The sequence below is a fragment of the Vanellus vanellus genome (assembly GCF_965231255.1).
Source record: "Vanellus vanellus genome assembly, chromosome: 16".
Taxonomy (NCBI): domain Eukaryota; kingdom Metazoa; phylum Chordata; class Aves; order Charadriiformes; family Charadriidae; genus Vanellus; species Vanellus vanellus.
In genome coordinates, this window is record NC_138921.1 from 4,483,410 (window position 1) to 4,771,767 (window position 288,358).

The window sequence follows — 288,358 nt, forward strand, 5'->3', positions numbered from 1 at the left end:
AGCTAAAGGCAAAAGTGATTAAGAGTCTTCTTGAAGGTCATGCTGGCAGTTAGTGTCAGAGGCAAGAAGGAGATTTTTACTTAATTCTTTCTCTTTTTCACTGAGAAGATGCTTACATTCACTATTCATGGGCATCCCCCAAAATTGTAGGGCAATGTACACAGCTAAACACCTATGGAACAAATTATTCTGGTACCAATGTCAGGAGTGCTTAGTCTGAGTGGTCTGTTGCTGTGTCCGCTGTCTCAGAGATATGGCACTTTAGGAATTTAGAGAGAGTTGTTGTGATAAATTATTTCAATGGCAAGTGACACCTCTGACGCTCTCACTAGGGAAGTTATCCAGGAACCGTATTTGTGATGCATATGGAGGTCTTGATTGAAGAATGTGAACCAGCTCCCCATCTCTTACATTCTCATCTGGCACTGAGAAAAAGAAGGTTAAGAAAGGTATGTAAAGGGGCAGGAGTAGAAAAGGTATTTTATAGTCTTCCTTTGGAATGTTGAGGCTGGTCCTGGACGGAGTGGAGGAGGGGGAGTTTTTATGCCCTTCAGGTTGCAGGGCAAGGGAGGAGGCAAAAAGTCACAGATGATTTTAAAGGGAAGAGCAAAACTCCAGGGTTGCAGAAAATCAGTGGGTGGATGAGTTCTGCCAGGCCCTTGCGGCATGTCTTCAGCTAATCTCTCACTTCCCACATCTCCTGCATTAACAGCTGTAAGGGAATTGGGCTCCCACTCAAGCTGATAGAAAACAATACTCCAGTGCGCGTGAGGACCATGCATACAGACGTGCCCATGAGAAGGCAGGGCGATGACTTAGTGCGCAGCAGTGGTAAGCCCCCCGCATAAGCCTCCGTGTTCATAGTGTAATGTCATGCATCCCTCATAATTCACGGGGACCAGGCACCTCATAAAAAGACCTACAGGCTGAGCGCTCTAGGGCTGTGCTACACCCACCTGTCACGACTGACAGCAAGGGAAGACAAGAATCAGGGTTGAAGAGGAAGCAGTCACAGGGAAAAGAGAAGGCAGCAACGGTGAAGCCCAGCCACCAGGAGGTTGAGATGCCTGTGTCCACTGCCTCTCTCCTGTCCACAGGCCAGTAACTCCCAAAGGTTTTGGCATGCAGCACACCATAGATGGATGGTTCGTCACTGTGTAGGGAGAAACCATCACATTTTAATACCAGAACTTTAAAATGAAGAATGCTTGGGCCTACCACAGGCTAGTTACCACAGCCTTATGAGCTATTAGCATGTGCTTATCCTGTAGTTTATTACCTATCTGTGGTTCTTAGAAGTAACAAATACCATAGCAAAGAAGTGAGAATGGGCCCCAAAGTGAAGGTACTGTTGCTTGCAATGAGTCTGGCTGGCTGCTGTATCATCACAGTGGTCCTACTGGGCAAGTGACGGACAAGACATAGCATGTATCTCCAGCCTACACTGCAGACAGTTCTGCAGACATAACCGGCATGCACAGAGCCACGTGCACTGGTGCTGGCCAAAAAAGAACCGGGGAGAACAAAACAATCAGGTTTGGAGACAAAGAATTGAGGAGCGCTAAGCTGTATGAAATACCGTAACAACAGCTGCATTTTATAGCAGGGTAACAGTTCTGCCGGGGCTGGGGAAGAGCTGCCCACGCGCATTCCCTTCCCACCCTCTCTGGCAGGCTGTCCCCTGCCCAGGTATTCTGCCCACGAAAGACAAACTGGAAGCAGCTGTTCCTTAAAACATACTGCGGGAGCCAGCCAGGCACTCGCAATGAGGCATGGTGAATCTGCCTATCCCGACAGAATTCTTCCCACAACATAACAGCATGCCACAAAGATACACTTCAATTTGGTAGGAATTCTTCTGTCTGTTTGCAGGTTGCTTCCATCGGTTAAGAAAAAAACCCAACAATTTCCTTGTAAGAACTGCTGCTCCAGGAACCTGTACTCCTCACAACTTTCTGCCTGTTAGAAAAGTAGAAGAAAGACAGCGACAGCTGATGAAGAGCAGAGGGTAAAATTGGAAATGCTTAGAGGAACACACACGTGTAATTTAATGGGGGAAACATTTATCGGTTAAGGACCTAAATTTCCATCAGGGCTTCCTCAGAGGGGAGCGAGCGTTGTGTGCGCTGGTGGTTTCACAGCCAGCTTCGCTCACCCTTCGCTCAGCGTCCGTCCCACCGGCTGCTGCTCCCGTTCCACAGAGAAATGCCTTCATGGCCCAGTTCCACACCTCCCGTGGCACTGAGCCGGAGGAGGCCGCTCCCGGAGGCGGGTAAAGAGCCACCACGCCTCGCTGCGGCCCTCACACCCACGCCACGGAGTGTGGGACAGCCCCGGGGGCGCAGCCGGCGCCCAGCCCGGCCTCCGGCGCCTATTGATGGTGCCCGTGCCCGGCCCCGGCCCGCCCGGAACCTGCGCGCCGAGCTCGGGTTGTCTCCGGCGCGGCGGCCGGGCGGAAGCGGAAGCGGCGGCGGCGGCGGCGGGAGGGCGGTGAGCGGTGAGGTGGGTTTCCTCGGCCGGGCACGGGGGGCGGCGGGGGTCGAGGAGGGGTGCTGGCCGTTCCGACGGGGTGCAGGGGGGTGTGCGGGGTGTGTGTGCGGCCCCTCCCGGGCGAGGGGAGCGGCGCCGGGGGTCGGCGGGGCAGGTGAGGTGTGCTCAAATGGAGCTTCGGCGGCTGTTCCGACCCGTGTGGGCCTTCGCGAAAGGCCGCCTCGCTGGATCGACTGTGTAAAGAAGATACGGAACGTACAAAGCTGTTGTAGTTTCGTATAGCCAATTAACGTTTGCGTGTACGCTTATTTTTTATTGTGCCACTTAAATTATTTATTGAGTTAATTTTTTTTTTTTTACTTAAGCTGTGCACACCGAGACTGGTTTTAGGTTGCGACTGAGCAGATCTGTACAGCAGAAAGTTGGGCTGTGTCTGTAGTTTGGGCTGATGGGATACAGGGCGATATCCCACACAGGTGCTTGTACAGACCCCCTGGGCGCTCTGCAAGGCCTGTGCATACGGTCCACCTTACACTGCCCTTGGCCACCTCTGAGCTGTTGCTCACCACCTCTAAGTAGTCTTTCAGATAAGATGTGGCATGTACATCCAGTCTCATCCCTTCTCCCTGCAGACGCAGCCACACAGGCTGTGGAGTGGGAAGAAGTGGTGTGTTTCTTGCACAGCAGACCCCTGCCTCTCCCAGAGAAAAGCCTCCAGTGGAGCACCAGCAGAACTGTGCTGTTTGTGCTTTAGAGCCATAGCCAGCCACTATAATGATCCTCAGCAGGTTGCCACATGAGATAAATTCGGTTTTTAGCGAAGTCACATTTCTAGTAGGCTGGTTTTGAAGTATTGGGGAGAAACTTCTACTGATGTTTCAGCTGACATGGTAGAACGTGACATGCATGGATTTTAGAGGACAGAAGAACAAGTACTTAGCTTGGGAAGATACCACCAGTGTGCTGCAGTGGCAAATATCTGTATGGTTAACCTCTACAGCGGCTGAGTCTTGTAGAGATGCTATGATATTGAACTGTAGTGCATTATCAGGAGTAGCTAAAAATTGTCATTTAGTGTCTTTGTTCTGAGCATGGTATAATTTTAAGATGCTAGTATTTTAGGTGAATCGTGTTTCTTACACTCTTCAATTCAGAAATAGAGGCCAGGTCTACTGATGCGCCTGCTTTCCTGCCTACTGGTGTTCTGGCTGCAAAAGTACATGTGCTGATCTGGCTTTTTCTGCTCTTTTAGGTCCTTAAAAATGGGGAACACAAGCAGCGAGCGAGCTGGACTGGAGCGTCATGGGCATAAAGCATCCCGAGGTGACAACTCAGGAGGAGCCATCAGCACGAAAGAGGGCGATAGACCAAAAATTTTAATGGACAGTCCTGAAGATGCAGACTTGTTCCATGCAGAGGAAATGAAGGTATTGGCGGTTTGTTCTTGTCTTCTAACATTACTAGTTTGGGAGTGCTGTCCAGTTGTGGTGCTGTTGGCAACCTTCAGTAATTCTGTTACTGTGTTTACACACAAAACTGACAACGTCCCTGGCTTCCCACACTAAGGAGGTTTGATATCGTGTTGATGTTCGAGCAGATATATTCTGAGTGTAATGTTATGGTTTCCAGCAAGAATTAATTGCAGAAAAACTAAAATCTAAGTTATAGGTACAGTGCCCCAGCTTCCTTTGGATCCTTAATGATTTTGCAGTTACCAGTGACATTTTTATGTGTTGAAAGATCTGTTAACTGGGTTTTTTTGCTCAGTATTAGATGGATTGTTATAAAAGTCTTGCTATGTATTATATTTCATAAGAATATCTAGAAGAAAATTACACTTAGATTTTGAGATGTGTCCTATAGACAACTCATAATCTATCTGCTAACTACAAATTTTGTGCCTACGGTATATGTATAATCTAAATGCTTCTTAAGTGTATTTCTTCTTAATTATTTTTCTCCCTCTTCTTATATCTGCGTATTTTGAAAATTTTTGTTAGCTCAAGTAATTTCTTTTTAACCTAAGAGAGAGCATGGAGAGAGGGGGATTATTTTGCCTTCCACTCTTTCTGCAAATTTGGACAGCTTTAACATCTTTGCAGAATTTGTGCAAATGAACTTTTGGACAGCATCTAGAAACACACAGTTTCTAATCTCTTATCTGATGAAAACTACTCGTAAACTTGTATCTTAGAGAATCGTGTCTGGATGCAAGAATGCCTTCAGTAAAACATGGGTTGTCTACGTCTGCCAGGGAAGAATTCCTTTTGATTCAGACTTTGTGTTTGTAGGCTCCCTTGGAGAAAGAAGAATTCTTAGCTTGGCAACAAGATCTGGAAGTGAATGATAAAACTCCCACTCAAGCTCGACCAACAGTCTTTCGCTGGACTGGAGGAGGGAAAGAAGTTTATTTATCTGGGTCCTTCAACAACTGGAGTAAAATTCCTCTGACAAGGAGGTAATAAAGTGCTGCTGCTGTGTTGGTGATATTCCACGTGGACTGGCAATGCTTAGTGCAGTGAGAAAGGCGGTCAGTTGATAGATTGGTGTTGTGCTTGGATGTACTGCTTTCCTCCTTCTCTTGTCAAGCCCTTGATGAGAATCTGACATTTTGATTCTTGGATGGCACAGGAGGTAAGTTGAGCTATGTGTCGATTTCAAAGGAGTGATTTGTTCACGAGGCACCATGCATGAATGACCCGAAACAATCCTTGTGCAGAGTCTACTACCTGGGGTAGAGTTGCAGTGTGTAAGGTAAAGTTGGTTTTAAGCGTAGTGTCTGTGATGGTACATGTACTTTCGTTCCGTATCATTGGCTGTTGCCCAGCTCAAAGCGTCCAAATTCTGCTTAGGAAACTCTGAGCCTGGGATCCATGCTGGTAAATTAATGAACAAGAGAATAAATCTATGTTAAGGTACCAAGTTCTTTTTCCTGCCAGAGAGCTCTGGACTTCTGCTTAATTCTGTACCTGAGTAAATATTTCATTTAAACCAATGTTTTCTCAAAAACTTAACAGATGGCAGAGAGTCTGAATTTAACTGTTGATCTGAGTCCTGTTTGTCAATGATGACGTATCCATGAACGATTGATCTCCTGCCAATTTCTGGTGTTTCTTATCTCAGTGACTACCTGCATTGTCATGGTTGCAAATGTGTCTTAATTTCTTAGGAAACTTGAGGGAGGAGCATAGTGGCCTGAGGAAATGGTATGGGCTGATTGTTCTGTGCATGAACAATGTGAAATAAATTATCAGGACAGGAGCTGGAAAAAAGGCTAGTGGAAATGGCCTTAATGTCATAGTCTGAGTGGAAAGTCTGGGAGACAGGAAATGGTGAAATGAATCTGGAAGATGAACAAAAATGTTTCTTTACTGGAAGAAAAAAAAAATAAGGCAGGTTTGTCTCTCGTCAGATTAGGTGTTCTGGGAAAGGAGATATTTGGATGGATGAAATCATATTACTGAATCAAATATGCTCAAGTTGAAGAGTTTATTATTCCAAACTGAAATTTCAAATCCAGCTCTGTGATGATATGCTCGCACTCCTTACCTGAGAAGAAGTAAAGAGAGATACTGGGGTTATATGGCCTGTTTGAATTGGTCACATAGCATCAACTGTTTCTCAGCTTCTCACCTCAAGGTGCTGGTAAAGACTTCTGAAGAATCAGGAAGTTCACAGCACAGGAGTATCAAAATTACCAAGCAGCAGCTATTCAGACACAAAGTAACTCAGAAATATTGAGTTGCTGCTTTCATCTTCTACTTATTGTTCGTTTATTTCATAGTCATTTCTGAAATGCAATTTACAATGGCAAATACTGAAAGGCGAAGAAATACGAGTAAGCTGATGTTGTTCCATCAACAGGAGTCTTGCAGATAAAATGAGGTCTCATATAATTAATGTGAAGATGTGAGGATGACTTTACAAAAGCTCAGTGCCAATCCACATTCCAGGAATGCGGATACTGATTTTGAATGCGTTGGGACTTACTGTCATAGAAGAAATGATTGTTAACATTAACCTTAGTTTGATTCTTTACCTTTTACCTTTAGATTGTATCAGAGATTCCTTTAAGTGTGACATTGTCTTTTTAAGTTCTTGTATTTTAAGGAGGCTTGTACTCTGTGTTACAGTGTTTGTCACAGTTTAGAGATTGATGTACTTTTCAGAATATTTCAGGGCTGATTGTTTGTCTTAAATTCCAGTCACAATAACTTTGTGGCCATCCTGGACCTGCCAGAAGGAGAGCACCAGTACAAGTTCTTTGTGGATGGGCAGTGGACACACGATCCTTCAGAGGTAATGTTTTCTCCAATTCGCTGTATTTATTCATTGAGGCATCTGAAGATGCAGAACTGGCTGGTTTCTCTACCAGTAGTTGGCCTTTTTAGCAAGAAGGTTTTTATTGGTTAACAACAGAAACTGACTGTTAAGCTGGTGAGAGAGAGATTTCTCAATCTCTCACCCCAGCTGGCCTAGGTGGTGACATCAGACTGACGGCCTCAAAGGACAGGAGATTTTGTAACAAATGGGTGATAAGGTCTCTTGGGTCTTGGTTTATAAGAGATGGTGAGCTTTTCTCATCTAGTGCCAAACTGTGTTTTAAAACACTGTAGCATTGCTGACAGCCCAAATCTCTCTGTGCTGTACTTGCTCTCTGTGCCACAATGTTGCTATTGCTGCTCTAGATCTTTTCATAGTCCAGTAATTGTGCCAAAATCTACCAGGCCTTTTCTTCCTCCTCTGCTGTAAAATGAGCTTTAACCCTAGCCTGCCCAGCGCTCCCTACCCACTTCAGAACTAATCATTCACAGCTGCTGGTTCCAGTCTTCTCACTGTCTTGGCAAACTTTGCAGAACCTTGCAGTAAATTTAGCTCTTTGAACCCTCTGGCCTGGATTCTAGTCTTAGCTTTAGTAGTAAACCAGCAATATCAACCCTAGTCTGTCCTACATGCTTGGCTCTGAAAGCCCTGTAGAAGCTTAAGCTCCTTGTGTCAGCACTGTTAACTTTAGCCCAAACCCAATCCTAGCCTTATCTTTAGTCTGAGAATTTATCAAGTGCTGTGGACCTATAGGAGGTTCAACTGACAGGCATCCCCCCAGTTCTAAATCCTGTACTTGCCCTTAACCTGACACTAACTGAGTAATGGTGAGCTCTTTCCATATCTGGTACTAGCATATTTTAAAAGCAATATATCTCATTCTTGTTAATGCTGATTGTGTAGTTTTGAGAATCTAATAGCCCTTCAAGCTTTTTATTCTGACTTTTGTATCTTGTTTCTTCCCAGCCAGTAGTAACCAGCCAGCTAGGTACTGTCAACAACATCATACAGGTGAAGAAAACTGACTTTGAAGTATTCGATGCTTTGATGGTGGACTCCCAAAAATGTTCAGACATGTCTGGTATGAGCTTACTGTTATTTTTATATCACACCTTTTAGAGCTGTTAAAAATTCCATCTTCTTTTTCATCTGGAGTTAAAGCTCTGGTACAGATTAATCTCCACTTTTGTCAGGCCCTGCAGGAATCACAAATGCACAAAGGAGAAAGCTTCTGACAGAGCAACGTAGGTCACTGTAGATCTGATAAGGAGGAAGTAATGGGTGCTTTGTTTGCTTGCCTGTGGGATGTGAAATCGCTGGTTTTGGCACACTCGGTGGATCAATCTCTACCTTACCACACCAAACCAATGTTGACAGGCCACACTGCTCCTAATACCATCTTTCTCTGCTCAGGAGGTGGGCCGAAGAGGTCAGAAGTTGCATGTTAAGAGGTAGAAATTAGATGTATCTTAGTAGTGCTGTCAGGCTCAGGAATATGTCATATCCTCTCAGTTTAGTATAATTGAGATATATCTTAGAATAATATAAAAATAATATTTTTTCCTTATGTTTCGTATTCTAGTGTAATAGAAGAGAGAAAAAGATTTAGCTTGAGTTATCTCTGAGATCAACCTTGCCACTTGTTCTTTATAGACCTTTGTAGGGATGGAGACCATGATTGAAATAGTATCTTAAATCCTCCTTCAGAAGACCTGTCCTTTGAATGTGAGGCAGAAGGTGTGCTTGGTTGCATTTTGCTATACGCTACTTTCCCCTGGAGAAAGCCTTTTTGGAGAAGGAGTGTGATTTGTGAGTCTTGGACAGTGCAAGAAGCCAGGAGGAGATCCTAGTAGATGCCTCCCTGCCATGTGCTGTAACAACCTTTTTTTACATTGCTTTAGGCTCTGAAGTGCTTTTTCTATTACCCTGTCCCTGCCCAGGAAGAATACCTGCCTTTTACGTGTGCGTACCATGTTTTTAGTGCCTCCTGTGGAGGTAACGTTGTAGAACAATGTTTGCTATTAAGTGTTTGCTGGGCAGAGATGACAGTGAAGTTCTGGAGTGCAGTGGGGCCCTCAGACCTCCGCCTCCCACATCCTCACAGCTAGTCTCAAGTCAGACAGACTTTGGTCATCTTAAATCACTTCTTGGGCAGTGACTGATCTTCTGGCCCTGCATCAGCTGCTGCAGTTCTTGTACCTACATGCCATTGATTTCTTCTGGCCGCGTGTTCCTGGATGTGAAAATCGACTTGCAGTACCAGTAAAAATGTACCTATAAAGAGCAGATATTCTTGCAGACTACTTAAGAATAAATATTTAACATTTCTCTGGCAGAGTTGTCAAGTTCACCCCCAGGACCGTACCACCAGGAGCCCTATGTTTGTAAGGCAGAGGAGCGCTTTAAATCACCACCTATTCTTCCCCCCCACCTGCTGCAGGTCATCCTGAATAAGGACACAGGCATTTCTGTGAGTACCTTGGTTTGTCTTGCTGAATCATGGCCTTGAGGGTGTGAACAGATGGGGACAAAATCTGGGTACAGACAGGGGACAGCTCAGGAAAAACTTTAGAATAGTTGCCGTGTTGGTAAATTCCTTATTACGTGTTCATCTGAAGTAAATTTGTTTTTCTACTTGTCTCTCTTCAAAATTGAAAAGAAAACTAGATTGTTATTTTACTCCCAGAAACCCTAATCTTCTCACTGCAACACTACTAAAATGTCAGAAGCATATCAGAAATAATTGAGGTGTGTTTCAGAGTCACAGTGAGGGTGCAGAGGGTTTCACTCTGGAGGGATCTTGAATTGTTCTGAAACTTTGGCTACATTTGTTGATGGACTCAGCATAAGAAGCCATGTGATGTGTTTATCACCCATCAGCCGTGATGAGTAAACTGTGAGTTCTGTTATTTTCACACTGGCTTGCTTTCTCTTTTCTCTAGTGCGATCCTGCTCTACTCCCTGAACCCAACCATGTCATGTTGAACCACCTCTATGCACTTTCTATCAAGGTGAGAGGCCAGGGCATGTTCTTCACACTTGCAGCTTTCGGATAACCGTGTTTCTCACTTGTTTTCCATCTCCTGTAGGATGGAGTGATGGTGCTTAGTGCTACGCATCGTTACAAGAAGAAATATGTGACTACTTTGCTGTACAAGCCAATATGAACATCATAGTAGTTTGTGACCAATGCTGTCTCAGAAAAAAAATTCTTCTCTTAACCAAACGTATTCCTGCTCTGTGCTGTAGCAAATGAACTTTCACTTCATATTGTTTCTGAGACTTCCAAGTTCTCCTGTATTTGCCTTATTTTTCCAGTCCCACCTTGGAAGTTCTTGGAGATTGCAGTTTTGTGGCAACTAGACAGGTGGCAAAGGTGTCAGTGCCCATTGTCAGCTCAGTTAAAAACCCAGCAATTTCATTAGGCTGAAAAACATGAGGGCAGCAACAGATTAAAAAGACCTTTAGCAGTGAGACAGACTGTAAGGAATAAACAAGCCAGCCCAAAGTCTAGAAAGTTCAGGATTCTTGTGGAATCTTATTTGAGCTCAACGCTCGGCAAAAGCAAGCCTATTACTGCTTTCATAACTCATCAAACACACAATTATTTCAGTAGCAAGTTCCAAACTTGCATGTCTGAAATAAGTGTGAATATTGATGTTCTTTTTGTAGCAGCCTTTCTAGGCTAAAATCAGCCACATAATCACCTACAAGCTCATTTTTATTTTACGGTAGACCGGGGTGCACTGTTTCTACTGTGAATAGCTCTGTAGTTTTTCTCTTCGTGAGAACTGAAATACAGCTTTTCCCCTGTGGAATTTCTGGTAAAGACAATTGTTTTTAATGGCTGGGTTTTTCTGTAAATCATAAACATGTCTTGCAGTAATCTGCTTTTTGAGACCAATTTCTCTTGCTGTTACTGATAAGGATTTCCTTAAGCTGGCTAGGTAGCTGTAAGGAAATCGATGTAGTCTGTTTAGGGATTAGTTTTTCAGTAACAGCCTGAAGGTGACTGTCAGTCACCTGTTTCGCAGTGGCCAAACTTGCCCCTCGGTGTAAGCAGTTGCAGCGTGCCGGATAGAGCGGCACTGCGCCTTCTGTGCCCAGGGCTCAGGCTGGGCCTCCGCTCCAGGTTGCAGCGTTGACCGCGGGTGTAAAATCCCTGGTGCTTCTGCAGCCAGGGCTGTGGGGATCTCTGCAACTTTTTATTCTGTTTATATTTGCTAAGTGATGACAGTAATACCAGGTTGCCTGTGCTTGGTACTCGCAGCCTGTTTTATCCCAAAACAAATGCAACATTAATGCAAAACTGCCTGCCAGCGTGCCTCGGGCCTGTCCTGGAGGAACCAGCTCAGGGGGTGACCTGCTGGGTCCTTCCCGCTCTTTGGTTTATTGGTGCCCGAGAGTGCCAGAGACTGTGCCAATGATAACCAGCCCCCGGCCCAGCGTGGGGAACAGCACATTGCACAAATCGGTAAGGAGTCTTTTCTGTGGGGAGGAAAGCTGTAGCAGCCAGTGTTCAGTGGAACCAGCCACAGTGGAAGGGTGGTTTGCCTTCCTCAGATCTGTTCACCAGCCTCATTGCAATATCCTGAGTAGCTCAGTCAATCTGGGTCTAGTGCAATGTTTCTCTGAAAACTTTCTTCGTTCTGTGCTATGGATAGTATTTGGTATTCTGAAATACGGAATTGCTTTTGTTTTCAGCCTCTTTAGAAACAAATAAAATATTTTCAACAAAAGGGGGGTGACTTGCTGTGTCATTATCGTTCTCAGCTTTGGTAACCTCAGCTTCCTTCAGTTGTTATTTTTTCTATAACCTGTGATTGCCTGATTGCAGTTTTATGGCTTGGTGGATTGTGGGAGCTTTTCACTCATAGATGCTCGGAACACTTTGTTCACTTGCAGTTAATCAGTGAAGAAGATGAGGGAGGTGGCTGTGTTTGTGATGTAAAGTTTGCAGGAAGAACAAGAGTCTGCTTACGAGCTCCAACAATCAGTTCCTGAGAAGCTGGATGCTGAGCAGCTTGGTGTTCGCCTAAAGCCTCTTTTTGTCCCAGCCAGCCACTCTTCAAGCAGACCTTTTTTTTTCCAGCCTTTCTCCTTGACAGCGTGTGGTTGCGTGTTGGACATGGTTTGCAATGTCACAGGTAGGGGATTAGGCTGTGCAAGGGGACAGCCTGCACCTACTTATTAGCCCCAGAAATGCTGCCTTGTGAGGCAGGTGGGGATGGGGCTGTGGGCAGGGCTGGTACCTGCAGAGCACTGTGTTCTGCAGGGAGGGCTGTGTGCTTTGGGGGTGTGGGGAGGGGGGCGGGTAGAGGCTGGTTGTGTCGGGGCAGTAAACAAAGATGTGTCAGTGGCAGAGAAGGGAGAGCGGGTTGGAACTGCTCCAGTTAGCTGATTTAGGAGGATTGCCTTTTGTTGAAATGTGAACTCACTGAGTCACAATGCCTGGAAGTTTAAATGCAGAAGTGTAAGCTGGTAGATAAACGTGTAGTGCAGCCATTCTTTCTCTGTTCTCTGCTTCCAGAGTGGTGTCAAATAATGTGCACTGAGCTGTTCAGTGGCCTGAGCGAGGTGTTGGGGGCAGGTGAGCCCCAGTACCCAGCTGTGCTTGTGGCTTTGCTGGGTGTAGATCCCACAGGTGCGGCCAGTGTGCTATGGGCTGGGTGCACTTGGCCTGTCACCGTGTGCCAAGGCACCAGCGCTCACTGTGGGGCTGCAGGATGCCCAGCACAGGGGCCGGGCTGTGGCAGCAAAGGCGGTGATGGCATTTGTGCCTGACTGGGCCTGTTTGTTTGGTAGGATAAGCATCAGCAGAGGTGAGGCAAGTGGTGGAGGGGATTGTTCAGCTGTGTTCAAAGCAAAGTAGATGTGATTGTGTATTGGCAGACAAACATCATGCAGAGAGGTGTCTTAAATGCTTTTTAACACCAGCAGGGAAATGATACCACAAGTTTCTTATTTGAATGACCTAGAATTAATTATTTTACTAGAAGAGAGGAGCTTAGAGGTAACTTAATATTTTTTTTTCTTTTTGGTTGCAAAACAAATTTTTCACAAGTCAGACTAAAGAAGCAGAAAGAGCGAACAGAAAGGAAGGCAAAAGTATGCAAAACTCAACAGTATTTATCATTAGTTCCTGCCTAGCTTTGTAGATTTTTTTTCCCCCAATTACATATCACCTGACTCACTCCAGGCTTTTCATCAGTGATGGAATGGTGGAATCACAGGACAGAACCAAATATTCAGAGGGTAACGCACACTTGGTGTGCAGCCGGCACTGCCCTGTGAGCTGGTGCAGCCCAAACCCCTGTTTGTTTTCCTCAGAAACCATGGCAAGGGGCCTGGGCTTTGTGCCCAGCAAGCAGCCCCACACTCCACCGTGCAAGTTCTGTGAGCCCACCACGTTTCGCAGCACATCTAGAGGGAGCGAGCACAGCTGCCCAGAGGCAGAGCATGGTGACAAGGTGCCATGTTCCCCAGCACCTGTGCCCTCAACTAACAGCTCCCAGGAGCCACAACCTTCCTCCAGGTGAGCCTCAGCCCCCCACAGCCCCTTCTCTCAGCCAGGAGCATTGCAGGAACGCTGGCTGAAGGTGGAGGGGGACTGGTCAAGTTGGTTTTGCTGTGGCATGGGTTTTGTGGGTCGTTTGTTGGTTTGGTGGTGTTTTTTTTTCTGCAGGTTGTTTTCTGCTTGACAGGTGAATGAATTAGATTAATCACACTGTGTTCCCCTATTGCAATGGGATGAATCAAATCCCTCCAAAAGCAAAAGCTGGATCAAGAGTTGGATTTATTAGCTCACTTACATTCCCCACCCACATCTCACAGTCTGTGCTGTTATGTTTATTCTTGGCTGTTGCTAGGAGAGCACATTTTTTTTAAGGTAGATGCAGAGACTTTTGTTACAGTCATTTTGGGGACTCTTGAGTAAGCCGTTACATTCTGTGTCTATGGCAGGAATAACAAGAGCTCCCTGCCCTCCCCGACCGCCTAAATTTCAGCACAGCGTGTGGTGGTCAAGCTGACAGTGGATTTGTGCAGAGTTTTTGGTAATCAAAAGGCTTGATAATTATTTTTTTTTTACTCCACCAGTTTCTGGATTATTTTAGTTTTGTTACAATTCTGATCATGCATCATAGGACTGCAACAATGAGCTTTAAATAAGTATTCTTTGTGCACAGTAAAATAGAAATAAAGGAACATTTAACAAGTTAGCATTTCATCATATACATCAGATAGTAGGCACAATAGATAAATCAAGCAGCTTGGGTTTTATGTAGAGCATTTTCATGAAGAATGTCATGTAGACCAAAATGTAAGAGGAGCTATTAGTAACCCGCCCACACACCCTCCAACAAGCCCTTTATTGGGGGTAAGGGGGCGGCTATGTGCACAAACCCAAAAACACTGAACAGTAGGAGGACAAATTAAGTTACTGTAGGCAGCAGTGTGAATATTAAAAACCTCTTCCTGTGAAAGAATACTTCAGACCCTGTAAAAACTGGTTCAGTTAAAAATAGATGTATTTACATTTAAGTCTGATCTAGCAAGTTTTCCCAGCAGGTGTAAGTTAAGCTGTACAGTAACTCTGCAGGTTGTACTCAATCTGACTTGATTTGTGAATATTTTTTTTTTAAAGTTGCAGCTATTAGGCCTTAAAGCACCAGCATATTACAGCAGTGGGATGAGTAACTATCTCCGTCCGCTTTGCTACCAGTACACTGCTGGGATAAATCCCAAACCTGTCATTAGATCACACTATTGTTGATTAGATGTTTTTTTCCAGCTGAAGATGTGTGGGTCATTTACCAGGGCGAGAGTGTTTTCCCAGATACTCACAGGCGTCTTACCTCTACCCCTAGCACTAGTTACCTATGTGAGGGCAGAATTTAGCTGTAGGTGTTTGCAGCTGACTGCTGCTATAGTAAAATATTTGGACAAATCCACCTGTTTTAGTTCATATGAACATGCTTTGTTTTTGTGAAGCCACTTACTCTACTTGTTCAGGGAATAACAACTATTAAAATGCTAAATATTGTCAAGGTTACTCTTTGGTAAGCTTTCACGCCTATAGATTACATAGCCTCTAACGCTGGGTGCAGTGGCAGGATGGCTGGGTGTTACTCTACGTAGAAGGAAGTGTTCATTTCACCATGCCAGTCAAGATAGTTATTTGTTTTATTTGGTTATTGTTCAACAACAAAGTTCAATACTTTCCAGGTGGAGCTTTGAACTGTCCCTCTGGTTCCCTCCCTTGTCGATAATAAAAAGGTAATGAAGAAAAATCCTGTACTTTTAGAGACCTAAAACCTCATTTATGCTAAGAAGCTTCAATTGCAATTTAATGTTACAATATTTCTTCATGGGAGCAGGAGGACTAAGCTGAGGCCCCTCCAGTGTCTGAAGATGGCTGTCCACAACCACCGTTAAAACAAAAAGCTAGTGTTGAAAAACGCACAGTTTACAATAAAAAAGTAGAAACCAATTCAATTCCCTTTTGTTACGAATATAAAGTTTCTTGTAAATATGTACAGTCCTTTGAGCTATTTCTATAGCAGGAAGCATTTCACAAACAAGACACAAGAGATACACTTTCAGGACTCAACAAGCCCATTTCTGAGGTCTTGAAGATCTTCCATGAGATGCAAAGATTTGAAGACTGATCTCAGTGACCTTTCCAAATATTCAGACCAGGAGACAAAAACTTTCAGCAAGTTTCCTGCCAAATCATCTGATCTAAAACAACCCAACAGACAAGAGAACAGAATACAATATTCATGAAACTCGCCAAAGGACACTGACAAGGCATTTGAATTTTTATGGGTTTCTAGAACAGGGTTAGCACAGGCTTGCAAGGGACTAGCAGGAGTTTAAGAGTGTGGCCAAGGGAAGATTGGATGCAGTTTTGCTCTTTCCAGTTGTAAAGAACATGGTTGTTCACTTAGAATCTTGCTATTGCAGATTGAATGGTCAAAACCTGCTTTGAAAATCATTTGCTCTCTGCTTCATGTTCACAGCAAAAGAGAATAGAAAGCAATAAATGGCTTGAGGTTAGATACGCAGAAGCAAAGGCGGAGGTGTGTTCAGTAACCGCTAAACCTGTTCATTGTGAGTATCCTCTTGTGCCATGACATTTGGTTCTTATTGTACGACAAGTTACAGCTCACGGGAGGAGCCAGCCCTGGGCTGCTCGTCTCCCTGGGGAACACAGGACTGTCAGGACTATGGTGTCACGTCTAAAGGGACCATGTTCAGTGCTGAGAGGAGAACACAAGCGTGACTGTAATTCTTGTCATAGAATAAGGCTTGTTAACTCTTCTTTGCCAAATTTCCAGAGTAATTAACGGTTATTTTGCAGCGTAATCTAAAGGTTTCTGTTAATTTACAAGTGAGGTACAATACACTACTCAGCAAAGCAACCTAAAAGGAGAGAGCAGCCAGTGATGGTGCAGCAGCATGCAGTGAACTGTCATGCAGAAGACCTGGATAAAGTCTTACACCCCAGTAGCTTATAGGTAATGCACTTTGTCTCAGGGCCGGGCACATGTGATCGTTTAAAGCAGGGTTCTTCCCTCCCCGTCAGAGCTGCTCTAGAGCAATTTCAGTGAGAACAAAATAACTTTCAGAAGTGGCAGGTAAACAGACTAATCAGAAGTAATTTTTCTTGTGTTCTGTAGAGAATATCCAATCACACCTTCTATTGAAAGACTCACTCACCTTGGCCCTTCTGTTTCCAGGCCATCAGGAATTCCCAGCATGTCTCAGAACTATGATCAATTATCTGGTAAGGGGTGCTAACCACATTAAAGACCTGGGGTGGGACTCTAGTCCCGTTTATTTTCCTCCGTGAACTACTAGGGACTAAAGTGAATACAAAAATTTCATGAACTGCTTGAAAGAGTAACAGTAGTACAAAGTGCAAAAACAAGAGTGCAGGAAAGTGCAGAGAAATTAACTGAGATGCGAACAATCTTCAAAAGCGTCACGTCTCCCGATGTGGAGCTAGCTTTGGCCCAGGAATGCTGTTTTGGTAACTGGGCAGCAGACATATGGAGTGCATATACTCAGTATATTTCCTTTTTTTTCCTGCAGGTCAAGATGAGTAACTTTGTCTAGCTGAGACTTACACTGATGACTGGTCCCAGACCTGGCAGGGAAATAAAATGACAGTTACAAGTTGCACTTATTTTTCTCACATATGCACAGGTGCCAGCAGCAGTACATCACCTAACTAGTGCTGCTACCGCTGAGCCAGTGCTCTATCCCTGCCTGCTTCTAGGTGGCATAATTCTGACACAGGCAAGTACTATCAGCATCACTTTAAACACAACAGGCTCCCATGTTCCTTTCTCCAGACATCATCCTCCTTCAAGTCCTCAGTAACTTGATTTCTGTTGGTAACTGCACCTTCACTTTCAGATCTGGAGGACTTTAGCCTGTCGCTAAAGTCAAGCTGCTTTTGCAGTTACAGAACTCGCACAAGGGAAGGTGTTCCCAGGGCCACTGAGTTACACCGTATATGCTCTGATTTAATAGATGTTGCGGGGGGGGGGGGGGGGAGGGATTTGATGTGCTCTTGTACTTTACAGTCCCATCAGCCCTTCCATTCTGAGAACAGAAAGGTTCTCCACACTCCTGACTTACCTTATTGACTTGAGCAAGAGGAGTTCTGGCACCACTCACAGGCATTCGTCCTCGGCTGCTCTCTTCAAACAGTCTTCCAGGGGACCTTTCTCTGCGGGTGCTCAGAAGCCGGCCTGGAGATTTCTCCCTCTCCAGTGGTCGCCCAGGTGACTTGTCCCTCCGCAGCTCTGTCCTTCCCTCGCGGTACCGATGTGGTGTGCTTGGTTCTCGAGGGTGGCTTGGACCTTCCGGTGGTCCTGGGCTTGATGCTACCCGCTTGGTTATGTGCTCGTTGTATGTGGGCGGACCTCTCTTGTTAGGGCTACTGTCATTCAAAAATAATGGACGCGAACAGCTGAGCGACAAAAACCTCACGTTACATTTTCTTTTAGCAAAAATGTAACTTTCCCCAAACACCCAGCAGTGTTTAGGTGAAAAAGCATCAGACCTCCCTGAGCCAGGATGAAAAGTGCAGAGATATTTTGAGAGCTAAGTATTCATTACATTAGCAACACTAGTGATGTCCTTAATGAATTGCTAATGTAAGTCATGTCTATGTATCCGGCCACAAAAGTACCCATTTTCATATACCTAAGCAGTATATTTTTCCATATAAAAGTACACTAAAATTTGATATATGCCTTTTCACTTACAAAATGTTTAGTAACTTCAGGATGTTCAGGCCAGGTTAGGATGAGCTACAAGCCTCAACTTCTCAGTTTCCAATGCACAGTGGCATAGTTTTTATTCACCTGACTGAAGTATCGCTGTTCTGCTGAACAGAACAAGATCGTATCACAACTTCCCAACGCTGTCTCGATAAGGCTTACTCATTATGTAAGAGGAAGGGGCTCTTGCTTTAGAGATTGTTACAGTCATTCAGTGTTTACTGTCATATCGCTAGCACCTAAGCTCACCAAGCTTTAAAGTCACAGCTATCTCACAACATAAAAGGAAAGCAGCTGAAGATCACAAAGCATCTGTGAAGGAGATTACCCACGTGTCCCTACAGAGTTAATGTTTCTTTGCCTTTTGGATTTTAAAACATCAGTGACTCGACTCCTTGTTCCATCCCAGCATTACAATGACTGGCTAACGCCAGCCTCTATCTCTAAGAATGGAACAAGGCCATCCAACATTTCAGGGGCAAAAAGCCATCTGGAGCAAAGTTTGCTTACGAGGTGCACAAGGACCATAACACATGGACTTCATCATACCTGCGAGTAGCAGAAGATCCTCTGTGGTGCTGCTCATTGTTGGTCTCCTTCACTAGATTGCCCTTACAGCAAATCACCCTTAATTTGTCTTGGTACGAGGAGGCCAAGTAGATAGCTCCAGATGAAATTGCAGGCCCTAGATACCGCGGGTTTGGTATCTCCAAGTGGGCTCGTGCAGGAGTTCTGGGTAAAATTGCAGGAAAAAGTCTTTACAGTGACAACACTGTACCTTTTTAGGGGAAGTACACATATTCTTGCAGCACTTGCTGTTCAAAGTAATGAAACGAGAACAACTTACCCTAGAGAAGCTCGTGCCTGAATCTCAATCACTTCAAGGGAATTGAAGTGGGTCACGAACAGATAGGGCTCCCTGTAGGCTGAAGGAACATCACAGAGGGAGGAAAACCAAAATAAAATTCTCCATTAAAAACTTCTAAAAAGCATCAGTGAGCACAACAGAGCCTCACAGCCCCTTGGGAAAACAAAGGGAATATATTTTCTGTAATAAGACATAGAGCCTATTACTAAATAGGGAGATGCAAGCTAAAAGAACTGTTACTTTGAAACTATCTGTATCTCAAGAATTATACTAACTGAAGTATCATGAAAAAGGCATTACAAACAGACCGTTAACAGAATCCCATCAGGTAGTGGGAAAGGCCTGAGGGAACCATACTGACATTATATATTCTTGACTATTTCAGAAACTTCCAAGCATCACTAAAAATTCCACCAGCCAGGTCAATCACTGTCAGACTAGGAACATTAAGGAAATATAACTTTGGTTTAGTTTTCCTCAACTTGTTTATACTTCAGAAGATTTGCCATTTGGATTTATAATGATCTTAAATCATGGGAAAATCGCCATAATTTCTGGGAGAATTGGGCCAGGGAAGAGGAAATGGAAGTGCTGAGTAAAAATACCTGTCCCACAAGGTTGCTTCCCGGTTTCAATAATTTCCATAATCCAAGTGAATGTCCCTCAACACCTACCAAAAGCTAAGGGCAAGCGATTCCATTTCAGGTCATCTGTTCTACTGCGTCTTCCATAGGAATCCACAAAGACACCAAACTCTGCCAATAAAAGTAATGTCATATCATGAGCACACACCTAAATTTTACTCATTTTATTTTTGAAGGGACGCAGGCGATTGACCCTGGGCTTTTCAGCAGGGACACTGGGATTACTATCTTGCAAATCCCAGTGCAACATGAATTACTCTAATTGACATTGAATTGGATAGATATAAGAGTACTTTCAGTACCAAAAGGTACTCCAATTCTAGGTCTCTCTATACCAATTAAGGTAAGGTTATTAGCGAATCTACAGTTGGGAAGACCATGAGACTCCTACCCTAACTCACCCTACATTACTGTGTGTTTTTGAAGACTTCCTGTGCATTTCCGTGACACTATCCTAGAGGGCCAACAAAAGCGGCTATATGAGAAAAAACACGCTCTTCTATTTCATCACAACAAGATTCAGCACAACAAGGTCTCATCTGTCTGTATGGAAACCAGACAAGAATGCCAAAGTTTGAAAACCCCTTAATATTTTATCAAGATAATCAAACATCTGTTTACACTTAACATTGTGTGCCCTTGGGCACAGAAGCCTACTTGTGCCAACTGAGCCACAGGCACGGAGAACTTGTGAGCCAGAAGCAAGCTGACAAAAAAGCACCTCAGCAGACTGGAGCAGTAAGTGCTAATTTAGTGCCAACACCTTGTGCATCTTACTGTTTAAACCACCAGCCACAACTCTTCCAGGGCTTTTAGATTCACAACCTTCATCAAAGCTTTGTTACTGGGTACTAGAAAGTCAACTCTGTTCAGCTTTTCTTTACAACACTACTTAGGTACCTTCTGACAGTTCACATACCAGAGAGCAGCTGTAGTGCAACAACTGCACGACCATACCACACACTTACCATGGAAACACAGCAGATACTCCTCCCTCTGCCCTGTTGGGTTCACTTGGATGATACTGACTGGAAAACTGTTGGTGGAAGCAGCATACACAGCAGAGGCCAAAGTATGGTCATTTTTATCCAGAAACTCTGCAAAGAGAATGGAGAAAAACAGCTTGATCAGCACCAATTTTTTTTTCTAAAATGCTTTAGAAAAGCCCCACCAAGTGAATCTGTGGAGCCATTCCTCAGGAAGTGTCTCCTACCCTCCAGCGTGTACTGCTTCATCTCAATTTCATAGAACTTGTTGGTTCCAATGATGATGCTGTAAGTGGTCAAATGGATGCAGCTGCAAGGCTCAGACGTTTCAATCTCCTGGAAAAGAGGAAAGTATGGACCCATATTAGTTCCCTAGAACAGTTTACAGATTTTGCTTATTCTGGAAGATTATATATTGCCACATTTATCTTTATAGAAGGGAGAGACGGCAACTTCAAACTCACTAACAGCCTCTCAAAAGCATGTGAAAAAGTACTCTTGCTAGAAGAAAAAGTTTTATTTTGTTGGAAGTGATACGTGCTTGAATATAGACCTGCGTATCAACTCAACTCCAGGCGCTAACCCTAATAAGAACCTCCTCCTTTTGGAAGGATACACTGTTCTGGAAGATACTCTTCTGCTCTGTAGTTCTCAGTTTTCTGGAGAAGCAGGGAGTGGCTCCATCCTTACACTACGTCACAGACATGCCAATGACTGCAGGTCTGAACAGCGTCTCCGCAGATGACATAAGACCAGGACTGAGCAGTTCAGGTTGAATGACAGACTTGTCACTAGGAAGTCTATCAGTCAAAACTGCCCCAGCTCTTGAGCAGCTGTGCTAGAACAATCACTTCCTCGCCTGGGAGTCACCAGGAATCAAGGGCAGCTGCTAGAAAGGCAGACAGAAGATCCAAAGATAACTGCAGCAGGATTGAGCCCCAGTCAAGTCCCAAACTCTTTATAAGCCACAGAGCACAACTCTTGTCAGTAGCACATCCATCACTGTGGTTCCACCAACAGGAAGAATCAGCTCCCTAAAGCATCTCTGCTGTTAACACTTAAGCAATTAGCTTGATGTCTCCTTAAGCAAAAGGAAAACAAACACACAATCTTCCTTCCTTCTTTGTACAATGTTAACACAGACATGTTGTCCACCAAGACAATGCAAATGCATTGTGATTGACCAGCTAGGATAGCTCTGCCAGTTAGCCTGACACAACCCACAGATCCCCAGATTGTCTGAGGAGAAGATTTCTTGCATAATTTCTAGTTTATCAGCAAATTTAGTTGGCAGAACAGAAGAGCATATTCTGGGCTTGCTGCCATGTTATTAGGATCTAAATTAAATCATCTGGATTAGTGAAGATAAGGAAAACCTGCCTTCTAAACCACGCCTTTGCATGTTTTGCATGTAAGTCCTTGTCAAGGCACTTGGCTCTTTGGAGGTGAATGGCAGCACTGGCAGAGGACAGTGACTCTACATCTTCAGTGTTTCCTGCCGGCTGCTGCTCCATTGTGAGCAAGAGTTGATGTCAGCTACAATGCTTGTAGATGTTCCAGGTTTGCTGGCATCCACATTGTTTGGGCCAAGATCTTCTCCATCATATGTGTCTTTACTTCAAAGGAGGCCAGCATCTGAATTACTGTGCCAACTGCTTCCTTACAGCAGTGCAAGTATAGTGCTCTGGGGATAAAAGTCTCAGTCAAGCTGTCAACTGAACCGCTGCCTTCAAAGTAACCTGCAGAAGCTCAGAGGGATATATATACTTTGACCTCAACATCCCTTAACTCGTGAATTGGAGAGGACATGAGTTTCTGAGTACCATCCCATTTTAAGGTGGGCAGTGTTTAAACTCTTTGTTCTGAGGAGAGATCCCTAATACATTGTTTTTTTTTTTCTGGATGCATAAGAGCATATAAAATTTATTCATGACAGTTCACTGGACTTGATTCAAGAGGAATAGTGGGTTAGGTGCTCAGAGCACTATCTGCTTGCAATTGGCTGTCTGAAGAACAGTCGCCCTGGTTCTGCTCTTCATAGCCATGCACAGCAGAAAGAAGCAATACTTGTACCAGTACCGCACAGCACAGGTGTTGCAGGTAGACAGGGTTACACACAGAGGAAGTGTGAGATCTATGTCTTACTGCCTTGTTTGCTGGCCAGGAGAAAGTACATGCATATCAGGGTAAGTATGGGAAACAGCTGCCCACCCAGTGATGGAATGATACCAAATACCCTTTGATTTTCACTGGTACCGTAAACCAATTCAGATACCCATTCCTTCCTTAACTGCAAAGAAGAGAGAAGTCATTTGTTATGGATTTCTGCAAAGACAACAGAGGTGAGGGAATACTGCTGGATAATTAAGAAGAAAGTATTTTGGGGGTAAATAAGCAAGGGTATGATTACTGCTGAGTCCAGTATTTCAAAAAAAAAAAAATCACAGTTCTGTCCTGCATCTCTCCAAATACGCCAACTCTTATTAAAGGAAATTGCCACCTACTCCAGTTTTAGTCCATGCACGTTGCAATTTGTTATCATTTTAGCTGACAAAAATGTCCTTATGCATGCAAAAAGGTGTAAGATGTTTGCTGCAAAGCAAAGTCTTAGTGCAATATTTGAATTACTGAGCTTACCTTTCTGATACAGAACTTGCTCAAGCTCTCATTGTATCGCAGAACAACCACTTTATTGGGCATGGCTGCACAGATACAAAGGCCATTCTCAACCTGTAAGGAAGATTACAAGCACAGTTCAGGATGGTAATAGAGAGTAAATTCTAACGCTGAGCGTGTGAAACAGATCTGAACACCTATTGCCACACAAAGAACTTTGCAGAGATACGCATGTACATTTTTAATAGGATAGTTACTGTGAATTAGTGAAATAATGAAAAGCGTCTTCTCATTCTCAAAAAAGAATAGAAATTTGAACTGCTTTTATGATTTCTTTTATACTTGAAATAAGTTAATAAAAAATTAGAAGATTTTTCACAGAAAAATGTTTCATTAAAAGCGATAAGAAGGTTAGGTCTAAATTTTAACCCCTGAAACTTATCTTAAACATGACTTTGAAATGAATGATGTTCAGTTTGTTAACAAAGTAGTCTGTAGAAGTAATTGTTAATGAAAATTTTTGCTGTGGCTAAATGTTCCATACTAAAACTGGGAATTAATGTAAATATCAAGAGTTATCAAGTGACGCAAACACCTAAGTAAATTTGCTAGTCTGGAAACTGTCCTGGTTTGAGGTAAAACAGAACCAATTTTGTTCAGTAACTTCTTAGCTGGGTCTCTTCTAACTACTGAAATTAACTGCAGACAGTGTTCACTCTCTGAGTGATAAAACCAACTGTTTATAGCTGATGCCCAGGCGTGGTATGCAGAGAGGCTCTTGCTTATACTTATTGCTACAATCCCTAAGGCCAACCAACTTTGTTGTTTGCCCTGTTGGACAGTCGGAAGCGGAAAAGCATAGTGAGGTCCCACCTGCAGGGAGGAGCAGACAGGACAGGTGACCCAAAACTGACGAACAGGGTATTCCATCCCATCTGCCTCATGCTCAGTATAAAAGCTGAGGGATCAAAGGGTCACTCTCTCTTCCTTCAATGGCTGACGTCTGAGGAGGAGTCAGTTTGTCTGCCTGTGATCCTGATCCGGAATCCAGTTCCTGTCCGTCACTGAGTCCAGCGTGGGACTGCCCCAGTGCCAGCCAGTGACGTGACTGTCATCTTGGGAGCTTGATACAGTTTTGTATACTTTTCATTATTTCTTTTTATTTTATTATTAATATTTCATTAAAGTAGTTTAGTTCCTTCTAAACTCATAAGTCTCTTTTTCCTCCTCTGCCTCTCTCTTTGAAGAGGGGTAGAGGGGAGCATCTGTCGGTCCCGTCTGGGGTCCCTCAGGTCCCCAGTAGTGGATTTTGGCCTAAACCATGACACTGTTACATGACATTCAAGAGCAAACAGTGGATGGAATTCACTAATTATAAATCTCAAAATTGAAATCAACTGTGAGGAGGCAGTTATACTATGCTATGCTGCATTTCTTATTATGTAGCAGTTTAGGCTATAACCATCATGTCATCCTGACTGAATTCACTCATATTAGTAGTAGATCCTCCATACTGTCTCCAGCTCAGCCCCTCTTCAGCCCCTAAACTCCTCTTATTTGAAGAAAAAGATATAAAACAAGAATATAGACCTTGGATTTGTTGCCAGTAAAATAAAGATGCTGAGTTCATTAATATTAATCTCAGTGCAGTCTAACAGGTGGTCTGGGAGCACGAGGGAGCTGTATCCCACCTTGCCAGCAGCAAAAAGGTGACATCCTTTGACAGCCTCAAAGACATTTGGTGAGACATCAGGCTGGGCTGGGAGGTGAGACTGGGCTAGAGATTGCTTCACTTTCTTTACATCAACAAGACACAGGGCCCTTTCTTCTCCTGGAAACAAAAATGGTTACATTTCGTCAGGGGAAAACTCTCTATTCTCTACAAAAGTCTGTTGTTACCTAAGCAGCAGCTTGTCATTACAGGCTGTTACTGTGGTAACAGTCACAAGGTACCATGTAGAATTCATTCCATATTATTCCTTTTAAAAGTGAAACAGAAAACTTACAAAAACCCAACCACACAATAGGCAGTAAATCCACTGGGAGAACCACTGTTCCCTCCATGGATTATTAGTGTCACTAAGGTCTAGCAGATCACAATAACAGTGGCCTCATTAGGACACTATTCAAAATTAGCCAGGAATTTTTCTTTCACCCTTCAGAACTTCTTAAAGTACAAGGTGCTTTAGCCTCTCTGTGCCAACAGAACCAGCAATGGATTTCCAAGAAGTGCCCTAACAAATTGGATTATAGGCCAAGCCCAATTCCTCTCAGAAGTCGCAGCAGTAACGTACCCTTCTCCTACTTTTGTGAAATTTTCTTTTTTGAAATGTTTTTTTCTCTACCACCACAAATAAAGCACAGACAGCTTAAATCCTTACAAGGGGAAAAACGCAGAAAAAATAGAACCAGAGAGAGAATTTGTTTTTCATTCTCTACAAATGTCATATAGACACTTGATAATTTGGGCTTTCAGATGAAGATAAGCGCTAATGTTCAGCATGCCTACATCAGTGTAGGAAGGATTATGTCCAGAAAACCACAGATGGAGAGATTAAAGCTGGTGTTCCTTTCATAAGGGAATCTTAAACAAACCATAAAACAAGTCCCAATTTTGTTCCATCGATTAGTGTTCAGTGCAAGACCAGTTAAGAGTAGTTTGCCCTAGGCCACAGTGATCACATCGTGATCCTCCAATGGTTAACTATGTTAAAAAGAAAGGTTATATACTGATTAGGAAGAGAGATGCTCAGTGATCAGCTCAAAACGTTTTAAATTGAACTTAAAATGGCGACTAACCCCTAAACTGAAAACGTTTCGTCTCTGATTTCTCCCTCCCTCAGCTTTGGAAACAGAAATCGCTTTCTCATGAAGGTTTTAACTGAACCTTCATCCACATATTCATTTACAAGAAAACCTCAGACAATACTGTGTTAACCACAGTAGTTGATTCCTGAAAATATACTGGTAAAAAAAAAAGAAAAAAGAAAAAAGCCTGCAATGAATCTCAAGGAAAGCCTGGCCCTTTGGCCCCACAGTACTCTGAGCAGTACAGCGCAATTACCACATATTTAATGCAGGACAAATGGTAACATATAGCCCCCTACCTGCTATCATGAGTAGCTTCTCCAGATCCTTGATGAGGTGAATTTGGAAGACAGCACCCATTCCTGGGATGTGCGTTAAGGAGTTCTTCAGTACGTTCAGGGCATAGAGCCCTTCTTCTGCACCCACCAGTACTACCTACAGCGATAACAGGAAAAAAAATTAAAATAGCACTACATGAGGAGAGCAAGGAATGCTCCAAGAGCAAACCTGGACAACACTGTTTACCAGCACAGAGGAAAAACAAACCAACAAACAAGTCTATAATTACACAGATCGCTGTTAAGATACCGTTTCCATAAACGAAATAACCGATACTCAGAAAGGCCCAACCGAACATTATCATTACCTGGTCACTGAAGGGCATTGTGCAATTTATATCCAAACGGTCTTCACCCTCCAGCTTCAGCAGGGAGTTTCCAAGCAATTTCTGTAAATTACAAAAAGATATTTTTTTTGTTGAGTTAATCTTGCTGGTTTTCTCTATTAGTATTTTAACAATGCAAGGTCATCATTTCAGACAGGCAAAACACTTGGCACAGATTTCTTTTTCTCAGGAAGCTAAAAGTTGCGAGGAAACCTCCTACAAGAGAATTAGTAAACTTTTATCTACCTGAAACAGTCAGGCAAACTGATCAGAATTAATCTAAACTCAGAATCTGTTGTTGTCCCTACCCTTTTCCTTTCCCTTTCCCCCCGTCTTCTGCAATGAAGCAGTGAAATTTTCCTAGGGGAAGGATTAAAAAAAGTCCAAATGTTGGTGGGAGCATGTATTTTTCCTCAAAGACAAAAGGAATGCTAGCATGAGAGAAGAGACGATTCCGTGCCTCTGAAGGCATTATAACATGCAATGCCATAAGAATGAAATCTCCCTTTATCAGAAAATAGTTATCAATGCAACAATGATGAAAAAGGCTATCCAAAACAAAAACAACTCCACTTAACCTCTTATTCTTATCAGGAATAAAATTTAAACTAAAAACCAGACACACCCCACCCCCCTCCAAGAAACTAAAAAACCCTGAGCCCGTAAGAATGGGAGAGGAGGGAGCTTTTTGCTTCTTTCTTTCTTTCTTTCAAGTCTTGCTCATTCCACGTGGTACATTATGAGACTGGATTTAAACCATGTCCTAACTTCTCACTCTTTTCTGTTTGCTGGAATTAAAGAGATGTAATTTTGGGATCCTCTTACTATACTCCCCAAGTCTAAAGAAGGGTATTGTGATACAAAGCATCAGTCTCACAATGAACTGGCTTCCTGGTGTTCATATTGTACACCATAAGGCAGAAGTAATAACTTACCTTCAGTTAAACCTCAGTATGTCAAATACTGAAAAATTATTTTTCAAAACTCTGCTCCCTCCCAGAATATTTTATTATTAAATGAAACTTTTATACTCACAGCATCAGCCTCAGCTTTTTCTCTGGAAACTCTCCCACCTGCCACTATTGATTCCAGTGCTGTGACCCAGCGCTGTTTGTCAGGGAAGCTGGGTGCTAACAGGTAGAGTGTTCTACCAGGCCAGCAAGTGGTGTGTGGATGAGACTCCAATTTTAGGATATATGGCACATCTGAGATGTTATATAGATAGAATAAGACTTCGATTAGTTTTTGGAATAGTGTCAGTGGACTTAAAATCAACACCTTTCAGCCTCATTGGAGAGAAGTTGTACTTATCATGATGTGTTACCATGGCAATTTATACACAGGTTTCTCCTTTACAGGTCCTGCACAAGCTAGCTACTTAAAGCTAATATTAGCTGGATGTATGCAATCCATACATACAATGCTGTCTCTACTACATAAAAATAATTTCTTGCTTTTTATTCCAAAGAGAAATACCATTGTGAAAAAAAGTACAAAACCAGCCACTTGACTAAAGTTTTCCCTGTACTGTTCAAGAAAAATCTGTAAAAATTGGTTATGGAAACCTTTGTTTTTAACAATCTGTATCCTTTAATGTTAAAGTCAAGACATACATAATCTTTTCATCAGTTCTATTCAATACATACAAATCAAAACATCAACATTTTTTCATAATAAGAGACTGTATACACCCCACAGTATTCCTAAGTTAATGACTTTCTGGTTAGAGCACAATGGTGGCATGAATTATGACACTTCACACTTGATAGACAGCATTAAGAGAAGAAATCTAAATAAACCGAGTGCTTTTAAGTATGTTACAAACTCTTAAAATTTACTTCCATTTGGCTTGATGATTATATTATTCACAGTTCAACTACCATGACAGAAGCGACCGCCCATGTTTAACTAAATCTAGATGACTGACCTATTCACCTAATTCAAATAGAGGTAACCTCAAAATTACACAGTTACAGACCGAAAGTTAAAGGGAGAAAACTTTGTTCAGCTAAACGGAATGCCAAGGGATGGCAAGCCAGATGAAATCCATTTGACCTCAGCTACGTAAGATTCTCACCTGTCTTTGCTGTATTGGTAAGTTCGGTAGCTCCTACAGCTCCGTGTACAGTTACATCACCGTCAGGAAGGCAGAGCTCAAATTCCTCCAGAGGCCTCTGTCCAGCTGCAGGGGAATGGGGAGACAGATTAAGAAAGAACAAACAAGTAGCAAGAAAATAATTGTAATAGCAAAATGGAAGTGGATACAGACGGGATGTTTCACAACTGGGTTATTATGACATACCAGCTAATAAAACCGTTAAGGAACTAGAAAAACAACAATGTTGCCTTATTACAGAAGATTTAGCTAAATTAGGTATGGCCACAGCAAGCAGTAACAATCTTTAAGCCTCTCAACTCACCAAACAATATCTGAAGATTTAAAAAAGTGTTCTTGCTAGAAATTCTAAGTTACCTTCTCTTGCTTCTGCATCATAAATGAGCACTTTCGTTCCTTCCAGCACAATATACTTCCTGTCCCAGCCCTGTTGCCCACGTTTATTATTCCTGAAGAAAAAAAGCACAAAGCCATGTTGGATCTTCTGCTTGGATTCTAAACAAAATGAGCATGCAACTCCTAGAAAGACAAATTTCAGTGCTAATAAGTAATTGTAATGGGCATGTACCAATTACCACATTGTAAGAGCCAGGATAATATAAAGAACTATTCCAAATGTTTCAGCACCTGCTATGGCACCGAGATTTATGTTTATACCTTGGCACTTTCATCCATCCTTCAAGACGTAGACTGCTGCTTGGCTCCTTCAGCTGCAGACTGGGAGAATTCATTTTATCCCGGCAGAATGCTTCAGAGAAGTGCGTGGCATATTCTGCTGGCAGTCCACAAGTAGCTGGCAGGCAAGTTGAGCATTTTGGGTGACACATCACCTGGCATTCTGACAAAAGGACAGAGAAACTTCTGTTGAATGACAAAAAAATCATGACACAGCTGCCTCAACTTCTGAGCGCAAACCCCAGCTTTTCCAAGAATCTCCCTCTACCCTAAACCATCAGATGTTTTCTAATGTAGGATGTTGCACCAACTAGTTTCAAAGTCTTCATACTTGGTCCTTTCTTCAGCTTTCACTCAAAATCTGTTCTAGACGGCTGATGCTTTTTCATTCAACCGTCCAGTTACACTTTATTTATGCACACACTCTGCTCTTACCAAGACATTTAGATGCTTGCCGTCCAAAGTGCACAGTATCCAGACACACCGCACATTTTGTTGCTCTCATATTTAGCCCCACATTAAAACGATGTGGGATATTATGATGCATTCGCTCTTTCAGGCGTCGGCTGTACTCTGGAAGTGACAAAATTTATTATCAGGATGAAAACTGTGATAGGGACGAAAATTATAGAAGGTTTTGGCATTTAAGGCCAAGGTAATAAAAAGTGCCTACATATCTCTGTGAAAGCCCTGCTGAGCATAGACACTATTTTCCTTTGCAATCTGCAAATCTTAAGCTACATTACCACCTCAGTAATTACCTTATACAGATGCACAGAATGTGCCACTTGAGAACAGACTGTGGAACTGAAATGGCTAATGTTTGGTGTTGCAAGATTATGTCAATCAAACCATCTAAACTTCAAGCCTGCACTTAGCTCCAATTCTTACAACATGCTAAACTAATCTCTCCATTTTGCTTACAGCTAACAAACCCTTCAACACCTATAATGGTGTAATCAATACACAGCAGGCTGTCTTCATACAGCCTTCATGCCAACCATCAGTGCCAGCGTATCTTCAAGCATACCTAAAGTCCCTGTTAGCAGATCTATACTGAACATAGTTTACCCTTCAAGGCATGGTCTTTTACTGATGAACATGGTTCTCCTCCCTGCCCACCATCTGCCTCCGAGGACATCTTCCCATGCCAATGTTACCCATCTTTGTGCTATAGCACCCTCTGCCTCCCCAGCAGCTATCTGTGATGGCTGGACCACTTTGTGGGTTCTGGCTTTTTCCAACTAAAGGCTGGAGGTTTTAGTTCAGAGACTCTGGGCTCAACACTCACTCTGGAACACTGGTTAACTAAGAATAAATGAGCAGAGCTCTCAAATCCTTCGATTTTTTCCTGATGATTCTCTCCCCTCCATTCTCAAGGATATGGAAGGGTATCCCCTTTTTCTAGTTAACAGGATACCAATGTCATCTCTGACCTGGTATCTTCCTTTTATGCCTAACTGAAGTTTTTCTGCTCAGCAGAACAAATCCGTAGTTTAGACAAGTAAAAAACGTTAACTGCGAAGAAACAGCCATAAATCCTTTTGATCAATGCAGGGAGTAGCACAGAAAAAACATACTCCCTTGAGTATCATCTGATATTCCTAGCATGACAAAAATCTGATTTTGAAATTTTAAAAAAAAGATAGCATTAAAATAGTAGACCAAAAAACAGTAACAGAGAAGTTCACCAAAAACCTACCCTCTGGTGTGGAAGATTCCTTCCTGCGACTGGAGGGTGGAGCTAGTAAACTGATCGGAGTAGGCTGATGCTCTGGTGAGCGGACTATGGCAGACATGATGATCTGCTGCCTGGCTGTGGCTGGAGTAGATGGATGAGGGTGGTCTGATATTTTCCGATGAGCAGCTATAGACGAGATAAAGGCCACTCATTAACATAACCAATACAAAATGCTAGCTGAGAGCAGTGCTTCTATGTAACCATTCAGTGGTTACAACCCACAGAAAAAAAGTGTAGCCTTACTGCATCTTCACAGCAGTAGATAAGAATTAAACGACAAGTTATTGCCCTAGTGGCACATAATTAAAGGCACGTTTTCAGACCAAAAACGTGTCTCTCCTTCCAGTTTCACCTTTTCTGTTAACCCCTACCTTCTTCACGAGCAGATCTGAGTTCAATGCGTGTTTTCTGTAGAGCCTCCTCCAGCTCAGCAGAACGAGCCTTCTCCTTCTCCAGTGCCACTTTCAGCTCATTGTATTGCAGGGGAACCTGTGTGGGTAAAGAAGGGTCCTCTTTCCGCCGACTAAACAGGCCCTAGCAACAGAAACACACAGACAACTCCTAACTCCTAGTAAGAGATGGCTTAAACTAGGCAAAGTGAAACTAGCTAGTGGCAGTCCGGCCAGAGGGCCTAATGGTAATTCTGATTTTTAGTTCATATTGGATGGATGGATTTTTAGTTCATATTGGCACTGGAGAGAAAATGTGGAGATATGGATTAAAGAGGGACGTACATTACCTGTTAGTACTCACACCTTGAGTTTCCGAAAGCATCTAAACAGAGGATCTCAAAATATGTGGTTAAAATTAAATTACTTAATTCAAAATGACAGAACGGCTTTTGACAAAGATGTGACACAAGTCACATCACCTGACTAATCAATCCTATGCTCTAACTACAAGACAACCACTCTAGATACACAGTATGTTCATACACACATACATACTTACCACCAAAAAAAAAAGCATGGTTAAAATTCTGTGTTCCTACAGCTTCACTGAGGTGGAGCTACTGGGTTGTAACCTAAATATTGTAAGGATAACAATACACTGGAAAATCCACAAAACACATTCTGCCTAGTAAAGTGTGCATTCAGCAACTCGGAATGCTCTTAAATGAGGACACATTTGTGTTACACAAAGAAAGATAAAACAGAATACACAGCACATAACTAATCACAAAACCATCACTAAATTCTATGCCTCTCAAACCTTATTCACCCACCTTTTTCTTTTTCGCTGGTTGGTCCATCTTTGCCTGCAGGAAATCAATGAGTTTGGTTTGCTGAGAAATAGTGCCCTCCATTTTCACTTTTTCATGAGAATAGAGAACCTGTGAACCACACACACACAAGAAATTTCATCTTAATAGAATAAACAGATAACTCAATAGCAGAATAGCGCTAAAAAATAGCATAAGGAAAGTGTCACACAGAAATAGTAGATCACATCCAAAAAACTCCACAGGAAGCAGTGTTTTAGGATGGGGAGCACTGAGTCCTGCCCACTGTTTCCTCACCCTCACCTGAATGTTTTCTAGCTGATATTCCAAGTCGCTTCTTTCAGTCTTGAGAAGATCTGCTCGATCTAGAGCCTCTTGCAGACCTTGAGTTAGGCGGAAGATGTGATTCTTTTGCAGATCCATTTGCTGCTGCAGCTTTGCCTGCTGTTAACGGGAAAACAAAGGCCAGTGTTTTGGCTTTTGTTGTTTGCTTGTTTTTAACTAAAAGCTATTAAACGTTATAATTCCTTGTAAAACAAGCATCACTGCAGAACTTAAAAGTAAACAGAATTCTTTAACAGCTAGAAAACTACAATACTCTAAAAGTTTTCCTTCCCTTCAGAACGCATTATGACTGAACAAGCACTTCTATGTAGTCTATTTATATTAACTTGTAGCAACACCATTTCTTTCAACTGCATGTTCAAGTTATTTGGTTTTTTGAGCATTTAAAATCTTGTAATCGTTAATTAGGCTGCACATACATGAAGAATTTCTCTATGCCATTTTCTCAAGCTCTCTATAGAATCACCAGAAGCCATCACAGTACTTTACAATAATAATAATAAAAAAAATCTTTCCTAGAAACCAGTATAAACTCCCTCCTCTATAGTCATATAAGACAAGGAAAATTATGTCCAACTGTTTACATCTTTGTCTCCAACTGAAAACAGAAAAGGGCACATGATAAACTGCTCACAATTCTTCCAGGTTTTATAATTTCTTGATGAGAAAGTCCCTGAGTATGAAAAACATTAACCCTCATATGTTATGAGGCAAGAGCCAGAAATCCTTCACTGTGATGCATACTGGAGTTCTCAACTCTGGGATAACTTGTCAGTACCCCAGGTACACCAAAAGGCTCTAATTGCTTGTAACCACGCTTCCCTTAAAATCCTCCTTTGCAAGGCCTTCCCCCACTACCCGGGTCTGGCTGCCTGCATTCAATGTCTCACTGATATGGTGCAGGTGTGTAACCTTGGAGCAGACTTCTGTGAACCAAACTAAATGAAAAGAGAGCTGTGAGGAGCCTCAGTTGTGGCCTCCACCCATGTACTCTCAGCACATTGGCTCCAGAGCTGTTTTTAAGCTATGGTCCTTCCACTTGGTGCGATCAGAGCTATGTTGTAAGAATGCTGTGCCTGCACACCGACCTTGTCCTGCAGACCTGACCTAGGATGTGCCTCATCACTACAGGCTTCTGTAATGATCCATGGGCCACTGGCTGAACCCGATTACCTTCACCAAACCTGCTCTGCTCTTCTTGTTCAGGTACTGTGGGACTGTGCCCACTGGCTGCAAGGTCCCTGTCTTTGCCTGACTTGCTGTCACTGCTCCCAGCTCACCATCCCTTGAGGAGCAGTTCACTTTTACTGCTCCCTGACATGGCCGCACACTTTGCAAAGGTTTAAGTGAAAACAAACCCCCCAACTTTATTAATCTCCCTAGTTATATAGAAGGATGGATGCATAACATTGCTAATCACACAACTTCCCCCCCTCAAGATGTGGAACCTCCTTCTGAATTTATAACATGAATTTCCAAGGTTACCTCTTCCAGAAGCCTCTGCTTAAGCTCCCTTTCTGTCTCAAGCTTCTGTTGTAAACTGCGTGCATTCATCTCCAACATAGCATGCTTCTTCTCCAGGTCATTGAGCTAGGCAGGTCAGATAGATGGTCAGAATAACATAGAAGACTAATAAAAACAGCGTTCCACAATCTTAAAATCCAACTTCACCAAGCACACACTAAAGAAAAATGACACAATTCTCCTTTACTTACTATAAGGGGGAAAAACCAAACAAACAACATTGTGGTATGCCATTGCTCAAATGCAGATATCAGGTTAATGAAGGACTTCATTATTCAATCCAGGCACTGTAGGCTGCTTTCTGCTTCAGTCTTTTTCAAAACGAAGTCCAAGGTCTTTGGCTTGAAGATAAAATTCTATGACCTCCAGTCTTTTTGATTTGCTCTAACACCTTGAGAAAGCTGCTCAAGACCACATTTCTACAAGTAATATCTCTAGAAAAGTATCTCATCTAATTATGAAAGCCTAGGGTTGAAAGTTACTTACCTTATCAGAAAGGCTCTCAGCTTTGAGTTTTTGTTCCTTTAGTGCTTGCTGGAGGGCTAGAATCTCTGCCTTGTGTTCTTTGACAGCTAGTTCTACCACCTGGCGAGATTCAGTAATACGCTGATCTGCTCTCACTCTGTATTAAAATGGAAAATAATGTTATCTAACTCCTTTCTGGGCTTGACCTCTTCCTAGCATGCAGTGGCATCAATAACTCTTTCAGGAGTTTGCCTCAAATTCAAGATGTTACTTTATAAAGCCAGACTGTTTGCTGCAACACTTTTATATTATATAACCTTGTTCCTGCCCCTGCTAGAACTCCAGCCTGAAAATTTCAAGACCCCACGGGAACAGTTGGGACCAAAGACTATTATTCCATATAATAAAGTAGAAGATAATAAATCAAGACATTTTATAAATTACAATGATAAATACCACTCCCCATGAATCTCTCACTTGGAAAGAAACAAAGGGAACAATATCCCTGGTGAATGACTATTAACTAATAAACCATTTTTAGAACTACCTCACAAGAATTTATATTTAGTTCCAACTCCCATATCCTATTCTAAATATAATTTTTGTACAAGCTTCTATAGAGCATTGTTATAAAAGTTAATAAAAGGAGGAGGAGGGGGGAGAGACCTGCTCTGTTTCTCAGTATCCAGCATCCTCTGTAACTCTCTAACTCGGCATTCAAACTGGGACTTCTCATCCCCTAGAACACTTCTCCATGCTTCCCACTGCCGCTCTTTCTCCAAGAGTTCATCATTCAGGGCCTCCAAGTCCATTACTTGCTCTTCCAGCATTGTACATGTTGTCTTCAAGGCCTCCATAGTCTAAAAATAAATCCTTCTATCAATTCTCACATCCCACATCAAGCGTGCACTTTAAGCTTCAGCCTTACCATTTAAATTGCAGTACATGCAAATTGGCAGCAAACATAAGCTGGTAAATCACAACCCATTTATTTCAAGGCTTCCATACATTCACTTGTGACTGCCGTTAATGTCAGTTCTATCTCATTATGAACATTTTGAAATTTCCAGGGTCACAAAATTAAAACGAATAATTCTAAGTCACAATATCTCCAGAGTGCAACATTTCTAAATAAAATTGCATAAAAATACAACAGGAAATACCTATAGTTTCCATTCACTCAACTGCTCTGGGAAGGAAGGCTTAAATGATAAATGGTTTAAGCCATTGCCCCAGAAGCATAGTCATTCCTTACAGGTTTCCAGAGTTAAAAGAATTTTTTGCCTTTCCAATAATTAGCTAGCTACCACGAAGAGACTGTGATCCAGACTTATAAAGCCTTACTTGTTTCTGACTGGTAAGCTGCATTTCTCTTTCAGTGATCTCCCGACGGAGATGGTCAACTTCACTTCGCAACTGGACAACCTCATCATTGGCCCCTGAGGCCTCATCAAGTTGTTTGGACAGGAAGAAATTCTGATTGTTCAGTTCTGCATTGTCTTCAGTGAGCTGGTTCAGCTGTTCTTCCAAATCCGTAATCACCTAGAAAGAAAAATAAATTAAATTATATGTCAGTGAGTACATTTTTTTGAAAAAGTGTTCTTCTCTCACAGAACCATTTATTGCCAAGCAAAGATACAACGTGCATTTTTTTTCTTTTTCAAATTTAAATAAAAGCAATACTGTAATGGTAGATTTTATGCACAGGAGTGTATTTCAATTAGGAATAGAATTTTGTTTATTACATAAACTAGCTTTTTTTTTTTTAATTTGGTTTGGAATATAAATATGCTGCAATGTAATTTATTATTTGAGAGAGAACTGTCACATCTAAAGCACTGGATTGGGAGTCAGGAGTTCTGGTTGTATTCTCAGATCTGCTGATGACTTAGTGTGCCTTTACCAAAGCACTTTACCTTTTCTTGACTCAATTTTCCCTTAAATGAAATGAGGCTAATACCTCTCAGAGAGGCTTTTGAGGTGTGATATTTAAGAAAACTGAACAAGAGGTACAATACAGCCAGTACAATCTGATGAATCTGCCTAGCAATTGTTTACATTACTATATGTAACACTGCATGTAACCAGGAAAAGCAGAAAAAAATTAAGAAATATATTCTATCAAAGCAACAGCATTATGGATGGCAGCATGGGATATATGAAGGCAGAAAAAAGTGCAGCACCACAACAGACTAACAGAAAATCAGTGAAAAGTAAAAACTCTACAAGGACAATAGCCTTGCCTTTAATGAAGTCGAAGCATCCATTTGTTTAATCAGAGTAGTGTTATATTATCTGCTTTAAACCACATTCCCCTTCAATTAAAGAAAAATATGAACAATGGTGGGCCATTTTCACAGTCCCATTTAGTTTTTATGAATGAAAGACCACGAACACTGGATGGATGCAAACCTGTACTTCCTCCCAACTCAAAAACAATGTCATCACAACAGAAGAGAAAGAAACCTCAGTATAGTCTTGAAAATCAGCTTAATAAAAAGAATTTCAGAAACTGGAAAGTTCTATACAATTCATATTCAAGTCTTACAAAGATGTTCTAGAGGAAATTTTGCCCAGATGTCAAAAAAAGTAAGATACTTCATTAAATGGGAAAAATTAAAATCCCAGAGCACAGTTGGCCACACATTCAAATTTAAATGTTCCGATTTCCTACACAAGCCAAGGACTTAAATATCTAAAGCAGTAGAGCACAGAGCATACATCTCTTGTCAGCTATCTGGAAAGATGACAACCATTTCTTTTTGAAGAATCCGTAACGCATACATTGGCAGCCTTTTACCATGCCTCTCCTAGATCTAAATTAACAGTATTTGATTTTTAAACTGTCAGCAGAAAAAGTCCAACTGACATTACTGCCTGCTGGGTGAAGGAGAGTTCCTGCTACCCATGTGTTTAGCGTCAAATCAAAACAATTCATACTCTAAAACACAACATTTCTAATGAAAATCTGATTGTGTGATTGTTTCTTGAGCACTCTTACACCCCTATTCAAAGTACATTTTATTCTGTATTGTATGCGTCAAGTTTTCAAAGAACACAGCCTGTATCATACAGGTGTGTTAGTGTCTATTTTGCTGTGGGGATAAGAACTTAGAAATGCATTTATACCAACAAAAAGGAACAAAAGGACATTTGTTTTTAGTGCTTTACCTACCATTCTTACAAGTAACACCCGAGATTTCTACTGACTGCCAGGTAAGATTATCTCTTTTTCTGCTACTTGTTCTTTTTTTTATGTTTAACCACACCACATATCTAGGCATTTTTAAGGCATCTTTTATACATCCATGGTTTCATTCCACATATATTTTATATATTAATGCATCTACTTTCTAAAAAAATTATTAAACTAATTTTGAAATACAAGAAAGCAGAGATAGGGGAAACACAAAATTGATCCGGTGACATGCAGGGTTAATGTCAAACTACTTAATTTTTAAAAACTGGCTATATTTCAAGTTGATTTTATCCCTTAAGGATTGGAAGTTAAGCTCCCATTCACCTTTATTACATGTTCTGAGATTTTGACTTCTTTCCCTGAATATAACTAAAATTAAACCAGACCGGTTTAAATTTCACTGTTACATTTTATCTAGTAGAAAATCTCTGGAAAACTTAAGACAAATAACAAAGCAGTTAAGAAAGAAGAGTTCCAGAAGAAGTGACGTGATCTCCTTTCTTGAATATTTTCCTAACAGTATATTCCTTGACAATTCCAAAATGGCTTGGCTTAAATTCCAAATATATTATAACCTATATAATGTCATCTATATAGATTGATAGATTTTATTTTTTTTAAAAGAGAGAAAATTTGTTCTTCTCAGTACAATTTTCCTTTTTTCACGGGGAAAGGGGAAATTTGTTGACAAATCCAGTTTTTCAGTTATCTACAGCTATGTGTAACCCAACAGGGTTACAGAGTTTACAAATACTATAAAGCCTTAATAGTAATGGGTAATATTGACACTGGAAAATGGGACATGGTGTGAGATGCCTGTCCTGGGAACCAAGAAGAAAGAAGACACAGATCAAAAAAAAAGACATTTGATAGGAAATATTGTCTTAGGCACACATACATACATACAACCTATGCCAGAATCCTGTACCTGAAAAGAGTTAATAGCTTTAGGTATTTTTCTTTTCAGTTAAGGAAATCCCCAGGCAAAAAAAAACAAAACAAAACAAAATCAAAAAAAAACACAACCACAAAAACCCACAACAAACCCAAATAAACTAACCAACCAACCCTGTGCTATTCTGGAGTTAAATATATAAGTATATTAAAGGAAAGCCTGAAAGAAAACACTACTATATCCTTTAGAAACTCATCATATAATTACAAAAAACTTCACATTTAAAGTTTATAAAACAATCAAACACTTGAAAGCTTGGAAAAGCAATTCCAGACAATCTAGGCAGCCTTATCTGTGCCACTGTATCATCACTCACAGAGCAACTGAAGTTTTCTCTTCAATCTATGCACATCTTCATCACAACTAATCCACAAAATAGAGATATAATCTAACTACACCACGTTAATCTTGGCAGATTGTTCACTACATGCCACATCTAGGCACACAATTTATCTTTATACTGATACGGAAGACTGTATCTCATTTTTAAATATTACAGAGCAACCCAAGCATAACAGCTCTTCAGCAAAAGTGACCATATTCAGTACAATTCCCTCCCCATCACATAGTTTCATAAAAGCAAAGTGTTTCTCTATTGTGAGATTGTGCAGATTCACAGCTATTATACCTGACCCTACAAACTTCTCCAGGCATGGATCACGAATTAAATACCATAGCAATAAGCAGTTCAGGGCCATGGTGATCAGGTTTGCGCATCAGACACAATGTACAAAATTTAATCCATATGCTCTACCTATCAGAACCACAGGCAAGATGATGAGGGAAAGGAGAAAAGGAAGCCCTTTGAGAATACTACTAGCTGCAGTTTAGAAACTTCTCCATAACCTTATTACTTCATGAAGACATCCCAGTTCTCAAATGCCACCAACAAACATGCAGGAAAATGCTAGGACATAGCAAGGTTCACTGTTTCAGGATGCTATCAGCAGCGTGTTATTTGGAGTTTAATGCAATTTTTCATGCAACCTTAATTCAGAACTTCCAGACTAATGCATAGTTTTACTCTACCCGTTTCCACTCCTCCCCATCCCCACTACTCTTTACTCGAAAGCTAGCTGTCACAAGTAAAGAGGAAAAAAGAAAAAGCTATCTCTCAGCCCCAAATTATTATGAGAAGGAAGCAAGAGCAGGCATCAGACTCACTTCGTCTTAACCTATTCACATTTGGATCTGAGAGACAAAGCTTTTCTAGCTTTCTGACAACCACTGGAATGGAGCAGAATACCAAGCCTCTTAAAGAACACAGCTGCAGACAGGTACCAGTCTTGTCTCTCCACCCGTTTGATTGACACATAACAATGAACTCCTCACTTTCTTCCCCTTTCCACAGTCAGACAACATCTATGACTTGAAACATGTCTTACATGGAGATCTCAATCTCCAAAAACTCATCATGGCTTAGCTCGAGGGACATTGCTCTCGTTAGTAGCTGCAGAGCAGTAGGCCACTGCACAGTCTGCATTCCTCCCCTTCCCACAGCAACCCATTATTAAAACATACAGTCTCCTGTACTCCTCCATCCTAGTTCCCAGAAGACAAGTTCCCTCTGCCAGCCACGAGCCTCATGCTGAAATGATGCCCACCCAGTAGCCAAATTTTTCTCTTTTCCCCACAAATTTAACAAAGCCATATGAAAGTTTTTGCCTGGGTATTAGCCTTGTTACAGTGCGCAAGATCCCTTTACTCTGAAACATTATATAGCATCAAAGTATACAACATTTTTAGACACAATTTTGGAAGTTCTCAAGAACACAGAATATTCTTGTATGTCAACTCATTGAACCAATGTGGAAGCAGGATCTTACACCAAAGACTTTATGCATGACTAAAATTATACATGTGCCTAACAGGCTTGCAGTTTTAATGCCTCAATATCCAATCTCATAGACAAGTGCAGAATCAAGGCTGTTAATGCTTAAGATAGGAACACAAAATGATGACAAAACAGCCTCAAGGAGGGGAGATAAACCTTGTTTTACTGGAGAAGTCTTGAATAAATGGAAATGCAATGTCCATTTAGTATTAAGAAATGCCACTCTCCTTGCTAGAGTAAAAGCAACAGCCTGTACCTGAAAAAATCCTAGAGGATTCAGATGGTGGTTCCCACTCAAATGGATCATATTTTTGATAGAATAATTCTTTAAACGTCAGAAACCAGTCCTTCCCCTCAACAGATTTGCTGGATGAGCTATCATTGTGAGAAGAGTATGATAAAATATTGCTCTTCGTGTGTGCCTCTGTGCATCTGTGTATGCGTACAGCAGGTACTGTAATTTATTGTAATTTTATTGTAATTATGTATCCTATTATTTCTAGCACAATTGAGAGACAGAGAAAGCAAAAACTATAGCATTTTTGTTTTGACTCCCAATAGTGAAAAAGAGATGTCACAAGATGAAAAAATGCAGAGCTATCAGAGCAACTGAATGTAAATTCACAAACAAGGCAGCAATTACACTCAACAATACAGCAACGGTCCCTACACATGCACCCCAAAACACAGCACATTAAAAATGAACAAATAGGAGAACCTCAAAAATGTCTACTTGGTCAGACCTCAGCAAAAGAAAGAACAAGAGTGCAGTGAGGGTACAAGGAGAGCAGACACACATTTGAAGTGTAAGCCTTCTCTACAACCAGAAGCTGTGACCCTTGTGAAGCTAAAGAAACAGAAGAAATAGCAAAGAAATCAGACTAAGTATTTCTATTTATCTTTTGAACACTACAAAAGCACTGAAGTAATTCAATCTTTCAATTCCCCCCCCACTCCCCATGTAATCTTATTTTCACAATTCTTACATTGTTTTGGGCTTCTCAATAAGATTAAGATTAAATAAAAAAAAATTCCATACCGAAGCTTGCCAGCGTAGTTCAAAGAGTTTGTTTGAGCTTAAAAAGGATATCTTTTGAAAACTTGCTAAAAGAATAAACCCACTCATTATCATGCAGCATATTACAATTACTCCCTTAAGTCTTACCTTATTTTTAAGAGTTTAAATTTTAATCAACTTCAAGTAGAATCATGTGGTCACCAAAACCCAAAGCCTGCATCGTAGTGGTCATAATCAGATAAAATTGAGGTTGAAACATCTGGTGAAGGCACCATAATAAACGTTCCCCAATCCCTCAACTGTCAACAGATGATCATCCTATATTTTCTCTCAGTGCTCCTCAACAGACAGGATGGACAGCCAGAACTACTCATAACACAGAACAAGGAAGTTTCTATCCATAGTCAGTTAAATTATACATGCATTCTCCTGGGCTGGAAAGAGAATGTATGATGAGCATGTATTATTCATTTAGGAACTATTTAATTAATTTCTTATTGATGAGGATGTCTGATCCCACTTATGCCAGTGAAGGGCCTTACAATGCACGACACTTCTAGAAATCCTTTTATGAAGAACCTTTGAAGCTCTCGACATTCTTGAAATGTTATGGGTCAGTCTTCACTGCTGGAGATTGCTCACCACACTTACAGAGACAAACTGCTACTAGATAATGAGTTACGACCTCTGAAAGGCAGCCTACCATGCAGTGGAAAGAAGCTACAGATTTTCCACAACTGTTTTTTGTCTGTATGGAGATCACATAAGCATTTTCATAGAAAGCTGTCGTTCTGTATGAATGGGAAAACAGAACAAAAAAAGACAGCTATGGATGTAAGATACATGATAGCACATATGGAGGTAGAGGATCAATCTAAGAAACAAAGATGGGAACAAAAAGTAAAGTTTCTTGTGCAAGATTTCATTTAGATAGATGTTACACACTTTGGTAAGCCCTACTTTCTCACGTCTTCATATCAGTATATTCTATGAACAGAATAGAAGAATCTCCTTCCTTAATGCTAAAGAGTAACTGCAGAAAACAGAATAACTCCCATCCTGAAAAGATATTTTTGAAAGTTTTGAAAGATGAAAAACTAGTACATTAGATAATTTTTCATGCTGTAGGACAAAGTAAGTTTGAGGAAATCATTGCAAGTAGGGAAACAATCAAGATAAAAAACCAGCAATTAAACCCTGCTTACAGGGTGGGGGTAAGGAGAAAAAGCTTAGAAAGATGGGCAATCAGTGCTGAACCAGAGGACGGTGGTCCTTTTGTAATTCATGTCACTGGAAGACAGGTGCTCTCCATCAAGCATCATAAGTCTGAACATAGCATTAATCTGCAAGAATCCCTATTGATAAACCCTCAGACATCTGTCCTGGATTGATGAATCTAAAAACATTTCAAAAGCTCTCAAGCAATAGAAGGTGCAAATTAAGATCCTAGAGTCCTCTCTGCTCTTTGAGCAGATCACTACACGACAATGTATTATTTGGAACCATACCATTTCTTGCCTCTTCAAACAGTGTTGAAGTCCTCCTTAAAACCCAGAGCAGCACGAAGGCTCTTCCACTCGGGCCTAGATCTACAATGCAGCTCAGGATTTGGACAGGTAGATCTTTTCTTCTTGTGAGCAGAAAAGATCTTCACCTACAATCATTTTTTGCAGCTGTTACACCATTCTTATTAGCTGCACTGCAATGAGATATTTTAATTTACTGTCTTCTCCAAAAAGAAGAATAGTGTCAATTTCATGATCAGACTAAATCCTCAAAATTGAGGTTTACCTGAAACCTAAAAGAAATCAAGTCCAATCCATCTAGCTTCTACTAACACCTTGAAGCCAGAAGTCCACATTAGGAACTAGTGTCATCAAGGATTAAATAAGTAAATTGTTTGTTTCCTTATCCTTAATTTCAAAATAATTCAATGATCTGTATTTAATACTCACTGTGCAGCTATTACGAAGGGCTTCAAATTTACGCTGGATTTCATCTCTATGTGCCTAAAGGAGGTAAGAAGTTAATCATCAATTTTTCATACATTAGAATTCGAATCCAACAGCTGTTGCTAAACAAACTGCAGAACAATCTACCAGCAAGCAAAGTTTGGAAGGCAGATGCCGCAGGCTATGAAAGCACTCTGTAGTGGCAAAGAACTGATTAGCAAACATCACATCCTACTTAATCAAAATACACTTATGGTCCCAATTCTGAACTACTTTAGAAAAATGTACAAACCCAAGAACTGAATTATATAGAAGGTTCCATCTGAAATGGTCACCAGAAGACATGTGAATTCCACGTTAAGTTTGTACATTCTTGACATTTAAATTTGAGTTGCTTTCACTTCCGTATCCAGATTAGTATTTCATACAAAATAAACACTGCATACAATTTATGCTTGCAAAGAAAAACTATAACGAAGTATTATGCAAGCTATCCCGAAGAGCTCTGCCAATCTACCTGAATCCTACCATAAAGTGCCATTTAATCCTGAGCCTCTCTAAAAAGCAGTGATGAAACATAATAATCAATTCTTTGGAAGAGAGCATCCAAAGTATGGAAAAGTGCAAATGCTTATTTTCAAGAATGCAGTATTGCATGCACCATTTTACCTCCTAATTTACAAGCACAGCATGACAAAGCAGTTCCTGTTTCAGCCTCATGGCCTCTCTCAAAATTCATCAAACTGATTTAACAAGCGTCTAGTGTCATATGCTATCTGAAAACTTAAAGAATGAAAGGTTAGTGCACTAGCACATCCAGCTGCTTTTCTTCATTCAGAGCATTTTCCGTAGAGCCAAGAGACTTAAACAGGAAAAAAACTGTTCAGCAGAAGTCAAATATGAGAGCTAAAAAGCTATCTTACCACAACAGGCAATGTGAAAAATAAAAGTAGTATATTAAAAAATCCATAACAGAAATACTCCCAAGCCCACCAAACTGGACTGTCTTACAACAGCTGGCCCAAAAGCACTACCATTTTGCCAAATTAACTGAAGCAATAACTGAGTGAACACAGGTCATAAACATTCATCTGTTTCAGTGGTGGTGTAGGGGAAAGATGTCCAGCGCAGCGCCATCCTATTGGCAGTGATATTAGTTGTTATGCAAAAGCTTTCAGCTGGGAGACAACTGCCTCAGTTTTGAGCAAAAGAGAAAACTGATGCCATGTTCTATTCAGTTAATCTTAAACCTCGATGTTGTTGCTGTAATTTCCCAGCATATACCCGCTTTATAACAACTCTGAGTGAATGGTTCTCCCATTCATCTACCCAAAGCATCAAGATAATACAAGCATCTATCTCAGCTGAGCCCACCATCCCTTCTGAAAAATAGCAATGGCAGAAATACTCAGAACAGTCCTTCGATCAAATGCCACTCGAGTAACAGAATGCACATTTTCAACACTTCAAAATAACTGGATTTGAAGGCCATTAAAGACTGCTGCTCAGTGGGGGTTAGCTGGCATCCAAAGTAGCAGGTCATATACTTCTGCACTCTCTCCCCCCACAGCCATAAGAATCTTTTATGAAGGAAATATTTCTTAGAATCAAGCAGTCTGAAAGCATCTTTTTGTACTCAAAAGACAAGAACCAGCAGCATATAATTTAGAATTCCATTTACGGGGGGGCAGGGGGGGTTGAACATTTTTTCCCTTTATATCACTCGCACACCTTACCAGAGACTGCAAGAGACACGTGACAATTTGTAATGAAATAAGCATTGGACTAAAATTAGGGTGCTTAACAACACTATTTTCCTTGGGTGGGTTTTTTTGCCTCGGGGTTTGGGAATTTGGGGTGGGTTTTTTTGCCTCAAATAATTATTGTGAAAGCAGAAAAAAATCATGGGGGGGGGGGGGGAAATCATCAAAACATTTATGATCATCAAGTACTTTCATACTCGTGAGATATTATTTAAATAAATAAATCACAGACTTCAACCCCTAACAATAACAATTTCATACGCAACTTTCCCCTCATCACATGCTCTTATAAAGAATCAATCAGTTTTGGCAGCAATGAAGCACTGCTAGGAAGCATTCATATGGTTAAAGATAATAAGACAGACACAATTTGACATTTTAGCCATTCCTGTCCCTATCAACACAAAGCACAATTCATATCCTGTTCTGAAAATTAAAAATTAAGTAGTATAAATTCATTTTAACCTCATTATGAAACAAGCACCTACATAATTCTAATCTGTATATATAGTTCATAGCATGAATTTTAGGGCTCACCGTGAGAGCTTGAATCTCCTCTTCTGCCTCAGCTGTAGTCTCCTCTAGTTCAGTTTTGGCTTCACGGAGCTGATTCTCCAGGGCTGTCCGTGCAGCCTGCAGCCCGGTAATTTGAGATTCCCGCTCCTGGAGTGTCAGCTGCAATTCTGTCAACTGCCTTTTGAGTTCCAGCTTTTGTTCTTCATGCTCTAGACTAACCTGAAGAAAGAAAAAGTAGCATCCAAATATGTTACTAACAAAGAAAATATAGGCAATGTAATATCATTTCAGACCTCAATTTTAGATGCCATTTCCACATCCATCCCAAAAATCACATCTTGAGAGATTGTTTAAGTCACTGAGAAGTCACGGATGCAGCTTTGTCTACTCACTAAAAACTACTGGTTTGCTTTGAAAAAGCTTGAAAGCAACCTGGCATTTTGAAACAACAACAAGGGCACAATAACAGTTCCAGCTATGACTCCGATATCACATATCAAATGTTGACAAAAAGCATAAAAGTCAAAGTAGCTTGTGACGAACTTTCTTCACTGAAACTGAGACTCTTTAAGAATCTTTACTTGAGAACCTTTAGGCATAAACATCAATACTAATCTTTACATGCATGTAAACATTGCATACATTTTTCAATTTACTTTCGTATTTCATTTTCCCTTCAGGTTCTTTGTAAAGAAACCAACCAGATCATCTGGCTCTGGGTTTACTTGAATGGCTTCTGTTGAAGGTTTTCTTGAGGCATACTCAATGATAAACATGTCATTTCCAGAAATGGATAAGAAATGAAGCAGTAGCAGAACAGATCTCAGTGCTCAAAATCAATTCCAAACCTTAGCACCTCCTCCAGGCTGCCTGCTATCCCAAGTGAATCTATCTCTTGTGGTGTAGATGCGTGACAACCCTGCCAGAAATCTTGAACTGGTCCCAACCAACTTCTGGTCAAACAAGGACATGTGTTGGTCACCCAACCCTCTTAGGTAAAGGTAAGATTTCAGCCTTAGCTGAAAATTAGTGGAGTGAGATTGCAGAAGGTAAAAGCAGATTTGAAGTGGATCCAAACTAGTTGATACAAAACTAGAAATGGAGCACAGCTCACAAAATCTTTATAAACTTGTCTCTTCATATTACTGTTAGGTTTCCTTTCCAGAAAACTTCTGAAAAATGTGTGTGAAGCCAACAGGTCTCTTGTTTTCTTACAGCAATTCTGTTGCGCCCTTTGCTTTCTATTCTGTAGACTCTAAGGCTATGGTTAAGCTGGTCACTGTACATAGCTGAGCTTTTATTCTTTACCCCATAACCACTCTAGCTGGACATTATAAGGATATTGTATAAAAAAACCCTTAAGTATGATTCTGAGAAAGCAAGATGATCTTAAAAGGTCACATTCAGTTAGGTCTAAGAATGACAAATCCTTAATACTTATTTTTATCTCCTAATGAGCTATTTTTAATTATTTTTTTTTTACTCCTAGAGAAAAGAGTATTGCTAGATCAAACTAAGTTAAAATACCATTTTTTATGCCACACAGAACTAAAACAACTTAATCCTAGTTCTCACTATAATACTCAAAGTGGGGTACATTCAATTAAGTTTGTTTGGAGAGATTAAACCCAAGTTTTCACCTCTCGCAGCCTAGTCTCTAACTCCAGCAGGCGGTTCTTGTCAGTGTGATCTTGGTGACTCATCTTTTCCAATTGTTCTTCTAATTTTCGATTCTGGGCCTCTAACTTGCCAGCTTGCGTTTCCAAGTAGAACTTCTGTTGCCTGAGCTCTGAGATCATCTCCTCTTGGGCTTTCCTGGTAGGAGAAATGCATAAGTGACAAACCCAAAATGTCCTTAACACATGTCCTTTCACCAGGGTGAAGTAAGGAAGAATATACTGCAAGCTTCCTGTTAAGGAGAATAGTCAAGGTCATAGCTTAAATTCTACATCCCAACTAAAAAAAGTCAACTATCTATTCCTGTCTGCAAAAGATCCACATACTAGTGTATTCATCAACATATGCCCAAAGCACTACAATTCCACGTTTGCTAGTTGTACAGGAGAATTAATCTTGTACATGGTAATTGACAACAATACTTAAGCTAGAGTTCATTCTTCTCATTTCACCAATTCCTTGTTGCATGTGTTTCTAGACAAGAAAAAGAAATGCTGAGAATAATTGCTTTCACACAACATATTTCCATGAGATAAGAGAAACCTTATGGTTTAGGGTTTGGGGGGTAGTGTGTTGTGGTTTTTTTTTAAGTTGTAATGGACCTAGAACTTGACCTACATTGAGGCGAAGCTTTGTTGTCTCTGATCAAAGTCTTAATCTACAAAGTGAACAAAAATAATTACTTGTGCTCATAAGAATTTTGAGAGCTGGCAACGATTAATTATTACCATAAGAATTTAAAATGGATACCCTCATAAAAAAAAAAAAAAAAGTCTTTCTACGTTATTTACAATTCCTGGAATCATTTTATCGTGCATTGGAAAATTCTGCCTCATGGTGTGCCTTCTACTTAGAAGTCTCACAAAGCTCTACATATATTAATGAATTAATATTTTAAGAAGTTCACTGTGAGATAAGCTGTTATTAATCCTATCCCAGAGAAATTATGTGGGTTGCCCAAAATCAAATAGGAAGACTTAACAAAACTAAAAATAGAACTTAAGTCTTCTGACTCACATTTCTGTGCATTGCACACAAACCCACCCTTTCACCCTTTCTCTTGTTTTAGTTTACCTCTACAGATTATTGCCAGCCAGAACTGTCAAATGGTGTTATTCCACTTCCTACTGTTCCCTGGGCTATCTTCTCAGGAACCTGATAATCATTAGTTTCCTCAGATACTGATGAAATAAAAGCTAGCAGAGTTCCCCTCTCCTCTGAAGGGTTTAATCACTAGTCCTCCTCTTCAAACATGCTCAGATTAGCAGTAGCTTTTGTGGATTCAAAATACAGTCCAACAACAGATTTATACATTTTTTACCACTGCAATTCACAAAATAAGCACAAATTCATTAGATAGTGCAGAATTAACAACATTTTAAGAGAAAATTGCTTTATTATGCATGCGGCTATCTCCCACCAATTCTGCAAAATTATGTCACTTGACAATATATCTCACAATAATCTATTCCAAGTTGTATGTTAAAACATTATATTTTTTCTTGTTTTCTATTTGCTCTCGAGCCAAGCGTCATGCTCTCAGAGGACGTATCTAGCTCAGTTAAGTTGTTACACGCAGTTCAGCACCAATGAATGGGACACTAAACCCTGCATATGCTTCCCAGGTACACACTGAGACAATACTTCTGTTTTATTTCAGACTGAAGGTAAGTTATGGCTTTTGCTGCCTCAACAAACTTCCTGGGTGATTAACTGGAGGTCATCTGGAGTAATTACAACTGAAGCATAAAAGCAATGCAATTAAATTTCTCAGTTGTTTCTGTGAATATTTTTGGCTGCTCAAGCTAAAATAACTTGCCAGATATTTGAAATACAACAAAAATTGGAGCCATTACATATCTGGAGGCACAATCACCACTGAAAAGGAAAAAAAAACCAAAGCAACTCTGCCAAAATTCATCCCTGCTTGATTCTATTCAGTATTAGAGGTGAATCTATCCAAGCGCTTCCCACAGAGACACTACCTAACACTGCATCCAGCATTGACAGACACTGAAAACCTTTCTGCAGACAGCCAAAGTTGATGATTCTCTTAACTCAAGAAGAGCATATACTACTTTAGCCCTACCTTGCAGGACATACCAAAAAATCTGTGCCTTTTCCTATACTTGAAGTAGAATGCCTTTAAGTCACTTATAAAGGAAAAAACATCATTATAAGGACAAAGAATCTCAGCTAAAAACCAAAGCAAAATAAAGTTCAGGCAGACAGAAAGACCTGAAACAGAATATTTCCTATTACACAGAGATTCAAGATAACATTAGATCTTGACTAGTAGTATACCCCAAAACCAATGAACTAATTATTACACCAGTCATTGATGAGAACTAAAGAGAGGCTGAAGCCAAAAAGGCAATAGAGATATATGCAAATGCTATCTGGGTTAGGAAGAAAAAAAAGTTAATTGAAGCAGTATTCTGAAGCTGAAGCTTGGGTATCTCCTACTTCACGTTACTTCTGCCCATTTCAGTAAAAAAATATCTCCCTCTTGCAATCGGCAATTCAAAAACATGCAGAAAACCTCTTGGCTTAAAAATCTGGTTTTCTTACTTGTCTTCTCACCCATCAGGGCAGGATGGAATGTTTGTGAAAGAAAGGTGTTTAACGTTTTCAATTTCAACATCGTGTAACTGTCACAGGAGCCAAGGAAAATATAGAACTATTAGCCATATATACGTTCAAAAAAGGAATATATGTTTCTCCAGATGTATTTTAGACATTAAAATTCTTAGTATTTATTTAACATGTTTGGTACACCTGCACAAAGCACCAGCCTTAGGAAAGGCTCCAAAGTAAACATTGTAATACAAACCAATTTTCCTAGTCGTGTTTGAAGAAACACAAAATAGGCAGTGAACCACAACTATTTGAAGAACAAGCATATTTTTGCATCACTGAAAAACAAGCAGGGAGCACAGCAGACCTGCAAAAAAGAACCACTTTTACATTAATAGAACAGATCTCACTGAGAACTGTTCAGTAGTGACCAGTATGATAGCAGTTGCTATACTTACATGTTCCTCTGGGTAAAAAGACTGCTATTTGCTGCCAGTTTATTGGCCTCAGACAATTCCACTATTCTCTGCTCCAGTGATCTAATCTTCGAATCCATTGCATTGATCATCTGAAACAGAGCAATGTGCCTTTGAGACTGTACAATAGAAGTGATTATAAAAACAACATTTAAAAAAGGACGAACTTTTTCCAGCAACAAAAAGAAGTAAAAGAAAACCTATCAAATGGCTGAAAGAGCATCACAGATGCAATTACTGGAGCTATTTACAACTGCTTTCTACTGCTTTAATATTAGGAGAAAGCAACCATTATATTATCAATGCACAAAATGATGAGTACATAGCAAGCTACGTGGCTACTTTTAAGGAAATATTCTTGAAGATATCTTGAATGAAAAAAAACGTGTCTTTTAAAATTAATATTAACTAGAGGATTTCCTTCAAAACAGCCCAACAGCACTACAAAACCTCAAACAAGACTGCTTGAAATCAGTCTCAGAAAGCTACCCTTAAAATGCTTTGATTTCCAATTCAACTATACATACCGCCTTCTGTTCAGCCAGGACTTTACACTTCTCACGTGCTTCTTCTTCATGTCTTCTGAGCATATTCTCAAGCGCTTCCTTATCTGCAAGATCTTTCTTCATCTGATTTTCCAACACCTAAATGAAGACATTTCTTTTGTCTAAATTATCTCTGTTTCACTGGGCAAAGGGCAAGCAGAAAGAAAATCATCAAGAAAGATAGAATATCTTTTTTAAAGCAATTGATCATATCTCAAGCAAAATTAAGCCCAAGATGCAATTGAATGAAATCCATGGGAGAGCAAACTCCAAAAAAGAGCACTCCCTCAGTGATATCTGCAGACTGAATTTAATGACAGAATTTTGTGAAGATATGGAGATACTGCAGTTTTTTTATTAGTATTTTAAGTCCTATAAACTGTGTTGAAGAAATATTCCAGACTACTGCAATAGAAAGTAGAAAAGCTCTATACCGCAACATGTATAGTAGAGGACGTAAGGAGGCGCACATCCTTTGGCTGCCCTAACAATAGGGCTCAGAAGTAATTTGTAAGTTCCGTGCATGAGAAGGCAATTGAGACCTTATGAATTCTTCAAGTTGGAGACAGCAAATGAAACAGCTAAGTAAAAGACTTGTTTTTGTGGCACAAATACCTGTCATTAGGAACAGGACTAAAGTAACTAATTGTTATATTGTTGAAACATGCATGTTATGAAGGTATGTCCAGAGCTATAAATCAGTTGTTAAACTAAAAGTCATTTCCTTCAAAGACAATTTTTCAAAGGCACAAAGTCTGGACACGACAGGATTTTTTTTTTTTTTTTTACTGTTCCAGTTACAAACTCCCGTGTGCTTGTTCATCCCTTTGGACCTCTTTCACCTGGCTTCCTGATTTCTCCTACTAAACCCTGTATCACATGTGACTGTAACACACTGGCTCTCCTTTAGGTCTTTGCCCAATCCCTACTCTCTTTTTCAGTTTTTGTGTTACCACTTCTCCTTTCCCAACATCTACCTCTGATCGTCCTCCTTTCTATCACTCTTCTCATTACTGATTACCACATGCTCTGGTCTGCCGGGAAACCTTCTTAATTCTCTTTTTTCCCCTTCATATTTCTCCCATAAGAATTCCTTCTCTCCTCTCAAATACTACATCCTCTTACATTTAAGCTGAAATGTAGAATTAAAGTCCTAGGTAAGCGTATTAGATAAAGATTGCCAAAAACAGATTACGCTTGTTAGAAACAAAGATTCTTACAAAATGCATGTACTGGCTGATGTACTGCAGGTTCTTTAGAAAAATCCTTAGCCAGTGCACATACTCCTATTTCCCAATTTGTTTTTCCTAATTTTAGATGGTGTCTATTTCTAACTGTTTGTTAAAGTCTTATGCTACCCTGGAAAAGACAAAAACAAAGTGGGTGGTTTCTGTGGCTTCTTGGCAGATGTTACAGCTCCAAGAAGAGGGAATTTCAGAAACGTTCTAGTATTTGCTGAATTTAAAACTTGCAGGTAGGCTGTGCGAATACGCTTAGAAAATCATCAGTAAGAACTGAAAGCTTTTTCAGGATGTGAGATCCAACAGCATCAAGTAAGAATTAATTCAACAGCAATAGCCAAATTACAATCAACAACTGCATTCCTATAGTTCTGACTTCAAATGTCACCTGTTTTAATGCAGTGCTAAAGACAGATATGGTACAAGGGCATGGACTAGAAGAAAACCTTAATCAGACTTCATTGAGCTCTCTGAACATTTCAGTAGTGGTAAGCAAGAATGCAACTCATAAAACAAAGCAATCAGAGCCTAAAGGCAACTGTTTTTCCCTGAACCCGTTCTACCCACAAAACTTTGTAGGAAGATGATAAGAAGATATTTTTACTTTGAGTTTTTCCTCATAGAATTGTTCCTTCTGTTTCAGCTGCAACTCCAGGTGTTGTGCTGCGATCTGAGCTTCACGATGCTTTTCTTCCAGCTCCTAAAAGCAGCAGAGACTCAAATTCAGACACAAGAAATAGTAGCTGCTGTGCGTATGTGTTACACAGGTATCAAACATTCATTCATTCTTTTTTAAGGCTTCACACTATAAAAATCCCAAGACCAGGGCTGTTGTGGTAAAAAAAACATTATTAAGAGCTGCACATTATCAGCTTTAAGCTCTGCATATTGCTGCTGACTCATCTACTGCCAAAGAGAAAGATTTCTACTTCCATGGTAGGAATCTCCATTTCCCAGTAAGATATTCCCAAAGATGGGCCAAGGATGTTTTGTGAAAACAAGCAGTTATAAACACTTTATAACTGCAGTGGCATTACAAGAAGTTCAGATCTATTTTTAACAAGGTCTCTCACCTGTTTTCTCACAGAAGACCTCAATAATGGGGCACTGCTGTCTATACTTTTCCTTTTACATTCATGGAGTGGGAATAGTATAAATACTTGCTATATTCCTCAGACAAATGTTGAATAACTATTTATAAATTGCTTAGAAAATAAAAAGTGCAGGATGCAATATATAAGGTAGAACATACCAGAATATTTTTAACCTCTTTACTTCAGTTAGAGCCATGCACAGTAAAGACTTAAATAATTTTGTATCTCAGAAGTTACCTAATTCTGCTGTCTGAGTATATTATTCAGGATATACCTATAATCACCTTCCAACAGGACACCTTGCAAGAGCCGAGCTCAGAACTTTATGCTCATTCATTGTCATATTTGCCATTCCAACCATTTCCTTAGAACACGAGGCAGATCCAGGTCTGTCATCCACTACCACTGGACTGACTCTTGCATAGACAAGTTCAGGTTTGGGGATGCATCCATGTCTCCTGTCTGCCTTCATTGCTTCATAGCACAGGAAAATTTCCTGATATTTCTACTTCAGCTTTTTTCATATTCTCTTTTCTGATCTTCCTCATCTTGGAAGGAAACAAAGATTTTTTTGCTCCAGTAATTGCAATAGACCTCTTTTTCCAGAAGTGAGAATCAAAGAGGAGGTTCACCAAAAGTAGGTCATCTACAGTGCCTAGTACCCGACACTTCTGCAAGGAATGGAGATTGCTGCTTTTTGCAATTGAAATATGTCTCCCAGCAACAAGAGGGACAACTCACCTCCCCCAAAAGCCCACATGTTTCAGGTCCTGGCAGAGAATCAGACAACCAGATCAGCAGCGGCTTCAAAGCTACCAGCATCAGACTGCTCATATTGTAGCAGAAGCTTCACCAGTTTCTGCAGTGGCACTTAACAGCCAGCGTGGGCTTAAAAAGGTAATCTCTTACCATTCCCATTCTTCCTTACTATTCTCTGTGTATAACTTTGTTATTAGCATCATAGCAGTGATTTAAACTTTCAAGCCATAATAAGTATCTTCCCTAACTGGTTCCTTGCTTCTTATTCAATTCTCTACAAGCAGATCCACAGGTACTTCTCAAGTACTGGGAGATGAGTGCACATGAAACCAATGCCTTTATTCAACAATTTCCACCTTATTCTATGCAATTCTGTATCATCAGCTCCCTTTCTATACCAGGAAAAGTCAGAAGTATTTGAGGATATCAACTTGAGGGAACAAACAGGGTACAAGTAGAGAAAAAAGAACACTGTTGCCCTGTGCTCCCAGATGAGAGCTGCAAGGGACTAGGAAAGACTCTGTAGGATTTCTTCGATGCCTGTTTGACTTTTTGAGGATACCTTTGTGCATCTAACATTCTATCAGAACTCCATGGAAAATATCTATAAAGAAGAGCTAAACATATCCCATGGTGTAAAACAATTCGTCAGTATTTCTGCACTCCCTTCCAGTTTTTCCTCTCCACAGAGAAGATAATCAAAACCAAGGAACAATCCCCAAATATACACAAGAGCCTCATGAAACAATTCAAAGTTTTACACTATTTCTAAACACAAAGTTGGCTCTGTGCCCAGCAAAACCAATCTCCCACTTATCATGAGCTCATGTTATCAAAACAATTTGCAAGAAACAGCACTACTAAAGAACTGATATTACCATTTCTTGAGAGCGCTCAGGCATTCTGATGCTAAAAGTCTACATATGCAGCTATTACCCAGAACAAGTATGGGTCACCTGTTGACTCCCAATACAGTCATTTCTACATTTCCATTTGGCCTTCCTCAGGTGTGCCTATGCTTAGGATTGCTACCAATAAAACGTAATCTTTTTTCTTTATCATATTGACAACACAGAAAGAGAACTCATGAGAAACATAAAATTAATTTAATTATTCCACTATAAAATTATGCTTCCTGTCCCAGGGAAGTAAAAGTATTAGAAACACCGTCTGCTTGGTTCACTGTAGACTGACGTACCAACTCGCTATAGATTTAATAGGTTTAACAAGGAGAGAAACAAGAAATTGCTAACAGAGAAGGTATGTGGGTGAAAATGGATTCCTGACAAATATTATCTTTGGAGACGAACAGTTTAGATGACTAATTTCTCTCTGCTTCAAAATGTAAGCACTCAAGTAGATCCGACCTCTAAATTCCTTTGCAATTTAGTTTAAAAGCTAGATATCAACATTTTTATTGTTGCAGTATGCTGTACTGAGAATGTTTTACTTCTGAAACCATCATTAGGTAATTAATTTAAATATTACAAGCTGACTTAGAAGTGCTCCCACTGAGACAACTAGAATTTTGAAGTAGTATTAAAACTAAAGGTACATGAGTGAGTTTGTAACTAAAGGTGCAAAGAGAATTTGAGCACTTAAGCCTTCTCCAGTATGACTGGTACGAGAAACAAATCCCTTTATTCAACAATTTCCACCTTATTCAATGCAATTCTATGTCTTCTGTTCCTTTCCGATCCCTTTCTTACAAACTCTTACCCTTTATCTTTCATTTTCACCTCTGCTCACCAGAATTTTTTCTGCCATCTGTTGAATCTGTTGAGATTTAGTTTGAATATCTTCCTTTAGACGGTTTTCTCTTCGTTCCACAGTCTCTAATCTCTTCACCTGATTCTCCAGAGAATGGCGCCGTTCCTGTAGAGCAATAATTAACTGCCATTTAGGCTAACCAACTCTGCATTATCACAAAGCAATGAGTAGTTTCTAGAAAAGGTCAGCTGAAGCAGTCAATATATGGTTGTCTTTTAATTCCTCATCATATCTCAAAATCCCTTGAGCTAACCACATGTCCTTATTGACTCCTCACTGAAAATAAAAAGCCTCTTGTTTTTCACAGAATCACAGAATAGTCAGGGTTGGAAGGGACCTCTGGAGATCATCTAGTCCAACCTCCCTGCCAGAGCAGGGTCACCTACAACAGGTTGCACAGGACAGCGTCCAGGCGGGTTTTGAATGTCTCCAGAGTGGGAGACTCTACAACCTCTCTGGGCAGCCTGTTCCAGTGCTCCACTACCCTCAAAGTGAAGAAGTTCCTCCTCATGTTAAGATGGAACTTCCTATGTTCGAGCTTGTGCCCATTACCCCTCGTCCTATCAATGGGCACCACTGAAAAAAAGACTCCTTTTCTTCAAAGAAATATATGCTTTTTAATTAAAAATGGATTAATGTCTAACATCACTTTCCTATGAATAGTTACTACAGGAATACAAGCTGTTCACAGATGAGGGCTCCTAAACTGAGACACATCCCAATAACTAATTTACTCTAGGTAGACATTCTCCACTCACCTCTGCCTCAAGCAATTTCTTCTTCATGCTTTCATTAGAGTCTTCCCGATTCTGCAGTTTCTCTAACTCCTTCTCAGCTCTTTCCTTTGCTTGACGGATATTCTGAAGAAGTTCAGTTGCCTCTGAGCTAGCTTTCACAGCCTAAAGGTCCAAAGGGGAAAAAAAAAAAGCTATTATAACAAAATACACACACAATAACATGGTATACGAAAAGTTCATAACCTCAAGATGGTCAACTTTCTGAATAAACTTGCTACAGAACTTTGGCCTAGCAGTCTAAAATTATGACGACCTATGAACACCTGCAAGAACATGCAAATTCTAACTTTTGTTACACAATTATTTTCTGTTTCACAAAAAAAAAAGGAAAATCCAGGAGATCTACATGTTTGTCTTGCTGTACTGCAAGTTTCTAATTATCTCTATGTACTGAAAGTAAACTCTACCCCCAAATTCAGCTCAAGTTCTTGGAAAGAGCTCGCAAAATATTCTTACCAAAACACTAGGAGAATAACCTGTTGGCCTACAGATAATGTCTTAGAATTAATGAAAGGAGAAAAGGGGAGATTAAAACATGACTTTTGAAATATTAGAAGTTCTATTTCTACATAGTTTTGGCCTCCTAATCATATTCTAGATCACTAACCCTCGAAAAAGACCAAGTTTGAAAAGTTCTCTCAGTGGATTATTGTGACAACCCCTTACTTTTCTGCTGAAAGATCCCAATAAGAGAAGTTCCCCTACTGTTCTTACAGTCGTCTTAAGACAGACTGACCACAACTGCAAACATTAGGAATTACGTACCTCCTTCAGCACACATTGCAAAGGTATTTTAATTCCGTTGTGAACCCTTATCATTCAACATTTTTACTGTGAATAACTGAACTGGAAAGTGATTTTGCAATTAAAACAGCATACTGGGAGACTAAATTAAATCCAACGTGTATTTTACTAGTGATCTAAAAACATCTGAACCCTGTCTTCAGAAGCAAGGGACCAGTACATTGCATACGGCATACCCAAACTGGCCTTTTAAATTAGAATTTCTCTACACTACTCCAGTTCTGACTCAGCTTCATTTGTAAAAATAAACACTGTTGACATGTCTCAAGAACCGAAAGCATATTGAGAACACCAATGATTTCAGATACCAGTTCCCACCCCCTTTTCTTTATCATCGCCCATGCTATGACTAATTCTATTTTTGAGGGTGAAACAAAGTGCATCCCTCCTCTGCATTAAGGTTTCACTGGAAAATCTCGTGGAAAATTCACTTTCACCACCCAGACATTACCTTTGTCAGTTTTTCCTGCAGCTCCTGGATTTTGGCCTGCTGCTCTGTATTGATCTACAGTTAAAATAAAAAGATGAGGGGAAGAGTGTTGTAAAATCAAAAAGGAAAAAAGGCACTCTATTTATGATATTTATTTTAATTCACTTCCCAAAAGTCTGTCTTTCTGCCTATAAATTCCAACACACTAAAATGCTCCTTGGCAAATCTCCCATTTTACTAACTTCTGGTTGGTTTCATATTTTGGTCATCAAGTAGTAGATCGTTCAGTATGAGAATACTCAGAATTCTTTCTATTGCTCATTTGCTATTTTTTATTCATAAAGAAAACCGTTATGTATCACTAAGCTAACCCCAAACTCAGATTACACATAATGGCCTATCTTTGCCTAGCTTCTGAACACAGTCCATTAAGAACAGGATAATCAGATACAGCTTTATATCAAAGCAGGAAGAACAGTGAATTGCACCAAGAAAAAGATTTAAAAATAAAATAAAATAGGAATGGATGCAAGGCTGTGCATGCCATTGACTAGCCAAAGATATTCTTGGTTTCTATGCATAATATGAAATACCCAGGAAGCAAACTCCAGGACACTGAAGTAGCATACCTTCTCCAATTTGGAATACAACTCTCCTGTTTCATTTTTTCCTTGATCTTTAACCTGTAACTTAAATATAAAATATATAAAAGTCTCAGGAAAGGTTGTAGTACACTGGTCTTCTATCCAGTCATGCAATTTAAACACAAGCAGCTACACAAAGTATAAATTACATTATTTGAGTGTACAATTGAAAAACATTTTGTATTGGTTATACAAACCATGCTAATCCTTAGAGGACATGCGCACAACTTGTGTACGTGTACGTGTGTAAAACACCATTAGAAATTCAAGCAAGCATCAGCAGCCCTCTCCCACGAAGCCTAAACTACCTTTTGCAATTTGTTGTGACATTCAGTAGCTTTACGTTTGAATTCTTCAGCTGCCAGTCGGGACTCTCTCAACTCCGATTCATAAAGATCACTACGCCTGCGAGCTGAAATAAGATCCTCTTCTAATTGATTCATCATCAACCTCATTTCTTCTACTTGAGCTTGATATTCCTGTAGTTGTGGTGGAAGAAAAAGGTATTACATTTTAGAGGCAACAGGGGAAATAACCGGAGCTGCAGGTCCCAGAATATTGATTGCAGGCAAGAGGAGCATTTAAGAACATGTGGAAGAAAAGTAAAGTACAAAATAAAATAATAAGAGCTAAATAAAATAACATAGCCGTGGTATTCTGGCTTAAGTCTTGCCATTTTCAAGTCAATACCTCATAAAAGTCAAAGCATTGACTTTTTGAGTGGCTTCACTGAAGAAACACATACATACATCTACATACAAATTATAAAAATTACTTACACTTCTAATTTCTGAAACAGAAATGTGCCCTTTGAGTTGATGTCTCTACTAAATGCCCAGATGCTCCCTCAAGATATATTTTCTCAGGCTGATAACATGACAATTACCACAGATCTGCACAGCTTGGGTAAAAGGAAAGAAGGAGAAGCAGAGGGGTAGCACACTGTGGCTTCTAGCTGTCAGTTATTTTCTCTTGACAGAGTTAAAACGGATCATATGCCTCTGTACGGGAGGCAACCTAAAATCAAATATTAACTTATAAAAACTGTCTAAAAATCACATTGCCCATAGAAAATATTTGTCTATATAGGCATAAATAATGGCTCCCCATGCAGGACACTAGAAGATAGGGTATTTGGATGGGCAATGTGGGAGAAAAAAAGAACATTTGAATTGACTGTCTCAATGAGACTGGGTACTCAAACTGAGACTAGCTCGTGAGATTGCTTCTTGTATCTTCACTGGAAAAAAAAGAATTTAATTATGTTTATGTAGCATTCACCAAGTCCTGTAAGCATATATTTTATAAAATTTCTCTAAACAAAACAAAAAAAAAACAACCAAAAAAAACCCAAAAAACACAGAACCAAAGTATTTTTTATGAAGTTCAGAAAACATGCACATCAAGAGCTAGGAAAAAAAGACTATGAAGGACTGACGGTGGGGGAGTCTATCTATCTTTCTTTCCATTTTAATATCTTACAATATGCCTGACTACCCCCATATTCAAAAGACTAACTGTCTCATGACAAAATCAGGTTTGTCATCACTCCTTCCAGACAGCCAGCTGTCTTTAGTTAGACAAGCGATTGCATGAACACTGACCCTGATGTCAGCCTGTGATTCTCCAGCAACATGGAGAGCTTTGCCAGTATTTGAAGCAGCTGGGCCTTACACAGATTGCTTTACTACCTGTTACGGGGAGCATGGCAGAATGGCTCTTTGGTTTGTAATCCCCAAATTGGTTCTCCAGTTTGTAAGGCAGACAGAGGACCTACTCTCCAGTTAATCTCTCTATGGATGATCTTATTTTTTTGCTTGGAAAGAATTAGAGCCTTTTTATAATAAGTGAGCATACACTAATTCAAATATTCCGTTCATACAAATATACATTTGTGAACAAAAAAGGCAGAATGGTTTGAAGGAATACACGTTCTGCTCAGAAATCATAATTTGTTAAGACTTCGTAAAATACTGAGCTTTCATATCAGCAAACGCTTGACCACAGAATTACAGGTATGGCTACAGCTGCCACTGTGAAAATGAGTGTTTGGGAAGGGAGGAGAATGGGGAGGGAGAAAAGAAGGAAGAAGAGGAGATAATTAGTAATATTTCATTTTTTTCTTGTTTCTTGATATTTGCAAGACTATCTTTGAATAAATCTCAGTCAGGTCAGAGGAATAGGCTGCATCTCTCAAGGTGACACAAAACAATACCTCTTGCATATGCATTGGTGATAGTTTAAAAACTATCAAGATGTACTTAAGCACATATGAATGGACAGGCAAAGCTCAGGGAATACACCTGAAGCAAATCACATCTGGGCAGCTGCACACAAATGAGCAGGCATTTCAAAATATATAGATTCTGGTTTGTTGCAAGTTCATCCATTCATACGGGTCTTCATCAAGTAATGACCATAACACAGATTTAGTTTTAAAAAAAAACAAACAAACAAACAACAAAAAAAAAAAACAAAAAAAACCAACAAACAAACAAAAAGCAAACAAACATCCCAAACAAAGAAATTCACAAACCCACCACGGTCTTCTATTCAAGTACCTGGGGTTAAGTTGAACCTACAGTCTTGCCCTGAAAATACCAAATGACTAATTATTGGTTTTTGAAGATTCTGATTTGCTGTTAATTTTACTGTCTCTCTCTCAAGCTTCAGGTTTTCAACAACAAAACTCTAAAGGACTCTTCCACCTCACCTCCCAGTTCTGTCTGATTTAAAAAAAATGATCCAAGTCTTTAATGGCTAAGATCCACCTGCTGATATGAGTCAGCAAAAACATCTCTGCGTATTTTGTTGTGATGTTCTTGCACATGGGTTGCAGACAGCTCAGAACGACTCCCCCAGATATGAAATTCTGCAAGATATTACAGATCCATTTGTTGACCTAGGCAGCATTTTTATGTCATTGTGAATCTTCAAAACCCAAATTAAAAGATTCTGGGACAAAATATTTGATCAAAAATTATTTGCATTAGTTTTCCTCTGTTACATGTGTCTGTACTGCCTAAGAATCTATTGATATTTATCATCACCAAAAATGTTCCACATTTCAATATTTAAAGCAACTTTGCTAACGAAAGACCAAAACAGAGCATACTGAGCTTTAGATCCCTTGTATTACATAAAAGAGCAATCCAGAAAAATGCTGTAGAGAAGTCTATGGAGGCCTGCTACATCCAGAGGATTGGGTTTGCATTTCATTACTTTTTACATAAGAGCTGCTCGTGTCTGGAGAATTATTACCAAGGTTTCTGGGCTTCCTTGTCTCAAACACTACAAAATTTATCAGTTAATGTTTGTTAAGTGCTCTGAACATGAAAACCAACAGATAAATGCATAGAATTGTTTGAAAGTCATAGCAAATTTCAATTTCTTTTTCTCAATAAAATATGCTGCTATTAATTCAGAAAACTGAATGGATTCTGTCTTGTAGACCATTTTAAATACTAAAAATGTCCACATTTGTCATCATATTTTCATTTAATTTTGACATTTCTTTTGCTTATGAACAATTGTGTGGCTTATTTAATTTTCAACATTCTTCTGGTGGAAAAAAAGTATGAACATCTATTTGCAAATAGGTTAAATCAGGAAAAGACCAGTTAGGCAACACAGATTCCATTTTGAAAGACTGTTAAGCATTTTAAATGGCCAGCTACAAAAGAAGGAAGGCAAAAAAAAAACCAAACCAAACCAATACAAAATTAAGGTTAGATCAGTTATCTCCCAGGTGAAGATTCATGAATTCGCTGTGGAATTTGTACAGCTTGACCATTTAAAATGGATAGTTCATTTCTAATGCAGCATATTAGTAAAGCATTGCAACATTCTCCTAAGTTGGTTTTATACAAAAAGTACCTTCAGAATTAGGACAAGAAAAACATTTGGAGTTTGTGCTTACTTGCATTATACACAAAAGTGTAATCTTGTTGCTTCCCATTTTGTTTAAGAAACCATGTGAAAAAACAAAGATTGGGAGCTACCACAGCCTACCAATGTAAAACGTAATCCTGGCAACAGAGCTAGAATACGCCAAGAATGCCTATTTGTAGATAGCCACCCTGCTCCCCGAAGAAGCAGGTATACCTGTTCTTTGATCTCTTGCAGTTTTCGGCTTTGCTCTCTGATATCATGAAGTAGCTGTAGTGCCTTATCATCTTCCTGAGACACCTCCATCCGTGCCTGCTCCAGGCTTCGCTTTAAGCTCTGCAGAAAGCAAAACGTTCAATACACAGTCTTTGGTTTTTCAGGTGGCTCTATAATAAAGATCTATACCAATGCCTCCTTGACTGCAGTGAGGCATCAAAAAATTCGAGGCACTGATGATGGAACCCTAAAGAAATTCATGGCTAGTGCTGCGTCTGTCTGGATAGAAGCACCCCAATTTACAAACACTGGTTACTACACTGAAATCTTAGTTCAAATCTCTACTTCCTCACATCGAGTTTAGAGACAAAAACTAAACAGAGATCACAAAAGGCATCCATTATTGACAGCATTTATCTATATTTTATCTAGCACTATTAATTCCGAACCTAGATACAATCCTTCAACTTCGTGTTACTAACAGGCCTACTCATTTTTCTTGTTGCTGTTAAGTGAGTTAAATCCTTTAATCATCCTTAAACTTCTACGAAGAACAGAAGAGCAGCTTCTGTATCTCACCACATACCTTACCTGCAAATTTTGACAGACCAGTGGTTCTCCTATCAACTGATATTATTCTTCAACAGAAAGATACAAACTTCATTTTATTTATTTACCTAGTAGCATCTGGTATAGGAAAAATCACTTCGCCTCATTTTAAGATACGATTCCCAACAAACCAGCCCATCAGAAATACTTTTCAATTCTCTAAAACAGATTATCTGGATTTTTGTTCTTGGTATAAGAGAGGAAACAGAAAATACAGAGAGTATTAACTAGAATGAAAATATCCTCACTGAAATCTTGCCAGGACAACTGGGCAGACATTCCAACTCCCATGAAAAATGCCAAAAGATCTTTGAAGACACAGTTTTAAGACCTCGTTTTTATCTCTTATCTGAAAAATAGCACCTGTCCTAGCATCATCCCTGACGTTATGCTGGGGAACTGGATCAGAACACCACAGATGGAGGCAACACCATGGTTTCCTAATCCTCTTATTTGTCCCTGAAGATTGCCGTCTAGGTACTGAGTAGGGCCCCATCCTTCTCTGGCTAAGAAACCTGCAAGAAGTCAAACTCAAGCATGTTCTAGCACAGCCAGTAAGACAAACATCACAAATAGTTTCAGCAAGACCAGGACAGTAGTTGCTCCTGTATGTTCTAAGCACATGACCATGAAACAAAGTTTGAATCAAGCAAGCCTCTGCAAACAATTCAGGGCTCCATATTCAAGAGATATCCTCTCACATATTATTTTCTCTCCATCAAGTACCCCACTGAAACCATGATGGAAGAGAAAGGCAAAGACCACCAGATTTCAGGCCTTCAGAGCTGAAACGACTGGTGTAAGGGCTCACACTGCATTCTGTGATATAGGTGGCCAGGTCCTGCTCCAGGAGGGATCGCTGGGTCTCAGAGGCTTTCAGTTCCACCTCCTTTTGGCTAAGTACAGCCTCCACCTCTGACACTCTCCGGTGCAACCGCGTCATTTCCTGCTCCATCTGCAATAAATATCAAGAGGTTATAAAGGGGGCTTCAAAAGCTTTGTTAACTGCTACTTTCAGAGCTCTTTCTGTAAGGAATTTGTCTCCAAGAGACTTCTAGCTATATTTCTCCAAATGGTGTTTAAATTCCAATACCATTGTCTCTGCTCCAGGAATGCACAGTTCTTCTTAAGGACAAGTAGTAAGTCTAAGTCACCCCATTCATTCAAGCTGCTTGTTCATATTCAGTCATTCTTCGAACCCCAGTTAGCAAAGAAGACACAATCATTTTTCACCTGACTTGCAGAGTTGGGTCACTTTAACCTTATCCCAAATCCATGCTGGACCAGAAGATGGTTTCCCCCCATCTCCTTGTCAGGAGCAAATGGTCAAATCCAGAACAGAGCAGGGAGAAAAGTAATCGAACTCTCACAAAAGTCTCAAAACAAGCAGTAAGTTTTAAAAGACTCCACCGGGTTCCCTTTATTGGAGCACAGCAACCGTTATAAGATGTTCACCATAACCAGTGACGTGACAACAGTTATGTAAGTAGAAGTTGACGACTTAGGAAGAGAACCTCAGAACAGTACTGCTGTAATTGTGCGTATGATGAAGAGGCACGGCCTGCAGGAAGAAGCAGTCGTCTATCACGCTGATAAAAGGACTGTTTAAAATCCAGAGCCGCTTCTTGTTAAGATAAAAGTATGGCCTAAATTCATCTCCCTTTGTACTGGACAGGAAGCCACCTCACTGAAGGAAAAGCACTTTGCCCACCACGATTCTGGATGATCAGCAGCATCTGACAGATCCCTGGACATACAGTGGTTGCAGATTCCTGGAGCAATGGAGATGGCCAATCGCATAAATAAATACCTTGTGACACTTGTCCTGGGCGTCTTGGAGTTCTTTGCTCTTGAGAAGAAGTTTCTTTTCCATGGAGCTGACCTTGGCTGGAGAATCCACACTTGAAAAAACAGATCTAAAAGAGTAAAGCCAAACAGCACATGAATATAGGTAAAACGTACAGAAATTTGTACTTAGGCAGCCTTGGTAAAGGCATTGGGTACTTATACCAGGATAAAAGAAAGGTGCAGCAATCACAGTCTAACACCCATCATTTCAGATCAAACATACCGTAAAACCTGGTGACAGTACATCATTATTAAGTAATCCATGTGTACTTCTAGTTACAATATTAATATTTGCCATCAGTGACTTTTATGTCAGAGTACAAAACAATAAATCACAGCAGCATTTTTGCATAACTTGTAGGGATTTATAAGCGTAACAAAAACAAAGCATGAATTCAACATAACCACTTGGAAAGATAACAAATTTTCAGAGAATTACTTTTTATTTTGTCCTGTATTTTTAAACGGGTTTTTAAATTATCAAAGTACAAAAGCCATAAAAACTTTAACATGTCATAATCTGTACCACAGGAAGAAGCATTTAATATCCTTAGTTACCTTCTGTGAATCAAAATTGAACTGAAACTTTTCTAACTCAATTCATACGTTCCCTAAGAACTCAATCAATATCAATATGATTAGTCACACTGCAGAACTTCGGAGTTCCACTTCTAAGTAATTTCTTGCGTGAGACACAACTTAACTGTACTATTCAAAACGATTTGACTCCAGAAACCTGGGGAAAATATTTACATATTCTTAAGCTTTCCCTCTAATTGGGACTCAACATTTAAGAAGTTTATAATTTCGCTTAGTCTAAATTCATTCTAGAAAAGGATAGGAAGCCACTCAATGTTTTGGAGCACATTTTTAATGCTTTGCAGACTTAAAGATGTAATTTGCAACCAAAAAATTAAGTACACATATCAAAACATAATTTAAAAAAATCACATTCTCCCTCGCATAAAATGATTCAAACTAGGTATTTAAGCAGTTAATGATGGAACCAGTGTTAACTGATAGATGAAAACGCAAAAGTACAATGAAGGTGCTAATAAAAGATCATACAGTCTGCCCACACATTGCTTTCTGCTTCTCCTGGCCACAGTTTGGTATGCAGCCAGTTATCCCCATGGAGAGAAATGAGCTTTGAGCAGCTCTCTGCATATAGCCATACACCCACACACAGCAGCACAGTCTCTTCTTAACACCAAGGAAAGTTTGATTCCATCACCACCATTTTCTGAGAAAAATCTACTCCTTAATCCAAACAGACATGCAGGATAGTCACAAGAAAAAAGACACAGATTTTTATCAAAATGCTGCAGAAACATATTCATCAAAATAGATCTTCAGTACCACCACCTTACACAGTCATTAGGAAACACTGTTTTGATGTTAGCAAACAAACATAGCAAAATCCACCAATTCTGCCTTGAATTGCCAAATATTAATATTTTTTCAGAAACCAGATGTGGAAAAACTTGGAAGAAAGAATGCTGCATGTCAACAATACAGATATGGTCAGGACTTAATAAAAAACAAGTGTTAAATGTGAATGCTTTTGTAAAGCATTCCTTTAGTCCTGGTCCAATCAATCCAACCCATCAGATTACCATACTTAAAATTCAATTTATAAAGCATGTCTATACTCCTACAGAGAAAAGGCAACCATCTGAGAAAGATGCATATTAAATCCCGTAACAGCTGGGTGTACAAACAAGGCTAAAAATGAATAGTTGAGAAAAGCAGTCTAAAAATACAAATTAAAGCTCACATTAACTAAAAAAGACACTAAGGAATCTGCTTTAAAATGTTAATCAAATATACGTAAATAGCTGCAAATGGGTACTGAGACAAGTCTGAAAATCTTTTTATAATAAAAATTTAGCTTTACAGGTCTGAACTGCACTGGCTAAAGCAATTTTTTTTTTTTTTAATTATAGTTTCAACATTAGACATCACCTTTTTACTTTTATTCTTTTCAAATCTGAGGCATTACCTAAGAAAACTCTAGTCAGTTCTCACAGACCTGGTTTCATTTGCTGCTTCAATTTCACCTCCCCAAAGGGGCTCATTTTATTCATTATTTTTGTTTATGTATTTATTTGGTATTAAAAGAATCAGAGCCTAATATCACAGGCATCATTTTGCATTTCAAAAATTTCTCCTAGCACACCAGCATGGAGCATCCATACGCACTGCAACCCAGAAAGTAACAGGATAGATTCAGGCATTCGGAAGATACAGAGCTCTGCAAAGAGACATTGTTCCGCCAGGAGTGCTGGGATGGGACAGCGCACAGGAGACTCGCACTGACCGAACTTTTGAATTTCATTAGGTGACTGTAGAGGGAGCTGCTCCTCAGGGTTGGTGCCAGTTTTGTAAGGAAAGAGAAGGCTACAAACTAGAACTACAATCTTTCTTCCTCATCCCTGTCCAAAGGGAAGAAGAAATTCCGTAAAAATATACATCCTGGTGACACGATGATTTTCCTGCCATGAAAACAGTACACGTTATCCGCACATGAAGCTAGCCTTGGACACACAGTTTTTAAGAGACATCCTTTCCCAGTAATTCTTTCCTGTTTACAAATTATATTAGGACAACTCCATGAACATCCATACAACCTTCAAAGTATCAGAAAGGGGTCAGACAGAGGAAATCACGAGAAATGGAATACTGGCTAATCTAATAAGCCTTGTCATGGTGATATAAGCTCTCTACACAGCATGACAAGCTGTGTAATGTGGGAAAATACCCACATTGCTGGGGCACTTACATTCTTCCTCAGTCAGCATCATCTCAGAAATTAAACGCATTCAAACCAACATCAAAAGCCATGATGTGAAGCTATCATTCAGGTTGGTATCATCTCAGGATATTTCATTTGGTTAACTGCTGGATCAATTCTCTTAGCACAACAGAGCAGTTTCTGCTGTTTCCTCTGAAGCATGAAAAAAAGATTAACAAAAGGTAACCAGCATACAGCAACAAGAAAATTCCAATAAAAGATTAAAAATACCCCAAAGTCAAGTCTATAGTACCAAGTGCTGATAGCACTAGCTGTGCCAATTTACTTTCAAAAGAAGCACTGCCTGCATGACTAAAAACCAAGTTAACTTGCAGCTGACTATCTAGTGATTTCACAGCTACATCAGCAACAGCCTCAACCAGCAGTTATCAGAAATGGTGCTAGTTGTGTAAAGCTCTCCAGTCTTAACGTGGCTGAGATGAAGAAGAAAAAAGTATTAGTACAGGAGAAGCTATGATTCTATCGAATTCATATCAACCTCTCCTGTGCATCATACCTCATACCTTCCTTTGTCCTTTTATGCCACTCATAAACCCGCAACTCACCTGTGCTGCTTCCTTCTCACAACAATTAACACCATCTGTCCTAATCCTGGCCCCCACACAACATGCCTATAATCTCATCCCCCGTCCCTCATGCTCTATTCTTTTTAGCATTATACTCATCTGTACCTTCCGCCCCCTCGTAAATGCTTGCTCAGGCCTAAAAAAAAACCAACCAAAACCAAACAGTGATACCATCAATCTGTGAATAGAGCTAGCTGAAGCAAAGCGTATTTTTGGCATGCTCATCCTCTGCTTCCTCTTTAATCTATCTTTGGTGAAAGAGTTTACCAGAACCCGACAAACTGTTGGAAGACAGCTGTAGTCCTTCTCTTTGGAAGAATGGCCCATTTTAACACTCGCTATTTTATAATGACAATCACGAATCCATATCAAATTTTAAAATTAAAAAAAAAAAAAAAAATCTTGATAAATACTTCTTGGGAACTTACAGAAAAGATCTGAACCACCTGCCAAAGCCTCACAGACCAAAATTCAAGAATAAGTAGGATTACATTTATTATATTCTGACAGATAATTAAAAAAAACAAACACTAATATCAGCAACTGAGATGAGGTACTAGTCCTGCTGTCAGTCTTACCTGTGAATATATCACTAGGTTCTAGTTTAGCAAGTATTTTGTATTAACCTAAGTTTTGTATCATAAGTACTCAGGCCCCTTTAGCTCCTTACTCCAGTCTAAGAAAGGACAGAGGCAGGCAAAAAATTACACTATAAAAAAATTTTTCAATTACGTATTTTGGTATATTTTATTAGGTTTTTATTTTTATTAGGTATTTTGGTATATTTGGTTTGCCCTGGATTTATAATGTAGCTATCTTGTGCCTTAGGGCTTCTGCTAGTCACCCGCAAAGGACAAGAACAATTTTCTTTCACCACTTGATGCATATTTCTGGCATCTAAGGGGTTTTGTCATTTGTTCTAAGCACTGGAGATCAGCCACAGTTATGGAGAGGAAGCAAGGTGGGGCTGGCTTTTAATGGAATTAAACTCTCAGTTGCCTGTTATCTTGTCACAGTCACACGCTCACAGCCAAACCAGCAGCCAGATTTGCAGTCAGACAGGCATTTCTCCCCCAAAATGAAGAATTCAGAGGCCATGATGGGAGAAGGAGTTAGCTGGTCCTTCTCTGCAGCCTGATCCCAGCTCTTAGAACCATACAGGAGACTTATTTAACAAACACTTTGCTAGTACAGGAACCTATGACATAAGCAATGCCCTTGATTTCTCCTGATTGCTTCCTACAACATATCATTGTCATGTCTTTCGCTCTTTTGCTAGATCTCACATGTGTTATAGCGTCACAAATTCTTCCCAAAACTCATGATACGGGACAACATACAGAACATTTTCATTCAGTGGACCCTTCTAAACCACACACTGACTATATAATTTCTGGCAACAGGTCTCAGTGACTTAGGTAAACCCTTCTAACCCTAAGTGGTTGGGAGAAAGAGGAGAATGGAAAAGAGAACTTCTTTTATCCTTCTTCTGTGCAATTTTTTTGAACTGTTCTTTCTCTGAAGTATTTGAAATTCATAGCTCATCTATGGCTTCTTACTGTCCAGTGAACAAGCGCAAGAGTATAACCCCAAACTTCATAGCTTTGACACCCTCAAATTAAAAGCACTGGAAGTTTCAAGGACCTTATTAATGGCACTCTGCAGTTGCCTGGCCTAACTGTGAGCAGCACTAGAGGCATTAGAGCTATCATGCTGCAGACCCAGGAAAACAGATCTGCATCACTTAGCAACCATAAGGGTTAGACTTTCGGAGGAAGGATTTTAAGAAGAAAAATTCTGGACCAATAAACTTGATTACCTAGGATGCTCCAGAGGAGACATCCCAAGTTTCACAACAGATAAGCCTACCCTCCCCATTTACTGTTCTCTTCCTCATCTAGAATTTGACATTCAAGCTAGTGTGGATGGAAACAGTATTTTATTTCCTAAAGTAAAACATACACCACACAATATTTTAAAAGTAAGAAGTTATCCTTATGACCCAGTGTGCAGTGATATTGAGAATAAACTAGTCACTGCATTATTTAAATACAGACATTTTCAAGTCTCCATACACTCTTTGCCATATTTAAATCACCTTCTTAGAACAAAATGTGAGTATTTACTGCTAAAAATATCAAAGTGCATTTATCGAGTTCTCATTCAAAAAAAGAAACTACTAAGCTCTACTTATATTCAAATTACTTCAGAGAAAATTAAGTACATGATGTCTTTCTGTTCCAGCTCAGGAAAAAACAGGCCACACCAAGCAGAAATTTTACTTCAGTCAAAATTTCTCCAGAGCACATTTATCTCTATATATTTTTGCTGTATTCCTTCTCACCTATTACCAACACTCAATTATAACTACAATACAGATCTTTGGTACCAGCGCCACAAAGAAAGCATATCAATCAATCTGCTATATCAATATTACTTTTCAGCCTTCAACCTCCTGCACAGTTACACCACTATTCCCAACACTTTACCTCACGCACCTCTTCAGTTCTAGTCCTGGGCCCCGATTACATACACATTTTTACCATACATCTATGGTCACTGTTGAGCCTCTTCTGAGTGTTACATGAATGGTCATGTAGCCTTGATAGATGGACTGCAGTTCCCCAGGCAGAAAAGATAACCCGTAAATTATTTCACTTCTAAATCAAGATAGATTTTAACCCCAGGTATCGACAGATATAACATTCCATTTTTCTACTTCTGTTGACAATATTAGATCATTTCACCAAAAGAATACTTTTTTGATTGTTAAGCCCTCTCCCTTCCTTCCTCTTTTGTCATAAAAGCAACTCAGCTGAGGAGGGACAGTCAAAGGTTCCCTTTTTATTACTGGCATAACCATCATATAACCTTGATTCACAGTGTGGGCAAGATCAAAGATGTCAAGAGTATCACCAGATTTGGTTACACACTTACCGCAGAGCAATTATCACAACCAATATGACAAAAAAAAAAATGAAAACAATTAGACAGATTGACAACGAAGTACCTTACAGGAACTAACTAGCAGCAATGAACGATGGTTGACACGAAAACACAGCGCCTTAGTGCATTGAGTCACTAACCCAGCTAAAGCTATTGCATTCCTGAGAGGCCCTCATGATTCTGAGGTAAGGACTTCTCAACTTAACGCACTGCACTAATACTTTTTCAATAACTCTGTCATCAGAAACTAACCACCCACCACACCAAATGGTTTATACCATACTATTTATATGCTGCTTTTTCTCAGACTCCATTCTTTCAGAAAGCGTATTTTCTTTCAATTGAAAAGCATTTTTTCTAGATCTTTACCTCCCTCCACAAACACATACCCTGCATACTTCATCTGAATCTCCAGTCTCTTAACACACAACACAGCAATGTCCAGTCTTCGTATTTAACTTGACCCAACAGCACAGCCAGCTGCCGTGAAGCTCCTTCTCTTGTTCACTGACCCATCACCGCACATTCCCAGATTAGCGGAGCTCCATTTCTGTGGATCACTGATTCAGCCTTACACATCCCCAGCACTTGGTGCCCACTCTCTGACCCAATAAAATAACACCCCCCCCCTTTTCCATCTCTGAACTCCTCAGTATTCTCCTTCATTCAGGGATCTGCAATACCAGAAATGCAATCACCTACTGTTCCCTGGTTAACAAGGAACAACTAATTCAAAGTATTTGAACAACAATTTTAACAATAACTGTTTTAGGAGCAGTCTCTCCATTCCCTTTCCTCCCCCTCATCCCAGAAATAATCACGGAACGGTAGGACATGCACAAGCCACAGCAGCAACAGATAAAGCCAAAATCTGGCAGCTTCCCTAAAGCAGAGTACAGGCCAGTTAAAACAGCTTTTCCCACGCACACACCATGCTCACTGTAACAAACCTTTGCATTTTTCCAATGGTCCTATCCACCTAAGCAATAATTCCTACTTACTCTGATCTGAGGATCCCTAATGCCTTGATGAATGAAAACCCCACAAACGGCAAATCTTCCCCCGAGAAGCCTGCTGGGCTCAACTGGCACGTAGAAGATAAAACCCGCGAATTCTTCTCCGGTTCATCAAAATTTGAGGTGTCATCATCAGACTTGAGAGTAGGAACGAAGGGGGGAGGAGCTGGTGAAAAAAGCAAGAAGAAAAGACAAAATTCAGCTACAGTTCACTCTGCAACAGTCTCACTCATTCAGTGCTTGCAATGGCACTGCAGCTCCTGCTTTTAATCTTGCTAACACAAGCAGACTGAGCTGCTGCTCTCAAATCGTATTACAGCAACAAGAGATTAACCCTTAAGCTACCAACATGGCTACCACTCTGCAGGCAGAATGTCTTCCACACTGACTAAACTGGCTTTTAGGTTGGGGATTTGGGATTGTTGGATTTTGGGGTGGTTTTTTAGGTTAGGGATTTTTTTTTTTAAACACCTACATTGAATCAAAACAAAGCACCAGGCTAAGAAAATTATTACTGTAATATAGCTGAAAGTAATTCAATTCAGATTCATCTAGAAAAAGAAAATGTCTCCAACCTACCCAATTAGTGACACTACATGAGAATGCAGCCTGATCCTTTGCTAGTCAGCTAAGGGACATATCTACCCCTTAATGCTACCAAGAATCTTCCCAGCATGGGCTTCTAATCAACAGCAAACTGGTCTTTCTCCCAGAAGATTCTAATAAACTATAGCTACTAGAAGCTAATTGGTCTTTAGGAAGGGAAGAAATATCAGTAAGATTTTATTTCTCTAAAAGAGCTTGCTAAAGATCTGGAACTCTTGTTGGGACACCACTGCAGTCTGGCTCTGATACAATCAGCACTGAAGATAGATATAAATAGCAGGAATTACAATGTATTTCTCACTATAATTTCTAAATTGGTACCACTTAACTTGTTAAGCAGTTGTTGAATTTCAGCCGATTTTCTCATGTTTGCTTCAGTTTAATTAACCAACAGAACAAAAGACCAAGTTCTTCTCAATGATGTGCAGCACCCGAGCTACCTGCTGGCTTGGCTACGTGTGTGAAAGGAATGAATGCAAAAGCCTGCTGTGCAATTCCTACCTCATTAAATCCCGTTTTCTAAGAGATTTTTTTTATTTATTTATTTCATTACTCAGGTCCTCACTCACTGCAAAACTACTAATCTCTTTTTTGCTCTATAAAGGAGATCGCTCTTCAGTCAGCTACTAGAACACAGCCCATTGTCACAAGCTGATGGAAGTGTAGTGTGCTAAAACCGTTACCATGGATCCAGTATAGATCTCCTGTAGCTGAAGGGCTGATGAGAATTGAAGAACCGGGAACAAACATTCCAACCCCTGCAGTGCAGGCTCCCTGCTCCTCACTCTCTGCATGCTCGGAGTTTAACCCTACCTGCCTGCATCGGTGACAGATGCTGATGCTTATCTGACTGACACAGGCAGAATGAGTCACGGCTGGAGCTTGCTAGCTCCCTCTAGGTTGCCAAAGCCTTTCACAGCCCGCTTTTTAACTCTTAATTCTCTACACAAATGTACGCTTAAACTACCCACCAGACCAGCATTAACAGCCCCTCAAAAAAATTAAAAAAAAAAAAAAAAAATCTGTCTGTATAAACTGCCAAATCACAACTACACACGCAGGCTTTGTGAGCAGCTCCCCGAGGAGCCGTTCTGACGCTGCTCCCCAGCAGCGAAACGAGAAGAAATTCCATGAAGCAGCTCGGATGCTGCTCACGTACAGTAGTTCCAAGTCCATTAGAATGAGATTAATGGGGAAAATGCACAAATTAAAAAGGTTCTGGAGTAAGCAGTTTTACATACTGGCTCCAGAACATTTAAATTTTCTGTCAATATCACGAATTTGTTAATTTCGGCTATTTTATTGGTTATAATATAAATTTAGATCCAATGTAATGCTGACGTTTCTGTACTGTAAACATAATTTTGGCATACAGATTGTTGATTAGGATCTGTATTTTTTTTTAAATTCACTTAATGTCAGGATAATGTCCAGCTACTCTTTCATATGCTCTTAATGATTAAAACCAGAGAAGCAACAGAAAACAATTTGTACCATCTGTAATGCAAATATAAGCCCAAAATTACAGTTAATTCATAGCAGAGGAAGATAAGTTCAGGAATTGATATTTTTTAGTTTAGGACCTCTGCTGAAAGAACTTTGCACGTCCTCTTACAGGAGGGGTTGCTGTGGGGTTTTTAACATTGTCTTTGAAGAGAGATACAGTCTATGAGGTAAAGGATTAAGAAAACAGCAAACTATTCACTTCGTCTGGGGAAGTCTAGAATCTTTCTTAAAGAGGTAGCAAAAGGCAACATAGCCACCTTTTTTTAATGGTATAACAACCCCGTTATATACTCCTCAGAGTCTGACAGGTACTTTCAGCTTAGAAAGAGATCCAATGCCTTATTTCTCACCAGAAATTAGCTAAAATCTTAAGAGTCATCTTCAAGCCCTTGCAATTAAAAAGAAGCTCTTTCCTCTTACCAACAATAAGAATTCCTAGTAAAACCACATGCATAAAAGAAAATAGAATTTAAATATGCCTAAGATCAGCATGCACATAAAAAGATGAAAAGCACTCAATAGGGGAGCAATGGATGCAAAAAGATAAAACTGAATGCGAGACAGAGCAAACCTTTGGGGCTGGTGGGAAACTAGTTTAAAGAGCACAATGTTTTACACTAGTTTACTCTTTAATAAAAGATGTGAACGAAGAAAAGAAATTGTGAACACTAGATTAAAAAGTTATGAAAAAATAATTTGCCCTCTATTTTGCATTCACTATAAATCGATGACAAACAGTCCAAAAACTCTGCAACTTTGCAGTATAACCTTGTTACAGCGTTCGTATCAGGAAATAGTAGCAACTAAAAAGAAAACCTGGAAACAACAGTCATACAACAAAAACACCTCTAGATGTTAAGTAGTTCTGAACTGTCCACAGTGACTGAAATGAGAACTTCAGAAGTTTCAGGACACTGGAGAAAAACTCACTTAGGAGTTAGAGGGAATCTCTTTAAAGAAAAAAAAAAAAGCTAGATCCACTCTGTCTGATTTTGTTAATTATTTGGTAGCTTCTTCACAGTCCTTTACTCCTAAGACCGAGTCCTTTGTCTGAAGTCCAAAATATCTACAGAATAAACGTAGTTGTCTTTGTAAAAACAAGCTAAAACAGATGAGCAATTTTGTTCTCAAATGTGGGTCACATGGTGACATCTATAGTTAAATCATTATTTCTTGCTTAAATTCAAAGGACTGCCACACAACAATAGTATTTTCAGAACAAGATGAAGACTGGTGAATGCAAATACACTGATGTGCTCATCAGTTGCTTCTTTAAAGGGAAGAATCCTTTAGTGGAGGTCAAACTAAGCCCCTGCGAACTAAATGTTAAAACCATGCCATTGCATCTGACAAGGTGAAAAATTTGCACTTTTTTCAGGCTTACCCAAAAGGGAGGCAAAACTATTGCTCAAAAAGACAGTAAACCCAATGCTTCTACTCATACAAACTGGTTGGGTATAAAGACCTCTTTTTCCCTCCGATACGTTACACACGAAAGTACATATTCTGTTTACCATTTAAAGTATCTTGTAGAGAACTGCATGTTTTAAAAAAGCCAATTGCTTGCCTAGATACCTCCCCACTTGTGGAAGGATGTAACCCTCTTCCATCTGTTCCAAAGAATGACTTTCAGAGGAAAAGGGGGTGTTGTAGGTTGCTAAGTTTAAAAAAAAAAAAAAAAAAAACAAAAAACACCAAAACCCAAAACCACCACACACACACACTGCAGTACTTTAACCAGTTTATCGTTAAGATTAGATAAAATGTCTCTTATGGAAAGAAGCTTTTTTTTTTTTTTTTAAAACTCTGCACTAGTGTGCGTATTTATGATTAGTTCAAGGAACATTGCCTTAATCGGGTCTTTTCATCCTTTGAAAATATTTGCATGCAAATTCAGAAAAGAGATACTGCATTTCCCCCGGGACAGTGAAAGACTTAACTGCAATAGGAAATTTAAAGGAAATATAGAAGGTTTATTAAGAATAAAAATGCGTCTTTTCTTGATCTACAAGGTGATCTATATATACTTTCTGAGGAAAAGCATCCACACAGCCTTTTTAAGTAGGTTAGGCATTACTCTTCCTCAGGCTTTGAGAGGCCTATTTGAGTAAACTGCTATGGAAGTAAAACAGAAAACAGCAGGTCCAAACGATGTAATTTAAGGATGTTTTATCTAAGATCACTTTAAAAAAAGTCATTATACTAGTTCTAACCAATCTATACAACATTATCTTTCTGTTCTGTCAAGACAATGATCCAACACATACATTTCTGTTAATAAAAATGATCTTCAGGCTGACATGAAAGTAATCTCTACTTAGAGAAACAAGTCAACACATTTTTCTGAAGGTGAGCATTTAAATGAAACATCACACTGTTTAACTGTCAACATACTGAATGACAACTTTGGGTTCAGAGGGATAAGGAAGAGTTTTGGACTTATGAAGAATGGGATTTGGTTTCCTGCCCGTTTAATAGCAGAAGACAGCCTAAAAAAAAAAAAAAAAAAAAAAAATCAGTCTTCAACTTTTTCTTTTCTTCTGTTTGCACAAGACAATAATTATTTTCTTCTCAAATATATAGTTTCCTCATTCAAGACCAAGTCCAAGAGACTGCAGTTAAAAAACAACTCTTAAAATGAAAGATTCTTTATGCTATACAGACATATCACTTAGATGAAAATAAAAGTCTTCTGACTGTCTCTCAGCTAGCCTTCAGCAGGCAGATTTTTGGTTCCAAAGTGAACAGCTGATGTAATTTATGGATTTCAAATAACAAAGTGATTAACAAAATCCCCACATTATATAGAATGCAACCTTGTTGCAAATAACTCAAGTATGTCATCCTCTATTATCTATCTCTGATTTTAGATACTTATCAAGTACTCAAATAGTTCTGTTAACAACTTTCCAGTTAAAATCCTGATCATTTAGCTGAAACACAGATACAAATGTGTTTATTCTAAGTAAATAAATTCCAAAGTATTTTTAGAAGATTCTGTCAAGTAAATCAATACAATCTTTCAAAACTTTTGTTTTGTTTTCTTTTGTTTGGGCAAGTGTGGTGGTGTCTGTTTTAGGGGGGGGGAGGGGGTTTGGAAGCTTTAGAAGTCATTAAAAAGCAGAAGTCAACAAATACAGAGAGCAAAATCTAGAAATATGTTTACCTGCAAGGCAAGGGTACCAATTTCTTCCCTACCTTTCTCGGTGTGAAATAGAAATAACATCATTGCTTTTACAGACAAGAGGAAAGTCTGACTGTGCTGACACTGAATTTAAGAATCATAGAATCATTTAGGTTGGAAAAGACCTTTAAGATCATTGAGTCCACCATTCCATACCCCCAAAATCTTTGGCCAGATTAACTTGAGGGAGTGAGATTCTTTAGTCTAAATCCTGTGACCTCTTCCAACACTCACTAGTTTCCCAATTTTCTCAGGCTGCCATTGCTCCAGTTAAACACCACTATCAGCAGAGGTCAAGATAAGAAAGAAACCTTTAGCTTTTAGATAGCCTGGGCCAAACGCGACAAAGGTTTTGAATAGAACGACGGCGACACTGCCCTGAATAAACCAGAAAATGGAGAACCACTGCAGAGAGCAAAGCAATAGGTGATACATTGAATCTGCTACGAAAAGCAAGAAGACTGCTGTGTTCTGTGCTAGTTACTGTGGGGTTTTATGAAGTATGAGACATAACAACCAAGTCAGGGGTCAAAACTGCATGAATCTTCACAGTAGGTAGGTCCGGATATTACAAGGAATGATGCAATCCACTGGCCAGCTGCAGACAGAAACGGGATTTTTAAAGTCCTGAATGACTATTTCAACATTATAACCACATCAGGGCTGCCTACCAGCTTGTCCATCTTTATCACTGTTGCCACACAAAATGGCAAAACATTCAACTAACTTGTGCAGTTAACCGGACAGACAATTGCCAAGGAAACATCAGAACATATGCTCATATGCCATTTTTTTTTTCAGATCTGAGATAATATGATACAAACACAACACAAAAATTTCAGAAACAGAAACTGATGGCTTAGGCAGGGTTCTGGAGAAAGTAGGCAGAGCAAGCTGAAGTCTGGCAAATATATGCTAAAATGATGAAAATGACTCAAAGCTCAATGGCTCTAAAAGGGCAGAAACAATGGAACTTAACAGAACAGCAGCTCCACAAGTTCAAAATTAATGAATCAACAGAAATGTGAGTAAACATTCTGTGGAGCTCACAGCTGAATTCCTGAGACAGTCATCAAAAGTAGCAGCACTGGCTTAGCAATTTATCATGGAAAACGGAGCACAATCATTGCTCTTACAGCATATTTGATAAAGAATATAAGGCAGACGTGTTCCTTGCCCAGATAATCTTACAGTCAAAATAATTTAAAATACTGTCCAACACAAGTCAGGCACTCATACATAGATCATTGATGATCTGTGAAATATTTGCTTTTGCCACAGAGCTGGTGCCTCAGTACTTCCAAATACTAAATTCCATAGTATTCTTCCACAGTATTGTAAACAATTTTCCGCACAGGAAACTACCTGTTTCACTGGTTTTATTCCATTCCTAGTGCAATGAACAGATTCTTGACATAAAAATTAATCATATATTAGCCATATTAACTTTGATGAAAAACTCCAATGCCCCTATGAATGCTGACATTTTATCACCTACAAGAGCTAAAAAATCCCAAACAAACTTAAATGAAGCTGTGTCACAAGCAAGAACATACTGATGCGTTTTAATCTGAGGAAAGACATGGAAAGGACCATTTTGATTTTCCAGTCTAGGGCCTGCAGTAATATGGCAATTGCAACAAAAATTCATATGGAATTGTATTAAACATCATCTTACCTTATAATTTCCACCTGCGAGATGTTAACGTATCCTATTCAAAATCAAAATTACTTGTTTTGTTTAAAACACCTGCTCCGGGACACAATTCTGTTTCATTATGAATAATTATTCAGATCAAACACAATTAAATACTCACATTGTACAAAGTGTCACGTTACCCAAAGAAATAGGAATTGTTTATGAATGCAGTATTATTCTACTTACAGTTACGGATATCATTCCAATCAATTTTAGAAAAAAATGGATGGCAGCAGAGTCTCTCATAACCTAGCCTTTCCTTCTGCCCACAAAGCAGGCTCTGGATCAGATCAAGAAATTCACTACTAACTTTCACATCCTCTGGGAACTTCAGAAATCTCTGCATTAGAAAGAAAAGGATTTCTGCTCAGTAGGGAAACAGTCCCAGAACAATAAGATTCAGTTTCGTTATTCTAAGATGTCAGGCACAAAGGATAAATATTTATAGCATACAAATAACAGTATTGTGCATTTTTTTCCAAATAGGCTTTTATATGCATTTACTGCAGTAGAGATAAGACAGGAAAAACCATACCCAATCAGACAAATGATAGACCCAGATCACCATCTTGTGCTGAATGGCCAATGGCATACACACACGGAAGAGTAAAACAAGACACTGCCCCAGAAAATTCTCCCAAACTTCCAAGGATTTTGGCTTAGGATTTTCTGAACGAGGGATGATGTCTTTCTATTTGCCCGATCTCAATAGATTTTTCTTCTATGAATTTTTCTAGTCACTTCTTGAACCCATATAAACACACTTAATAGCTGCAAACTTGTGGCAAAGAGCTCCCCAGCATGAGAATGTGCTATATGAAATATCCTTTCTTGTTTGTAACGTAGTCACTGCTGGTTACTTTCACTTGATGCTCCTAATTCCCATATTAGAATTCTGAGACAATAGGCAACCGCTTTTTTCACTTCCTCCCAGCTAGACGTGATTTTTTTTTTTTTTTTCTTTTTCTTTCGTACTAGCTCCTACCATTCTACGTGCTGCTTTTTGGACTATTACTAAGAACTAAAGCCCACCGCTGGGTAAAGTTGGGATACTTTTCCCTTCCTATACATCGGTTTGAATTTACTTATGCTAAATTTCACATGACATTTTAATCATGCAGACACTCAGTATCCTCAAATATCAAATCTTTCTCCAGTTCTTCTAGCGCTTATCTTTACTACCCAGAAGCACTTAGTAAGATTCAGAAACTTTATCAATCTATAATTCATCCTTTCTATCCCTTTTCTAGATTATTTTGGAAATGCTGCAATTACAGTTGCCTAAGATGAACAGCTAAATCTTTTTTTTATTCATGCATTGCAGATGATTATTTTTAGACACCTGTTACAAAAAATAACTTGATGTGTACAATACACAGATATACAAAAACAATATAAAGCATATATTCTAAATATTTTATGAAAAGTAAGAGACATCCACAAGCTTCTTTTTTCAACTGTAAAAACAGTATTTAGTTAAAGCCTTTTACTCAAGAACAAGGAAGGAATTCTCTCTACCTGGAAGTTCATGATGTTATTGAAAGTTTTTGCTGAAGTCCCTTCAGCAAACGGAGATCTTCCATAAATCATTTCATACGCAATTACTCCTAAGGACCACCAGTCACATTCTGGACCATAAGAAGCTTTGCCATCCCCGTTCAACCCTGTTAGCATTTCTGGTGCCATGTAGTCAGGTGTTCCCACAGGTAGCTTGGCATTTACCTAGAAGCAAAGATATACCAAATGAAAACATAGCACTTTCTGTTCATGGTGATCTTGGTAATAAAACAAATATCTTTTTTTTCTTCCTTTTTCTTTTTGTTTTTTAAATGAGACAGTTTTCAGCCCTTCAAGTGAATTTTAAGTAAGTAATTTTAAGCAAGGCTGTTAAGCAAAAAAGTGCAAGGTTAAGGAAACTGCTGATAAACAAACAAGACAGCAAGCTATTTGGTATAAAAAGAGTCAAATTATCAGAGCTAACTGTTACTAGACAGTACAAACAGCTAAAGTAGAAAAGCAGCATTCTAAAAAGCACAGGATTACCAAACACAAGTTTTAAGCAGTACACATACTCTAGCACTACTGCTTCAACTAGTGTTAACAGGGACATCATAGCTGAAATTTCAGAAACAGTCAAATTTAGACATAAATATTCCCTGCCCTCATTCCATTCTGTGTCATCCATACCTTTTTACGTTATGTTCCTGATCAGCAAAATATTAGTATTTGAATTTCTGGAGTGCTTAAAAAAGGTAATTCAGGAGCCAAAACTGCAATCATTTTTGCACTGAGTGGCATAAAAAATGAAACAAAACAGCAGGCAGACTAAACACAAAAACCTGAAGGTGCTGAAAAGATAATGTAAAGAAAAAAATTAAAAGAAATATGCAATGCAGAGAAGCACTGAAAAGGGAAGAACGGGGAAAACAAAATATTAAGAGTCACAACACTAAGAAAAAGCAACAAAAAAATAAAAATTGTAAAACAAGACAGGAATCTGACAGAGAACTGCATATTCTCGCTTAGATATATTTTAATTTCAAATTATCACTTGAAATGGTATGCAGCTACCTAAATTTACAAGCAACTTATAAAAACACTCAAGCGATTCACAGCTTTGAATATAGTGCTTTCTGGTGAGTAAAGCCCAGAACATTGGAATGTGACTCATTTCAAACAAGTGCTCCCCAGTCTTCAACACTATGCCACCTTAGTTAAAACAAACACAATTTTCAGTCCAATTATGAACAACTGTAAGTCCGTGTCCTTCTTTAAACACAGCACTGAACAGCTGTAAGAATCTCTAGAAATATGATTTTGTATTGCAGTGCAGAGAAAGTAGATTTGCCTTTACCTTACTTGTGTATTAGAATTTCAATAAGCAAATACATATCTACTGAGAGCTGCAAAAGATACTCGAGCTCATGTTTGAAAAGCCATTCATAAATAGAAAAACATCATTGTGAATAGAATTATAGAATCATAGAATAGTTTGGGTTGGAAGGGACCTTAAAGATCATCCAGTCCAAGCCCCCTGCCATGGGCTGGGACACCTCCCATCAGACCAGATTGCTCAAAGCCCCGTCCAACTTGGCCTTGAACACCTCCAGGGATGGAGCTTCCACAACTCTTCTGGGCAACCTCTTCCAGTGCCTCACCACCCTCGAAGTGAAAAATTTCTTCCTAATATCTAATTTAAATGTGCCCTCTTCCAGTTTGAAGCCATTACCCCTCATCCTATCACTACATGCCCTTGGAAAAAGTCCCTCTCCAGCTTTCCTGTAGGCTGCCTTCAGATACTAGAGAAAGCTGCTATAAGGTCTCCCCGGAGCCTTCTCTTCTCCAGGCTGAACAACCCCAACTCTCTCAGCCTGTCTTCATAGGAGAGGTGCTCCAGCACCTATGGAATAGATTCCATACTGGACAAGTAAGGCAGAAGAACAAGGCTTAATCAAGGAACAGATATAGCATTAGTTTTCCCTTTTTGACTGGACTACCCAAACAAGCCACAGACAAAGTTTAAATCCACATTATTACCGTTTTGTTTACTGTCATTTTGGCAGCTGACCCAAAGTCCACCAGTTTAATGTGTCCTGTTCGGTCAATAAGAACATTCTCTGGTTTGATATCTCTGCAAGCAAGAAGAAAGCAATCAGTATGTTTCCATACTGTTCACCACTGTCACATCTAGATAACAGGATATCCCTATTCAGCTACACCCAACCATGTGCTCAGTTGCATAAAACCTTAACAAGTACGAGTCATACTTCCAACTGTTGTTCTGCTTCCAAGCAAATATGAAACTAGTAAAGTTCCCTTTATTTCATGGAAAGTTAATAATTACGGACAGAAGATGGAAAGAGAAGGTAGTTTCACACCTTGACTATATTGTAACTGAGATAAGTGAAGTATTACGTAGCTTGCTTCCCAAATTTCCCCGCAGATTATTGTGTACATCTTTCAAGTCCAGACAGCTATCCTCCGTTAGAAAGCCACAGCCTATGCATAAGTGCAGCCACTACAGCTGCTTGGAACATAAAATACTTCATAACATTTCCAAAGACTCAGAACAGAATAAATTTATTAACCACCAACACAATTTGAAAATGCACACTGAAACAGCCTTCAAGCCTTGATATGATCTTTAGAAAACTCTGATATTTAACTATTCCAACACCCTATACTGCCCTATTCACCAATCATACACAGCAAGTTTTAACAATTACACTTATTTCCCATACTAGTTGGTGCTAAAAGCAACAATCTCTGGAAAAGTTTTTCATTTTTTATAGTGCAACATTGAGGCTTCTTTCTTACTAAGCCTCCAAAAATATATATATAACAATCCTCTTCTGATATTAGTTTGAACTTTACATCAAAGTTAATGCCTTTAGCTACAATTATAGTTGGAGTCTGATTAATTTTCTAATTTTCTCTTCCGATGCACCATGTGAAATACTGTCCTGAAAGAGGACAGAATATTAAAAAAAAAAAAAAAAACCAAGACCAAGAACGCATCATTCCAGAACACTTTTTCCGGAATGATACTGACCAAATATTACGTGTGATGCAAAGCAACGTTTACTTACCGGTGTACATAACCCATTTGGTGGACACTGTGAATGGCTAAAATCAACTCTGCAAGATAAAACTGCACCATACTCTCATCTAGTTGGTCCTCATATCGATTTAAGAGTGACAGTAAGTCCCCTCCAGGCTGATACTCCATAACCTACATAAAAATTTAAAGCAACAGATATAGTTCATATATACAAAAGATATTCCATTCAACTCCTCCATATTACACTGGACACACATCAACCAATGGCATGTAATGCAGGAAAATTTACAGAAGATGAGCTCATTTCAACCACCACATTGTTCTTCAACATAACTATGGCGATAGTGTTTAATAGAGGAGAAAAGAAATAAAGACTAGGCATTACCAAGTAGAGATTTTTCTTGTCTTGAAATGCATATTGTAACTGTGGAATCCATGGACTGGTGCTCTGAGATAATATACTGCGTTCTTCCTCAAAAAATGACACCTACAAAAAACCAAAGTGTTCAGTTATATCACGATGAAAATGAGTTAGAATACATTAGAATCCCCTAGTTTTAGAAAGATTTGAGTCTGTGCCAAAGGCTCACATCACAAAAAAAATACACAGAAAATATTAAATGCTATTTCCTTGTGATGCCCAGCTTTAAAAAAGTAATTTTACTCCTTTGTGTTTTCCATTCCCCTCACACCTTCTGTTGTCTAGCTTGCACTCAACTGAGTAGTCCCTGCAGCAAAGGCCAGTTTCCCTTTCAAACTGGTGAAGAATCTACTAGTCTGGAGTGCAATCTTGGTTGATCTCATCTGGACTGATCCTAATAAAATAAAAATAATCTCAGAAGGATCAAACAAGCAGAAAAGAAGCTAGAGCAACAATGGGGTAGCACCTTACAGCTAATTCAGTAATAAATTCATTGTAAGGTATTAAAATACAGACTTTCTTGAAATCATCCTCTAGCAACTATTCAGATGTGCAGCCAGACAACAAGAAATTAAATTTTATTACAGAGATACTGCAAGTTCATTTAGATCAACATTCCCTACTTTCACTGACATACGCTCAACAAGACTGAGCAAGTATCACATTGAGGGTAGTATCACACTTTGCTTTCTTGTCAACCTATGCCATAGGTTCATTCTCCCCCTCTGCTCTGCCCTGGTGAGGCTACATCTGGAGTACTGTGTCCACTTCTGGGCTCCCCAGTTCAAGAAAGAGAAGGAACTGCTGGTGAGAATCCAGTGGAGGCTATGAAGATGATCAAGGGAATGGAGCATCTCTCTTATGAGGACAGGCTGAGAGACCTGGGGCTGTTTAGCCTGGAGAAGAGAAGGCTGAGAGGGGAACTCATCAATGCTCATCAATATCTAAGGTTGCATGTCGAGAGGACAGGGCCAGACTCCTTTCAGTGGTACCCAGCAACAGGACAAGGGGCAACAGGCACAAACTGAAACACAGCGAATTCCATTTCAACATGAGGAAAAACTTCTATACTTTGAGGGTGGCAGAGCACTGGAACAGGCTGCTCAGAGAGGGTGTGGAGTCTCCCTCTCTGGAGATATTCAAAACCTGTCTGGATGCGTTCCTGTGCAACCTGCTCTAGGTGAACCTGCTTTGGCAAGGGAGTTGGACTAGATGATCTTTGAAGGTCCCTTTCAACCCCTACCATTCTGTGAAGAGTAATTTTAGTTTACCTTCATTTCTGATAACCACAAACAATGCTAAGGGATCTCAGGAGTAACCTAACTGCACCATATATTGGGAACAACTGATGCAGGTATTGCTGTATAAATTCACAAGCTCTTTCATGGACTATCTCTGTCCTACTTGTCATCTCATATCAGTGAAAGATTAACTTCTGTTTCTCACCAAACTATGATAGCAACCTCCATTATCCCTTTTTTAAGTTTTCAAGTAACACATTTCTCAAGCTAGTGAGAGGATCTCCATAAAAATCCAATCACCACAGTTTGCCTTCACACCCACTCTTGACATTCTACGTCGCTCTTTAAAATAAAAAAAGCCCTTAATGAATAGATTGCCTGAAAATTCAAGCCATCATCAAGCTGATCAATACTGATCCACTATTTTCTTCATCTGTTTTTTCTTGTCTTACAATTAGATTCAAGCTCTTCAAGACAAAGGCCGTTTTTTGTTTTGGATGGCACCTCACCCAATAGATTCATAGTCTATGACAATGGCTTTTAAACACAGCAAAACTACACACAAATATGTAACTTCACTGAAATGTAGGATGATCCTTCTCAAGATACACTTTTAACCTAATTTTAACAGCAGTGACAAAACGGAACCATTCAACAAATTGTAATTTATCATTCTACTCTCATAACAAAAGAATATACATACGTGCTCCTGCACCAACAAGGACTCCTTGCTCATCACCTTCATAGCATATACATCACCGGTAACTTTCTCTCTTACTACTTTTACATCTGCAAAGTGACCACAGCCAACCACACTCTTTACTTCAAAATCCTTCACACTGGGTTGCAGTTCCCTTAATTCAGCTATAGTCTCTGCATCTATAAAAATAAAATACTTATTTTTACATTAGCCAACCAGCATTTCATAACAAATACACCATCAAAAATAAGGAATAAAACAAAAAAAAAAACCCTACACATTTAGTTCCAGACTCTCAAGAAATGTTAAATCATTCCAGAATATGCTTCTTAAAAAAAAAAAACACACACAAAAAAAACACAGTATGCATAAGTACTAGAAAAAGACTGTTATAATGCATAGTTAAGACTGAAATACGGTACATACAAAAGAATCAGGAAATGTTAAGACAGTTCCCATAGCAACCTTAATTCTGTCCCATTCATAACATCATAGGCTGATAGCCTCTTTTGTTTCTAATTTCTTTCCAGCCATCCCTTACCAATACAAAGTGTATTCTCTAAATATGAGGCGAGTCAAGTGGCAGGGTTTTCTCCTCTGCCTGTGGGAGGCACTAGTCTATTGTCTAACAAATAACCATAGACTTATTTCAGGCATTCAGTTCAAGTTTTCCATTGACTAGTTTCAACCAGCATGCACTGTGATAATCAATTGCTCACTGTAGACTGTTCTAAAAATTCTTCAGACTAGCATAAAATTACTCTCTGCTAATAATATCTAGAAACTGTTGGATGGAACTATTACAGAGGGCATAATATGTTACTGTTAACCAAATAGCTTTCTAGTATATCTTAATAGAAAGAGCGATGAACCTTTTTTTTTCCCCTTTTGCCAAAAAGAATCCAAGCACATTATCAGGAAATATTTACTCCATCAGAAATTCTATTTCTGAAGCACAGAACTACTATTTACAAGATACACTGGCAAAATTCAGGTAACACATGGAATCTAAAAGACTACTTCAAGCTGAAAGAGCCAAAGATTACCAAGTTCCTTTCTAGAATTTTTTTTCCTCATACTTCTAGTCCTGCTCTCAACTTCTGACATCCTTCTATTGTGCATACTTGGAGCTTTGCTGTATGCAGTACTCAGCCACTTTTAAAGAAAGTGCCTCCTCAACTATGAATACAGTACAGACTAAGAAGCATGCACATTCGAGTCACAGCACTTCAAAAGCCACTTGCATTTGACCTTTTTGGACCTGAACAAAGCCTTATTTGAGATTGCCAAGATCCCCTTTGCAATGTTGAGTCTCTCCATAAAAAGTCATATTCTCAAAGTCCTGGGTTACAATTATTAATGAATCAAAGCAACTAAAGCATTATTTAAACATTCAGATTCTTAAGAACTGTATTTTAAAATGACACCTGTAAATTAGTCTAAACAAACTTACACTTCCTGACAAAGTTGCCAACATGTTTAATTTTCATTAAAGCAGGGTTTCTGCATTCTTCAAAAAGAACGAATAAAGAATCAAGGATGCCTTCCCGGGAGAGAGGAGACATCTGCTGTTGAGTCGCAAAGAGTGGCTTCCCCTGGAAAAAAAAAGAAGCAACAGCAGATGGAGTCTCAGACAACAATGAAAAGCCTCAAATCAATAACATATGTATAGAGCAGATTATATATTATCCATTTAAAAATGACTACTTCAGAAATTAGACAAATGATACAGAAGCGTGAGGTAAATATATTGTACTCACTAATGTCTATCTGTAAGAGCTGTTACAAGTATTTTACTTCTAGACAAAGCAATCATTTAAAGATTGTTAAAGTTCAAATCACAGTTTTCTTGAAACTATCTACATCCTACTGATGATTCTGATCTGACTGGCTTTCTTCTTGACATTGTACCATGTAGGTTTTTTTCATGGTACAAATAGTTTAAGCAATCAACATGAATATTAGCTCTAGAAGGAGAAGCTGCCGAACCTCAGATGATCAAATAGCAGCTACTTAAGTAAATCCATCTCATGAGAAACCCTCAGCTACATCACCCATGAAAAAACTGCCGATTACAGAACATAGAATGCAATATTCCATCCTTATGTGTGAAAATCCACTCAGACTAAAACATTAACATGTAAACATAAGACCAGCTACTACGCACTGAACTTTGCGCAAACTAGACTACACACTTTGAACTTCAACAAGTTATCCTCCTCTTTTACCCCTTCCTCCCAAGGCCCACACAGGCACACTTTGAGCATCCACATGAACAAACAAAACTGTATATTGATACACCGGGCAGGGACACTGACAAAACCAAGATCGGCTAATCCCAGGCCAGATGCTCTTTACCTGAAAGAGCAGATTTAGCCGAGAAATTCGGCTGGTGATGGGCTCCATCGGTCCTGCCTCTACCGGATTTCGGGCACCGCATTTAAACTTCAACATCTTTAGAGATTATCTTGTATAAAAAAAAGACCACCTGAAAAAGAAAACCGGGGCTTTCAAGAAAAACATTGGAATAATGACTTTAAATTAAAAGAAGGGCATGAGACAAAGTATAATTTGAGCAACGTTTATATTTCCATGGAGACAAAATTTATTAAGCAGTTTGAACGCATCCGGAGTGTCACAGCAGTTCGTGTATTTCCTGGGAAAGGCAGGGAGTAGGAAAGGCTGCTGACAGAAAACGAACCCGGACAGTGCTGAGCCTCCCCCCCAGCCGGCGGCGTTCGCGGAGCCGCTGCCCGCGACACAGAAGCCGCCGCTTCGCTCCGGACTGCCGCGGCCTCCCCACACCACCCCCGCGCCGCTCCCCACCTGCCGCGCTCGCTTTACCGCCATCCAGGTTTGAACCCAGCGAAGGGCGTGTCCCACCCACCATCACTTCCGATGACGCTGACACCCTTCCTCCTCCTCCTCAGCCAATCCCGAGGCCGGTTTGGCGGAAGCCCTGTCGTCACGTCCCCTAGAAGGAAGGCTGAGGGCTAGCAAACCTCCCCCCACTCCCCCTGGGAACGTGAGGGGGCGGGCGCGAGCGCGCGTGCGGGCGGTTAACGGTTTTAACCGTCAAGTTGGCGGTCTGTCCACTGTGTCTGCCGCTGAGGAGGCTCGGGGCTTCCCCCACCGCTCTGGGCTTAGCAACCGCTCACTCCCTCAGGACCGAACAGTCCCTCACGGGCTCCCGGTCCCACCGGGCCCTGAGGGAGCTAGAAGCGTGAACTAGTGCGGGGCTGCGCTCTCTGGGGTTTGTTCCCTCCACCGCTTATTTTACCTCTTTTTTTTTTTTTTTCTTTGCCAGATCGTGAAAGGCAAAAAAAAGAAAAAAAAAATTTAAAAAAATGACTCATTCTTAATAGTTCTGACTGGAACTGGTTCAGCTGTAAGACTAGACGTCATAATTGGCAGCAGCTAACTGCCAGGTAGGGCAGCCAGAGGGGAAATCGTTTTCAGAAGCTTTAAATTTTGCTCTGTAAAATGCTTATTTCACCTTTATTTCCCAATATATATTTTTTTAATAGCTGTGGCCATTTTATTCATGTATAGGGTGATTAGCTTTCAAGTGAAGCATTGGTGAAAATGTTCCAGCTTGGCATCCAAAGTGCCTACGTGCCATCCATCAAAATGCTAAGTGGAGTGCAGCATGACCTTGTTTAACAATGGATCGGTACGGTGATGTCAGAGGAGAACATCAGCACGAAGCATTGATGCTATCTGCAAACATCACAGTTATGCAAAACAGAGGATGCTATTTCAAAGGACAGTTCCTTATTACACAGTGTCTTGGCAAACTTTGAGCTAGTAACAGAAATCCAGGTGATGGGGTTCCATGAAAAAATATAATCATGTTGCTGTGTAGTAAGATGTTTTGCTATCCTGCAATCATTTTAATTATGCTAATACAGGCTTGGCATCTGGCTGATAACGTAATGCACTGATGGATTTATTATATTGTGACTTTATACAAATGATTTTACAGATTTGTAGTTCCTTACACCTCTTCCAGTCTGCCACTGGAACACTGACTTATTTTTGGTGTATTTCTTGTCTCAGACTTGCATATCTGGGTTCATTTCAAGTTATTAAACCTGAAATAGCTTTTAAAATCTAATTTATTGTCCACCACCTGCACTGCCAATTTGCTTTTTGGATTCCGCTCAGGACATTGTCATTGTCTCTGTCTCATCTGCATTGCACAGGAGAGATCAGCTCTTAAAAAGAAGTGCAATAAAGAGCTTCCTTTTCATAAACTGGTCAATTTTCATGCTAGTGCATTTCAGTAAAACACCATATCCTGCCTTGATATTTGGAACCCTCTCATGTCTAAGGGTGCTCTGTCCTAGATTTTCGACAAGTTTCATTGTCTGCCATCCAAACTAAGAGAACTTTAGGCTCCTCTGCCTTTCCCTTTCTCCAGCCTACCTTCTCCTGCACAAATGCCGTTAGCCCCCTTCTATTTCAACTGCCAAATTTACTGTTAAATATCCACACTGTTTCTAACACCACTTGGGAAATTACCATATTACATTAGTTTAGATTACATTACAACTAATTACATTAGTTTAGATTTAGCAAATGGGGGAAGCAGAAGAGCTGGGTTCTCTTTCTAACAGCTCAATTCCATATTGTGTTCAAATAACAAGGTGTGGCTGATTCCATCGTCTCTGCAGGATGGTGTGGAAGAGCTGATCCACAAACTGGATGGGGAAATGGGTCATTAAAGGTTTCATCTCACCCACATTAAGATACCCTTTCCCTTCTACAACATGAATGCTAGCCATGGGTCTCACACAATATCCCAAACCTGTCCAGCCAGGAGAGCTGCTCGGCTGGAGAGTCTGCCTCAGTTGGATAACCAGCCTCTCAGCTGCCCAGCAGCTTCAACAATGGTCTGAGTTTAGTTGCTGCGATTTTCATTTTTACAACTTAATTTTCCCAAATAGAGATTTCTTTGTTGGCATACTGTTGAGTGCTTGCAAGCAAGGAGGCTGGCTGTTAAAAGCATTGTTTGGGACAGATACAGTTTTCCTCATAATTTAGGTGAAGGCTCAATTAGTTCCCTTTAAGAAGGCACTTAAATACATATTTTGCTAGAAGCGGCCTTGTGGTAGAAGGTCACTTATTGTTTTTTCTTCTTTGTTGCTGTGTAAAAGGCTCACATAAACAAGAATGTCTACCAGCAAAATGAAACAGCAGCATAAAAATACAGCTGCACCAGAACTGTTATCAAACATTAAGAAAAGAAGCTGAAGTGGCAGATGGAGGGAACAGAGGAGAGAGAAAAGCTGTGCAGTTTCAGTGGTAAAACCTCAGTACCCATTTCTGATGTCTCAGGTAAAAAAAAAAAAACAAAACATACATACCTTTTCAGAAGAACACATATTTTGTTTTTCTTTAAATTGGTGATCTGAAGTCTTCAGAGTGAAAGTGATGATTCATTCATACTTTTGATATTTTTATCAAGAGCATTCATAGTACACTAGTTCTTCATCTTTATAACGGGCAAATTATATATTACTTCCTGATCTTGCAGCTACTCCTGTGGATAACCTCGTTTCACTTGAAGGATCATCAGCAAACCTGCAATTGTACAAAACAAGAGCTTATTCCCTACTATTAAACTAATAGGCCATTCAATAGCGTAACAGAATAAATAGCTCTCTGATTTTCCCTAAACAGGTCCCAATATGGTGCTCAACATGTTTTGACATCTCACCATGCATTGAATTGGTTACCATCTGCTTGGCATTTTTTGATTATAAGAGTTGGGGTTTCCCTTTATTTCCTTGGCCAAAATTCTCCTCCCTCATGCTGCTGTTGCTGTGTAAAAAGTGACCGTGTTCCAAAGATTGCTTGTCACTAACACCCTTTGGGTTTGCCCGGGGTCTAAGACACTAAGTGAATGTAAAAGTAAAAGATCAGGCATGCAGGTACGCCAACCTTTTGCCAAGAACCTGGCACTCAGATTCTCATCCAAACTAACATAGCCATATTTTAATGGGCAGAGAGATGCCAAATCCCCCCCTAACACCATCTGGCTGTGAACTTCTGTATTTAAGGCAGCATCACTCTTAAATGTCTTCATTTTGGAGAAGCAAAGGTGACTCGTGACTGCTCCCAGGATGCTAACTTCCTGATATTTACATATGGCTAGAAGGTAATAAAAAAGGCTTGTGCTATCACAATTCCAAGACCTAGGCATGACCAAAAAAATCCTATTTTTTGTCCTACTGTGGAAATCTCTTCAGCTCTGTTGTTTACAAATCTAATGCTAATCCATTCATGCAGTTTGCAACCAGGGCTTCCAGAGTATGTGGACCCCAGAAATAAATCGTGTTCTTGAGCAATTCTTTTGTTGAATGTTATAGCTGGCCTTTACCATAGCTAAACTATATGCGTATGAAAACAAAAAATGAATTATCCCTTATCAGCTGTATTCCTTTCACTAACCCGCCAGTATTTAAAGATCCTGTAATAAACCAAGCTCTTCCATTGTTTTTCCTAGCCCTAACCCTGATCATAGTTACCACCTTCTGCATCAAAATAAAGGGCTAAACTTGGCTGACTTGATTACAGTCATAAACCCTTGCTAATAGTAGCTCTCACCATTGCTTAATAGGACCTAAGTAATCCTGAGATCCTAGGCACATTTTTTGTCCACTTTCTTTTCCCAAACTATCACAAAATATCAAACTTGGATGTAATAGTGATGCACACTACAGGAGACAGAAATATTTGCACAATACATCTTTAGGAATAACAGTTATGGAAGAGGTAACTAAATTCCTTTTCTGAGAAAGATATGAAGGCAAAGAGAAATAATCACCAGGAAAACAATTATATTGTCTTTCCTTCTGCAGTATTTTTAATTTCCTCCTTTGAATTTTTAGAAAAAGGTCACTCTGCAATCATTCTCCTAGGATAAGCAGAAAGGAAATGAAACTTTGAAAGACCTAAGTGGCTGTTAGATGTTTCTTCATGAAGATGGACTTCAACCAGAAGTTAGGTACAGAGCTACATCTGATAATATTCTTCAAGGTTATTTTGATTGAAATAATAAAAGCTTTTTTTGTTTATATTAGCAATATGCGAATAATAGTATTATATAAGTGCTAATGTTCACTGTTTTTTTTTAATACGTTGTTTTTATTTTCTTTATATTTACAGAACTAAAATCCACTAAAATAGTTTTTTAAATACACATGGTAGCCTTCCTATTAGATACATAGCTATCATCTATCTTTTTATTTATTTCTAAAAATGCAAACAGACACGTGATGCTCTTCAGATCTAATCCCAATTCGGAGGATTCCTCATTCCAGCACACACTGTTCAGTGACTACCCATGTTTTTCTTACCAAACTCTACTAACATTACAGCCCTATGTTGAATTTCTCTGTAAGCCAAAACATAATCATGCTGAATTTCTGGTTTGACCAAAATGAAGTGGTGATCGAATTGGGTCACTAACAATCCTTTTCATATGCACACTGAGCATTTAACCACATGAAAGCACAGTGCTTTTTAAAACCTAATTGTCTACCAGGTTATTTTTTTTTAATGTTTATTCTAAAATAAATACCTAATTACTTACTGGAGAAATAATTTATTAATTTTCAGATGCAGTAAAATGCAAATTATCTTTTTCATATCTCAGCTTCAGGCTTCCTTCGTGCCATCACAGGAACACCCCTGATTCCACAAAAATTGTTTTATAGAAGCAATTTATTAAACCTCATGATCTATCAAGACACATGAATATTGATGTCTTCACATTAACATCTCCTGGAACTGCTGAAAACTAAATTTGTCATGATTTAAAACAGGAATTATATGTTGCAAAGCAACAAGTGACAGGGGCCTAATTAAAGCAAAACTGACAAAGTATCTGAGCAACTAAAATAAACATTTTGTTTTAAATGTAGCTCAAGAACTACTTGCATATTTTCACTGACATAGAAAGGAACGCAATGTTGAACTCTGTTTTAGAAGACAAAACCTAGAATGGGACAAGTGCAGTTTATCATCTGGATATGTCATGTAACAAAATACTCTGGAATTTAGATAATCATGTAAAAGATGGCCACATCAAATGATATTTTACCTAGATTCCAAAGAAGATATGAACTGAGATACCTTTATAGTGAAGATACCGAATTCTTTTGAGAGCACAATTAAAACTTATTATTAGAATATAATCCTACATTGGTCCTAGGATAAATGAATTCTAGATGTTCACAGGAGGACGTTTTCCTTGCCTTAAATCAGAAATCCACAGGAAAGACAGCCTTTAGTTTACTACAACAATAATTTGCTTGCTTGTGGGATGGTCATCTGCACTTCATTGCTACATGCTGGAGTTCTATTTAGAAACCTGGCATTCCCCACCCTCCTGTGGGCTGCAGAACATTGCGTATCCTGATTTGCGGTGGAAGATTTTCTGACTCAATCCAGTCCAGGGACTATATTCGGAAACTGGAAATCTGACTGTCATCAAGGGAAAGTGCCCCAAAAGATTCATTCTGTCTTAATATAAGTAGTAGGCTCTTAGTCGATCTCTGTCCCTGAGATCAGCCAGAGACAGAGATGTGCCAGACAGATGTCTCCCTATCCAATATTGATGAGTAGCAGAGCCATGCGTACCCATAAATCTTTTTGGCTGACTTCCAGAAAGGTGGAAGAATGTGAATTAATTTAGGAGTTAGCTAGATGGCATTGAAAGATACTCATATGTCGCTATACCATTGTGATTTTGGGGAGAACAGGTCTAGTTATTGTTTGGAGTTTTCTGGAACAAACAGGGTTAGATTGATGTTGAAACTAGACTGTATAACAAAATGGCAGGCAGCCATCTGGGGAGGGAAGCGTCATTAAATCAGTTTTCCACTGGAGTGGAAAACATCTCCTTTTTTGAAACAGGGATGTTTGTTAGTTTGTTTTGTTTTTTAAATAGGTCAGTTCAATGCCAGTTGCAAACTACAATTCAGTTGGGAAGAGCCTGCTCATATAAAATCCACACACTGAGGCAGTTCCTCCAGCCCTCTCTGCTGTAGAAGTCATTGGGAGTATAAGGTGCTTTCCTGCAGCCCAGTTTTGGCTGACAGACGTAGCTGCAACATATTACAGAGTTCCAAGATTTGTTATCTAAAACCAAAATAAAACTATTCATTCTTACCTACAGTTTAGTAAAACAAACAGTGTCAGACCGAAGCATCAAAATTAAGTATTGAAATAGATTAAACAAAAACATGTCTGTCAAAATTATGTAAGGTATTAAAAAAAAAATCAACTTTTTACTAACTCTGGTGAATCAAGATACAGATGTAGACTTGGCTTCTTCATGTAATTGAACCTGAAAGAAATTCTATCTGGTTTCTTTTGAAGATTTATTTAAAAAATTCCAGTAAACAATAATCTGTGCACTGCAGCCTGGTAGGCATGGTGGTGAGAATGAATAGGGTAGCAAAGAACAATAAATAGCAGCACTTTGTTCAGAGTATAAATAAAAGCATCAGATGAGGCAATGACAGCTTTAATGTAGAAGGACTCTTCCAGGTAAGACTAAAAGAAATTTAGATGTGAATGCCTGTCTATTTTTTAATTTGGAATCACGATTTTGGTACTTTACAGATTTAAGATGTTCTTGCTCTGAGTGGGTGCGTTCATTCCTGTCTTGAAGAACTCAGCAATGACAGCCTACATGTTACTTTATTTAATTCTTCTAGAATTAGTTCTATACTGTTTGCTTGGAGGCCAAGAAACATTTTACAGTGACTACTGTGGGATTCAGATTTTTAAACAGCTTTTCCATGTTAAGAATTGTGATGAATAAGTGATTAAGACATAACACTGACAAACAGTGAAGTAACTTAATGTTCGTGTAGGGATTGAATGACAATTTCTGGCTGCTCTGGAGGTTCCTGCATGGTCAAATCACTATTTTGGAGCGCTGTTCACCATTCCTGATGTGCTATTGGCCTGCCTCACATTGTTTTCTTACCCTTTTAATTTCTTTTGCTACCTGGAAGGAAAAGGCTACAAAACCAGTATATTCTTCCTCAAACAGACAAAAAACATGGTGGGAGGTTGTGGCAATGATGACATGTTCATGGTCTGCCCAGGAATTGCATTTAGCCATTTAGAGCCAAAGGCTGTATACTAAAATACAAGTCTTGAAAGAAGAACGGCAACTCCATGCAGAAGAGTTTCTGTGGAATAAACATTTCCTGAAAAAAAAAGAGGCTTAAGGCTACTTTTCTGGTTTTCCTGTGTTTTTAAAGTACTGCAGATGGACTTAAAGTTTTAGAACCCACTTTTTAATAAAAGGTGTGGGTTTGCCACTGTTTCAAATTTCTCTATAATGGAATAAATTACAGAAGTACTAAGGGTAGAATATTTTCTACTTTCTGCTCTTCCCATCACTCAGCTATCCAGTTTTCCTAAGAGCAATGAGTCTCTTATGCATTGATTCTCTGAAATTTTGAAATGGATCAGATGCAGCATTTATGAATTGTACCAGTGGATGAAAACAGCTAATAACAGTTACTTTCTTGAAAACAAAGGGAGAGGTGCAGACTTGCTGGAACGTGTCTCTATTAAAATTCTTAAACCTTTTAAACATGAAGCAGAAAGTAATCAGCTTTTCATATCAATTATCAGAAAAAGCCTAATAGCCAACCTCAAAATGAAAAAAAAAAAAAAAACACAAACAAAAAAATCAGCGCTAAGTAATTGTTATTTGCTACCAACCTTTCTAAAGCAGAACACCAGCTACCACTTAAAATCTTCCAGAAGACAGCAGTAAAAGCAGCAGAGAAGGCTGGGTTATGCATCTACTCAATCCACCATGAGCAGGATTAGGAAATAAAGATTTTATGTTTTAGAATACAGGATGCTAGAATAAAAGGGTATTTGCACACAGGCTGCATAGTTTGTTGCACCTCTGTCCTCTCCATATTCTCCTTGGTTTCATTCTGATTTCTTTCAGTAGCCCAACACCAAAAGATGATCTATCATCTAGTTTCCATGAATAAGAACAGCTATTTCTCTCTTGAAAATGGCTCTTTAAATCCTACTGTTTCTCTATTTTGCCAAGCTGGGATTCTTCAGCATCAAACTGAGGCAGAGGCAGAGATAGGCAATGCTGGCAGTGGTGTTCAAGAGCAGTGTAGAGTCTGCTAAAGGATGGCCGTTCTAGAGCCAGTCTTCCCACCTTATATGTAGCCTCCTGGGGCAAAAATGCCATGTAGACATTCAAAAAGATCCAATCAACAGGCTGATACAAGGTATTTCTAAAGGTGCACAAACAAGTCTCTTGTCACCACCCCGTTGTCAACTGCCCAGCTGTGGTATGAGCAGGAGGACACCCAACTCCCACAGCATCAATCGGGAGTACCAACACATCAGAAAATGGCAACTGCTAAATAACATTTTTCTTTTCATCCCTATCAAGTCTTTTGTAAGGGGCTATTTCTCCCCAAGCTGCATATAAATTTTATGTTGTCAGTAGATTGATGCTGTCTCGCTTCATCTGCACAGTGCTTCATGCCAAAACCACAAGACTGCAGGACTTCAGTCGTAAAGAAAAAAATAATCAATAAGCCTGGGCAGCTTGTGACGCTTAGTGACATATTTTCACTGCCTGTATGGCTATATTTTAATTTAGACAAAAATAGTTAACAGCGCACTTGCATGCAAAAATAAGTCATCTGCTTCTTATCTAATGTGTAATTCAATAATTCCTATAATTGATCTTCATTGACAGTTTATGCAAGCTCACTCACCCACACTGCACATATTGTGCTTCCTGACATAATTCCCAACATAGACTATGATATTTCAACAGAGGAAGCTTGTTAAATCAGGTCAAACAAAATAAGGAATCAGAATCTGCTACAAGTCCTCGCAGCTGCCTGTCTTTTCACCCTCTTGCTCCCTCCCCCCCCAAAAAAGGCTCCCAACTATTCATATTTTTGTAATGGACTAAAAATACAAAAAAACAGTTTTGTTAAATGTTGATAGGCTTCAAAAGAAAAATATATCATCATTTTTTCCCTAGATGCCGGACTATTACTGTTGATCAGACATAACTACCAGTCTTTATTGTTTCCACATGGTTTGATTTTCCCTGGAAGTGCCATATATATTCTAATGACCTGCTGAATTAAAAGAATTCTAAATCACTTCCCAATTGATGAGATGCTATTTCTGAGATAGGCCAATAAAGGACATTTTCTCTCATCTCAAAGAGTGATATGTAATTTCAGACAAACACAAACAATAGATGCATTTTCCATTTACAATAATGGTAAATAAAGAGGAACATAATGTTTCTGTTTTATAAACACAATCACTTGCCTAGCCAGCGTTCTCCAACTATTTCAAATTACTCTTACTCTCCAAAGAAATGAGATATAGGAAGAGTTTAACAGGCTAACGACTAATAGATACAATTAATGGTACCAGAAAGCATGCTAAAATACTAGACACAAAAGGCTGGGAGATCATTTCTAGAGCATATGCTAGCACAGGGGAACCCCTGATTTAATTTTCTATAAATACAAAGAAAACTCCAGCTTTTTAAACAAAGCATTATTTGAAGGTTAGAGTGAGGCACTTTTCCAAAGATGTAGATTCCTTTATTAATGATTCTCTTTCCAACTGTAAGACCTAATTCTGTAGCAGTTGAACAAATGTTTCCCATAAATAACCTCCTTCACCCACAAGCCTCTTCCCCCATCATCTTGGGGTAGGCTTTTAGACTAACTATTGATTGTGCTGCTGAATGATTTTCCAATTCCTGATGGCTATAGCACTTCAGGTTAGTTATGCTACACTTTATTGAGCTAGTAAGTCATCAGGAGAAAAGGGGAAGCAACCAAGGGTGACACGTGCAGACGCAATAAAAAGCACAGTAGCCCACTCTTACCTTTCACACCCACAGCAAGTTCCTAGGGAGGCTTCTGCACAGGATAGGGATGTTGGTGTGCTCCAAAGAGTAAGACAATATTTCATGAGCTCTGCAGAAATAGCATTTTATGTGGAAGCATCTTCTTTTTCCCACAGAGTAACTTCTGAAACACCAAACAAACAAAACCACTTGAAGGGCAAACTTATAAATACTTTAATTTATTTGTACATAGCTTACTCTTTTTGAGTTAATAAATGGAGTAAAACTGACACAGCGTGTATCTTACCTGTCACTGATGCTGAATAGCACAAAAGTGACCCAGGGAGTAGCAAGGATTACAAGCTCTGGGCCAAACTCTGTGGCACGGGCAAGCCATATAGCCTCTTTTGGGAGGATATTCAATAAGGCTTTGGAAGGTAGTTACTTCCTTCCCTTTTGGCCTTTGCTGAAATTTCTTCACTTATACATAAATTTGGGGAAGCAATATTCATCTATCTATGCAATGTCTTTGAATCAAAACAGGGAGGGAAAAATGTAAAAATTAATTAAATTCTTCACATAAGGTTACATCTGACACCAAACTAAAGGGAATGATTAAAATAGGCAAAAATGATATTCATCTAATCTAAGTTGTTCTTTTAATAGTAAGGTGTTTCTGAAAGAAACCAGATACCCAAATATGTGGGAGATAATGCAAGCTAGCCCACAGCACTGAAATCATGCACATAAGAAGACATTCAATGACTCTTCCTGCCCAACAAGGCTGATTTTGTGTGGTTCAAAAGATCTTGTCAGGCAAAGGTCTGGAAGCTTTATAAAACAACCTGATCTCCAAGAGAGAGGAGAATCACAATCCAAAGCACAACAGGTACGAAAGGGCAATCAGCCAAACCGAGCTCTGCTGGAGAGCCTGGATTGCTGTAGAGTCATAGTCTCTGCATCTAAGATGAAAGGCCGTCAAGTAAGCAAAATAAGCACACGATCTCTCTATCCTTTTACAACAGCTTGTCAAAGGATTCATCAATCCCAATGAATAATATTTAGCTTCATGTTTGTCACATCTCTCATTTGTCACGTTGCAGGTCATGCTGCTTTCATACACCCCATGGGAGAAGTTGACTGTGAACTCAGACTCAGGCTGCACTAAATGTTCATAAATGTCATTTCCGATGAGACTGAGCTTGCAGAACCTCGGCAGGCATGGAATACTATAAAGCAAAATTTAAAATGGGAAACAAGAATAGAAGATACTTAATTAAGGTAATGTTCATGTCTGAATTTCACCTCCATATAGATCATGTGTGGGTGAATATTATATTGAAGCAGTTAACTGAATGCTGAATATGTTAGTGACAAATATGGTCTATGCACGTCCTAAAGCATCTAGAAGTATGCAAAGCAATAATATGGGAAAGGCAAGACAGAAAGACAAAGGAAAGTTTTAATCTGAAAGTTTAGTTTGAGGTTATATATTGAATGAAGGTTTGGCTTTTCCACAGAACGCCCACACCCATGCAGCAGAGCAAAGATTCCGATGAATGTGATAGCCAGAGTGTCACAACTTTCTCCATGGTTGTTTTTTCTCACATAATGTAGTTAGTTAATTAGATCTCCTCTGATCAATCATCGAATTACCGCTTCAAAAGGCATTATGATACGATAAGAGTGCCTCACAGTAGTTAAATGCTTTGATTTTTCTGTCCTAACACATTTACAGCTAGTATGAACTAGGTCCTCCCAGCAGGAATAAAGAAATACTTTTTCTTTTTTAAATTACAAGCACAGTTTATCTCACAATTTAAAAACTGACCAGTAAAACTACTGTCATATGGATTCATTCTCTCACCTTCTCCTTTCTGGTATTTAAAGCTAATCCCTTTCATGTTTTCCATGTTTCTTATGTTGTGATCTCAAGCTCTTTGGAGCTGTGACCTTCTCTCTTGCTCATGTTCTGTTCAGCTCTTTTAATACCATCACCATTACACATCTGTGACTTGAGCTGTGTTACAGCGTCTCCTTCCTTGATCCTTGGGAGTCTGTCTCAAAAACCAAAGTAGTGTAGTCACTACAGGAAGGTACTACCAGGAACTCTTGTTTTCCTCTTGTGACTTGGCTCTTAAAGAAATTGTGGCCTAAGGGTTAAGACTATAAGTCACAACTTCAACATGAGATTGGTGTATGACCTGGCATTGGGGACCGTTGGCTAGTTACTGCCTTGGCTTCTCTTCATCCCTCTGTGAAAGTGGAACAGTAGTTACACGACACTGTTACCCCAAGATTTGCCTCATTATAGTTTCTATGGAGAGCTCTGGACTCCTTGGAAAGAAGACAGCATGGGAAGACAATATGTAGTTTTTGGAAAAGTCTGGGTTTGCTGCCTCTCCACAAGCAGATGACATTGCTTGTGTGATATTCAGGGATCTTTGCATAGCGCTGTACAGAGATGTTCTTATGCTAGCAGTAAAGCAAACAAAAAAAGCTTTCAAAGTCATGCTTCTGTTAGTGATACAAGTCCCCAAACAGGGAGAAAAGATGCATTATTTTTTTGAGCAGTATAAACGATGGAAAATAATTTACTTTTTAACCCTAAAGAAGGACATTTGCCAGATGAAAGAGAGCTGAACTGTAGTATAGGAAGCACTGCAGTTGCCTTCCAAGCAAAATAGTGCAGGTAATTAAACAACAGAAACCAATACCCATAATTCAGCAGTATGTCTTAGCTTTATTTGGCAATTCTTTTTCTCTTGAAAACTCTTATACATAAATATGAGCTTAAAGTGGAAATTACTCATAACAAGTTTTATTTCATTGTGAATTGTTCTCATACAGCAGTAGGCAACCACATTTGTAAAAAAAAAAAAAAACAAATCTCTTACTGCCAGCCAAAGCTGACCCACACTCTTACAAAGTCTGCTATTTTGAATTTGAATGTGCTACCTGTTACGTGGGCAGCAGGCCCCAGAGAGATGATACACCAGTCTGGCAACTCTCCATTCTGTGAAGTGGAAAGGTGATGACAAACCAAAGGGTATTTAGAAACCAGCACCTAGAAAGAGAAGACACCGGATTTTCATTTTTCTGGAGAGGTTAAGACCTGGCTATGTTTATAGCAATGTTGATTACAACCCCCAAATTAAACCCCACTACTCAGACAAGGAAATAAATTATCATCTGGAAGCTCTTTTCCTAGTACTCAGTGTTCCCCATGGCCAGGCCAGCCGAGGAAAGAGAGATTTCCAGGTGCCCTCCAGAGCCAAGAGGAGGAGAGGTTCCTGCTCTAGACCACCCTGCAGAGCCACTTTTCCTCAGGCCTGGGGAGGTTGTGTCTCTATGCGGTTCCTGTCCTGCAGTATTCACAGACACTACTTCACTTTCTGAAAGTTATTTCAAGAGGAATGGGCATTTTGAATAGAAGCCACTTGGACTTCTCAGACATAATTATTAAGAAGTTTTGTTACTTCTTTCATTGCTTTTTTAGTGTTGGTTTCTTTCTGAACACCTCTTTCAACCTAGAGGACTCTGTTTCTCATGAGCTAGTATTTAGTAAATACCACGAAGCAATTTAGAATTTAGTCAATATTAAGAAGCAATACCTGTCTTTTCCAGCCTGAACTGATATGGGCAAGGTGAAAACCAAGAATGTTTCCCAGTACGATCCTGTTACCAGAATGCACACTGATAGACATCTCCCCCTGCCTGTCCCCTGCGTCTGGATGTCAAAAAGATCAGGCATTTAACTTCAGGCTTAAGATGAGCATGTATAAGGTAAAAACATTCTCTTTAGTAACTGAACTGTTTAAAAGAAACAGAAGTAAAGAAACCACTGTTTGAAAGCATGAAAAAGGAGAAGGACGCTGGGGAACAGCACTGACTAACTCATGCTAATGCAGGACCCGTCAACCATGTAGAATAAGCTTCAGTTAATCAGGAGCAACTTAATTACTTCTGCTCAATGTTTTTCCACCTACATGTTTATCGTAGTTCATGCTCTTGAAAAGTGCTGAAGAAACAGCTCTGGGGATGAAAGGCTGCTCCTCTCATAGGTAATGGGTGTTTTGAAAGCTTCTGTGCTGCACATATCCAGGATGTCTCCATCTGGGCAGGATTGTCTGGCTCCTAATGATGTGACAGTTCAGGCTCTGTGATTTTTTTCAGTGCTTGGGATTAGTAAATAAGGGGATCCCTTCACATCAGCTGAAAGGGTAGGTTTTGTTTGGAAAAAATACCCCAAACCAAAAACCCCTCAAGGCTGCCCATTCCTTTACCTTAAGGCAAGAAACTAGCAGTAGATGGGAATGAAACTCTGTTACACATACAGCCTCTCTGAAATGTTTAAATGATTGAACAGGAGCAAAACGTTCTTGTAGCAGATTATCAATCTCTTGCAGTGTCCAGTCCCCCATAAATCTTGGTCTCAAAAGACAAAAGGGCATATCCTTCCTGCTGCAGACACATGCAGCATTGACCACAGCACAGCCAAGGCAAAGTTTTTTGAGCCCTGCAAATGGAACACAGAAATGTTCCTCAAATCCAGCAAGGTTAGCACAGGGGTCACCTAAAGAAGGGCAGGAACAAGCTCATCTTCCATTGTGCATACCCACATTCTCTAATGGCAGAGAAAACTGACCAGATCTTGCATGGATGCACAGGTGCTGGTATTTGCACCAAACAGTTATTAGGCCCTAAGGATTAGTAATTACACAAATAAATATATAGCTAATTAAAAGACACTTATCCTGTACTTTTTACTTTCAAACTTCTTGTTCCCAAGAAGTGAATCAGGCCTCTCCGGATAATTTATAGAATACCAGTTTCCATAACAACATAATTGCTCAATGAAGCAAAAACACCTGGCAGAGTTGCCATTATCGTGAAATAATTGACCACAACAGTGAGTGAAGGAGGCTGCATTAAAACCAAGATTGCTTCATGTCAACACATTCAATTACAATCCAATAATGCTAGATCAAAGACCATCATTTCTAACATGAGTCATTAAAATCACAGCATACCCATAAGAAGTAGAGCAAGATGAGAGTGAACAAATATTTTTTCCCCACAACAAAGCAGAAAGTCACATTTAATCATTTAATGGTTGCAGAACTCCATGGCCAACACCATGACAGGTAATTTTAGGACATAATGGTTCCCTATAAAGAAATACAAGCAAGAACATCTCACTCAGTTTGTGTCTTCATATGAGCAAAAGCACAGGCTACTTTTTCTTTTTAATAGGAGTGTTTGTTCCACAAAGACTTGTCAAACATTGTCATGTTGTAAGATTCACAAGAGAGTAACTCACACCCACTGCTGAAAACACCTACTTCATTAAAAAAAAACAGGCCTAGCCTAGATGTAGATCTGTATCTACCCATGGAAGCATTACATCTTTACTGCTTCTGTGGACTGCAGAAGCAGCAAGCCCAGGGCCAGGTTTGCGTGGAAGTGTTCAGACCTAACACCTCTCAAGTGGGCGTGCAGTGCCCACCCTGCATGGCCCCATTCCAGGTCTGCTCTGGACCCTGGTGTGCTCACCGTGTCCCCAGGACATTTTTTGTTTCTTTGCAGCTTCTCCAGCTGAGAAAGCCTGAAGCAATGAGAAGCAGCGCTGCAGCCGTTTTGAATAGAATATGTCTGTAACACAGTGCTGAAAGCACATGGTGGCAATCCCCGCAGTTGGCGCAAGAGTATGTGAGGACAGGAGCCCTCCTGGGATAAGCATTGGAAGATTGTCCCAGTAGAGGGAGCCAGCTTGGACCCTGTCTGTGTCTGTAGTCTAAGTGGAGCATGGTTAGTCAAGAAGGAGCCCTAGGTGCAAAGCAGCATCTATGTCATATGGTTGGTTAGGGCCAGGTGTAAAAAAAAGTCACATTGCCAGTCTGGTACCCCAAACAAACCAAGCTGGCCTGAAATATTGGCTACGCAACTCCACTAGCTCCAGAGTAGTTCTGCTTATTCCCAGCACTGTCAACTTTGTTCTGGAGAATCCGTTACGGCATGCTTCCAAACTTCACACCTCAAAGTGACTAAAAGCTGTAGTACAAAGTATTTACATCTCTAACTTATAGATTTCTCAGCACGGTACTCATATGTGCCATAAGATAAGTCAAAACTATTACCCTATTCTTTTCCCTTTGCGTGCCTTGTTCCTTACACGCAGGCAGTAGGGTGAGCATAGTATGGTGTTGGCTCTGTCCTTAGGCAGTCCTGAGTCAGCCAGGACATGCTTTATACCCTTAGCAGTGAAGGAATTTTTCCCCTGACTTCAACGTTATGAGTCACCTTGGTGGATGAGTGCCTTTTGTGCTCTAACTGACGTAATATTGATAACCCTGGGAGACAACAAACTTGCCGGGAACTCTGTGGGGATCTTAAGCCTTGGGAAGAATCAGGGTGGTCTTTTATTTTACTACATGTTGCTTGGCTAACACTCATAACAGCTTTTTTTTCCCTTCTGTTTAACCAGAAATTTGTGTTTTCTTCTCCCTTACCAACCTCTGCAAATACACTTTCCCATCTTGTATTTCCTCTACCCAGCACCAGGGAAAACCTGGGCACACACATACCCAATAGCTTTGGACATTACAGAAGCAAAGAGAAAAAAAGGTCACATGAGTCTTATCTCTGGCTTTGCAGTTCTGGCCTGCTTCAAAAGCAAGGCACGTAATTTCTTTAATTATTCATTTGGGTGACTGCGAACTCTGAGCAAACTCTCTTAGGCTGCCTGCACCTCTTGCTGCCCATCTTGCAGCAGCAGGAGGCTGTGGTGCACTGAAATACCTCAGCCCAGAGGTACACAAACAACCAGAATAACTAAAACATTTGTCAGAAATAAAGCACAGTAAAGCAAAGAGAAGAATAAAGTAATTAATCATTCAAAAAGATGAGAGAGAGAGAGAGCGCATGGCAAAAGAAACCTGATAGCTTGTGCCACCTCCCCTGGAAGACTGTCAGCCCACTGACAGGAAGATTAAGGATGCTGATGGGAATTCCTCTCTCACCACAGTCCGCTTTAAAAGCACAGGACAATAATCTACTTTTACAGTTCTGGCAGTGGCTTTCCCACAATGCATCTTTTTCTCCCCTTATTCTAAATAAAAAAGGATGATCCCTTGCAGTGCTTGTTTTCTGAGTGCTGCCCTCACAGCTGAGGTGAAAGTATTGATTGAAGCACTTGAACATTTATTGGATTTGTGGCTTTTCTGATGTGTGAAAAATGTTTTGTCCTGCTTAACTCATACAGTCCTACATAGTCCAATATTTCTTGGTGTAACCACCAAAGATCCAGACCCTCCAACCACACTTCCTTTGTGAAGAGACGAACTGATAAAATCGCTGAAGGCAGAATACAAATTTCAAAGCATTGGTTTTAAGGATGTACTTGACATTGGGCTTGAAGAGCCTGCACAGCTTAGAGTTCACCTCTCCTTGACCCTCTGGGGAGGACAATACACGTTGCTATATCCATAGCTTAAGCTGGATTGCCTGTTTCAGTACCTTGCTCCTTCAGGAACCTGTTTAGCAGAGTGAATTGCATTGGCAGATTGCCATGAATGGCTCCTTGAGTGAAGTTCTCCAGCCATCCCCATGGCTTATTTACTGAATTGGGTAATGGTGGGTTGAGGAAAAGCAAGAAGGGGAAATTACTTAGCAACAAAGTCAGTGATGTCCTTTTTCCTTATACAGGATAGAACTTTTTGCTACTTGCTTTTCTCATACAGCCCTGTAAGTTTTTCACCTGAACAGGAAAAGAATAATTGCTCCTCTTACAGGCAATCTTACACCACTCTCTAATATAAATGCCTTATTTTCACCCTAGTTTCCTAATACCGCAGAGAAGGCCCTCATATGTCCTGGATAAGGTGACATTTTTGTGTTATATGATGACATCATTTTCATCAGTCACTTGCACTCAGTTCTCTGTGTGCTTGAATCAGTCTGGCTTTTTTGCATTTTCAGAAAGAATCATCCCTGTGGTGATTTCCATGCTGAAAAATAATTTGCACTGCACACACAGGAACCTTCTGTACTGAGAGAGCATCAGCTCCTGAAATGCTTGATCTAAATTTCCACAAGAACTACCCACTATTTGCAGTTCTTAGAACCTGAGTAGTGAAGTCTCACATCAGGCTTGAGCAGTGCAATTAAAAAACCCAACCAAACAAACTTGGTTTTGACTCATTTCCCTTAACTCATTCTTCATTTTTCTAGGCTGAGGTCCTCCAAAGGACATAACCAAGCCTAACTAGAAGAGCAGAAATGGGAGTGGGTGTCCATCTATGGACAGCAACTATCCCAGTTCTCAACTGAAATACATTTTAGGATCCTAATGGATAATGCCACCATATAACTCTAAAGAAACTGTACTGTTGTATTCTAACAGTTTTTCATGGATATTTTATTGGGATAACACATACAAGATGAAATATTAGTAAAGTAACATACAAAGGAGTTTTAAAAAACAGTAACCTGATATATTTCTAAAAAGTCAAATCAATAATTAAATTCACAGGACAATGATTATTTTTTAAGTGAAAGTTAATAACAGGTGATGCTGTGAAGAAAGCTTTAATTCAAGGTTACTCTAGATAACACTGTTATGTTTTGCAGTCAATAAGCCCCAAACAAACATTAAGGTTGTATAAATGCCTGACTGAGATAGTGGTATATCTATGATACATAGCACTGATTTAGATGTGCTTTTTCTCTCCATCCACGCAATAGCTTTTTTTCCCCTCTCTATCCCAACAGCTGCAGCTATGGGTTTTGTTTCAGGCTTTGTTTGGGGGATTAAAGCCATCTCAGTATAATCTCTTTTTGTTTTATACACTGGAAGAAGCATTAGAGATAAAAATTAGTGCCATAATGGATTTCATTAATCACACCAGAAGGCTTGGTTTGCCGTAGTAGGCACTTCCAGCAGAAGATGCTCACAATCAATTTAAATATTAAACGCCTTCCTCTGTTTAAATAGTGATGATCAAATCTGTGAAAGCATGGTTCCCGCGTCGGGGCAGGGAGATTCTTTTAAAAGGGCCAATACTGTTCAAATCATCTCGCCTTCTGGTGAGTCCCGCTTTCCAGAAAAGTAAGCATCAGTTGATTGAGCATCAGTTGATTGCAAGGACAAAAGGTCTAGCAAAATCAGTGCCTGGGGGAATTGCTATGAGATAAAGGCTGTCACCTCTGGGTCACCAGTGCAAAAGTAATCACAGTCATAACAGCCAACAGTTACCATTGTGGGACAGATTCTGGCAGGCAGCATGACAAGAGGTGACAGGTCTCTGCCTGGTCTTTGGAGAGCAGGTGCTCACATGACAAAAAGCACCACTAACATTAACTGATGCTGCCAGGAAAAGGGCCAAGTATTGGCCAGTCCTGCTAGCTGGGCTGTTGGGGTGTATGCCACACAAAAGGCTAAGTCCCAGTGGCAGGTGGCCAGAGGGAAGTTTGCATTCCCACAATTCATGCTCTAACCATTACGAATAATCAGCAGCTCTCTAAAGCCCTGGGTCTAATGCAATGCAGGAGCCAACCCCACTAGAAAACTGCATCAGCCATAAACTGTCCCAGCCAAAACCATCCTTGGACTGATGTGTTGGGGCAGTTGCATACAGATGAACATGGTCTAAGTGAATCTGCTGTAGAAGGAAGGAAAGCAAGCTTCATGGAAGCAAATTCTAAAGAGAAAAGACATAAAATTCATCATTTCTTTCTGCAGAATCTGGGAGTCAAAAGCAAAGGTTTCCGTAAAAATACTTTTGTTCAATCACTATTAAAGCCTCACTTGCAATTAAAGTATAATCAGAAATTGAGGAAAGGCAGTCTTAGCAAATATGACAACTACAGTTTTACCTCACCTTTGTCTGCCTCAGCCTCCCTCCCATGGCAAGAAAGAAAGTGATGCCTGGATCGAAGGGGAAAGAAAGCCCACAAAACCAAAACTGAAACACCAACAGGTCCTGCCCCCAGCAGAGTCTCCTCCCAGAGAGAAAAGTGCTATAAGCAGAATTGACTACAACTCCCAACATTCACCGAGGCTGCTTTTAAGACAAATATTATCCGGGAACATCCTAAACAATCTGAAATTGAAAGCAAGCCCCGGTGGTTGTTGGAAGCTGTAGTCAGCTCTCCAGGGGTGAACTACTGAGTAGAAAGATTGTGAGAGCCACTCTCGTAACCAAAAGAGCCCCACTAGGGATCTGGAGGAGCAGGCAGTGAGCAGGAAGAAAGCGCTGTGCCCCTGTGGGGGTGTCAAGCTCCCTCCTTGGGGTTTTCAGGACACCCCACAGTTTCAGGGGAATTTTTGGCCTGGGCCTGCAGCAGAAACAGTGAGACCCGATGGCAGCAGGCGGTTCTAGCAGGACCCGCACCCAGTTGAGAAGCACAAACCTACACACTCAAGCACGCAGCGTCCCCCCGCCCTGCGCCCCCCTCCCTGCGCCGAGGAGAGCGCTGCGCGGGCGCTGCCGCCGGCGGGGCCCGGCGCCGGGGGGCGGGGGCCGGGGGCGGTGGCGCTCCCCGCCCAGCAGCCGCAGCCGCGGGCCGGGCGCGGGGGGCGCAGCGGAGCGGCGGCGGCGGCGCGCAGGGCCATGTCGGCGCCGTGCCTGCGCCTGCCCGCCGCCGGGTCAGCACCGGCGGAGGCGGACAGCGCCGGCGGCATGGAGCCGCCCGCCGCCGCCGCCGGGGCCGGGGCCGGGGCCGCCGCGGCCGCCGCCCTGGAGCTGGCCCTGGAGGAGGAGCTGGCGCTGCTGGCCGCCGCCGGGGAGCCGCCGGAGCCGCCGCCCGCCGCCGCCGCCCGCGACCCCGAGCTGCTTTCGCTGATCCGGCAGAAGGAGAAGGACCTGGTGCTGGCAGCGCGGCTCGGCAAGGCGCTGCTGGAGCGCAACCAGGACATGAGCCGCCAGTACGAGAGGATGCACAAGGAGCTGACCGACAAGCTGGAGGTGAGGCCCCGCCGCCCCCCTCCCACTCTTCCCCGGCCCGCGGCGCTCCGCAAGGGCCCCCGCTTCAGGGCCGCGGCTGCCGGGAGCCCCCGCGGTCTCTCCCCGCGGAAAGCGGCCCCTTCCCCAACAAATCCCGGGGGCGGCAGGCAGGCACGGGCCCTGCCAGGCAGCCCACGGAACTCCCTGTGGCCGTGATGGGGAAGAAAGGGTCTAAGAAAACCCTCCTAGGCCTGGGGGAGTCAAATCTGCTGTTCTTCCCCCTCCCGGCTGCCAGCTGGCGAATGGGCCTGGTGACAGGCTGCAGCACCTTGCTTCGGGGGTTCCTGTGGGTGCTGTTTTGCCCCAGAACCCACGTACTACCTGGGCAAGGAGACGTGCACTGTGCTCAGCTCATCTCCTCACAGATATGCCTCAGAAGTTAAATTTATACAGCAGGTACTGAGCTACAGAGCATATGTAACCCTTATGCTTAAGCTGTTGCAGCTAAGGCATTAGGCATGGCAGGAGATAAACCCTAGTGATACATCTCTGTTAGGTGGTTGCTCTGAACAATACCTACAGGTATCCAGAGAGAGCTGTTAGCCAGTAACTCAGTGGGTTGAGTATTCATTGATTTTTAAGGATGAAATAGAGCTATTACCAAAAAAAAATTACTTGTGCAGGCAGCTTCTTTTGGAAAAACTCTCTTGCACAACGATATGAGAGAGCCACTATTACCCCCACTCTTTTTCTTAGAGATACTCTTGAAATTTTAATTCTCCCAGCAAGTAATACTGCTTAGAAGGCTGAGAAAAAGCATCTCTCACCTTTCTGGAGAGAGTTTGAACACTGCTGGATTAACATTCAAATTTCAAGTCACAGCCCCTGACCAGTTCTTTCTGCACAGTCCTGTGTATTCCTGTGTTCCATCCTCACAGACTTACATCTTTAAAGTTCAAGACGACTTGTGAAATTACTCTATGGCCTTTGTTCTCCTGACAAAATCCCTCTCTGTTCTTAAACTTAGCATTTTACCCTAGCTGATCCCTTCCTCTTTGCAGGGAAATCTCTCTGCATTTACTATTCTGATAGAAACAATAATGAAGGTGACATTTGCTCAAATTGTTGTTTAGTGGCACTATTTATCAGATTAGAATTTCCCAGAGTATTAAAATTTGCCACAGCGAATGCTTTCAGGTTGATCTTTAAGCAAGAACAGACGTATGTGGCGTTGTGCTGACGTGGTTTTGCTGATGAGTTGGAGTAGAACCTTTCCTACCGTTAAAGGAAAAACGCACAAGTTTAGGTACTCACTGAGCTGCCTTATAGGGCGTTCGAGAGTCTCAAATACCACTTGCTGTTTGCAAAATGTTGTAAAGCTGAAAAGGAGAGGGGAAAAACCATGACTTTATACTACTTTAAATAACATCCCCCAAATGTTTACCTCTGCTCTTACGGGCCCATTCAGAAGGTGAATGAAGGGATGATAAACACAGCCAATTGTTTACTTCTTTTCATCCCACTACTATCATTCTAACTTTCCCGTTGAATAACAGATTCCTGCTTTTCAGGCTACCCACCTGATAGGGGTTAGTATTATCTACTTAAGGATCAGATTTTTTTTCTGCTGGGTTTGGCAGATCTAAGATGGTGCTACTTCACACACACACAAAAAAAAATCAAGCTTGAACATTAATCTTCTACAACACAAGCCTGGTAATCCTAGCCTCTGCAGATTAAGTGTTGGCCTCCTCCTGTTGCCACTGAAGTGAACAAAATTTCACAATAAGCTTTTCAATTTCAGAGGAGCAGGGAGGAAGGACCCACATCTGCTACCTCCTTCCCTACGCTGAGAACTTCCCGATGATGATCAGAAGGAAAGTCTCAGATTAAATCCTTGGTGACAATTGCACCTGGTACAGTGATGTTTAAGTAGCATTTAGGAGGACAGATTTTCTCCCAGTTAACAGTTCAGAGTTGGTTACAAGAGCTCAGTGAAGCCACTCCATTCCCAACAGCCAATATGCTGGCCTGCTCCTCTGGTGCTTTGCCTCAAGACTAAATGTGTTCTAGTTTTGTAGGTTCATTACTGAAGTGCAGCATTCCTACCATACACCTATTCTGGCAACTCTCGCTTCACAGCCTGAATTCAAATTCATTTCTAATCATGGAAATGAAGTCCTGTAATAAATTCTGATTTGTGATCCTAGTCAGTTTTATCCTCTGTACGGGATTAGAAGAGCTAATACCTCTGTTCCTCTGACACAGAGAAGCTTGCCCTGTCCAAGCATTTTACAGTATGGACCCTCTTTGTCAGCTGTGAAACTCCCCCTTGCTGTCATCTCTTTAAATGAGGACCAGCTCAGTTAACTTCAAGAGAAGCTGCTTTCGGAAGAAAATGTCTTCTAGAAAGCTGTTCTGTGTAAAAATCAGTGAGCAGCTGGTGGGTGGAGAGACACCCAGAAATCAAGAAGCTCCCCTACTGAGGACAGCAGTTTGCCCTGTCATCACTACATGCAAAAAAAAGACCATTATCCAGATCTGCAGCCGTGCAAGAGTGAGGGCAGGCAAGGGGAGACGTCTGCTGGGAGAGGAAGAGGCAGCAGGAATCGGTCAGCATGTTCCATCTGGTTTATCCCCCCATCTTTGCAACAGCCTCTCTGTGCCCCACTGCACTGTTTTGGTTTCTCCATAACAAGAGAATAAACCTGCTATTCTTCACCTCCCTCTAACTCTAACCTTTGTGATGACCATTTATTGGAGCTATATGTAGTGAGGATTTTCTTTTGCAGTAAAGGACTAAAGTGGTTTTTAAATGATTGACAAGGCTTATCTGTGGCTTCTAAATCACATTTGAGTATGTCTGGGGAACTTCGGCTGCAGTGCTGCTCCTTAGTAGGCTGAAGTTTCATCTTCCATTTAGAGAAGTCCCTGGATCTTTCTAAACGTTGCCTAGCAGTGAAGAAGACAGAGCTATAAAAGATAGCATTTTCAGTGTGCCACTAAAAGTGAAATTCTGGCTGTTTCAGCCACGCTTAGGCTACAAACAAGATTTCTTTGCAATGTTTGTCATGGGCCTGGTGCTGGGATCTCATGCCCACCTATTGCATTAAAAATAATTATATATTACTTAGCTCTCTCATTTGCAAGGGGTGCTTGCTCTTTTAGCATCTGAAACACAGGGAAATACTTTTGCGTTGGGACAGTGGTTTTAATCAGCCTTCCCTCACATTTGAGGGTTTTCCAGAAAGTCCCAAATTTGCAGAAAGATTTGGAAAAACACAAGCAGGGTGCTGCTACACTGCACTGTAAGGAGCACAGAAAAGGATTTGGAGATAAGACCAAGAAAGAGAAGACATGGGATCTTCTGCAAAGCAAGAGGTGGAAGATCAGTGATAACGCAGGCCAGAGGGCTGCTGGAGAATTGGAGAGCTTTGACGTTCAAACCTGCTCAGGAAGGTGGCAGAGACCCTGCAAGGGAGGCTGTGTGACATCAGCAGTAGGCACCCAGGGGAAAAAGCCAACTCACAGCCTGTGTTTCTAACAAGAAATAAAAAGGCACTTCACATAAATGCAGTGCAATTTTCTTTTCCTCCTAGCAGGTTTATTTTCCCCTCCTATCATAAGTGCCATGAGGATTGCTCACTGGGGGATGATACCCTGTGAAAAACGGGCGAGTGCTGCCAGTGCTGGGCCCCACAGATTTCTGTTCTTTGCTAAGACATATTCCTAAAAGGCTGGTGCATGCAGTAGAGAGTAGCAGCAGCTTATTCTAGGGAACAGAAGACAACCAACAAGGAGAAGGCTCCTGCTTTTCAGGTTTCCCTGCTAATCTTGAGACATCTGGAGAAAAGAAGGCTCTGGGGAGACCTTATTGCAGCCTTCCAGTAGTTAAAGGGGGCCTACAGCAAAGATGGGGAGGGACTCTTTATTAGGGAGTGTGGTGATAGGATGGGGGGTAAGTTCTACACTGAAAGAGGGGAGATACAGATTAGATATTAGGAAAAAATTCTTTACTCTGAGGATGGTGAGACACCGGAACAGGTTGCCCAGAGAAGCTGTGGATGCCCCATCCCTGGAGGTGTTCAAGGCCAGATTGGACAGGGCTTTGAGCAACCTGGTCTGGTGGAACGTGTCCCTGCCCATGGCAGGGAGGTTGGAACTAGGTGATCTTTAAGGTCCCTTCCAAGTCTAACCATTCTGTGATTTTATGCCCATGTCCCCGGTCTGTGACTGTTCTGCAAGTACGTGCTTGGCTTCGGTCACCAAGGGAAATTCAAGCTCAGAGTTTTAGAGCTGGGATTCTTTCAAACAGGCACACATAAATCTGTTTTTGACCTGATTTGCAGCTCTGTTTCAGTCAAGACCTGATTTAACTGAGCCTGTAAAACATGCAAAAGTTCCACCAGATCCATGCTGCTCCTCATTTTCCAGCCAGTCCTAAGCAGAGCAGAGTCTCCAGAACTGAGAGTGGTTTCTCAAAAACCTGCAACCCAGAACAGGCATGTACATAATGTCTATAGAAACTACTTCATTGCATCCATTGCCACTCCAGAACAGACTGCATCAAACAACAGAGTTACTGTGCACAATCAAACTACCAGACAACTAATTAGGTCAGGAATAGAAGGAGCAAATGGATAGATGATTCAACTGTTGTTCGTAAAACCCATATGACAAGAAAGATGCCTCATCTAGATTCCTCATCAGCAGTCAGGAAACAGTTTGTGTAGTTTTGACTATAAAGGCAATTTTTAAAAGAATTATGCCACTGCCTACTGAAATATTGCCTTGGAGTTAAGCTAGGCTGTGCCAAATCAATTGGCCTGCCTGACCTATATATTCCGCCTATTGACATGCAGTCTGCTTTACTCTTTTGGCAGTTGTTTCAGTAAAAATTCAATGTGCTGATCTGCAAAGGCCAAGGACAGGCCAATTGCTGGAAGTGGAAAGCAAGTTTAGTGCCAGTGACCTGCCCTGACTTGGGATTGCCACCTTCATGGCATTGTCACGCTCTAGTACCATTCTCTTTCCTGCACAAAAGGTTTCAGCCCTAAGCATAGAGGGGAAAAGAAGGCGGCATTCACTTTTTGCCTCCCTTCCTAACCTCTTCTCCCCCCTGTTATCTAGCACCTAGAACAAGAGAAACACGAACTAAGGAGGCGATTTGAGAACAAAGAAGGAGAATGGGAAGGAAGGGTGTCTGAACTGGAAAGTGATGTGAAGCAGCTGCAGGACGAGCTAGAGAGGCAGCAGGTTCACCTGCGCGAAGCTGACCGTGAGAAGACACGGGCCGTCCAGGAACTCTCCGAACAGAACCAAAGACTACTGGACCAGCTCAGCAGGGTGAGTCACCGCCGGTACAGTGAGGGCACGCACCTAGCCACCTTGGTCATGGGAAAGGCTTGCAGCTCTGCTATAATCTACCTTTCAGGCAAATGAGTGGGAAAGCTTCCTCTAAGGGGAAAAAGAAAATGGTTCTGCATCTGGTCAGATTACACAGGTGTCCCTATAAAGGATGCTGCCTTTAAAATGAATTTTACATCTTTAAGGAATGCTGCATTTCATTGGCAAAACTGTTATGTTTCTGGATTGAGTGGTCATTTACTGCATAGATGTCTCTATCAACTGTTTTATATATAAAGCTGATTTAGAAAATCTGTTTCTGATTTCCAAATAGGCTGAACAAATGCAGCACGCAAGAAAAAGGCTAATCGGTGACAGTGAGGTGAAAGGCTTTTTGCTGACCTCCCTTTTTTGACATACATTGGCCATAGTGTTGTAGAATTGAACATACTATGTCATTCTAAGATGGTGCATCCCTGCAGATAACTTTGCCATGGTTAGATGTGTGAGAATCTACTGAAATTCCTTGGAATAGCATGTTTCAGCAAAGAGCTTAACTTGGCCCTGAATGAAAGAGGATTTATAGAGAGGCTGCTACAAATCAGCCTAATTGACTGAATACTTCCAGCATGGGTTTCTTTCTGACAGCAAGACTTAACAGTTTCTGTCTCCTCACCCAGAAGTTAACCTGTCTTCTAGAATTAAGAACCTTGGTTGATTTTTTTTTCTCCCTACTGGACAGTTAGTACAAACTATAATTTTAATGCTTGAGAACACAGTTACTCCAGCAGATGAAAGCATTTCTACTTGCCAGTTGCTTATCCCCAAAATAGCATAGAGCAAAAATACACACCACAGACTCATGCTGAAGAGGCCCATTTAATGTCGTAAGAGCACATTTCAGACTAGACTCTGTCAGAGGTGAGTCTCTGGGGCTGACACAGGGATTGCCTAAGGGAAGGTTGAAACCTTGAGCACAACATTAGGACCAGAACACTCTGAAATGGGCCAAGTGTACAGACCTCTTCATTTGATCTGGGTATGCAGTTTTCCTGGGCCTCTGGAGGTGAGAAGAGCAGGTCTTGGGTATAACACTCTGTACTGGCACTTGAGGATATAATTCATCATTCTGCTATAGATTTTCTTGTCAAGTACTAAAACAGCCACTTAGTCTGTGGATTTGTTTAACTGGCTTAAAAAAAACAACAAACAAAGAGACCCCCAACTCCTTTAACTTAGGAACACTGCTAAACTTATTCATGGTTTTAAAGCCGTATCTCCCAAGTATAGCAGACAAGCTAGTGAAGATCTTTCACCTCGTCTCTGGACGGAGCATATTTCACATACAACACGGATGAGAGATTCCACCCAAACCCTTGCAGAGCTCCTTATGTCAGGTTTCTTCTCCAGGGCTAAAACTTGGGTCCCATCAGATCTGGTGACCCTCAGTGTTTTTCTGTCTATGCGTTATTTCCACCACTGGCTGGGAAATCTAAGATATATTACAGTCCCAGCATAAGCACAAACTGAAAGAGCAGTCTAGAAGATAGGGGAGGAAAACCAGACAGCTTGCTTTGGCCTTTAAACCACATAGGATTATCCTCATGTGACACTTGTGCTACAGGAGCCTCTCGCAGCCCAGATGCTCAGAGAGCTGCTCAGCTAATCCTTGTGCAAAGGAACAACCAAGTTAGGTCTACCAGCATGCAGTGTCCCTTAACTCCCTATTACTGCCAGAAATAATCTTCATCCACCCACTTCAGAACTGCCACATCCTGGGAAAAAGTTGAATCTTGGTGCTGCCCTCACTGCTCCAGCCCAGCCCTACTCCCAGCTTGGAAAAGAGAACTGTTGTTCTCCAACACAGATGAGGCAGACTGATAGAAACAACTTATGCTTGCTGAGGCACAATTCAGTCAAGTTTGTCACCTGCCCAAAACTTGCTAGTAACTCAAATACAGCAATGGATATAGCAAGGGTGTAAACAGTCTTCCTAGAGTCATGAGAATCTGGGCAAATTGAAACAGAATGGTCTATTGTCATTCACCCAAAGCTTTGGTTGAGGCTTTTTAAAATCTCAGCGTTATATTAGCACTCGATTACTGGATACTTGGTATTCCATGTTTGCTGCTCCATAGTGCAAGTGCAGTCTGATTTCATAGAATCATAGAATCATAGAATCAGTGAGGTTGGAAGGGACCTTTAAGATCATCAAGTCCAACCATTAACCTACCCTGATAAAAACACCACCACTCCTAAACCATGTCCCTAAGCACCTCATCTACCCTTTTCTTAAACACCTCCATGGATGGTGAATCCACCACCTCTCTGGGCAGCTTATTCCAATGTTTAATAACCCTTTCAGTGAAAAAATGCTTCCTAATATCCAATCTAAACCTGCCCTGACATAACTTGAACCCATTTCCTCTTGTCCTATCACTTGTCACCAGGGAGAAGAGGTCAGCTCCCATCTCTCTAAAACCTCCTTTCAGGTAGTTGTAGAGGGTGATAAGGTCTCCCCTCAGCCTCCTCTTCTCCAGGCTAAACAACCCCAGATCCCTCAGTCGTTCCTCATTTGTCTGTTCTCTTATTCTGAAGAGGTTACGCATGTAATTTTTGAGGCAGTGCTTGCTTAAATCATGCACCCACATAGTTCTGGCTCCTGTTACTACTTAGGCTTTCAATAAATATAAAGGACAAATACAGCTGCATGAATGTGCTTGCCTACAGCTATATTGCCATAAGCTGAGGTCTTTCTAGGGGTCATGAACTGAGCACTGGGAGAGTAAAAAACCCTATGGAGAAGTGCTGTTACAGCTTCTGTGAACTTTGAGGTGTTGCTGGTATCCTCCTTGCATTCCTGGTTCTGCATTTTGCGCCTGCATTTTGTGTCACAGTGGGTTGTTTGGGAGGAGAGGGTTATGAGAAGTCTGGGATAAGGGAATTAAAGCCTTATTCAGAGCCTCAACTCTGCCCCATCCTATACAGTATACCCTACTAGAGGCTTCACTCACAGGACAGAAAGGAAGGTTGTTCTCTGGTACAAATCATTCTAGAGTGGTAGGTACTAGCTCTTTAAATTTGGATTTTTACAGTTTTTAGCAATTAACACCTTGTGGCCCAATTTCACAATACACAAGCATTCTCTCTCCTGGGGAAGGTATTCCCTTGGCACTAGGCTCTATATGTCAAATGACAATCTGTCTCACAAACTAACAGTCCACATGATCCTGCTTGCTCCTTTCAGAATCCCTGGGCTTCAGCCCCTTTTACCTCAAAGCGGGACAGCATCCACCATCTCCTTCATCTTACTCCTCCTCCTACTCCTCCCTGCTGCTGTGATATTCTTTCACCAACTAATTAAGCCTTAGGACATTTTTTTTAACCCTGCCTTCCCCAGAGAGGAAAGGCCAAGCCAAGCACACACTTCTTTTGTCTAAGCCTGGCAGGAATGCTAACCAACCAAGCACACAGTCCCACACACCCACACAAGGATAGCAAAGGGACCTGGAAAGCTCTGTCTTGCAATTAAAGCATGGGACTGAAAAAATCCATCCTCAATTCTGGCAAAGACCGATAAGGAAAACTCAAGGATAGGGATTTTTTATCTGTTCCAGTCTCTAAAAACAGGGATAACTGTCTCACCTCAGAGTCGCCAAGAGGCTAAATAAGGTCCATAAAATTATTTGAGGTCTTCAGACAAGATGATATAGGAGAACTTTACGTATCTAATAATAAGAAGTAAGCTATAAGGAACTTTGACTCCTCTTGAAATACAGCCTTTGGTGTAGCTCTCTGCTTTTAGCAGAACAGAAATACTGCCCAGGGTTATAACAGTATTAAACCATGGGGAAATTAGGTGGGCTGGACTGGGAGCTCATGGTGAAAGACATGATTCAGATACCAAAGATAAAGTTTAAAATCTCCACAGTAACCTTATTTATTTGCTAAGTGATGATTAAAATCCCTTCTGCATATTGATTTGATTTCCCTCCCCCTGCCTCAGCAAACCATGTAGTAACTCTCAGCAATGTGTTCATGCCAAGCTAAATGCCGATTTTACTTAGAACTGCAGAGCACATTGCAAGCAGTATGCCAAGGTACATACCACTCACCATGAATGCTCAAAGATAACATATAGGAGTCAAAGTACAGTTTTGCCGAGAAAGTTGTGGCTTGGGAATTATTACGTGTTCTGTTTCCAGCTCCTTCAGTCTCTTCCATCTGTTTCAATTCCCCATTCGGAAAAAAAAAATCCTCTGCTTTATGTCCTTTTAAGTTATAAAATTTGGGGGAGTGGGTATAGGGAAAGGTCTCCTCTTACATGTACCCACAGCATCTAACACAGCAACAGTGCTGTCCCCACCTTTGGGCTTCTAGGAGCTACTAATGTGAATAATAACAACAAGCAGCCCTCGTTCTATAACGAGGCAACATATTACTACTTTGTCAGGAAGTGAATGAAAAAAGACTTTCACACTGTTTCTAAGTGGCTTCACCAGATGGCTTTCCCACACATTTCCTGCTACCGAGCTCTGGGCTCCTGTAGCTGTTTGCTGCATGTAGCTTGGGTAAGGATGTATCCTTCCCACTTTGCTTGGGCTTCTTTTATGGTACATAGAGCCCAAGGAAGTAATTTCACAATGTCAAGCTCAAGTAGTTTTTGCAATGAAGATCGGTTTTCAGTGGCAGGAAGAAGCGTGTCATCTTGCACTGCTGAAATAGCTCTTTGTGTTTAGAGAGGAGCGCTCGGCTGCTGTGGCATCCCTCAGAGGGGCCCTCAATCACCAAGTTCTTATATTCGCTCAGCATCTAGCGCCAACATACTGCTACAAAGAATGAGGTGTTTCAGTCAATCCCTCTGGTACAACAAGAAAACTATCAGCCAGCCCACAAGTCTCCAAAGGAAGTTTTATCTGCTAGCCACAAAACCTGCCTTTCAGTATTATTTCAATTGAAAGAGTTTTGTTTCTAACTTTGCGCTGTAACATGCAGCATAGCTTCAGAGAACTAGCAGGCACTGCCTGGCTTTGATTTGAGAGAAACATGTTTTTATTCAAGAATGAGCTGACCATATTATATTCGCCTTTCCAAATCACTTTTACTTTAAATACACCTTTTGTGGTCGACCACATTCTTACAAGAGAGGCAGCTCTGTTGTCAGTTATTGATTTGAAGAGCTTTTTCTGAATGGTTGTTTGTTGGGTCTATCAGCATAGGAACAGTGTTGGTTTTAAGAAAACCAGACAAATCATTGAAAAGAGTTACTGGAACAAGTGCGCTGGGCAAGATTCACTGCTTTCGCCATGCCAGAGATCTGTAGCCATTACACTATGAGCTAATTTGTCTTTAATTCCTTATTTTATCTGTACAGATGCTTAATACAAGCTTCCTTGTTTCTTGCATATTAAGTTGTCTCCAATAGCCCAGCAGGGTATATTGGGAAACTTCACACTTAGCACAGAGGCAAGTAATTCAGGCTGAATTTAAGTACTGCTTCAGGGGGGTTATTTTTAAACAGAAGAGGATCCTTAGTGGACCTACACTCAAGAAGAGCTGCTTTGACTAGCCCCACATTTCAAGGTGCAGATCAGTCACTACACTGATTTCTTCTTCATTAAAAGTCTCTAGGTTTTGCTGTGGCTTGAAGTGTTTACCGTACCTATTCAGTAAGGAACACCCTACTGAGCTACTCAATAGCACATGAAGTCCTGCGGAGCAAATCTTGATCTGCATCACCTCTGAGCAGTCTAAATTCACTGGAGGGAGGAGATTGCATGAGAAAAGGCACCATCCCTTCCTGTTGAAGGGGCTGAAGTACTTCCATTTCATGGCAGCTTAGGTAGGGCTGCTCACTCCTTGGGGTAGGCAGACAGCGCTTACAGCATTGCTTTGTGCCTGGCATAAGGCACACTTGTGTTACACATGGTAGGACAAGAGGAAAGCAGATACCACTACAAGACAGAGCCAAACACTGAAGCTGGCAGACCTCCCATTAACCACATCAAGCACCCTCCAGCTCCCTGCCCCTCTGGAGCATCAGCAGCTCCCAGAACCATGTAACCAGGTCCCCAGTCACCCCAGGAATACTGATTAGTGCACATGCAGGAAAGGCTCATTTTCACCAGCTACTTCTCCCCTAGAAGAGAGCACTTGTTAATAATTCAGCTTCATGCCACATCAAGACTGGAGTGCTAAGGCTTTCTATGCTAAAGCTGTAAATATAGGACGTGACTGCAGCTGTGTGTTCTCGCCTGCAAAGTCCTTCAATGAAATGATTCAGTGCCCTAGAAGGTAATGAAGAAACATCTTGAGGTCACTGCTGAGTGGCAATCACCCACCATCCATCTGAGGGAAGGAAGACAGGCAAGAAGAAAGGCTCAATCCTCTGCTGAGAGTCTGGACAAGCTTGCAGCACCCATTAACCCCATTTTAAGGCATCCAGAGCTTCAGAAGCCAACTGGAACGGGGCCATCTGGACACTAAAGCATAAATACAGCAAAGATGGGGGAGGCACCCCTACAGAGTTTGCCCAAAGATTTTTGCACCCACCCATTTCATGCAAGATTTTTACCCTTGTATCCTTTGGTTTAACTACTGGTAAGCACTGAGGGAATGAGCAAAAAGCTATACACAGAATAAAACAGGGGCACACACTGCTACTGAACAACAGTGCAAAGCCCTCCCTAGAGAAAGGGTTAAAAATTACTATTAAGGTAAAAAAAACATTGCTATTAAGGCAGTGGAACTACACAAATCCCTGCTCAGGGGAAAAAGGATAGCATCCATCAGTCCCAGGGGCTGGGTGGGACCCTCATCCTCCCCCAGGGCAGCAGAACAGGTACCCTGCCATCCCGGCAGACCCCTTGCCGGTTGCTAGGTGACAGCACACCACAGTCCCAGCTGGCAATGTTGCTGTGGCAACCGGGTGTGATTTCTCTGCTTGTAATGCCATGACAGTCAGTGGACACGCAGGGAGACGCACTTGTGACGTCCAAGGCAGGCAGGCAGGCGAGATGTGTCCCCAGCATCCACCACTTCATCCCCCTGCCCCCGCTCTATTTTCTCCCCTGTTCACAGCATTTTTTCCCCAAAAATCACCCTGGACATCTCCCAGCCCAAAGCAGACTGTTGTCCACACCATCCACAATGAGCTTTTGAGCCTGCTAGGGTAAAGGTAAACATTTTATTTTCTTGGTAAAAATAGCTCCTTGTGAGCAGGTCAATCAACCCACACAAAGGTCACTCCACCAGGGATTGGCACAATGCATCTTCCCCTGTGAGTCCAGTTCAGGGAACGCAGCACAACAGAAATTACTGTCTGCCAGAGCCACTTAACCTCCACACTGTGTATGGCTCATCTTACATCCTCAGAGGCTAGTGCTGCCTGGATGGAGCAGCAGAGGCTGGCTCCTCAAGACACCCCCAGAACCCAGAGCTCCTGCCCACCACACCTCGGGAGGCAGATCAGCACAGAATGAGTGTCTAGAGCACTATCTAGGACAAATATACATGTGTTAAGCACCTGGTGGTCAACCATACACTGCTCTTCCCTGCACTTCAGCTGCGCCCAGCTCACAGCCCAGTTTTCACCTCTAGCAAGTGGTTCTGGAACAGATTTCAGGAGTTTCTGCAAGGCTTCTGCCTTGAGACATCAGCAGCATCACTAAGCCATGAACATCTGGAATCAGGAATCCAAGATGAAACTGAAGGTGAACTTGTTCTGGGGTGAGGAGATAAAATCTGAATGAGTCCCTTCATCCCCGCTTGCACTGCACTAAAAATTTCAAGTGGCTATTCTGTTTGGGTCCAAGTCTTTATAGGAAATATTTTATTATGCGGTAGCTCAGAGGTAGGAACACGTGGGCAGAAGAGATTTTTTCCAAAATATTTCTGCTTATTCACACTTGCTGTAAACACTTCCTCCAGGAGATTCTAGAAAGTAGGACACAGAAGGTGTTTGCATCCAGCCACTGCATTACTAGCTAGAACCAGAGCTAAATATGATTGAAGGCTTTGCAAATATCTACATAAGAAAAACACAATTAAAAGCATTTGATCTTTAAAGAGCCATTTCGGGTTATAAAGTTTGCACACCTTATAATGAAAGTCTTTAAATTCCTTTTTTTTTTTTTTAAGCAGGGTTGCTTTTTCTAAATGCAATTTAGTAGACAATAGCTCAAGAGGAAGGTCTCTTCTACACTGAAGGGTTGGGGGTTTTTTTGCCAACTGTATTAGGTGCTCTGATTACCCAGGAAATCAGAGGCCCCTTGCAAAGCAGCCTGATCTTAATCAACATTTTGTTTAGAATGGCATTTAGCAAAACCCAGTTTATTTTGAGCACAGATATAGGATCAGCAAGACTCTCTTGCTGACTTCTGATGGATGCCACAATGAAATACAGAGTTGGCTTATGCTTGGCAGTACCACCCATGGGGATGGGAAATGCCAACAGAGATGAGAACGAGGAGCTGCCTAGAGGTACAACAGGAAGCAACTGACAGATTAGGACATAAATCAAGTGACCTGCGTGACAGATTGACTGGGGTAAAAGGTTGCTCATAAGTAGACCAAGAGAGCATTTCAATTGGAGGAGATGCAGGTTGGCCTAACAATTTCATTAGGTATTCTCCTATATAGAGGCTCAGTTATGTAGCTGCAGAGATTTACACAAGATTTCCTTCGTAGACAAGATCCCTGTCAGTGTCTGAGGGGGAAGACTGCCAAGATCAGAAGTGTTGGGAATGTTTCCATTAACTGTTCTCACCATCTCCTAACTATTCTTCCCTGGAAGGTTCTAACGTTGAAGCATGTAAAGAACATTTTTAAAAGGAAGAATTACTTGGATAGTTTCAGCTGGGTTATGATTCTACCAAGATTAGCACAGTAATGTAGATGTGTAATAAATTAGAACTATCACAGAACAATTAAAAAATTTGGGAACATATGGGTACCTAAAGCATCCAGCTCACTTGAATTTGCCCATTAAATATTATTTACTAGTTCCACTGTGTAGTTCACCTGACCTAAAAAAAAAATAACCTACTGTGTTTTGTCTTCATTGCTTCCCCTTTCCCTTTTGTCCCTCAGTCTTTCTCCCCACCTGGATATATCTCAAAAAAAAAAAAAAAAAAAAAATCAGTTGAAGCTTAAGTTATCACCAGACTCAGGCTGGTAGTTGTCTCAGCAGTTTTGCTCCTTAAGCTGATGTGAGACCATGTTCTCCCTCAGTTCCTTTGGGGTTAGCTTGGCCTCCACTTTCAGTACACCAAGAGGGGAAAATTTAGCCTTGTGATTCCCTTGTTCTCTACATCATTGGAAGTCTGTTCTTGAATCCACTTCCAGGCTTGGCACAGTTTTGTAGTAACAGGGGTGCTCTTGGAAAGCTATTCCATTGGCAACTATTTAGCAGAAGTTGTTCATATTTATTTGTTGAACAGAACACCATTGTATTTGGTTGCTTACAAGTTCAGATCAAGGAAAACTGAAGTCTTCTGCAACTCCAGTATAGACCAGCAGATTTGTTGCTCACACCAGGGCCATGAGGCAGGTAAAAAAACTTCAAGATTTGCTTGAGGGTAGGGTCTATACTTACAGAAGAGATCCATAGTCCCAGTAGCTTTTGCAGGTGAAGTGTTTCAGGACCAAGTAAACACCCACAAGTTTTAACAGAAGGGGACCTTTCAGAGAAGTACTTAAAGAATTCTGCTTTGTTTCTTTACTTGGTTAGCAAGTGTTTTGCATAGATTTTATTGCAACACCAGAAAACTGAGGCACTGAGAGACTAGACAGTAATTGCCAGTGTAAACTGACAAAGACAACCCTAGTAAAGCAAAAATCTCCTCTCCACTTAGGCAGACTGCACAAGAGTTTGAACTTTTCTCTTGATCTTACAGAATAGGGCTGAATTGTTAGTGGGGTTTTTTGTGTTTTGTTTCTTTTGTTTAATGTGTGGATTAGGAATTTAGTGAGCTATGTCTTATACTGAAAGTGTACCATCCCAGGAAAAACCTAGTAGCCAAGACATTACTCCTTTATAGAGTTTAAGCTTTATTCATAGAATCATAGGGTTGGAAGGGACCTCTGGAGATCATCTAGTCCAAGCCCCCTGCCAGAGCAGGGCCACCTTAGAGCAGGTTGCACAGGAACGCATCCAGGCAGGTTTTGAATGTCTCCAGAGATGGAGACTCCCCCACCTCCCTGGGCAGCCTGTTCCAGTGCTCTGCCACCCTCAAGGTAAAGAAGTTCCTCCTCGTGTTTAGGTGGAATTTCCTATACTCAAGTTTGTGCCCGTTACCTCTTGTCCATGTCCCTTACATAAAGGACAATGTGTGTAAGTTGCAGGATAAGAATTAGACCAGACATGAAGGAAAACACCCTAGCTGTAAGGTTAGCTGAGTAGGAGAACAGATGGCCCAGAGATTCTACAAGCTCTCCATCAAAGGAAGCTTCCAGGAAGTAGTCACCAGTATATCAGGGCTGGCCAATTTTTGTCTTGGCATGAGAAGAACTAGACAAAGTTAACTCTGAAAGAGGCAAAGAGGCTTTCTGAGGTTTTCCCATCTTTTATGCAGGCAAGACTTTCAGTAACATCAGGTCAAGTTTTCCTGCTATTTATGAATATTGAAGGAAAGAGGCAGAGAAGCCTGAAGAAATACTCACAAGAAAGAAGTGATCTCTAAGGCTTTAGAACAGACTTGCATTTTCACTCTACATGGGCATAAAGTAACTGAGGGATGAAAACAAATGTAAACAGGGGACTATTCAGAAGTAGGTTCCAACCTTTGCTTGAACAGACTCAGATACTAGGGGAGTCACGCTTTCCAGCAGATTTATGTTTAGATGAAGCCAAAAGAGAAAGCCTGAAATGACTGTGTTTGTTCAAAAGAGATTGTAGAATTTAGAAGTGTGATATTTGTCCAGATAACATCTATTGATCAGCTGTGAAGTTGCACAGGGATTTGCTAACTCGAATTATTTCTGTAGTTTTTGCCTCTAGTCCAGAGAGATTTATTTCCCTAGGCTTCACTGGATGTTGTATTTCACTTTGTGCACAAACTCTTCCTAAATGTTGTGCTTCTTACTCTTTATTTATCTCTCCACCATAGCACAAGGGACCAGATGTCTTAGTGAAGACTAACTAATAAATATTCAAAGTTTTAAGAGCTCAAGGCAAATGCGTATGAAATTGACGATTTCATTAATACTCCTACCTCCTCCTGGAGCCTTTCTGTGCCTGAAGCACTTGTGCCATGGGCACTGGCCCTTACTCTGCAGAGCTACAGACAAGGAGGAGTCTCCCAGTCCTGCGCTGCTTTATCAGCCTCTGCTGCAAGAAACCACTACCCCCAGATCTGCTGAGCTACCCTATATTCATCTCAGTCAAGGCAAGACAGCCCAAAAAGCCACTATTCAACCTGTTCAGGTTCATCTGGCTTGTTTTCATGGTATGGAGAAACAAGCTCAGCCCAGAGGGAGAGGTGGAAAAGGATAATACACACTTGGGAACAGCTTTTTGTTTTTTTCCTACCAGATGCAATTGCATACTCCTGGTGCTTTAAAGCTAAGTAAACGCAGGCACTGCAAGATCTCCCAGGCAGTACCCTGCCTTCACATGGAGCCCATGCTGAACAGACCTCAAAACAAGCAAATAGAGAATGGGGGCATTTAAGAGCAGAACTGATAGCAGGCAGAAACATGGCTCACAAGCAACTTTCTCGACTAGCTGGAATAGGCAGGCCAAATACCGTTTTACTTTGAACCCCTTGAAGTGGGGGCAGGTGCTACTGCAGAAACCTCTGCTGAGATCGTAGCCACCGATTTGTACATTCTAAAACCACTCCTCAAAACCCACCTACAGATGATTAACAGGTTGATTTACTTCACTTAAAGAGGCCTCCTCCATTCCAGGCATTATCCAACCCAGCAGCTCAGAGCTGCTGACCGAGATTAACACCGGCACCACGAGACACAGCCCATGAGCTGCAGGCTGGCTCTCAGCAGCTTCTTCCTTTCAAGGGAGTCATTTGCATCAGGCTTTGAAAACTTGGGAAATACATTCCATCTTCCCACCCTTCATAATCCTCAATCAAGAGACAGTACCAGACTAAACAGGTCAACCTGGGGGAGAGGGAGGCATGCAGCCTTTCTCCCTTCATTACAGGTCGCTGCCTCACCTCAACACAGGAAGGGAGGATTTGCCCCCTGTGGGACAGTTCCAGACCACACAGCTTCAGGGCTCCTGGTCCCAGATATGGGCCTCCTCCATCAGTCTGTGCCCCATCTCATGGCCAGGGAGCACACTGCCAAGAAAACATTTTGCTATGTGAAACATGATGCAGAAGCCTTTCCAAGCTTGAACCTGTTCAAATGAAGATATTAGCTCTCCCGCTTCTTTTAATCTCCCTAAGCAGAGCTATAAACTACCCCAGGTCAGCAAAAACTGCCTAATCTGACCAAAATGCCTGTTCAGACTCACATACCAAGTAGCCCATGATGTTAACCCTTCCCACAGCTCAGGGAATGTGACATAAGCACCCAGAGCCAGCTGGCCATGGCACAACTTGGCTCACCCTAGGGAAAGGGAAGGAGGAAACAGCTGGTTATGCTGGAAAACCATTGCCAAAGCACACATATATGCCTATATACACACACACAATACCCTCCACTCTTCCCTCCCTTCACATCACTTGGCATACAAGACATTTGCAGGAGGCACCTGCTAGTATTTCAGGCAGGTGAAGTGGATAGTTTTCATTAAGTCTGTGTCAGCAACACAGACTAAAATGGCTTGTTTATACTTACACAATCTGCTGATGCTGCAGAGTGCAGACAGACAGGCAGCCATCTCACAACACCACAAAAGCCTTGTCTGCCCCTTTGCGCAACAGTGGATCAGGCTACTGCAGGATAAGCTGGAAACATCAAGGCCAAGTTGCTGCTACTTTAATATCACAGGGAAGTCTTTTTGCTTGTGTACCAACGGTCTCCTATATTCACCACAGAATAGGCAGTACTTCAAAGGAACTCAACTAATCACTTTTTGGTGCATTCCACCAGCATCGTTAGGCAAATGTCCGTAAATACCCTTCTCGCATATCTTGTCTCACTGAGATTATCCTTGTCTCCTTGGCAACTGTCAGATGATGTATAATGCTATCAGGCATTAGCCCCAATGAGCCTTATAACCCTTGTGTAAATTCCTACTCTATGAAGAGACCTGGCCAAACATTCTTTCCCAGTAATGTTAAAATGTTGCCATAAACAATATGAAATCCAAGAACCTTCCAGTAAACCTGAGTAAGGAAGAAAACTAATGTGGAGCTTTTTAAGTGGTAGTATTTGTCTTGTCCTCCAAACAAATAAGTTTAAGACAAGTGGATATACTTGGCATTTCACAGCTTGACAAGTAAAGCTGTATTTTGAATCAGTACTTAAGAGAAGGCTTGTGCTGAAAACTTGGGCTGTAATATCTTTATCTCCTTTGTCCCATGGTGCCAGTGGGGATCACACTGGGAAATTCCAAATCCCCACAAGAGCTTAGCAAACTTATGCTACTCTTTAACCTATTAATTTCTGAAAACTAGCCTGGATTCACATCAACACTTGAAATCCACGTGCATACTGTCTGACACCAGTTGAACCGAGACTTTCTGCCTCTGAGCAAGCAGCTATGGGCTGCACCCTCATGCCCCCCCACTCCTCAAGCGGACATAATCAAAGCATCAAGTCAAGGAGGTACAGCCACAACACCACAAGCTTTCTACATTTCTCTGCTCCATAACATGTTTGGGCCTGGTGAGGACAAAGTTGTTTGTTGGTACCCTATTTGGCCTGCCTGGGCACCCAGAGCAGACTTTTGCCACGTGTGATACTAACAAGACACAGATGAGTCCTGTCCCCACATAGGAAAAGCAGAGTATGCCAGTGCAGGGAGACAAGCAGCACTGAATTACACGCAAGTGTTAAGTGTTGGAGTATCTAAGCGATAGCAAATAGCCTGCAGTGCACAAGTGACACTGTCCATTTGAGTCATTATAATGTCCCAGCTTGGGGAGATCTGCTCTATTTCAACAGAACAAAAAAAATAAATCTTTGAGCAAAGCCAAGGAAAAGAGGCTAAAAGAAGCACAAGCCTCAGCAGCAAAACCAAAACCATACACACTACAGGAGAAATAAAAGTATTTCTGTAATTAAGCAAACACATCTGGCACAGCATTGTGTCTATATATGAATTCAACAATGTGCCATGACTGGTATCTATTAGACTAATCAACTAGAGTGAGGTGAGAGAAAGGAGGGGAAAAAAGTCTCCAAGATTGTTGCAGGAGGTAGGTCACACAACGGCCAAGCAGTGATGGGGAAGCCAGTGCAGGCCCAGTAGTGACAGGCAAAAGAAAATCCAAGTCTTGGCATAAGTTGGTCAGCAATCATGCAACACAATTTCTTTGCATGCTTCTGTGGACCTGTTTGCTCCCCAGCCATTTGCCAACTCCAGCACACACCTTATCACATGTGAGACAGGAGGGGTCAGTGGCTTAAGGCAGGTGAGTTTTAGCACAGATTAGGAAGACGTCTTCCTAACCAACTCACATGTACTAACAAAAACTTTAAGTGACACCATTTTAGACACTCCTGTGCACAGCAAACACTCAGCAGATTTAGTATTGCTACCACAGGCTTGTACACATAGAGAAATTCAGCTATAGCAGCAGGAAGAATGAAATCTGCTGGGAGCTGAATACCATTACCTCCTCTATCACTGATCACATTATTCTTGCTTTTGGGAAGCAAGAGGAAGGGAAAGTTTACCATTTAGAGGTAGTGATGCTAGGGAAGATCCCAGTTTAAAATCCTACTGTGGAAGCATAAGAATTGGAGCAGTAGATCAGCCCGTGCTCAAGTGCAGGATAATCTGCATACTCTCATGCAAGGCAGTTCCCTCCTGAAGATAAAGTGATAAAAGAACATAACTGGAAAGCAATGAAAGTTGCCACAGTTAAAGTATGAGCCCACTCAAACAGGGCGTTCAAAATGAAGCACACTCCAACAACCCAGTAACTTGTCCAGGAGACTTTGAACCTGAAGAACAGCCTTTTTGTTGTGTTTTACCTGGTGTACTTTAGCTGGTCTCCTGTTACCTAATTAGGGCCAGAAAGCACATGCACAGGGTACCTGACACTCATCAGTACTGACATTTGCTCAAAAGTACCTGAGCCAAAACCAACAGCATTTTCCCCACCCTCTCCCCTTTCTCCCGAAGGGCAGCCATAGGCCTTTATACACTCTGCCCCTCCAAGACAAATCACTGAGGGTGAAATGGGGAATTTTGGTGAAGGAGGAAAGCATGCTCCCCTTTCTCCTGACTGCTTTATCAGGTATGCTACTTCTTTCCAGACAAAGCTTCAGCCATCAAACCTTAGGCCACCAGGGAAAAAACATCTTTCTCAGCATCAGACACACAGGACAGGCTGCCAATTCTCACAGCATCTGTCAGTACAACGTTTCCCAATCTAAGACCTTACAGGCCTCCACACCCCAGTGTGGATTTGCAGGCAGTCTCATGGCCCGGTTGCGCAGAAAGCTGGGCTGCAGATTACCCCCAGTCTCTATGTCTGCCTAGCACCTATCTCTGCTGCATGCCCTAGGCAAGGCTCACCACAAGCTTGCTGTGTCTGCATGGGGTCAGTTGTCAGAAACCAACAGCCTCGGTGCCAAAAAAAAAAAACACAGCTTGAGTGATTCTTATCCCTCTAAGCAGCATCTCAGACTACACGGGAAAGGGCTTTCAATTCAATGACGCCTGACCTACATTTGCAAAACCTTGGATATAGGTGCAAATCTAAGTATAGCATGCATGTGCCAAATTTGCTGCCCACAGCCAAGCACAGAGCCTTTATCTGCAATGCTTTCAGTGGACTCTAGTTCACATGCAGTTACTCTAACACAGCTGTTAGGATGTTGCTATAACAGATTTTTCTTCTTCTGACAGCACTGCACCTCTCCACCATCAGCAAAATAACTGAATACATGAAGGGTTTGTGACTGAGGTGGCTCCCCCATACAGGACCATCCATGCTTTACCTTAAGTGATATTCACAAATGCACCAAAGCCTGAAACTCATATAGAGAGGGGCTCTTTCCAGTCCCTGATAATGATTCCCCTATGTATGATTTGGCAGAGCATAGTATATTTTATACACCATCCTACAGTATGTGCTGCACCCACCTTGTTTTTAGCTAAGTTTACTCTCTTCATCTACTTGCTTTATTTTTTTATTTCCAAGCACAGCTTTTTGTAGGACTTAAAGTACTGAAATGCCAGTGAGTGTGCCAAAAGCTGTTATTTAAATAAATTAATGCAAGAACTTTTTAAAAACTGGATTTTAGGGGGACAAGGGTCCAAGGAGAGATCCACATTCTTGTTTCTGGACCCTCCCATCATCCAGAGACTCTGGCCACAGCAACACCTGTGCAGTCTCTTCAGGGGAGTGCCTCATGTGCCAGCCTGACACATGCATAAGAAGATCTGGTCACTTACAGAAGTGCTCAGCAGCTTCCCAAAAGCTGAGTTACAGGTATTGTTTGGAACATTTACCCTCGACTTTGAATGCAAGCTGTGGCTTAATTTAGCAGCTCTGGCTCATGCTGGAAGTTACTATTACATATTTGCCACTACATACTGCTGTTGAGGTAAAGACTGCTCTGAAGGCCAAGCCCCTGCCCTGAGGATCTACGACTTAAGACACTAATCCCCTTAAGTGCTTACATCTGTGGCACTGCACAAAAAGGTAAACAAGTACTTCTGTGTTCAAGCGTCTGCTGCACTGAGTCATAAGCTGCACCTTAGTGGAAACAGAGTAAAGCTGGGCTGAGAGGAGACAAGTGTTCATGTACTTACTACATAATGTAATGTACAAAGTATGATCTGCTGAAGTTGAATACAGATCTAGAGTGCTCAGATGTTATTACTAATACATTGTAATTACCTTTTGTCAGGGATCACCAAAAGCAAAGTCTGTCTTCTGCTCGAAGTCTGCTCCAAAGACCTTATGCTCTAAACAGATCTTTTCATGCTGCCGACATGGGAGAACAATTCAGGAATAGCTGGAGGCTGCTGAAGTACAGAAAGAAATACTGCTAAGTTAAATGGCATCTTCTAGGAGCTTTTTGTCTGCAGCTATCCAGCATAGTTCTGTTGTGTTTAGAATGACAGATCAAATACTAGCTGACCAAGAAATATTTTTAAGTAAAACATTACCTAACAACTCCAGAACAATCCTTCAAAAAAAGTAGATTTTGACCTTTTTATTTAAGCATTGCAAGTGTGACATGCTGCCATGCAGAGTTGTTTGCTGGATTTTGTTGTTTGGGTTTTTTTTCCCCCCAAAAACCTTTGTGATGCACTTGCACATTTTTATGGCACTCACCTCTCATTCATGACCCTACTGCACCTATCAGTGATAAAAATGTTTAGTGAATAGAAAGCTTTAATGGAATAGTTTGAAGCTGTAGCTCCCATCCTGGCCAATATTCACTATATGGTTTGGATTTCCTTATTTTTCTACAGAAAGCAGCCGCTACTGTGAGAAATAAGCCTTCTGCACAGACCATCTTCTATCTAGCTTTAATCAAGCCGAACTTAAAAAAAAAAAAAAAAAAAAAAAGACTACCTCGCTCTTCCTCCTCTAGGTTTTGAAATTTATCAAGTTGTGAAAGAAACGTACTGTTTTTAAGAAACAGCTTGATGGAAATTACCGGGAGTAAGACTTAGCAGGGATTTAAAAGCTAATAAAATATCTCCCGGGTCAATCTACCATAAAGTTTAAATATACACCATATACACCTACATTTTAGAAAAAAATTTCTCTCTTCCTATTTGCAGGCTTCCCAAGGGAGATTAATATCTTTTAAGCCAAATCCTTAAATTTTGCCCCATCTTTTTTGGCATCCACTTGTTTCACATATATGGGAACGTACACCAGTATTTTTGTGCACTCAGACATGTTTGTAAGTGCAAGTTTGAGCATCAGGTCTACATACATTGGAAAGCTTTTGGTTTGTATATTACTACTAAATCCTAGAAGAGTATGTTCTGAGCTTAACAGGGTGTATAAATGAAGATTTTCAAGACCAGGCAGAGCTGCTAGCCTGCCATCACATATTAAATATCCCCAACAGAACTCAGTTCATTTTCTTTGAAATAAAGGAGATAGAGTGCTTAAAGCCAGAGTAAGAGACTGCAAGAAGCTTAATTATTTTGTCTTGCTCCCAGGCACAGACATTTGAATTTTAACACCTCCAGCTTTAAAGTCTTAGACTAAACCAATTTAATAAAAAAAAAAAATAAAAAAAAATAAAAAAAAATCAAGACTGGAGATTGGCTGTCCTGACTTCTGGCTACCAGGGGAAGACAGCTGGGCCTCTCAGAGCAGGAGGGTATGTTACATTTCTCTTTGCCTCCACCATTACAAGTTTCTGCTTCTTTATTCAAAAGCTTTTAATGACCAGGTTAGGTCTTCATGTTTCCAGTTCTTCTATTTCCAAACTACTCAAACCTTTTGTATTTCATTAGGCTATCATCTGACCCCCACTTAAGGCTCACTAGAAATTTACTGGAAGAAATTTTTTTCATCCTTTATCTCAAGTAGAAAAGGCAGACTGAGCTCAAGAAAATCTGGATTGAAAATCCACATCAAAAGTAACTTGGCCAAAGTCCTCTATTAAGATAAAATATGCCTTTTGTCAGGGAAAAATAACTTATTTGTGGAAATTAACTTCTAATGCATTTCTAATGCTTATCTAGGAGAGCAGATGACTGAAACTTACTGATGCAAAACACAAACCATCCAGCTTTCAAACTGTACCAGTCCCCTCTGCTAGCCCAAGGCAAAGCTTTAGAAACTGCAGTCTCACACACAGGTGTGGGGGGAATGACAGAGTTTAACCTGAAGGTCCCAGACCCCCTTGCAACACACTGGACCCAAGCTGTGCTCCACTGAAATTAACATGGTGGCTCCTCTCAGGTCTGCTTTAGCATCACTGGACTTGATTATTTAACCCATAAGCCTTTCTGCTTCCGTTTACAAATAGGTAACTGAAATGCAGAGGAACAAATGCTTCATTCAAGGTCATGTGCAGCATCTACACAGAACTAGAAGAGCCTGCTAGTGTTACACTTAATTACCCTGTTACTTTTCAACAACCAGGAGCCAAGTTGCAGCCAACAAGCTCCATATTCAGCTCTCCATTCAGAGCCCTACAACAGGCACCAGCCCCAAGAGCCACTGTGCAAGGCTGTCTCATCTCCCACGTTTCTTCTGCAAGCAGAATTTGTACACAGAGAGCAAGAGCCATTGCGCACACTACTTAGCACTGTGTGTCCTCCAGGCACACTTTGTCCTCTGAGTTATCTCCAGTGCTAATTTATTGCAGCATTCAAAGCAGCGGGCCTCCGGCAGTCCCTCCCACAGGAAGCAGGCTGACTCATTTTTCCACACACTGTATTTTCCTCTCCACAAGAGCCAAATGCTTAGGTCAAGAATAAACCACAAAAAAGGGAGGCTCATGTTTAAGCACCTCCTAAAACATGTGCACAACCCACATCCACTTGTGACGCTATTTCTTTTATTCAAACAATGAACCTGGAGACATTACACCCAGCTAGAGTTGCCCCCATATGGCACACAACTGTCTTTGCTTCTACTCTAAACAGCAGTTCCTAATCCTGTAGGATGATTTAGCCTAAGCTAATGGTTTTTGGCCTTAGCCAAACAGTTATCTGAACACTTACTGAAAAACAAGATGAAGACCACAATTTTGCATTCATTCCCCTAAGCTCTTTCCCAAAGCATTCAGATGTTTGCCTTGCAAACTGGTTCTCATATATCAGCTGGCCTTATAGGCGGGAAAAAAAAATGAACATTGCCAGGAACACCCTGACTATCTACTCTTTCACACTTTGCTTAGTGATGCAGCAAAAGTTCACTATCCCTATTAAAAGGATTTTTCAAGGACATTTGGAAAGAAAAAAGTAGCAGTACCTTAATGTGTCTGAGTATTAACAGCAGGTATCTCCAGCAGCACTTCCAGGCCTCCAGCCATGAAAAACATGGGAAGCAACCAAAGCCAGCCAACACAAGCACTTCACCCCCAAAACAGGCAATCCAGCTTCAGGTTTTGTGAAGGTTTCCACCAAGGAGCTAAACATGGCCACTCTAACAACACTTCTCCACCTCAGCAAGCAGGTGCAAGCCCAGCCATACACCAAAAAAAAAAAAAAAAAAAGAGAGAGAGAAAAAAAACCAACACAAACTAGCTGCTCCCTGCTCTCTCTTATAGCCAGCTCCCCCTGGCCTCAGCCTCTCAGGTGTGAGGCATCTCAGTTGATTTGGCATTAACTCATTGCTATCCACATTAGCCCACTGCGTGACTGTGGGGCGTGTTGAGGAGAAACTACTCACATTCTCGGTTTGTTTTATTTTAAAACTGAGGTAAATAGGAGTGGGGTCAAAGGACACACTAAGCATTTCCTACTTGTCCTACAGAAGGGAAAGGGGAATGGATCTGCAGCAAAGAATTCTCACTTTCACGCACGCAACAAAGCATCATATTTCCAAAATGTCACAACTGGAAGTAGTGCAGATCTTAGCATAAGATGCCACTGTTGTCCTTTGTCAGAAAACCTTTAGGTTTAATACTACAGCCATGATGCTTTTCCCATCAGTAACGTGTCCTGAGCCTGATGCTTATAAAAGAGTAATTCAAGTGTCTCTTCTCCATTACTCAGACTCCTTGCTTTGGTAATTAAGGATCCTCATCCTTTAGATCTTTGATTCCCTTTTTTCTTGGCAGGTCCATTTTGCACTAAAAAAATGCTCATTTGTTTCCTCTTTTGTCCACCTGCTCTGTTGTCAGTATAGGACCCCCCCCCCCAGCCAATCTAGCTGGCCTGTGCTCTACAACATCAGCCCATTTCCCGCTGAAGGGAAGGCTCATTAGCCTGTACGGCTGTGACAAAGATCAGGCGGTGTGCCACAAAATCAAACCCTCCTGTCTAAGCAGATATGGATTTATTGGATCCTCTGAATAAAAAGAGAGAGGGAATAACAAGGAGGAGGCCTGCAGCTGAGTGTAAAAGTGTGGTACAAAGGCACCAAATGCCAGATACAAAGTAATTTGCCTGAATTGCACTGAAAAAGGTGACAGTGTGCCACATCCAGCTTTCAATTTCATGTAGATGTATGACTTCAGTGCTGGGCCCCAGGGAGGACCCCTCAAGGCTGGGTGCTGCATGTCCCTACCGCGGCCACCTCACAGATCTTACCAAAACGAAGCAGCAGGAGTGGGCTGACGGGTGCGATGGCAGGTTGCAGAGATGGTTCCTGAGCAGAGGGAAACCTGCATTAGGAAGTAAATCTTACCCGCAAAAGCTGAGCAGAAATACTCACTCTGGCTACCGGTCTTTAATCCACCCGCCAGTCTGCTTGTAGATGGTGGATAAATACTGGGAATATATATTACATAGCACTATCCTAGCACTTTTACAGTCTTAAAAATCCATTTTTTCTAAAAATATCCCATGGGACCAATGTTAATGGTCTCTGTTGGAAGTCTACAGGCAAAATATTTTGGAAGTGTTGCAGGTTTCCTGAATTCTCATTTTTCCACCCAGCTCCTGCAGACAGTGACAGCCCTCACACCAGGACCACGCTGCCATATGCTTTGTATAGTTAAATTTCCCCACACCTGGGCAGCAGCAGAGCAAGGGACGAGGCAAGGAAAGGAGGATCTGGCCCCACCACATCGTCTGGCTGAGATGGGGACAATGCTGGCCCCAGCCATGATGCACAACACTCCCCAGCTCCAATGTTCTGCGCTGCACTGGGGACCGGTGGGAAAAGGTCCTCTGGAGAAGGCTTAGTCAAGTCCCCCTCCTCCTCCCCCGCCAATCTTGGTGCTCACAGGACTGTTTCTCGCACTTTTTACCTCACTCATCGCTGCCAGAAAGTGTTTTGTCCTTCCTTGAATTCGTTTTTCCAGAAGCGCCGCTGGCCGCGCTGACAGGCTCAGCCGTGCCCTGCAGCGGCGCTGTTGCAGAACCGTCTGGAAGCGGCTGTGTCCGGCACGGAGCAGCCCCCGCCTCTCCTCAGGGAGAGGTCCCTGCAGCCCCCGCGGCCAGTCTGCCAGTCGCTGTTTTTACTTCAAATTACTCTGGATTTGCGTGAGCGAGCTCCCTGTCTTTATCTCAACCCAGAAGCTTTTCCACTTTATTTTCTCCCCCCCCCCCCCCCCCGCCTTGTGCAGGAGGGGGAGTGAGGGAGCAGCTGGGTGGGTGGCCGGCCAACCCACCGCAGTGCCATTGCTCCTCTCCACACGCGGCGTGGCGGCGTCCCACGGGCCATCCGTCGGGGAATCCCTCCTCTCTGCCCGCAGATCAGCACATGCAAACTGAAGCCCTCAAAAGGGGATGAACGGTGAGGGCCGTTATTACGTAAGCACCTTCCTGGATAGAATAATGCTTCGAGTAACAATTTCAATTTGACCTGAATTAAAAGCTTCAGTAAAAGGGTCTCAAAGATTCCCAAACTGGGCAACCTCCACGTGTGCAGAATATAGGGGGTTTGCTTATGGCTGGAAAGTAGCCACAGCCTCATTGCTTTCTTGGCATGGGTCCCTTAGCCCAGAAACCAGGTTTCCCCCCACCGGGATGCCGGCTGCAGTGGCACGGCAGCAATCCCGATCCTCTGGGGCTTCTCTCAGCAGCTGGATTAATGTGGGGGGTTTTAATTATTTTTCTAAAGCAAGATGTTTGTTGTTTCCTCCTTTGTTTGCTTTTTCAGTAGCCAAATACATTTTCCATCCAGAGAAGAGCTGGGAATCCAGGAACCTGAAGCCATGGGAGGCAGTGATTAGTGGTTTGAAGTGTTAATGGTACCACAGTGGGAACAGGGAGTCCCTTGAACTCAGCTATTAGCAAATTAATAAAAAGGGTAACACGCTCTCCTGAGCGTTACAAATTTAGCACTAATTAGGACTTCTCTTTCGCAGCTATTTTAGGAAAGAAAATCTTCAATATGCTTTGTTAAATTTAAATCATCTTGTTTGTAGAAGTAAATAATTTGGAAACATTGCTTTCTTCACCCAGCTACAGTCTATTAAACTTTTTGCATTCTCCTTTTCTTTCTGACTTACAGCTTGATATGCAGTTAGTTTTATTTAGCGAGTCTTCCCCCCAAAAGAGGGATTTCTTTGAATGAGACTAACCTACAGGCCATTCATTTCTCACAGTCCATCCCAAACATTTCAAAGATCTCTTCTTCACAGGAGCGTCAGTGCTCCAATTTATTTACATTTATTTAATTTATTGCTTGTTTATTCCAGATGTTAAACCTCATGGAGTTATTGTAACTAATAAGCCATACTTTTCTGCCAAAAATCTACACCGTTTTGTGTATTTTAGCACTTCAGAATTAATCATGAGATAAACTTAATCAGGTTTGCAATGAAAAAAAACCCCTAATTAGAGCAGAGGCCAAAATGTCTTCCTGCTCTTCCTTTCTTCTTGGACTACCCAAATCTCATCTAAACATTGCCTGAAGTCTAGAAAACAAATCTCACAGTTGATTGAATATATCTAATTGTGAATTGATGTCTACACTTTTGCAGATATGTTTCAAACTCTGCCTGGTGGCTGTGTTGGCTAATTTGCCTATACCCAGGAAATTAATTCTTTCTTAACTACAGAGCAAAGCTATGATGTTGCTCGATATATGTCTGCCTTTCTGGAAAGAATATTACTTCTCTAGCAAAAATAATGCATCGCTAAATGATTGATGTAATGACAAAAGGTTTTAGCTTTTCATGTTTAGGAAAACACTGATGGGGAAGAGAAAACACTACAGTTTGCATAATGAGAGTAGAGCCAGACTGGCTGAGGCAGAAGAAACTCACTTTAATTAATCAAAAGCCATAGCTTATTTGAGCAATAAAGGGAAAATGTAGATAGAAGGTTACATCTTCTGATGACACTAAGTAAAAGAGCATGTTAGAAGTGACCAGTAGTGAGCACATGGTTTAAAACACACATGTACACATGCACACATGCACAGCAGTGTGGAGAACCCAGGTAGATGCTGTATGAAAATACACCATAAAGTGTGACAAATACTGCACACTGCCAAGGTGGTTTTCCATAAAATAAGGCAAACTGATGTTAAAATCTAGCCTTTATAATCAATTAGAAAGGGAAGTTCGGCAGCAGTATTAATAACCTCTGAAACAAATACAGCATGAAAAGGGGATTTCCATGACCAGAGCTCAGCTCAAAAGACTTCGTTTCATGTTTATGAAAAATCAAATCTTTGCAAAGGTGAGACTAAAGGTATCAACCATTCCATATCTAGAAGAACTGGATGAAGGCTTTTCCTCGTTCTCCTGTGGAGGGAAACACATTAAACAGTCATTTCTGTTTACTTCTGTTAAACAGCTGGTAAGAGAGAGTATGCTGCGCTGTATGAGGCTAAAGAAAGTATTATTTTTACTTTTCTGTACTGCATGAGATAGAATGTGAATGGTGTACGCTGAGGTGACACTGTAACATGCTGTCTGCTAAAACTGAGTCCTTTCTTCACTTCATATGGGGTATAACTGCGGGAATAAAATGTGTAAGCATATAAGCTGAGCAGCAAGCTGGTAAATTCCAGATGGTAATTTAAACCTGGTGAATACAAACCTTATAGTCCTGCAAGCAGTCTAGTACCAGAAAGGACCTTTGAGGTCAATTCATTTCCCTTCTGCCGTAGGCAGCCCTCTGAAAGAAACCACATGATAAAGTGATCCAGCTTCATCACAAAATTAATTTTTGCCACCATTTCTCCTACTGTAATGGTGCAGAAGGAGGAATCCTACTGCAGCTCCTTGGAAATGTAGAAATCTTCCTACTTGCACACCCAATATACTCTTATCCAGTTTATTCATGTCATTTTTTCTGCCAAAATTGTGCATCTGCTTAAATAGCGCTTCTCCCTTCTGTGTGCTTATCTGTGATGTATTTATAGGGAGTCCTCTCTCAGCATTCATTGCATGAGATAAAATAAGCCATCCTTTTTTAGTCTCCTTTCATATAACAGACTTTCCACGATCTGCATCACCCTTGCAGCCCATCCCTTCACCTGCTCCTATCTGAGCATGGGGACCAGAACTAGCAACAGCAGCTATATATTGTCTTACTGGGGATTTTTACAATGCCATTAACACTCCCTTGTTTCTTATTGCTATGTTGTACATTCACACTGTCTGTACATAGAATTTTTCTAGCATATAAATTATGTTACACAGTTAACCATCAAATACTGGTCTGTCATCTCATCTGGTACCACTTGTGCTCCTTGGGAGTGTGGTCAGCATCTTGCAGGCAAAATCCTTCGGTACTTTTCATCTGGTGCTTTTTCATCCTTGATAGCTCCTGCGGAGTATTTCAGCATGAAGATGTTTCAGCAGTCTTTACAAAAGCAAGTGAATCATTCAAAAAAAGCACAATCCATCCATCTTCTTTAGTGTCACCAATTAATAGCTGCTCAGGATGCTTTGAAATGTATAGCTGCTTAAGGGAAGAAAAATAACCAACCCCTTCCTATAGTGCTGCACTATCATTATGTTTTGTGTACTCTGCCTTTGCAAGGAAACATTATTAAATAAATGAGGTGACGGCAATATGCAAAGGTCTCTGATGTGAGGCTTTAAAGAAGGGGAAAAGACCAGTTATGCCAATCCAGGATAAGAAGGGAACCAAAAAACAATTGGTAGACAGGATTATTTTATTGTTGGAAACCATTTCTCATTCCAGAAGCCAGTGGTCAGAGCATGGCTGATTTTGGTGGATGCGCTTCTGTCTTCTGCTGCCCCTGCAAGCAAGCAGTGTTGGGGGCAACCAGAGTTTCCTCCACTTGATGGAGCCAGAAGAGTCTTTTAACTCTTGCTTCTGATTTCAATTATTTTGCTGCAGACTGTGCAAAATAAGGGGCTATTTTGAAAAGGGGGTAGTGTTGCCTTTGTGGGCAGCTCAGCCTGGGTCTCTGTGTTCATTCCTCAGGTCACAAGCTGCCAGGGCAAAGTCATTGCACCCTTTGGTGGAGCTGCTGCCTTGGGCTCTCTGTCAGCCAGAGCACCCTGGGTCAAATCCTGACCCAAATTTGCCAGACACAAGGATGCACTCCTAAACCTGCCCACAGCTGCTGACCCCAATGCCAGTTTTCTCCTCTTGCCCCCATCCCTCCTCCCATCTCACCTCCCCATCTAGGACATTGTGGCTGCTGCTGCCATTGGACGTACAGCTCTGCCTGTGTCCCAAGCAGGACAGCAATGCCACCTCTTGAGGGGGATCGATTCCCTTCCAGCTAATCTTCCAGAGGGGGAGGTCTGTACCTAAGTGTAATGGAACCTGATGGAGGCTAATTAAATAGAAAACCATCCATTTGTGCTGTCTCATTAGGGATTTGTCATAAAAACCTTATGTTCTCTTACAAGCCTAAACAAGTGTGTTCACCATGTAAAAATCAGCCATAAAGCTGTCTGGAGAGTAGTTAACATGTCTAAGCTGTCATTTATACAGGCTGTCTGCAGTCTGCATCCTGCAGGTAGGAATGGCCTTTCCACTGTCCTCAAACCGCCTCACATAAATGGGGCATCCCTCCTTCAAAAAGGGAAAGAGGGCCAAGCCCAGCGATCCTGCACTGACAGTCATGTGGAGCGGATGCTTCTCCGTCTGGCCCTGACAGGAGCCAGAAATCAGAGGCAAAGGCTACTTGTTATTTTAGAGCTGTGCCAAAGATGTTCAGAGCTTTAGACAGTGTAAACTTAATAGCAGTGTTTCCTGGGGTTTATGGAAGTTGCCTCCCCTCTGCCTTTGCGAGTGGCCTGGTCTCCTCCTCTACCCTGATCAGGCTGCCATTTTTGAGAAAAACTAAATTCCCTGTAGGGCATGGGAGTCATCATGCTATTTTGCAATGGAAGAAAATTATGGGCTGTGTCCCTTTGGCTGCCCAGGGGAAAATCAACATGGTTTAAATGGCTATCCTCCTCAATGTCCATACAGGATGAGCTTTTCCCTTGTCCAGACTGCAGGCTTCAGAGTTTCTGCCAAAATGAGGACTTGTGCAGAAGTCATATTGGGGCAGATCTTCCCATGGGCAGGAGGAAATAACTGCTTTCCTGGTATGGGACGACCCCACTGGGTAACACTAGCTGGTGTCTGCTTGCAGGCATCAGAGGTGGAGCGGCAGCTCTCCCTGCAGGTCCACACCCTCCGGGAGGACTTTCGGGAGAAGAACTCCTCCAGCAGCCAACACATTGTGCGGCTCGAGAGTCTCCAGGCTGAGGTGAGTCACCCATGCTCTGCCTCACTGCTTCAAAAGGTGGCCAGGGCTGTTTTAACTTGTATGATGAACTCCTCTGAACTGGGTACACAAAACCTGCTGCTTGGAGCAAACAAAGAGAAGCATGGTAGCAGTGTGGCAAAGGACTTCCCCAGTGAGGATTTTTGCTGCAACTCTGCGCTTGCTGGGGTGGCATGGGCCAGCTTCCACCGCTGCCTCGGCCACAAGCACGCCTGCAAAATGAACGGATGAGAAGGATCTTCCAGGAGCTAAACCATGGCTGTCCTCTTGCAGTGCTGCTGCCCAGTACAGATTAAACACTGGGGCGTGGTGGGAAGGTCTGTAAGGGTTGGGTTTTTTTCTGTTTCTTATGCTTGCAAAGAAAACAGCAATCCTCTCCCGCCTGAGCCACGCACTTGGGAAAGCAAGGAGTCCCTCCCTGTTTTAGCCCTGGTACATTAGTGGGAATGATATTACCTTCCTTCCTTCCTTCCTCTTCCCTTCTCTGATGGGGGACACTGGAGACCATGCAGGCAGGAACCAGAGTGGTAGATGATGTCCAACTCTACTACCCTACCGCTTTTTTAATTTATAAGCTATATGGAAGAACTTTTCCTAAAATCTCTCAATTTCTTCTTTTCTCCCACTCCCACCTGCTCCCTGCTGGTCCCTCGCCTTTTCTGCCCCTCCCCTTGGTGTGGAGCAGCAGGTCCTTGAAGTAAGTATAGAGGCTCAGAAGGGGTTTGCTCGCGTGTGCGTTGCTGTCATCGTGCATGCCTGCCACTATGCATGCCTCACCTTGCCTCCTCCCCTCCTTCCTATCTCTTGCTTTCCAAATTCCTTTCCCCCTGTGCCCTTCCTATGGTCCAGGGCCCACGGCAGAGCAATGGTTTTTCTGTTACGCAGTCATTCACAGGGTGTTCATTACTGGTTTGATAACCAAATATGAACTCTAGATGCAATCTCTGTATTATACCTCTTATTTTTCTCACATCCTTTTCTCCAACCCACGCAAATCATGATGGTGGTGGGAAGAAACATCTCAGAAACCATTAGTCACCTAAGACCAGCTTTCTAATACCTACAGCAGCCTTTACCCTGCAGAAATAGCAAGTCCACACACTTTGCTAATATTCCTTCATGCAGCCAAATCTTTCCAGCAACCTGGAAAGCAGCAAAGAGACAAGGTCCCAAAGAGGCCAGGAAAGCAGTGGGAAGTTGCTGAATTTGTCTATGGTCCATGAATCAAAAGGAGACCACAGGGAATATTTACGGTTATACTGGACTGGTAAATGGCATACCCAGTCCCCAGAGGTCCTGTGCGTAGTAATCTGGAAAAAGGGTCCTTTTTCTTGGCTAAACAAGAAGTGACCTTGGCTAGTGCTGATTCATCCTGTGCACTGTTCCCATCTAACTGAATCAGAGAGGTTTTGCTTGGCACATTGTCCCCCTTCACCTGAAATCGCTGCCCTTGACAATTAAAAGAAATGAACCAATTTTAAAGGCAACCGATCACTGGAAGACTAAAAATAAGCATGGCACAGAAAGGAGTATTCACAAGTAAAAAGACAGAAAAATCCCTGGTGAGGACCTGGCAAACGTGCAGCAATTAAGAAAAGTGTATGGGCAGTGCTGTGGCACAGACCTGCAGGGAGCAGGATCCCCCGCAGGCTCACCCTGTGGTCTCCAGCACCCATAGAGGAGAAAATGCCACCATGCTCAGTTAGGGACCAGCCAGGAAAAATGACTGGTTTTACACAGCCTTGCAAATTTTGAGATACGAGGGGTGGGCAGGGCTGGTCCATTTGGACATTTCTGACTGCACCCTGGCCTCCTGCCAATGCACACCCAGCCTCTTTGGAGCTGCCCCTGCAGCCTTGGGAAGGAGGAGTCTCCTTTCAGAGCCTTCCTAAGCTTTAAATCACACACAGAGATACAGTTTCTGTCATACAGGTGCAGAATAGGCTTGTGCATACTTTTGCTTTTTGCTGTTTCATTTCTCTCTTGGGAATGTGATTTCCCTCCTCTCTGCTTCCTGGAAAGTGCGGACACTGCCTCTCTTTCCTCTGCAGATCAAAATGCTGACGGACAGAAAGCGGGAGCTGGAGCATCGCCTCAGTGCCATGATGGAGGAGAATGATCTGCTCCAGGGAACCGTGGAGGAGCTGCAGGACCGAGTCCTCATCCTGGAGAGACAAAGCCATGACAAGGACCTGCAGGTGAGAAAGCAGCAATGGGACAGAGAAGAGGGGGGAAATGGAGTAAAAGATGTGCATTGGGGTAAAATTGACCAGGAGGATAATCGGGAACTGGGAGACAAAACAACTGGAAGGATGAAATGGCTCATGTAAGCATAGCAGCAAGCAAAGTCCTGGGTGTTACCTTTAGGGACAGACAACAGGAGCCACAATGGGGCATCTTGACAGCAAAGAGCAGCTTGGGAGGGAGATCTGAGCAAGGAAGTGGTACAGGGTGCTGGGGAAATGCGAGAAATGTAAAAGGAAGCAAAGAATTCTGGTTGCAGTTCATTTTACTTTTTTTTTTTTAATAGTAGAATCGTCTTCAGAAGGGACTTCTTTAGACCCTACCATCCCAGAAGGCAGTAACTGGCCTCGTAGCTTTCGCTGCTCAGATGGTTTCCCAACAAGCCCCATGGTGTTTGTAGCCATGTGTCACCAAACGTCACTCCCTGGAAAACAAGCTGGAACCTCTGTGGCTTCAGGCATCTTAGTAGAGAGCAAGACTTTCCCATTGCTCTTCTGTGGGTTGACAGCCACTGGATCCCCAGCTCTCCAAAACAGCCCTGAATCTTTTTTTTCCCCTTTTAAAATATATATTTGTATTTATATGTGTATAGATTTTTTAAAAAACATATCTATATTACTTTTCTTTTTGGATTCACTTCCTGCTGTGTTGTTTCAGCAATTTTTTTTTTGCCTGAGTCCCAAATTCTTCACAATGTTCCTCATTTTAGTGCTGATTAACCTGCTATTTTTATCTTTCAGGACATTCTGGAGTCTAAACAGTGTCTAATGACATTTGGAGATCATTAAGCTCCAATAAATAGCAGTACCAGCCAACAGTACTTTCCTCCTGGCTGGAAACCCTCTTTCGTGACACCCATTCCTCCCTCTCAGCTCGTTCACAAACCAAGAGATTCATCCAGTCCCTATCACCTCCATTAATTTTTTTTTTCCTGCTTCCTTGACAAATTCCTTGATTTTCTTTGCAAGCTGCACCAAAGCCAGCTGGAGCTGCAGGAGGTGCGGCTGTCCTACCGGCAGCTGCAGGGGAAGGTAGAAGAGCTCAGTGAGGAGAGAAGTCTCCAGAATGTCAACGCAACCAGCACGTCCCTGCTATCTGAGATAGAGCAGAGCATGGAGGCAGAGGAGCTGGAACAAGAACGAGAACAGGTATTTGTCCTCTGGTTCCTGGGAAAGCCCATGGACCTCTGTGACCAGCCAGAGAGGGAAAGGGAGTTTAATGCATTTGATCTGGATTTGCAGCTGAACCAAGAGCCAGAAAACTGGGGTTGTGCTCTCAGCTCTGGTATCAACACCCTTTTGACCATATGAAAGTAAATCTCTGCACCCATTTCAAAACCAATGTAGCAAGCTAGACAAATATTTGTGAGGTTTGGCGATCACATGCCTCACTTCACATGGAAGGAGGATCTCCATAGCCTTGATGTCCCAGGCTAATGTCAGGCTTTCTTGTTCTAGCTGAGACTACAGCTCTGGGAAGCATATTGCCAAGTGCGATATCTCTGCTCCCATCTCAGAGGTAACGACAGTGCAGACTCAGCAGTCTCTACAGACTCCTCCATGGATGAGTCTTCAGAAACCTCATCAGCCAAAGATGTCCCAGCTGGCAGCCTACGGGCAGCTCTCAGCGAGCTGAAAAGACTGATACAAAATGTGCTGGATGGGGCAGACTCCACGGTAAGTTGGTAGCACAGGGGACCTTGGCTTGTGCATGTCCCCTTGCCCAGGTGACAGAGCTTGCTGCAGGTTCCTGCTGGGTCCTGAAGTCCCCGGTCTCGGAGAAAACCTCTGTGGCCCACAGAGATGGGCTTTCACAGTGCATAGCTGACTCCATGTGTCTCAAATGGTCAGCTAAGGGCCAAGCCAGTACATGGGGTTTCAGCTTTCAGTGGTGAAACTGCCATAAGTTTCAAGCTCATACAATTGGTCTGGGAGTCATTCCAGAAAATTAATGAAAGTCGGCTTTCTTTGAGATTTGCCGTAAGTTGGAGCTTTTACGTGGAAATATTGCAGATTGTCTTATACATCACAGTTCAGTTATTTCTCTTAAGATTTTCCCAACCTTGCTTTATTAGCAATAGTATCACAAAAACTTCTTAACCCCTATGTGGGAAGGTTCTGCCCCTGCAAATTGACACTGAGCACAAATGTCTTGGCAAGAGCTGCCAGACTCAAATCCATTGACAGGTGGAGGGTCACAGGACACAAGATGGTGTCTGTGGGATATGGCCCCAGGGCTGCTGGGGAGAAGGGGATGGCATGGGGGACTGCTCAGCATCCACAGGAGCACAGAATTACAAGAAAACACCTCACTTTTTGCAATGGCTCAAACCAGGCCTATTTCCGTCACCCACAAGTTGGCTGCATTGTCAGTATGTCTTAATTGAGCTGCCATGGTGAGGGAGACAGTGCAGACTCTGCAACTGCAGACCGACATGGGAGTACCCACCCTCCTCATTTTGGTACCTGTAGCAGCTCATAAGAAGGCTGAGCATAGAGATGAAGTTGTATTTGTTAAATAAAAAATAAAGTCCTGAAAAAGGTCTACAAACACGGAGACTGTAGCCATATGTCACCAAGTGGTCAGCAGGTCTCTGTAAATTTGGTTTATGCTAAGGTGAGAACATGTCTGTATGCTCTGTTTATCATGTGCAGAAGCACTACCCTTGGCTGAGCATGTTTCCACTGTGGCGGTATATGGGAACAAAATCAAAACTCTACCACAGTCACATTCACACTTACTTCTTCCTTGCTTATTAGTGTTCATCCTAAACCAGTATCAAATTAATGCCATTGCCTTTTTTAAAGTGAAATCTGAGCAAGAGATTTCTCTCCCGCTCTCAGAGCTCTCGACGAAGCGACGATGACACCTTAGAGGAACAGATCAGGAGAACAAGTGAGGATTCACGAGCCCTGAGGGAATTAATGGAGGGAGAACGGGGAAAACTAAGGCAGAGTTTGGAGGAGCTGCAGCGACTGCACAGCCAGGTTAGCAATTCCCACATTTTGCATGTGGTCTTGTAACACCAGTGTTCATCCTCCAAGATGTGCCTTGTCTTCCATAGAAGAGGTAAACATGATAAATAACCCAGGAGGATATGGGCCAAACCCAAAACCATTGGATGAGGGAGACTGTTAAACCCAGTGCAGAGGCTTCATGCATTTAGGATCAGTGTTTTTGACAAGTTGTCTGGGGCCCATCCCAGACATCATCTCAAGCAGCCAAAGTTCCTTTAAACCTTTCCCCCAATCTGCTTTTCAGCCAACCTGTCTTGCTTAAATTCTCAGCAGAAGTTCCCAAAGTACGAGGCTACTTGATATGGGGTACGGGAAACTCATAGGTACTTGAACTTGCACTAGATGCTCATAAGGGGTATAGGCAATTGCTGGGTGGACAACACAGTGCTGCTTTGTTGTGCATGGCTCAAGGTTCACCGCCTTCCTCAGCAGCATCACAAAACCCTCATAAATGCACACCCAGAGAATCTTTATCATGGCTAGCCTGGCACCAGGCAGCACCCCAGGGCCAACAGGGACCAGCTAAAGCTAAGACAATCTCAACAGCAACGAATGGTCCAACCCTGAAAACAACACCACACCCAAAGCACAGAATCACACTGCATCCGCACTGAAGGTAGCACCGTCTGTGTCTAAGGTCCTGTGCCAAAAGCAGCAAATGGATACAGGCAGCCAAGGAGATGCTCTGCAATCCCTATCTCTATGGGACAAGTCTGCAAACACTGGAGGGGATCTGGAGGCTGCAGCAGAGGCAGCCTTTTGTGCAGCTGCTTGTGCAGCATCAGCTGCATTGGAGCAGGGAATGGGTTTAACGCCTTTGTCTGGTCTTGCCAGCAGCGCTGTATCACTCTTTCACTGTACCCCTTTGGAGAAGGAAAAAAGAAAACACATCCCTGTTCAGAAAGTCAGCACAACCTGGGGTCTGACAGCCTTATGTAGGGCTAAGGGAGCTCCCACCATGGGGACAAAGAAAAAAGTGAGAGCATCATTAAGTACCCCTGGCAGTGATGGCTGCACGTGTACAAGGATGGAAATCAGTTTTGCTGACAAAGCAGCTGATTAGAAGCAGACTGCAGCGAGGGAGCAGCCCTGGCACCCGTCCTTCCTTGAGGACTGTTCCTCTCAGCAACACGGCCACCAGAGGAGACACCTCTGAGGGTCCAAACTTCTGCCCCCAGAGAGTCATGAGCCCGGATGCTCCTTTGGCCATGCTGCCATAGCCCTGTGCACTAGCCACAGGTCTCCCTTGTCCTTAAACACACCTAAGATGGAGGAGACAAGGGCTTGATCACTGCAACTTGGCTACGCTGACAGAAACCATTACAGGCTTATTCACAGATTTTGAGCGACCATCCGTACACCAGCCTGCTTGTCTGGATGCAGCATCTCCTTACACATGAGGCCTTGACAGGACACCAGGAGGGAGCAGCACTTTGTTGTTCTTTTCTGTGACTGATCTTCCCAAACTCCCCAGCCAGGAAGGAGCAGAGGACCCACCCCGGATCGCAAGTCTGGACCCCTATCTCTGCTTTTAGGGGTGTCTGACTACCAAAGCTCTGAATATTTAGGGAGCAAAAGGAAGACTGCAATTCTCTTACCTTCTTCTCACACCTCTGTGTTATATGGAGAAAGATTGGGCATAACTACAAATGCAGCAGATGTTGCTCACGGAGAAGCACTCCAGCCTCACACAGCAAGTACACGGCTCCCGCAGCTGTTGCCCATAACCCAGCCTTGTACTTGCTCCAGGTTAATAATTATCCTAATCTCCCATAGAAAAGACAACATTTTCTTCAGTCAGTGCTAAAGAAAATCAATGCATGTGGAAATGTGGTCCATCTGGGGCAGCAGTGCTTTGCTGCCTCCACATCCCTCTGTGCTGTCACTGGTATTGATACAATAAAAGGGGAACTCCTAGATGGCTTTTGGGACCTTGTAGCACGACAAACATTCATTGCTCCTACCTGAGAGCAAGGTGAGCTGGTGGAGACAAGAGTCACCCTTGCCTCTGTCTCCACTGGAAAGCAGTTTCACACCTTCTGCCTGGTCCATTTCCTCCCACTGTGGCATCCCTTTCTTTCCTGAAACACAGACAAAACCAGTTAAACCCCCAAACCTATCCCCAAACGCAGGTTTTTGGGCTTCTTGATCCAATGTCCTCTGGGATTTCAGAAGTGCTCAGCACCTTTCACAGACCTCCCACCACTGCCCTCCATCATATCATCTCTCTGAGGTGCGTCCCATGCTGGGCTGCGGGAGGGCACAGCTCAGGCAGAGCTCCCCGATTCCCTGGCAGCCCCAGCACACAGCGGGGTGTCTCTGCACACAGACAGGGTGCATTCGCACCCTCCTCCCCCTCCGCCCCCAACCCAGCCATGCCATGTTAACAGCAGATCCTCCCACGCCATTGATGTGATGAGCCCTTTTTGACTGTCTGCCCTCTATTTAAAGATTTCTTTGAGGATTCAAGCACTATGAGCTGCATTTAGAGAAAGGAGGTGGGTCAAATGCTGGAAGGGTTTCCAGGTGGTGGAGTAGCGTAACAGAGCATGTGTGTGCCCTAGACAAAGAAATTAAATGTGTATGAAATATTGCAAAGCTGTGCTAATGCAATCCTTGCATGATTTCACACCCTATTAACTCACTCTGCACAGGACCAAAATGATAGATCATTTCTCAGACTATTTAAGGCTCCACACATATTTTAAAGTCTAATTAAAATTGTAAGATGTGCCAGTAACACTTTCCATGGCGTGAAAGGGAATTTTCACATCCTTTGTCTTCAGCTTCATACTACTTCAAGAGACATAACAGCCCCCTCCAAAAACTCTTCTTTGGTGCTAAATGATGTTCACAATAATTTAACCCTGGAAAGATCAGAATACAACAGGCAGACTCAGAGGACACATGCACAAGACAAATCACTTGGAGAGGGGCAATATTTTAGCGCTGATGCCATAGTGACAGCAAAGTCACAGGCGGGTCCTGCCCCGGACAGCTGCACAGCCTTCAATGCTGTTGCTGCGTGTTACTGAGGCTGTCCTGGTGACTCATCTTGCTCAGACTGGCACTGTCAGCGTCCCAAGGTGAGCTGGCACATTTCATGGGGGGTTGCACCATCACTAACAGTCCTTTTCCAGCAGACACAGCTTCTACAAGCATGGAAGCTCAGCCTCCAGGTTGGCCCATGTGGTTCCCCTCCACGCCCCCTACTCGTGGTGAAAATATCTGAGCAACCCTGGGTTTCACACCTTTCCTCTGCCCACAGGTCACACTACTGAGCGTGGAAATGACGACACTGAAGGAGGAACGGGACCGGCTGCGAGGTGCTGCTGAAGATAAGGAGACAAGTGAACGGCTCCTGCAGGCCATCAGGGACAGAGATGAGGCCATTGCCAAGTAAGTGGTATGAACAGCCAAAGCCAGGCTGGATTAGCAGTTATGGAGAGCCTTAGCAGGAGATGCCTCCAAGGTGGGTTTCTCCTACCCTCCACAAATTTCAGTAGTTGTTACAAAGTAATAGAGTGAGTCTTGGCTTTGCTGGCATTGGGAAATGCTGCCAGGAGCTTGAGAGCAGGGCATGAGATGTTGATTTCTGGAGCTGCCCCATGGCAGGATTTGGGGCACTTAGGAGGATGCTATGAACCATGTTTTTGCCATCCCTAGTGCTGATCTGAGTCACAGCAAAGAGGAGAGGCGTTCAGGGAACCAAATGGAAACACTAGGTCTGCCCTATTTGTCATATTTTTCTTCTTTTGCTCTTCCAGACACGCAACCCTGCTTTCCTGCCAATCGCCATTACAGCCCTGCTTGGGCTTCTTCCGTAAACCATTTCTCTGGTTGCACGCTCTCCTTTCCTGTTCCAGGGTCTTTTTGTATCTCCAGTCCTGTAATCCTCTGTTTCTCCTATCAGGATTCTCCCACTGTTTTGACTCTTTATTTCCCCCATCCTCCTTGCAGACCTGTGCAGCTTTGCTACCCTGTACCCCATACTTTACTTCCCCGGCTCTGTGCTTGGGCTTGCCACACTGCCCTGAGCACTCTTTGTCCTGAGGAGAGGGGTAGAAACCTTCAGCCCCCTGTACTCCAGATAGAAAGGATACATCTGATAATCTCTTCAATAAGCAGATGGGCCGGGACACCACCAGTCCATCTCCTTATAGAAACACCTAATATTCAAGCCCTCAACAAGAGGAGGAGCACGAGAGCATTGCACCTCTGAGGATGTGGGGAGCTAAATCAGCATGCACAATCCCTCACTCTTTTTTTAAGTGACCCAGTCATCCGTGCTGCTCTTGCCTGGGTAGCCTGCTACCAGTTTCCCATCGCTGTCCTCTGTAACACCTCCATCTGTTGGCAAAAATCAGGAGCATCCCAGCTGCACTGCCGGGTGCAGAGAGGTGGTTCTGACATTTCCAGTGTGTGTGGGTTGCTGGTTCTGCTGTGGCTATGGCAACGTGCTGCCGCCGCGATAAATCCCCCGGTAATATCCAAGCAGCAATGAGGAGCCTCACAACAAAAGGCTATTTAAGGTGCTCAGACCCACAGCCGGGAGTGGAAGGGTACAGCTTCTCCACAGCGGTTAATGACCCCTATGGGACAAAGCACTAATATTTACGGCTGACTGTCCTGCAGCGGCAGGAGCCCAGAGAAAGGGGGACGTGACAAGCGTGCATGGGTGAGTGGCGGGTAATTAACGAGCAGAAAGCGGCTGCAAGTGAAAGCAGACAAGAGCGTCTTGTTGCTGGAAATGAAAGCATCCCTCCACAGACTGAGCAGGCTGCTCCCAGGCAGTGAGCCGTCTGGGAGACTCGTGATATGCTTCCTACCTTGCATCTCAAGGGTTAAATCACTTTTGTTGAAGCCCTCCAAAAAAAAACACAAAACCCTAACTCTAAACAGAAATAAAATCACTGCCTGAGGCAGACATCTGGCATGGAAAATTTTTAGCTTGAAGCTGAAGTTTGGCAACACAGGAAGTAATGGGAAAAGAGGAGCCTATAATAGGAGGTGTTAAGCAACTGCTACCTGGAATATAAACACAAATTCCCAAATTGCTCTTCTGTAGGGGAGAACAAAGGGGCTATTAGGAGGCAATGAATTAGCTACAGTTAATAAGATGCGATTATTTCACCCAAAAATGTCTGCAAGGAAAGATGGTTCCCAGCAAGTCATGTTATGGTTTCCTATCACATAGCAGTTAATTGAAAATTTAAGGTTTGTGCTCACCTGTGTGCTCCCAGCATGGTAAGCAGCATTTCCTGGCTTGGGCAGCTTAGGAAATTGCTCCTTCTTAGAGAGTAATTCCTTTCCACTAGCCAGTAGAAGCTGGAACATCTCAGCCACTGAGCATTCTTTGGGCAACCTTGGTCATGGCGTCACATGCCCGCTGGCCACCAAATGCCTGGAAAGAAATGCAGCAGTGGTGTTCCCAAGGGCCAGTACAACCCCATTGAAACTGGGAGCTTTCCTTAAAACATTACATTTAATTCAAACAATTTTAACAGTTTGTGATTCTTAAAAAGCATATGCTGTGATAAACTTTCTTCCTTCATTTCTTCCTTCCTTCAGTCCAAGTCCAAACTGAAAGCAGTTGTACTCTGAGGGTTTTTGTTTGTTTGTTTGTTTTATATTGCAACTTTTTGATCAAGTGATCATAGAATCATAGAATGGTTTGGGTTGGAAGGGACCTTAAAGATCACCTAGTTCCAACCTCCCTGCCATGGGCAGGGACACCTTCCACCAGCCCAGGTTGCTCAAAGCCCCATCCAACCTGGCCTTGAACACCTCCAGGGATGGGGCATCCACAACTTCTCTGGGCAACCTGTTCCAGCGTCTCACCACCCTCAGAGTAAAGAATTTCTTCCTAATATCTCATCTAAATCTCCCCTCTTTCAGTTTAAAACGGTTACCCCTCATCCTATCGCTACACTCCCTAATAAAGAGTCCCTCCCTATCTTTCCTGTAGAGCCCCTTTAAGTACTGGAAGGGGCTCTAAGGTCTCCCTGGAGTCTTCTCTTCTCCAGGCTGAACAACTCCATCAGTCTGTCCTCATAGCAGAGGTGCTCCAGCCCTCTAATCATCTTTGTGGCCTCCTCTGGACTTGCTCCAACAGGCCTATGTCCTTCTTATGTTGGGGGCCCCAGAGCTGGATGCAGTACTCCAGGTGGGGTCTCACCAGAGCAGAGCAGAGGGACAGAATCCCCTCCCTTGACCAGCAGACCACGCTGTGTTTGATGCAGCCCAGGATGCAGTTGGCTTTCTGGGCTGTGAGTGTACATTGCCAGCTCACGTCCAGCTTTTCATCCTCCAGTACCCCCAAGTCCTTCCCCTCAGGGCTGCTCTCAATCCATTCTCTGCACAGCCTGAATTTGTGCTTGGGATTGCCCCGACCCACATGCAGGACCCTGTACTTGGCCTTGTTGAATTTCATGAGGTTTGCACAGGCCCACCTCTCATGCCTGTCCAGGTCCCTCTGGATGGCATCTCTTCCCTCCAGTGTGTCAGCCGCACCACACAGCTTAATGTCATCAGCAAACATGCTGAGGGTGCACTCAATTCCACTGTCCATGTCACCAACAAAGACATTGAACAGCGCCACTCCCAATATCATCCCCTGAGGAAAGCCACTCATCACCGATCTCCACTTGGACATTGAGCCATTGACCCCAACTCTTTGAGTGCGGCCATCCAGCCAGTTGCTTACCCACCAAGTGGGCCATCCATGAAATCTGTATCTCTCCAATTTAGAGACAAGGATGTTGTGCGGGACAGTATCAAATGCTTTGTACAAGTTTGGGTAGATGACATCAGTTGCTGGATATGATGGATAGTGGCTTAGCAACTTCATCCACCAGTTCCCTCAGGACCCGCAAATGTATCTCATCAGGTCCCATAGATCTGTGCACTTTCAGGTTCCTCAGATGGTCTTGAACCTGATCATCTCCTACAGTGGGCGCTTCCTCATTCTCCCAGTCCCTGCTTCTGCCTTCTACAACTTGGCTGGTGTGGCTAGAGCCCTTGCCAGTGAAGACCAAGGCAAAAAAGTCATTGAGTACCTCAGCCTTCTCCATATCCCAGGTAACCAGGTATCCCGTTTCCTTCCAGAGATGGCCCACATTTTCCCCAGTCTAATCAGACACAGAGCATTTGGTTTTTAGCACATACCATTTACTTTCCTATACATTACTAAACAGAAGGAAAAAATATTTCTATGTAGATCCATTTTTAATGGCAGATCCTGCACGTTATCCAGGCACACTATATTATCTTACACAGCAGCGTATCTGGATGTCTTTTTGTATTCTTCATAGTGTGCTTACCAGAAATCTACTGGGTTTATAATAATAGTGCTGGTTTTATAGTAACAGTTCTCATTCACTCTTCAGATGAATAGATTGTCCAGAATACAACGGAGATGAACAGCTTAGGAATTGGGGACCTGCCAATGAAAGAAATTGTTGACTTCTCCCCAAGGCTATGTTTAACACTTCCTTAAAAGAAAAAAAAAAAAAAAAATCTCACATGCCTCAATTTCTCACTCTCCCCCCCAGGAAGAACGCGGTGGAGGTGGAGCTGGCCAAGTGCAAGATCGACATGATGTCCCTCAACAGCCAGCTGCTGGATGCCATCCAGCAGAAGGTGAACCTCTCACAGCAGCTGGAGGCCTGGCAGGTGAGTGGTCCCTGGTCACCACAGGGCAGGGTCTGGGTGGCACATGGCCACCTTTGGGTGACTTTCCTCTCCTCCCTGTGGGTTTGCTGCATTCTCAACCCGAGCATCCACAGATAGGAGCATTTGCTTTTGGCTCTGCAGGAGCCAGTGATGAGTAGTGCTCAGGGGGTGAAACACAGCCCTCCACTGCTCACAGCTTTTCAGCTGTGAGCTGTTAATTAATTGTACAGGAATACCCATTTAAAATGGAGAAACAAACTGTATCTCATGGCTGCGTGCAACACGGGTAACACACTTTGCAGAGTAACCTGCTGTGGCCCAGGGAGGGAAGGTGTCCATGCAGGAGACGTCCCTGGGTAGGCGCAGCCTTGCGGACATGTGGGCACAGCACATCTTTGCATTTCCATAATGGAACAGAAAGGTGAGAGACAGAGAGGTTGTGGTGATTGTTTCGTGGTATAGCTGCACTGTTTTCATAAACTCAGAAGATCCAGCAAGATGGAGAAGCTAAAATCCCAGCTCTCCAGCAAGGTGAAAAAAACCCCAAACCCCACAGCAGTTCAGCAGCTGCCCTGGAGATGCTCTACTAGAGGTCAGTGGGGAAAATCCATGTAAAGGCAGAAGGCCCTTGAGAGCAGACAAAACTCTCTCCTCCCAGAATCTAGCACTTTAATAGAAAACAAGCAGATTCAAGAGGAAAGATCTGGGCCAGTTATAGTAATTTGTTGCAGACTATGCAAGATCCCAACTCTACTAACAACCAGCCTGACCGGTAGAAACCTCTCCCGTACAACCTCGCTCCTGTTTCAACTCCACTGTGTTTTCGTTTCTCTTTTTTTTTTTTTTCTCTCTTTTTTTTTTTTTTTTTTTCTCCTGCTTACAGTTTGCTTCCTCAGGGCTTTTTACTATCTGGCTCCTTTGGTTTCTGATCTAGTGGCCTTTCTCAGTTCCTGTACCAACAGCTTTAGTCGTACACCCCTCCTGCCTTTGAGGTGAGCTCCCCGCACCCTCGTCAAGCACCTGCCATCTCCTCACCTGCTCCATTCGCTGCCACCAGCACCCACATCTGTCTCTGTCCTCACCATCATCTGCCAAGAGCAGCCAGTGGGGGTTCTCCATCACCCACCAATATTCTACACACATATACGCCCCAGTCCAGCACCAGAGCACGGCACAAGGGGCAGCATCGTAAACCCCATGGTGAGGCTTTACCCCCCAGGTCACCACAGGGAAAGCCAGGCTGAGGCACACATATCATTAATCCTCTGTTTTCAGCATATCTAGTATCTGGAAAACTTCTTGAAATACAAACTGGGATTTTACTTCTCAGCCTTGTTATCTGGACATTCAGTGCTCTGCATAGGAGCTGTCTGTATCCAAGTTCTGCTTCAGTTTGGATGGGTGGTATAAATTGAGACCTACTCACTAGTACGCTTAGTATTTAGTGCTGGAATATCCCCAGCATAGGGTTTTAACAACAGCTGTTTGCTTTCTCACTTCACACTATGTTGTCCAATTGCAGCAATACAGCGACATCAATCCTGCTCCCATCAGCTCTCCGAGATGAGGATCAGACCCACTAGCACTGGAGAAAGTTGTCTCCAACATACCTACCTAGTGTTATTATTACACAGTAGCAAAACAGTTTCCAAGCACCTAATGTCCCCAGAACAGAAGCTCAACCACAGAGGCAAAACACAAGTCAGGTGATTTATTAATTTTGGGGACTATTTTGAAAAGCAGAATGTTTCTGATAAAATGAGATTCTCTGCTTTAGCTGGGCATAAATGGAGGCTTTAATCTGATATAATTTTGCTCTTGCACACTTCTAGTCTGCAATTTACCAAGGACTATCAAGAAGATTACAGTTTTCTGTAAACACATAATCATATAGGCTATAAAATACACCACAAGCAAAATCCCACACATCCAAGCCTAGCACGGAAGTAGCACAGGAGTGGATGTGCACCTCATCTCCATGCCTAATCTGACCCCCCCTGGTATTCATAATTACCTGACTGGGGGCAAGAGTGGCATTACTGACAGTAGGGAAGGAATATGGAGCAAACTTGGAAGTGAAGAGAGCTACTTCTCTCAAATGAGAGCTCAGTGGCTTCAGCGCAATAGCAACAGGGGCACCCATTGCGCTAGAAAATGCTGCAATGCCAACAGAGCGCAGCCACCAGCCTCTGAGGTCGCCTTGGGGAGCTCAAACCCTTATCTCATGCAAGGGAGCCCAGCTCCTGCTCACGAAGAGGATACATGGCATTTGCACCTCCTTCAGCCTCACCCCTTCTGCAAAGTGCAGAAACTCCTGCCCAGAACACACTGATACCGTGTTATCCATCTTTATGAGACCGCTTTATCAGATGGGTCTTGTACCACTAGTGTTTGTGCTCCTACCATGTCCCCAGACACTCCCGTGCCCCTGCCTAGTGCCAAGACAGGGACCACAGCTCTGCCCTAGCCTTGCTGCATAAATCTACCCTGAATCTCCACAGGCAAATGCTGTGCTCTGATTCACGCATCAGACAGACGGGGACCCAAATGCAGTGCATTCTCAATAGTATATACTGTATTTTTATATAGATAATATTTTTTTGTGTGTATATATATAAAACAATATATATAAGAATCATACTCATCCCTTGTTATGTGGTTGACCAAGGACACAGATCTGCCATGCTGGAGCCTGGGTGCCTACCTCATTTGCTAGAAGAGGTGCCTTCAAAATCCAAGTGCTATACATTTTCATGTGGCAGCTTCACCTCTGGAAACCTGTTTCACCTTAATCCTGATGTTCACCTTAACCTCTTCAACTCTCCCTCTGTCTTTCCCCTTTCCAGTCCTGCTCTAAAAAGATCCAAAGCTTCCCCAGTCCACGTAGTTCTGCACCCTCCTGCTCCCCCAGGGAGAGTCCCCATACTAAATTCAGGTACAGGCCATTGCTATCAGTCCTTCCCCCTGCAGAAAACGCTGCAACAAGAGATTAGCCATTGTTCAAGTTTCCAGTCCAAGTTGGCTGGTTTTATGCCACATTGAGCTACAGAGCAGCTGGGGCACCTGCTGGGCGATGGCAGCACTTTCCATTCTGTCTCAGTGCTGCCTTGATGGGCTGCCCTGCACAAGGTGCTGAATGAAGAGCACTTCCACCACTACAGCCCATCCAGAGCATCCTTATTCTCACCAAATAGTGCCCTCAGTCCTGCTCGGGGACCAAGCTGCTGGAGAACAGTTGATTTCTCCTGTGGGGCTAGTTTGTGTACACACGTTTTCACTAAGTTACAGTTTAAATATGCAATTATAGCAGAAATAATGGATTTGAAGGTTTAAAATTTGTAGAATTGGTAGCCAGGTTTTCAAGGAACACAGTAGCACATCATTAGTGGCAACATAACTGACTAATTATTTTGTGTAGAGCAATTTCACTGTGCTGCAAACATGGACGAAACTAGAGCATTTCTGGTACATCTGAAAAACCACAGTGCAGCTGCTCGTGCCAAACTGTCAGAGAGCTTCCACCGCTCTGCTGGCTCTAGGGAAGGAGTGGATCTAAGGGACAAGCGCAGTTCTCTTTGGTAAATCTGGTGGAAAACCCACGTGGGGCCTGGTGGGCCCATGCCGGGCCCCAGCCCCTCAGCTCCTGGCGGCACCTTCCCCAAAGAAGCCCCACTAACAGTGGCTGTGCAGGCAGCTCTGTTGTGCCTACCTGCTCCACATGGCAAGCACATAGACCTGCTCAGGACAGACACCCTTACTTTTTCTGGTATTTCCTTTCAGCTGAATTTGTTCTTTTTTTTTTTTTTCTCCCTCCAAAGGGGACACCTGCAAGCTACAGACAGCAGAGAAACATAGTTTAGGGGTGTCACAGAGTCCCAAACAGGCAGGATGCTCCTCTGCAAGACCACCTGAGCAATTTGTCCCTCAGAATTGTGTGATTTACTTTCCTCACTCACGAAAAGGCCTCACGGCAGCACACAAGGCTGAGCCTGCTGCCAGGTGGGGAGCTAGACCTGTCCCATCTCTTATCATCCCTCCTCCATCTCATCGCAGCACGTTTCACACCCATATCAGCCGCAACCCTGCATGAGCTCCCTTTGAGCATCAACTGCCACTAACAACCCTCTCCTCTCCCTCTGCCACAGGATGACATGCACAGGGTCATTGACCAGCAGCTGATGGACAAACACCCGAAGGAATGGAGCCAGCTTGCTTATTCCTTCTCCAGTGGCTACGGCGCAAAGCGGAGTGCCAGACCCTCCCCCGTGTTCAGGCCGGAGCAGCAGGGGGACGAGCCCGTTGGGGCAGAAGGGAACCGTCTCTTTTCCTTTTTCAAGAAAAATTAGTTTGAAAAAGAGAAACCTCTCCAATAATTCCAGATTCAAGATGGGGAGTGGAACAGCTGCCCAGCTTGCGGATGGACCCAACTCTGATCCACTAAGAAAAAAAGAAGGGGGCAAAGGAGTTAACCCTTGAGACTCTGCACTATTTACACTGCACCTGGTCCGAAACAAATGTTTACACAAATTGGAGATTTGCAAATTGACAATGTGATACTAATAGAAAAAAACCTTTTCTTATTCTTTAAATGAAGTGATAAACTTCAGGGTATATTTTAGGCGCTTTGACACAGTCCAGTTTCTGCTGTGAAGAATAATCTGATTGTCTTAAAAGCATTCTCATGCTGGAGAAGGAAACAAGCAGCCCCAAGACAAAGCAGCGCAGGGGATTGAGAACTGCTGTCACAGCAAGGACAGGGGGAAGAAGAGGGCTGAATGCAAGAGAAGAGAGAGGAGTCACTTATACCGCCCTTCGGTCCTGGCAGCTGTGATATCCTTCATCCATCCCACTGAGACTGGAGTCGCTCCGGCCCCAGCATGGCTGTGTTTTGACAAGTGTAGCTTTCTCCGTGATGGAAGTTGAGCCCTCACTGCAGATCCTGCCTGGGCACCATCTCCCCTGCAGCTCTGCGTAGCTGTTCACCCCTCGCTGGCAATCCAGGCTCCTCGCAGATCTGGGCAGTTGTAAGATTGCTGATGTTACTGTTTTCTCTAGCTCCCTCCTGTTAGAAAGATGAGTTGTAGAGTCTGTAGTTACACAGAATATTAAGGATTTCTCCCCAAGAGACTGACCATCTACAACAGATTACACACTGGATAAGAGTTGTGGATATTCAGTCCTGGGGCACCTACTGTCCCCCCAATGGCCAAAGGTAGTTGTGGAGCTTGAGCAAGTCACACGCCTTTCCCCAAAGCCACGTACCCCTCCCAAACAGAATAAGAAACCTGCCAAACCTGGTGGACTTGGCAGTGCTAGGTTAACGGTTGGACTTGATGATCTTAAAGGTCTTTGCCAACGTAAACGATTATATGATTCTATGATTTTAAACTGGATAGGTCCCCAAAAAGCCTAACCAATAATTCACTGAAAGAATACCTATAATGATGTCAGTAGGTCTTTGGCGCTGGGTTGGCAGACTTGGTCCTCAGAAATCATGCAGGCATCTACTTTCACTAAAGCCAAAGGCAATTAGTGTGTCTACAAAGCTCTGGAAATTCTGCAGCTTGCTCTGCCCCACGCAGTAACATTAGCTATGGTCTGACAAAAATGATGAGTATTTGCCCTGCCTGTGGGTCATTTACTATTCAGCCCTTCAGCAAGCAGATAGCTAAATCTCCTTTTGACTGAAGATGATCAGAACCCACTTTGCTGTAGGCGTGACTTGATCAATGAGAAGGAACGTAACTTATTTGGTGCGTGCACACAGCGGTGCTGTAAATCTTGCAATACTTAAGTAGGGACCTTCCCTACACACTGGATGGGCACCTTACAGCTCTTCTCTTTAACACAGTCTACCATCATAAACCAGCAAGGAACTCCAGCCTAAGTTCAGAGATGTCCTGCTGCTGCCATGCAATTTTCACACATTCTCCCAGCTCACAATACCCCCAGGCCCTAATTTGTTTCCCTGTTGCTTTAAAGAGGCTACTGCCTACGCTGTCCCACAGGAGCCAGAGCTTGGTACACATTCAGCTCTGCCCTGCTCAGCAACTTAGGTGCTAAAACACCATCCTACAGGGAGCTGCTATCTCTGCTCACTATTTACAGTAACAAGCTTTCTGCTAGAATTAGGTATCAAACACCTTCTAAGAAGCAGGTAAGAGGTTGGGGTTTTTATTATTATTATTATTCAATTTATCTATGGGATAGGACATCCATAATACCTCAGTACAAATATCCTTTATGCCTACAAAGATTTGAGCATTCCCATATTTCCTTGTTAGCATGAAACTACCACACTGGTATGAAATAATCTTGCACTGAGATAGCTGCGTGTTGCAAGGAGCAGGGTACTCTTTGGGATTGAAAATGATGGTAAAAAGCTGAGTTGTAAAACCCATTTACTTGAGAGCAATGAAACCTGGATTGCAGATCCTGCTCCAGGAAATATTTAGGTAAAGCACCACCAATACAGCCAATGCTCTTATTGTGGGAGAGCCATGTGAACATCTTGGTCCTCACTAACCTTTTTCCTGCTGTCAGTTGTTATTTCCCAGGCCCCAACAGCTCTCTTCAAGCCACATGCGCAGCAGCTGTGTGGGACTCTATGCCATTGAGGATGTATGTATGTTTGTATGTATGTAATCCTAAGGCAAGGGCCTTAAGCTGTCCAATGAAGACGCAGTAATGAAATGAAGAAAGGTGCCTTCTGCTACATGTTTGCTGAGAGGAAAGTGACTCATTCAGTTGCAGGGTAGGCAATTGAAATGCACAACCCATCTCTTCATTTAAGGAGGAACCTACCTTAATCCCATTGCAATTTTATTTATTTAATAACAATAATGGAAGAGACTGCAAGAGGAAAGACAGCATGTTCTAAGGTGCCAGTTGGGTTTCGTTTCTTAAAACTAGCCCCTTAACCCTAAAGACTTAGTTGCACTACTAAACCCAGAAATACAAGAGAATTGGGTTTAATGAACCGGACAAGACACCAAAGGAGACCTCCTTGTGCTGAGCTGCTACTCAACGGGAACAAAACTGCCTTAACATAGCAGCTAGGTTTTGTTGTTTTGTTTTCAAAAACCTCATCAATGCAGTCCTTCACATTCTCATTCGTCATGTTGTGTTTTAACAAGGTCCTGACTATTTTACCTTGAGCTGTCATTAAAACACTCATCTCCATCCTGTCATGGCCAGGAGCCTGGAATCATACTTGCAGTCTTGGGTTAGAAGACACTCCACTTGTGACACTTGGTACTTCTAGGGCACAGATGGTGTAAAGGAAACATCGGCTGCAGTGAATGAGATGGAGGAAGTGCATTAATCAGCAGGTACTCAGGATCCCAAAGTAGATTTAAGGAGTGGGATCCGCAGCTCTAAATACAACACTCAGCCTTGCTTTTGAGATACAGGTAAATGAAAGAGTAGTGCTGCACAGTCACTGTTCAGATATCGCACAGAGAAGAGATGCCTGCTGAGATTAAGGTTACAAAGAACTTTCCCACAGTTAAGTAACAGGTGACTGTTTGGGCACACGTTTATTATGCTCGCCTAAGGGAAAAGGGATCCATCTCCCTTTAGCAAACTCTGCAAGGGAAGCAACTGTAAACAAGAAAGTGTAAATGCAAGGCAAGTCACTAGCACTTTATCTTAATACAAACTTAGATCGGCAAATTGCCATCGAGGTGAACAGTAGATCAATTAATAACAACAGAATCATTTTGCAGAGAAGCAAGAAGCGAGGTTACAGGCAGTGCTGCGTGCATAAGGACTCGATAGCTGCGTGCACTTGTCCTACTTAGAATGGCAAATTCTAGATATGCCTCTACATCAGGCAAACTCACTACTCCCCACTCGGCTACAAAAAGCAAGATTATTTTAACCAAAAAGCCAAGAAAGGAAGTGTCTGGGTGCTGCAGCAACGATTCCCTTAGATTGAGAGGGGAAAAGCACACAGCAGGGACAAGCAGAAAGAATGTATCTATAGATATGTACATATACCACAGTGCTGTAATTTTTGTATGTAGCAGTAATGTAAATAAATGTATGGTTTTTATAAGATACATATTATAAAAATCTATAAAGGCATATTTTTAGTAAAAACAATGCTTTACTTCTTTTGTAAATAGTTGTCTTCAGAATAAAACAGATCATTTATATGATTCTGTCTCAGCTCTCAAGTCACTGCTTATCTTGCCTAGCTGCAGAACAAGCTCACTTTTTGAACTGTCATCTTAGCACCGAACAGCATTTTTAATACTTCATCAGCCCAAGAAATTCAGCCACATCAAGAACTTGCACGTGTTCAGAAGAGAATGGTCCTGGAGAAAGAACATTTGAAGCATTTGTATGTCCCGCCACACAGGAAAATAGAAAGGCGAGCTTGTAAAGCTTCACCTTCCAGCCATTTATATCATTTACTGGCCTCTATACAGAGAGATAATCAAACATTAACAAGTTTAGACGCAAAACACAGATGGACAATGAAACACCTCCAGCTTGCGCCAGCTGCAGTTCAGACCATCTACATGTCCCGAGGATTCCCCTCTCCATAGCCACACCAGAACAGTGCAGACGGAAGAAAAGCCACCTTCCCACAGCAAGCTTTCGTCACACTTCTCCAGAAGTGAGGACTTGCCTTCAACAGCCCACTCGTACGCCAAGGGCAGGCAGGGGGAAATGAACAGTAAGGGCAACAAGCACAGTGATGGCTGTGTAGTTCCTATACAGAACACATACATTCATTTCCTGGGAAAGCAAGGAGAGACTCCGGATGCTTTTTAAGCAGCTCAGGGTCTGACCCCTGCTGCCTTTGAGGAGAAGCTTTCAAAGTTCACTCAACACTCTTTGTTGAACAGAAATAAAAGAAGATTAAAATCATGAGCATCTCACTTTCATGCAGAAATAAGGTTACCAGTTCCAGCTTACTCTTTCATTCACATTTAAAACTAGAATACCAACTAAACACTCAGAAGCATTAGTTGTGGTTTTGCCAATACCCCCCTCCCAGGAAAAAAAAAACAAACAAACTCTATGTACAGCAGAAGCGCTCACACCTGGCTTGCCACCCTCCACCTCCAGATGCTGGACAGCAGAGGAAACAGAGCTTCGAAAAAGATTTGGCAGCTTGTAACCTTTATTTTTAGTTTTTTAAAATTATTTAAAAAGCATAATTAGAAACTTTCATTACAGAAATAATCCTAGCAAACCAGTTAGACATTCCATTGCTCAACATTTAGGAAACTTCACATCAGCACCACTAGAGACACAGTCCCCACCCCATCCAATTGACTAGTCAGTGGCAAGAGCAGAGAGGGAACTGCTCCTCTACAGCCAGCTCTAGGAAAAAAAAAAAAAAAAAAAATCAAAAAAAAATCCCACTTTCGGCCAGGAAGTTGGATACCTGGATTGGCAGAGTTCAAACCATGGCCACAAAGACCTGGACTCAAAGAGGACCAATCTTTCCATATAAGAGAACACTCCAGGCTTGGGTGCACCATTTCCTTATTTTATTGCATCATTTCCAGTAAATTCAGACATTTTCTTTACCTCTGCCTGTATGAAGTGACTCCCTCTGCACACCCACTACCACAAGAGCCCCCAAGATAATGCAGCTGGGCCCTTTAATCTGAAAGCAGTAACCATCAGAGGACAGCCTCATCTCAACAGGAAGGCTTTCAGGACTGACCCAGCTCCTTCCCTGTACACACACCACATTCGACATCAGAAAGCAGACGGGATGGACTGGTGTAACTTAAGCCGCCACTTTCCATAGCAGCTCAAGTCTTACAATTATCAGAGCTCACACTAGCAATATCATCCCAGCTCATTCTTATTCTTGGGTTATCAATGAAAGATATGTGAAGAAAAGAGACAGGTGAAGGCAGCTGGATACATACTCCCAGCACCTGAACCGATTAAAAAAAAAAGTGTTACACATTCATTGTTTACATTTTTTAAAAAGTCTTTAAAGTGATTGATTGTGATGTGATTGTATGATTAGGGCTCTTACCACAACCTGTAAAATCTAAAAATGCAGGCAAAATAAGTGACTAAAATTTAGCCTCTCCTGGGGAAGGGGGAGGAAGGGAGAGAAGTGGGCTGATTCAAAGCTCATGGACATTGGTGAATCATATCCTACCAAACTAAGGCCAGCAATTCCATAGGGCCACTTACTGACAAACTGAGTACATCCACCTTCAAGGTCTTAAAGGAAGTCATACCCTCCATGCCTTTTAGTCATTTTAAGGAAAATTATTTTTTTATTATTATTATTTCAGCAATTATTCAGGTGCTGAGCATGTACTTTCAGCCCATACAGTTGATATTTTAGTTACACGCACACACACTCTCCACCTTTAACTACGTCTACTCAGGCTGATGAACTGAGCTCTTGTTTTCCCAGAAAAGCCAACGAGGGCCAGGAAAACATTGCTGAGCATAGTGAGACCAGTTTGTTTCCAAGGGTGATCCTCCACCACCACATAACCCAAGCAAGCAAGCTTTCCATTTCTTTACATTAAACAGCAGTCCTCCTTTCTAACAAAAGAATCCTGGGAATGATCCTGCAGCAGCTTTCATATTCAGACATCAATCCAGAACAGCTGGATTTATTTTCATGCCTTTTCTCTCTCAAAAACAAAAGCTTTGCCACCAAAATTCACATTCAAGTTCAGATTGCCTATTTGTGGACAGGGCAATGAAAAGAGGATTGGGGTTTTTTGGCAGAATCACATGGTGGTTGTTGTTCTCAAAAGAAATGGACCCTCAGTTAGGACCCTGGCAGAACCAGAAGCAGAGGTCAAAGGAGTCAAACTTTGCCTTTTTTTTTTTTTTAAAAAAAAAAAAAGTTTTATCCAAATAAATCCCACTTCTGCAGGTCAGTTTGTTTTTCGGTATCTTGATACAAACTAAAGGAGAGCACAGGTACAGCTGGGCTGCAGCACAAGAAGGTGAAACCCAAGGACCCAGCCACGAATCTGGATCATGGCAAACTGCAATTTGAGGCCCCAGCAGCAGCACCGGCTGCCGACCCAGGAGCTGGTGAAGTGAAACCCCAGGCTCCAGCAGCAACACCTGCAATCCTGGTACCTAGAAAAACAAAGCCTGAGCCCCAGTAAAAGCCTGGAACTCCAGGTGAAGCCATAGGCCCCAGCGGCACCAGTTGCCAGCCTGGAGCCCAACAGAAATGAAGCCGGAGGCCCCAGGAAGCAGTTGCTGCCAGCCTGGGGCCAACTCAAATTAAGAACTTTGTACTAATTCTTTAAAAAGATGAACTCTGCAGTCCATGATTGGTTGACATTAAGAAGGCATAAGCCAAAGCGACAACAGGGAGGCGAGGCTGGTTAAAGCAATATACATTATATACAAACTCTTGGGTTAATTAGTCCACTTGGTAGGCAACGTCCTTTCTTGTCTACAAGGCGCACTGGAATGAGCAGGGGAGGAGAGGGGGGCAAGATTCCATCCGATACCTTCTTGGCACTGAAGTGGTAAGGTGCCAGCGCCTCTTGATAGAAAACATGGAGAAAAAATAATCTTTAAATAACGGCACAAAACTGAGAAAGTCCTCCCAAAGCCTGCCCCAGTGGAATTGCCCGAGTCTAGCTGAAGGGGCTGATCTGTCTGAGAGCAGAGTCTCTGCAGCAGGGAAAGGGCATTAGCAGCACCGCTTCTTCCTTTTACTGTTCTTCGTTAGCTTCACCACATCATTCTGTTGCAGCTGTTGCTGCTTTGCTAAGTTTTCTTTCTTTGCTCGCAGAACTAGCTCTGTAATGCAATTAAACATCTGCAAGAGAAACAAGCAAGTTCAGACCACCCAGGAACTCAGACTAGTTTTTGTGGTTCTTTTGAAGCAACTCCCCTTTTCTAGCTATTTCAATAATGGTTCAGAGATCTTCCCCAACCCATTATGAGCCAAGCAGAAATCCAGTACCTTCCCAACCCACACCCAAGCTAAATCAATAACCCCTCTATCCCCTTTCCCAAACCAGTAAATAAAAACAGGTCAGTTTGGCAACCGAGGCCAGGAGTGAAGAATGGGCAGTCCCACCTCGCAGAAGCATCCTCCCTAGTGACAAGTCTTTCCTGAGAACATGCCTAATACATTAGCACTGTAAAGCTAGGGACAATGCAACGTGGGCTCCTTCATTTCGCTTCCCCAACTCTTCCAAACACAGCTGGATGTCTCTTTTTGACATTTTACCTACTCACTTGCAACTTGTACACAGCATTTTATCTTTCTTCCTCAATGGGAAGAATGTAATTGTTATTTTTTCCCAAACCATTATCCCCAAAAAATTTTATCTGCACTCTTCTGTGTATTATATTACCTCTTCCACATTAATATTTTCTTTGGCGCTGGTCTCAAACAATTGGATCTCCATCTGTCCAGCAAATTTATAGGCATCTTCTGTTTCTACCACTTTTCGCTCTGGGTCATCATTCTTATTCCCCACTAAAAAAAACAAAACAAAACAACAACAAAAGAAAAAAAAAAACAAAAACAAAACAAAAACACGCCAATTTGGTACTTCAGCAGGTCAGCCCACTAAACAAGATGTTGTAGCTCTCTGATTAGAAACTTACCTAGTATCCGGCAGACATCATCACAATTTTGATTAATTTCATGCAACCACCGTTTTACATTCACAAAAGATTCTGCACTGGTTACATCATAGACAACAATGACCCCGTGTGTTCCTCTGTAATACCTATGGAGCAGGAAAGGACAATAAATGTTAACTCAAGCCATGTATCACCTTCTCAGCTCTTTCACTTAGCTTATACAAAATTCATAACAAATCCCCACGTTACAGCAATCAAGTGCTCCCATTTTCTTACCACTGGGAGTCGTTTAGTTCTTTTACAACAGCTAGATCACATGCTACTCCTCGAAACCTACAGAGTTCCCTGCTCATTTAGTCTATACAAGTAGGTTTCAAAGTCCAAAGGTTGCTGTTTACTTCCTCCTTCAGGTTGTCATGACCTTCAAAGATGAATACTGTCTTTCAGCTACATAAGCAAAAGGTAGCAGTGCTCCCAATATGTCCTCAGAACTGGCTGTGTTGTGAACTGCTGTGTTGTACAAGTCACACCAAGTTTCTGCACTAACTCTGTTATCTGTGAAAGATCACTTACAGACTAAAATTTCAGATCTCCAAATATATTCAACCCTCAGTCACAGCTCCCTTGAGCTCACAAAAATTTCTGTCTTGTTGAGCGACTGTGTTCTGATCGCACCTTCCTACTCAACAGATCGACTCCATATGTGCATTCAATGCGCTCTGCTACCTTTAGCCATTAAAAATAAGCTTCATTTCAGTTTATTCCCATTAGTCTTGGGCAACCAGCACCTTTAAAAGATGATGAGCAATTCTGATATGCAAGAAAATATCTGAATTCAAGTTCCAACATTATCACCTGTATGAACCTACTAAAGGCAAGCAGTATGTGCACCATGAGAATGCTATATATAAAAAACCCAAGCTCCACTGTCTGGTTTCAGCCACATTCACAGGGCTACCAGGTATTTTCTCTACTGCAAATTAGGCAGCTTGGGAGATGGGGGCAAGTAACTGAAACAGTTGACAGCGAGGTCTTCGCCAGCATCCAGTTTTTAAATTTTGTGTAGCTTTATTTTTTTCCTTTCATTTACTCCTGTTTCTTATGAACTATATTAAGATTTTTAATACAACAAATTCAAGAATTCAGCACATTGAAATCGACAATTTTCTCTTAAATTGCGACAGCATTTCTAGAGCTCAATCTTTTACCACAAGCACCTTTTGCAGCACTGTCCCTTCCACTGCACTTTAAAAATGTCCACTGTGACCCCTCTGGTTCTCTTTGATAATTTATTCCAACTCAGCAAACACACCTTTGAACTACAAAGCCTTTTAATCTAATCCAAATCCACTATCTTACAGAAGATCTCAAAGCTTCGGCTCACTTCTGCTACTGATGGGCTTGAGCAAGTCACTATCTCTTCCCCACCTTTGGCCTCCTCATCCCTTCAATAACAGAATCCACCTGCCTTTATAAACCATCACGACAGGTGTATATCACATACAGGGTGTACACATCTCCCCCTGCCCCTTTCCTCTCATGATCACTTTGTAGTGATAGTCACTGGATATCAATACTCCTCTATGATACCATACATACTCTACAGAAGTAGGAGAGCTCGCTCCTATAGCTCATCTGGGCACTTTCAGAAGACAGTCAAATATTTCTTCCATGCCATGTTTTACCAGTAATTTATGCTGTACATACACTTTCTTTGGCAAGAATTATTTATTCCCAGCCCATAAGAGATCCTGCAATTTCAAATATCAGGCAATCAGTTCCTTTAATAGCTTTAAAACTTGCTACAGCACTGCATTTGTGCTTCACTATGTTACAGCAAGCTCAACTTTATTTCAAAACTTAGATCCTTTAGAGCAAAAAGTATTCTACAGCCTGAATCCACACACTGCAAAAATAATCCATCCTCTCCTGACACTAACATGTACTGCACACCGTTTTTTATGAATACTGTTTTGTGTGATAGCATCAGAAAGGGAAAGATCTCCGATACGATCAACACACTGGATTTCTCTACATCTGAACAATAATTTATCTTCAAACTCTCCGGTATCACCTAATAGTCGTTTAATTCAGCAATGCTCAGGCTGACCTACCACTTCCTCCCTAACACTGAGCATTATATTTGCAAAGACAACACTCAGCCTTTAGAGAAACGCAGTGGTTCAGTTACACCTACACAGAGCTGCTTCATTCTGCTGTGCACACCATAAAACCATGCCTGGTATCCCAGTCATCCAAACCAGAGGACCCAACGGAGCATCCTGCTTCTCCTACCTTGCCCACGCACCTAGTTTTTCTTTTAAGCAAAGCATATGATGTCGGGGAGTAGAATAACATGCACCCTGCACATACAGATCCCACTGCTGACATGTCATCAGCACAGCTGTCGTTTGCTCCTAGGGATGAGGACTGTGGGCTGGACCATGCAGCACAGACCACTACAGCATTCAAACTCTGCAGGAGCTGGGAGCTCCTGCCACAAAGCACTAATATTGCCAACCACCTCATCAGAAATATCTTCCTTTGTGCAAGACAGCAACCCCTGACTCCTGCTGAGTTCCTACCAGCATACACTGCTTCTATTTTTGGAAGGGAAAATTGTCTGGCACATCGTTCTATAAAGGTTGCCAACCCCTCATCTACACTAAAATGTCATTTTCTCCATTGGCTGACATTACCTTTTAGCAGTCTCAAAGAAAACCATGACTACCTTTTATTCTCTAACTCTTAAGCCCCATAATACACGTTTTTCTCAAAAAGCTAGTCATGCTATTTTCTGACATTTGTTAGATACAGTCTTAAGCCTAAAATGTTTTCTAGGACATAACAAGTACAGCAAAGATTCTCCAACCCCAAGTGCAGGACAGTACTGGAAAACAAAATCTGACTTATCCTACCCCATACTTAAAATTTCAGAATGATGCAGTGCAGAATTGCTTTTATAACAAGTTGTAGGCTTTGGCAAGTAGAGAACAGATGGGGCTTTTGGCATTCAGGGAAGAGTAGGTGTAAATTTTGTGCTTTTGGCAACCAAGAGGTAGCTGAGGCTTTGACACGAGGGAAAGAATGCCTTATCTTCTTCCCATCCACATTTTAGGGAAGATGGAGACCACAGAAATGAGAGCAGAAGAGAAATGAAGTTCTCAATCTCAGCCTCCCATTCAAGGGCTAAATGACTGACACTAGCTGTCCACTCCATGGTAGGTGCGCTCTGCCATGTACCCTGCAAACCCCGAAAGTCAGTACCTGCTACTACTCCCAGTGATAAATACATTAATGAAACACAGAAAATTAAAGTTATAGAACAGTTATTGGTGTTTAGGGTGTCCATGAAGGTATCCTACTGAGGTGAAAGACAACCAAACCTGACCTGTATACGCCCATATCCTCCATATGCCTGGAAACACTACATAGATCCGAAGGCTTTAAATTTAGCTTTGGTGCGGAAAAGGCTTAAGAATTAAAACATTTAAGTTGAAATAAACACAGTACCACCTAAGTTGCTTGTTCTACCTATAGAATTATATTTAAAGAAGCTTAAAGAGATAAGCTTGCTGCCTTCGAGACATTACCTACTAAAACTGCAGACTTGATACAGAAAATCTTCAGAACTGGCTAACCAAACTCATTGGATCCTTCAGCCATCTGCACTCTCCCCTCACATGTCTGAAGACTGCCTTTCTAAGCAGAAGGGAACATTTTGCCATGCATTGTGGTACTCCCTACTACAAGATACTAATAAGAAAGTTCTCAGATTTCCTCTAGTAAATGCTTCACGAGATTAACATCTGGAGTTACAATAACCAGTTTCATGAAGCACAACAGTAGCCAAGTCAGATTTAGAAGAGACAGAGTATTATTGACTTCATCAGTTCAGTAGGGCACGTATGTTCATTTTTCCAGAAGAAAAAAAAAAAAGTAACTGGCAAATGTGAACGACACATAATTGGTTTAATCCAGCATTTTTGTTAGTATTTCACTGGTTTGTAGTATACGTGTCCTTATTTTTCATTTCTCTAGAATTCTAACCAATTCCAGAGATTTCTAATAATCTGTTTTCATACTCATCTTTTTTGCAGGTTCCTGGAAGCACATCTATTGTCACAGGTCAGATGGCTAGTCTTTTGACCTTCGTATCTGGTTTACAAGACACAGCAACTCTATCATCTCAAAAAGCTTATCCTTCTCTTGAACATGCCATTCCACACAAATGCATGGCGGAAGGTCCCTCTGCTATCACTATCCATACTGCGCTAGCATCTGACAACTGTTATGCAAAGCTTAAATGCTAAAACCACAGTCCTGAATCAGGACAAAGTAGTCCTATCTACAAGAGCAAATCAAGTACGGGAACTGGTTGTTCATGTATCTTAAGTATTCCGGCTAATATAGACGAGTCCTGGCACGCTACATCTCTGGTGAATTTAAATCAAATTTAGCGTTTGGATGACATTCCATGCCAACCAAATTCACACAACTTGGCCTCTCCTCCCACTAGACACCAGCTATCCCAGTATTTCCACATTTAATAGACAGTAAGAACAGCTGCTGTCTTTTATACTTCCCAGTCTGAAATTCTGATCTAGTTTAGTTTTCTTGAGTTTCTGTAGAATACTCCAGATCAACTTGATTTCTGTTCTTTAGCAGTTTTATTCTGTTTTTCAGCTTCTGTAGCTGTAGACAAGTAAAATAAAAATAGAGCAACCTTTTAATGTTTCTCGATTTTCCACATTTAACTTCCTACCACCTCTACCATTTTGCAATTCTAGGTCTACACAGCAGTACTTCCAACCTATTACTATTATTACCAGATGGGCTCTAATTTCAGGCTTGCTTGCCAGGCTTGGCTCAACATCAATCTGAACTCTACCTTTAACTGTAAAGGGACTTCCTGGTCTACAGTAATACTGAAGGAACATCTTTTTATATTTTTAACCTCAATCTAAACCTCAGTCTAGCCAAAGAATAGACAAAGGCTACTACACTCTGTTGACAGTGCACTCGCACTCCACCCGATTTGATAGCCAAGCCCTTTCATAAGTACTAGCACGGTAACTTGATTTGTCACTCGGTTTGGGATAAGCAAATCAGTTACAGTATGACTTTGCCAATAAAAAAAAGATAGAACCATTGTGAAAATCCAAATCTTGTTATGTCCTGTCGGTATGTTTAGGTCCAGAGCGCCTCTTGAAAAATACCAGCAAACTGTAGACAGTCGCAGCTAGCCGACCTAGCAGCGAGAGGAGCCCTCCTGACAATGTAACTAGCATTCCCAAAGGTTTTCCTCAACACTTCAAATGCACTCGGACACAGGAACTTCTCTGCTTAAAGTTGCACAAAATTCAAATCTTTCTTCCCTGTAACTACTTTACCAGAGTTAAGGCAGGAAAACTAGGGCCTTCAGTTGCCCAAGAGTAAAACATACCTCACTTCGGTAAAAAGCTATGCAAAGAAAGTAGTAGCAGAGTTCAAACAGGTCATGGCACAAATGCCCTCAAACCATTTCAGCTTATCTATTGTAAATGTTAATCAAAGAAAAAAAAATACATAAAACACTACACGAAGTCCAATCTGCAGCTATTCCTGTTCACAAAAGGAAGCCTCCTTTCCTGGTATTCCCCATTCAGTGCCGGATACCATGGCTTTCTAAACTAGCTGGCATCAGCCCCATGACCCAACGCTCATTAACGCAGCTCCGAGTCGTGTCAGGGAATCTGAAAACAGGAAGGCCATTTGCTGACTCAGCAGTAATTGGGGCAGGCTGTGACGAGGCTGTGGGCACAGCTGATGGGAGCCGCAGCAGTGTGTTGCTGTCTTCCCCCCCCCCCCCCTCCCCGTGCCACTTCCTGCCCCAAGCTGCCTGCAGTGCTGAAACAAGAAGTGACGTCACACACAGGAACCCTACAAGAGGCAACCGAGTTTTTTTCTAGCTAAACAAGAAACAATGGAAGTAATCCAGTAACATCCATATAGAAGCACAGAGGAAAGGGGCGGTGCACACATCAGGCTCAATTTTGCCATTTCTAGCTGTTTAGACCTAAAACAGATGCAACCGATCTCATTATTTTTATGTCTGAGCAAGTTAACCAATACATCAGCTGAAAATGATCCTCTTCTCAAATAGGAGCCACAAGAGCAGTCAGTCATGAAAGACCAAGTGGAACACCTAGGTCTTTCAAGAATTATTATTTTTTGTTAACATCCAAAGGAAACAAAAGTTCCATTTCCAAGTGTTATTTTTTCCTCTTCCCCTACTGCCACAGTGAGCAGTCCCACCTTTACTGCTATCAGTTTACAAACACATTTTATTCTTAGTTCCCACCACTGCAGCTCTGGGTGTGGTTTCTTCAGGAACAGGAAAAGCTGTGCACACGCTGTTCAAAAGGACAATGAGCATGAAACTGAACTCAAACCAAGGAAAAGGTTAACTTCATGTGGGCGTCTGCTTCAACAGAACCCCACACAGAGATAGCCGCTAAAATGCATTTGTCCTAAAAACTAAATATCGGAAATCTTATTCTTCGATCTCAAAGCTATTCATTAGTTATACGACACTGACGGAGGGTTTGCATTTTGTACTTCTGCAACACGTAAAATCAGAGGATGACCTTCTTGGACAGGCTTCAGAAACAAGTTTTCTAGCGTATGCAGAACAATGAAGTAACTCCAGTTGTACTATTTGGAAACTAGCAGCAGAGGAATGAGACAAAGCCATCACAGAAATGCACAGAAGAGTGAAGAAATCTGAAATCCCATTTTCAAACCTAGCCAAAATATCACAAGTGTTATCAGTTCTAAAACAGCTGAGAGAAGTCCCACTGTACAGACAGCAAAGCCATCGTTAGCTAAACAACTGCAACATTACAATATCTAAAATGTAATGCTTAACTACAACATCCATACACTAAGGTACATATTGCTAAACCCAGTTATACTCACGTTGATGTAATAGTACGGAAGCGCTCCTGCCCAGCTGTGTCCCAGATCTGTAACTTCACCTTCTCTCCATTTATCTCAACTGTCCGGATTTTAAAATCCACTCCAATTGTGGTAATGTAGCTGCCTGAAGGGAAAGCATAGATAAGCGAGAACCTAAGTCTCGTTTATTTTGGATGTCCCAAAGCACACTTCTGAACATTATTTGGCAGTAGCTCTCCGATTAGACAGGAGAACAAGATTCCCCCTATCTGCTTATCTTTTCAAATGCCCTATCAGGTCATGCTGATCCGCATATTTTTAACTGCGGCTACTAGCTTTTTTTGAGCCCTAACATCACTTTTCTCATGGCACCCTTAACATTTAAAACCCAGTATTATAAAAATAAAATTATTCTTCTACCGCATTGGTGGTCAAGAGGAAGTACCCAAATATCTTCAAGAAATTGACAGTAACTATGCGAGTACTTCACTTGTAAAAATTCTGAGACAAAGCTTTGCTTTAAATGCTTGTGCAATCACTTATTTTGAATACAGTCTGTTCAAAGAGTTTCCTCCCAACAAATTAGTTACATCACAAATGTAAGTGGTTTAGCCACAATATTCAATCAATCTAAATCCCAAAAGGCCAATGGGAAGTCTGCACAGAGTACAGCATAAGCTAAAAAACCTAAGCTATTTCTGGAACCGTGTCAGTATTTAAATATTGTGGTACTTTCAGCTGCAAGTGAAGATCAGACAGGATGACTTGTATAGGCTTATACCAAGAGAAGCAAAGTCAGAAACGTAACATATTCCTAGTACAGCTATCAGTGGGTAAACGCAGAAGAACAATTCTTTGACAACGAGCAGCACTGGAGCAGACCTTGACCATTTCACTCACTGAAGTAAACAAAACACTCACCTGAGAATGTATTATCTGCAAAACGCAACAGTAAACTGCTCTTGCCCACACCTATGACAAACAAAGACAGCAAGATCTGTGAATACAGTCATCTTGGGTGTCAGGTAACATAACAGTATTTTACCCATGCATTGCATTTCTAACTCAACTAGGATCTTTTCTCAGCAGATAATTTAGTACCATCCACCTTGACTATTCATCTCAGCACTCTCCTTGAAGATTTGATCAAGCACGCTGCAGTCCCTCCAAGACTTCTTGTACGCTTCTTGTAGCAGCACGGGGGGGAAGGGGGGTGTTGTCCCCTCCTTCCTCCAAGCCCCAGCAAACTCTCTAACAGGAGCTTTTGAACCATGGTCAGTTCTAAGAGGTCATAAAAGAGTAATAACTAAAAGCAACTTTACTATCGGTAGACTTAGATCTGCTGAGGAAAGATCCAAGAATGAGTATGTCATACTAATTAACAAGTACTCAGAACACCGCTCTAAACAACTATTAGAATTCCACTTGCACATCATGCTTATCACCACTGCCTACCTCCCATTCATTTATGCCGTGCTGAACGGCAGTGGAATTTGGACTAATTAGACAATCAGACTAGGGTTTGGTACTATAAAGCTTATGTTATCATGGCGACAGTTTAACAGAAGCCTAAACCAAACAGGAGAGTTGAGAACCATTGTTCTACATTGCCACCCAAAATATGCTTGTTGCACATCTAACAGCAAGGACAAACACCTTTCTGAAGTTGTACCTTTTGCCAAAATGTTCCATAAAACATTTCCCTAAGTGCTTTGAGTAGCACTTCATCCAGGTTTTCCTTATATCACTGTTTGCACCCGGATCACACCCTGTTGCAGGGAAGCATTTTTCACAGTGCTTCAGACAAGAATCGTAAGAAACTCACTCCTGCACACCCAACCAAGGGAATCTGGGTATCACAAAGTTATCTCTGCATTACATCTCTGCTGTCAATGTCCCTTCCTCTCCCTTCCCCCCAGAAAAGCAGTCTGCTCTGGCATGAGGAGGAAATTCAACTTTACCAGGGTGATTATCTATTAAATCTGTTCAGGTAGAAGTTATTTAAACTAATTGTTTTGATGAGGTATAACTTGCAAGTTCTTAACAGAAGACCTATGCAAGAGGTATGTGCAAAGACTACACAGAACTCCAGTAGTTCTCAGCTGCTGGCATCTGAAGATAGCTACCAGCACACAAAAAAAAAAACCCAAACCAAACAAACAACACCTAAAAATCTGCACGATTCCAGTAAGCCAGATCTCATTTGCAAAGAGTTCAAATCACCAGACATCTATAGAAGCCATGCTCACTTCTCATTGAGTATTACAAATCTTAAAGGAAAAAAAAGCAAGCTGATGAAAAATACAAAGTTACAGCATGCATGCACTGAGTACCTCTGAGCTCAAAAAAGGTAGCAGAGCAGTTCCTGAACTTCAACAGAGGACTGGTTATTTAGCAAGAGCTAAACCCCTGCAAAATACCAGTTGGCTAAGGTAAAAAACAAACAAACAAACAAACAAACAAACAAAAACCCAAACCAAAAAGGTTTTAGTAAGTACTATGCATCTTGATCAAGCAGCCTTGGCCTCCAGCTTAATAAAAAGAAAATAGATGCTGGAGCCCACAGACTTGTCAGACCACACCACCTTCTTAAAACGTCAGCCAGCCTCAGGCTGTGCTGCAGAGCTGCCTGAGCTGCACATGACCACTGCTTTGTCAGACTGTCCACCGCTACACAGACACAGTCTTGTCTGTACCGCTCTCAGCACTTGGGCAGCTTCTAGAGAAACCTCCGGAGCTCAGGAAGTTCTACATGCTCCCGATGACAACGATCTCACTAAACAAACACTGCCTCTGACCCTCACTGTTCACGAGAAACCACACTCTTTGTGACCCCCCCACTTCCTACACAGAGTTATTTGAGGAGCTGAAAAGAGAAGGCTAGCAGGGCCTCTTTGCTTGTTGAAGACAGCAAAATGAAACAAAACCAAAAAAGGCCTACTGGCTTTGCAAAAGCAAAATTAAAAGCAAATTTCTGTGCCATGCTAGTTTCTAAGCCCTGTATCTTATTGAATGGTAGAGTGAATTAAAGAAGCATGACTGAGTTGAAGTACATGCAAAGCATGGATCATCTGTATTATTTTTAAATATTTGGCACAACTGAGATCAGCAGCAGCTTTTCAAGATGACCTGCTCTAAAAACACACAAACCTACTACCATCTTGACACATCTGCGTACAGGAGAAAGCAAATGAGACATAGCCATCCTATCCTGTATCAGTCCGCTTCCTATTGCGAGGAATAAACATCAATAAACAAGGCAAGCAAACTGTTTTGTGAAAGCAGGGACAAAGCCTTCCTGTTGGGGTTAGCAAAAACAGAAAAGAAAAATCAATACTCAAACTACATAGTGAGACTTAATTACAACAGAGAACCACAGGCGACCCGGTAATTCTCACAACACTTTTTCCTCTTGCTGGATACATTATAGTGAGTCAAGAAGACTCAGCTAAGAAATTTCATTTAATTGTTCAAAATGAGAGGTCTTCATCAGAGTTTTCACCGTCCTGTTTATCTTGCCTGAACAGTTTTGAAACTCATCAGCAAGCAACAGAGTTACTGCTTTACTCAGAATGTGGCATTTCGTTTTAATAATCCATAGGGTCCCAAAAGTACCTAGGATTTTAAGCTGTTTTGAAGCTGTTGCCCTTTTTCCCTCTTTAGATCCCTTCATGCAGACACAGTTTAGTACAGAATAAAATATTTTTACACACAGCTAAATCTTCTGGATGTGACAACTGCCAACATCGTGCAACATTACACTTTCACCCAAGAGCCATGCCTCACTGCATGCCGGGACCTGCTGCCTTATGGACCACACCTCTATTAAAAGAAAAGGGTGGATGCCATCTTCTCCAGTTTATGGAAATTAAACTGTAAGCGGTTGGAGTGTTACCAACACTGAACTGTGCTGAAGGCAGGAATCTTCCCAGTCCCAGTTTTTGCGTACCTAGACTAAAGCACCAGACACAGGCTGAGTTCACACACTAGCCCTCCAGAAGTTTCTGAAACTGCTGCAGAAGTACTAACAAGTCTATTTTCAAAAATCTGCAACTACCCCTTACCCGTAACTATTTTAGGTATTTGCACACTACTACACTATAACTATATACAAAGCTACCAGCTTTTCAAGGACTTATTAAAAAAAAGTGACAAACTCTAGAACTGAGACTTCAGATTGAAGCACGGAAAGAGTCTTAAGGCATAATTAAGATAATAAAGAGTATTAAAATGTAGTAGTTGCCACACTGGAAACAATGGTCCCTAGGGCTGAGGCGCAGCCAGCCCTTCCCTTCGATGCCTTGACCCGTCTGTCACAGGGGAAGGGAATTCCCTCCTCATCCCAGCAAGAGATTAGTGGGCGCCCTCAGAACATGCGGCTCACCGAGGCCGATGCTAGCACTAACGCCGATGTTGCCCTTACTTAGACGTGTCTAATCTTCCTTTTCCTAAACCTCGCCAAGCTATTTACCATAATATCCCGTGGTAGCCAGTTCCGCAGGTTCATGAGATAACTGAGGAAGCCCCAGCAAACGCGCCCTCTCATTCAAAGCGCGGCGGTCCCCCGCCGACCCGCCCGGGCAGAGCCCAGCGCCGCCGCACCGACAGCACAACGCCGGCGGAGCCCCGCCAACTGGGAACCGGCCGCCACGGCTGCCCCGGGACGGGGGTTGCCCTCCCCGCCTCCCCCGCGCCGCCCGACCCGGCCCTGCCGCCGCCCTCAGGCCCCTCACGGCCCGGGCGGAGGCGAGGGGCGGCCACCCCGCCAGCGGCCTACCCCCGGGCCGCGCCGCCCGCCAGCCCTCCCTCCCTCACCGCTGTCGCCGATGATGAGCAGCTTGAAGAGGTGATCGTAGTCCCTGGCCATGGCCGGGGCGGCGGGAGCGGCCGCGAGCGGCGGAGCGAAGGGGGAGGGGGCGGCGGCGGCGGCTCCGGGCCGGATCCACTTCCCGAACAAACAGCCGGAACTGACAGCGGCACGCCGCGCATGCGCACCGCCGCCGGAGGCCGCCAGCTGCGCCGGCACGCCGCCGCGCATGCGCCGAGGGGCCCGCCCCTCCGGCCTGCGCGCATGCGCACAGACCGCAGAACGCGGCCCGACGCGCCTGCGCGGCAAGGGCGACGCCCGCTTTCCTTCGCCTGCGCGGCGGCCCCTGCGTATGCGCCCGCTCGGCGGGGCGGTGCCCGGTGGCCGCGCCTGCGCAGAAGGGGGGGCGGGGTGAGAGCTCCTCGCACGCCTTAACCGCCATGACAGACCTGTGTGGGATGGCCTGCGGAGGGCTTGACGCCCTCTCTTCGCCCCACCGGGGCTGCGCCCTGATTCCCCTCCCCGGCAGCTCGTCTTCTCCTTGTGCGGAGCCGCCGATCCAGCTCAGCGGCGTGGCCCGCCTCAGCTCCCACAGCCACTCACACGAAGCCCATGGACATTGCAGGAGGGGAGGCCACCCCAGGAAAGCACCAAAGGTGTGAGGGAGCCCCAGCGCTGTCAGGCACTGTCAGTTCCACTCCTGGGAAGGCACGTGAGCAGACCACAATGGCTGGGAACATGTTTTGCATCTTCAACGAGACGCCCATTAACCAAAGCAGCAAGCCACACTGGTACAAGAACAGTTCCTGTCACAACCCAACCTGCAGGTGAGGAAACCCACAGCAAAGTGAGATGAAATGGCCAGGGTGTCATTGCAGGCCTGGAAATTCAGGCCAGTCTCGAATTAGCCCTGGTTTTTTTTTAATCCAGACGTGTATGTGTATCGCTCAGGAAGGGCCTTGACCCCATACACATGGGCAGCTGTGCCTGCACCGTCTGCAGCCCAAACCCACAGAGTTTCAAACAACACTCTCGCAATATAACACACAAACTGCCTGCATAATTTTGCTATCAGTTTGCACATATACTGACTTCACAAACTCTGCAAGACTACAGTCACCTTTTAGGTGATCTCCACTTTTAGATGGAGGCACAACACGTGAAGAGTGCTGATTTTCTCTTTGATTATTTTTCTACAAAAATATTTGTTCATACTGGTACTTGAACTCCTGAGATCAAACAACACAGTGTTTTGCTGTAGAATATGTAAATTACTTAGGACTTCCTTGCCAGTTATTAAGGCTTTTAAATACATACATAAAAACACAATAACAAAAGGCAATGTGCCAGGTATTGCACCTATCTTAAAGGTAATTTTAGTTTAGCATAGATTAAACTAAGTTGATTTTTTTCATTTTAACTGTAAGTTTACAATTCATTGACACAAATATCTCATTAACATACATTTGTCTCAAATGGGGAGAGCTGTGTTAGCACTGAAGAACACAGACCATTATGGTCTTTACGGCAAAAGAAAGATGATGCAGAAATCAAGGACCGTTAACTTGAAAAGTACCAACCTGTAATGCTTTTGATAATTACAATCTAATTAGCTGTTCTAAAGATGCTCAAAGAGTAGGATGCATCCACTTTGAGGATCTTTTTGGTAGGACCCAAGCACAAGAAAAAGATTGAAATCAGTGGGACATCACCACTGCAAATGGTGTCAGTGCCTTTGTGAGGGTGCTCATGTGCCAGAGCAGGCTCCCTAGGGAGGTTGGGGTGTCCAACCTGCCTGGACAGTGCCCCAAGCAACCTGCACTACTCCACCGTGCTCTGAGCACAGGGGTTAGACTATCTGAAATCCAGAAGTGCCTTCCAGCCACAACTCTGCTGTGATCTGTGAATGTTTCATAGAGAAAGACAGACAGTTTTTCGCCATATTGCTTTTTCCCTTAATACTGACTCAAACGCTATAAACTCTTTTCTCTGGATTTATACGCTAGGGTTTGGTTAAGAGGAATAAGAATATTTTTTAAGGCAATTGTCTCTAACAAATTGCAATTTCCTATTCTGGTATGGTTCCACAGTTACATTTGTCCAATTTGTATGCAATTCATCTGGAAACAAACCAACCCAGTACGGCTAAAATAGCATGTCTGGGTTGAAGATTTTTTTTAGCACATAAAATCGCATCTTCTAAATACTGATGATCAACAATATGGCTAATGTCTGTGGTTTTAATTATAAATCTTCCTTAATCTCAACCTTCAAAAAAGTATTCTAGCCTTCAAAGCTCACCCGTCAAGTCCCACACGTCCTGAAATCCACTTACATTACCTCCAGCTGATGTTCACTCTGTTCACTCTGCAACTCATGCATTTAAAACGCCACACCCTATAGCTCATTCTGCATTATCCTCAAATGTATGATGTAGCTAACTGAGGAGCAGGAGAAAGGCTGGAGCGTTACCAGACATTTGCGTGTGTTATTTAGCAGACATGCACACAGAAACCCTATTAGAAGAGGGTTTGCAGCTTGCCCAACCCTAGCCCAGTGCTAAAGCTAGCTCAACCACGTATCACCCACCCCAGGAAAGCACTTGGGCAGGACATCATATAATCAAAACACGTGCCCCAACCATCAGGGTAGCTGAGGACGCTGTGTAGCTGTAGCGAGATCCCTTGAATCTGGCATACAAACCACCAGCTCAAACCCAAAATGACAATGACTCCTATTATCTTTATTTTTAAGCTCATGAAACCTCATAATGTGAAAAGTGTGAGGTTACTTAAGAAAATGGACAGTAAAAACTGTGTCTTACCTAAAAAAAAGAATCAAAATATTTGAATATTTTATGCTTTCACCTTTGTCTCTTTTCCATTGAGATTTTTAGCACCTTGTAAGTTTAAACATCGCTCATAAATTATTTTTTGATCTTCTTGAAATACACACAGTTCAGCTGTCACTCAGAGACAATTGCTTGACAGTTCAAAGATGTTATTACAGTCGGTTGTGGGGAAAAATTATCTTTTACTGACAACTGGTATTTTTAAGACAGTTGAAGTGAGAAAAAAATTAATTCTTTAGTCTCCAAGTTGGCACAATCAATTTATCAGATCTCATGTTGTGGCAAAAATTATGGGTATTTTATCTCTGATGTATTATATTTCAGTGTATAAATAGTTTAGTGAAAAGTAGCTATTAAAATCCAAATTCAGTGTCTCACTGCAATTGAAAACTCAGCATATTCTCAGTAAGTGCAAGTGAGCTCTTACTTTTTACTCCTCCCTCTCAGAAACAACTAAACTGAGTGCAGAAATTCAGCTGCTGTTTGGAAAGGTGAATGAGTTTTTCCACTTACTGCTGCATAAGGTGAAAATAGAAATCATCAAAAAAGCCTTAATAACAAAAGGTTATTTAACAAGTTAAAAAGGACTTATATTTAAATGTAATTTTCTTTGATATGTTTATGTGGAGCATCAGTTAGAACATGAGATAAAATAGGTAAGCCAGGGTGCCCATGATCAAGAGCTCAACAGCCATTCTTCAGAGAAACTTGCAATGTTTTCCTCCCTTCCTGTCTGCAGTGAAGTGAGCGATTCCAGAACACCCGTGGAACTTTTTGCCACTTATTTAGTAGGTTTTGAGTGGCATACAATTTTGTACATGTTTCAGTGCACAGAAGTTTTTGCATTGCACGGTTTAACTGCTGTTCTTGTGTTATCCCAAAACACAGCTAATTCATTATAGGCGAAACCAATTCCAGTGCCAAGAGACTGCCAAATCCTTAAGAGCATTTAGTTGAGTTTTCACTCTTTGATTATTACCAATTCAGTGCAAAGTACATAGTTTTAAGATGGTTTAAGATTTTGGAGTATTTTGGAAGGCAAAATCAGAATTAAAAACCGCCTTCAGAATGCAGATAAACGTTATGAAATAAGTAGAATACAATTTCAGTAAGACCGACTGGAAAGTACTGCAGTTTTGTGGAAATAACCAACTGCATAAATACAAGATTGGAAATAAATAGCCAAAGAGCAATTTTGTAGCTTGGCTTCATAGCTGATCCCAAACTAAACACATCAACAGCACTGTGCTGTTGTAAAAAAAAAAACCAACCAGACTTTGTGTTGGGATAGAAAACTGTGTTATGCAGGGCTTGAAAAGTAATATTCTTCCCTAGAAGACCTGGTCCAGCAGCAGACACCATGAGGCAAATATGAATCAGAATGGAACAAATATGGAGGGCAGCAATGTAAGTTTAGAAAACATGAAAATCTATGAGAAAAAACTTAGAAAATCTAAACTTGTTTCGTCCAGGGGTGAGAAGACTGAAGTGACCATGCGGTTGCTGCAAAAATGAACTATTTTCAATGCTTGTGGGAATAGGACAAGCAGCAATGGACTCAGGTAGCAGCAAGGAAGATGTTTGTTTTTTTTTTTTTTTAGACATGAGGTAAGCTCTGACAGTATGAAAAGTTTATAGAATGAGGTAGATGGCATAGAGAGGTTATGGAATCTCCATCATACAATGCTATAAAAAACAGTTACATGGAAATCAGTTAGCAGTGGTTCAGTTGGAGCTGAGCCTATCTTAGGTAAGGGGCAAAATAGCTGATTTTCCCAAGCCCCTTCTAACAGTATTCCACTGACTCCTACAGCAAATCTCTGTTGCCGGGAGCCCACACCACAGGCTTGGGAGCTGACATAACATCAAGAACATTTTGACAGATTCTTGTGCTTTTGACCAGACTGAAGCACAGCACTCCCAAATATCTACTCGAAATTGTATCTTGCTGTTTGAGGCATTAGTATGGTGAAGATAAAATGTTTTGCCATTTGCTGCTACTGCCATAGCAATCAGCAAATTGTTCTACCAGAATGTGTGTTCCCATGTGGTTACATTTCACGTTCTCAAATTTTATGATGTGTAGTATTGTGTTCTCCTCCCTTCATCACAGTTTGAGCCATCCAGAGTTACATGCAAGGAAGATTCCCCCCCCCACACCCCACCCACCCATTTGACACAACAAATGTTAATGCTCCAGCTTCTCAGGTGCAACCAGCTTCTGCATACTTTCATAAAATACATAAGTCTCACTTAACTATTACTCTACATAGAATGTAAAGCTCATTTTTCCTTCTAAAAATTTGTATTCTGCAACAAGATTTTCAGTATTTCCATCAAGTGGCATAAAAGATATAAGTAAATTTAAATAGATTTATAAAAAAGAAGTGTATGTGGCCAGGTAAAATAAAATACTGCTTTCTTGGAGCAGTACAAGTCATTGACCAAAAAAAAATAAATCTGTATGTTGGAAGTGCCAAGTATCTTGTGAAGCCTTTGAAGACATAAAAATAGAGGTCTTTTCACAAGTTGAATATCTAAAAAGCTGTCTGTAGTCAAAAATACTTTGGAAATTAATAGGAGTAATTACTTGCAAATTTCATTAAATGTCAATTCTGTCTTGGTTTTAAACCTTAGCTTGCCTCAGTTTTGCAAAAGGTTTTTATAGATTACAGCGCTACCCTCTCTACAAACTGTATGCCCTAGAAAAAGCAGGTCCAAAAAGTAAATCACAGTATGAGTTTGTTGACACGTGAATTTGCTAAAAGACCAGTTTACACCAGAAGGATCAAAGTCAGAGCCTTTATTAAATGTTCCTTCTTTAAACAGACTGCATTTAATCCCCCTTCTGCATTTGTGATTTCTAAGGCTATTTTAAATACTTTGTTTTACAGGGATTTTCAGTCTTCAGAACCGTCACAAGCAGCAAGTTAGCAGTACACAAAAACAATACGCTTTAACTTTCACCGAGTTCTATTCCTGCTCCACAGGGTCTGTGGAAAAGACCAACAATACTTCCAGTGCTGGAGTTTTTGCACAGACCCTGGAAAGGTAATAGGTGTCACCAGAGTTTAAGCCTGATGTGCTCTAGCCACATCTCACAATTGGCCACAATTTACCAGTATTGATTAGTATATCTGTTTCTTGCGCATTATCTATTTCAAAAAGGGGACCAAATTTTCAATTTTCAGCTAATGTGGGTCTAATTAAGGCTATCCTGGTATATTTGATACTAAAATACTCTCTGGGAGTCCTTTTCATGAAATCCCATCAGAATTAACATTTTCAAAAATGAAAACATTTAAAATAGTTGTTTGAGTTGAAATGCTGATGCAGCGGTTGGTTCAGTGTTTTCTTGTCTTCTGGAACTTTATTATCACGTCAGTATAGTGTCATCTATTTGTTCATCAGAGTCGGCCTGGCCAGCCAGCTTCTTCAGAGATCTCCTGCAGCTTTCATTGAGAAGCTCCAAGCTGGCAGCATCTAGAATCTTGGAAACCGACTGCGGAAGGAAGACAACACCAATTACCAACTCCTTATGACATACCATTCAAAATAAGAATAAATGTAAGTGCCTTACAAGCTGTATTTATCTAAAATCTTTCAAACATACCAAAATCCTTCATCTGCTTTTATGATTCCAGACATGGGAACTATCCAAAAACAGCTAAGACTTAGAAAAGAGGTCTGGAAATGGATGTACGAAGTAGTTCATCCTAAAACGCTCTCTCTAGCACCACTAATGCTGCAGTAAGATTACACAAGTGACAAAAGCGATAAACTAGCAGTCCTAGGTAAGGTAACTACAGCACAGTAAGGGCTTAAGGCACTTTGAAAGCAAGGCTATGATATTAAACACGGGAGGGGTGTTAAATACCTTGGTTTTATTAATACTGCACTGTAAGGTTGTTCAGTATCAGATAATTTGCACGTTTCTTCAAGGCTTAGCATGAAAATTCTGCTGAAGGCTTAAATGCAAACAGCAATGCCCCACTCCATCTATTTCATACAAGAGTGTCAGCACATCCCGAGGCTCCAGGCACAACACCTACCCCTGCACAGAGCAACGTGACACAGCCTCATACCTCAAGCACTTCTTCACCCGCTCTCATCTTCAGAAGATTGACAATAGCTTGATCGCTGTAGGCTCTTACACTGGTGTTTTTGTCCTTTGTGTTGTCCAGAAGTGCTTTGAGAATCGGTTTAATTGTCTGAGGATCCAGCGAGGGAAGATGGTTTTTATTTGCCCACCAGATCATCTTTTCTGCAACTAACTTTATGTCACTGGATGAGTTCTGGAGACACTGAAGGAGACAAAGATGGACTTAAATTCAAATATACCAAGGACAGGTATTTAAAGCACTAGTTCATCTTTTTTTCTAATTGAAGCATTTTGAACTACAACAAGAAAAGCAAGCAATTTTCAGCTCACAGGTACACAAGAGACAAACTTGTTACCAGCAAGTTTGACTAATCTGTGTAACAGTTAAGAGAAGATCAGACCTTGAAAACAAGACACCTTTTCAAAAGAAAAAATTTCTAAATATGTGGTGGACAACAGGTTCACACGCTTCTGTCAACTATTTCAGGAAATTACAAGGACCACTAAGCGCAGCAAAAGCCAAGTCAGTGTCTGGTTGGAGTATAAGGTGGATTTCAGCAGTGGATTTCATTTTAAAATTAAAAAAAAAAAAAAAGTCAAGCTTTGTATTTTTTATTTAATCTCAACACATTTAAAACGTGAAGGCTAACACCTGAATGTCAACTGCATTATTAATACTGTGATAAAGGTATTGTGACACTTTTATATTTTAATACAACACTATGATACAAATTCATATCTGAATGTAGGATTTCAAACAGTCTGCTTTGAAGAATGATGGCCTGCCTTATGTCAACTTGCATGTTTGGTAGTTTTTCAAGTAAATTGAAAAGAAAGTAAAACATGAAAACGTAACACATTTTTATTTACAATAAAGATGACACACAAAATATAAAACAGATCTCCTGCTCCAGCACTACCCCTCACTCTATCTTCCCCTATCTTTTCTAAGACCTTAAAAACATCCTGAGGTTCTAATATTCAAAATTCAGATCCTGTCTACCACGACAGATATTTTTATGGGGAGAGGAAAAAAAAAAAGAAAAAAAAACCACACCAAAGAAACAGAACAACCAAGAAAGAAAGGAATTTTGAGGTAAAATATTTAAATGTAAATGAATTGAAAGAAGGGTTAACTTCAATCGTCTTTTTATCTCAGTCTTTAGAAGCTACTCCCTTCCACAATAGCGGAAGTCAAAAAGCACTGCAACAAACCAAGATAAGGTAAGAGTTGGTATTTGATGTTTTTCTAAGAAAGGTCCTTTGACCTTTAGCAACCTTAAGAAACCAGACTACTCTCCCCCACTCTTCTCTGCCAGCTGTTTGTTACTGCAAAGGAAAAAATGAATTCATAACAATCAAACCTGAAGTTTACCACAGAAAGATCAAAAGTCAAATTTCCATATTACAGCGGGGTTGCGGTATTGTATTCACAACTGCAAAGCAGGCTGATAAAGTAATTCTGGCTGTACTTTGCCACAAAAAGACATATCTAGGTGTCCGAGTGTTAGGGGACTTAGAACTTCCCAAAATAAGGCAATTGAGCTTTCGGTTTTCATGCTGGGTTACCACACCGAAATTTGGTAGAGAAAGCCACCCGTAAGTTAGCTGAAACAAAGATTGAGATCACAGGAGAACAATGCCAGGTAGTTATCATAAAAAGTCTTACCTTAATAAAGAGGTTGGAGAGTTTTGGAGGCAGGTTCCCTCCTCCTTCCATGTGGTATTTCATAAGAAAGCCCATCCCTCTGATGCCACTAACTGCAATGGGAATCTAAAGACCAAAATAGGTATTACTACAGCAGAGTTCAACAGCATTTATAACTGGGTTTATGATCTGGTAAGCTTTTGAGAAAGGCTAAACCGATCTTTCAAAAAAATTGTAGCATGCAAAGTAGGAAAGCATTGGGTTAATGTTACTGGGTAGTACGATGAAAAAATCATAATGCAACTATAAGCCACACAGAGTAAGGTGGCACAGAGCCCCCAGGTTCCCCACACCAAATTACTCATTCAACCGTAGATTTAAAAATCTTCCTCCTAAAATGAAGTATTTGCACTTCTTTTAAACCTGGCCTGTGAATGAGAACTTTAATAGTGAAACAGAAACGCTATTTGCTCCCAATTAAAACTATTTTGCCATGGAAGATTATTTAATCTTGGTTTCCACAGAGATCAGAACAGCTGTATAATTTCACTAGAAAACTACACCTAGCCAAGGGAAAATCTTCCAGTTGGACTTTTTGGGGACTTTTGTTCTGTTTGGTAAAACTGAGAACCTGCAGGTTTTAAAATTACTCCCAACAAGCGCTTGCAACAAGAACTCACCCACTGTCACGCAGCACTTACCCTGTCAGCTGTGGCATTGCTGAGGATCATCTCCTGAACACTGGTGTAGTATTTGGGGGAACACAGCCTGCCGGGAGCCACGTTTACAGCCACGGAGAGCGCCAGGCTTCGTCCGTGTCTCACCATCCAGTCGATGCCAGAGACATCTGCTGCAAATGAAAGAACAGAACAATAGCAGAGCTCCTGCCATCCGTTCCTCTTCATCTAAGACAGCTTTTGTCAGTTTGTCAATTTACTTCCATAAAATGAAATAAGCAGTATCTACAACAAAGCCTTGTTTCCTCCACTCCTCCTAAAGAGCCATACAAACAGCTCTAAAACACACCACCTCGACCAGACACGAACACCGTCTGGGCAGACACAGAAACCAGCCACAAACAGTGAACCTAAACGATTAGTCACAAAGTTTCCCTGAACCAATGGGTAAGAAGGTATCTTCCCCTGCTTTCAAGAGTCAGTTTCGGTCACCGTAAACAGTGTCACCTACCCAATAAGTGCTGGTGGAGAACAGTACTGAGCTCCTCTTCTGAGAGAAATGCGCACAGCTCTGCTAAGCAGCCAGCTGAGGCCATGCGGGTGGCATCCTAACGAGGAAACGAAGAAAAGAGTAACACTGGTGGAGCTCAATACACATCAGAGATAAGGAGCGAGAAGAGCAAGTGCCAGAAGATTATATGAAATAAAGACAGAAGGAGGAAATTAGTAAGACACTTTTCACTCCTACTACCTGTGGATTTCTGTCAGTTCACAAAGTTTCTTGTGCATCATGGAATTTAAAGCCAAATCCACAGTCAAATAAAAACCAGCAGAAGAGAATCTGAGATCTTATATAAATTCTGATTTGTTAAATAGAAAAATCATAAAGATGAAATTGAATGTTTTAACAGATGTGTTAAAATTAAGTTTAGATTCACAGTCTAGAAAGTAAGCATTACTTCTCCTCATCTCTAGGCGAGCTTATCTCTGTTACAAGCTCATACTAATTTTAATTTAAAACTTGCAGGCTTTTGTTGTTTTCTCTTGCTTACACCACCATCCCATTACTACTCCTCTCCACCCTGAAACTTACTATCCAGTGGAAATTTTTCAATGTTTTCTACTTCTAGCGTGCCAACAGTTGCATGTCTATGTTGCACAGATTAAAACATAAGGAAGAAATTACTAGATGATTAATTTTAATATCACAGATGATACTGTTGCTATCTGCCATATACAGAACGCCCTATATTAAACTTGGAGAGCTTCCTGCTTGTTGGGAGTAAAATCTGCCATTATCTGAAAAACTTCTCACACTAAATGACAGACCCCACCCAAGAGCCTACAAACACACGTATGGGAACATAGTGACAGTATTGCAGGTTTTCCCCAAGATAAAAAGCAAATCTGACTTCAGAGCTGCCTCAGACATGTTGGTGAGAAGCTTCAGGTCAAACCCACATATACGGTTGCTAAGGAAACATTAAACTAATGGATTTTCAGAGCTACCAGTGACTGGCTAGGGTTCCATAATTCTTGCACCTGACTCTCGGCAAACACAAGGCTCCAACGAGATAGATTTTACAGACCGTATTCAGTTTAGTGAGTAATGCCCAACTACATGCTTCTTTATATAAGTTTCTTTCCACTCTATCATTAGTAATTTCTCCTGGAAGTTATTTTAAAAGTAATTCTGTTAGAAAATTCAGATTTTAAATTTAGGAATAAGACTGTCTACAGCAGGGATCCTTTGCAGCTGGCTGCAGCAGTACCTCATCATGTCCCAGCATCCCTAGAAGCACCGTGCTGATATTCTTCCTAATTGAAGCATCAACTTTTGCACCAGCTCCTCGTGTTACAAATCGCAGAGCTTGCAGCATTGTGTCCCTGGAAGTGATCACAACGTACAGTCAAACATTGCTTCTGCCCCCACCCTTAAGAAGAAATTGAGCTCTGGATATCTGGAATAGTTTCATACTCAGTTTAGGAGACTGACACTCTGCACTGCTGAAAACTCCATGCTAGAGATTATTACCATGTTAGTGGGCTTGTGTCTGTCTGTTACAAGGTAAATATTTTCTGACTATTCCAACATTAAAAAAATTCTCAAATCAGGAAGTTAATTTTTTAGGGATCTGTGCATTTCATGTACAAGAACAGCTGCATTACTGCAGGTGAGACTGACAATTGATACAGCCTGGGATGGGAAAGTGGGATGCATTGGGTTGCTGGGGGCTGTGCAGGGGAGAGGAGAACTGGGCAGGTACCAAGCAATGCTTCCCCTGATACACTGTCACCATTTAGCTTCTGACTCAGGAAGTCCCCACCATTCCCATTCTTTGTTTTACAACCCTTATTAACAGTCAACTGCTTTCACTAACAAGTGAATCTTACTCTCAGAAGGGGAGGTGGGAAGCAATTCTACACAGCTAGCTGTGATAGTTTTGTTCATTCATCCTCGTCCTTTCTTACATCCTGAATAAGCAGGAAGGTCTGAGATTTCACCTATGGCTCACCTGATGGCAGAGTCATCACTGGAACGGATTCCATTCAGTAGCTCCGTAAAGAGAGGATCCACTTTTACATGGATGACAATGAGTTTACCGAGAGCATCGGCAGCTTTAAGGCGAACAGCACGGTTTGAGTCTTGTAGAGCTTTGGTGAAGGTTGTTTGCAATTGGGGCAAAAATGGTTTCAGGGCAATCTCAACCTATACCAGAGATGAAAGGATGGAAAGTGGTGCAGTTAAGTCTGAAACAGTGGCTAGAAATCAAAGTCTGGAAACGGCAGGACCTCTTCTACAGCAGTTAGTTATCACAAATAGTCCTTACTCACATCTAACACACTACTAAAATAGGAGAAACATAAAACAATACTTGACCACAAAACTTCAACCTTTTCAAATCTAGTTTTCTGCATGCTGAAATATGACGGTAACGTTGCTGAAAAATTTTACACTATCATGAGCAGCCTTTTGTATACAGAGCACTAAAAAAAGCTCAGCTCAGTTTAAAGATACATAGGATGCTCATCATCTCTGCACTTAACAATACATTAAAATGGTGGATAGAGAAGAGATTAATTACGTGGTAGTTTTTAATCCCTTGAAAGTGGGATCAACATTTAGCAATATTTCTTAGAAACCAAGTGATTCAAGCATTGGAGGCTTTTTTGGTTGGCCAGAAGCTGCTGGAAGAATGCAATCCGGTTACAGTGTCATTCCTAAATATCAAATCCACACCAGCAGACATCCTAGCTGTATTTACATGAACAGCAACAGATTATTTCAGAAGGTTACCATGGAAAATGTTCACAAACCACAGTCAGTCAATTCTTTGAATCTTACCTTAGCTAAAAGAAGGCTTAATGTTTCAAGCAGAGCCACCTTGACATTCCAGCTGAACCGATCTCCCAAGATCCGAATAAGCGGCCCAGTAATGCTCACCACAGATGGTTTAAGAGCTTCAGCAGAAGTCAGCTTAATAACAAGCCCTAAGGCCTTTGCTGCTTCCTCCTTCTGCTCTGGATTACCAGTTAAAACACCTTCCCGCAGCACCAGGAGTATGGAAGTCACTCCCTGTCATGAAAATTGGATAAGAAAGTTTAGAAGCTAAGATGCAAAAAACACGTATCTTATTTTTGCTCCTTTTATACACCAGATGCACAAACTTGGAGAGTTTCTCTCAATTTCCTGTTGACCTTCAGCTGCCTGCTTCCCCATTTGCAGAGCTACTTTTATTTGGTTTGATTTCATGCATTTATGCCTTACTAAACCAGTTGCTATGAGAAAAGTGGTGGCGGTTCAGGGAATTTTTAAACCAGAGAAATTTGGCACAGAAGTCCAGCTTTACTCCCCCACAAAAAGCAACCAGTGACCATGACTTACACGCGTAACAGAATTGTCAAAGCTCTTGTTACAAGAGGAGGCTTCTGCAGGGTAACTCAGGAGCAGCAGTGACCTACAAAAAGTCTCTCCAACATACAGGTCTGGAGTGCCCCAATAGTCACTGCTTCTAATAGCTGTAAAGTCATATCAATCAGTTCCCCTAAAAGGTGGGTATTTTGGCTGTGACGAATCCACACTCATTCTGCTTCTTTACCTTCTTAGGAATACAGAATCCCGGCACATGCTCGCCTTTGGCCTCATTCCCTACAATCCGGATATCCTTGTGCAGGTCCTCAATGAGAGCAAGCTGGTTCCCAGCGTCTAATTTCTGCAGGAGAGAGAGGTGAGACAAAGATGAGGCAACATGGCAACCAGCTATTCTTTGTGAATTCTTCTCAGGTGTGGCAAGAGAAGACACCTGTTTCCTGCCTCCTCCAAAGACCCGGCTACTGGCTCCCAATGCTGAAGTCAACCTCATCTTGCAACTCTCAAACCTTTGCAGTATTTGCAAATATACATGTAGTTTACAATCAAAACAGAAGGTTAACTTTAGGCAGTATTTTACCAGCTATCCCCGTTTTCTCCTCGCCAGGCATTACCACTATAACCTTTTTCAGCTGCCTCTCACCTTGGTGATGGAATTAAGTGCATCCCAGCTTTCATTTAAAACTACAGGGTTGGTATCATTAAACAGACGTATCAAGCCTGAAACCAAGCTCTTGAGATGACCGGTATAGTCCGCTTTTGTCTTGGAGCAGTAGATATTCAGAATGATGGCTGCTGCCTGTCTCATTCCCAGCTCAGGGCTGCGGGTAGCTTCTAGTAAATCTTCAGTTATAATTCTTTGTCCAGCATCATCTTCCACAGACAGGATTACAGACTGGCAGTTTGCCATCTCCTAAAGAGTCCAAATTAACTTTATGTTAACTCTCAAATAGAACAAAGCCAGATTTAGCCCCGTTTCCCATGTTATCGACAGCATCATGTCTTAGAGAAATACTACACCATATCCCACTTGCTAATTGTTTCTCATTAAATACCTGGTCACATCACCAGTAAAGGCTCAATTCAATCCTGGAGCAGAGGTAGCTATATAACCAACTCTAGAAATTTAACAGGTGACCAAACTCTGCTAAACTGTGCTGCACAGGTTGTTCTCCAGCTGCAGAAGGGCTAATTTACGAAAATGAGAGTAGCTCAGTCTCCCCGATGCTAGTCACCCCTCAGAGACTGTGGGTCTTGTCAGAGAACATTTTTTTAATTTAGGTAGTTTAATGCTGGGCATCATAATACTAATTACAGACATGTCTGTGGGTTCATTAGAGATCTCCAAGCAGACTTGGGGCTAGAAGCTGAGCTAATGAGCGTCTACGGCAGACAGACAACAGGACTCTCTCTGTCACTAACACTCCTCATTCACCAACTTGTGTACATGTCTATCCGCAATCACAACTCCAGGATGTTCTCTGGAGTCCAAATACCAGATGTTTCAGAAAGCAGTACAGGAGGAGCACTGCATGCAAAATAGGAGATTTCCTCCCTTCAGCCCTTTAATCTCTGTCTTCTATACCAAGAATAAATACAAAGTTAACTAGACACTCTGGCAATTCTCCAAGAATAAGTGAACTGAGAATTGTATCCTGTTGCAGGCCAAAGAGACTTTTACATGGATGCAAATAGATTTGGAAAGCATACGTTTTTCGACTCACAATATGCCACCAGGCAAAAAAAACTCATCCTGAAGAAGCTAATGGACTGAATTAAACCATGCAATCTGTGAATCTAGAGAACACAGATTCTGTGCTGGGAAGTAAACCCGAAGCACTATCTTCAGGCAACCTGTCATAACAAAGAGCTGAGCCATGCTACTACTTGCCAATTGCTCCTCGCTGGTCCCCAGCTTCTCCTTCAGTGCAGACATCATAGCAGGCAGGATGACACTCAAGTGCCGTGTCAGAGCGTCCCCTGCCACTGATGAGAGGAAAGCCAACACACGGGTGTTCACAGGGGGAGTAGTCAGCTAAAAGAAAAAAAACAAAACAAAACAAAACACAAAAAAATGAGACAAGCAGAAAGTTTTTTCAGAAGGAATCTCACTTCATCTACCACATGAAAAATTTCTAAGTATAAATGCATCACAACCCAAATGACAATGTTTTGAGCATAAAATCAGAAGAAAATTTCAAACTATGCTCTTCCTTTTGGCATATCGGTCAAAAAAAACCTGGCAGCAAGCAGAGGAAAAAGCACAGTTTTAAAGTTTAAAATTTGTTTCCAATTGTACCTTTGGCACCAAATAAGGCAGCACCACACGGCTCTTGACAGCCATAACTTGTTTAAGACCATCCACAGCAAAGTCAGATGTCTCTTCATTGTCCTACAGGGAGAGAGAAAGTTATAAACCTGAGAAATAATCTGTGACACACCAAACTAAACCCTATTTCAAGTGACAATTTACCATGTGATCATATAACGACCGCACAAGTCCTTCTATCCAAAAATGCTCTCATACTATATAGCAAAAACCCAAACCAAGTTCTGTTGCCACATCAGAAAGATTTTCCACATGCGGCGTGGTGGGCATACAACTTCAGCAGCGAGGATGGCAATTCCCTAGCAGGGCCAGATGTAGCAATCCTTAGGCCTATGCTTTAGCCACAAGAACTTCCTTACCAATGGCTAGGATGACTCCATGGAGGAGACAATATAGAGCTGCCATTCCCTGGAAGGTCTGCCACTACAATCCTGCTTTGCCTTTAAGCTAATTATTCAAAACCTGTCCCACAACATCATTGATCAAGTTGTTGATTAGTGTTGAGCAATGCTTACCAGCTGCTTCAGCAAAAACGGCAGGATATCTTCAAGAGCTTGATGTCCAATTGTTGAGTGCAACTGTTCAAATGTTTTAGCTGCAGCCTCTCGGACTTCTTCCAGAGGGTCACACAGCGCTTTTCTCACTGTAGGAACTAGGGACTCTGAGAAAAGCAGTACCTAAAGACGTAGAGATGGAATTACAGAATATCTAAAGCACAACAGACACATGCATCTCAGTACAGCAGCTAAGAATGCAAAATTTGCACAACTGAAACTAAATTGCTGTTTACTTGAAATACGTTGGAAGAAAACCAGGATTAATCAACACAAATAGCTGAAGTGCTCTAAGGCTACCTTGTAGATGATTTCTATTATTATATCTCGTAAAAGTTAGAACTGTGCAATGTTTTAAATTTACCGACAGATACAAATGCATACATTCGCCTGAGTGGGCAACTCATGTTAGTTATAAGCCCTGAATTCAGTCCATAAAACAAGCCCAGCACCAGCTGTGTTATTCTGTCTCAACTGCAATACCTGCATCGTAACATAAATATCTGGGAAACTGGAGATTTCACCTTCCCCATATAACTTACCGCATCCCTGCTGGTAGACTTCATTATCTCACTCAACCCAATGCAGACTCCTTGCCTCTCATCACTCTTGTCTGACCTCAGTCCATCTTCCAGAATAGGAATGATTTCAGGAAGGATCTTCTCTCCTAACTTTCGGACAAGGTCTCCCAATGTCCGTGCTGCAACCTGTCCCCAAAAATGTATTCATTAACCATTTTCCTGTTCTATAAAAATTAAGAAGGTGAACTGTGAGCAGATGTTAACTTTTGACTATAAACTTCTGTTCACAGTATAGACAGAGTAGTAAGAATGGAAACACTACTATTATAAGTAACCACAGAAAAATAGTTTTACTGTCATCATAGATGCCTTCAGCAAAGAGAGAACTCAGACATACTCATGCTCAGAACAGTTAAATTAATGACAGCTTTGGAGGGATTTATAGAAAAGAATTATCCCGTGTTCTTCAGGAATTAGTTTATATGGTCACCTGCAGTAACAGGAAGGCATTACTCAGTTTCTCACCGTTCGCTTATCTGCACAAGTACTGGCCAAGAATTTCAGCAGAAGCCCAAAGAGGGTCGGCAAAATTTCACGCAGCGTGCGAGGAGTGTTTGAGACTACAATCTTCCAGACATGCAAGGAGGCTTGACGCACCACCAGCTGGGTGTCAGAGCGGCCCATGTACAGCCCTGCCAGCACCCTGTTCCTCCTCTCCACGCCAAGAGCATTAATAATAGCCTGAAAAGAAATACCACAAAACTGTATTATCCACTCCTGAAACTTATAAAAGGAAGAAAATACATCAATACGTCTTTCTAGCAGGCTTCCCATGCTGATTTGAAAAAAAAAAAGATAAAAAAAAAAAAATAAAGGCACAACAGACAAGAATAGCTTTACCTTGTTTGACTGGGCTGTTCCAAAGTTGTCATCTTCCGAGGCAGTTTCTGTGGTCATTTTTCCAGTGACTCCTGAGATATGGAATAGAAGATCTCCAAGGAGCTGAACTGAGCTAAACCTGGCAAAAGGAGCAAGTCAAGTGTTACACACAGGGTATTCAAGCGGTACCTGTCCAAATACAACAATATGTCAAATACAGGCATGAGCAAAATGCAAGGCAAAGAGCTAGGTCAGCACTGAAATGCTGCATGAACTGATAGCTAAGATCGATCTGCCTACACGGCTGAGAAGCAGCATAGTAAAGAGAAAGGGAAGGAATGAATTCCAGACTCGAGGGGGCTGAGAGAATTCCCATATCAAAACAATGAATTAGGGAACAGCCTGGACTCTAGAAAGGAATAAGGCATTGCCAGTATCTGTCTCAACCCAAAGGACATTCACCTGGGATAAGTGCACTCATCAGAGGTCACCTGACACAAGCCTTTTAGTACAACTAATTTTTGAGCAATTGCTATTAGCTGTGAGCGCTCCGCTGCACATTTCCATACACAAGAGTAACTTACTCAGCATTTTGAAAAATAAAAACCAATATATGAGGGCTAAATATTGCCACATCAGCTGCCTTGGAAGTGTTTTTCAGAATCACTACCAGAATTAATAGTCTAGTAGGAATGCTTTGCAAGTACCAGGAAACCTTATCCACATCTGGCAGGGCTTCGCAGACTCAGCACTATAAAGTGTCATATTCAAATCAACAAGCAAAAAGAGACACTTGCTTTTGCTTTTTAGGAGGTCTCTGCATTTCCTTGAGGAGCAACATAGAGTCTACGTCACACCAGTTTTTCATCCATGGAAGAGAAACATCTGTAGATAAGATTATTATCCCTTACCTTATCCTCCACAAGTCATCAAACAGGCCATCCTCAAGCTGTGGCAGGAGAAGTGCAATGGCAGTCTCAGCATACATACTTATGATTCTCTGGCCAGCGCGCAGGGCAGTGTCCCGCACAAACTCATTCTCATCGGCCAGTGCCTGAACAGACAGAAAAATGTCTGTGAAAGCTGGGTTTTTTCAGCACAATATACAAGACCAGCAGGAGGAAAACAAAATGATGTTTTCTCTCTCAGCCATGAAAAGTAAATTAACTATACAGTTGTGAATGCACAAAGGTGATTTCAATAAATTAGTAGTGACTACAAACATAAGAGAGCAAACAAGTAACTTTGAAGAAGAAATCATTTATAATTTACATTCTTTTATATATTTTTTTCTTATAGTCCAACAATGCTGGACAAGTCTACACATCCCACAATTATTGGAAATGACACTTAAAATACTCTAGAGGCTTCTTTTTATCCTCTAATAAACAAAACTCTTCAGGGCACTGCTACATACCTTAAGGATACAAGGAATGATGGGACCAACATAGGGAGTGAACTTGTCTCCAAAGGTAATTGGCAGGTAGTTGAACATCATGATGTAACCATCTCGTACATGTGGGGCAATATCCACTTTACTGGCAGTAGCTACAATCTCTGGCATAAGTTTCTCCAGCTTTTCTACCCCCAAACCAGCCATAACTTCAGCCAGACCTGGGGAAAAAAGGAGAGAACAGAGCTGATGAACACATGAAAGAACAAGCTAATCTGATTTAACAGGAGAAAGTCTGAGCTCAGTATTCAGACACAGCTGTCCCCACCTTGAGCAGCACCAGATCGATCCACTGAGCTCTGCTCATATGTCAGTGTCTCCATCAGCCATGGCAACAAATCCTCAAAGCACGATTCTCCCATGCCCTTCACCATAGCTCCCAGTGCCTTTGCAGACACCGTACGCACCTAACAGACAAGAGGAACGGAGATTTGCAAACTATCCAGTCACAGTTACTAAGACAGATGTGTCAGACTGATTAGAGATCTACAGAAGATTAGGACACAGTCTAACCTAATGCACTGAAAAACAAACTATTTGTACAGAAGGCTTACTTCAGGTACAGGATCCAACAGAGATGCTTTCAGTCCAGGAGTCACACTGGGTAGGTAAGGAGCCAGATCCTGAAACAAAGAGCCCGAAGAGTAAGAACTAGATTCAAAAGGAGAAAGAAACCTAAGTCACCTTCATGTAAAGGGCATTCAGCCCCTTATTATTAGCAATCATCCTTAACAGACTGAGAGTTTAATCAGTTGCTTTCACAATCCTGCAAATAAGCTCACTGGATTGTTCTGTAATTCCAAGAAACATGAGTTCCATGCAGATCACTCAAAACCTTTTTGTTGCTCACCCACAGCCTGGCACTTTGTATCTAAGGAAAATGCAACACGTAACATTTACAAAAGGTTTAGTGGTAGAGATTATCAGCACAAAAATTAAACACAGATCTTTAGCACACAGGGAGGCTCTACAAATACTTTTCAAACAAAGTCTGGGTCCATTTGTAAGCAGCTGATCTGTGTTTCACTGCTACTGTTTTTTTTGTTTGTTTGTTAAGGCATTTCTTATGTAGTAAAAATTACAAGACCTTTCTGCAGGAATAAATCCAGTAATAACTAGATGACCAAAGTACAAAGCTGACAGTCTTAAGCCCCTGAGAATTATGACTGTCTTTACAGCTATTATCTCGTCATTTACCTACATTTAATTAAAGAAGCTGTGTGGATTCTAATATTTTCTACCTTAACAGCAAAATACCCAAACCAAATAAATTCTCTCTAGTGCTTGCTCTGTTGTCTCCTACACAGTAAATACAGCATACAGTTAGAAAGCGCTTTCAGCACTGTACCTTCTGATCAGTCAGGGAGTACATGTTCCCAATGATCTGGGCAGCCATTTTCCTGGTGTCTGTGGAACGATCTTGAAAAGCTCTCTGAACGATTGGCATGATCAGTGCTAAGGATGGGGCATCAATGAAATGGACAAATTTGGTATCCAGCAGAGTCTGCAGACACTTCTGGGTCTTCCTAGAGGGGTCAGTGAGAGCATCCAACAGAACTGGAGCAATTGCTGAACGTTTTTAAAAAAGAGAGAAAAGACTTTATTTATACATGAAACAAAAACACACGTCAGGGTGAGCTGGTTTTAGATCCTCATGGGCTGTTTTAGATCCTTTTAAAGCAACTAGCAGCACAGGGACAGAGGAAACCCTATTAACATTAGCTGAAAAAATGGATAGGAGCATTCAAAAGCTGCTGTTAAGCTTTCATGTTATAGTTTTCTAGGAGTAGTTTCATTTCTGTAGAAGTTTGGATTTAATCTTAAACGTTTTGAATGTAAACCTCGCTATTATAAACCATGGTCATGTCAGGACATTAGAGATGGTGACAATTCTTACCCAGGATCTCTGGATTCCTGATGACAGACCCAATCTGCCTGAGAGCTTGCTGACCTGCATTTTGCACCTTCACATGAGAATCTGTGAGCACTTCAGTAAGTTTTGGCACAATATTGGGTAAGCAGGAAGAGAGCTGTTTGGGAGCACAGTACGCCATAGCCCCCAGCAGTTCCACTGATCCTGTGCATGAAGTACACAAAAAGAAAGAAAAAAAAAAAGACAAAACACAAAACAAAACACAGCATTAAGAGGAGGTATGAGAAGATGAATGCATTTACCTCAAACTCAAATCTACAAGTGGTATGAGCCATCAGAGAACATACAGAATGGCTGAAATGCACTAAGCCACTCTATGCCACTTTAAGACCCTAAAAATTTTTGTTCTTGTTGTACCAGGGAAAAGGGGGGGGAGGGGGGGGAGAAATTCCAGCTTTTGGAGTACTTCTTGAGAGATGGGGGGTAAAAAGTGTCCCTGGACTCTGCTGGGGGAAAAGAAGTTGCTCAAATGTGTCAGGGAACGCATATCTCAAAAGCTGTTCCACAGTCTCCTTATGAGACAATAAACTATCAGAGCCATCTGCAGGGATGAAGGAATAAACAAGGGGGATGACAGCGAAGGAAACTGTGAGTTACTCTCAGTCATGTCAGTCAGATATTGGTCCGTACCAGCTTTGGTTCTCCAAGATTCCTCTTCTAGTGCTGCAAGAAGTGAAGGCAAAACCAGCTTCACTCCATGAGTACTCAAGTTGCTCATCACAGCTTTGGCACAGTCATCTGCAGCCTCCAGGGAGAAGAGAACATTTACAAGTTGTGTCACAACGCATGCTTTGTCCTTCCTCAGAGACTCAATGGGAACAAAGCCTTCGCATAAAATAGTATCTAAGTACAATGATGCATCTAGTCAAGTAGCTCCCAATTAATGGCCAATGAAATAAGATGCTTTCAGTTATCAAAAAGATCAAATTGTATTAGTGGTATTTCAAGGAATAGATCCACCTTCTCAATTTGCCTAGTTACAAACAGTATTCATATCCATTCCATTTTGGTTTTCTCTTAACAGTCTGTTCGCTGAAATTTAAAGCATCTTACCTCTCGCACATACTGGTTCCCATCTCCAAAACAAAGCAGCAAGTGAGGTAGCACATGAACCACATAGGGCTCAAAGAGCTTTCCAAGCATGCTGCAGAGCATCTCAAAGGCAAACAGAGCCCCTAAAAAACCAAAAAGGACAGTCAGAGGAAAATACAACTTCATTTCAAGGGGATGGAAAGAGAAGACAGAATTTGCCAAGTATCTGCAGAATTTCTCCAAAAGCACTTAAATCTCAAAGCTAAAAGTCTCTTGCCTTCTTGCACTTGCAGCTACTGCTGTGGTAGGGATGTCTGGTCTCAGAAAGGACAAGCAGCCCAGTATCCTTAAAAATGTGTAACAGTCCTCTGAGTCCTAGCTTAGGTAAACAAAAATAAGGACAGGAAACGTTCAGCAGCAAAAAGAACAAATAGGCTGTGAAAGCCCCTGTGGACCAGCTGGAGCCGGATACGTACAGTCCCACAGGAAGCAGAAGCCCACCTGGCAACACCTGCCTTTGGAAACAGGAGGGAGAGGCGCCAAGAACGTTGTATAGGACCAGAAACCCTTCCTCCTCCACAATGCAAAGTAAGCAGTTTTAGGACACTACACACAATCAATGGCCTCATAACAGACACTCCCCATTTCCTTCTCTTCAAACTTTACTAAAACTAATGTAGATAAACCAAGCACAGGGTTCAGGTATCATTTGGTCTGACCACAACAGTAGTACATACAAAAGAAATCTGAAGTATTTGGGAGGGAAAAGCTTTTGCCCCTTACCTTCACGCCGACGGAAGTTCTTCTTGTCCTGGATAGCATCGGTCAGTGTGGTCATCATCTCCTGCTGCTTGAGAGAGAGGATGCCAAGGCCTTTCACCAGGCCTGCCAGCCCATATGCTGCACCTTTGCGCTCAGCATACTTATCCGACTCTAAAAGCAGCTGCATTAGCTTCTGTATCATTCCTCCTGCATCCTCCTTAATTGCAGGCACCAGAGGTGGTAAACAGCTTGCCACTGACTCCTGGACCTGTAAAACAATCCACCAGCTATCAGATCACAAAGTAGTCATCACCAACATAACTTCCCCACAAACTGCACCCACAATGACAGCTTTCTGCCACCAGAGCTATTTTTCATCTCTCTGACACCCCTAAAAGTATCGTATTGTTAACCTGACTCTGTGTGGAACACAAGAATTCCTCCAGGAAGTCACCTACCTGCTGAGATGGTGTGGACAAGGCTGCTATCAGTTTGCCAACAATTGGTTTCACTTTAGGGTCACTCTTGTCCAGATGTTTTGCCAGTGAACCCATCAGAATGACCACGCTTTGCCTGACAGCATCATAACTGGCATCATTAGGAGCATTTTTCAGGAATTCTTCAAACACTGGCAAGAGAGAGTTAACATTGTCCTGAAAAACAAAACCACAGAACTTGCCACTATAGTCCACTCAGAATGAGATTTGCTATGCTCAGTGGACTTGTTTGTTCTTCTCTGAGCCAACAAACTGAACAATCACACTGTATTTACAGTTCATTTAATGTGTCACATCACATAAAACCTTGTGGCATCCCAATAGCCAACAAATATTGCCTGCTAGAGAGAAGTTAGCTCTTACAAATTAGATCCCACAAACCCGCCAGCATGATGTTCTGCCAGAAGCAATGCAGGCTACTAGGCAAGTCTGCTAGCCTAAGGGTCAGTGCCTGCGCTTTTGCTTGCTCCGTTTGCAGAAGGAGAACAGAAAGATAAAAGAAAGTTCACACTGCTTTTCTAAGAAGCAGAAGGAAAGAATGAATAATAAGAAAATACTCCCAATTGTCTTGGGTTTAACAGGAATGCAGAGAGCTGTCCAGAAGAGGTGACCGGCACATCTTGGGGAAACGAGAAGTTGAACAATTTACACCCTGCACGCCTCCCCCAAATAACACTGCTGGAGAAGGGCTAGAGGCAAAGAGAAGGCTGATCCTCAATTCTCTGAATGACTTTTCAATTTAATCAAGCCAACGACCAGCAAGCTTTCATGTTTTGATTTGCATGAGGCCTGAAAAGGAATTCTCACCTTCCCACGATTAAAAGATTTGTGGTCTGATTTTGCTTTTATTACTCTAGTTTGATACCATTTTAACTCCAGTTGATTCAGGGCTATTTCTTTTTTATAGCAACGACAGGGAAGAACTACACTTAGTCAACACTAGTCACTAACAGAACGACTCCAAACACATAAAAATTCCTACTACATGAAAGTTTTCACCTGTTACGAGTAACAGCAATATAAAAGAAATAAAAATAAAAACAAATCTGTGGGCTCCAACACAGTACTACATTTTCATTCCATCTTTTTCCACCTCTAGAGAGAGAAATGTTCAGACTTACTTTGCCATGAGTGTTGAGTGTTGAAAGAGCTGCATCTAACATGCACTTCCTGACTTCAGGACTGCGATCATTCAGAGCATCCGGTACAAAAAACTGAAAGAGGGGCTTCACCTGAGAACTGTCCAGATGCTGTGAGAGCTTGTTGAGTGCCAAAGCTATGCCGCACCTGCAAAGATGGTGAGCTCCTGAGCTTACTGACTTTTCACAGCATCACATTTGCTATCGATAGTACATTACAGAAATTGAGAGAGAACCATTACGAAACTGAAGAGCTTCAGAGTGTCCAACCTACGTGTATTTCATGACATAGCCCCATGCTGCAGGTTCCCAAAAGGACAACAATCTTTCAGCCGTATAATGACTTTTATCCTGATTAAGCATTACAGATACTTGGGCCAAAGACAGACATCAGGATCACTTCATCTACTGAAGTACAGCAGGTTTACAACAAAGTACATCAGCACTAAAGAACAGATTAGTTTAAGACAGGTAGCGAACAAGATGGTCTCCAATTAAACCTGCATAGGGCGTACAAGTAGACAAAAAGTAATTACCCAAACTGGAATTCATCCAGTTCATTAACACTTGTACTGCTGTTCTTGAAACAACCAATTGCCCATATAGAGAGGTCGGAATCTAGTAAGATAAGACAAAAACCAGACCATCTGAGAGGGAAAGAGTCTGTTCTCATCAGAAGGACATAGGGGGCATCCAATGTTTTAATGGAAATGAGCACCTTTCAGTTTGGCCTGCCCAGCCTGCTTGAGGGGCACAAATATTCTCTACCAGAAGGAAGCGTGAAACCAGCAAGTCCATACAGCTGCATATATTTTGTTCCTTTAACACCCCCTTATCTCTCCACTGCCTGAACTTCTACATAAAAATCTGGAACATCTCATTTGGGTGCACAGGAAGTGATGAGATCAATCTGAAGATGACTGTACCTTGCTTCCCACTGGTCAGGCGGTGATTCAGATATCACTCGTCCCAATGCATCCAAAACTGGAGGTGGCCTCTGCAAGGCAAAAAAACTTTGTCAGAATACTGTCATCCATACCTGCAATGCCATTTTATAATACTGCACAGAGGTATGACATCACTAGCAGAAAAGCATGGTAAAAAAACAGGCAGAGAGAGAGCTAGCTTAGGCCCCAAAAGACTGAGATTGACGCTGCTCTGCCACAGTCTTCTTGTATCACCTAAGGCACATCTTCCACCTGTACAATGGTGCCATTACTGTCTGATAACTTGAGGCTCAAGACATTAAAGTCTGTGATAAGCTCAAACACAGCAACTGTAGGCTTCACGTACATCCTCAAGACAGACAAAAGGAAAAGTGATTAACATAAAATAAAGCACAAGCTTGTGCCCGTCAGCCCCTTAGGACAAGAGTACTTACATAGAGCTTCTCCTGGTAAATCTCTGTAAGTTTATTCATGACATCTGCTGCTTGGTTTTGATATTGAGCTACAGCTCTGGAAAGTGCTTCAGCACCTGCTTGTCGCACTGCCTCTTCATGGTAGATGACATCTTTGATCAGCAGAGAACAGAGGTCAGGCTGCAGCTCCAAACCCATGGATTCCCACAACCTGCAGCACACACAAAGAGGCGACGGATCACCCTTCAGCAAAAGAAGCCACTGCTATATGCAATATCAGGGTGACCTAAAGCTGTCCTCCACCTGTGGGCGGCAAAGCCCCTGCCCATGGAGCTCCACAAGGGGAGCAGGAGAGGCCCCCTTACAATCCATTCAGCCAGGAATAACTCTCACCTCTCTGCCAACTTCTGAATCTCATCTTCCACATCAAACTTCACTACCCAAAGGCGACGCAACAGATTCAGCCCATTCTTTTCATCGCTGTCTGGGGTTGGCAGAACCATCTGTAGTTCCATTAGTCCCTGAATTAGTTTACAGGAGAAAGATCTGGTTTTAGAAACAGATACTTTAAAACACTTTAAACCTTTGCCAAGTCAATCTCTCAGTGGTTGGAAGTGTCAAAATTCATGTTTGCTTGTGCAGCACGCTGCCAGTGTTGATCAAGGACTACCTGCCGCTAATAGGTGAGAAGATAAAACTCAAGAGTAGCACTCTCTGTACAGGTTGCAGAGAGGCAACTAGGCACTAGGTTGTGCTCTGGTGACTACAGTCTTTTCTACTCCTACTTACAAAGAAGCCAACTGAGATTCAAGCTGAAATTCGTTCCATGGCAAAGAAAACAAAGCATCCTTGTTATTTAGTTTCTTTTTTTTTTTTTTTAATGTTCTCAGAATCAACTAAGCCTGAAGCTTTCCAAAAACACTGGGCCCAATACAGACACAGCAATTTTTCTGACAGCTTCTCTCATTAAGACTAAGTTCTTTGCAATTGTAAATAGAAGGTGTTAAGTTAAGGTGCTAGATTAATGGCTGGACTTGTCATAAAGGTCTTTTCCAACCTAAATAACTCTATGATTCTAAGTTGTCATAACAAAACAAAAGTGTGGACAGACCCAGAGTACTCCTTTTTGTAAGATAAATCTAGCACAAAGAGCATTACTTAGAACACTATTGTTCAGTAGCTACTGCTTCCTCCTGCAGACACATTGCCCAAGGACAAGCATCACAGTTGAAGCCTCTCTTCATCAGTGTTAGAGAAGATTCACCTCTCAAAAAATTAAGGCATTCAGTGTGACCCTGAATGATTCCCACCTACCCTGAGAGCTGCATCTCGAACATTCATGCAAGGAGACTGCAGGGCCTGAAGTAACACATCAATCTCCTCCTGTTCTGCATAGGCACAGCCGTCCTCCCCGCTGCTGCTTGTGCACAGGGTGGTCAGTGCATTGGAAGCCAAAACCTAAAATGCCATGAGGAAGTATTAGAGATTCCACCACTGCCTTCTGCTTCTGTGCATTTGGTCAAAGCAAGTGCAGGGTCGGGGCTGAGTGCTATCACAAGAGAAGAAATTCTCAGCGAACAGTGACCAGGGTTTGTGACGAAAACAAGAACTGACGAGTTCAGTTCAACCCTTTGCCTTTTTGTTATTTTTGACCTTTCTGCCATCTCATCCCTTAGAACAAATTTTACTACTGGTTACTTGAGGGAGTGACTACTAAACTTCTTTGCCAGAGGAAGGCCTCAGAAAAGAAATAAAATGTCACCTGTGGGAAAACTGAAGAATATGTTTTGTACAATAAAGCCCATGGGAAAAAAAAGATAAAAGGCATTTTATCCCAAGAAGAATACCAAAAGCATAGGAGAAAATTGGTAATGTATCAAGCACCAGCCTCAGAGACTTAAACCAAGTGGGTGTAGTTCCCTCCGTTAGGTGCTGATAAAACTTAAGCAGAATCCTGACTGTGGTTAGAAGCTGAGGGCTCACCTGTAACCGTGGAGAACCCGTTCCTATCACCCGGGTCAGCAGAATCAGCATGTCCTTCCGGGGCAGCAACTCTGGGCCATTCTGAAAGGTTGGAGGGAGAATAGGCAGAGGGAGGAGAAAAAGCCTTATGTCTTGTGACTCCAAAGTACCTTGCCTGTGTATGACACTCCTTAGAAAAATCACAATCAAAACCTAGGGCTGGACAGGTAACCAAAATCTGTGACAGAAAACAATCTTACATTGTTAACTTTAACTTGTAGAATTAATCGGCCTTGTCCAGTTTACCATTAGCTGGTTTATCCCATGCTTCATCTGAACAACTGTTGAAGGAGGTCACCTGATCCCCACAGCTCTCTCTCACCTCATCCACCAGCAAAGCTTGGCTGTTTGCTGATGACCTCAGCTGAGCATGGACCGTAAGGATCTGCAGAATCTTGACCAGAAACTCCTCCTTGCCTTCACTGTCATGAGGTGTCTCAGTCATAACAGTCTTTAGGAGAGGAAAGACCAAGGAAAACGCTGGAGCTGATAATGGGGCAGCACCTGCAAAAAGGAAAAAAAATCATGTGAGCTTAGCTGATCTTGTTATATTCCCAAACGTTTTATCTCTAAGCAGGTATTTGTTTTATAATATCGAGTGGTGTAAAACGTACACCTTGGTAGCACGTAATGGATATGGCCAGATTCAGCTTTATGTACACACATGCCAAGTGACCCTAAGTATTTCTGTGCCCCTAAAAACACCCGGTCTAAAGGGCATTGCCTCATGTGTGTTTGGACTTACCCCCCAGAGACAAAGTTTAGCCTGTTCAAAGCAGCGCAGACAGCTGCCCCCCCCCCCCCCCCGTTTAGCCTCTACCCTTTGCCACTTCACTTAACGGCAGATGCAGTATGGCTCCAACAGCGATATTTGGCATTTCAGTGTTAGGTTAATGGTTGGACTTAATGATCTTAAGGGTTTTTTCCAACCTAAATGATTCTATGATTCTACCTATGTTGTTGTTCCTTGCTACACCAATGAGCTGGCTTTAATTAATTTGGAATCCTAACGTGACTTTACTTCCAATGGTTTTGACAGTGAAAAAATATACACTGTAAATGAAATCAAAACAATTGAATGGACTAAAGTAGACAGACAGGCAAAACTGAGATTTTGTCTATCCTGGAAATACTTGTGGGCAGGAGGGGACGGGCCACAAAATCAAATCCATCACACAACCAAAGCTGAAACAAAATCTATTATTTAAAGTGCATTAAGACTATGTGTACACCCTGAGAATTAAAGTGAATTAAACTAAAAGAAAAATTATGGTCGATTTTACTTCTGAGCAGGAGGATCCACACGGGAATCTGATACAATTTAAGTAATTCACTTTTAAAGTTAATTTGTCCCAAGGTAAGGGCCCATTTGCCAGCTATAGTCCCTTCAAACACTTCCTACCAACCTAGCTAACCTGTCTCTCCAGCCTTCAGCTGGATTCTTGACAATGATGTTCCTCTAACTCTGGTGCAAGTCTCAACTCCCCTTCCCCCCTTGAAAAAACTAAAGCTTTTGGATTCCTATTGTCAAAGATTTTGCTCCTTCCTACTCACAGGGGCTTGGCTATGCGACATAACAAATGCTCCTTCCAGTCCTCCACTTAGTCCAGTTAAACCTCAAGCACTAGACAGCTAGGGAAGACTATTGCTTTCTGCATACTCTCTGTGCTGTCAGAGAACACCAGATTTTAAATTTCTAAGATGCAGATGAAGAGCACTGCAGATACAACACTGCAGTATTAGTCAGCTTATGTAGGGCACGGATACTGCAAAAGTAGTTCAAGGGAGAAATATTAAATACCAAACACAATACGAGCTCCTAGCTATTTAACAGGAATAGCTTAGGTAAAACCCTCTCCATCTCTGATGTGGTGGTTTTTTTTGCTCAGTATCTGTTTACTTTTATGCTTTTTTTTTTAATTATTGGCCAGATATTTTTAGGCTTAAGCAATTGTCCTTCTATATGCAGCAGGAGGAAGAAAGTTTTATCTGAGAAGATATATTTTCTATTAACACAGCAGCTGGTGTTGACTAATACAAAAAAGATTATAAAATGCATCTTGGCACTTCGGAAATGAATGATAAATTTTAGCATCCACATTAGAATGAAGTACGGTGTCTCTTAGGTCTCATGGTAAATAATATTGCAAGACTACACTCTAAAGAACTTTGAAAATGAGGAAAAATCATTTGGGAATATAACATGACTTGTCCAGCAAAATTATGGAACCTTCTTCCTTTCTCTTGCAGAAGTGGGGAAAAAAAAAATAATCAGATATTCATTTAATTAAGCACTGAAGGAAATCTTGAAGGATGAGGGTTGAAAACACTTCCACTACTTTCTGGAAATAAGCCTGAAAATGCATTCAAATGTTAATGAACTTGCACTTATTATGGAAATAAATTGTGTAGTGGAGATACTGAATTATCACTGAGATGTTCAGCACTGAAGTGGCGCTCAACATGGTCAATTGCCACTACTCAGCTGTGAAGATTACGTTTGCCACAGTCACAACTGCAGATCTGACTGGCAACAGAACAGTAAGAGGAGAACTGAACTACTGGGGTAAGGGGTCAAACAGAATCCTACATTTCCTTTAAAAAATTATCAACCACCTACCACAGCAACTTTTGATTGAGCTAGATGATGAACAACTCCAGAGCCTGAATGAACCACCTCTATCACTACAGTAGACCAGATGCTTTAAGACAGCCCAAGCCACCCCTGCCTCCAAAGAAAGCAGACCTACCCTCTCTCTTCTGGACTACTATCTTCAACGTAGTGGTACAAGTACTTGCGCACCACATTGTGAAGCAGATTCTGCAAGTGATCTAGATTAAAACTAACCCAGTGGAAAAAAAAAAAAGAAAAAAGAAAAGAAAAAAAAAATCAAGAAAAAAAGGTTCAATTTTAACCCAGATCATATTCTTGCACTGTAAGAATATTGGTGCTTGCCTTTGTGTTACAGAGTGGGAAAGAACTGCTTCTTCTACAACCATGCCAGAATAAAATATTCATGAACTGCAGCACTACACAGCAAACAAGCAGAGGCCACAGGCACTTCACTGCTGAGATCACAGATAACAAGCAATTATTTTGTCTTTCCACTTAGTCTCACTGAATCACTTATGCTAAGTGGTGTTGAAAGGCAGGAACTGTCCTTGGCAAAGATGAGCCTTAATTTCAGCACTATTACTTCTGTACGAACAATTTTAAGAAAAAACACTGTTATTTCATTCTACATTTACTATACTTGTAACACCATTTCTACTACTACCACCGAAAAAAAAACCCCAAAACTTAAGTTTTTTTCATATCTATGAAGACTTATCAGATTTAAAAAAAAGAGAAGTGAAGTCTCACCTATAAAACATTATACAAACCATCAAAACTAAAACAGCTCAGAGTTATTACTGAGGGGGCGGGTGTCAGAGAGACCTACAATACTTTTTACCTGGCTCTCCCTTGCCTGTTCGGCTAGGAATCGTATGGGCATGCAGCAAGGTAACAACTCTGTTCAGAGCAGTAGGCAGCTCTTCTTGACACCAGGATTCATCTAATTCACATTCTGGTTTCATCAGGCGCAAGGTCACATGGCTCACTAAAGTACCTGGTATGAAAGAATAAAGAATCCATGAGAGGACTAAACCCAAACATTTCTTGAGAGAAACAGGAACACAGAGCCAAGAATTATAACAAAGCTCTGGGCAACAGCCCTGGCTGCAAAAGAGGCACAGAGAAGGAAGCACAGCCCCAAGGCTGTCCCACGGGGACAGCTTCCTTCACACACATATGTGTGAGCTACACTCACATCCTCCAAACTCTGCACAGGGGAGACAATCCCATTGCGACCAAGTGCTACTGAGAGGTGGTCACAATAACTAGACAACTCCTTGTCTTTGCACCCAGTCCTATGGAGCAGTAGGATCTCTGGGACGTCGCAGTTATCTCCCTAAGCACTGTTCCAGGGTGGTTTTTCCTCTTGGCTGTCTGTGGTACACGGTTATGATCCACAGCTTGTAAGAGCAAGGGTTTTCACTGCCCTGCCACAAAAATAATGCACGCTACCTTTAAATAGCAACTGCAAACACTAACCAAAGGTTTTCAGTCGAGCAGGCATGACACAGGAAGCTAAAGAAAGAAAAGGTTCCTTAATCCTTGGAGCTGCCAAAGGCGATCGAAGAAGTGGCAAGAAGGAACCGATGAGACCAGGGATGTACTGAGTTAGACCAGGAGGCTTTCTCTTTATAACAGTGTCCAGGAGTCCTAGGGCTGTTTCCAGCTCATTATCAAGCTGTAAGAGAAACAATTCAAAAGGTTACCATAAAAACTTCACCGGGAAAAAATTAAGTTGTTTAATGTTATTTCTAATGAAAGAAACAAACAGGTTACTGCCAAATGTTCTCTATGCTACTCCATTTTCTTTTTATTAAAATTACTTGCGTCATGGTAGCTGCAGAGATGGCAAAAAAGACCATCGAAATTTACCTCCTTCAGCTTTTTTCTTATCTGAGACTCCCTTTCCAGCTGTGCATGCATCAGCTCCTTCTGCTTGCTAGTCAGTTGCACCTCATCCTTTATTCCTTTCTTCTTCTTTATCTCCTGCAATAGCAAGCCATGGACATTATCATAGAGAGCTATTAACAACATCCCCTTAACTAGGTAGAGAAGAAAGTTGGACACATTGTTTTTTTCACAATTTACTTTTGAAACAGTACGAAAATACTCTTCCAAGCCCCTTACTCTTAAGTGAAGGCACAAAATGGAAATCAGCAGGTTAACAACACCGCAGTGTCCCATTAGCAGCACAACATCAGTTTCTCCCACATTTAAATAGGTCACAAATTGTTTGATATCATTAAACAGAGCTGTCCAGCTCTTTCTACAGTGGAGGAGCACGTGACCCTCCCCAGAGCAAGCAGAAGTCAACCTTTACTAAAAGAATGCTCCAGTCAACCTGGTACACTCCCTTCCTTTCACCCAATTCTTCCCCCCCACCTACACCCATTTCTCTGGGCAGACTGAACAGAACTGCTGTCTGTAAACAAGATGGAAGCACCTATTTAACAACCCGTACTGAAAAAGTTACATGAGGTACATTGAACACGAGATGAAGAGAAAAAACAGGTATTACCAACTAGCAAGTGCACTCACAAACAAGCAGAATACCACATAAATTGACACAAATACAGATATAAGAGAAAAGAAACTGATACATACAGATATAAGAGAAGACACCATTTAGATATTCAAAGAATTTCAGAGAATCTTTCCCAACAGTGTACATGCTTATGCCAGAAGCCACGCAACAAAACAGCTGAGACAGCAGTGATGGTTCTGACACCAGCCTGGCATTCCTGCTCCCATCAACTCACCTCCTTCAGCTCCAGCTCAATGATTTGTTCCTTGAAGGAATAGGCTTTGTTCTCCCTCTTCATGTTAGCCTTTTTCATACTATCCTGTTGAGCACTGAGAAGGAAAAGTAAAGAAAAGAATCAGCACTGCTCGGGACTAAGCGCCAGGCACACAAATTCAGGAACTCCTATCCAGAAAGAGCATCTGACAAACCCACTCACCCACTGGCTAGAGGCCAGCAGCAATCAATCCCCAGGTGCACAGGGAAAAGAAATAATAAAGTTTTACCTCTGTATTATAGATTTGTCATACAGTTCTCCCTCTGGTGTCTTCATGATGGCAAATTCCTCTCGAGTAACCTGGCACAGAGCCGGATTCTCCATTGATGCTGAGATAGTGCTGATGAGCTGTGGGAGCACTCTACCAGGTGAAAGCAGAGAGAGGGATCCCACTGCATTCATAGATGACTATCAAGAAAACAAAGGAAAAAACATTATGTTCTATTTCCTTGTTCAGTGGGTACTTGAATCTTACGTAGAATTCTACTCGGTTGCTGGCACACATTCTTCCTCCGTTAAATCCCAGCTCCTTTTCACTAGAGACATTCTCTTTGAATCTGCATTTTCCCCACCTTTTGGATGGATCTGCTTCCTTATAGACCAGTCAGTACTTAACTCCTCCAGAAAATTCTCCTGTTCCAAAGAATCTCCCAAAACTAACACAACGCAAGCAGAAGTTTATCACCTGGTTCTCGGGAGTGTAGGCTGTGATCCTGGGTAATATGTCATTCAGGTGTTTGGTAATGAAGTCTTTGGGATCTATCTTCATCTTGATGAGGAGGGCTGGCCAAAGACCTGGCTGCACTGCCACTAGCAAGAAGAATAAATGAGCAAAATAAATATGAAGCAGACTGCCATCATAATGAAACAAAAAGGTAAGATAAAAACCCCATACATTGGCCATGAGAGTGGCCTTATCCCTTCACTTACCTACAGATGGATGATGGCTCACCAGCAGCAGCTCCAGAGCCAGCTTTTCTGGCTCAAAGGAATCCACATCCAGCCCTGCCACACTTGAGATGACACAGAGTGCCTCATGAAGGACACGGGGAGGAATGTATGTCTTTCCTAGCTCCGACAGCTCTCCCGACTCCATCACCAGGACCTCATGAGGCAGAACCTGAGCAGACAACTTGTCATTAACCCACCACACCAAGCCTCTCTGAGCCCTGAGCACACTTCCCCACAGTAACACCATACCGAATAACAACAATCGGCTCCCTCTGTCAGTACCAATCACCTGAAGTTTTCAAAGGAAAGAAGGGATAAAGGGTAACAGCAGAACTGAAGCACAGAGATGACAGTGACAGAAAGACTAAGAACAGAGGACTATACTAGATTTGGCAAGCAGCAGTAAAATAAAACTAAACCAACCATTTTTGGCAAAGAGGACTTTGGAGAACGTTGAACCAGCTGGCTGGGAACAGTATACCCAACTTCTGCAGTCCAATTTTATCCAGTATCTTTTAAAAAACACTTTATTCAGGCTGTGTCTGTGACATGGGAAGACTATTTACAAAGTCCCAGCCTTGGTACCTACTAACGCAACTTAATCTATTATACAACTTGACATGGTGCTGGCTTAGCAGCATGCCCAATGATATAGGACTCATTGTTTCCTTTTTATTTTTGATAATAGCTGCTGCTAAAGTATTTATCTTACATTTGTTTTAAATAGGCAGCCTACAAACCATGGCCAAAGAACCAGGATACCGAGAAAAGAACTAAACACTTGGTCTTCCAGCAGAGATTAAATTTGGATTAAAATAATAGAAGAACGTGGAAAACTGCAGCTTCCTACCCAAATAATTTTGAATAATATGTCTTCTGTGTATATAGGGAAGACTAGGCACACCACAGACAGTGATGCAGTAATATGTAGTAACTTAGTAACAAGTGGCATTCTAGGATATCTAGAGCTGGAACCAAATAATCTTCATATCACACTATATGTCAATACTAACAGAAAATCTAGGCTAGGGAGGTGATCGGCAGCGTACAAACAGCTGGCTAAGCGGAGACTGGGCTTCTTGACTACTCACCTTATGAGAACTGAGAATCACTTTCAGCTCCTCCAAAAGCCCATAGGCCAGTTTGTACCCTCCCAGAGAGGACAAGAGCTTCTTAACTGTTTGATGGGCCTGTCTTCGAACATGCCAGATCCGACTCAGCAGTACTGCAACAAGGGCACGGTGATACTGCCTGCAAATGGAGAAATAAACAGGTTTAGCAAGGGAGGCAGCTCTGCAAAACAACTGGACATAAAAGCACAAAGAGTCCAACATTTTGTGCAAAGTCCCAAGCCCACCCTCTCCACTGCCCACATTAACATTCAGGGATCAGACACGGATTGGTGGCAGCAAGAGCAGTCTACGTACTGAACTTTACTTTCAGGCAGCCGTTGTGCATGATCCAAGAGAAGGCGCTCTGTCAGCTGCAGTACTGTACACATTGCTGTGGGAAAACACAAATATTTAAAATAGCATGAGACTTCATAAGGAAACAGATTATTTTTTTTTTACCTGAAAACAAACAAACAGCAAGAGGGATACATTAAAATAGCCACCCAAACTGAGCCTCTACATAATCTTCTCAACGAAGCTAGAGACAAGTCCAACTCAGATATGCCAAGACTGGAAACAGAATCATGATTTAATAGGAATGTTGTCAGCTGGATCCCAGCAGAATTTTCTTGACCAGTATGTGCGACCTATTTTTGTCTAAGTCAACAGAGCAAACCAAATGCTAAACACCATGCTCACTGCATCAGTACTGTTAATTCCTGAGCACTGCCAAAATGTCTCCAGTGATAAAAATATGTATACTGAACTCATAAAAAAGTGCATAATGCTATCTGAATAGTAGCCTTGGCATTTTACTCACACCGTCGTCTGAGCTTCAACTGTCACTAGGCCCTTTGGTTTGTATATCAGCTTCAACCAGATCATAAAATCAGGAGCAGAAAGCCCTGAAACATGGGGTGGGTTATAACCCGTATTACATATGGTAGAGAGGACTTTTAACATTCAAGACATTAGATAGTTTGGGGGTGTTAAACTGGATGTTTTCACCTAAATAACAAATCATGACAATATTTACTCGCACAATACCAGCATTAGTTTTTGGAGCTAACTTCCTAAGGGAGTAACAAAACATTTTGCAAATCATGCTGGCTCAGGATACCTGCAGACTTGGAAGGGAAAATGAATGGATGCACACACTGCCTTCAGGAAACGGGGACAAAATTATCTTATTTCCCATTTAGAAAACTTTACCTTTTCAAAGCTTTGTACAAAAGATAAATGAATTCATTTCAGAGAAATGATTCATGAACCCATTTTCAAAACTTTCAGTTTAAAATGTAGTCAGTAATGTTTTCTGTTGGGCACATTCTGCTAGTTGTTTTTTTTCAATTAGTCTTTAAACACAAGAGAACAAACCAGAGCATAGAGACACTAATTTATAATTCAATTGATTTCTTATCTGTTACTACTCTTCCCCCATATATCTTAAGATTTTCACCTACATGTTTTCTTCTCCAGCCTTATTTTACTTTTTCCCATCTTCTTAATTTTAGGCTTCTCCACACCCTTTACATTGGCTGCAACTACGTAGCTACAAACTGGGACACCACACAGGCACATTTTGTATTAGAAAGACTTTTACAGAATATACAAATTTGGAATTATAAATGTTTGATAACTCAGGTTCATTAAGAATTAAATTAATTCATTACCAAGCTTAGACTACAACTATTCCAGATGTACCTCTGAAAAAGCACGCTGCTCGTTTTAGTCTGAAACTGGATCCTCCAAGGGTCACATAACAGGGCTAACAGCAACAGTAGCTCTTGTAAGTACTAAGTAATAGAGTTAAACAGCAACTGGATACACAGTAACTGACAAATTACCTTCCTCTGATGCAGACTGCAAGAACTTCTCAGATGTAAAAATTTGTTTTTTCTCATCCAGAATCAGCTGCCAGAAACCACTCAGCTTAGACTCTGATGGGAAAAGAAAAGACATCTATCAAGGATGTTTCAAAATAAGTCAGAACTCACCAGTGTACATAAAATACAGTAGAACTCCGTCTCCTGAAATCACTCACGTTATTTCTAGCTTTACTTGTCCTCAGTTATAAAGCCTCTCATCTCTGTCATTCAGAGAACCATAAGCATGTCCAAAAAACATATGCGGACAAAAATATATTTCTCTGATTTACCCTTGTGAAATATAAAGTCTGTTTCACCTTAATCTTTCATAGGGGAACCCTTCGTAAAAATGAAGGAAAGGAGGAAACCGGTGTGTTGCTTTCAATAGACAGAACACACCTAGATTTTAGATCCTGGCAGATGTATGAATTTAGATAGTTCCTGTAATATCCTCTAATGGAAAACAGAATTCCAGTCCTCATGCTTTCCAAAGATCGTTTGTAAAAGTACTACCCAAATAACAAGCAAGTAGTACTTTTAATGCATCGGTCAAGTCCTAGCGTGTAAGGTCTGGGTGAACAACTTCTGTAAGAATAAAGAGGAATACCGCCCTAAGCAAATGGAAGCTGTAATTTGCAGAGCCACAGAAGAGCAAAAATTCTTCAATGACATAACTGAGAGAGATGGGAATAAATCCTTCCCTGGTTTACAAAGGGGCAATGATTCCCTCCACAGAAGCAATACACAGATTAAGGAACAGTATCTCATGCTTATTGTCAAGAAGAACTGTTAACCCTTAGAACCTGCTTATATTGGATTCTACTGGATGTTTCGTGATCTTACCAGTTTGTCCCTCAATTACAGACATCCTGCAGATCAACAAAGCTGCAGCAACTCCTTCAGTTACCATGGGAACCTGAGTACTCTGAGATGCTGCTTTTTCTACTGTCTGGATCAGCAGTGGCAGCAAGTCCATTCCCTGTAATAACGTGTCACCTGAGGAGACAGAAAGAGGCAAGTTACAAAACAACACAGTCCTTTACACCACAAGGGTATCAATGGTCCTTCTGGTGTCATGAGACAAGGAAAGGAACCAGACACGTACTGGGAAGTTTCTGAATCTCCCAGAGTATTTGCCAGTCACTACTATCATTAAACTTTAACTAATGAAAAGCTAGATGATAATGAACACTTTAGTCCTTTTCTCGTAGAGAAAACAGTCCCATTTCAATACAAGTTTCTGTTTACGGGATGTGAAAGAAAATACTAATTCAGTTACATTAAAAGAATTGGTTCTAAATCACAGAAGTCTGACTTCAAAGATGATGCTTCCCTAAGAGAGTGAAAGTAAATTCCTGGCAAGCCATAACCATCTGTTCCACTTCGAACATTCATAAGTCAAGGAATCCCAATGGCCTGCAACCCTCGCTTCCACGGAAACTGAGCTAGGTGCTCCTGGTATTTCCAGAAGCAACATCTTACACAAAATACTGAAAAAGGAAACAAAAGACCTTGTGATTTTCTATGTTAAGTATTCGCCGGCAGTGTTTTAGCTGTACACTCATAAGAATTAGAATGTCTATTTTCTTTATGTCCCAGTTGGATGCTTCATCGGGTGGGTCAAAGCAACAGTAGTCAGCATTCCACTGCTGAGTAAACGATTTTGGAATATGAATGTTTGGGTCCTGATCCCTTCAACAGCTGCACAGATCACACACAAGTAATCCCCCTTGCCCATGACAAACATGGGCAACTTCAGGTTTGCCATATTGACGTCTCTGAAAGGACCACCGTCCTGTGACATCTAAGTAGTTTAAGAGTGTTTTTTTCAGCCATGTAATAGCACAGACATTCCTGGTAGCTACAATAGAAAAATGTAGAATTACAATTTCACTTATACCCATATTGAGAAAGTGACGGCTATTCCATCCACCTATAAAATACACTGAGTTATTGATCTCTTAAGCAAATGTATACCATTCTTTTGATTGACATTGCATCAACAAGAAAGGGAGATCTCACATGCAGGCATCAAACTGATTGTCTGTAGACCCATGGATGAAACGCGGAAGTCAAAGAGGATAGGACCAACAGAAGCAAACCTCAAAAGGATCACCAAAAGTTTGAAATTAAGATCTTCAGAAATTCTAAACACATTAATTTTTATTTTAATTTTTTTAAAGCTTCCAAGAGCCAAAACTACAGACCAGGCTCCCAGCATGCTGGGTGCTATATAAAACAAAAGCATAGTCCCCAAGCCTTACAATTTAGGTGTAAGACAAAAATAAAGCAATCAAAAATTACTTTGAGGGTATATGAAAAGACAGCATGATGGGCAGTAATGCTAGTTATACAAGGAGACAAACCATCTTTGGAGTCTTGAAGGGAAAAGAGAGCTGAAGGAGAAATACCAAGGAGGTTAATGAACAGCTACTGCCTTACAAAACCTTTCTTAATCCATGCAGCTATCTACTTATATCAGGAAGCACAGAAGTTGATTACTCTTCTCTTAAGGCACACAGTCAAGAGACTTATTAATAGCTGCACAGTTTTACCTTTGAAAGAGGCCAGCATGCACTGCAGGTAGGCATGTCTCACAGCTGAAGTAGAGGTTTTAAGGCTGAAGGCTTTCTTTAGCCATTCTACCAGCTTCTTAGGAACTTCTGTGGTGAACCGAACACACCAAAGAGCCAGGACAGAGACTGCATGAACCAACGTGCCTTCATGGACTAGGAAGTATCACAGAGCTCATGTCAGTACAGCAATTGCATAAAACACACAAACATAAACCAGAAAGCAGGTAACAATGTCAGGAGGAGGAAGGAAAAGAATGCACTCACTTCTAAGAGACACAGCACTGTCTCTATGGGGCTGCTCATCAAAACAGGGCAACAGATATTATAACACAACAGGTGAGAATACGGGTTTATCCTGAATAACAGGCCATAAGAAAATCCTGCTCGAGACGAAAGCAGCTTAGCAAACCCAGAACAAAGGCAAGAGGTCTCACCTTCTTGTTGCAGGAAAGGGATGAACAGCTCAGCCACGGTTCCAGTCAGAGCTTGGCTAGAGGATCCTGAAACCACATGGTGACTAAGGCTGCCAATCCCTGAAAGGGCAGAATTCTCTCATTAGTTTCCAAACATCAGCATTTGCTGCAACATCTAAAAAAAATCAAGAATGACCCTTCACATTTCAATCCTTGCACAGACATCTCTCATCACTACATCTGGATGTCACATCCACCATGCACCAAAACACAGCAGGACCTCTGCCTTCACTTTTACCCAGGATACAGTCATCATCTTCCTTGCATAAAACATTTTAGCCTACCAACAACGTATTTCCTTTGAAGAGAAAGTAAAGAACTGGCATGCTGTATCCAGCACCTTCTGTGACATTAACCACAGCCAATTTGGAACGACAGCAGGGAATCCTAAAGGTTTAAGTACAGATCCCTTTCATTCAGCCTTCTGCTGAATTTCCTCGACCAGCAAAGCAGCTTTCTTCTAGGATCCTCACCTGACAGGACACTCATCTTCTGAGCAACAACTGTCAGCTTCCCTTCTGAGCCTGCCGACGAGAAACAAATGGGTAATGGCTTACTTACAGACAACGGCTAAGTGCTACATCAAGAGTCTTCTCTAAAAATACACAAGATTGCCCCACTACCCATGATCCAGCTTGAGCCACCCCTACCATACAGGCAGCTAAAGACAACAGAAAATACAACACACAAAACTCCTTGAAGGCAGCAAACCTTTATTCATCTCAACTGCTTATTGTACAGTTTACTCACCCCCTAAGATGGCAAAAAGGTGTCTGCCCAGTGACTCCACAGCTGAAGGATCGCTACACTGTCGAGCCAAGTTCTTTAATGCCACAACTGCTTCATCCATCAGCTGCACACTGTTAGATTTCAGATGACCTAGAAAATAATGCCTAAGCTAAGAGCTCCTTACCACAAACTGCATAAAATCAGCAAGACAAGGACACATCTTTACATGTGGCTTGACTCAGCTTCTGGAACAGTCATGTGAACTGTTCCAGTTCCAAGTTACAGCATCATCCTCCCTCCCACATAAAACAACCTCTTCACCAGTAATCACGCTGTTAGAGGTACTGCCAGCAAGTTGGAAGAAAGCTTTATTCTAATTTCATCATTCCCTCCAGAAGTAAGAGTACTTACTGGCCAGTCCTTTCACAATGTCTAGAGCATACTGGCTGAGATCCAGGTTCACAGATACGAGCAAGCAAGAGATTGCTGAAGACAGAAGAGATAATGGCATATTACATTTTGTTAAGTAACTAGGTTTAGCATTTAATACACCCTTCCCCACAGTTCACATCAAGAGCGGACAGGGTCAGTAAAGAGGAGGAAGAAAAAAACCCTGAAATTGATTCCCAATGAACAGATTAATTCAGGACTATTCTTAGCACTCAGCTGTGAAATTCTGTCCTCAGCGCAAACAGTAGCTATCACATACCCAGACATTTGGGATCACACCACATATGTTACTTCTCCACATCCAACCCTTGGACGCCAGACAATCCTGCCGCCTGCGCTCACAGGACCAAAAGCATAGTCCAGAGATACACACTCCCCAACAACTCCAGACCCCTAAGAACAACTGTTCATGCTCTTTGACAGAGCAATGCAGAGAGATGACAGACTCACTTTCAATTACATTCTCAGGGCTCCGTAGCAGGGATTTCTGCAGAGTTGGCAAAACTAAGTCCTTGAATTCGGCATGAGACATGTACCGAAGAAGCGGGGAACAACTGTCCTGCAAAGAGAACAAAGTGCTCAGCACAGCAGTGGAAGTTGCACATAGGACAAAAGCACAAACAGCTCTGCAACAGGATGTCTCACCAGCACATGCTTCTGAGGCTTTGTCTTGCTCATAAGGATGGTCTTCAAGTAGAACTCCAGGAGAGCACTCTGAACAAGCACAAACACCAAATTACAGCCACATCACAACCTATACACAGCTATCCACACACCATCAGGAAGCCAGGCTTGACACCCCACCTCATTCTCCTCCAAAAGGCAGCCCTATCCCCTAAGCAGCTTTGCTTCCATCCTCACATAAGACAGTCAAGCAGAGATCAGTGCTCTCTGCTCTGCCCTTCAGCCCAACGCTCAAAAAGCACTGAGAGCTAAATGCTGTCTTCTCTTCCTGCAGCAGGGGAGAAGGCAGAAAGCTGCAGTGCTGGCCATCTACATAAATGCACAGGCCACAGCAAAAAGCCACATATCTGGCACCTCCTCTATAAATTTATCCCAGCTGTTGTAGTCAGAAGTGCATTACTACTGAATTGACAGATAATGAAACCAAGGGCAGATGCAAAGTATCACAGTATCACAGTATGCTAGGGATTGGAAGGGACCTCAAAAGATCATCTAGTCCAATCCCCCTGTCAGAGCAGGAACACCTAGATGAGGTTGCACAGGAAGGCGTCCAGGCGAGTTTTGAATGTCTCCAGAGAAGGAGACTCCACAACCTCCCTGGGCAGCCTGTTCCAGTGCTCTGTCACCCTCACTGAGAAGAAGTTTCTTCTCAAATTTAAGTGGAACCTCTTGTGTTCCAGCTTGAATCCATTACCCCTTGTCCTATCATTGGTTGCTAAGTACCAACCTCATTGAGACATCTGTCCACCCCCCTTCTCCATGATGAGGTGACACTACTTATTACCAAAAAAAAAAAAAAAAAAAAAAAAGGCAGTACAACAGATTTACCTTGTATCGTTTAATAATATCAGTTTCTTTCTGGGCTGTGCAAAACTGCACCACAAGTCCCAGCATTGCAGCGTAACTCTGGTTTGGTTCAAGACCAAGAATGACAGATAGGTACTGATCCACCAGATCTTGGTTCTGAAGAGAAAAAAGCAAGGGACATTAACACAACAGAACCTAGAACAGCTATTGAATATGGTCATGTAAGGCATACGTCACCTCTTTCCACAGCCTGTTCAATTTCTTCACAGCCCCATCCACCGCCTGCTTATGAGAACCTCCCAGGACTTCCAAAAGGAGCAAACACTGAACCTCCACCTGCCAGGGGAAACAGCCAAGAAAACTTTCATGCACTTCTCAGAGAGCTCATATCAAACAAGACATGTCAGATGTCAGTGATTAGCTGAATCTGCTTAGGAGAAAGTCCTTAGGTCATGTAAGTTCTTCCAACAAGCTGCCATTGCTTTCATTTTACAGTCACCACTTTGCAGAACCATGCGTAGCAGTTTTGGAAACTCTGACTTTGAAAACAGCAATTTATATCAGATTATACCTCTTCTTAAAACGTGTTCCAACTATATTCCAAGGTGCTACGAGCATGGTCACAGGTTTCAGTATGTGAAAAGAAAGCACAAAGCTACTTGACACTGTATTACAGAATATCACATGCAACTACTTCAAGGAAGGCACAAGGAACTCGTGACATGCTGCAGACTGCACCTTGGAGGCACCACTAGCCCACCTGGTCTACAAACACTGGTATAAACCACAGTATGCAGAGCAAGACTGCCTCACTCTCATGCTTTATACACCTCCTCCTTTCTCCAGCAGAATAGGAGAGATCAAAATACACCAGAAAGCAAAAAAGACTGTCAGTAAACCTGAATTTTAACATGACATTATCAGTTACGTTAAGAATTATTTGCAACGTTTCAGCAACTTAAAGACATTAGAAGTATTTAAATCCTTATCTCTGAAGTGATATTTCTGCAAACCAAAAAGAACCTACCAGTTTTTTCCATGTTTCTCCCTGTCTCTTTTCAGGTGTTGGAAAGACTGTGCGTACAAGCAGGCATGTCCAGGAGAGTGCCAGCAGAGCTGCAGATCCACTGCTCTTACTGTTGTACAAACAGAAGAAGGATGTAAATCTACAGCTCTCAGTATGTAACTTACACCTACTAATCCACAACAGACTCATCTTTGCCCAAGTCAGAACACCACTTTATAAGCAAGGCAACATTATGACAAAACATACAGCGAAAGTCTTAGCCTTTAAAGGAAACAATTAGTCCTCAGAAGCTATGTGTTTCAGCTCCTGTTTAACACTCAGAACTTCTGAATGGCACAAAAGAGGCTAAATCTCTCCTGCTGGAAATGAAAAACCTTAGCATAAGAAAGACCATTTTTGGATCTTCCCAGTGGCATGACAGAAATGAGAGTTAAATACTTTGCCAACTCAGAGTGCCCAAAAAATGACTCAAGATCTCTCATCTGCTGCTCATCTTTACTGTTAGAGCTTCTCAGCCTTAGATTGCCAAATTGTTTCTCAGCTTTCATTCCCTCCTGGCACACTTCTCAGCTCTGGTTTCTGCTAACTCTCTCCTCCTCCCTCCACTTCAGGTAACAGATCCTACCTCGCAGCTCCCTGAGGATCCTCATCCCATTTTGATCTTCGCCTCAAAGTGAAAGAACATAGAAAGTGTCCTCGCGCACAAGGCCAGCCACTATGACTGAAAGGTAAATATCATACCAGTGCAAGCCTTTAAACCAAGATCAGGTATTTTTCTAAAAGCTATACTTCTATTCAGCCGTGGCAGCATCGCTGGATGGCTCTCTGTGGCCTCTATCATCTGAACAATACCCTAAGTCACCCTTTGGAACCAGTGGTGTTCCCAGATGCCACTACAATACAACAGCAGCATGTTTTCCAGCTCAGCTTCAACTTTCATTATCTTCCTATCTATGATAAGGTCTTGAACTCCATCAGCTGAACAGCAAATGGGCAAGGAAATTTTCTTTCCTAATCGTTTTGGAGACTATTTCTTGCTAAAAGAGTTTATTCCTCATCTGTCCAGACTTGAAGGTTAACAAAAGCAAAACTGTAACTTAGACCCAATCCACCAGCGGTAATACCAAGGTAGTCCTTCTGCTTTCACAGAAGACATGAAAGAGGTAAGAAAGGAACATTTGAATGGTCATTAACAGCTTTGTCTCCAAATGTTTTTAACACCTCTGGCAAGCATCAACAGAAGAATCATTCTGATCACAAGAGGAACTACCAGCAACTCAGAACTGCTTCCACACAAAGCAACTCTCCAGCACCTGGGAACTCCAGCCTTGCCGCCGATCCCTGAAGACTGAAGCGACTGCAGAAGGTTTTTTGCTGTTGCATCTGGCTGGGATTCTGCGAGCTGCTGAAGCGCCAGCTGCAGAGCTCTGCGGGATGCTGCATCGCTGGAATGAAAAATGTGTCTACGTGAACATTATAAATCCTGCCAACGCTACACATATTACTACACTTGCATCACACAAAGGACTCTGCTTTCTCGTTTCCACAGTTGCGCTAATGGTTATTTTATCCTTGCCGTTCAAAGAAGAGGAGAAGTTTCTGGCAGAAAGCTCTATTCCCTTCCTCAGCTGACAGAAGTTATGTCGAGGCTCCCTGGCAGGTTGCAGAAGAAAACACAGGTTCTGAACAGCTCCTCTACAACAGGCCACAATTTAATCCAATCTAAAACTGTCTAGAAGGTGTCTAAAAGACACCTTAGTCTTGCTTCACAAGGACACAGGCATTCATTCTTGCAGACCGAATCACAGGATGCAAGTTTTAATTTCAAAATTAAAAGTGAAACACAAGGTAATCGTCGTAAAACTTTTTAATGTCAAAAATAAATTGAGAGCCTAATTACTAGATGGCATCTTTCAGTGTCATATGCATCTCTGTGACACTGCATGCTAACATTTCCAGATGCTCCATCCCAGTTTAACTAATAAATACATAAATACCAATAGATTAAATAATACAGCCTTTCTACATGAATTTACTCACCGGTATCGATGCAGAGTAAGGCAGAAGAGTTTGCAAAGGCCTTTCACTGCACCCTCTGGAAGATCTGTAACAGATTGTATTTCAAAATATTTCTTCATAAATCACTGAGCTCTTAGCCTTCAACACAAACATCACTCACTTCACAACTGAAATCAGTGAACTGCTCACAGCCCCTATACATCTATGAAATTGCTTGCAAGGATCATAGTCAGAGTTCTCTCTTTTTATACATTTTATGCATATTTTTTTTTAAAAGGGGCAAAATTGGAACACATTATTCAACAGTCATCTTCAGAAAATGAGAGAAATCACAAAGATTTTTTAAAATTTGTTGCAACTGTTTTATTAAGATTATCTAAAATCTTCCATACCCGCCCCCCTCTCTCTATATATATATGTACCAGTAGCTGAAAAAGCACACACGCTAGTAACTGGAGTTCTGTGTCACCTACAAACCCCATGCTTACCATTAACACTGTGAGAAAGCACAGACTCCAAATGCTGCCAGCCCCCTGCTTCAAAAACCTACCCCACAAGTTTCACACAGCCTTCGAAACAAAATATTTTAACATTCTTCCCCTCCCTAGTAACCAGAATGTCACCCCAAAGCTTTTACCTTTCCCAGAAATGCATTTTCCCAGCTCACTGAGAATCTCTCTCCGTTCCTTCACGCTGGCTGTGGTTACTTTTACCGCAAACCGCTTCAGTGTATCAGAAATCTAAAACACAGAGAGGAAAAAACCATCAGACCTCCTTCGATATCAACATACAGAACACAAAGCCGGGGTGAGCAAAACACATCATTTTCCACCACGTAACCTCTTAGTGACCAAATGGGACCACTCACGGTCTTATCCGCTGGGGAAAGGGTCACTGTACATCATACACAATGAAACTCAGAAACCTCCACCTTCGGCTGAAGGATGACTGCTTTCTGTTTGTTAACCTGTGTCCCTGTCACAGCACTCACACTCTGCAAGATACATTTAATCCCTCTAGAAGTAGGACAGAGTGAGAAGTAAGATCAATAGCCTAGAGTACAGGACTTTTAAAAGTAATAACAAAAATGCACTTCAAGAATGCAAAGGTGCATGTTGTCTCCTAAAGCCCACGCATCCCTGAATGGGGGCTTCTAACTGCAGATGACCCAGGGCTGACTGTAACCACCCATCCTAAAAAACTGAGCTGTGGTTTCAGGCTGTCAATACTTGTGAAATTCTGTACACAGGCCCAGCAAAAGAGCAATCCGCTCGCCTTTAGTCTTTTCCAGAATTAACATGCACGTCACAGGAATTTTGTAAATTGTACTCACCAGACAACAAAAGGCTGTGCCTCGCTATCAATCTCCTTCTACGCGCTATCAGTAGCGCCCAAGGTTACCCAAGCAAAACGAAAAATCACATCACACAACTGAACGTTTTTTTTCATGCCTGCGCTACTGCATGTCAGGATCTGCCAGCAGGAAGGGACCGCGACCCCTCACCAAATTTAACTCCTTTAATAGTTTCAGTTTTCAAGTGGTATCAAGACAGTGAGATACGCTGTCTGAAAAGACCAGGAAGAAGATTAAATTCTCAGCAACCAGCTTCTTCAACTACTGAAACGATTTCCATGAACTTCCAAGTTTTGCAAGGTACACAAGACAAAAGACTTCACGTGGGCTGAACAGGGCTCAGCCAGGTCTATGCTCACGTGTTTTCTGCGCTTACATAAAACAAAACACAGCTCTCCAGGAAAGGCTTTTAAAATTCAGCTCTTAAACTGAGTAGTTTTAGATCCTAATCATCACCGTCTTTAGGAAGGGCAGCAAATAAGCATTGCCTTTAGAAACTCATCAAAACTGTTCCTTCCCTCTTCAGGCAAAATTCCATCAGTTTTGGCACAAGTCTTTTTCTAAGTGCAGGAAGCCTGGCAACTGAGAAACAGCAATTGCCTTCACCCTTCCCAAAAGCTGCTCTCAGCAACGCTTTTTTGCTGATGTGCAGGCAGGGTAATCCCCCGCAGCAGCTACCTGGGATTTGAAGAAGCCGTCCACACCGTCCCAACCCTGTAACCACCTCACACCCTGAGCTCTCCTTAAAAACTGGCCAAAAGCCAGGCTGCACCTCTGAACAGTAAGGTACAGGGCGACCTGTGGAGAACTGATAGAACAAGCTGCCATTGAAGAGCTCCTCTTCTTTCAGACCTTTCAATTACATGAGTTCATCATATGCAAACTGAAACCAAGCTGCACTTACTCATGATGCTTAATCACAAGCAGGGAGATGTACAGACAAGAAAAACACATTAAAATTATCCCAACAGCCTAGAAATTAAAAATATAAATCATGTATAACACTACAGAACTTCCCAAGCAGCTTAATGACTTACACAAATAGCACAAATTATGACTGCCCACAGAAGAGCTGCTGGGACAGGCTTCACCCATTTGCTTTTTCTTTTTATTAGGACGTATATGTACACACGTTACAAAGTTAGAATGCAAGCAATGCTGCTGCAAACAAATACAGAGAATAAACGCTGTTTTTGTCCAAGTAAGGACCTGATGCTGAGAAGGCCAGGATTTACCTTGGGAACTCCCAACCCAAGGCACCCGGCTGGAGACAGAGGCCCATCAGGGCGTAAGAGCTGACCGCGGGCAGCCCAGGCACTCGACAGCAGCGGCCCCGGCAGGCCCCGCTAAGCAGCCCGGAAAGGGGACAACGCTTGGCTTCTCCCTTTCTGAACAGGAGCCCCGTGGCCGCCGCGGAGGCTCTGCAGAACGGGGGAGCGCGGCGGCCCCGTCGAGGCCGGCGCAGGGCCGGCAGCCACACGCGAGAAACAGCCGCCTTGTGCCATTCGTTTATGGGGAACTCACTTCGGGAGCGGGCGGGACCCTCCCGAGCGCGGCAGCCGCCGTCCCTCGCCCCTCTCCGGGCCGCAGCAGTCCCCGGTAGCCGCTCAGGGACCGCCGGCTCAGTGCGAGCTCCCCGGCCGCCATTGCGGCCTCCCCGCCGGCGGCTGAGGCGGGCAGCGCCGGCGCGGCCTTCCCGCCCCGGGACGCGCCCGAGCCGGCTGCCACGTCCCCGGCCGGCCGCGGGCGCCGAGCCGGGCCCCGCAGACGGGCGGAGGGAGCGCAGCGGAGCGGAAGCGGGGGCAGACGCGACTCCGGGGCGGACCCCTCTGCCGCCATCACCGGGCCGCGACGGCCGCGTCGCGGGCCCGTCCCGCACTCACCTGCGTGTCGGCCGCCATGGCGCCGCCTGCGACCCCGGAAGCGGTAGTGGCTTCCGGTGCAGGGCGCGCGCGGAGCCGGCCGGGGCGGCCCGTCTCCATGGCGACGGCGCTGCGGCCTGGCCTGGCCCGGCCCAGCCAGAGCCAAGGCCGTCCCGCACGGTAGGACCGGACCCCATCGCGGGGGAACGGAACGGAGCAGCCGGCCCTCCTCCCCCACCGGTCACACTTTCCCCCAGCCCCCGGTGATGCGCAGACCAAGCCATCGATGTGAGCACACACGAACATGTAAAATAGGTTTTTATTTCTCCAATTGGACCAACTCTGACACAAACAAACAGACGGTGGCTCCTGTTAGTCAAAGAGACCAAAGCCCATGTCCTCGTCAGACTCCTCCGATTCCTCCTTCGCCGCCTCTTTTGCGGGAGCAGCAGCAGCGGCAGCGGGTGCAGCTGTTTCAGCTACCACAGGGACGGCCGCCACAAAAGCAGAGGGGTCTGCCAGGAAGGCCTTTACCTGCAAAAGTGGGGGGGAAATTGTAAACTCAAAAGAAACAAACATTTTGAAGGTTTGAACCTTCACAATCACAAAGGCAACACTTGCAGCTTGCCAGAAGCCAAACAGAGGCACTTGTCACCGCCACGTGTGAAGCACATTTCAGCTACGCTCAACTGCGATAGCGTACACAATGAATGGAAGCAAACGCCCCTTCCCCAGACAGGTCCCTCGCACACAGGCGGGTCTCAGTCCTTTCAGAGGCGGTGACATGCAAGGCTTTTCTGTGGAAGTGCCCGGTGTTTCTGACACCCTGCTGGGCAGCAGATGCTCAGCCATTACCTTTTCGGCCAGCGGGAAGGTGTAATCAGTCTCCACTGCCACGGCCAGGACCCGCTTGTACCCATTGACAATGGAATGGGGCACAGAAGCAATGGTCGGGTACCCAATTTGCAGACAGACGCTGGCAACATTACGGACACCCTGTGAGGAAAGAGAATCATGTTTCTGTGCTCTGAGAAATGACCAGGACTAGAAACCACGGCAGATGGTGGCACATTTCTACATCCCATGCAAGGCACACAAGTAACACAGCTCCAGTGAAATGAGACAATTTAAATGGGCTCAAACGCTTTCTGAAGTAGCTTCAGATGAAAAAGCCCACAGAAGGTGCTCTCTGATAGTTTCTGCAGACTAACTCTGCAGGACCCCCACGGAAAAGACCAGGGATATTTCATTCTGAGCAGTGCTCACAGCAGTGTGGCAGAGGTGGAATGTAACAGATACAGGCTGTGGCACTCACCTCCAGGAAGCGCTTGTGCAAGGTCTCCTCCGTGATGTCCAGCACTTCCGGATTGTAAATGCTGCCATTGTCAAATACCTGCTGGATCACCAACCCGAAAGAGAAGGGGGAGATGTTCAGCATGTTCAGCAGGGTGGCTTCGCTGGCACCCACTTTGTCTCCAGTCTTGATGAGCTGCACATCACTCTGAGGAAACAAGGGGAAAAACAGTGAATATGGGCAAAGAAATTCAGGCACATCAATGCAACGGAACACAAATGCACATTTCCAATGGCAAGAAATGGAACTGAAGGAACAAACAAGCACAACAAAAACAGGGTCCAAGTTCAGCTCCACAAGTTGAGAAAGCCCTAGACCATGCAAGCAGGTACATCTCAGCTAATGGGAGCTTTGATCTACAGCTCCCTGAACTGCCATAATCAGGGCCCTCCAGTGAAGGAAGAGTTTCAACAGTAACAAGCTGCTCACTAACCAGAATTTCGATGGTCCCTCTGGAAATCTTCGTGGTGATGCCCAAGGCCTGGAAAAAGGAGGTCTTCTCAGGTCCAAGACCAGTGTTCTGGGCTGGCACAGTCACATCGCAAGGAGCAATAGCGCCGGCACGGGCAGCTGCTGGCACCTGGAGAAAGGGAAAATAAGAAGCTAGAAGAATGCTCACCTCTTGGATCTCATGGGATGGCATCAACTCCCTCCATCAACTTCCTCCAGGATGGACATCACCCAGGCACACACAAGTGAGACAGAAGTTGAATTTGAGCAGTCTGGCTAGGGCTGCAGGGGCCTAGTTCCCAACCCTTGAAGACTCCTAATATTCAGGTAACCCACATGCACTTTCAGTTTTATTTTTAATTCCATATCTGCCAGGCCAGAGACATGGCGAGGGCTGATCTCCCCTACCTTGTTAGCCAGCAGCATGTCCCTGATCTCAGTCAGATCCTCCTTGGTGAAGACAAAGCCCACGTTCCCACGAATATGAGGCAGCAGCCTGAAGGAAAGATGACAGCCTTCAGTTCTGCTTCTCAGACAACATCTCCTCCTCCCAGACAGAGGATCCACGAGTACATTCAGATAGCGTTACCCACTTTTCTAAGGCAGGGTTATTCTCCAGATGACCACGAATAGCTTTGCGCATCATCGTATTCTTCCCCATCAGCACAACAGCCTTCCCACGCAGGGACATACGGATTTGCTGCATCTGCTTGGATCCCACATTGTCTGCTCCCACAATGAAACATTTTGGGTAATCATCCAGGAGTTGCTATAGCAAGAAAAAGACTGTAACTATACAAAGAAATCTAGACCAGCACACAGAACAGCATTAATCAGAAGTTTTAGAGTATTCAGTTCAAACTGACCTTGGGTGCCCCAGAAGGCTGCACCTTTAACTCAGCTATCTAGTTAACAAGTTTAAACAAGTTACCTCTGCAACTGTCAGAGCAAATTCTCACAGGGGGCTTAAAAACGGTCTGATCTGGACTCCCTTAATTTCTTCCTATTGCCACATAATCGTTCCTTAAACAGACAACCTATGGCACCCCATGTCTTTTTTAAAAAGCCCCCCTCGCAGACACGCCAGCCCTATTCCCGCAGCGATAAGCAGCACCAGGACCGCTCCCTGCGGGCCGGGATCGCCGGGCCTCAGCCTTCCGTGGCCGCGCCGACACTCACGATGATTTTCATAAAATAGTTGGACTTCCACGTAGCCCTGTCTTCCCTGGGCATCGCGGCGGTGCTCCAAGGATCGCCCGGTGGGTTTAAAGACGAGCTGGAACCTGCCAAGAAGAAGCGCGACTCAGGCGGGTCCGCACCCTTCCTTTCTCCCGTCTCCTCCCCGCGGCTCCGCGCTGCCCGCCCCACAGCCCGGCCGCGGCCCAGGACCCCCGGTACACACCGGGTACGGTGCCGCCCCACCCTGGCCCGGCCGCCCAGGCCCGGGCCGGGCCCACGGGAGCCGCCGCGCCGCGTACTCACCTCCACGAGGGCTCCGGGAAAGAAAGGCCGGAGGGCGGACCCACCACCTTTTATACCGCGGCTCACGCCCAATCGCAGCCAGCCGCAGAGTTACGTATGCTCAACTCATTGGCTGCCCGCCGCGTGTCAATCAGGGCGGGCCGCCGTTCTCATTGGAGCAGCGCGCCTGTCGCTTAGAGAACGCGCGGCGGAAGGCGCGGGCGGTGCAAGAGGCCGCGCGGCCGCGGAAGGCGCGGCTGGGCACGGGACGCCCCCTCGTGGCCGGAGGACCGCGCAGCCCTCCCCTTCCCACCCGCAGCCCCCTGTTTCTGGTTCTTTACAAGCTTAAGGGCGAGAAACAATCGCAACAGACTCGTGAGAATGACGGTAAAAATTTTATTAGCGTAACTGCAAGAATTTTAAATGGGGGAAAAAAAAAAAGAAAGCGGAGTTAGAAGCTTACAAGGGAGAAAAAATATCAAATAACTGTCGACCCAGGGGAGCGTCCCCCCGCCCAGCCCCCACCGTCCCCAGGGGCAGCGCTGCGCCCGAGGGGGCTGCACACAGAGCTGAGGCCTTTAGAGACAAAATCTGGCCAGGATCAGCCTCCCCGGGCACTCACCCACCCACCCACCCTCTCCTGGGGACGTGCCATGGTGCCAGTCCAGTCCCTCCTCCAGCACCACCCCAGCCCTTGCCCCCGGCTCTCCCACACGCCACCCTCCCGGGCCGCTCACGCAGCTACTCTAAAACCGCATCTGAAACCAAACAACAGGCATTTTGAACATCCACAGTGGCAGCAGGCACCAAAAGTCATTATTTGGCAGAGTAGCATCTGTGTAGCAACCCAGCACGTCACAAACCAGATAAATCCAGGACACGCTCCACATCTTGCTTGGGAGGTTAGTGTGCAACGATCTCCGTTGAGCACTAACGACAAACGAGCCTCTCCTTTGGTGCTGTGTACCACCAGCACCGCTCTGCAGCACCCTGCACCCAGGGCTCTCCATGTGTGCCAGAAGCGTCACTTAGGCAAGCCTCAACCAGCAGTGAGGTAGGTTAAAGACTCCCTGGAGAGGGAAACTGAGGCACATGATGACAGTTTGCAGGTGTCACACAATGAGCGGTAGTGCCAGAAGCATCTTCTCACCCCCCTCCAGCACTCCCGACACTACAGCTTTTCCTCCTCTTAGCAGGGCCAAAAGAAGTTGACCTCTTCAGCAAGATAAACACATGCAACTTACAAGTGTCCATTTTAAGTCAAACTGACTTCAAAGATGAAAAGACAAATGCGTGAGGTTTCTCGCCCTGCAAACTCTCCAGGAGCTGCGTTCAGCCCAGCCCACAGAGCTTTAGCTCTAGTGCTTCCACAGCTCTCTTCGGTCTCACAACCACATACTGAGTTCATTTGTACGGGGAAACCAGTGAAGAACAGTTTCAGTGACCCGAGCAGGGCAGCGAAGCACCGCAGCAAGGTTAGGTGGGACAGCAACCAGTGGATTCCAGCCTAAGGTCGGGCTGGTTTCTGACGCAGTTGCCCCCACACCCTCAATGCACCTGCTAGGCTGAAAAACACAACCAGATGTCGATGGCAATATTGGAGAAGTTAATTCCAAACACTGCTCCCCAGGCTGCTTTGGCTGTTACCAAAGAATGCCATCGGGCATTTCAACGTAACATTTCACCTTTCATAGCACCCTCCAGCCAAAGACCTAAAAGTGCTTTAGCAAATGTGAACTAAGCCTCACAATAACCCCACAAATCCAGGCTAAACTGCCCCCATTTTACAGATGGGGAAACTGAGGCATGGTAAGGTTTAGTGACTGGCCCAAAGTTACACAGCTAGTCAGGAACACAGTCTGTCTCTCTCAATTTCTTCTCCTTTGTCACAAGACCTTTCTTCCACAGGAGAAAAGGAACCCCTTCCCCAATTAGCCTTGCTCTGGTTGCAGGTGGCTGAAGAGGAAAAACCAAGGGCAAAGGTCTGAGTTCTTCCCTACTGCAGCATCATATTAAGACTCACTATAACATCCTGGAAGCTGGGCTTTGGGAGAACGGCAGGTGATTCAAATACAGCAGTTCACAGGTTACAATAAAACCCAAAAAACACACTTTTAGGTGACCCAGAGGAGGGGGGGAGGGGGAAGGAGAAAAAAAAAAAAAAAGCTATTCACAGTTCACCTGCCTGTGTTAGGAGAAAAAAAAAATACAAGTCACATTCCCTTCCCCATAGATTCCAGCCCCTCCCAACCCACAATAAAAAGAAAATATTCAATGTTAGTTAGGCTTAACAAAGCGTTGAGGTTACAGATGCAGTAAACCAGCACAACTGGCATACTGCCTAGAACAGCACAGCTTGATATAAAAGTTGTTTCTTAAAATCACTTCAAAACCAATTTCTGTATAAGAGGATTAAAAGTAAATCAGATATGAATTCAAAATCAGTGTAGAAATCTACAGTTCTTATCAAAGACAGGATACAGTATCTACTTTGATAGTAAAACTCCAAGTGTGTCACACACACCTGACCCAAGGGACTTGTTATACCAGTAACAGTCAATATAAAAGGTTATTGCTCTAGCATCTCTCAGTAGAACATGTTTAACGAGCACAGAAAAGGGAAATACCAAGGGACTGACAGGTCTCATTAGCAAAGAGAGGAAGAAGAAAGGATATAAAGTTTGGATCTCTTTTTTTGTTTGTTTTTTTTTTTTCCTGGCTTCTTTAACCCCTTCACTTCTTGCTCTTGACAGTTTCAGGCCCTGACAGATGGGAGAGTTTCAGGTCAGATAAACACGCACACCTCACACTCGCTCATCACAGGGATGGATGAAAAAGGCTGTGCTCTAACCTCTCTGCATCTGCTTTTAAAGAAGGGATGATGCCTCTTCCTCTCTCCCGGGAGCAGCAGGCAAGGGGGGCAGATGCCCTGAGCAGGCCTGGGTGCTGACAGACATGCCTGGCCTGGGATGCCACCCACAGGCACACAATCAGTGCTTACTCCACCTCCTGCTCCAGTGTGTTGAGAAAAGGCAGGGAATAATAAACTAGGGAGAAAAAAAAAAAAAACCAAAAAGAAGACAAACCCACCCCACACAGTAACTTGATTCCTCTTAATTCCTCTTGATTCCTCTTAAAAAAAAAAAAAAAAAAAAAAAAAGTAAGTGGTATTATCTCCTTACAGTGTAATGGAACTGGAGAGACCCTTGCAGGGTCTTGGCTGCCTGTGCTGACGCTCTGATCTCAGCAAGTCACACACGGCATGTGGCTTTACTGAGTGGAGCCAGGGTGGCACTGAGATCACAGGGTGCCCTCGCTGTGCTATTGCTCAGACTGCAGGCGTGCAGACATAAGCCTGCGAAAGAGGTGTCAAAGCAGAGGGCTGAGTTGTCAGCAAGTGTCACGATTTGCTCAGGGAGCTGACACAGGCTGAAACTTACTGGCAAAGACTCCTTCTGCCAGGAGGGGGCTGAGTAAAATCTCCCTGTTGGAGCCCTCAAGCTAAGCTCAGCTGTCAGTCACACACACAGACACGCACTTCGTAATGAGGGGACTCTGCCTCTCTCTACTGAGACACAGCAAGGGCATTTCCAGTTTAATGGTCGGTCTCATCTCTCGATCTACTGCCTCTCCATAGCAGCAGAAAGCACTCCCATCCCACCCCCACCCCCCCTCCTCCCCTGCCTGGTAAGGTTTCTAAATCACAGTAATGTTCAGAGAGACAGAACTGCCAAGGGGGCGGCAGAAAGATGCTTAGCGCCCATCTATGATGCCTCTAACAGAAGAGCTTGAGAAAGCAGTTCTGGCAGTAGGGCTTGTCATTCTGTTCTTTGAAGGTTCCTTTGTTGAGCTGCTTGAGGCAGAAGGCACAGACAAAGTGTTCAGGGTGAAATTTCTTGCTCATAGCAGTGATGCAGCGTCCTGTGATAGGCTTCTGGCAACCGGAGCAGAGCGAGCCGCGACGCTCATGGTAATGCACCTCGCAGTAAGGCTGCCCGTCATGCTCAAAGAAGCTGCCATTGATGAATGGTGTGAAACATTCCTGCAGGAGGATAAAGCAGAAGAGGAGAGATTGTATAACAAGCTGGGGATGCAGGCAGCTCCACAAGGCTCCTCTGCTCCGTGGCACAGCCTAGCTGTACTGTGGGCAGGGTGAACAGCATTGTCCTGTTGTCCATCGAGAAGAGTTTCCAAGGAAAGGCTGACAGAGGGACAGATACAGCCAAAAGCAAGGGAATTAACCATGCCCCTTCTCCCAGCTGGTTTCACTTCTACTAAGAAAATACTACAGATGAGCTACCAGATGTGCCCAGCCAGGAGTAAGAAGAACACTCCTCCTTCTGAGATGGGAAACACTGCAGCATCTTTCCCTGGTTTTTTTTTGGTTTTTCTTTTCGATCTCACTCCAGCTTCCCCACAATGGCAAGCAGAAGCAGGGACTGACACAGACTTTCATGCAGCAGAATTTTGATGAACATGAGACTGGTTCCAGCTGAGAAAATGAGGCACAATTAATCTTTACAAGTGATCTCTCCAGAATGGCTGGTATTACGCAGGTATGCTTTGTGCAGAATAGTCCATCCTGAAGCATTTCCACCAGGTACACACACATCACTACTGGGAGAAACTACTGTTTGTTCTACAGTGCTAATGACTTTGAATAGATGAGAAGAGGATACACCAATTATGTGCTTATTAGCACCCAGAGCTCCTCACCCACCTCAGCATCAGGCAGCTGAGGATGCTACACTTCAGAAGCTGCAGCAGAAAACCCAAAAGACTGGGGAGACCCCTCTCCTTGTACAAGTGGGAAATTGAGGCAGCAGGGTGTGGGGGAGAGTTGAGGATACTGTCAGATTTACTCACCATATCAGCAGCAAGGCCCAGAGGAGAAGGCAGATTTCCAGAATCCTGGTTCTGCTCAGCCCCAACACCATCCTCTTCCCCACAGAGGACACACAATATCACAGACAGCTGGACCCCAACACGTACACAGCAGTCCAGCAAACAGCATGCAGAGCCACGGATAGCTAAACACAATACTGAGAAAAATGCAGTTTGCCTGCAGCAAGTCCAAGACTTTTCTAATGCTGACATTTAGTTCAACAGCCTCCTTCCTCAGTCAGCAGAACAGCTGTCCTGGTTTGAGGTAAAACAGAACCAATTTTCGGTTCTGTAACTTTACTTTTTAAGCTAAGCCTCTTCTAACTACTGAAATTAGCAGCATATTGTGCAGAAACTGTCTGTTTTGCTTTAGCAAAAACAGGAAGAGAATCCCACCTCATGTCCTAGAAGACAGCAGTGCTGGCCCTGCTAATATAGGCAGTGTGGCAGCAGGGGGAAAGGAAAGCAGAACTACTTGACAGAAGTCTCTTTCTCTGTGCAAAAAGGCACAGCCCTCCCCAATTCCATAGAGTCAGGACTACCATCTCCTGCCTCCGCTCTCTGCACACCACTCTGGGAGCCACAGATAGTTCTGGGCATGCAGTCCCAACAGCATGGTTACAGTCTGCTCTGAGCATGATACCAGGAATTGGCAGCTTGTGGTTCTGCTGCTTGTTCTGGTCTCTGCCTTTCTTTCCCACTCTAGGAAACACTGGCTGATTTTGCTCATCTCTTGGGGCCTGTAAGAGTTAATATTTGCAAGGCTCTCTGAAAGAGTGCCAAGCATTTAATCTGCAGTATTCCTGTTTATTATGCCTGTTGTATGGAGCCTGCCACTATTTCACTGACTTGCATGTTTGTCTGAACAAGGTCAGTCTCATTAGTTTACATTGTCAGATGGAGCATGGGAGGAAGAGCCTCAAAATCTGATTGCTGAGACAAGTGCTTAGAGAGAAGCTTAGCTTATAATTATTTAAAGGTCACAGAAAATGTCTCTGTTTATCTGTGAGCTGCTGCAGAAGCCCATAATTGCAGCTGGGAACAGAAAGAGCAAAGCAGCTAGAAAGTTTAACGTAAACAGGCAGAGGAACAAGAAGGTGTTTGGTTGCTGACATGATTTTATCTCATGGGTCTGGCTGCCCTTTGCTACCCTACAGACGCCATTTCCTGATAAGGGACCAGATGCCTGCAGGGTGGAAATGAGAGGGGTCGCACAGCAGCAGCAAAGGACCTTGGGTTTCTTACCCGACAGACAAAGCATTCAGGGTGCCACAGGGTGTTCAAGGCAGAGATATAGTTTTCCAGGATAGCCCGAGCACAGCCTCCACACTTGGGAGCAAACATGTCAAAGTAGTCCTTGCGGCAATAGGCTTTTCCATCCTTCTCATGAAATCCTGCCAAAGGAGAAGAGAGGCAAAGAGCATCAGCTCCTGATCTTTACCCGTGGCCAGCCACGTTCTGCAGGGTAACCAGCGTGGGTAGGATCATCCTTCCCTCTGCTAATGCAGACACAGCAGGTAGCTGTTCTTTGTTCTGCTGCCCTTCCTGTCCCATGCGCACACATGCGCATGCATACCCTTCCTCTCCAGGGAGAAAAGATGATTACTGCTAGCATCCTTCCCCAATAAACAACTATATCCCTTGGAACTTCCATCTTCAGTAGTTCCCCTGTCATCTCTCGGGCTGTCCCCTAATAGCAGCTCTGCAGTTCAGGAAAGAGACTGCATCAAACAGCGATACCTTCGGGTCCGAAGAAAGCTCCGCACTGGGCACAAAAAAAGTGTTCGGGGTGCCATGTCCTGTCCAAAGCCGTCACCACTTTCTGTTCAGAGGAAGACAAAGTGCAAGTCATGTAAACGATGGCTTCAGCTTGGAGGTAAGGGGAGACTGGATGAGGGGAAGAACATATTCATGTCGGTACTGACAAGAGCATGCATTAAAATAGACCATATTTTAGAGAGCTGAGTCAATTCTCCCCCATCTCTGGCTCGTTCAGGCTTTCCCCACTGCACGCTTTTTTTTACCCTAAAAGGATCTTACACACTGCTTCCTCCCTTATACAGGGCCCCGTCCAGCTCTCAGGACTAGCACTGGTGCCCGTTACTACAGGCTACCAACAGACAAATGCTGAGGAATCGTTACCGGAATGACAGAGCGATGTGGTGTTCTGAAAGAACTTCAGCGAAGGTAAGAGGGACTAACTCCTCTCATTAGTATACGAATTTGACTGGGCAAAGTTGTTTCTCTTTCAGAGCCAGAGCAAAGGAAAAACAGAAGTCCCCAAACAAAATCTTCCACCCAGGACACACGGGTGAAGTGGAGTTTTTAGCACCTAGGCCTGCAGCACCTTGTTAATGCCCTTAATACCCACAAGGAACTCACATCAAGGATCGGCCCATTGCAGTAGTAGCAGCGAGGGGAGAAGAGGTTGTGATAGTCCTTCTCACAGTAGGGCTGACCATCCCGCTCAAAGAAGTTACGTGACCCGATCTCCTCCTGGCAGTGGGTGCAGACAAAGTGCTCAGGGTGCCAGGTTTTCCCCATGGCTGTAACTACCTGTTGGGAAGACAAATTATGAAGGACAACTCTATCTCGCTCTCCCCTAGACCACATGACAAGATACCAGCTGGAGGTCAGCAAGAATGACAAGTTCTACTACTCAAGTGAGCCCTGGACTGGGGTAGCATGAAAACTGAATTACCTATCATCTCAGGAGAGGGCAGTCCCTCAAGGGCAGGGTAGAGGTCACTGGAGGAGCTTACAGCGTACCTAGCCAGTGGATAAATAGAGTACTTCAGTTTCTCCAGCATCTCCAGTCTCTTCAGCCTCACGAAACAGCCCTCCCCATTACTCCCAGCTGCAGCCCAAGATTCAGCAATGAGACAGCACCTTCAACTCACCTGCCCAGCAATAGGCTTCTTGCAGGCTCCACAGACACCTTTGGCAACTGTAGCTACACCCAGTTTGTTGAGGTCAGACTGGAGACTTCCCAGCATGGTGTCCAGCTGACTGCCAGGCTTGGAGGCTGTGGATGGAGGGGAGCTGCTCCCGGCTTTCCCCTGTGCCATGAACTGCAGGGAAGAGAAAACAAAGACTGTAAGGCAAGTGCTGCTGTGCTTACAAGATAAATGGCTGCTGTTGCTGCCAATGGGCTCCTCTGTAGAGACACACAGGAGATTGCTAGGAGACAGCTACACTCTGCAGAAACCGGTGAGAGTCAGGATCAAGTACACACATGTATTCTGCCCATGCAGAGACATGCAGAGACCCTGGGATGCATAACAGCAGAGCTGTGAACTGAAGATTTGATTTTCTTTCGCTGCATGTACAGCAGAAGTCACCAGCAGATCCCAAGCAGTCAGTGCAGTGCTCTCTAAGCCTCTGCCAAAAATCTCCCTTTACCTCATCAGCTCCTGGCAAGCTGACAAACCAGAGACACCATCCAGAGGGCCCCTTCCCCTCAACCTCTCTATTTCTATGCTGTTGCCCTCTCAGTTGTCACACTCCCCACTCTGATAGAGATCCCTCTCCTCTTCCTCATCTCACCTGCCTTTCAGCTAGAATATCTTCTCCCTTCCCCTCCCTCCCTTTGCACCACCTTCTGCAGATCTTTTTGCCAAGGCTCCTTTGCCCCCATCAGGTGGCTCTCATCCCATGCCCGAGTTAAGCAGGTGGAACCAGGAAGGAAATAACTCCCTTCCAGTTGCCTGCTGTTTACCTACAGAGAGGGCAGTGCATCCACAGCAGAGCCCTAGCAGACAGCCACGTCTATTGTCGGACTGCTGGAAATGCACTAGGGGTGGGGAGAAAGGGGTTAAGATACTTGTCTGAGAGGCTGTTTCTTAAACTCACACCACCACAGCACACATGGCTTGGAAAGGCTTCCCAGAGGAGGGGGAGAAATATTTTACTTAGGTTCATAACTTATAAACAAAGTGTATGTTCTCTTTGGCCACCAAAGCCCCCTTTGCAGGCAAACTGCAATAATGAAAGACACATTATTTCAGCTGACTTTGCACTGCAATAGCTACTTTGGGTTTCTCCAAACCTGACAGAAGTCCCTCCCTGAGATGTTGGTCTGGAGCACGTTTTCTCTCACTAAGAGGATAGATTAAAACCGACATAAAATCTACACTTAAGAACAACTCACCAGCCTGCTGCCAGCACAGCAGGGACACACAGAAGTCCTTCACAGCCTTGGCAGAACCTGCCCTTCCAGCCACAGGAGGAGCTCTATTCCCTGTCCTGCAGCTGGTCGTACTTGTAGTAGACTAGTTTACTCAATGACAACCTCCAGTTTCTACTCGTTTGTATAAAAATTCTCATGACATAAATGATTTCAGTTTTCTTACACACACTCCTCATCAGTCTTGCCTTGCATGTAGCATGACTCCCAATGGAGCCTAACACACAGTTTTTCCCCTCCTTTCTCCTCCCAGCCACCCTGTAACTTGCAACCTCTCTTAGTCCAGCAGCACAAAACAGCCTCATCACACCCCAATGTCCTGAGCCGAAAACAAACCCTCTGCCACGCAGCAGTTATTTGCTACCTAATGGTTACAGTGAATGTCTCCAAAGCACACCATTGCACGGAGACTTCTCACAGGAGGGAAACAACAGGCCTGCGTAAACAAAGCCAGGCCAGAGTCCCAGGACAAAGCCGGGGCTTGTTGCACGGCACAGCAGGAGGAAAAGTTCTGCACAGTGTCGAGAGAATCATATCCTCTCTCACTCTAACCAGGGTCTTGCGGCCACCAGGCAGGGCAAGCACAAATGCCACACACAAATGACAAATACCATCTGGAGAGAAGGGAGATGAGATGAATTCAACATGTAGCAACAGAGCACTTCACCCTATGCCTGTAGGGACCACACACTCCTGCAAGCCACAGCTGACCTGGCCTAGTCATCAAGCCTTCTTGACAGCTCACAGATGAGTCCCCACCTGAAAGAGGTTTGTTTCCACCTCCTGCACGCAATGCCTGGACACTCAGCACAGCATCCACATAAATTCATCATGCAAAGGCCCTTCAAATTCCTGTCCTTCACTCATGAGATCTGCCATCACTCGAGTTCAGTTAGGAGCTCTATGAGCAGCAAACTGTGCACGACAGGACATCATCTGCATTAATGGCACTGGGAGCTCTCGAAGCAGATCCTAGCAGCATCTGCAGCACACTCGCTGACCAGAAGAGCACACCATGCTGAAGAAACAGAAAAGAGGTCCTGCCTTCTCAGGGGCGGGGGGGGGCAGGGGTGCCTGAGCAGCCAGTAGACTGGTACTGCGGACGAGGGGAGGAGCAGAGGTCACCTGAAAAGCACAACAGTTCAAGATGCAGAGGTGTTTCCTTGCTCACTGCTTGAATGCTGCCTGTACACATAACATTGCACACCACTGCACTGCTCATATACTTTAAGACTTCCCACCATCCTGAAGCTGCAGCCCTTCCCTGACAGGAGATGCAGAACACCACTCTTGGTCATACCATCTCCTCCCCGAAATCCACTTGCATGGTGGACACCTGTCTAAACAGGCAAACAGGAATGACTGCTGATTTACTCCTTCCAGTATCAAGGTTTTGCCATCTTCTACTCCCCCCACTCCAAGAGAGAATTGCAGCCTGTGCTTCAGAGCTGCTGCCTCCATCTCAGAGGGAACCGGAGTTCCTGCTGCACGAAGTGATCATCCGGACAGAGAGAGAAATCACACACACACACCAGCAGGTTATTGCACAGACATGTACTCTGTAGTGCTAGACAGGCAGAGCTGGGATTAGATATCGCCAATGAGTCCTCTTCTCCTATCCAGATGTTCAGTACCAGCATCTACCTGAACGTTATATGTACTGAGTTATCAAGCTGGGAGCAGTAGTTAGACTGGAAAACACTGCCAAAAACACAAACCAGAACAGAGAAGCCTGCCTGCATCTGTGGGAAGAAAGCTTCATCTTCAGTCTGACAGCCAACAGAAACAACTGTCTTGGTGCTAGGGGTCCAGGCCTGGGGAGAACACGAGTGCCTACGATCTTCAGGAGGGGTGCCCACAACAGAAAACTCATGATAATCATCATCAGAAGTTTCCCACTGGAAGAGAGGCTGGGGAGCCAAGCTGAAGGAAGAGGAAGAGACTGGACTAGGAGCTGGGGTAGATGGCACATAGGGAGGCTGAGGTGGCAGTGGGAGGAGAGGTGCAGAGCCGGAGAGATGAGAGGGAGCAGCATTAGCAGGGATTGTCTTTGCAGCTTCTTTGGAAGGCTGGAGCGGGGGAGAGGCTGGAACAGAGACCGTCCTCCTTGGGGGAAGCGGGGATTCTGGAGGAAAAACCACCTAGAAAGACACGGAGGAAGAAGAAAGGTGAATAAATCCAAAGAGGAACAAACAAGCGCTTCCTACAACAGGAAGGCTGGTTGTTCCACTATGCTTATCTAAGGGGAAAAAGTAGCAAGAAAGAGAAGGGAATGAGAAAACATGCTTCCTTGGTGCTCAATGAAGAGCACCACCTTACACCCAGAACTTCCTGCAGAGGTATAGTACTGGGGAAAACGAAGTACGCCTCTGTGACAGGCGTGGTTTTAAAAACAACCCCCGCATGGACATCTGATATGCGATAGTAGCAGGCTGCCCAAACAGACACCAGCACTGGCACCCTCAGATCCCACTCCAGTTTCCAAACATGAGGAACTAGGACCTGAGTGCTAGTTTCATTTTCAGGCCAGACAAGGGCGAGTAGAAAGAGTTTGTTCTTCATTTTATATTGCTTAGGACACTCAGAAACTTAATCTGCACCTCCACACAATGCTATTAGGACAGAGGGACATGCTGGAATTTCCCAGCACGCGTCCCTGCTTTCTACCTTCTCTACTTGCTGTCCACCATTCTGCTCTTCCCCCTGGGGTTTGGCAGTGATAATGACCCCCTCTGTCAGCCAGTCATCCTGGCTTTTCCGTTCTTCCTGTTCCTGTTTAGCGATGCCCAGTCTGTCCTGCAGCTCTTCAATCAAGCGATCTTGGGACTCAGTCTTGTGAAATATGGCAGGACCTAGTTTACGCCTTGGAGAGAGGTCACGATACATTGGGTGCACATTCGCAGTTTCTTTTGTCCTCTTGATTAAAGATTTAATCTAAATGACAAAGGTAATAGTATCAGCAGAGAAGAGCAATGTCAGAGCAAGCCCCAAGATGCAGCAGCACAAACTCAAGCCATTAGTGACAACTGTGAGCAGGAAGAGTGATGACATTTATTCCACAATGCCAAAATTCCTCTTGGCACAGCCCACAACAGTGACTCAGTGCAAGGAAAAACCCCGTAAGGATAATCACAGCAGCCAAAAATAACTATCTAGAAAAGGAAGGGAAAGATTAACCAGCAGGAAGCCAAGATAGGAGGTGCAGCATGACCACTCCACTGAGCATTAAAGAAACCTCAGCATCACAAGGACACAGAGCAGCCTCTCTGTGTTTGCCCTTTACAGGCATACAACTCTTGGTCAGAGATGTCTGGTGTACAAAGCGTACTTCCAGCACTGGAAGGAACACTAACAGCCCCAGCAATGAGACCTAAAAAGGCTAGCAGAGCTGCCATCCCAAGTCAGGAACATCCTCCAGTGGCGTGAAACAGCCCTTTAACTTTTAAAAAGCCTCTGTGGACCGAGTCTTACCCCAGTTAGGGAAAAAAAGTCCATTTCACAGGGAAGTCTCTACGAACTGCCATGTTCTGTGCTGCTGACCAACATGCAGAAGAGACCACAAGATAAAGCAGAGGATTTCAAACCTCCCCGACATGCAGCTGTCAGTAACATTGCTCAAAGCTGCATGCTGTCAGCATGGGTGAGCACACTCACACCACACACAAAATGTTAGTGCACTGTCAGAACAGTCCTAGGACTTGTCCTACTCCTACATTCATTCAGTGCCTGCCTGGCCTGATGCAGAAATCCTCTCAATGGGTGGTTTGGAGACACACGGCAGATCCCATTCAGCTTTCCAAACATTTTCAGGAGATTCTGGAGCAATTGCAGAGCTTCTGAACTGCTCATTTTCCTTGTCTCCTCTGGCTTTGTTCATGTCAGCAGCACCTGCTTTCCTAGGAGTTCTCTCCCTGCCCTGCCTCTCCTTGATCAAATCAGGACAGCCATCTACCTTGGTTTCATGTGGTACTTCAGCTTTCAGCTGCTGTTCTTGCTGAGCTACAAAGCCCGACTGGTTTTTAGTGTCTGGGAAGACATCCCACCGATCCAGGGCCACAACAGAAGGTTCATACACAGGATTCAAAACACTGTCATTCTTTGTATGTACCTCTGGCATAGGTGCAGACAGCCCCAGGGCCCACAGCTCATCTAAAGCTGTTTCCACACTTCTGCCCTGGGAAGGAAGGGCTGAATTGTCCCTGAATGCTCCCTGCTGATCCAACTCTTTAGGTGTCTGTCCCTTCCCTGGACCATTTAAAGCATTTGAAATTGGTACACTTGAGATTTTGGGATCAGTTCTCTGCTCCTTCTTCTCAGTCTCTTTTGCCAAATTGTACCCTAGGCCTTGTGCCTCCACATCAGCAGATCTACACAGAAGCTCCGCACTGGAAGCCGGCACAGACTGGGAAGCGTTTCTAGAAAAGTCAGGCGTTCTACTCAGACGAATCAAGCTTGCAGAGGTCGTCTGCTGCCCACGAGTAGCATAGCTAGAGGAGACTCGTGGTGGGGGCACAGGGACTGTCTGTGGCAAACAGGGCATGCATGGAGGAGCAGCAGAATGCCCTGAAGTGGTCAGAGGTACAGTGTGACTGCCTTCCTCAATGCAGAAGACTGCTGAGGGGGCAGATGTTGGCACTGTCGAGTCCCCACTGTGACTCGCAGAAGGGTGTTTGGAATGGGACAGCACTGTTAGACTGTTGCTGGAGTCTGCATTTGTTGAACTGGGAATTGGTTCTAGAGAGGGTTCAGAAATCAAAGACATAGTGGAACTAGTCTGCAGAAAGGAGACAGAAGGAATAAGGAGAGAAAAAGATAAAGACAAAGGTAAGGTGATGAAAAAAAAGCAAAGAATTAAGTATTACAGCAATCGTGACCTCTAAATCAAAGAGCCGTGTTGATGCAATGCCTTACTTCCAAGAGTAAAGAAGGAAAATGGGATATCAAAGAGCAGAACCAGTATGACATTGTGCTGATCTTCACATGAGCTTACGTGAGATGAAGCCATTAAGATCCTTTCCCTATGCCCTTTAAGTGATAGCTTATGTGTTCACCTGCAGCTGATATGCAGGCATGTAGCGGCCACTTCAAAGCCAGCTACAAACCCAGGAATGTCTAGACTGTTAGTAAAGGTCATGTTAACAACTTACTCATAGTCAGACGTGTAAATTTTACATTTCAAAGCTGAAAAAAAAGTAATCAGTGAATAGAACAAAGCATGACATTTTCTTCTTGATACACTAATAAAATGCTCCAGTTGGCTGAGTTCATAGCAATGAAAACAAAGCTTCAGGGCATTCACAGCAAGAACAGATGACATGGGCTTTGTTCTATTCACATCACTAATCTCACCTTGGATGTGACACATACTGAATCTATACGAGTCTGTCAGTCATGCCCTCGTAAGCATTGCTTAGGTGGCTAGATTAGCCTCATCCCCTTAGGCCAAAGACTCCACATTTACATTGTAATAAAATCAGTATTAATTTTGATCCAAAATACACCCTAACAAAAGCAACAAATATTTGGTTCTCCTTGACTTACAGGGTCTTTTGAAAACAAAAGATCCTGGGTCCTCCTTTCCCCATTTTCAGTGGTTCCTGGCTGAGCTCTACGCGACAAACCGGCAGTACTCCTTTTTCTTAAAAACAGAACAGTGGTTTGGACAAGTTTGCACAGCAGGTCAACCTAAGACCAATGCTGAGCCCTCACAGTTCTAAAAACATATCCATGAAGGATTTCCAAATCCAAGAGCAATCAAGACCTGCTCTGATTCTTAGTCACATTTTCCAAAGAAGCCTCACGAAGTTAGATGCTCATGCAGCAGGACATGTAATTTCCTAAGCCCACGCATGATATCTCAGTCTTTACTTACCCTTCTGGGATACTTATGAATAAAAGAATAAAATTAACCAGAACGTGCACAAAATCTGCCAGTAGATGGAAAAAAACCTATACCTTCAGCTCACCTAAGCTGCTACCATCCTGTGGGGTCAGGAGCTGGTGCGCTCACACATTTGGGAAGCCACAACAGTAGTGCTACAGGGAGACTGTGCTCAAAGGAAAGAGCAATAGGGGACCATAATTCCTTACAGATTGCTCCTGCCCTCGGTTAGCACAGCAAGACCCATGGCCACAGCAGAGATGGAAAGGGCTAGTAAGTACAGAGAGTAGTTAAAATGAGGGAATTTGCCACTCTTGCACTCCCCCTGTATTTTGCCTGAGCTGGATGCACCTGTAAAAGTAACCTGGGTTTATGCTGTGGTTCACACTTAGTTTCCAGACTTCCTAAAACGAAGTCAGTCATTTTCAAGGCAAGACTAACATTTCACTCAAAAGCAAGGATTTCCAGCATATTAAAAACATACCAGATCCAAAATAAGAGCAATGGTTACAAGCTCCACGGTAACAGAACAGTTAAATACAAGCACCTAACTATGCAATAAGCAGGCATCATATTACAAAGAAACAGAAGAGGTCAAAAAAACAAGTGCATTAACTAATCTCACTGCTCATTCACTGATGAGCTAGATAACCAAAATCAAATGGATTCCGTAAGCAAAAAGAATGAGCAACTCATTAAACTAAGCAAAAGATGATAAAAGGGTAATGTGTCAGTCCGTAATACCACCTTTTACTTTAGCCTATGGGGGAAATTAAACATCAGTGCCTCCACTCCACTCCTCCCATTCCCATCTACTGCAACTTCTAGTTGTACCAACTACCAACTTCAACTAATTACACATCATACTTAGTTTTTCTGTCCTATTTCTTGCAACCACACGCAGGTCTGGTACTCAAACGATAGCCTTTCATCTTTCACAGACTAGTACATTTTTACAGACAAGTTAACACCACTAGTTGGCACAAATAAAGGAAGTTAAAACAAACAAAAAGGACTGAAGGAAAAATGAAGCAACCTGGAGGACAGGAAAAAGGAAAGTAACTTAAAAACAGTCAATGACAATGTTAACAAAAGGAAAATGATCACAGAAACCATGTTCTTTGTGCTTCAGGAAAAACGTTGAGACACAGATGAGCTCAATGCCTCACAAAAATACTAATGCTGTGTTTATAAAGCCCAAATCTTAAAACCTTGCTGCATTTCAGTTTGCTCTCAGAGCTCAACCAGAAACTAAGCCAAGAAGGCGGGCAGTATTACAGAAAGCAGCTAGTCTCTGTCACGCAGGTTTTATTGGAGTTGCACAAAGATTCTAAGGCCTCTTCTCAAGACTGCAAACACCCACTTTTAAAAATGTCCTCTCATTGCATCTTGCAAGGAAAACCTGTGCTGGGCAAGGTCATTCTCCGTTGCCAAGAGCTCGCCTAGGAGCAAAGGCTGGTGGCAGCAACCACACCCCAAGCGTGTTCTCTGAGCTCTGATAAAAGCAGCAGGGGCACAAGGCCATAGCACTCAAGCTCCCACAGCATGCGGAAGGAGCAAGGCAGGGTATGCCAGCAGCGCAGGTGGGAGCTCGCTCCAGCTTCACAACAGTGCAGTTTTTCAACCAGACCGAACAGGCACTTGTGGATATCTTGCACTCTACCCTAGGATCTAACATGGAGGAAAAAAGGCAACACTAAGGTGTCAATATTTGCAGTTGAATAAACACACACTACAGTAAGTCTAGAGAAAACAGTGAGTAACTCCTAGATTCTCACAAAATGAACTACATGTGCCAGAAACGGCAGACTGAATTCAATTCCAGCAAGTGCAAGGCAAGTGCTGTCCCGCAGAGCGTGCACGCTCACTGCTGGGTTCTGAACTCACATACTCAGTCAAAACTCCAGGTATTGTAATGACCTCCATGAAACCCTCAGCACACGTCAAAAGCGCTCACGTGAATGGTGGCACAGAGAGAACAACAAACAGCAAAGCCATCACTGAATGTCCTGTTTACCTCTCCTCACAAAATATTCCTCAGCTCTGGTTGCCCTACCCAAAGTCACGGTAGGAGGAGATGGAGTTCAGCACAGACAAGACCAAGCATAGGCAGAATCTTTCATATAAGGAAAAAACAGAGAACTGGGACTTTCTTAGTATTAGAAAGCAGACTTGCACGTGTATGTAAGAAGGGCAAAGTCAACGATGACAACAAAGAAAATATATTAGCTATTTGCTTTCTCCACCTCTCAGATTAAATTCAAGTGAATAATTCAGTAAGGCTATAAGCAAATCAGCTGAAAGTAGAAAGCAAGAAATGAAAATAGTTTTCATTTTGCTATGATATGGGTAAATGAAGTCTCATGAAAATAAGCTCCACAGTTAATCATCTAGTGCAAGAATGATAACATACCTAGATGAATAAAGAACAAGTTATTCAAGTACACATGCCGAGTGCTTCACATATCAAGATGACCATGGGCAAGTTACTCCTGAGCTTATCCTATTATGGAATTTGTATGTACTATTTATGATTGAAGTAGCAGTTCTTTTCCAATACAATAGTTTGATCTCCAAACAAGATTCTGAATAGTATTTGCTATCCTCTGCCCCCACAAGAAGCTCAGACTTTAATCCCATTTTGAGCTGAATAAGAGATAATGTTTTAAGATGGAAACTTTTGAAGTCTCCAGCTGTCTGATGCAAAGGCTTCAGTGCTCATACCACATGCCTGGAAGATCATCCTCAGGGAAAACACATCAGGGTAAAAATACACTCCAAAGAGGAGGGTCATCCCACAGAACAGAAGAGCCTGGTCTCTGTCAGTAAGCAGACTGGTGCCCCTACTTCTTGTTAAGTTGCAGCACAGCAAAATAATTCACCCTGTACTGAGCAGTAACTAAGCTCATTATCTTTGGCAAACAGACAAACTGCAGAACCAAAGGAAAAACAGACCCCCGAACTGCCTTACCCTGCCAGTGATGAGAATTTATAGCAGTTGAGAACACCTACAGTAACACTCAAAGTGCAAATACCACCACGGGAAGTTTTTCAAAGCAAGTTTGAGAGGTAAAGAGGGCATTCTGGAGCCCAATCAAGGTCAGCAGATGTGGCTAACAGGCAAGAGAGCCTGGGGGTGGGAAAGGACAAGATGACGTATTAAGTTGTCATGATAGGGCACCTTAAAGTCAGAGAGAGATGCCATCAGCTCATCCAGTTCTCGTGTAGCTGAAGAAGCAGATATGCGGGTCTGCTGCTGACTGGCGGTGACCCGCTGGGGGCTGCTCACCTCCCCTTGGCTCACAGTGATTGCAGGGCTGACAAGAAAAAGGGAGGGGGAAAAAAAAAAAAAAGTGTGTTTAACCCTGGGAGAGCACTCCTAGACTGAAAGTCCCACTCCCACTCCAAACAAGCACAGCACAGTGAGTTTCACCAGCACTGCCCACCCTGATCAACCCTTGCCTCTCTGCCAAATCTAACGTGAGTGTGTACACACACAACCCCAGTCCATTAAGAAATGTACAATGACCAAGCATTCATTTTGTCAGACAGTGGGTATCTGTGATGAGCTTTAAATCTGAGTTTGAACAACCCACCTCTCATAACATCACTTACATATTTTTTCATCCAGGCGTAGATAAAAGATCACCAGCATCTTCATGCACCTGCTCGATTTCTGACCCTTTAGACAAAGCCCTTCTGCCTGCCACTCTCCTGCAGCATCTGCCCCTACACTGCAGCCACTATTCCCACAAGAGCCTGTCCCACCCCACCCAAACCAGCAACCAGCAAAACACTACTCACACTGGACTTGGCACAGAGCTCTCCAGCTCATCCAGAAGGCTCTCCACACTGGGACGCACATCTTCAATCCCACGTGCACCATTTCGCTTTGGCTTTTCTTTTGTAGGGGGTGCAGCCTTCCCTCCTACTGAGCTGCTGCTCTCTGGGACGACATAGTGAGGTCCAGTCACACTGGGTAGTGATGGGCTTCTGCTGGTTTCATCTTAAGAAAGGGGAGCAGAAGAGAGTCATTCAGACCCCTAGGGTTAATATACACATGTTAATCACAAACAAGAGCAACAAATTGCCCAGAAACCTTGTGGAACACCCATCTTTGAGGATATTCAGAATTTAACAGCACAAGGTCCTGAGCAACCTAATCTAACTTTGAAACTTTAGTTTGAGCCAATTTTGAAGTTGGCCCTGCTTTGAGCAAGGTGCTGCACCACAGACCTCAAGAGATCCCGTCTCTACTACATGAATCTTTGATCAGGGGCTGGAGGGGTCTCCCTCAGTGAGGATGTTGAAAGGAAAAAGTAAGCTACTATTCTGAGAATCAAACTATCCAGTCACACCAAATGTCTTGCTATTCCTTACCTGCTGGGAAGCCACTGGCAGGATTATGTTGAACAGCATTCAGTTCCAGAAGAAGTCTGTCCAGTTCTGAGAGGTTGCTGCCCAGAGAGGAGCTGGTCATTGTGGGAGATGGTTCCGCAGACTTTTGCTTGTTTGGGAAACTAAAGATAAAAGGGAAGTGTGAAACTTCTACATCAAGATACAGCAGAAGGATGGAGGGATAACTTGAATTAGGTTCACAAAGTTTACACGTGTATTGTATTCTTTTCAAGCTGATGCTTTTAGCTCTGGGGGAAAGAAGATGTGTGCTTTGCGAAACGACTACGACACAGCTGCTGCTTAGCCACACCTTCAGTTGTCAGTTACAAAGAAATAGCACTGACAGACAGGGCCTCAGGTTTTAGGACTGTGTGCTGCACAGCCCTGTAGCAAAGAGTTAACTGTCTGCAGATCCAAGACACGCAGAACAGCAGCAGAACCATTAGCTTGCATACAGGAAAAATGATTTGTTTCTGCTGACATCACACCAAGCAGCAAAAACCTCACCCCTGAAGCAAGGGAATGCAGGACCAGCACAGACTGGAGAAAGAAGCAAAGTACAAACCTCAAACCATCAACAAAAAGTCAAAAGTGGCAGGTTATGTGGTAGCCTCTTCCAGCACTCAAGGTCTCTTTTCAAGTTCTCAAACCTTTAATTTGGGGAACTCTAATCAATTCATAAGAAAGTAATTTGAAACTATTTTCTATTTTCCACACAAGCCTTGAAAGAAGTTTAGCTGTGCACAAGTGTGTGTAAAACACTTGCTTATACTATATGGGGGAATCCCATTTACCATGCACAACTGCAAACTGTTTCAAAGCAAAACTTATCACCAATGCAGTGATTTTTATAGTAATTACACTGAATAACAGTCTTCCCATCGTCAGTGGCAGGGAAATTATTTTCTCCTAGTTTTACAAGTGGACAAATAATTTCTAATGCTCTAGAGGTTCTTATTTTATCAAAAAGATACTTTCCAAATCCAAAATTGGAACTCTGTCTTGCGCTTACTACCACATTATGCTTAGAAAGTTAATATGTAGCAGGCTTTAGGACTCTGACACCTGTAACACCAACGACAATTATGAAATTCCATAAGGACAGTTATTATCTTTCTCTTCAGACTGAAAAAAAAAAATCCACACATTCAATCTGAGTAGGACATAGTTCACCCCAACTCAAGCACACAAGCTACAATTCACACCAGACCCAAGCCATGCCAGACCCTTGTACAGGAGAGCTCATGGCTGTAATTACCTCCATTTTGTACTAATTGCATGCAGCCATCTGAAAAAATTGCAATTACTGCCTCCATTAGGCCACCTCTGGATATGCCTGCCTCTACCCAGAATTAGTTCTGGTTGAAAGCAAATTCTTGCTCAGCAGTAAGAGCTAGGCATGGTTAGAACACGACAGCAGAGAAACACCAGTCTCCACAGAGTAAAAAGGTACTCAGGACAGAGTGTGCTCTAGAGGGCCATCAGAGATGAAGCTCTGACAGCCTCATCCTCGCTCATCCCCATTTCAGTAGAAAAGTCTGTCCTACTGTACAGGTTAATCCTCCAACACCTCAGCGTAAGAGCAGCTGCTTTTGTGAGTATAAACTAGTTATCTATCATCTACTGAGATGAAAGTTTTAAAGAAGTTTGAATTTACTTGAAAGTTGAAGTCATTCATCCTGCTAGGCCACAGGTAACTGACCCAAAGGCCACCCACCTCCTAAGGAACTTTTGGGCTGCTTAACAAAGGGATGGATTTGTCATTTGTCTCTGGATCCTATCCTTCACAATACAATCCAGATCCTGTTCTGTCTGATGGATCCTTAACCCCTTCTGCAGCCGAGCAAACCAAAGGGCCAGGTCAGTCTTTGAAGTGAGTATGAAAGTTACAGTGGCCTCTTACAAAAGCGGTAATCAAAACCAACACAGGGCAACATAACATACACAGGGAGCATAGTGTTTGTTTCCACTTATAGAAGGCCACTTGAGCCACAGCACGCTCAAGTTAAGAGATAAGCCAGACTCACAACAGGGACAAGATACCTGTAGACGTGTTCCTCTTCACTGGCACGGGGAGAAGAAGAGCTGAGCCCGTCTCTAGGAACAGAGGCACTGGAGCTTTTGGCACTAGAGCTGTATATAGGAGACTGGGACTGAGGCTGTGGAAATTAGGATACAGATGCATTGGAAACAGAGAATACAAAATGAACATGTCACTACTGCATTGCAACCCCACACATGGATAGGACAGAACAAAGCCCAGCAGAAGAAAAAAAAAAAATCTGCTATATAGGCAACTAGTCTCTGTCAGATGAGCTACATCAGGAACAACTGTTCTCCACTTGCTTCAGATTTGCCTATAAGTTGCAGATCTGTGCTGGAAACCCCCAGTCTGCTTTCCACAGACCACAAGACAGATGACTAACACTAATCTCATCACACTACCATTTTGTCAGAACAGTGACAATGATCCTTTTCTGCCGTTTACTCCAACCAGTTAGTTCTATTAAAAAATCACACCACCCCCCGTTTCCGCACTCTATTCATAGCCAAACTCATCCTCACTTCTCACTATTCTCTCCCCTCATCTACTTCCTTTGAGGGATACTGCACCAACAAAAAAAGCACACATCCTCCCCATCTGCACACATTCACATACTTGCTGGTGGACGTATCTGGATACGTTGGGTTGCCACTGGTCTAAGGGGTCAATCACAGTGCCATTTAAGGCCTCATTGGAAGGTGGCGGAGGCACTGGAGGTGGCACAGCAATCTCCTGGTATGTGTGGTTTCCAGTTGGATAGGAGTAAGGCGTTTCCTCTGTTAGAAACACTGGTCGTTTGGAGATATGTGAAGTAGTGGATTCCAGGTCAGCCAGTAAGGCGTCTGCAAGAAAGAAGAAAAAAAAAAAAAAAAAAAAGTAAAATCCCAGACTACTGCTTTCTCTCTTTCATCTCATTCAAGATATCCATATCAGAAGGTCTTTGGAAAGACTCTTCATGATCTACTAAATGCCCTGAAAAACATTACTGCAGCCCAGGACTGAATGGGTTAATCAAACTTCTAGTACAAAGAAAACGCCAAGAGGTAACAAAGCAGCCAGAAAAACTGTGTCAGTCTCAGATTTTTGTCTTAACTGGAAAACCACCCAACAACAGTAACCCGCAGACTCACTGCACTGTGCAGAAGAGCAACCTAGGAGAAACCTGCCCAGAGATTGACTGGCAACAGGATATTGACACAGACTAATTACAGGCCCCACATCATCACAGAGTCATTTACTGTGGCCGCAGGCACTGCTTTCTGCAGGAAACAAGATCTCGGGAGGGGTTTTCTCCAGAGTCTAAGGTAGTGGAAGAAGCATGAAACTTTCAAATTAGTCCATCAGCACAGCAGGAGTATGTGCTTCAGTATTCCTAACAGAAACCCCTCTCTGTACATCACACAAACAGTTAACTAGTTTCCAGAGGCTGCCAGGTAAACGCCATTTCTTCTCCTGGAAACAATTCTCAGCTTGCTGGGTGGAGACTGCTCACAGATTCCTGAAGAGAAGAAAAACTTCCACCAGCTAGAAACAGCGGCACTCAGGCCAGGCAGAGGAACCCACATCACTCAGTCAGCACCTCAGAAATCTCAGAGCAGGAAAAATGCTCTCCCTCAAAGATGGGGCATGAAAAGGCATTCCCACCTTTCTGGATTTCTCCTTGCAAACTGTCCTTTGCCCATTCCCAACCCTGCACACCTCTGCAGTGACTCACAGGCAAATCCCGGCTTGTTTGACCTTCTGTACTGTGAACCCACCCTGCAGAGCCCACTGCAGTCCCCAGTGGGGGAAACTCCAGCGAGCGACTGCAGGTCTGCACTGTACTCCCTTTCTAAAGAAAGCCTCACTGGCCAGGTGCCCAGCTTTCCACTGGGGCAGCAGGCTCTACTGCAACCTCTTTAAGGCTATTAGAGAGGAGCCAGTTCGCTAGGGACATCAGCGTTCTCCATTATAAGAGCATCAGGACATACCTGGTAGGTCCTTTCAGGATGTGGAATTCAGCCAGACAGCAGTAACCCAACTTTGGCAGAATTAGGAAAGGAGGCTCTCAGAAACCCCCTGGATCTCCCTCCCCTCCACACAGACGCCACTGTCTTCAGGCAGTCTCAGTTAGCAGGATTTGTCCTTCTCCCACACACAGCAAGTACTTGATACTCAGGTTTGGGGTGCGAGGGCTCAGCCTGAGTGTAGCCATCCTGCAGTATCCTCCACCACAGTCACAAGGCGCTGAAGTTATCAGGTGGCACCAGAATAGCAACTGAGCAACCGCTCGCCCTAATGGCTGCCTACCGGCTCTAAGAGGGCAGGCACCTGCCAGCTCAAAGCCACTTCCTGAGCACAGCAGACCACACCAGCCAGTGCACTTAGCAACCCTTCAAGAAAATATATTAAAGGGTCAAATGGAGGACGGTATTATTGCATTACAAGACGAGGAAGGTGCTGCTTTTATATTCACCCTCTTCCACAAACCAAAGCACCACAAAAAAAAAATTATTTTAAAAGCAATCCTGCCCTCAGAGAACAGAATACAGCCATTAGCAAATTAAATACTGTGTTAAATTAACTCTATACACCTTTCACTGAGCCAAAAAGATGCTCCAAATCATTTAAGCCACAGGCATCTTCCTATAGGGGCCAAAATGCCCCAGAAGCAGTTTCTCTGAAGGGATACAAGCTTTCTGCAGCTGGGGAAAAATGAACTTAATCTCCTTTTTAAGCAAAAGAACAGCTGGTGGATTCCAGAGTGAAACGCACATACCTCAAGGGAACTGCTGAAGAGCTGCAGTTCCTTCAACCAGGCAGGTCCTACGACTGGAGGTTTCATGCACACAACCTCCAAGAGAAGTGCTATCTGAGAAGGAGTGGTTTTTCTTTCTCCCCACCAATGACAAAGGCAAATCAAACTCCACCAGGAAGTGAAAATCCCAGGAGGGTGCTGGGCTCCTCCAGCCCTGCAGAGGGGACCCAAACCAGCTTTCCACCCTCCACCCCCAGCCCTCAATGCAGGACAGACAGATGTAACCATCTCACCACAAAATTCTCTTCCTAGGCTCAGCACTCTGCTGAATGAACCATCGGACAGAAATCCACCGCTTTTTACTATCGGCACAGAAGTGAGTTCGGCTAGATGTACTGGTTTACTTTTATAGGTCTGCAGAAGAAGAGGGGTCTGGAAATGCCAAGAGCACTCTGCCCCCAGGTTGTGAAGGAGTTAAGGAGAAGACATTACAGTTTAATGATTAACTTCCCCCATACCCTCCCCCTTCCTGACTCGAGCAAACAGGGCAGAGCTGAGGAACAGGAAGCGGAGGGAGGAGAAAAGGCTGGAGAGGAATCACTCGGTTACTCAAACTGCACTTTAACTTTACAACTGATACCGAAGCAGTTGCAGAAAGGTACAACCCCACCCGGCGGGACAGGGAAAGGAGCAAACCAGGGGCAGGACAGGCGCACACACACTGGTTTCTGGGTGGCAAAGGACCTCACCTTGTGCTTGCTCACCCCCTTGTTCTGCAAACCCATGGTCCACCCTTCCTCATGCCCCAATTGCTCCCTCCAAGCTCACTGCTATGACAGAGGGAAGGTCTTCCCCATTCATGCCCATCCCCGTTGCTGCTTCCAGCCACGTCTCTGACCCAAACCTATCAGCAACTACAGTTTCCTTAAGTTTTGCTGGACTGGGGAGTTGTGCCTGTTCAAAGGGTCCAACACTGGCACCAGAACCAGCCCAAGGAGGGAAGGGCAAGAGCAGTGGTGGCACGGTGCCCGCTCAGTCCACCCCACCTTGCGGAGGAGGCTTCACCCTGCCAGAGGGAAGCGACCCTACGACCCGCAGGCACAGGCTGCAAATCGCTCCCTTCCAGGTCAACCTAAAGAGTTTTGCCATCCAGAGACCAACTGGAGCCAACTATTCAAAACCCAACCAAAGAGATTAACATGCTGTTTTCCACCTTATCCCAAGAGGTCCCAAAGAACTGTGTGTTCATTTAGCATTTGTGCACCTTTATAACACTACCAGGAAACAATGTGAGATACAGATGGGGGGAAAGAAGTGCAATTTATTAATGGAAAAGAAGACCTATTGCTCTCTTTTTCTTGCACAAAAGGGACCAGACAGCTGTAACCTGCTGAACTGTAACAAAGATGCTGTGCCTTGTGCAGCACTGCACCTCACATTAGGGGATTGAGTTCACTATAGTGACTGTTCCTTAAACAGAACTATTAAATAGAAATATTAAATTTCGATCGATTTATTGGGTAATGAAGTGTTCCTTTCTAAGGCAACTCCTGAGGGACAGTGCTGCAGGAGGTGTAAATCAACCAGTTAGTCCCTCCCAGCCTGTAGGAAGCAGTTGACTGGATCATCCCAAGGCGCTGACGCAGACCAGTCCACACAACCAGCAGCCAGAGGGCACCACTACATCCTTACATGGACAGAAAGACGAAACCCGACAGCAATGGCTAACTTGGCAGTAACTTCACCTCACTTATTCATCCCCGCAGATTTGGGAACCTGCCCCTATTTTAGACACACAGAAACGTTCTGCTGGTGCCACGTGTGCTGCACCTCCCCACAGAGACATGCGTCTTCATGCCAGCGCATGCCACAGCATCGCCGGGGCTATCGCCCTGTACATTGGAAACAGCCACACACTCTGACCTCACCGCAGTTTTACTGCTGCGCCAAATACTCTGTAAAATACTACCGACACAGCTCTAGGAGGCAGACTCTCCCAAAGTTAAAAGATCAGAGATTCATTTCTCTCTAGAAGATGGATTTAACCATTTTGTAGCAATAAAGTAAACAGGTCCAGACAGGGAGACAGGGTTATGCTGGACCTTCAAGCCATCGCTCCTCCACAGGATCACCCCTCCTTCCACTCTCACCCTTAACAAGAAGCCACTAACACAACCCACAGACAAATGTCAACTCACAGACACATGGATGGAGTGGAATCACGGAGTCCAGTTACCAAAGGCTCAGCCGGGCTCAGCCTACTCACAGGCATGGGCTGTGCATATAGAAAAAGCACTCTATTAAACAGAGCACTGCTCAGTGGGGTGTGAAAGAGTGAGGGATACTTGCTAAAACACCACCAACCCAGACACTCCTGCTTGTCATCACTGTGCTGGTGCAGTCACGCAGCTGATACAACCCTAACTCGCTGTCTGCTGCAGCACAGTGCATCTCAAGGTTGCCTGCCTGGGTACTCCATGGGCTCAGGTAACTTGGCCAAGCACCTGGTAAAGCTGCATGCAAACACCAGACAGAGGCACAGAAGGACGGAGTTCTCCTCCCCCCACTGGGCAGCCCAAAAATTACATGCTCAATTGAAATCATGATCAGGCTAGAAGGCTACTCAAACCACATCCTCCCCAGTACAGGAGGACTTTTATGTTCACAATCAAGTGGGTTTTCTACACATATTTTCCTGTGGAGGAGGGACAGTTAAAGAATGATGTCACAATTGATACCTTTACTGCTATAAAGCACTCCAAGACATCTGGAGGTCCGGGTGCATTAGTTTGCCCCTCTCTCCCTTCCCTCCCTTTTGCCAAAAATCATTATTAACTATGAGATCCTTGGGATTCTGGTCTTCAAATCCCACACACAGCTCTGCATCTACATTAGGTATGTACAAGTGGCCCTGAATACCAACTGCATTGCTTCAAGGTAGTTCCCAGCATCTGCCAAAGCTCTGCTAGTCATTTAGACAGCTTGGGACAAGAACTCTCAATCTGATGTCCAATGCATTGAACCACTCAGAAAAATCCCTTTTACCAAGAAAAACAGCAAGATGAAAGAACAGGGAAATACCTTAGGGCAAGTCCCATTTACCAGTTCAAGCTGCACTGAAAAGAATAATCGTTTCCCAAGTTATATACTGCACATTCCTGCGCTATCTCACCGGCCCACACCTCTGTCAGGCCGAGAAACAGCTCACGCATTCCAGGGGCTCTGACGCAGGCTCCTTCACCATCACTGCGTGTCAGCACTTGCTGTCCTGCAAATGCGGTATCCCCTGGCAGAAACAACCTTGTGTGCAGCCGCAGGGGCACATTCTTCAGCTTCCCACATCCCAGGTTTGTCTGATAAAGAGCAGCAACACCAGACTAGGGATCACAACACGGCTCTGAGGTACAGAACAGGAATGGATAACACGGGGGCCCCTTTGTACTGATGCACATATCAACTCCGTTGTCTATCAGAGCTGCACTCAGCCCCCTTAAACAGAATGAAGTTATTAGAAAGAAAAAAAAAAAAAAAAGATATTTAGATATTTACATGCCATCTTCCCATGCATATCAAAACATACTCTTTGTTCACTCCCCTCTTCCTGTGCCTTCCGTGCATCTCAAAAATGCTACTGGATTAAGGTGGCACAGTGAAGCAGAACACGTCATGAACTAGTTCCAGAAAAACCTATATGACAAGGCATCAACAAATTCACATTTGACAATTGGCAAACAGCTTTTTAATGCTAATTTTTCCTCAAGCAGTAAATAGTTTTCCACTCTTCATAAAAAGACTATGGGATATTTTTAAATTATTTTTTTGAAGTGAGGCAATTTAAAGAAATCTAAATTTGCTTTTGTCTGTTAAGGAGAAGCCTTCTTCTATTGAGGGTCCAGTGTAACTCCAGCCTGTGCGAGGGCTGGAGACACGCAGCATATTCAGTCAGCTCAAAGATGACAGCATTAGTGCCAGAAGAGAGAAAACTACCTCAGATTTCCATATGCAGTTCATCTCTCTCAACAACTAAGGGTGAGCATTAAGCCATGCTGACACAGCCAATAGTATGTAGATCAAAAGGATGGTGGTCAATTTTCTTCTACATCCCATCCACTGCTGGGGAGGAAATGGAAGCATAACTGAGGCAAGATACTTCAAATGCCTCAGATATCACCCTTTCATTTTCAACAGCTGAAAGCCACATCTGCACATCCATCAAACCACACGTTGCCTGTAGCTCTGCTTCTTGCATGGGACATCTGGAAAGTAAGTGACACTGGAGACAGGATTCTTCATCCAGCCACCACACAGAACAAACGCCTTCAGCATTCAGCCACAGAGTCCCATCTCCCCGAGCACCTCTACTGCCACATGTCTCTGACAGCCCAGACGCAGCACACTGAGGTGTCTGAGCACAAACTACAGTATTTCCTCTAATGCAGCTGCAGAGAACAGGTGTCTGCACCTCCTCTGTTCTCCCCCACACTCCTGTGTACCCGAGTAACTAGGCCTACTACAGGTTTTCCCGGCTTAGGCAGCAGCAGATTCCCAGATGACTGGCAAATGGAACTAAAAAGCAAGATAGCCGTAAGGGCAGGTCTAAATGAGGACACGGACCTTACATGATAATCATGTCTCACTCAGCATAAGACAAATTGCAGACCCCTCATTTGTAGAATGACACACCATTCTCCAGACCTTTTTTCTTAATACCTGTAAGACGGTGAATTCAAATCCTTGATTTTTGCTGTCCCCTAAAAGAACGAAGGCAATTGCATCTACAGAACTGAACCCAGAGCTTGCAGACTCATCCGAGCAGCCTCTTTGCAAAACCCCTGAATCCAAACTTTAAAAATCTCATTAGGTTCAAAGAAGTCTTCTCTTGGGCACCTCCAGGAGTAAATACAACTTCAGCTCACATATATGGAGACAGCTCGGGGCGGTAACCCAATCCCTGGCAAGACAGTTTTACATTGTGAGTAATAGCAGAGGAATGGAGAGCTTGGGTATATTTATCCTATTAAATAGCCTTTCAAAAGAAACATTTGCAATGCTTTAGAAAAGCTGCACCAAAAAGACTTGTTGGAGCCTTGCTATAGGGCTTCTCACTCGACTTTGAGTCTGGAAGGGGTGGGTAGCCCCAAAGAGCAACACTGACGACAGGAATTCCCTTTTAACAGCAGCTTTGACTTTTCTCAGCAAAATGGAAGAGCATTATCAGAAACAGGAAAACCATGAACAAACAGGTGAATGCAGGCATTGACTTCCAGGTAAAATTTGTAATAACAGGTTCTTCAGGCATTATATTCTAATCAATGTTTTTAAATGCAAAAAGATCAGAGAAAAAAAAAATCAATAAAATACAGAGACTACATTCAAAATGAGACCTTAAAAATTCAAAGTGCAATTAGATGCTCTTAAAATCCTGAAGTTCTCTGGTTCACCTATCTAGGAAGCATGTGAAATAGCTTGGCTTACTTTCTAAAACATTTTGAGAAGGAGACATTTAAAAGTTTTCCAAAATTTAACCAATATGTTAAGAAGGTGGTTAGAATACAGGACATGGAACAGCTCTCAGCTCTCCTGTGAAGCAGGGAAAGACTGTTATTTAAGAAAAATTCAAGGCACAAAAAGTCAGTCATTTGCTAGACCTAACAACTGCTGGAGTACCAGTAGTACAGAGTACCAGCAGCCACTGGTATTTTTACTTCACATTGTCTGCTTAGAGGAAGTTCACATGACATGGTCAAAAAATTACTCAGCTATTTTTTTTAATGTATTCCAGTGACTGATGTTTATTCAAAGCCTTGCATTTTCTCATTACCAAGGTATTGGTGCAATTCAACGTGTCACTGCTTAATAAAAAGAGTGTCCAGACTAGTTTCAATACATGGTATGGTGAACTCTGATAGAAGACAATATGCATGAAAATCCTTGAAGCTTCTCTGTTCTTTGAAACCAGTACTGCCCCTTAGAATAAACTAGACTACGCATTTGTGGCACCAATCTACAAATTTGTGTGGGTGCTTCAGGAAAGCTTAACAGCAAAGGCGACCATCTAGTAGTTGTTATGCCTATCTACGCAAAGCTGCAGAGACAAACTAAACAAGAATCCTGTGCCAGACAGAACTTCTTTCAAAATCACATGATACCAGCCACCGTGAATCCCATCTATGCCGTAACTCAAATACGGCCAGCCAAACCAGTCAGCTTTCCCCAGTACAGCTCTGACCACTATCAGCAAATGTCTAAACAAAGACAAGACACTGCACCGTGAAATGTGGTCTACACAACCATCTGCAGCAATGATTGTGGCTTCCTGTCCCAACCACTGAGACCCAAGCTAGAGATTTTATTCCAGACCTTGTGGCCAACTAACTGGTCACAACTAACATGCACTACTACCACCCCAAGCACAGTGTTGTAAAAGAGCGTGCAAATACACTCTGTATAAAGCAATGTCAGTAACTGTTTATCAGTAACTACTCACTGCACATTTGGGGATGAAATGCAAACCTTTTGAGTGCTCTGGCTGTAGTTTCAGCAGAGCTGACACCACTACACACCAATGTAAGGGAAGGGCCCAGTGATCCCCCCCTTCCCCCAGCATGCAAACCCACGCTGTTCCTGGAACTTGCCCTGCTGATCACCAGATGCTTTCTGAATTAATTCAACTTACTAATCCAGTGAAAGTTTGCTTGGTTGTTGGTTTGCATTTTCCGATAAACTCGTTACATTTCTTGGAAGCATAGCTCCAACCACTCTGAGACTTAAGTAGCTTTCAGAAAAGAGAACAAAGCCAGAATTTAGCCCTTGTCTAAGTAAGTGAATAAAACTTATGCTTTAAATAGAAAATACTATACTTTCACCTCCCAAACTCAGGCCAGGACACAAACTGTAAAATCCAGCCCCATCCTGCCATTAGTTGAAAGAAATCACCCATCCTCCTGTCCGATTCCCGTAATTAATCTGCATCTCAGATGCAGACAAGAAAAACTGCAGCCTGAAAAGGGAGCAATCAGCGGACAGCACAAACTGAAATGCTCTTAAATTCTGGAGACATCCCTCACCACTACCAGCCACTTCCATCTGAGCCCATACTGACACTTCGTTTTGGCTTTGCAACCCCAAAATTATGATATACCTCTATCAGTAGGGCTGCATACCTTATGTACCTACTGCTGCTACCTCATTTGTGCCACTGAGCCTAAGAGTCAGCTTTTGACACAGACTACTCCTGACCATAACATTTTGTAGATGAGCCAACTCTGTATGCTACAAAAACCCAACAGAAGACATCATGTGAGCTCTCACCTTCCATGGGATCCCTGAGGGGCAAGAGGGCTATTTGTACATGTGCTGGAAAACCATAAAGGTCACTGCGAGATCCTTCCTGGAACTGGCCACACCACTTCCTTTCAAATTAACACAAGCATTTCACTGAAATTGCCCTGTAACCTCAGCAATGGTGCGTTTGTCAGCACGGTGAGGGTGACAGAGTGCCAGTATCGCAAGGGGTCAGATAGTTCCCATGTAACCCAGCAGCAAGGCTTTCAAGGACACAGAGAGAGGCACTCTGTAGGAAACCCGCTGACCAGCTTGCAGCTTGACACCAGCAGTCTCTGGGAACCACAGCCTCATTCCTTGAGCGAGCATCTCAGATCCACCCCTCGTCGTCTTTGATGCAACAGGTTGGGAAATCCTTTGACTGCTGGCTCTGTTCACATCACCAAGTTGGCAGGAAGGTAACCTAATCTTAACCAGACCCACAGGGCATGGGATCATCAATGCAGCATGCAAGCCAAGACACTGCAACTGCATGAAAGATCCGAGTCAGCACAATTTCCTGGGTGAAACACCACAAATTCAGAGCGCTTTCTGGCCTACAGTCCAAGCTGTGTGAAGGAACCACAAAAGATTTTCCTGTAGGACCACAATTTCTCCACTTAGCTCTTGAACACTACATTAGAACCCAGCTCAAACTGGCTGAGAGAAACGAACCACCACCTACTAAAGAGAAACGTGTAGTCATTCTCCCTTCCTCCAGCCTCCTTCGAAAAACTTTCATCCCCTTTCTGCTACCTCTGAACAGTTCATTAGATGGCCAAGGTAACGAAAGTCAAGTCTCACAAGGCACATAACTGCTTACAGGGTCAGAGATATGTTATAGGTTTGCTGCGCATCCTCACACTGGAAGTGATTTGTGATTTAAGAACCATCTCCTTTCAGAAGGGATGCACCTAATGCTCCAGGGAAAAACAAAAATAAAAACAAAACCAAACTCAATAAGGTTACCAAACCCATTTCCAAAGGAAATATGGTTTGAATATAGCTTTTGTTCTGTTTTGTTTTCAGCTGAAAAGCTACTAAACCAAGTGCAGCCTTTTCAAGTTCTTCAAATTAACCTAAATTGTCCACTCCACTGCCATGGCTATCACATTCAGAAGCTATCAACAGAAACACCAGGAAGAACTCCCTCTTACTGGCACTGAAGCATAGAGCAAAGCAAGGCCATACAAATCCAGCTTAAGTTGGCTGTTGTATTCCTCAGGTATTGCCTCCAAGAGGAGTACTTGAACTTACTAGCAGCACCCTAACATCTTTGGTTTCAGAGCCTGCTCCCTCCCAAAGGTGTGTCCTCCCTTTTTATTTCTCATTTCCAGAAAGTGCTGGGGAAGGTGGGAGGGAAGGGTTATTTCCTGTTCTATACAGCATCCTCTTTTTTATTGCATGGCTTTCTCCACACTAGAAGTGAAAAGAGACATTTTATATTTACTTCCCTCTGTTTATAGTCCTGAGCAGCAAACAGCTCATGCCAGGAAAAAAACACCCTATGCTAAGACCTGGTGACTTAAACTGAATTCATGTTCCAGCTTACTAAACAAGTAAATGTTTTCAGTTTCACAGCTACCAAAGGCTTCCGAGAATTCCCCAGCTACACAAGCCTTGAATGCCTCTGTAAAGCGATTCACAGACAGACAACCCACAGTTGCGTGAAGCTAGAAGAAAATAATCCCTTGCAAGGTTCCTTTCTGTCTAGATTCACTGTACTCTCATACTGAGTCCTGAACAACAGGAAACAATTACCAAAGATGGGTAAGCTTAGCCAAAAAATTCTTCCACTGCTCTATGAACAATCTTCAGGAGGGTCAGGAGAAGTTTGTAAAGGGTTTACAAGTCATAGCTCCAGCACATCCTGTGACATAGCGCGTGCAAAAGCAGTAGGCAGAGCTAATCTCATCACTTGTACAGCGTTTAAGAGCACTAAGCCAGCTGCTGGTTTACCGAACACAGAAGTTGGAGATTGCACAAGAAAAGTTTCTGGTATGTAAAATGCTTCACGCAGACTTAACCAGCCTTTACTCAAAACTCCAACTCATGACCTCCAGTGATTCAGACCACCATGATTTAAGTACTACTGTCCTCAGATGATTGTCCCGTCCACACGTTACAGCACTAATAGCAGCAGCGGAAGCCATTTTCAGCCACATTTTTCAGTAACAGCACTTGACAGCTCCACACCCTAAACCTAAATCTCCATGTATTCCATTTTATATTGATATAACAGGCTGTGACCTGCAGCAACTATAGGCAGTAACATCTGCAGCCACTGCACCTGAATTCCAACGAGGATCACAAATCAGAATCCTCACCCTAACATTCACACTCCCTTTATAGTGCGAAAAGTCATCTACCTTTCAGAAGTGGAGAACTGATATGCAGCCCTGAACAGCCCAACCTAACATGGCAAGTCCACATTATTTCAGAATAGAAAGTAAGTCTGTCAGGCCTGTACTAAAAATACTTAAGTTGGAATTTCTCAGTCTGAATCTGCAGCCTGCTACAAGCTCCACCTGCTACCGAGCCTTTGTCAAAATCATCTCCTTTTGGAAGCAAACAGACTGGTGTTCCAACAAGCAGTTATAGTTAGCCCTATGAAAGATTACGATGAACAAAAAATCTGCACAAATTAGAGAGTCTCCATCTCTCTCCCTGTGTGTCAACTGCCAAATTGGAAACAGCTTTGGTCTCCAAGAAGGGTAAGTACAGCCTCTGACAGTCCTCTCCTAGAGTGGCTCTTCTTGTGCAAGATCTATTTCTGATCTCCGCCTGACAGCAAACAGATCTTCAGGCCTTTCCAGGAAGTCCCAGACAAAGGCATTAGCAAATGGCCAGTATTGACCTAACTGTCTCTGGGAGGGAGGGAAGTTGTCTCAGACAAAAGTAAAGGACATTAGCTCTCTTCAAACTCAGCAACACTCAAACTGAGCGAGAGTGAAATGGCATCCTGGCTGAGTTTGGTAGAAGGAACAGTTTGGAGTGAGTGTAAACCTTTCACACAAGCAACTAAGCAGTTAATGCCATCTCACTACTGACCTGGGCTGGATTTCAGCCAACGTCCTAGATGGAATAAAAAAGAAATTAAAAACATTAGCCACCAGTGCACTAACCTTTGTAGTCCTCTGTTTATTCTTACGTACAGAAAATAGTAAGTTAACTCTCCCCATGCATGTCATAAGAATTTTTATGTGCTTCTGGCTTCCCTCAAAAAGCTTCCAGAAACTGGGATGAATGTTCAAAAAGTCCAACAAGATCTGCTCTCCTTGGCCAAAACAAAACAAAAAAAAAATCATTAAAACCAAACAAGCAGCCACTGAACTGACCCCTCAGGGACAATTTCCGAGGGCCAAGGCCTCTGATCAAAATACCAACTCCCTTGTATTCCTACAGGAAGAGGGGCTCAGCCAAGCCAGCTATCTGAGGAACCAGACCCTTCCTGCTACATCAGCGTGCAGCTACTCCACAAGCACTAGGTCAAAACAGAGCACGCACACATGCTGCCATTTTACAAAACATCTAACAAATCTAGTACAAAGGAGATCGCAATTAAACAGTGCAAAGAGGCCAAGGATGAGTAGAGAAACAGCAGGAAACAAGACACTATAGATTTTAAACCACAGTTCTGGTAAAGGGAATAAACTTGAGATGTTTCAGGGCTTGAGATATTTCTAGTCCCTCGGCTGCTCAGTTAGGCAAACATTCATAGAAATAGTGCCAGTGGGCAGTAAGAGCATCACAGCACTGACAAATTTGATACCCTACAATTTTGCTACAGAAGATGCCACTCCAAACCTGTGCTGCTCTCTTCAAGTCAGGTACGTCAGGTTGATGCTGTATAATTATTATCTTTCCAAAAGTCAATTTGCCCTCCTTGTGCAATGAAAGGAAAGATTCCCTCTACTACTTCTTCTTCTTTCCTAGCAGCGTGTAGAGCTGCTGGGAAAGAAAGTCATCTGTCTCCTCCAGCAAAATAGCGTTCTTTCTCCAGCATGAAAGTACACTCTTTAGAGATGTGAAGGGCAATCTGTTCTCACATCTTCCTGAAAAAAAGACAGGCAGGGAATGGTAACAACTACAAGGACAGTAGACCAGACTGGAAAACACTGCCATCATTTGTGTGCCAGACCCTGCTCGGCCCCGGACTACAGGAGTCAGATAAAAACTGCCAAGTGCAGAGGTGTGCGGCACTCGGCTACTACTAAGCAATCCTCTGCATGCCCACTGAAATAAGGGTAGACAAGAGCATTTTTTAAGCCCTGCGTGGACTGTATTTGGTTGAGATTTGCATAACTGTAGGCAGTTGGGTCTGACTTGAACTGAAAATTGTCATAAGCAGAATTGAGGTTACAATACATGCTAATCCAGTACTGGAGAACTCTTCTGAGCAGCTTCTAAGCAGTAGTTTACTGCTGTAAGCGGTAGCAAATCAGACCAGCGTGAACACACAGCAACAGTTTCCAAATCTTTGGGCAACAGCAATCCTCCTTTGCTTGTGCTCCAGAGCCCTCAAGAAGGAGTGACAAGTGTGTAAATGTAACCACTTAAGAGGACACCTTACAACAGCTGTAAAGTACTTACCACTTGGAGATCATAATTTGGAACTGCTGATTCTAACTCATCTGAGGAAGGATAACATGTTACATCAGGGTTTACACGGGAACAGAGCACAGGAGTTCCACTGGACAGTGAGTACCGTGAAGGATACAGTTTCACAAGATGCAGAAAGGCACATTAACAGTTCACCATTGCCAAAAATGGAGAGGTTTTACTCCCTCTTCCAGACATGTGCTGCTGCCACTTACTTGTGTTGGCTCTGGCTCTTACAAGACCCCTCTGTGAACCAGTTCAACAGAATATACACCCAGCCAAAAAAAAAAATTGACTGTTTTCCTTTGGGTTGGAAAAGAAAGATGAGCACAGCAGTCTGTAAGATGGAAGGGGTACGTCCAGCCAGCCAGTTGAGGAAGCAGAAAAGGGGTAAGGATGAGTGAAAGTAAAGCCATCCCCCGTTTCAGCAGCAGCAAGCTGTTATATTGACTGAACTGGCAGCAGGACAACCACCTCAAGACATCTCAGCATCTCACCTTTGCCACACAGACAACTATAATATATAATAAGACTGCTAAAGATAGCTACAATCCTATCCATCTGCATATGTAAAAATGGGTTTGGACTCAGTCAGAGACAAAATACTGTCAAGAGCTTGCACATTCTAAGTTAATTATCTGCCTTTTTAAAAGTAACAGAAATAGGAAAGCATGTGGTCCCCATAACCAATAAAGAGAAGGGTAAGATTTGCATAGTTATGCAAGAATAGACATGAAACTTAAGGGATGAAAAAAATAGCATCTTTTAAACGGTGGAAATCCTATCCAAGCAGGATAAACAGATCTGAATATAGACCCATCCAGGCAAAGTGCCAGTTACAAAATCTGAGACACACATAAAGATGATGAAACGACGGACAGAAATATTAGTATAAATTCTGAATTAATTAAAAGCATTAGAAGCAGAAATTCTGCCCATGAGATGTAGAATGCCCTGGCTACCAGCAAAAGGAGGACTCCAGCAATAGAGAATGGGGACACTAAATAGACACTGCAATCATATGGACACTGCAATTGTATCCATATTTAGTACAGTCTTACTGAGACATTCCTATCCTGAAAGCTCTTAAACGGAATATCAGAATGCAAACTTGAGATATTTTAGCCCTTCAAGAGAATACTTTTCATTAACTCCAGTAACTTAGCATTCAGTAGGTAACAAGCAAATGCAAAGAGCATTCAACAAACGCCAATCTGCCCTTAAAAACCAAGGTATCTCAAGTTTGAAAAGCCTGTACCTGTAAAGAGAAATGAAGTTCCTGCAAATCTCACCCAGATACTGGGGATGCCAAATAAAAGGTTAGTGTATTGAGATATAAATAAAGACAAGTTAAAAAGACTCGCTGGCTTGACCTGCCAACCACTCTGAGGCAGGTTGTTTCCCTTTTTTTTTTTTTTTTTTTTTTTAAAAAAAGGAACTTTTGTCAAATGTGGTATGTGGTTTAACTGGCTTGTTAAAAATCTAATTAATAAGAAAGTACTCTCAAAATGGTGGATTTTTCTTTTTAAAATGTTTTGGTTTCTGCAAGGGTTCTCTGCAACAGAGAGTGGGAGCATACTTGGAAGCAACACCAAACTCTTCATAAGCCAAAAAGCGTAAGTCATCTTCAGCAACTGACTTTACACAACATGCTGCCAAAAGCACAATGTAAACTCACAGAGCAGGGCAGCGGGAAATGACAACAAAATAGTTAACATTTTTCAGTCATGTGGATCTTAGTACTACTTATAACTGTAATAGGTAGAAAGTTTTAAAATTAAGCTTTCAATCTGATGAGCATTCTACTAAAACTTAAAGATAACCCAAGTAATTACAGACAGTGGGCAAGCAACATATTTGAAAGACAGCAAAGTAGAAGGGGCCAAGAAGCACATAGTTAAAAATCTAATTAAAGCAGCTTCTTTTCACTTTAAAAGCAGCTTCTGGGAATGAAAGGAGGACAATGTTCCAGAAGTGAATGTGGGAACTGGTCCCCCAGTCTACTTTGGGAGATGTGGGTGGAAATTTGATTGAGATTGCTGATGGCTCTACAGCTCTAGAGTTGGTTGGTTTGTTGGGGGTTTTTTTGGTGTTTTTTTTTTGGTTGTTTTTTTTTTTTTTTTTTTTTTAACATTGGCAGAAGAATGTGGCCCAAGAGTTTCACAATCTCATGACAGAGGCCCACAGAAAAAAAGGAAATTGTTAAAGCCAGACAGAAAACTAACATTTTTAGAACTGGAATATATTGTAGCCAGCGGATGGAGAAGAGCTGCAGAATGTTTAAGATTTTCTTATCTCTTCCTACTGTGAGAAGGTAGATGACCTATCCTTCTACCTATCACCTGGCATCATGACAGAAGTATTAGTCACAAGTCTCTTGCTTGTTTCTTCACCAGCAAGAGAAATACTGAGGATTTGGGGATTTTTTTACCAAGAGCAGTACTAAGAAAGCAATTAAATGCATGACAGCTTCTTCATCTCAGTGTCATGCACAGAAGTTGTTATTAGACAAAGAAAAATGTTATTCCATCAACTGTTTTGCTCACAAGAGAGCTCATGGCCACAGAAAACTGCAATCAGGAAAAAAATTACAAAGACCAAAGAGAAAGTAGATTTTTGAGAGGTAAAGATGAGTAAGAGAACAATCTCCAGCGGTGACCAAAAATGGAAATGCCAGCAATACTGAAATAGAAGCAGCATGAGAATAAACTTCCCTTGCATAGGTACATGAAATAAATCCTTCCAATTACTTTCTAAAAAAGGGTTTTCAGCATGATCTCTGGTTATTCCTCCACCAATCTTATGATAAAAGTCAACAATCATCTGAGATAACTGAAGAGAATATTTTGCACTAATCTGCAGAAGTCAAGATTCCCAGCCCCTACATTTCTGCTTCGCTGAGAATTAAGTTGACTTCTTTGTCTCAACTCATCATATTCTTCCCTGCTATACACTGAAGTAGGGCACAGAAGAAAATTGGTTCATTTTCCTATCAAGTACCTAAATACATATATATTTTATATGGACATGTACCTACTCACATCACTATCATCCCATTACTGTTGGGTACATTAAAATTAATCTGATCCACTTCAGAACCACACCAGCATTCACAGCCCACAGAGAAACAGAGGGACCAGGCTCTTCCACTTACAGATTGAATGTACAAAGACAACCTCCCACACATGCACAGCAGTGCAACTGCCCACTTGCTGAGAACAATACTCCACTCCTATCTCTGCCACAAATCCAAGCCTAACTGCTTAAAGCAGCTGGAAAATAGACTAACTCCAACTCATGTCCCCCCCTCCCCCCCAAAAAAATAGAAAATACAAAAAATAGCTGTTCCTGCCAAGCAAGCACTGAATACACTGCATTCCATTTCATTAAAACAATTACTCAGAAGCCAGCCAAGAATTACATAAAGCTTCCTCCCTGCACCACCCCCAGCCCCTTCTCTTCAACCCTCCTCCCCAACATGCAGAGCAAAGAGCTTCCCAACTCTGCAAAGACACAACCACACCAGAACGATACTGCTCTAGAGAAAGTGGCACTGAATGCCTCACATTGCACTGGCTATTCCATCCCTCGTAGAGCATTTTTCAAACCTAAGCAAGGCACTCAGAAGACTCTAGCAGACCCAGACAGCCTAGAAGGTCTCTGAATCTCACTGGTACCATGGCAATCTGTTTCATGTAGCTTTCTCCCTCACATAGGATGGTAAAATAGCATCCAACAAATGAACCCCTTAACCAACTCTTACAGAAAAATGAATGATAACCTAACAGATTTTATCTCTAACTGGCACGGCCAAGGTTTTTAAGCATGATCCCAAGGCAAAAGGTGCTGGAGGCACCAGATTTAAGCAATTAAGATGTATGGGAGCTGCATGCCAGAGCAGCTGTGCTTGTGAAGCACTGCCCAAGGGAACTGCTCAGGACAGCCAAGTAGCGAATCTCAGATTAAGCACCAGCAGGATAGATTGAAAACTACAAGCTTCGGGTTATAAGAACCTGACTGACAAATTCATCCCAAACTCCACACAGCCGCTCCACAGCTCCCAGCCTGACTGACAGCGCTGAGCTCCTCACATTTCACAGCAGAAATAAAAGACAGCTTCTTCTGGCCAACACCACTCACCCACCCACAACGCTGAGTTGGCCACTGATAAGAGATTTCATGACGTGGATGAAATGGCATTTCGTTCCCTCCCCCAGTGCTCCAGCTCTCTGCAGGGATCCTGTCTAACTGCTGGAGCTGCTCGCAGCCAGGCAGAATAGTTCCAGCTGTGTATCACGCCGCCTAACCAGACCTACACAGCCCAAGAAAAGTCTCCCACATAAAACCACAACGAAGAGAGAGAGAGAGCTGCAAACCAGAAGTACTACTCCTAGGCATCTTACTCTTGTGGACCACCTCCACCCAAAAGGGATCATTTGCTAGCAGCAACAGAAAACTCTAGTCCCAGGGCAGCTGCCAGCGCTGAGGAATGGGGAGCAGCAGACATAGCTAACGGCCAAACACAATGAGCAGCAGGGAAGACCAGCCAGGCCATCATCTTATTCCAACTCATGGAGCAGCAGTAACCTCAACTGGCTGGCAGTTAGCCTTAGGCTCTTTTCTCTGACCCAGCTGAAATTAGTGGCTCCAACCCAAAAGAAACCTTTTCAGAGAAGAGTCTTGAACTTGTTTAGAACCATGAAAGAGCATAGAACAAGGGAGTATTAAGCCCCTAATCCACGGCAAATCATTTACAGCCCTCCTGACCATGACCTTCTCTACTTCTGGCTTTTTTTGCCCCCTCCTGCTCTTAGAAAAACCCAGTCTAACCGCAGTTCCTGAACTGCCGCAAACTTCCCTATAGCACAAAGTTAAATTCTCTGCTCACCTTGCTCTTCCGCAATGGAAATAAAGCAAGATCCTATCAGGCGTCTAGACAGACACAGGATTAATTCTGTCTGCCAGCTCAATTTTGTGACAAAAACATGGGATTGGTTTATTCCTGGAGACCCCATACAGTTTGATTTATAGCTGAGTCGTTTAAAGCACAATTCCCCATGCAAAGTGTCATTCACAAAGTTTATTCCCTGGAGCGCCATTTACTTTTTTTGATGTTCTTCACATCATTTGCAAAATGTTAGAGGTTTAAACACGTGCAATAAACAGTAAAAAAAAAAAAAAAAGAAATCAAGCTACGCTCTACTGCATGCTGCCAACCAGACATACTCAGTAGCTTACCATCTACACCAAACTTGCATATGATAATAAGAACACTGTGAGAAGTGGCATGGCAAACTGCATTTGAAGACTTCAGACTACCTCATCGTCATTTAAATAACTTGAACTCAGCTTGTTCACAGCAAAGAGCCAGTCCAGCACAGGGAAAAAGGAGCCAAGCAATAACAATGCAGGCTGCCTCCCCCTGTGGCCTGCCATAAGTTCTCTTGGATCTTCAGCTTATAGTTGTCTCAAACTACTTCGATAAATTTCCCATGTAAATTCAGAATAATTGCTGTCTGCTACAAGAAAAAGCTGCATTTACATGAGCAGAAAAAGAGCTTACCAGACTCCTAAACAGCACAAACACATAACCTCAGGGACTCAAGTTCCTGTAACTGAAACACCAACACCAAACTTGTTCCACAGCACTCCAGTTGCTGTTTCTACTTCATTTGCTTCATCGGGATTTAAAAACATACATACACAGAACAGAAAGCATGGATTTTAACACCAATCAATCAAGGGGGACTGCCCCCAGCCAGCTGTTTTCTGCTGCTCTGGAGCCATTTGCAATGAGAATAAGCATGAATGGGAAAAATAGCTGAGTGATACGAGAAAGTCATCACCCACCTCCTGTTTTTATGGTATATCTTTAGCACACGACATTCTTTGAATGACTTCACCACGTTCTGTGGTAAAGGGAAAGACTAGAGTAGAACTACTGTGGGGAACTTGGAAGGGAAAGGAAATCTTTTCTCCCTACTCACAGCCTGTCATAACAGAGGATGAAGCAAGGATGGGCAATCAGAAGGGCAGAGAGTGAACATCGAACAGGGCTGAGAAGGGAATAGACACTTATAAATCTAATGCAAACTTGCCATTGTAAGCTTTTCCAGCAACGATGACCAGAGAAGCTTGATAAAGTTACTACTATGCTGATATATTCAGCTGGAAGCTATTTCAGAAACACAAAGATCTCAACAAACATTAACCGTACTTTGCAGGTAAGGAGCTATTATCTGTATTTCGCAGATGGAGAAACAATATGCCTAAAGTCAGGGCAAGTTTTTGAGGCCGTGGATAAATGGTTACCTTATGCTAGATTAAACATAAACCACAGCTAAAAGAGGTGGCCTCATCTCCTTCCCAGTCCCCTGTCCATGTGAAAAAAAAAAAAAAAAAAGAATCAGCTTGCTGATCCAGCTAACTGCCCAACAGTTATCGAGGACACAAAGAAGGCAGGTGGGGACAGGGAACACAACACACCTTACAGCAGCCAGCAGTTAAATCAGGTTAAACCAATTTGAAATCACAACTTCCACTTTATCTCCAATCCATTTAACTTCAGCCCAAAATGGAAAGGAATGGTGCCACTCCTTTCTTCTACACTGCACTGGATCTAGTTATCTTGCCACAGAGAGAGACAGTTCAGCTTACTGACCCAATGGCAAATCATTTGTTTAATTTGGAGGGGAAAAGGGTTGGTTTTCCAAAAGATCGGCAATTTGAACCAATTTGCTCTGGACCCCGACACTCACTAAGTGAGCAGCAAGCACACAAGAGATGAGGAAGCTGGAATCACCATTTCTGGCTGTGATATGAAATTGGATGAGACACGAGGTGAGATTTTACAAACACTGAAACAAGAGCAGGACCCAAAGGCCTCCTCGGTTTCCTACCTTGCATTTTAAAATATAACAGCCTAGTAGTCACGACAACCTGTACTTCCAGGGCTTGTTATTAAACCTAAGTTAGTTAGGACAGGCTAAACTGAGCAAGAAACTCACTCCCTAAACCTCATCTTCTTATCATAGCCCAGGGAAGCTTCCCACAGACAATGTCTCCATTTCAGGCAGCTGGAGCAGAAGAGCATCTTCATTAACAGCTTCCGCATCAGACAAAAAGGGACACAGAAGATCAGTACACAAAGGGAGGGAGGCATAGTCTGGGACACAGAGCAGGAAACTGGGACCAGAGATCCTATTCATTCGCACTGATTTTCCACTAGCACAACACAACTGAATTCAGAATCTGTTCTGGCTTTCTCCAAAGTTGCAGTAGATCCTGTATATCCCAACTAATGCATTACTGATTCAAACAGATTTGGTTTGTGGCCATGGACAGGCTTCCCCCCGCTTAGTTGCACAGATTTAACTTAAGGAATTTATATGTGTCTGTCTTACCAGTAGATCAGAAAAGCAACTCTGATCTAAGCAGAAGTGCATTGTTATTGCTTGTTCTGCTGCCAGACCAGAACTTTATCCATCATTTCTGCAGTTTCACAGCTTATTTCATATAATAAATATACTTCAAGGGGAAAGAGGTGAGGAAAAAAGGGTCTGAAGAAATTAAGGTATCATGATTCCCTGGGAAAGGAAGAACAAGACGACGTATGAGAAGTTACCCATTTCTTTCTCTAGTGGTAGACATGGTGTCAGAGGATCAATTTTAACCAGGAGGGCAGCTGAGCACTTGGGATAAGTTGACCTCTCCCAGCAAGGGACAAAGAAGCTAAAGACAGCACAGAGTCCAGCCTCCCCATGGAAATAGAGCAACAAGAAAAGAAGCCTCTCTGCATCGCACACAGCTCGAGGCAGAGGACTCCCTGTTTGAGTTGCTCAGGACAATGAAGTCCCTGTTTTACGAGGGGTCAGAACAGCTAAGAAGCTGAAACAAGTCAGAACCCCATTGTGCAGAGTATTAGTTCTGTTTACAGTCTTCTCGCCCAGCAGCAGGAATGACTCAGAAACCTGAGCCAGTAGAAAGCCAAGGGACCAAATTACTTTACCAGTGTTTTCTCCCCAATACCATTTCCTGGGCGTAGCTGACCATAAGCAATTTCATACTAAACTTTCAGTCAAATAAGACCAAAACGCACTGCATATGACTTCCAAACTGAAGGAACTGAGTCAGAAACAGGCAAGCATCCCCCTCAAAAGAGGGACAGACAGCATAGTCCTGCAGAGCACAGCAATCTTCCAAATGTTAGGAGAGATGACAGATGGAAACACATGCACCTCCCTCCACGCTCCCATGAAAAATCAATGGCAAGATTGCTCCCTTTAAAGTCAATCTTGAGAGGATTAAGCCCTGAAGAGAGGGTGGATTAGAGTTCCTAAAACAGAGGGAAACAACTTTTAAAGTAAAATCTTTTGTGCCACTGCACCCTTGTGCCCAAAATTTTGAAGCCACGTTGCCAGACAAACCTTCTGTAAAAGAAAAATCCTTCTAGAAGTGAGCAAGCACACCCAAAATAAGAAGCTTACAGTCTAGTTTACATGCACAGCCAAAACACTGCCATAAATACGTTCTTATTAAACAGAAATAACTTCTTTGTAAAACATCTTTTACAAGCTCTAGTGAATGGTGTTTTGGTTTTGATTGCAAGATCCAGTTAAAAAAATCTGAAGCCTTTAAAAAAAAACAAAAACCACAAGCAGTAGAGAAGTGATAATTTCAATGCCATCAAAAGAAAGCTTCTAAAAGCAACATCATTTCTGTTTGGAGTTACCAAAGCTGGAAAAAAAAAAAAAAAAGTTTCACAGTAGTGTTTGCAAACAACCCCTTTCCAAAAAAGGCTGTAAAAACCAAAGTCAAAATAAAACAGTATCTGACTAAAGCAAATGTAAAGTTTCCTCTCTCCTATTCCTTTCACCATAAAATACACGACACACTACACAAATTACGTTTCTTCCTCCACAACCAGCAGATCCTAATGGATCTTTTTACACATACTACTTAGACAAGGTAGCACCGCAGAACCAAGAATAATTCAACATCTAATTCAGTATATTGTCTGAAGCAAATATGTGCGGTTGGTCACTTGTGTGCTGGAAGCACAGCATGTAACAACAACACACTGCGCTTTGGTAATCCCCTGAAAGGGGTGATGGCCCCAAGTTAGGATTTTCACTCTGGGACAAAGCTTTACTCTCTGTGCCAATTTACAACACAGCAGAATGGCAAATTCATTCAGCAAACTTCCTGTCAAACTCCAAGCACATCCGCAAAATACGCTTCCTTAGAGAGATTCGAGGAAGACAATCTGGACAAGTCTGGTCAGCTGCTCAAATTTACCATCTCCTCTCCCCCTTCCCACAATGTGCTATTCTAGTTTACACCTGGGCCCAGCACTGAGTGTCCTGTGCCACAGAGGCTCCCGCAGATCAATAGGGTGCACGAGTTCCGCCTGCAGAACTCTGCAACAGTTTCCTGTATGAGCTGTGCACCGTAACACCACTTGTTCAGCACTGAGGGGAAAAAAAAGGAACGAGGTTTTTTTCAACTCCATATTAATCCCTAAAGCAATACAAATCCATTCTCACAGATATTTCATAATTTCTCCAGCTGAAGCCGCATGAAATTCAGGTATTTCTGGACCTCCATTTTACAGTGTGCAAGTACACACTGATCAACTCCATCAGCTCCAGGAAGAGGGAGGAGATTTTTGATAAATTCAGGGAGTTAAGAACAGACGCACCAATGGGCTCTATGAGGTGTTCCCTCATGCCCAGCAAGGTCCATCAGTCACTAGTCATTTCTGCACCACATGGATTCAGAAGCATGGTGTGGAAATAGCTAAACTGATTTTACGTGACATCAGCTCTGAACCTGCAAGGCGTATTAGCTCAGGCTCAATGCTAAACTACTTTTGGGCAAAAACTGGCCCTGGAAGCAGTACAGCTATGTCCACATGGCATTGTGCCTGAACCAACAAGTCCTGCCGGACCAGCTTGACTCTGGACAGAGCCAGTGCAGACATCTGTATCCATGGCACAGTTAATCCACAACTCAGATAATCCACCCATAGATAATGAGGAAAGAAAAACAAACAACTCTCACTTCAGTTCAAAAGTTTGACTTATTTCAGGAGACTTGATTCAGCACAGCATTGTTCCCTTATTTATGCATCCCAAGGTGAATGGCTTTAGAAAAATAAGTGAGTGATTTTGGGCCTAACAATGATTTGCATGCAGAGTGAAAATAGCTGGTGTGACTTTCCACAGTGAATTTCACACACCAAAGAAAAACTTAGAGAGAGAAAGGGTCAGACTTTTTTTGTTCGGTTGCTTACTGTTAGATAATCAGATCTTGTCCAGTCTGAAAGACTGCACAAAAATTGAGAAAGCCATGGTGCAATTAAGAATTGAGGAAATCAAGTTGCCGAGACAGAAAGTTCTGTTTTAAAAAGCAGATCACAACTTTTAAATTTTGGTTGTGCCAATATACTTAACACCTCAGAAGAACAAACCAGATGCCAATTCAGATCTTTTTCAGAATTTCTTTGCAGTTCACCTCTAATCCTCCTACAGAGGAAAGGAAAAACGTGTTGAATCTGCAGTAGCCTATTCGGACAACTGGAAAGTCACACTACTGCTGCTCAAAGAACACAATTGCAGTGGGCACAGTACAGCTCCCATGGTTTGCTAAAGAGCACTATGAGACACTAAACTGGCCCTACACAATGCTACCTGTATGCTCACCTTGAAGGGCCACTCAGCAAGTCAATACACAGACTGGGTGAATCCTGTTCTGACTAGCAACGCATTCCTGAACACACTAGAAGCTTGCTGTAGGAGCAGCACCAAATCTCCAAGAGATAACCAGGCTGAGGGATATGAGAAACAGTAAACAGAACTGTCTCCACTTAAAGAAACAACAACTGTGAGGAGAAGTTGAAGTAGAAATTCATTCTGTTTGCACCACCAGCTACTTCACCCGGGCAGAGGTCGAGGTTTCACTCCCTAAGAACGAATCTGTCGTGGTGTACCTTTCACCAGGAAGCCTTGCAGCTGATGGACTCCTTGCCTGTTAAGCTTTATCATTAGCCCAATTCAGAGTCTGTTTTCTGAAGGTGTGACCACCAGCTTTATACCAGCATTATAATGTGAGCTTCCAGGTCTAGTAATAAAGCTGCAATTTTCCTGGAGCATATCTTAACGTCTGGTTTCTATTAAAGGTAGGATAGAAGTAGTGGATTGCAGGCCCTCCCCCGTGTCTGATTTAATCGGTTTCACAAGCGGAACTCAGTCACCCTAATGTCTCCCAGAGCACTAGGGATTTTGGCAGATCCACCCCCTTTCCGGCTCGGTAGCAAAGGAACTCAAACTCTAGATCTTTCCAGTGAGACCAGTTGCTTGACATTTCCCCGCTATGTGCTTTCGGAAGGCTTCGGCACACCTGGGAGAAGCCAAGGGAGAAGGATGAGCTCTGAGCCCGGCGGCCCGTTGGGCAGGGGCTGTGCTCGGCTCACCCCCGAGGGCTCCCCAGTCATCACTCTATACCCATGCAAAGTTACAGATCTCTCCCAAGAACAGACTCGAGGGGTTGCGGCAGCGGCAGGGGAGGAGGCGCCTGCCGAAACCCGACCACGCTCCACGCTGCTCCCGGGGTACGGGACCGAAGGGCGCCCTTCCCGTCCGGGACAGAGCGGAGACAAACACCGGCGGCCCGGACAACGGGCGGGGGTGGGTGGCGGCGGCCCTGGGGCAGCCCCAGCCGAGGGGCCTGGGGGTGGGCGGCGGCGCGGACCGGGCCGAGCCGGGAGGGCCTGCGCGGTCCGCAGGGAGCGACACGTCCCCGGGCGCCGGCAGGCCCGGCCCGAGCCCCCCGGCGCGGAGGGGCGCAGCGTGGCCGGGGCCGGGCCGCGGCCGCCGCCGCCGCGGGGGCTGCCAAGGGCGCTGAGGAGCGACGCCCCCCGCCGCAGGGAGACGGTGGGCCTCGGAACTCACCCAAGTCGTCCATGGTGCCGCCGTGCCCGGTGCCGGTGCCGCCGCCGCCCGCCTCAGCGCCTCGCAACTTTCCCGACCCGCCCCCGCGCGCGCCCGCCGCCCGCGCGCGCCCCCGCCGCGCCGCGCCCGCCCGGCGCCGCCCCCTACCGGCGGCAGCGGGAGCCGCCGGGCCGGCCCCAGGCGGGGGGACTCGGCTGGCCGCGTTCCCCGGCCCCGGTGCGCAGGCCCAGGGCGGGGAGCGGGGAGGAAAGCGCTCCGGGAAATGCCGGGCGGGGACAGCGGCGCCCAGAGCTGCCGCCCGCGGGACAGGCTCCGTCCCGGGGGCGAAAGGAGCCGTCCCGCCCGCGGCACCGGGCTGCGAGCCCACGCACCTCCCCGGCTGCCGGTGCCCGGCGACCCGAGAGCCTGTCCTCTTCGCTCGGGAAGCAGGACCCTCCCCGGGTCCTCCTACATTCGGGCCGGGCTCGGCTGGGGTGCTGCTGCCCGGGAGGGGCCCTGCACACCGCCGCTCCGTGCCCCAAAAGCCTTCAAACAAGTCCAGGTTTCTGAGCCCCACCTGAATTGGTACCCAATCCACAGGAAAGCTTGGGCAAGTGAAAACCTTTCCTGAGCAATTTTCCACAAGCTGTTGCCACCATAAATGAAAGCCACCAACCACTTCTCCTTTACTCTGTTTAAAAACCGTAACAGCCCTCTTGGATTTACCATGTGATAGCGCGTCTTAAACCACCATTTCCCCCCTATGCTTTTCCTTTCAAACCACTACCAAACCACGCTCCAATGCAGCAAAGTCCTCAGCCCTGCCCGAACCGCAGAGCAGCTCCACCCTCATCAGAGCTAGTGTTTACTCTACCATCGCGCTCTGGCCAAGTTGACATGGCAGTAAAAACAGTTGCTCAGCCCAAGTGCACAGCTCCCAATCTGATGAGAGATACCCCGAAAACTATCAGTGTGGGAACAGCTAAGGATCCAGGAAACATGACTCTCATAGCACTTTTCCTTACAAAATTACTACAGAGTCAGAGAATGTTCTCAGAGCTGAACAGCATATGTCCTGTTGTCAAACCGAGATTACAGGATTGCATTTTCATGAAAACAGCGACCATGAGGTCAGCTGTTAGCAATCTCCGATGCTTTATTTTTCACTCTCTAGGCACAAACACACCCAGTTTCCCCAGCTAACACAATTCAACAGACATCATTATTTCCTGTGTTAAGACATGCTATAATGAGAACTATCACTAGGGGGGCATGGAAATATCCCCTCCCTAGTCCCAGCCAACGCTTGCAGATAATCAACAGTCTCTAGGAAATTCATTCCAGGTTTCACTCTAAATCCAGGACTTCTCAGAAAATGACATCCTAGATCTCAGTACAATACCAATACAAGCAAACATTTTCACCGTGTGCTTCACCATCAGTGCCAAGGATTTCACCTGACACCCCCCTTGCTGGTCCCCGAACAAAATTTAAAACATTATTTGAAGGGACTGTTGTGTTTTCTCAAAACTGGCTGTACAATGACGACTTCAGGATGTGTCCCCTCAGGTGGAGCACCATAAAACACTAGCATTTGTGGGTAGTATAGTGGACCTAAGGTCATCAGAAACACGTCCTTTCCTGGGATCTGTATGCTTCTTCTAACAACAAGTGACAGGCATCTGTCTTGACTTGCGTTGTATTTTTACCTCTGCATAAATGAAGTGCCCACTGTGCTCTGTTCATGTTGTAGCCTGCTAGGCAAATTTTATCTTCAGCTTCCTACAGTGGCCTTTAGGAGCCTGGAAGTGAGCGCAAATCAAGAAGGCAGTTTGTCTCAGGGCTGAAATGAACATGTCAGCGCACCAATTAGGGTTGCGCCCACAAGAAATAGGTTGTGTCCAAGCTGCTCAGTGGAAAAAAAAAAAAAGTTATTGCCCCTAAAGCTTTGCTGCTTTGTTTATGGCTTCAGCGCTGCTATGAAAGGGTCAGTGAAGTGGAAAGGCAGTCTCATGTGAGTGATACTACCCTCTAATAATACAGCTTTTAAAACCAACCTTATTCTCATTCCACTCCTCATAGCCAGGTGCTGTTCATAACCGAATTCTTCAAACGTTAACATTTCTTACTTAAAATTGTCTGGTTTTAACCCACCCACGATAGACTAAGGAGTAGGGGCAGGTTAAAACTCAGGTTGCTAAGACAACTGCTCAGTGGTGTAGGCTCGAGCTAAACCCACCCAAACAATGTTCACCCTCTTCCGTCCTTCCTAATACCCTGGAACTCCTGTTCTCTCATCATCTACCTGCTCTCTGCCTCAGACTCTCACTGGCTCACCAACACCTGCTTGCTGCTCAAGCGCCATTCTTACGCAGCTGCCGACAGATGCAGCTGCAGTTCCCCAGTGATGACCACCTCCAGCAAACTCCTTCCCACCAGAGCAGTGTACCCAAGGTGTACCCAGAGGCTGCCGGCAGGGCTGAGGGGGAAGTGACACTGAGAGCAGCTACATCCCTCCTAACTGGTGCCGGATGGGAAGCGCTAGGAAATGAAGGTAATGCATCAGAGAAATACACGGGGCTTCCTCTCACGTTGTGCCCTGTGACTAAGAGACATTATGACTCGACTTATCTTTCACAGAAGGTGTGACAAGAAGTTATTGTGCCCTTTTACAGATGGGAAATGGGGCTGAGAACTGGAAATAAAGTCAGACAATGAGTCAATATCAACCTAATGTTGGACTACAGGACTTCCTGGCTCCATACAACCTGGGAGTTCTGACTGCTTGCTCAAGGCATCTTTCCCTGTCATCAAAGCATCATTTACCAGTTATAGACCAGCTCCATAGAAGAGTTGCTTAACCCACTGACCTCCACACAGTCGACACTCAGACTGGATGGATTAACTGTCCACCTGTCCCCTTCAGGGCTGTAATCTCAGACGGGCTGCCAAACGGAGGCGCTATCCAAGATAATTTCATAATACCTCCTACGAAAAGCACCGTTATTTACAGCAGACAAAATCTGTGTCAGAGAAGAACAGATAAAAGCTACACTAATGTGTAAGGCATGTTTAGAGCTTACCTGTGCGCTTTCCAGAGAGTGACTTGAAACTGCAGAGTGATGACAATTACTTCATCGCAGCATGTGTCCTCTGTGCTGTGCCACGTGGTCATCATGCAAGGGGATGTAGCTCCTTCTTCACGTGAATGCATACAAGAAAAATTCAGGCAGAGCTTTAGGCTTAAGGCAATGGCAGTAAACGTCGACATCCAACTTCCCCATTCAAGGTCCAACTTCACATTTGTTGAAAGGATCTATTACAGCAAAATGAACAAACATGGTTTCTAGCATTAGATGTAGATGACTTCGCAATGCAGAATGAAAGCACCATGCCAGTGTATTATCACAGACAGTTTTGGCAGAAGAGATGAGAAACAATCAAGTGATAAAACCAACACTTATCAACACAATTTATATGAATCAAGCAATTCCATGAAGCGTATTACTCACTGTAAACTACATACGCCTTTGGTATTTATCAGTGTGGCTTTTTCTGCCAAAGGGTAATAGCATCCCTACACTTCAGGTTTTGTTTTCAAATTGATATTGCTAGCAATGAAGTGCAAATGAGGGGAAAATGCAATCTAGGAGGTTTCACCGTCACTCTTTGGTCACTGTTGTGTATAATACCCCACCACAGCTGAATGTTACAAATGAACCTGACAAAGATGGAACATTAATGTTCACTACTAAGTTGTCTACTCTGCCTAGTTATAGTTTAAAACAGCTGCCTAGCTCAGGGTCTTACCAGCAGGGTAGGAGCATCCAGATGGCACACACGACCACAGAGAACTTCAGAGGTAACCGGTCAGCAGCTTAAGGTACATCTAATTCACACAAAGTGGCAGAGGGCAGCTGCTTCCTGCTCCAGCAGAGATTCAGCCCAGAGACCTGGTGCGCAATGGTCATTCGTCACCCTCCACATGGTGTTAAATAAGACAACAGCTGCAACTTAGAAATGGATGGAGTTTACCTAAGTTATAAAATAGGATTTTACACCAAACTCACCAGCTGCTTCTTCCAGAGTAAAGGCTTAATGATTCCTTTGACAAATAAGATTTGGTTGGTTTTTTTTTTTTTGTGGGGTTTTTATTTGATTTTTTTTTTTTTTTTAGCAAATGAAGCTAACGGATATACATTAACAAACCCACAAAAAATGCAGGTTATGGTACTATGACTGCAAGCTGTTCCCTAAAAGGCTTTGGAGCACTTCTGGCACAATTTGGACTGTCACTCCCCCTCACTTGCTCCAGGAATGCCAGCCCCTCTCCTCGCTGCCTAAGCTACCTTCTGAGAGGCCGTCCTCCTCAAGGGATCCTCCTCAGCAAGAGCTACACAAGCAAAGCTTCTCCAGTACCCCAGTCTCTCTGCTTCCGTTTTCACGGGCCGATTCCTCCTTCAGCAGCTTTGAAAGAAAAATGAGCTATCAATGTAAACGCGCCCGCAATTTATTAAATCACGTTTTTGACTGGAGCAGACTCCGGCAGCGATTAGAAAGAACAAAAGCCCCTGTATCCCTCCACAATAAACCTTTCCAGTACTCATGAAACAGCAAACGGAGTCGCCAGCAGATTTCACTTTGACTTAACAGCTATCCAAATACCGTATTTTCTCTATTTTTTTAACACCATAATTCAGTCTCCGTAGAGACTGTCAAAAATTGCCAATGCCGACTATATTTCAAGTCGTCATGGCGGGGTATTGGGAAAAGTTTTCAATTAGCAATAATCGCGCCTCGGATTAACCTCATTGGCTACGATACTGCCACTGCGCAAAGCTAACACCATCCTCCCACCGCCGCCGCCCCTCGCCCCGGAGCCGCCTCCAAGCTCGGGGCGAGCCACGCCACCCACCCGCGCTCCCCCCGGCCTCCCCCCGGCAGCCGTCCCCGCCTGTCGCCATGTCCCCCCGCGCCGCCGACAGCGGGGTACCCCGTTTTTCCCCCCTCCGTTCTGAACGGCGAGACGGCCGCGGAGCTTGCTGGGAAGGTGTATGCAAAATAGGCGTGACGTCAGCGCGGGCAGCTTCCTAATGAATGAGGGGCTCCCCACCGACAGCCCGTCCCAGGGGCACCCCAGCCCGGTCCTACCTCCAAAGCGGTGCACCCCAACCCAGCCCGAGTCGTTCACCGGGCATCCCCTCTGCCCTGGCTTGAGACAGAATATAACCCGCCCCACCCGTTACACCCGTGTTTTGCCCTTAATCTATTTTTAACCAGACCAAATCAGTCTCCGAAGAGACTCTCAAAAATTGCCGATGCCGACTATATTTCAAGTCGTCATGGCGGGGTATTGGGAAAAGTTTTCAACTAGCAATAATCGCGCCTCGGATTAACCTCATTGGCTACGATATCGCCACTGCGCAAAGCTGTCGACCAGCCCCGCCCTCCTGGACCCCACCGCCACCGCCCCGCCGCCGTGGTCAGAGCGCGCCGGCGCGCCCCCGCGCGCCCCGCCGGCCCACGCCGCCGCGCGCCCCCCGCCCGCACCACGCGCTCCCGCTGGGGGCGGTGGGGGGGGTTACCGGAGGAGGGGGGCACGGCGGAGCGGCGGCGGGGAAACGCGGGGGGTGCCGGGAGGGCACTATGGTAATGAGCGGCAAGGACGGGCCTGCCCCGCCACCCAGGTCCCCCGCCGGGAAAGGGACGGGGGCATTGGCCAAAAATCGCCGTTTTCTAACAGCCTCAGGGTCGTTTAGACTCACGGAATTGCCAAAAAAAAGGGGGTAGTGCCCCACTGCTGGGCAGGGGTGAGCAAGGGGGGTCCACTTCTTCCTCGCAGTCCCCAAGTTACACACTGCCATGTCCAGGCTCCGGCTCTTCTGGGCTTTGGAGTAACTGTAAGAAGCGAGAAAAATGGATTAAAAATTCCCGCAGTATTTTGAACTAATTAGCAAGAGCTATTTGGAGAATGCATTTGAAAGCAGCCCAAATTATTAGAAAGAGCCCATTGTGTGTAAAATAGGTGAGCATCTAGTACCAGGCTGCTACTGTGCAGCAGTCAGGACCTCCTCCTATTTATTCGTTCTTCAGAAAAATAAGACTCCTTTGCAAAAAACCCAAACCCATTATTGCCAGGCAATTATCGAGACTGCCGCCCGCACCAGGTCAGCACAGCCCTGCGGTTGAAAACCAGCTGCGTGGTGTCAGCTCTGCAAAGCACAGCGGGCCACAGTCACAGAAGGACTCGAAGTCACCACAAGTAGCCACCCCTGCCCGCTCCACGCTTAGAAAGGAGGATCTGCTGGATCAACTGGAAAACACCAGAAGAAATCGCTGCTGCTAACAAGGTGCTGAGGGATGGGTGCAATCGGTGCGGTTCTGCAAAGATGGGTTGAACAGATCCACCAGCCCATTCCCACTGCTGGTTCCCCAGCTGTCAGGTTTCAGTGGGTCAGCTCACCGGCCAGTAGAACCCCACCACCAGCAAAGGTTAACGGGTAAGGCAAACAACAGACGAAGCCCTGGCAGGAGTCAGTCAACTGCACGACTGGTACAAGGCCTTTGGTGGCAAAGAATTTAATCCTGAGGTGGTTTAGGGTGTCTGACTATGCCCTGGGAGAGGTGCAGCCCGACCAAAGAAACAACCGCCCTCTAATTTCTCATCCATGCCTCTCCCGAAAGCTGTACAGACATCCCTTATCCCAAGCTGACCTCTTGGGTTTTATCTGGCCACACTAACTGCAGCAGAATGGACCAGATTTTCATTACTTGTCCATCCTTGCTGCCAGAGGCCATTTCCACATGTTTCTCCCAAACCTTTTCTGTCATCCCAAGAGTGCTGAACCATGAACAATCAGGACTGCCAGACAGGTCCATCTGTGCTGGGACCAAGTGTAGGCACCAAAGGGAGACCACCAGAACAGGGCGAATGTATCAGCCCAGCATGCTCCCATAGCCTCCAACAATTTACATCTCAGGGGATTCCTGAGCCAGAAGAGATGTCTTTAACAGCCCTTAGTGGATTTTTCTTCCATTATTTGTTTAGTTACATTTTAAGCCTAGAACCTGTATCAGTGAGCAGGAAATGCGTGCTGTTATTCAGACAAGCATCTCCAATGCATGTTATCAAAGCTATTACTCGCATTTGTATCAAATCAAATCTGATTTTATTCTTTTATGTTTCCTCGAGGGCAGCTATGAAGCTCTTGGCGTTTTCAATTCGACTTTTACCAGGTGTCAGGAACTCGGGTTTTTTTCCTTCTTTGAAGCATGGGAATTGTAGTCTTTGTGCTTCGGGCTTAATGTCCTTGTGAACTACATTTCCCAGGAAACGCCTCTTCCGGCAGACCAGCCCCTTCCTTCCGCGGCCGGGACGGCAGCGTTACGAAAGGTGAGTTCTCAGGCATTATTCCCCGTATCACTCTTATTCCATCGGATGCGTTCGGTTCGGCTGGTCCCCGTCCCCCTTCTTCCCTCCCCGTCATTATTACAGCAAGAGACTCGCGTGACGTGGGTCTCCCTCAGAATTTCTGGCCCGTAACCGTTTGTAGAAACCTGTTTGTCTTCTACCTTGAACTTGTCTGATCTCTGTCTGTGGAGCATCTTGGATGACTGTTAAAACAAACTCTAGCCTCGGATCTCGGTAGGTACGTTTAAAAAGT

At 43.0% G+C, this 288,358-nt stretch overlaps 7 protein-coding genes and 2 long non-coding RNA genes across 13 annotated transcripts; 3 read left to right on the forward strand and 6 right to left on the reverse strand.

Annotated features, from left to right (window-relative positions):
• Positions 1 to 3,752: 3,752 nt before the first annotated feature.
• PRKAB1 (protein kinase AMP-activated non-catalytic subunit beta 1) lies at positions 3,753 to 11,546 on the forward strand (the record flags this gene model as incomplete). The annotated part of the gene is made up of 7 exons (XM_082491535.1): positions 3,753 to 3,917; positions 4,782 to 4,948; positions 6,696 to 6,789; positions 7,780 to 7,894; positions 9,150 to 9,283; positions 9,756 to 9,824; positions 9,903 to 11,546. 7 exons carry the CDS (start codon positions 3,753 to 3,755, stop codon positions 9,978 to 9,980), a joined length of 822 nt encoding a protein of 273 aa, XP_082347661.1. The 3' UTR covers positions 9,981 to 11,546.
• Positions 11,547 to 13,215: 1,669 nt separating this feature from the next.
• LOC309678594 lies at positions 13,216 to 15,240 on the forward strand. Its single transcript, XR_014269765.1, has 3 exons — positions 13,216 to 13,348; positions 15,040 to 15,090; positions 15,192 to 15,240. It is a non-coding gene; the product is annotated as an uncharacterized lncRNA (long non-coding RNA).
• Positions 15,241 to 16,942: 1,702 nt separating this feature from the next.
• On the reverse strand, positions 16,943 to 89,111 carry CIT (citron rho-interacting serine/threonine kinase; the record flags this gene model as incomplete). Of its 2 annotated transcripts, XM_082491801.1 has the most annotated exons (47): positions 16,943 to 16,966; positions 17,464 to 17,767; positions 18,660 to 18,842; positions 18,958 to 19,036; positions 19,653 to 19,733; positions 20,591 to 20,719; positions 20,836 to 20,944; positions 23,246 to 23,338; positions 24,916 to 25,055; positions 26,332 to 26,467; positions 26,679 to 26,759; positions 27,732 to 27,901; positions 28,774 to 28,878; positions 29,170 to 29,261; positions 29,470 to 29,650; positions 29,923 to 30,060; positions 31,190 to 31,354; positions 31,600 to 31,762; positions 32,454 to 32,561; positions 32,754 to 32,894; positions 34,281 to 34,385; positions 34,806 to 34,941; positions 35,451 to 35,644; positions 36,129 to 36,326; positions 43,746 to 43,799; positions 46,043 to 46,240; positions 47,662 to 47,836; positions 50,734 to 50,843; positions 51,279 to 51,395; positions 53,142 to 53,237; positions 56,140 to 56,265; positions 56,919 to 57,059; positions 58,213 to 58,266; positions 58,821 to 58,874; positions 59,144 to 59,314; positions 62,940 to 63,059; positions 64,360 to 64,503; positions 65,359 to 65,464; positions 72,725 to 72,905; positions 79,921 to 80,074; positions 81,253 to 81,456; positions 83,272 to 83,365; positions 84,324 to 84,466; positions 84,681 to 84,782; positions 86,661 to 86,836; positions 88,111 to 88,252; positions 89,016 to 89,111. In XM_082491801.1, the coding sequence occupies 47 exons, from the start codon at positions 89,109 to 89,111 to the stop codon at positions 16,943 to 16,945; spliced, it is 6,213 nt and encodes a 2,070-aa protein (XP_082347927.1). The 2 variants fall into 2 exon arrangements, with proteins under 2 accessions (XP_082347927.1, XP_082347928.1); XM_082491802.1 differs by lacking the exon at positions 56,140 to 56,265.
• A 21,054-nt stretch (positions 89,112 to 110,165) lies between these two features.
• Positions 110,166 to 160,633, forward strand: BICDL1 (BICD family like cargo adaptor 1; the record flags this gene model as incomplete). The annotated part of the gene is made up of 10 exons (XM_082491817.1): positions 110,166 to 110,519; positions 115,629 to 115,844; positions 143,105 to 143,221; positions 145,291 to 145,437; positions 146,452 to 146,631; positions 146,941 to 147,159; positions 148,327 to 148,470; positions 151,769 to 151,899; positions 156,054 to 156,174; positions 160,320 to 160,633. The coding sequence occupies 10 exons, from the start codon at positions 110,166 to 110,168 to the stop codon at positions 160,518 to 160,520; spliced, it is 1,830 nt and encodes a 609-aa protein (XP_082347943.1). The 3' UTR covers positions 160,521 to 160,633.
• On the reverse strand, positions 138,662 to 160,442 carry LOC309678693. Of its 3 annotated transcripts, XR_014269775.1 has the most exons (7): positions 159,933 to 160,442; positions 155,823 to 155,941; positions 153,730 to 153,904; positions 150,465 to 150,581; positions 145,195 to 145,431; positions 140,578 to 140,655; positions 139,855 to 140,279 (listed from the first exon to the last, which is right to left on the reverse strand). It is a non-coding gene; the product is annotated as an uncharacterized lncRNA (long non-coding RNA). The 3 variants fall into 3 exon arrangements; XR_014269774.1 differs by lacking the exons at positions 139,855 to 140,279; positions 159,933 to 160,442 and adding an exon at positions 138,662 to 138,732 and having other exon boundaries at positions 155,823 to 158,091; XR_014269776.1 differs by lacking the exons at positions 140,578 to 140,655; positions 159,933 to 160,442 and having other exon boundaries at positions 155,823 to 158,091.
• Positions 160,634 to 165,300: 4,667 nt separating the features above from the next.
• RAB35 (RAB35, member RAS oncogene family) lies at positions 165,301 to 180,656 on the reverse strand. Of its 2 annotated transcripts, XM_082491563.1 has the most exons (7): positions 180,618 to 180,640; positions 180,496 to 180,564; positions 176,602 to 176,652; positions 175,702 to 175,825; positions 168,763 to 168,887; positions 168,507 to 168,631; positions 165,301 to 167,962 (listed from the first exon to the last, which is right to left on the reverse strand). In XM_082491563.1, exons 2-7 carry the CDS (start codon positions 180,545 to 180,547, stop codon positions 167,834 to 167,836), a joined length of 606 nt encoding a protein of 201 aa, XP_082347689.1. In that variant the 5' UTR covers positions 180,548 to 180,564; positions 180,618 to 180,640; the 3' UTR covers positions 165,301 to 167,833. The 2 variants fall into 2 exon arrangements, with proteins under 2 accessions (XP_082347689.1, XP_082347688.1); XM_082491562.1 differs by having other exon boundaries at positions 180,496 to 180,656.
• Positions 180,657 to 186,126: 5,470 nt separating this feature from the next.
• On the reverse strand, positions 186,127 to 229,421 carry GCN1 (GCN1 activator of EIF2AK4; the record flags this gene model as incomplete). Its single annotated transcript, XM_082491911.1, has 57 exons — positions 186,127 to 186,840; positions 187,424 to 187,642; positions 189,110 to 189,214; positions 189,790 to 189,938; positions 190,277 to 190,373; positions 191,538 to 191,652; positions 192,282 to 192,475; positions 193,112 to 193,342; positions 193,866 to 193,979; positions 194,280 to 194,549; positions 195,528 to 195,671; positions 195,936 to 196,028; positions 196,481 to 196,642; positions 197,062 to 197,226; positions 197,566 to 197,781; positions 197,941 to 198,058; positions 198,831 to 198,973; positions 199,337 to 199,533; positions 199,641 to 199,779; positions 199,927 to 199,995; positions 200,721 to 200,941; positions 201,270 to 201,449; positions 201,936 to 202,050; positions 202,359 to 202,480; positions 203,121 to 203,367; positions 203,558 to 203,752; positions 204,718 to 204,883; positions 205,662 to 205,732; positions 206,117 to 206,306; positions 206,489 to 206,616; positions 207,410 to 207,553; positions 208,079 to 208,159; positions 208,440 to 208,621; positions 211,573 to 211,728; positions 212,214 to 212,412; positions 212,607 to 212,720; positions 213,494 to 213,587; positions 213,762 to 213,940; positions 214,218 to 214,342; positions 214,463 to 214,652; positions 215,575 to 215,734; positions 215,911 to 215,986; positions 217,443 to 217,535; positions 218,307 to 218,459; positions 220,019 to 220,192; positions 220,474 to 220,572; positions 220,986 to 221,036; positions 221,263 to 221,391; positions 221,653 to 221,727; positions 222,142 to 222,250; positions 222,337 to 222,405; positions 223,204 to 223,338; positions 223,420 to 223,518; positions 224,210 to 224,318; positions 225,523 to 225,654; positions 228,818 to 228,846; positions 229,107 to 229,421. The coding sequence occupies 57 exons, from the start codon at positions 229,419 to 229,421 to the stop codon at positions 186,715 to 186,717; spliced, it is 8,172 nt and encodes a 2,723-aa protein (XP_082348037.1). The 3' UTR covers positions 186,127 to 186,714.
• Positions 229,422 to 229,745: 324 nt separating this feature from the next.
• RPLP0 (ribosomal protein lateral stalk subunit P0) lies at positions 229,746 to 232,741 on the reverse strand. Its single transcript, XM_082491536.1, has 8 exons — positions 232,731 to 232,741; positions 232,428 to 232,531; positions 231,842 to 232,017; positions 231,657 to 231,744; positions 231,232 to 231,378; positions 230,760 to 230,945; positions 230,300 to 230,440; positions 229,746 to 229,978 (listed from the first exon to the last, which is right to left on the reverse strand). The coding sequence occupies exons 2-8, from the start codon at positions 232,479 to 232,481 to the stop codon at positions 229,817 to 229,819; spliced, it is 954 nt and encodes a 317-aa protein (XP_082347662.1). The 5' UTR covers positions 232,482 to 232,531; positions 232,731 to 232,741; the 3' UTR covers positions 229,746 to 229,816.
• Positions 232,742 to 236,397: 3,656 nt separating this feature from the next.
• On the reverse strand, positions 236,398 to 280,771 carry PXN (paxillin). The gene is made up of 11 exons (XM_082491565.1): positions 280,716 to 280,771; positions 254,718 to 254,944; positions 254,102 to 254,217; positions 252,041 to 252,180; positions 251,465 to 251,666; positions 250,842 to 250,977; positions 240,494 to 240,664; positions 239,976 to 240,149; positions 239,334 to 239,415; positions 238,839 to 238,987; positions 236,398 to 236,751 (listed from the first exon to the last, which is right to left on the reverse strand). The coding sequence occupies exons 1-11, from the start codon at positions 280,726 to 280,728 to the stop codon at positions 236,485 to 236,487; spliced, it is 1,677 nt and encodes a 558-aa protein (XP_082347691.1). The 5' UTR covers positions 280,729 to 280,771; the 3' UTR covers positions 236,398 to 236,484.
• Positions 280,772 to 288,358: the final 7,587 nt, after the last annotated feature.

Coding starts and splice junctions, on each gene's coding strand:
- RAB35 (XM_082491562.1), bottom strand. CDS start 180,547: ATGGCCAGGGACTACGATCACCTCTTCAAGCTGCTCATCATCGGCGAC. Junction 168,888..175,701: donor TTCCGTACTATTACATCAAC/GTGAGTATAACT, acceptor CCTGCTCCATAG/GTATTACAGAGGAACACACG. Junction 167,963..168,506: donor AAAATATTAATGTGGAAGAG/GTAATATAATAC, acceptor TTTCTCTTGCAG/ATGTTTAATTGCATTACAGA.
- PXN (XM_082491565.1), bottom strand. Junction 252,181..254,101: donor GAAGAGGAACACGTCTACAG/GTATCTTGTCCC, acceptor TTTTATCTTTAG/TTTCCCAAACAAGCAAAAGT. Junction 238,988..239,333: donor AGCTTTCTTCGGACCCGAAG/GTATCGCTGTTT, acceptor CTCCTTTGGCAG/GATTTCATGAGAAGGATGGA.
- RPLP0 (XM_082491536.1), bottom strand. CDS start 232,481: ATGCCCAGGGAAGACAGGGCTACGTGGAAGTCCAACTATTTTATGAAA. Junction 230,946..231,231: donor GAGGGACCATCGAAATTCTG/GTTAGTGAGCAG, acceptor TTGTTTCCTCAG/AGTGATGTGCAGCTCATCAA. Junction 229,979..230,299: donor CCTTCCCGCTGGCCGAAAAG/GTAATGGCTGAG, acceptor CCACTTTTGCAG/GTAAAGGCCTTCCTGGCAGA.